Source organism: Hippocampus zosterae, chromosome 10 (genome assembly GCF_025434085.1).
Source record: "Hippocampus zosterae strain Florida chromosome 10, ASM2543408v3, whole genome shotgun sequence".
Classification (NCBI taxonomy): domain Eukaryota; kingdom Metazoa; phylum Chordata; class Actinopteri; order Syngnathiformes; family Syngnathidae; genus Hippocampus; species Hippocampus zosterae.
Window position 1 is genome coordinate 4,903,912 of NC_067460.1, and position 288,358 is coordinate 5,192,269.

The following is a 288,358-nucleotide window of genomic DNA, read 5'->3' on the forward strand; positions in this document are numbered from 1 at the left end:
AAAATTGTGGTCCGAATGTGAGAAACATCCTTTCTGCACGGTGGTGGAAAAAGGGCCAAGATTTTGCCCAATGATATTGTACATAAATCTACATTTTCACATACTGTACTCATTGGGTGTATATAAGTCATCATTGATAATAAGACATTTCCCACGATATATTTAGCAGTCCTGATGAGTAACAGCGAAAATGATTTTGCGGTGGATGCAGAAAATACAAAAATACTGAACTGTCCTTGTTGGCTCTCATCAGAAAGAATTTCACTCAAAGAATTGTAGTGAACATAGATGGGACTTTTTTTTTTCATGGTTTTTCATTCATGTAGTTGATTGATCTCAAACGGGATCAAAGCCCAAAAATGTCAAATGATAATATAAGTTCACTGGTGACAATCTTGCTCCTTTACAAACTTGAATAAATGCGCATTTCTGTCTGACGCACCTCAGGCACTCATCCACAAAATTGACATTAAGGTTTCTGCAAATGCTTCACAGGATAGAATAGTCAGACCACATTGATGTCACATTGGAGAAAAACGTTCCACTTCTTGACAAGAACGCAGAATATTGAGAGTCATTCTGGATGTTTAAAAAGAAACTGAAGTTTAATGTTAGACTAATAACTCACCATTCGCTCTGAATAACCAAACACAATACCCTGGATGTTCTAGACGGAACAATGGAACCACTAAATCAACAAGATAGGAAGATGCTAAGTTTTGTAATAATTCAGGAAGTAGGAAAACCTATAAATCAAATCGCAAGTGGACTGGGAGCCAAAGAAAGTTCACTCCCGTCGGGCAAATATGATCGAACTTTCAAGGCCTTGTCAGGAGTCTTGTTGCAGCATTTTTTCTCATTAATGACTTTTAATGTGTTTTATTACAATAATCAATGCATGAATTATGATTTATGCTCCACCCACTGGTAGAATGGAATGGTGAAAACATTTCACCTTCACATTTTTGTGAAGGTGAAAAGACTTCACTTTTCAAAATTGCGAAAAACATTATTCAACATTGAATAATGTCTACCTAGTTGGCCATTTTTGACGGACATTGCTGTTGAAAAGTGTCACTTGTGTCACTATTCACTTCAAATGTTTTTTTTTTTGTGTGAAAGAGCAAAAATTGTGATGATTAAAACATTCCATTTACGTACTTCTCTTGATTTCTGCACTAGCCAATTTGGGCCAAGTCACATCACAAAAAGATTTGTAATTAAAATGCTTAATCCATAACTGATTCTTCCAAACTTTGGCTCATTTTATTCATGATACAATTGTTCACCCATTGACATCCTCTCTTTTGACATGTAGGTGGGCAGAACTTTTTGTAACGTTCCTGCATTGTGGAACTCATTCCGACTTCAGGTATGGGACAGCTGTGATACTGGTTCGGCCACCGCGCGCATTATTACACTCTGCTGATCGAAGGCCTATCCCCCCCCCCCACACACACACACACACATGCACACACATCTCTCAAATTTCCCAGAATTGCAGCTGGAAGGTCAGGTTTGAACTTTTGGGGAGTAAAACTAGTTTGGCAGCAGGGTGGGGACTGCAAAGTAAAAGGGAATGTTGGGGGCAGTGTTCATGAAGCTGGGGCGGGCGGTTGTGGTGGATTGGTGGTGTATAAAAAACACAAAGCCCAAAAGGTTTGCATCAGTGTCCCAGAGCACTGGTGCAGAAAGCCTCTCCAACCTGTCGGAACAACACGCTGTGTGGGCTGCGCAAATATGGCACCTGTCGTGCACACCGTGGCGGTCATATTTGCATCTGTCTTTCTGCAAAGTGCATCATCGGATCCTCTCAATGACATGTAAGTAGAGCCAATCTTGACCTTTGTCTCAGCTGAACTCTGGCCGCAGCCCTTGACATAGTTGCTCCCACAGAGGAATGAAGATCGTCAGTGTTCATTTCAAACTTTGACCTGAAAATGGACGTCTGACTTTTGACGTTTCATAATTTGCTCTCTATGCTGTCTGCCCCAGATATTGCCGCGATGTGACACTTGAGTTGTTTACTCGTGCAATATTGGCCTTCTCTCCCTCTGTGCAGCATCTTTGCCGTGACCGTGAGCTCCCAGGTGAGAGGAGGGTCGCAGGAAACACTGTGTGCCCTCATCCAGGGGCCCATGGAGCCCGTCGCATTGTCTATCACCTTGGACAGCACCGTCATCCTGGAGAAGTACGTCAACCACGACTTGTACGATTGCCTGAAATTTCAGGTGCGTTGTCATCGACCCAAGTGTAAATCCACGTCGAGACCTGCAGAGAACAGAGACCGGTGATCATCATATCTGTACAAGTTTACAGTCTCTCTGTTGTCTTGCCTGTGTGTGTGTGTGTGTGTGTGTGTGTGTGTGTGTGTGTGTGTGTGTGTGTGTGTGTGTGTGTGTGTGCGTGTGTGTGTGTGTGTGTGCGCGCGCATGCATGTGTGTTCCTTGGCACTGTAGGTCCCGGTAGTGCGAACTCGTACTGTGGCAACCATAACCGTCACTGTGGAAGGGGAGAATGCCACCATGAAAAAGAAGACCAAAATCCTCATTCAGCCTCCTGCGTTCATCCACATTGTCCAGACCGATAAGCCCATCTACAAACCCGGGCAGACCGGTATGGATCACCACTATCTAAATATTGAGAGTTGAGTGACTGCATTGGGGCAAGGCAGGAACGTTGAATCAATTGAAACTCCAAAAGAGGCGATGAACTGAGCTGTCAAGGAGAACTGTTGCTATTTGTGCATCACTTCGGAATCCTTGCCAAAGGCCCGTTCATGCTGTAGAGTTGTTGGCCAATGAGTAATGGACATTTCGTTATTTTCTTGCGGTGGACATTCTACCATCTTTTCAGAAAAATCCCCTGAAATCCAAGGTCACAGGTCCGCTCATTAGTGACAAACGGGTGAACACCTCATCAGTCTCGCCTTCTCTCTGTGGCTGGTTAGTTTTCCTCAGGCGCAGTCGCTGATTCCAAACCAAATTTGAGACACTAAATGGGGCCAGAGAGTGCACATTTTTTTCACAGATTTTACTTACTCCTGCCGTGGTCAAAGTCATCATATCACAATCTGAGTCCTTTCCAAATACATTTCACATAGAAATTGTCGACCTCGACAACCCACCGAACAGAGCGAAAAATGCCCTCCTTCCGGCTTTCCCTGCATGTCATGTTTTTAAAGCAATTGCTCGAAACTTTTTCTCCTTGTGACATTCCTTTACAGTGCAGTTCCGAATTGTTTCCATGGATTCCAATTTCATCCCCGTGGACCGCCTGGTAAGTTCTCAAAAAGTTTTGAAGTGACTCCATCATGTGTGGAAATGAAAAAGCGCAAGACAGCACACGAGACGGGAGAAGTCAGTTGTGCACAAGTCAATTGACAAAAATGCATGTGACCCTCCTATCTGAACATCCTATCCGGCTGAGGGATTTTAAAGTCAGTTGTCAATGTATCATAATTACTGCACCTCAGGCCACTTAAATTTTCCCTGTATCATCTGCCAATTGATCTTTGCATCAGAAAAACTAACAGTGAGTTCAAAACAAACATGACGGCAGGCACCGTGAACAGGTTTCATTCAGTGATTTGTGAATGGTCGAGAAAAAAACAGAAGCGCTTATGAATGTGCCTTTCAACTATAATGCCTAATCGGTCCTTGTGTTGTTTGCAACTAGACTTAACAATACTGTACAACATACTATTCAGAATCAGAATCAGAATCATCTTTATTGGCCAAGTATGTAGAACACACAAGGAATTTGTCTCCGGTATAACACGCTGCACTAGTATCATCGTAAACAACAAAATCATTGAACCATTTTAGAGTAACCACTAGTTTTGAAGTACCATTTTGTGGTGCAAGAAGAGTGACTGTCAGTGACTGTTTAAGGATTTAATGGCTAGAGGGAAGAAGCTGTTTAAGTGTCTACTGGATTTGGTGCGCATGGATCTGTAGCGTCTGCCTGAGGGGAGTGGCTGAAAAAGGTGGTGGGCAGGGTGCGGGGGATCCAGGAGGATTTTCCGTGCCCTTGTCTTGATTCTTGCAGTGTGCAAGTCCTCAAGAGTGGGTAGGGCGGTGCCAACGATTTTTTCTGCCGTCCTAACTGTCCGTTGAAGTCGGATTTTGTCCTTTTTTGTGGCGGCCCCAAACCAAACCGTGATGGAAGAACACAGGATTGATTCGATGACTGCAGTGTAGAACTGTCGTAGCACCTCCTGTGGCAGGCCATGCTTCCTCAGCAGCCTCAGGAAGTACATCCGCTGCCGGGCCCTTTTCAGGATGGAGGTGGTGTTGACTTCCCACTTCATGTCCTGGGAGACTGTGATTCCCAGGAACTTGAAGGTCTCGACGGTTGACACAGGTCAGTTGGATAGTGTGAGGGGCAACTGAGGAGAAGAATGTTTCCTGAAGTCCACGATCATCTCTACAGTTTTGAGCGTGTTCAGCCCGAGGTTGTGTCGGCCGCACCAAAGCTCCAGGTGCTCCACTTGTTGGCGGTACGCAGACTCGTCGCCGTCTTTGATGAGACCGATGACCGTGGTGTCGTCTGCGAACTTTATGAGTTTGACAGCTGGATCTGTTGAGGTGCAATCGTTTGTGTAGAGAGAGAAGAGCAGTGGCGAGAGGACACATCCCTGTGGGGCTCCAGTGCTGGTGGTGCGTATTGATGATGTTGTTGCTCCCAGTCTCACCTGTTGTGTCCGTCCCGTCAGGAAGCTGAGGATCCACTGGCAGATCGTAGGGGACACACCGAGGTGGAGTAGTTTGGGGGTGAGGAGTTCCGGGATGATGGTGTTGAACGCAGAGCTGAAATCCACAAACAGAATCCTTGCGTAGGTCCCTGTGCTGTCGAGGTGCTCGAGGATGTAGTGCAGACCTATGTTGACTGCGTCTTCCACAGACCTGTTTGCCCGGTAGGCAAACTGGAGAGGGTCCAGCAGGGGTCCAGTGACGTTCTTTAGGTGATTCAGCACAAGGCGTTCAAAGGACTTCATGACCACAGACGTCAGGGCGACAGGCCTGTAGTCGTTCAGTTCCGATGTTGCCGATTTCTTGGGAACTGGGATGATGGTAGACTGTTTGAAGCAGGATGGGACCTCACACAGCTCCAGGGATCTGTTGAAGATTTGTGTGAAGACCGGAGCCAGCTGGTCAGCGCAGACTTTCAGGCAGGAGGGGGACACTTTGTCGGGCCCCGGAGCTTTCTTGATCTTTTGCTGCTTGAAGAGCCGTCTCACGTCCTGTTCGTGGATCTGTAGTGGAGAAAAAGAGGGTGGGGGGCTAGGTAGAGTGGTTTCTGGTAGAGGTGGGTGTGTGTGGGAAATGGGGGTGTCCTTTTCAAATCGGCAGAAAAACATGTTTAGTTCATTAGCAAGACCCTTATTGTTCACTGTTTGGGGGGATGGCATTCTATAGTTAGTGATTGCTTTCAGGCCATTCCATACAGATGCAGAGTCGTTAGCAGAGAACTGGTTTTTCAGCCTCTCTGCATAGCTTCTCTTTGCGATGTTAATTTCCTTTGTCAATTGGTTTCGGGCACGTTTGTACAGTGCCCGATCTCCACTTCTAAATGCGGCCTCTTTCTCTTTCCTGAGTTGCCTGAGTTTGGGAGTAAACCATGGCTTGTTATTGTTGAAGGAGCAGAACGACTTCGTTGGTACACACATGTCCTCGCAGAAACTGATGTATGATGTTACAGTGTCTGTGTATTCATCCAGTGTGCCCGTTGAAGTTTCAAAGACGCCCCAATCAGTGCAGTCTAAGCATTCTTGTAGAGCTAGCTTTGCTTCATCTGTCCATTTTTTCACAGTCTTAACAACCGGTTTAACACATTTGAGTTTCTGTCTGTATGTAGGTATTAAGTGGATTAAATTGTGGTCAGAAAGACCCAATGCTGCGCGGGCGACCGATCGGTATGCATTTTTGATTGTTGTATAGCAGTGATCTAGAATGTTGCCTTCTCTGGTGAAACAGTCTATGTGCTGCTTATATCTGGGAAGTTCACGGTTAAGATGTGCTATATTAAAATCGCCCAAAATGATCAGGGGTGACTCTGGGTATTTTAGTTCGAGTTTGTTTACTTGTTCGGCTAGCGTTTGTATCGCCGTGTTAGCGTTAGCTTGTGGCGCAATGTAAACACCGACTAGTAAAAAGGAGGTGAACTCACGTGGCGAGTAGAATGGCTTGCAGTTTAAAGACAGCGACTCCAGGTCCGGGCTGCAGTGTGCGTCGAGCTTCGTGACATCAGTGCACCATTCTTCGTTGATATAGAAGCAAATCCCACCACCTTTCGATTTCCCCGATAGCTCCGTGTCGCGGTCGGCTCGGAGAAGGCGGAAGCCGGGTAGATGTAGCGCGGGATCTGGATGGCGGTCACTGAGCCAGGTTTCAGTGAAGCAGAGCGCAGCAGAACGTGCAAATGTTTTGTTGGTCTTTGTGAGGAGAAGAAGTTCATCCATCTTGTTTGGCAGAGATCGTAGATTAGCAAGATGGATCGATGGGAGCGGGGTTCGAAATCCGCGCTGCCTGAGCTTGACGAGCACGCCGGCTCGCTTCCCCCTCCTGCGGCGGCGTCTCCATGCTCCGTACAGCGCAGCCGCTCCGCTCGCGATTAGCTCCGAAAAACCTTGTGGATTTTCGTGTGCTGGTGAAAAAAGACCGAGCGTAGACTCCCCAATGCGCAGCAACTTTTCCCTCGTGTAAGTAAGCCGCTCAGGGTCGCCAAAAACAAACGAAAATGACAAAAACAGGGATAATACTAGGGAGCGTGTGACCGAGGCTGCCATACCTGTCGGCGCCTGGTATACAGAAAAAACCGATTAAATGTAGAGCAATACTGGGTTCACATTCACATTGCAATCTAAAGCAAAGCACAGACATTGGATTTAGTTTTGGTGTTCATGAAGTCACCTTGCCAAGGGGATACGTTCTCCCGCTGAGGATTTGTCTGCACTGGGCAGGTGTAGCGATTTAAATTGACCGGGTGGATGCTGGTCTGTCAATCATGATGTTTCAGGCAAAACATTGGCAGTGGAGTAAAGGACAACAAATAACTCAAATTGATTTTCACCCGGCTTTTCACCCGGCTCCAAAATGGATCGAACATTTCAAAAGCCAACACCTGGTTCGATCACACAACCCGGCATTTTTGATTGTGGACAGGAAAGTGGGGAGAATGCTAGAATGCACGACGTGCAATCAAAGAGCACCAATGCCAGCGTGTCATGAATTGGAAAAAAATGCGCTCCAACATACAACAATGCTGCACGCGCTCTGACAAGCAGCTACTGACAGTAAAGGGCTCCTTATGGACAGCTTGATGGACTATATTGAAACGTGAATCGAGTCCAAGCAATGTGCAACACTTCTTTGTAAAATTAAATGACAAGTCATTTTCAGATACTGTTCACGCTCGCCTCGCTCAAGGTACACATATGATGTTGTACGGGTGCTTTAATCGAGGGGATAATGTTTTATAATTCAGACATGTAATTATTTCAAATGAGTGAAAAATATATAAATAAATATAAATTCACCATTTGCATTTGGAATTATGCGCGCTTATGTATGTATGTTTTTATTTTGCTTGAAGCCTTTCATATGGTAATGTCAGCGTCCAATAACATTCCTCTGATGTCATTGCCAGCATACGTTTTCATGAACATTTAAACTGTGATGTGATGTTGTGATGTATTTCCAAGAAACTGTTAGTCACGAGTCTGACTTGTCCGTTTGTTCTTTTTCAGTACACGGTGGTGGAGCTCCAGGTAAGAATCCCATTTTGAGCCACACCAACAACTGAGGCTGTATGTCCATAGACGGTGCACATGCGCTTGCCGTAAAAACTGGTACACCCTCAGGTCGCTGCCACAGCAAGTCTAGTTTACCGTGTTTGGGAAACAGGTAGACTGTGTTTGTGCCACGCTGGGTGTTACAGTTGAACGAGGGGGTATTTTTCTTTGACATAAGACAATTTGGGGTGACTAAAAGTAGATGTGACTTTAGAGCAGGTAAAACCAGGTCCAAGTTGTGGTGCGGTGAGAGTAATGTGACTTTGGTGAATTTGATCCAGGTGCAGGCAGACAGACTATACGCTCAACGGACATGTGTGATGGATGTCATTGTATTTCATTCATGGATATCACAACAGCATGGATAGAACCCCATATGAAAACCAGCTGCCCCCTTGGCCGTGACACAGCTGTGTGGGTGGAGGGTGTCAAAACGATCGAAGGTGGTCTCCAATCGCCCTCTTTATAGTGGTGATCTGTAATGTGATGGCCCTTGCCAACATGACATCATCCACCTGTGGAGTTCTGCCTGCATTTCCTTGTAAACGTATTCTGTGTGTGAATCATTCTCGCTTCCACAATGTCGAAGACTGGTTGCGACTCTCCGACACTTAATTGTCGGAGAGTCAGGGAGTGAGTGGAGCCACCTCCATTGGCCAGGAATTTTTGCTGTTGTGAAAATTGGCTTTCCCACATTTAACAACAAAGGGCTAATTGGAATTGGAAAGGAAGCTTTTTTTTTTTTATTCGACAAGAATCAAAGCTGGAATTCCCACTGATAATGAGCCACATAAAGTTAAAAAAAATGTGCTGTTCTTCTTCAAGTTGTCTGGAGATGGTCACTTGCAACTCCACGATGACAGCACACTTTTGTCTTTTGTCTGTCTGTCCATGTAGGACCCCAATTCTTATCGGATTGCTCAGTGGTTGGATAAATTTGTTTCGGCGGGAATCCTTGATCTTTCCCATCCCATGATTGAAGAGGCAACACAAGGAACCTACATTATTACCGCCACCACGGACAAAGGAGAGAAAATCTCCCACAGCTTTGACATCAAGGAATATGGTCTGCTACAGTTGCGACGAAATGGTTGTGTTCGCTTCACCTTCCTTTTTTGCTTCATGAGCATTTATTCTTGTTCTTTCTTTAGTTTTGCCCAAATTTGAGGTAACTGTTGACCTCCCGAGTGTGATTTCAATCTTGGACCAGGAGGTCACGTTCAAGATTTGTGGAAAGTAAGTGTTTTAAAACTGAGTGAAAATATTTGACATCAAATGTCTTGTCATTAGTCTGAAACGTAAATTTCCGAACAGCACTCACCATTGCTGCACGTGAGCAATAATAAAGTTAAAAGTGTCTGATTGTGCTTTCCTTTTGCTTCTCCGGTCAGATACACTTACGGGAAGCCAGTTGTTGGCTCAGTCAAGGCGGAGTTTTGTCGGAACGCTGTCCGCTATTCCTGGCGTTCCCCGGTTCAGACAGATGTCTGCAAGACATATAAACTGGAAGTGAGTAGCTGACAATATTGTCTGTCCCTTTGTGTAATGCCACGAACTGCATTCGTCAAAAATTGGAACACTCTTCCAGACCGATCGCAGCGGCTGTGCTTTCGAAACGGTGAGCATGGCAGACTTTGACCTCAACATGTATATGTATGAAGATATTTTTGTGGTGGATGCTGAACTGGAAGAGCATGGCACAGGTAAGCCAGTGAAACATTTTTAGAACCATCATGTTGCTGATACCACTTGATGACTGGTTCGAATGAATAATCCTCTTTCCCATTTAGGGGTGATGGTGAAAGGTACAGGGCGGGCACGCTTCAGTGCCGTTGTCAGAACAGTCACTTTTGAAGATGCACCCAAAGCCTACAAGCCTGGCATCGCATTTCAGGGAAAGGTACTCACTTTTTTTCAAGTGGTATGAAAGCCAACGTAAGACCATGTCTAACGAATGAGCCCAAGGACAAATAGCCTTCAAAAGCGGACAATCAATTCCAGAGGGATTTGAACCGTAGCGGTCAAAGATTTGGATGACAGTCATCACAATGTCAAGAAAGTTGAACATTTAAGATCAAATTTTCTTGAAAAGGTTTTAGTACATGAATACTTGAACTTGAAGAGGAAATCAACGCGATTTTTCATGACTTTCAACATGGTATTCTGGTGACAATTGCTTTGATTACAGTAAAATCCACCCGTTTTTGTCCATCTGAGGGGACAGTCATTTTGTCACTTGCTGTCAACTGAAAATGACATCACAGTTGCTCAGGGCTCAGGTCATGACCAAGCATGGCTCAGCTTCAGCAAACAGGTGAGCCGTGGTTGGTCATGACCTGTGTCCTGAGCAAGTTAGAGGTCATTTTCAGTTTCCTGGCTTTTATTGTCAAGTATTTTGGGTCCATACAATTTAAATGCTTCGTTGTTCAAGGTAATGTTGCAACATCCGGAGTTTAATTCATCTGTGATAATTTATTATTGTGAGTCTCTCAAGCAGTGCGGTGGTCAAAGAAGGGAAGTTCAGATGATGACGCTGCGGTTAGTGCTTTTTGCAATTGCTGCTATTCGTAGCCAGAATGCCACTCGAGAGACCAAAGTACGAACCAATCCCAACCATACTTGACCGCACCTCTAATACCTAATTGTTGACGTGCATGATGGGAACGTGTTTCATTTTGTAGGCTATTTAAGCGACCAATTTAAGGTGTAGCCATCCAAAACCTTAAATGGCTCAACATTTTTTCCCCATTCTTCTTGTTTGCAGGTCAAAATGACTGGTCCAGACAACAAACCCGTCGCCAATGAGTCTGTCTCCTTATTCAGCCCGAACTCTATCACTTTAACACTCATCACAAACTCAGAAGGCATGGCTTCCTTTACACTGGACACCAGCAAATGGAGCGGTTATGTCAGTCTCAAGGTTTGTGACTAATGTGTTGTTGTTAGGCTACTGTGGTGCAAATTTGAGGAATGACGTTATTTAGTTTTTTTGTTTTTTTTGTCTGTTTGTTTGTTTAACCAACGCAGTCAGAGACTAAATATATCAAGATAAGTACAAGAAAAATGTTGTTATCTATGTATTAAAATCTACACAATGTTACCATAAATAGTGTCTGATGCCAATGACATGAGCAGATGGAGATTGCCATGCAATTACCGTATTTTTAGGACCATAAGTCCACTTTGTTTCATAGTTTGGCTCGTCCTCTGATTTCTCCTCAGATGTACCGTAATTTGGATATACAGTATTGAGATTACAATTTGGACAAGCACCACCAATCCCCGTTCCCGATGATGTGTTCTGAAATTAATTCTGATGCCGTAATGCCACTCTGGGAGTGGATGCGTTCTGAAATAGTCACCAAGTGCCCAAAGTGATGTTCAAATGTGTCGTTCGGTTATTCACAGTGCCCCAAAGAGTACCGGAGTCCAGTGTGTCAAGGAAGGCAGGATGCAGAAATCGATGGGATTTCCATCCATCCATCCATCCATCTTCTACCGCTTATCCGGGGCCGGGTCGCGGGGGCAACAGCTTTAGCAGGGAAGCCCAGACTTCCCTCTCCCTAGCTACTTCTTCCAGCTCTCCCCGGGGGATCCCGATGCGTTCCCAGGCCAGCTGGGTGACATAGTCTCTCCAGCGTGTCCTGGGTCTTCCTCGGGGTCTCCTCCCGGTGGGACATGCCCGGAACACCTCACCAGGGAGGCGTTCAGGAGGCATCCGAATCAGATGGCCAAGACACCTCATCTGGCTCCTCTCGATGTGGAGGAGAAGCGACTCGACTCTGAGAACCTCCCGGATGACCGAGCTTCTCACCTTATCTCTAAGGGAGAGCCCGGACACCCTGCGGAGAAAACTCATTTCGGCCGTTTGTATCCGGGATCTCGTTCTTTCGGTCACGACCCATAGCTCGTGGCCATAGATGAGGGTTGGAACGTAGATCGACCGGTAAATTGAGAGCTTCGCCCTTTGGCTCAGCCCCTTCTTCACCACGACAGACCGATACAACGTCCGCATCACAGCAGACGCTGCACCGATACGCCTGTCGATCTCTCGCTCCCTCCTGCCCTCACTCGTGAACAAGACCCCAAGATACTTAAACTCCTCCACTTGGGGCAAGATCTCCCCCCCGACCCGGAGGGGGCACTCCACCCTTTTCCGACTGAGGACCATGGTTTCAGATTTGGAGGTGCTGATTTTCATCCCAACCGCTTCACACTCGGCTGCGAAACGCTCCAGTGAGAGTTGGAGAGCCCTGTTTGAAGGAGCCAACAGCACCACATCATCTGCAAAAAGCAGGGATGCAATACTGAGGCCCCCAAAACGGACCCCCTCAACGCTTCGGCTGCGCCTAGAGATTCTGTCCATAAAGGTTATAAACCGAATCGGTGACAAAGGGCAGCCTTGGCGGAGTCCTACCCTCACTGGAAACGATTCTGACTTACTGCCGGCAATGCGAACCAAACTCTGACATCGGTGGTATAGTGACCGAACAGCCCGTATCACGGGGTTCGGTACTCCATACCCACGAAGCACCCCCCATAGAACTCCCCGAGGGACACAGTCAAACGCCTTCTCCAAGTCCACACAACACATGTAAACTGGTTGGACGAATTCCCACATACCCTCGAGAACCCTGCTAAGGGTGTAGAGCTGGTCCACTGTTCCACGGCCGGGACGAAAACCACACTGCTCCTCCTCAATCTGATGCTCGACTTCCTGACGGACCCTCCTCTCCAGCACCCCTGAATAGACCTTACCAGGGAGGCTGAGGAGTGTGATCCCTCTGTAGTTGGAACACACCCTCCGGTCCCCCTTTTTAAAAAGAGGGACTACCACCCCGTCTGCCAATCCAGAGGCTTCCATGGCCTCACCGAACTCTTCCCATGCTCGGTTTTTGCCTCTGCGACCACCAAAGCTGCGTTCCGCTTGGCCAGTAGATACCCGTCAGCTGCCTCTGGGGTCCCACAGGCCATAAAGGCTCGATAGGACTCCTTCTTCAGCTTGACGGCATCCCTTACTGCTGGTGTCCACCAGCGAGTACGGGGATTGCCGCCACGACAGGCACCAACCACCTTACGGCCACAACTCAGATTGGCCGCCTCAACAATAGAGGCACGGAACACGGTCCACTCGGACTCAATGTCCCCCGTCTCACCCGGAACATGGGAAAAGCTCTGTCGGAGGTGGGAGTTGAAACTCCTTCTGACAGGGGATTCCGGCAGACGCTCCCAACAAACCCTCACAATACGTTTGGGTCTGCCAGGACGGACCGGCATCTTCCCCCACCATCGGAGCCTACTCATCACCAGGTGGTGATCAGTTGACAGCTCCGCCCCTCTCTTCACCCGAGTGTCCAGAACATGCGGCCGCAAATCCGATGACACGACCACAAGGTCAATCATGGAACTACGGCCTAGGGTGTCCTGGTGCCAAGTGCACATGTGGACACCCTTATGTTTGAACAAGGTGTTCGTTATGGACAGTCCATGACGAGCACAGAAGTCCAATAACAAAACACCACTCGAGTTCTGATTGGGGGGGGGCGTTCCTCCCAATCACGCCCCTTCAGGTCTCACTGTCATTGCCCATGTGAGCATTGAAGTCCCCCAGTAGAACAAGGGAGTCCCCAGCAGGAGTACTCTCCAGCACACCCTCCAAGGACTCCAAAAAGGGTGGGTATGCTGAGCTGCTGTTTGGTGCATATGCACAAACAACAGTCAGGACCCGTCCCCCCACCCGCAGGCGAAGGGATGCAACCCTCTCGTCCACCGGTGTGAACCCCAATGTACAGGCACTGAGCCGGGGGGCAATGAGCATGCCCACACCTGCTCTGCGCCTCTCACCGTGAGCAACTCCAGAGTGAAAGAGAGTCCAACCCCTCTCGAGAGGACTGGTACCAGAACCTAGGCTGTGTGTGGAGGCAAGTCCGACTATATCCAGTCTGAACTTCTCTGCCTCACACACCAGTTCGGGCTCCTTCCCTGCCAGAGAGGTGACATTCCATGTCCCAAGAGCTAGCTTCTGCAGCCGAGGATCGGACCGCCAGGGTCCCCACCTTTGGCTGCCGCCCAGCTCGCATTGCACCCGACCCCTTTGACCCCTCCCACGGGTGGTGAGACCATGAGAAGGGGGACCCACGTTGCCTCTTCGGGCTGAGCCCGGCCACCAGGCGCTCGCCAACGAGCCCCACCTCCAGGCCTGGCTCCAGAGGGGGGCCCCGGTGACCCGCGTCCGGGCAAGGGAAACTGAGTAGGATCGATTTTATATTTCATAAGGGGCTTTGTGAGCCGTGCTTTGTCTGGTCCCTCACCTAGGACCTGTTTGCCATGGGTGACCCTGCCAGGGGCATAAAGCCCCAGACAACTTAGCTCCTAGGATCATTGGGACACACAAACCCCTCCACCACGGTAAGGTGACGGCTCACGGAGAGGCGATGGGATTTCTTCCTCCGAAAAAACACCAACAAACCGCGTAATGTCTAAGTAAATTTCCAAACACAAACAGGCATGACAAAACTTCCGTCTCCAGCTACATCAAAATTTATCTTAGATCTCGGGAATAATCCGAAGAGAGGTGGATTACACAAGTGTAGACATGGATAAGGTTTAAAATGAAAAAAAAGTTTACTGACAAAAACGCAAGACCAACAAATTACAACTAAAGACGCCTAACAATGAACGAGGAAATAACGAAACAAGCCAAAAACACTTGCAAAAGGCAAGGTTAAATATCAACGTAAAGAACTTGTCAGAAAAGGACAAGTAGATCCAAATCACGACAATACTTTTACAGAGGAAAGAAGAAAAAGGAAATACAAGAAACTATGTAAACAAAAGGGAGGAGAAGCTACATGGCAAAAAATATAAAAGATCATGTTGTCATGCCTGGCCGCTTGCGTATATTTTTGTCACCAGCTTCACTCTTTCATCCGCAAGTAGAAAGTAAACATGATCAAGGATTTTTGTAAGACACAGTGCATACATACTGTATTTTTATGTCTTTGCGGCGGCCGGATGTCTCTGCCCTGCTTAAACCTGGAAATTGACTTTTCGTCTGTGTGAAAATTTCTGTGTGCATTTTGATTGCCTATAATTAGCAACGTTGCCACATAGCACAACAACAAATGGGATTTCATCTGGCTCAGAATTTCACCATTGTTTTGTTGTGTGTTAACAGGCCATGTCCAAATTGGATGATGACAATGAACTGTACATTCCAGAAATACGGAAACCCGAGTACAGAGCAGCCTATCATGGCATTCCTGTCTTCTACTCAAAGAGTCAGAGTTTTTTGAAGCTCATGCAGGTTAGCGGGAAGATCTCCTGCGACAAAGACGCCATGCTACGAGCTCGGTACATCATCCAGGGAAAGGAGCTCAAGGAGGGTCAGATGACCTTAGACTTTTTCTACTTGGTGAGTTGTTGAGGAATCTACGAACAGAATGATATCATGTTTGAAGTTCCATGTAATATGGTTCTGTCTAGACCGGTTGTGTATTTTGCACCCCCAAATGTCTACCCTCGGGTGTCTGGCTGTCTCGGGAGAGGCTCTTTGAATCCACACTTATCACAAAACCGCTAAAGTGCCAACAGATAGAAGAAGGCTAGACTCGGTAAACAGTTTAGGAACGAAGTGTTGTAGAACATCAAAAGACTGTCTGGTAACTGGTTGCGGCCCAAGGGACCATTTGTCATCTGCAAAGTCTGCGACTTGTTTATTGGTTGGAGATGGTGTTCAAGTATCTGTGGTTCAAAGCGTGACAAATGTTAATCACATCTCCGACCAAGGGGCTGGACTGGGGGCGTAGTATGCAAATACGGGGGGGGGGGTCAGTTTCTTTCTTGTATTTTGCAAATATAAACAAAAAAAAGACCAGCTCGGAACAAGAGGGACTTTGAGTGTGATCGCGGAGCAACTGCCCGCCGTTCGCTCTGAGAGATCCGCTCCCGTTAGGCTGCACCAACAACCTTCCCTGAGTTGAGTTCTTCTATTTAAACTTGTCTGGGTATAGCTATGACATGCGTCCAGTTGGTCTCTGTACTGACAGCTTCAGTCTGCACAAGAAATTCGAGCACCCTCTAACAAGCACACTGAATACACACGTTTCAAACGCATGTGGGTGAGTATGGTCACACTTGACTTTGATTCTATCTGTACTTCTTAGGTGATGTCCAAAGGAACAATTGTGCAGCATGGCCATCTCCCAGTGTCTGTTACAGTGGGCTCAGGTAATCTTTAATTTGAAATGATTTCATTGACTGGGTTGTCACAAGGTATGCTTATTTCCTTCCACATTTTGATCATCTGATAGATCGATAGCTGTTTCATTCTTCTGCTTGGATGTTTTGACTTGTCAGTCAAACATGATTTCGAATGTAATTTATGTAATTGTAATTTGTAATTAAAATAGTCCTAAAAAATTGATTATCCAGAGTATTTTATCAAAGACAAAAATACTACCCCTCCGTGAGCCGTCACCTTACCGTGGTGGAGGGGTTTGCATGTCCCAATGATCCTAGGAGCTAAGTTGTCTGGGGCTTTATGCCCCTGGCAGGGTCACCCATGGCAAACAGGTTCTAGGTGAGGGGCCAGACAAAGCATGGCTCATAGACCCTTATGATGACTACAATATATGGACCAAGGCTTCCCTTGCCCGGACGCGGGTCACCGGGGCCCCACTCTGGAGCCAGGCCTGGAGGTGGGGCTCGTTGGCAAGCGCCTGGTGGCCGGGCCTACACCCATGGGGCCCGGCCGGGCACAGCCCGAAGAGGCAACGTGGGTCCCCCTTCCCATGGGCTCACCACCCATGAGAGGGGCCAAAGGGGTCGGGTGCTATGTGAGCTGGGCGGCAGCCAAAGACGGGGACCCTGGCGGTCCGATCCTCGGCTGCAGAAGCTAGCTCTTGGGACATGGAATGTCACCTCTCTGGCAGGGAAGGAGCCCGAGCTGGTGTGTGAGGCAGAGAATTTCCGACTGGATATAGTCGGACTTGCCTCCACACACAGCTTGGGTTCTGGTACCAGTTCTCTCGAGAGGGGTTGGACTCTCTTCCACTCTGGAGTTGCTCACGGTGAGAGGCGCAGAGCAGGTGTGGGCATTCTCATTGCCCCCCGGCTCAGTGCCTGTACATTGGGGTTCACACCGGTAGACGAGAGGGTTGCCTCCCTCCGCCTTCGGGTGGGTGGACGGGTCCTGACTGTTGTTTGTGCATATGCACCAAACAGCAGCTCAGCATACCCACCCTTTTTGGAGTCCTTGGAGGCTGTGCTGGAGAGTACTCCTGCTGGGGACTCCCTTGTTCTGCTGGGGGACTTGAATGCTCACGTGGGCAATGACAGTGAGACTTGGAGGGGCATGATTGGGAGAACGGCCCCCCCGATCAGAACTCGAGTGGTGTTTTGTTATTGGACTTCTGTGCTCGCCACGGATTGTCCATAACGAACACCTTGTTCAAACATAAGGGTGTCCATATGTGCACTTGGCACCAGGACACCCTAGGCCGCAGTTCGATGATCGACTTTGTAGTTGTATCATTGGATTTGCGGCCGCATGTTCTGGACACTCGGGTGAAGAGAGAGGTGGAGCTGTCAACTGATCACCACCTGGTGGTGAGTAGGCTCCGATGGTGGGGGAAGATGCCAGTCCGTCCTGGCAGACCCAAACGTATCGTGAGGGTTTGTTGGGAGCGGCTGGCGGAATCCCCTGTCAGAAGGAGTTTCAACTCCCACCTTCGACAGAGCTTTTCCTATGTTCCGGGGGAGGCGGGGGACATTGAGCCCGAGTGGACCATGTTCTGTGCCTCTATTGTTGAGGCGGCCAATCTGAGTTGTGGCCGTAAGGTGGTTGGTGCCTGTCGTGGCGGCAACCCCCGTACTCGCTGGTGGATACCAGCAGTAAGGGATGCCGTCAAGCTGAAGAAGGAGTCCTATCGAGCCTTTATGGCCTGTGGGACCCCAGAGGCAGCTGACGGGTATCGACTGGCCAAGCGGACCGCGGCTTCGGTGGTCGCTGAGGCAAAAACCCGAGCGTGGGAAGAGTTCGGTGAGGCCATGGAAGCCGACTTCCGGACGGCTTCGAGGAAATTCTGGTCCACCATCCGACGTCTCAGGAGGGGGAAGCAGTGCACCACTAACACTGTGTACAGTGGGGATGGGGCGCTGCTGACTTCGACTCGGGACGTTGTGAACCGGTGGGCAGAGTACTTTGAAAACCTCCTCAACTCCACCAACACGCCTTCCTTGGAGGAAGCAGAGCCCGGGGACTCTGAGGTGGGCTCTCCTATCTCTGTGGTTGAAGTCACCGATGTGGTTAAAAAGCTCCTCGGTGGCAAGGCCCCAGGGGTGGATGAGATCCGCCCGGAGTTCCTCAAGGCCCTGGATGTTGTGGGGCTGTCCTGGTTGACACGCCTCTGCAACATCGCGTGGTCAACAGGGAGAGTGCCTCTGGATTGGCAGACCGGGGTGGTAGTCCCTCTTTTTAAAAAGGGGGACCGGAGAGTGTGTTCCAACTACAGAGGGATCACACTCCTCAGCCTCCCTGGTAAGGTCTATTCAGGAGTGCTGGAGAGGAGGGTACGTCAGGAAGTCGAGCCTCAGATTGAGGAGGAGCAGTGTGGTTTCCGTCCCGGCCGTGGAAAAGTGGACCAGCTCTACACCCTTAGCAGGGTCCTTGAGGGTATGTGGGAATTCGCCCAACCAGTCTACATGTGTTTTGTGGACTTGGAGAAGGCGTTTGACCGTGTCCCTCGGGGAGTTCTGTGGGGGGTGCTTCGTGGGTATGGGGTACCGAACCCCCTGATACGGGCTGTTCGGTCACTATACCACCGATGTCAGAGTTTGGTTCGCATTGCCGGCAGTAAGTCGGAATCGTTTCCAGTAGGGGTAGGACTCCGCCAAGGCTGCCCTTTGTCGCCGATTCTGTTCATAACTTTTATGGACAGAATTTCTAGGCGCAGCCGAAGCGTTGAAGGGGTCCGTTTTGGGGGCCTCAGTATTGCATCCCTGCTTTTTGCAGATGATGTGGTGCTGTTGGCTCCTTCAAACGGGGCTCTCCAACTCTCACTGGAGCGTTTCACAGCCGAGTGTGAAGCGGTTGGGATGAAAATCAGCACCTCCAAATCTGAAACCATGGTCCTCAGTCGGAAAAGGGTGGAGTGCCCCCTCCGGGTCGGGGAGGAGATCTTGCCCCAAGTGGAGGAGTTCAAGTATCTTGGGGTCTTGTTCACGAGTGGGGGCAGGAGGGAGCGGGAGATCGACAGGCGGATCGGTGCAGCGTCTGCTGTGATGCGGACGTTGTATCGGTCTGTCGTGGTGAAGAAGGAGCTGAGCCAAAGGGCGAAGCTCTCAATTTACCGGTCGATCTACGTCCCAACCCTCATCTATGGTCACGAGCTATGGGTCGTGACTGAAAGAACGAGATCCCGGATACAAGCGGCCGAAATGAGTTTTCTCCGCAGGGTGTCCGGGCTCTCCCTTAGAGATAAGGTGAGGAGCTCGGTCATCCGGGAGGGGCTCAGAGTCGAGCCGCTTCTCCTCCACATCGAGAGGAGCCAGATAAGGTGGCTTGGGCATCTGATTCGGATGCCTCCTGAGCGCCTCCCTGGTGAGGTGTTCCGGGCATGTCCCAACGGGAGGAGACCCCGAGGAAGACCCAGGACACGCTGGAGAGACTACGTCACCCAGCTGGCCTGGGAACGCCTCGGGATCCCCCAGGGAGAGCTGGAAGAAGTAGCTAGGGAGAGGGAAGTCTGGGCTTCCCTGCTAAAGCTGTTGCCACCGCGACCCGGCCCCGGATAAGCGGTAGAAGATGGATGGATGGATGGATGGACAAAAATACTATTTTGGAAAAAACTGCAGAAATAGCAACTGAATTTAATGAGTATTTTGTCAACATCGGCAGTAACCTAGCAAAACAAATTCCTGATCCAACAAACTTGTTTAAAATAGATACGTAGATACGTAGAAAAAAACCTCCTCCACGATGTTCCTTACTGCTGTAAAACAAGAAGTATCAAATATTATAAAAACTTTTAAAAATAAAAAGTCAACTGATTGCTTTAATATTGATATGACAATAATCAAGCAGATTATAGAATATGTAGTGCGACCTTTCACGCACATATGCAACCTGTCATTCAAAGCTGGTATCTTTCCATCAAAAATGAAAATTGCTAAAGTTATTCCAATCTATAAAAGTGGAGAAAAACATCTGTTTACAAATTATAGACCAATATCACGACTCCCACAATTTTCAAAAATATTAGAAAAACTATTTTCTCGCAGACTTGATAGCTTTATACAAAAGCATGCGCTGTTAAGCGAGAATCAATATGGCTTCAGGAAAAAACGGACCACCTCAATGGCAGTTATGGAGTTTCTAGAAGCAATAGCCACTAATATAGACAACAAAGAATTTACTGTTGGGGTTTTCCTAGATCTAAAAAAAGCGTTTGACACAATACATCACAGTATATTATTGAAAAAACTAGAAAGATATGGCATTAGAGGTGTAGCTTATAAATGGATAAAAAGTTATTTAGAAAACAGATATCAGTACGTGCAACTCAACAATAAAAAAACAAATCAACTGAAAATCACTCACGGAGTTCCTCAGGGGTCAATGCTTGGTCCAAAAGTATTCATTTTATATATCAATGATATCTGCAAGGTCTCAAAACAATTTAAATGTGTCCTATTTGCTGATGATACAACGTTCTGGAATAAATCTGAAACAGCTCCTGACTAGTGTAGAAAAAGAATTAAACAAATTAAAAAACTGGTTCGACAGAAATAAATTGTCATTTAACCTAAAAAAAATTGAAGTTAATTGTTTTTGGCACAAGACCAATCAAACACCAAGCTAAAATTATGGTAAACTCAATTGAGATGGAAAGAGCGTATGAAACCAAGTGTCTCGGATTAGTAATAGACTCAAAACTATGTTGGAAGCCACGTATCGATAATGTAAAAAGAAAAATAGCCAAAACCGGAGGGATCCTCTACAAAACCAAGGAAGTGCTAAATAAGAGATCTTTGTAAACATTATACACTTCATTATTATTACCATATTTGACCTACTGTGTGGAAATATGGGGGAATGCCTGCAAAACAAACACACTCCCTATTCTAAAACTACAAAAAAAAGCAATTCGAATTATTAATAGATTAAAATATACGGAACCCACAAATCCACTATTTATCAAATTAAATACGATGAAATTTTATGACCTGGTTGACTTTAAAATCGCCCAATTAATGTACAAAGCACACAATAACCTGCTCTGCCAAAACATTCAGAAGTTTTTCAAAATTCGAGAAAGCAGCTGTGATTTAAGAGTTACCAACTCATTCAAAAATCTCAAAACAAGAACAAACATCAAGCAAAGAAGTCTATCTATCAAAGGTGTTAATCTGTGGAATAATCTCGAAACGGACCTGAAAATGAGTATCGGTAAATCGCTTGCTGAGTTCAAAAACAAATTCAAAAAAATAGTACAAACAACCTACATCAATCAGAGTTAAAATGATAAATTCTAAACATTAAATATAATGATAAATCAGAACTAAGTTGATAAATAGAGAAAGGTATTGAAATATCCATTATGAATACAAAGAAAATTGACACAAGAGTGCCAGGGTGTGGATGTATATAATCCCGATACAAACCAAAAGTTGTAAAAATATCACACTTAATGGTAAAGTATGAGCCTTAATGGAGATTTCTTTCTTCTTACTTTTTTCTTTTCTGATTGATATAAAAATGATTTATTAGATATAAACACGTAACGGGGTAGGACTAGATAAGTTTCATCCTGCAAAATCCTGTTCTTGCCTCTGTCAGTGAACAAAGGGGAGGTGACCATCCCACTCCATCAAGTGATCAACCTGGCACCCTTTGCTCAGGTTGTAGTTTACACGGTGTTGCCTGGTGGCGAGGCTGTGGCTGACAGCCAGAACTTCCCCATCGAACTCTGTCTCAAAAACAAGGTTGTACCTGGTGATGACCAAGCACAAATGATACATACTTACCCTGTGAATGAAATTAATGTTGTAAATGTAAAATGCGATTTGAAATCGCCACTGACCTCAACTGTTGTCTTTTGTTCAGGTTTCTCTTGAATTCCCGTCCGTCCAGGAGCTTCCAGCGGAGAAAACCACATTGAAACTCCAGGCTCAGCCTGGCTCTTTGTGCTCTGTTCGAGCCATTGACCAGAGCATCCTATTGCTGCAGTCAGAGAGGGAACTCACCGTTGGCTATGTAAGACTAAATATAGAACTGAAATGAATCAATTTCTGATGCATATCAGCCAGGAGGCTTGGCCAACAAAATCAAAGGTAGCATATTTTCCGGACTATCAGGCGGTTTGGAGTATCAGGCGCACCTTCAATGAATGGCCTATTTTTAAACTGTTTTCATCACTCGGGCAGAAGGCACATTGTAAGGCACATGGAATAGAAGCTACATCAGTGGCTGTAGTTGCGTTCTACATCCATGAGATGAAGCTACGCTAAAGGGAATATATTACAATGCAGCTTTATTTATACAGGGCTACAATAACTGCTGTAGCTGAAACAAAGCGCTTTACAGAACATTTAAAAGACTGCATCCAACAAATCAGAATATTGATCCATATAAAAGGTTCATCAGAATATAAGGCGCACAGGTGGCTTTTGAGAAGATTGAATGCTTTTAGAAGGGAAGTAGAGTGCAGAAAATATGGAATAATAATATAGGATACAAATATTGATAATGGCAGTGTTACTTTTCTTTTTTTTCACAATAGAGTCCTGAATTTTGATTTTGACTTTTGAGGTCTGCAAAAACAAAGTTCCAAAAATTACATTCCAGCAGATCAGTTTTTTAAAAATATTTTTTCTTGTGCTTAAACAGCATGCAACCATTCAGAAATACCAAATTTAATCTGAAATTTATTTTTTTGTTTGAAATCGCCGCAGTGAAGAAGTTTCTCACCAAGAAATTTCAGTTTGTTGCACTCAACACTGACCAAGTCGTCAGCCACTCACAAGACACAGAGACAAAAACAATTTATACCGAGGGACAAGTTTGAACGTTCCATCAACATTCCATGCATTTTTTTGGAATACGGGAGCAAATCAGTGGTCCCAGAGAAAACCCATGCAGGTACAAGTGGAAAATGCAAACTCCACACAGGGAGTCCAGAGACCAGATACAAACCCTTGACATCTGCAATGTGAGGCATTCATTCATTCATTCATCTTCCGTACCGCTTGATCCTCACTAGGGTCGCGGGGGTGCCGGAGCCCATCCCAGCCGTCTCCGGGCAGTAGGCGGGGGACACCCTGAATCGGTTGCCAGCCAATCGCAGGGCACACAGAAACGAACAACCATTCGCACTCACACTCACACCTAGGGACAATTTAGAGTGTTCAATCAGCCTGCCACGCATGTTTTTGGAATGTGGGAGGAAACCGGAGCACCCGGAGAAAACCCACGCAGGCCCGGGGAGAACATGCAAACTCCACACAGGGAGGCCGGAGCTGGAATCGAACCCGGTACCTCTGCACTGTGAAGCCGACGTGCTAACACGCAGATGTGCTCAAAATTAGAAACTTGCACTTCAAATGAAGTCATTGATTTGATCATGTGTTTCACTTTGTGTAGGTGTACGATCAGCTGCCTCTGCAGAAGCTGATGGGATACCCATATGAGATCGAAGACTTTGAGCCATTTCCTTGCTTTCCGAGGCCCACACCATTTCCGAGGCCCATACCATTCCCTGAAGAGGAGATGGTGGCACAGCGGCGCAAGCGCTCACCTTATTTTGGACCAACCACTCAAAAAAATGACGTTTACAGCATCTTCAAAGTAAGGCTTTGGACTTGATTCTTACGGCGGCTACATCAAGTACTATTGATTTTGGCCTTTGTTATTTTTAGGGGATGTGAGTATCGGGCTTGTGGGCCGCATGGGGCCCACTCACAATCCGTGACCTGCTGTTGCAAAATCATTGTAAAGTCTAAATATTAAGGAGAATAAGCATGGCCATTTTATTTTCAAAATTGTGTTTTGGATAGCCTATTTCCTGTGTCACTTTAGGTATGATGAATGCTACGGTTGTGGTGTTTGTGTATTTGCATGCTTGAGTGGGAGAGGTGTGCATGAGAAAAGCGAGCGTAGCCAAATGTTACGTGTTTACTTTTGTTAGCATCTTTCTTTTTCACAGTGTCTGGAAGATGATGATTTTTTTTCTACTTTGAATGAATTGAGCGTCCAGACCTTAGACATCAAGTATAAATGGACCGCACCAGAAAATGAAGTGTGAATTTGTTCCGGCAGACGATATAGGTCACAGATTATTTAAAAATCACTTCCTATTTGAACTAGTTGCGCGAATGTGCTTGCAACAAATCTGGTTACGATGAATCTATGGCTGGGATGTATCTCAGTTCAGGCTTTCTTTTCACGGATCGACCTCCACATTTTGTATGCACGGTCGGAACTGTTGGTGGATTTGCGCAGTTTCTTGCGGACAAATCCATCTTGATGAATTCCACACATGTGCCCAGTGTTCGAACATTGTGTGCATGCTTCATGCAGACCTCTGTGCTATACATTCATTCATTCATTCATCTTCCGAGCCGCTTGATCCTCACTAGGGTCGCGGGGGGTGCTGGAGCCTATCCCAGCTGTCTTCGGGCAGTAGGCGGGGGACACCCTGAATCGGTTGCCAGCCAATCGCAGGGCACACAGAAACGAACAACCATACGCACTCACACTCACACCTAGGGACAATTTAGAGTGTTCAATCAGCCTGCCACGCATGTTTTTGGAATGTGGGAGGAAACCGGAGCACCCGGAGAAAACCCACGCAGGCCCGGGGAGAACATGCAAACTCCACACAGGGAGGCCGGAGCTGGAATCGAACCCGGTACCTCTGCACTGTGAAGCCGACGTGCTAACCACTGGCCGCCCTCTGTGCTATACACACATGATAAATGAGGTCCCTGATGTTGTCCAACAAGTAGGAACTAAGGGTGTGGAAAATAATCGATACATCGATGCGCACGTGCGCGATCCGAGTGCATCGGCTCATTCACTGGGTACGACGCGATTGACGGGTGAAATCGCGATTCATCACGATGCATTGATGGGTATCGGTAAAATCCGATTCAAGCGCCGTTTTATTCATGTTAAACGTCACATATCTGCCCTTTCCTAGGCGCAATGAATGCACCATCATTGCTCTGCGTTTTGTGTTGAATACGGGCGGTAGCCGTGCGTCACATACAGTCCGGTACACAACTAGCGAAACATTATGGAAGTTAGCGCACGCAGCATCAAGGAAACTACTATATTTAATGCAGCCGCAACATTCAAATCTTATGTTTGGAAATACTACGGCTTCGAAAAGAAAGACGGAAAGCTTGATAAAACCTCCGTAATTTGCAAGGAATGTCGCACTAAGAAGCCATACAACGGCAGCACCACAAATATGCAGACCCACTTAAACCGATGGCACCAGATCACCGACAAGTTTCCCTCCCGCTTCCCCGCCCAGTTCCTCGTCGGACACCGGAGAAACTCTTGGTAAACCAGGTCAGGATCAGAAAAAATTGCCTCTTATTTTGGGAGTCCCCTGGCAACTCACTGTGACCGCGCAATGGCTATAACTAAGGCCACTGCTTATTTCATATGCAAAGACCTCCAGCCGTAGCGTGGTGGACAACGAGGGTTTCAGACAGCTCGTGCACGTTTTGGAACCCAGGTATAAAATGCCAGACAGGTCTGTGTTGACTTAGAAACATATTCCCGATGTGTACAACAAAGTGAGAAGTGAGATTACTGTGTCGCTGAACAGTGCGCAAAGAGTTGCACTTACAGTGGATAGGTGGACATCTTGCGCTATAGATTCATATACATATAAATATTATTATTATATTTCATATAAGACACTCAGTGAGAATAGCAACAGCTGTGAGTCTCAGGTGCCAAATTGTTTACATTTTCTTTGCACAAAACCCAATTGTGAAAGGGCTTAAATAAGTTGTTTTACAAGTTCTACTGTTTATAAGGAATAAAGTGGTATCCTTTTTGTAATACCATACTGAATTCCATCTTTTTAAAAGCTTTTTTTCTTTGCTTATTTGCATCATGTTTAATTGCACAATATCGCAACAAATTGCATTGTATCGAATCGGATCGCATCGTGACAACGGTGAAACGTATCGCATCGTATCGCCAGAAAATTCCATGTATCGTTTAAGTATCACATCGCTGGCAGTGGATCGTGATGTGTATCGAATCGTCCTCAGTGCTGAGATTCACATCCCTCGTAGGAACCCACACTTAATTCCCAGGTTAATCAATATAGCGGTTTATGTTGAACCAAGATGTTCTGGGAAATTCAACTGAGAATTCAGAATGTGCATTTCCGTTCCAACATGACAGTTTCCCAGTTCACCAAGCAAGCTCCGTAATTGATGAGATGAATGTCATTCTCGATTTCAGGAGGTTGGAGTCAAGCTTGTGACAAATTCTGATGTGAAGAAACCCTACGACTGCCTGCTTAGGTATCCGTATTTCCGTGGAGGTGGGTTTGCAAAAGTAAAAACTTTAATCTCTCACTATATCGCGATTTTGGAGAATGAGCTGCTTGGTGATTCCTCATTTGAACGTGTCTGGTTTTTGTTCCCAAATTCCACCACTCGAAAAGTTGCACTCCTTCAAATGCGGAAATGGACAGCCACTATTTTTCGAAATAGCTCAAATTATCCAGCGCAGAAATCATAGCATAGCTGTATTTCAATTTATCTTCATAGTCGATGGCGCCGTAGAAGGTCCGGTTTTCCAGCGCCTCAATGAGATTGCGCTCTCCGATAAACTGGAAACCGAGGAGGACAAGGAAGAGACCCTGAGGACATTCTTCCCAGAAACATGGATCTGGGACCTCGTTTCTGTTGGGTAAATCTGTTCAGATGGCAGATAATTGCAACTTTCTTGAAATGTTGCTCCATGAGGTCTGAGCTCAAAGCAACTTGGTGTGCGTGCAATGCCTTGTGTGAGTTTAGAGACGCGGGAACAGTGAATGTGGAGAAGACCGTCCCAGACACCATCACCAAGTGGGCCGCTGGAGCTTTCTGCGTCTCGTCTTTGGGCTTCGGCGTGGCGCCCACCACGGCGCTGACTGTCTTCCAGCCCTTCTTCATCAGTCTCACGCTTCCCTACTCTGTCATCCGTGGGGAAATGTTTACTCTCAAAGCCACTGTCTTCAACTATCTCTCCAAGTGCATCATGGTAAATATCAACGACTAATTCAAGAAGTAACATCTTGGAAAGGATTCAAAATGATTTCATTGGGTTCCCTGATGGAAACTGGCGTCTCTGTCCTGGATCACTGACTTTTGTAGTCTGCAAAAAGCATTGGGAGAATGAGCCAAGACCGCCCGTGTGGTTTGTGCATTGCACATAAAATCTCTCTTTGTTTGCAGTTTGTGTACAGTGGCTATTCAAGTGAAGACACATCTGTTAAAAATAATCCCAAATCACTTTTTTTTTGTGTTAACGGCATGTGTTTGCGCCATATATGATATTTGAATTGTAACAGCCTTCCCTCCGTGCTCGGAGAGATCACATTCTCCAAAAGGACTTTCTGTATTCTATTGTTTGCCTTCGAACACTGGCAAAAATGTCGCTGTGTGTCTGCAGGTGAAAGTAACACTGGCTCAGTCGGACACGTATACCTTCAAAAACTGCGACGAATGCCAATACACCGTGTGTCTTTGCAGTGAGGAGAGCAGAACCTTAACTAGGATTGTCACTCCAACCACCCTTGGTAGGAATAATGACATCACTTTACATTGTTTTGTCTTCTGCATCTGCCTATGACGACTGTGATTTTTGGTTAATCATTCATTAGGTAGAATGCTATTTGAACTCACAGGTCATGATTTCATTTTATCTGGACAAGATATTTTTTATCTGGAATTATTCCAATAGTAGTGACCCCTCAAGCAGAAATTAAATGACCAGACTGGTCATGTTTGAAATTAATGACAGTGAATAAGACTGGAACGTAGGCGCGAAAAGGTAAATTCCTAGAAAGGGGTGGGAGTATTAACCCGCTAAGTGAATGAGTCCAGAAAGATGTACACTGTCAATTTTTTTGAAGGTTGGAGTGAAGACGCATGCCTTCACGCAACCTCTGAAAAAAAACTGCTTGTTTGCATTCAGGCAAGATTGATCTGAAGGTGAGCGCCGAGGCCATGAATACCAGCGTGCTGTGCGGCAATGAGGTGGCTTCTGTCCCTGAAGTGGGCCGCATTGACACCGTGGTCCGCAGCCTGCTGGTGGAGGTCAGTTCCTGTCAGATGCTCCAGATCCGACTGCTAATGACTGCGTTGACAGAACGTCAGCAGATGTGATTGTGGAAGTGGTGGAGACTGCAAGGTCACACCACTGACAGGGGTCTGAGAAAATCACATTCTCTCTTGGCAGCCGTCGAGTGAGCTTTTCTCTCTGAATCCGTTGGCCTTGTTTGAAACCTGCTATAAGGCCACAAAAATGCAATGTCTCATTGAACTAAACACAGATGGATGCCAATTAAGGTCACAGAAGGTTGCTTGGCCTTTTTGAAGAGCCCTACGCCATGTCGAATGTGTTCGTGTCGGGGTTCTGGCTTGTTGTGTAGTGCAGTTAACTCCCGTGGAACATTTCCCACGTTGGTTTCTCTTGTAGGCCGAAGGAACACCCCAGTCAGTCAGCCACAACGCGCTCCTCTGCGCTGCAGGTATGGTATTTCCAACAAGAACTTGTTTCGACAGTCTTGCCGGACACGGGTTAGGAGCTCTTTGTTTTGCACACAGGAGAGTTTGAGATATGAATTCTTGTTTTGTTGCCGTCATAGCAAAATAGGGTTCGTCATGATCCAGATTTACAAGCTCTTTTCTGAAATTTTTGATAAACTCTAACGGTAACTCTTGTATTTTTGAATTGAATCGGTAATTGTTGAATCTTTTTTCACCTTCAAGAATCCCAAAGTTGCCATTTGTTTATAATCAAGGAAGCCTTTCCAATTAAACTTGCTCTTCTTGCAGTGACGTCTTATCAGATGGGAACACAATTTGCTCTTTGTATTCCAGATGACGACCTGTCATGGCAAATCACAAATGCAGGTTGCGCCACGGGCTGCAGTTTGATTCGAATTTCGAAAATCCTATTTACCGGTCAAAAGATTTGTCAGATCCGATGGTAAAATTTCATCTTTTCTCTTTTGGATCGAGAGGAAATGTGAGATCCTATTCAAACTTGAGGAACTTTGATTTAAAGTTTCCCATTGATCTTTCTCGTTGTATTTGAAATCATTTTAACTCTGCTTCTATTTGGAAAGTGGAAGCCTTCATTGGTCTCGGTACTCATTCACAGATTCTTTTTGCATTCTGTTTGTTGCCAGAGGGACCGGAGGAAAAGAACATCTCTCTTACATTGCCACAAGTGTTTGTGCCAGGATCTGTCAGAGCCACTGTCTCTGTACTTGGTAAAAAAAACAAAAAAAACAAAACTCTTGTTTGCGATCTTGCATCGCATTTTCAGAGAACTGCTCTCTAGATATTTTTTTTTTTTTTTTTGCCAAAGGCGACCTGATGGGCCGAGCCATTAAGAACCTGGACCAACTCCTGGCGATGCCATATGGCTGCGGGGAGCAGAACATGTTGCTCTTTGCCCCCAACATCTTCATTCTCAACTACCTGAAAAGCACGGGTCAACTGACTGCTGAGATTCTGGACAAAGCAACGCGCTTCCTCGAGAGTGGTGAGTCATCATTCCCACCAAAGAGCTCAACAAAACGCAAACTACCTTTCATCATCAAAACCGTTGGGAAAGTAAGATTGCGGAAGGCACTTACTTGATTCCTCCCTCTCAACAAACGTGTCTCAAGACTGTACTTGTTTGCTACTTGGTTCATAATTATTTCAGACGCCTCACATGCATTCATAAATGGATGGCTTGTATGTTTGATTCTCTCCGTGGCCATTTATGGTTGATAAAATTAGTCTTGGAAGCAACAGAAAATATCCAAGCCATGCGGCAGCATCCATATGTTTGGTCTCAATCGAGATTGTGACGTGTGTATTTGTACATGCGCGTTTGTTCCAGGATACCAAAGGGAGCTCACCTACAGGCATGACGATGGCTCCTACAGCGCCTTTGGGAAGAGAGACGCATCTGGCAACACCTGGTCAGTAGGAAAGCCGCAGCGTTCATCAGTGCTTTGTATCAACAATTTCAAATGATTGACCTTTTGGGAGAAAAGTGTGTCAAATGTGTCTCAGGAACACACAATGTATTGCAGTTGCATCAGATGGTCGAGAACATTTTGAAGTATTCTGTGTTTTGTTATACAGTGACTTTATTCAGCTTCAAGTTCACACTTCATTTGATAGGAGATCTGAAAGTGGCAGCCGAGGCAGGTGTATGCATCTCTCTGGTTTTGGCACCATAAAATATTCCAGCCATTTACTTTGCGAGGCTGCTGCCAAGAAATATTTGCGTTTCGTGGGCTTAAACATACCTGAGGGGGGTTTGACAAACGCTTTTTTTCTGCTGAATGGATGCTGCGCAGTTTGGCACTTGGGGATGGCTTTTTCTGGAAATGAGGACTCAAGTGTCACATCCATATTTGCTGAAAGAGTGGACGAAACAGCTTCAATGTGTTGCGTTCTTGAAGTGGCTAATGTAGGACAGTAATCTTGGCTGCATTCATCACATCCGCATTGCAAGGGGTTGGGAGCTTTTAGGTGAACAAGTAATCACAATAATCTCGTTTTTTTATAGCATCTTTCAAGGGACCCAAGAATGCTTGAAATGCAAGGAAGGATTTTATTTTGCCTCTTGCCCCTCCCCAGTCCCTACAAAGAGTCTGATTTGCTCAAATTTTGAATGTGCACATATACCGAACACTGAGTATTTGTATCTGATTGTTCATTTCTGGTGGAATTTTTGCTTCAATGGTAACGAGATTGCAGGGGGATCCTGGAGGGTTACACTGTGATCATATTTGATTAATTTTGTCAATATTTTAGTTTGCACTCAAAAATGTTGCTGCCCCTCAGTCAGATTCAGCTGAACTCAAGTTCAGAGACTTCACGTCACACACAGAGTCGAGATGCGATTGTTGTATGCCTGGTGTTACCTGCACAGGCCCGCTGCGCTTTGATTTGTTTTCAAAAGTGTGTGTGTGTGTGTCTCTCTCTCTCCCTCTTTTTCTAGGTTGACCACCTTTGTGATGAAGTCATTCGGTGGAGCGAAGGATTACATCTTTGTCGATCCCAAGCACATTTTAGATGCCAAGAATTGGTTGTACTCAAAGCAAGGGAGTGACGGCTGCATCCAATCTGTGGGCAAACTCTTCCACAATGGCATGAAGGTGATGACGCCAGTATCCTCGTTGACATGCTTGCACGCGATGAACCCAGAACTGTCAGGCACAATGTGACCACTCGCGTAATCATCAGAGATACAATCTGATGTCGGGATGGTCCAATGCGAACCATTGGATCGGTATTGAGTTTGATTATGTCCAAAATGACTGGATCCGAATCGGAAGTTTTTTTTCAATGAGAATCCAATCCATAAACCCAAACTAAATCACTTTGCATTGGCGAGCTGTTGCCGTGTTTTTTCGTCACGTAAGCAGTTGTTGGATTGTGATTGTGGAAAAACAGTCTTCAATATTTCGAATGCTCATCCCCGGAGGGGTTTGATTCGTTTGATTCGATCAGAATATGTAGCAATATATGATAGATAACTTTAATATTTACTCTACATGATCGGCATTGAAAGTGTTGAAAATGTCTTGCTCTCTTTGACAAGGCAAAACACACATGCTGTTTTTGGTCTGGCCTAAAAAGTACTGATTTTAGAGTTCTGAGGATTCGTGTTTCTACATCCATTTGTATTATTCGTTTTATTGCTCCTCTCTGTTAGTTGAATGTTACAGGAACAATGCAAGAAGTATAAAATGATTCATGAATGCATCTGTTAATGTCTCATCAGGGAGGAGTGAGTGACGACGTGTCCCTAACTGCTTACGTTGTTGCCGCCCTGTTGGAACTGGACTCCGACATTGAAGTGAGTGTGACGTCACTCCCATTTTGAAAGCATTTGGCCGCCAACCTCATCGGGTGTCATGCTTAGTTCGATCTTCATTTTCGACGTATGAATACGGATATAAGACGTGGACATTTTTGTGTTCATCCTACCTTGTCAGCTGTGATGTTAGCTGTTCGCTTTCTGTGTCCTCCTGGATGCGATCGCCAACCTTCTTCTTCACCTTTAGTCAAAAAATAGAACAGCAGAGGCGTCTGGCCGTTGGTGTCAAATGTCGTTTCGCTTTTTTTCTAGCGCATTTCAACATGGGATTGGCAATTGAGAAAATGTCACTCTGTGAAACATTGAGAAATTTTTAAAATAATTGAATCAACGGTGCCTTTGCTGTTTGCAGCCAAGTCAGTCAGTCCATTTTTTTTCATGTACAATTTTTCCACAACTACCAAATTACAGCGCACTGAACACCGAATTCACCAAGCTTGTTAAAATCACACTCCGCTTTAATGCGGTTGCCCTTTTTTTCATGAAAATAAGCCACTGCTCACCGTGCCGCCTTTACAACGCGTGGAATTCCGAGTACACTTTTGCCACGATAATGACTTGTTGAGCTCACAGTCTAAAGACATGGTGGAGAACTGTGGAGCAGATGTGAGCTTCTTCCCCCAGCAAGACAGGAGGGGCTTATATTGACACTCCTACACAATTCTTATTAACAATCAGCTTCTTCAATTTGTTTCCAATGTGTCATTTCATGGCTGTTGCAAGTTAACGTTAAACCTGACTGAATGAGGACATTTTCTTGTCTGAAAATGTTTGGAAGCAAACCGTTCACCCCAAGATGCACAGAGCAGTCATTTCTGTGATTTCCCCACTGAGACGATTGGATCCTTTACATTTTTGCATGTGTTCTGTGACAGGATCCTGTGATCCAGAAGTGTCTGGGTTGTCTGAAAGAGGCAGCCGGCCAGATGGACAACTTGTACACCGCAGCATTGATGTCCTACACCTTCACCCTGGCTCGGGATGAGGAGACGAGGGTCAAACTCATCACCTACTTGCACCAGCAGTCCAGTACAATGGGTACATCATAATATGACTCACAGCACTCAGTGTGGCTTCGCTTTCAAAACATTTCTGTTGTTGCGCCTCTTGAAATCAACAGTCACAAAAATAAACATGAATAAAGCTCTGACAGTTGGGAGCAAAGCTGAGTTTTATAGTTTTGCATTTTATTGTGCTGCCCTATTCTCTCGTTTGATTCAATGTTGCTGATTTCAATTGTTGAACAATGCAAAGTTTCCCCAGTCATTTCTGTGATCCATGTTGATCGCTAATGTCATGGCAGGGGGAACCCGCCACTGGCACCGAGAGGGCGTCTCTGGAAAAGGAGTGGATTCTCTTGAGGTGGAGATCACCTCCTATGTGTTGCTAGCGCTGCTCTCCGGACCCGCCCTGCCAGATTTTGGGCTGGACTATAGCCCCGGCATCGTGCGCTGGCTCACGCAGCAGCAAAATCCGTACGGAGGCTTCTCTTCCACGCAGGTAAGCAAAGCTGCGAGCGGGAGTTTGGAGAAGGTACAACCATCCAGGCAGACTACTTTGACTCTGTACGCTTGCGCTCCTCAGGACACCGTGGTGGCCCTGCAAGCGCTGGCGAAATACGGTGCTGCCACGTACAGCAATGGGGGCAGGACTGTCGTGACGGTGACATCATTAAGAGGTTTGAACAAGGAGTTCATCGTGGACCAGAGCAATCGACTCCTGTACCAGGATGAGGAGCTGAGCGAAGTCCCTGGAGAATACACCGTTCGAGCCGAGGGGCAGAGCTGTGTTCTGGCACAGGTAAGATCTCACTTGGCAATGGATCAATTTTTCACGTGCACGCCTTTCACATGCAAATAATTACCAGTTAATTAGCACATGGTACAGGTGGTAGCTGTTGCTGCTCGAGGCTTCAAAATCTGACCTTTGCCCTCTACTCGAGCACTGACGTTCAGGATGAACTTCAGGCGTCGTTTCCGCGACCTTGCACTCGTGATCCAATTTCTTGTAACACAGTTCGTACATTACTTGCTGTCACCTGATTTCGACTGTACCCGCAATTTTGATTGTCGAGTTGAAGCGCGACTGAGATAGAAGCGTATTCAAAGAACACATGTTGGTCCTGTTCCCTGCCAGATCTCCATGCATTACAACATCCCCCCTCCTCCTGACTTTTCTGCCTTCGAAATCACTACGGACGCCATTTCAAAGTGCAACTCCAGCAAACCACAGCTCCATCTATCTGTCAATGTCAGGTAAGGGAGCGTTGATGTCTCTCTCTGCCTCGACAGATTACTTATTTTGTCGATTTGCGTCCATGGATTGTCCTCAAAAGTATTTTGAGCTCAATTATCGGTAACTCGGTAGGCGGGGCACACCCTGAACCGGTTGCTAGCCAATCGCAGGGCACACAGAGACAAACAACCACCCGTGCTCACACTCACACTTAGGGGACAATTGAGAGTGCTCGATCAGCTTGCCATGCATGTTTTTGGAATGTGGGAGGAAACCGGAGGACCCGGAGAAAACCCACGCAGGCCCGGGGAGAAAAGGCAAACTCCACACAGGGAGGCCGTAGCTGGGATACAACCTGGTACCTCTGTACTGTAAGGTCACCGCGCAAACCACTGGATCACCGGGCCACCCCTAATATATATTCATTTTTCAAAATATGCACCATAAAGCAAACAACAAAACAACCACATGGTCTGATTTCTTTCCCTTAAAAACGTCTGCATCCATGCTCGATTTTGAATCTGTTTATTTCTTGAGAGTTGCAGAGAAACCATTTTGTGTTTGCAGATACCAGGGTCGGAGAGAGGAGACAAACATGGTCATCATTAACATAAGACTCCTCTCTGGACACTTTTTGGATCAAAACTCTCTGGAGATGGTAAATTCCGATTTTTTTGGTCTCCCCTCAAACATTGATGTGTCACCTGTTACCATTTGAACGATGCTGATGGCGCTTTACTGTGTGATGGTCCAGCTCAGGAAGAACAAATCAGTGAAACGCGTGGAAGTGGAAGATGGTTATATCAACATCTACTTGGACCAGGTAGGAGATTTTTTTTCATCACTAAAATGTACTGGATTGAAATTCGACCAATGCTCGAAATCAATGGAATTGCGTTGCAGTACCTTGACGCCTTTGCAGATTCACAGACAATTGGCTGTACGGTGCCCGATGAAAGGCCGATGAAAGAACATTTATGCAAATGATTTGACCGAGATGAAAACAAATGGCAATTCGCTGTCATTTAGTTACCAGGTAGTTTTATAGGCCGATGAAGTCATTTCAGTTGTTGTGTTTTTTTGAAAGCACTCGCATTTTTATGAAATCATCAAATGATAATGTCATAAATTACAAAAACCTTTCCGGGTAACATGTAAGTGATCGTATGTCGAGTAACTGTGTTTTATTGATGAGAGTGAGTTTTTTTCACATAAACCTCAAGCTGTTAAACTGTGACAGTTTTATCAAGACACGCCCATCAAATTCCATGAAATGAGAGGAGAAAACGCCTTTTTTCTACTGAGCTTTGTCCCTTCCCAAATTTGATATTGTAGTTATCGGAACTAATTTGATGAGATTCCCCCTGCATGTCAAGTCAAATGGAGTCCACAATTTCACGAAAAATATGTTCAAGCACATTTCAAGTGACACACAATGTCCTTCCTTGACGCCATAGCATTCAGGTCGCAGATCAGGCTATCACCTTGCAAAAGAAGCGCAAGCCCTTTCAGTGGCGTGTGTTTTGTGTTTGCAGCTGACGAAAGGTGAGACGGCGGTTTACGGCATGACACTGGAGCAGGACATGATCGTCGAGAACCTGAAGGCAGCTGTGGTCAAAGTCTACGACTACTACCAGCCAAGTAAGATGCTCTTCTGCTTCTGCCACATTTTTCCAATGGAACACCGGCTTGGAACTCAAACAGTCTTGTTTCCAACGTTTTACAGTCCATATTCTTTTCTGTGTGCTCTTTTTCCTTGTTCCCCCGGCGAAGATGTTTATCTGATTTTATTTTTATTTGCAGCTGATGTGGCCACGACCGAGTACACATCACCCTGTGAGAAGAGTAAGTCACCTGCATGATATAGTGCAAATTGAAGACACACACGTGCACGTGCACGTGCGCGCGCACACACACACACACAAACACACACACACAAATCAGTTAATCAATGATTGATGGTGCCAGTTTAACTGATTAATTATTTGTGTTGTGTCCTGTAGGAGAAATAGTCAGAGAAATAGTTGAAATTGAAGTGCCATGGAACATATTGAGCATATTGGACTGGCTTCAAAGATTCCACTCTCATTTTAATTTTAATTTCAATCAAATCAAATGCTTATACTAGTTAAAAGAGGGATTCGTGATTTTGCTTACGCGGTACATACTGGATGACCAGACAGTACACAGTTAGATGGAGAAATAACAAAAATTGTGTTTGCTTTGCAGCCGACGTTAGCAACGAGCGGTGAATGAACATTGAGGAGACTACTCGGATTCATATCTGGAAGATCAAATGTTCAACTAACTTTTTGACGTGTCTTTTTCTTTCCTTTGGGGTTTGGAACTTAAGGGAATCACCGTGATTGCAAATGATGTTCTTTCCCTTTCTGTGTTGCTTTCTTTGAATATGGGGATTCACTTCATTCTGGAGTTATTGCTGCCGCTCTACACTGGACATCTTTTAACATGTTCAACACACTAGAACCAAGAAAATCAGACTATGCTCTGTAACTGGTTTCATAGGATTGACAAATTCATGTTTTCCAAGTCAAAGTAGAAGATGATATATTACAAGGGACCAATAACTGCAGGGGGAAAAAAAAGAGTGCTATGTGTGTGGGGGAAGGGGGGTGTTTTTAAAGATAACGCTTATCATGACAGAACCATACAATTTAAAATGTAACAGTCATGAAATGAAATGGAAAACAGTAAAGAACATCATGATATTGTCATAGTGTTTCGTTTCAATCGTATACTTCCATTCAGGCACTTTTTTTTTTTTTTTTACAAAATGTATATTTTTACTTTGATTCAAGACAGACAACATCAGCATATCAACAGAAAGGATTTCTCAGCCTTGCCATTGTCACATTTGTTTTGCAGACTCCAAGTGTGCAGTAAGAGAAAAGGCCAGGAAGTCATAATATGTTTTGGTCTTTAGAATAATTTTAGGACGAAAAGGTCACTGTCTGTGGCACAAAAACCTTAAATTATTTTGACTAAACTCCTCAACTACACACAGTTCCAGATCCTCCTCCTGTGCTTGTTACAAACTGGCCTTCTTGTGTGGAGTTTGCATGTTCTCCCTGTGCCTGTGTGGGTTTTCTCCAATGTACTCCGGTTTCCTCCGACATTCCAAAAACAAGCATGGCAGGTTCATGCAACACTCTAAACCAGGGGTGCCCAAACTTTTTTGACCTAATCGATCAACCAACCTCCCGCGATCAACCCGTTGCCGCGCACGTGCCCATATGAATGCACGTACACACGCATGCCATGGCGTGAGGCATGCGACACACTTAGGCAGACTTTTAACGATCGTAGCTCACGCGTACCGTTTTAAAGTGCTTTTTTCTGCCCTCCAGATTCCCATTCTTTGCCCGCTGCCGCTGCTCGGTTAATTGTACATGAAACAAACCCTGAATGAAAAGAATGATATTGATAAAAGATATAGTTCAACAGCTCTGATCACAAGCTGCACTTTCAGACTGCTGACCACTCACAAATTCCGCTGATGCAGGTCACACGCCACAGTAGGTTAAAGATGGCCTGATTAATTTCATTTTATTTATTTCATACTTTTTGTGAAGGTGAGACTGATAGGATGATTAGGGTGCAGTTTGCATTAACACAAAAAAATATATTACGAACATGCATCGAGACACACAAATGTTTGTTAGTTTTTTCCTCTATACCCTTCGCAATCGACTTGGGACCATTCCACGAGCTACCGGTCGATCGCGACGGCACCCCTGCTCTAAACTGTCCCAAGGTGTGAGTGTGAACGGGATGGTTGTTCAGCAATGTGTGCTCTGCGATTGGCTGGCAACCAGTTCAGGGTTTCCCCCGCCTACTACCCGAAGGCAGCTGCGATAGGCTCCAGCACACCCCGGCACCTTTGTGAGGATTAAGTGGAACAGAAAATGGATGGATGGAGGACTGGAATCCGTGCAGCCAAGACACATGCTATGAAATGAAGACAAAAGAGTGCTGGACAACATTTTTTTTATCTCCTTCATTTAAGTTGTAAAATGTAGGTCTGTGATTCTGATAGTGTTCGCGCCTGTTGAGAAGGCCTCTAAGGCCCTCGTGGAACACCAATGTGACAAATGTGATGAATTCTTCGACAGAAGACTAATCACAACCGAATGACGGTCACATTTTGATTGTAAATGTATCAGTTTGTTCATGAAAACTACTTTTCACCGCCCTTTTCACGCACCCATGCACACGCGCGCACACGCGTGCCATGATGAGCAACAGCCATAACGACCACTCATGTGAATGAAACAGAAAAATAAAGTCGATGCAAGAGATTGTGAAAAAGAAATCACTGCCCATTTTAGTAGATCGTAGCTCACGTATACCTTTTTGAAATGCGTCTCCTGGCACTCCAGATTCATTCTTTGCCAGTGCCATTGACGAATTGCGGGTCAAACAAACTTTGAATGAAAACAATTAAAAAAAAAAAGATCACAACAGCTCATCTCGCAAATCGGCCTTCCGTTGTGACTGACAGAATTCGGTTTGTCGTGGACTATGTAATGTGCCTGCTGACTTTCCTTTTCCCAGGAATGACTTGGATGGAAGAAGCTGCCATTTATTTTTTGATCACGTTTTGTCCTACTTATTTTTTTCCACTTAAGACAATTGTTAAAACAATACAAATAAAACATTTTTTGTCTAGGTGGCGGGTTTTGGGGAGCAGGTGTTTTTGTTTTTTGGTGGGGATGATGAGATCTGTGACACGCCATTTGACAGACTCAAATTAACCTCACAAATCCTCATGAGGATGCACTCCATCCTGCCCAACACAACCCTCCAGTTAACCCAGGATAATATCAGAGCAAGGCGGGAACGTTGCCAAGAGCATCAGAATGTGAACTACTGTATTGGCAGACCAGCAAAGACACCGATCACGACTTCACACTGTATCTTACATCCAATTCCAGCAAATGGGGAGTACATGGAAACCTGCGACAATGATCCAACCAGAACAAATTCCTTGGATCGACAATATCAGGACTGAGGACGGATAAACAGTCAGGTACAACCGATGTCTCCTTGTTAAGTCTTGGATAAACCGAGTTTGGGGGGATCCAAAAACGTAGACAAAACCAGGTCTCCGTTGCTGGTCGAATATAAGAGAGCACTGGTTTAAGAACTGTTTGCAGTGTGCCTTCTCCCCCCCGTAACGAGGGAGATGGGGGAGATTCGGCTCTCGCCTTACGATCGGGGAAGAGGGTGGCTCGGTTGTAACCGCAGGGACCCTTGGGGGTGGCGTTTCTCGGGGGCTCGTGTGTTCCATTCGGGAACACAACATTTCCAGCCGCTGGGCTAAGACGGCGACTGCCTCCCGGAGCTCCGTGAGCTCCTGTCTTTGCTGGCCCACTAGTTGGCCTTGGCTGGTCATGGCGGTCATGATCTTGTTTATGTCTACAGGATCCATATGGTGGGAGTATTCTGTTACGTCTCGGATAAGCCGAGTTTGGGGGGATCCAAAAACGTAGACAAAAACACGGTCTCCGTAGGGAAAAAGAAAATTTAATGTCTCAATCGCACCGAAAATAAGGCGAGAACATAAAGCGCTGGTACACAATAAGGACCAGGAGGCAAATCCAAACGAGTAACAAAAAGTGCTTGCACAAAAGAGCAAGGAAGAAAAATAAAGACCGCAAAATACGAACGAAAAACAATGTAACACCAGTACACGCACAAAAGCCAGATCATGAAAACAAAACAGTACTTACTCAAAAATGGGTACCGAGAACTATAACGCGAAATCACGACAAGGTCAAAAGCCAATAAGTCAAAGAACAGCGATGACAGCAATGCCATAGAACAATACTCCCACAATAGGTGTAAGATGGCGGAGTCCTTAAATAGTGCTTCTATTGATTACCGATTGGCAGCAGGTGTGCTAGAAAGTCCGCTCATGCCACCTGCTGGCCAGACCGTAAAACCGAAACGTGCCACATCTCAACAAAAATCATTCATACCAGGAATTAGTGAGGAGGATACTGAGCATGATAGAGAAAACAACCAACCTGAGTCTGTGAGCGAATCAGAGCATACAGAGTCTCGTCATCGCTCACGATATTGGATATTGGATGGTTGTAAACATCATTCCTTGTTAGATAAAGACCACACTGACACATTGAATGTTTGAGATTTTATGCCTCACATTGCTCTTTAAAAAAAGTCCTAATGTTTGCTTCATTCTGCGCTCGCAATCTTTTTGGTTGGTTTTATGTTTGTGGCAGGTAAGCAATATCCTTTCTGATAGATGTACTGTTTCATGATACCCGATTATGAATCGCGATTCATCTGGGATTTCTTGAAAAGAACCCATATTTGAGCTTTGGAGTTAAACAGCGGTATCTTTCTTTGGTGCTTAAATTGGACTGTCAAACTAACTAAACACTCAAACTAAACTCTTCTTCTACTCACTAGTAGAGGACCTCATTAGCATCTGCGTCCAAAGCGTGGATATGAATATTTAATCTTATAATTTCATGTTTACAGCAAATTGTTTAACTTCTGATGCAACTGAATGCACATCTTACAAACTTCTAACCGGCGCTCCGGAACAATAATCAAGAAGTAAGGCTGCATATTTCCCAAGAAGTGTTTAGGGAATGGAGAGAGAGAGGAAAAATAGCCTCTACTCCAGTACAGCCTTTAATCATTGTCTTTGATCCTTCTTGCAATCTAATGTGTGTGACGTGGTGACTGGAAGGCTTGAAACTCAGTCTAACGGGAGGTTTAAGCTCTTTTCATGGCAGCCACCCCCACTGGGAGCAACAGCTCCATGGTTTTATCCTGACATCAGTGCCAGTGACATCTTTAAAACCCTTGTGTGTTCAAAATTAAAAAGGCCTTAAGTTACGCATTTTACAATTTTTGTAATGATCTATTTTGTGTTATAAAAACATTCTTTTATTTTTCAAACGTTTCAAATGTTCAGAGGCATCTGTGCTATCCATACATATATAGATTTTATTAGTTCTTTGGGATTTTTTGCCCTTTATGGACAATAAAGGCAGTACTGTGTTATGATACTTCAAATAAATCTATAAAAATAAAACCTGAATTGGAAGATGTCATATCACACAAGTAGAGCCTTGATAATGTCAAAGAATTATACAATACAACCGGCCCAGTCCAGTGGTTAGCACGTCGGCTTCACAGTGCAGAGGTACCGGGTTCGATTCCAGCTCCGGCCTCCTGTGTGGAGTTTGCATGTTCTCTCCGGGCCTGCGTGGGTTTTCTCCGGGTGCTCCAGTTTCCTCCCACATTCCAAAAACATGCGTGGTAGGCTGATTGAACACTCTAAATTGTCCCTAGGTGTGAGTGTGAGCATGGATGGTTGTTTGTCTCTGTGTGCCCTGCGATTGACTGACAACCGATTCAGGGTGTCCCCCGCCTACTGCCCGAAGACAGCTGGGATAGGCTCCAGCACCCCCCGCGACCCTAGTGAGGATCTGTTACGAACTCGGGTAAACCGAGTTAGGGAGGGGGATCCAAAAAACGTAGACAAAAACAAGGTCTCCGATGTAAAGACAATTTAATGTCCAAATCGAATCGAAAATAAGCGAGAACATAAAGCGGTGGTCCACAATGAGGACCAGGAGGTAAATCAAAAACGACTAACAAAAGGAGCTTGCACAAAAGAGCAAGAAAAGGAAAGTAAAGCCACAAACTATGAACGAAAAACTATGTAACACTTTGTACACGCAAGAAAAGCCAGATCATCAAAACAAAATGGTACTTACACACAAACTTGGTACCGAGACTACACGCGAAAACACGACGAGGTCAAAAGCCACTAGTCAATGAGCAACGAGGTAAGCAATGCCATAAACAATACTCCCACAACAAGTGCAGAACGCAGGAGTCCTTAAATAGTGTCTCTGTTGATTAATGATTGCCAGCAGGTGTGCTAGAGAGACCGCTCCTGCCACCTGCTGGCCAGACCGAAAAAACGAAATGTGACAGTACCCCCCCCCCCCCCCCCCTGAACGGACGCCTCCTGGCGGACCACCCGGCTTCGACGGGTGCGCTGCATGGAAAGCCTGAAGCAGGGACGGGTCTAAGATCCAGGAGCCGGGGACCCACTGCCGATCCTCTGGGCCGTAGCCTTCCCAGTCAACCAAATACTGAAAACCCCTACCCCTGCGCCGAGAGTCCAAGATTTCACACACGGTGTACACTGGTTCACCGTCGACGATTTGTGGAGGAGGCGGCGACGTGGGCGGAGGAGCCAGGGGACTGGTGGCCACCGGCTTCAACAGGGAAACATGGAACACGGGGTGGACCTTCATGGTGGGCGGCAGTCGGAGCTTGACGGAGACGGGGCTGAGGACCGATTCCACCTCGGAACGGTCCAGTGAAGCGAGGCCCCAACTTGCGAGATGTACCTGCGAGTCGCAGATCCTTAGTCGCCAGCCACACCTTCTGTCCCACCTGATAGCTGGGTGCTGGGCGTCGGCGACGGTCAGTGATCAGCCGGTTCCGCTGAGCCGTGCGTGACAGTGCTGCTCTGGTCTCCTTCCATACGCGATGGGCCCGTCGTAGATGCAGCTGTATGGAAGGGAGTTCCACCTGACCCTCCTGAGAAGGATACAGAGTAGGTTGGTAACCATATGCTGCCATGAAAGGAGACCGCCCGGTAGCTGATGAGACGAGGGTGTTGTGGGCGTATTCCACCGAAGGCAGGTGGGCCGACCACGAGGAGGGGCGATGGAGGCAAACGCAGTGCAGAGCTGCCTCCAAATCCTGGTTCATGTGCTCCGTTTGACCATTGGACTGTGGGTGGTATCCGGAAGACAGGCTCGCTGTGGCCCCCATGGCCTGGCAGAAACGTTTCCATACCCTGGAGATGAATTGAGGGCCCCGGTCCGACACAATGTCCACCGGAATTCCATGAAGGCGGAAGACGTGTCTCACTAGGAGGTCGGCGGTTTCCTGGGCAGAGGGCAGTTTGGACAACGCCACAAAATGGGCAGATTGAGAGAAGCGGTCAACTATGGTGAGTATGACGGATTTTCCCTGGGAAGGAGGCAGGCCGGTGACAAAATCCAGGGAAATGTGGGACCATGGTCGAGAAGGAGTAGGCAGTGGTTGCAGCAAACCAGCCGGCGGTTGGTGGGACGCCTTACTGCATGCGCAGGTGGAACAGGCCTTGATATAGTCCTGGGTATCCTTGCGTAGCTCCGGCCACCAAAACCGCTGCGACACGAGGTCCAAGGTCCGGTTCACCCCTTAGAAGTGTGCCCCCACTGTAACACTTCTGCGCGCAGAGGTGGGGGTACAAACAGTCTCCCGGCCGGACAACCAGCCGGGACTTGAACTCCGTTCTGGGCTTCCTTGACCCTACGTTCGACGGCCCACCTCAGTGCCCCCACGATACAATGGTCTGGAACAATGCTTTGGGGTTCGTTGTCCTTCTCCGCAGGGTCATGGATGCGGGAGAGTGCATCCGGTCTAATGTTCTTAGAGCCCGGGCAGTAGGTGAGCCTGAAGTTGAAGCGAGTGAGGAGAAGCGCCCACCGTGCTTGGCGGGAGTTTAGCCTCTTGGCTGACCGGATGTAGGCAAGGTTCTTGTGATCAGTGTACACCATGAATGGCTCTTCAGTGCCTTCGAGCCAATGTCGCCATTCTTGCAATGCCAATACGACGGCTAGCAGTTAACGGTTCCCCACGTCGTAGTTGGCTTCTGCTGGGCTGAGGCGACGAGAGAAAAACCCGCAGGGGTGAAGTCTTTGGTTGACTGGGGATCGCTGCGATAAGACGGCCCCCACGCCGGACTCCGACGCGTCCACCTCAACGACGAACGGATAGGAGGGGTTAGGATGCTGTAATACTGGAGGGTTCGTGAAGGCTTTCTTTAATTCGGCGAACGCGTGGTCAGCATCAGTGTCCCACCTAAAGGGGATCTTGACAGAGGTTAACCGGGTCAGAGGCAGGGCTTTCTGGCTGTAGTTGCGAATGAAGCGACGGTAAAAATTAGCGAAACCTAGGAAACATTGCAACTGCTTTCTATTGGTCGGAGTGGGCCAGTCTACTACGGCCTTAACTTTGGCTTCGTCAGCTCTCAGCTGACCCTTCTCGATAATAAAACCCAGAAAAGAGATGGACTCAACGTGAAACTCGCACTTTTCTGCTTTTACGAATAACCAGTTTTCTAGTAGACGCTGCAAAACCAGCCCGACATGGTGTTGATGTTCTGCTAGAGTCCGAGAAAAAATTAAGATGTCATCTAAATAAACAAAACAAAACAGGTTCAGAAAATCTCTTAATACGTCATTAATGAGACACTGAAATACCGTGGGCGCGTTCGTTAGCCCAAATGGCATGACCAGGTATTCGAAGTGCCCTAATGGGGTCTTGAATGCTGTTTTCCATTCGTCCCCCTCACGAATACGGACCAGATGGTAAGCGCTTCGTAAATCGAGTTTGGAGGATATAGTGGCGGATTGGAGGGGGGCGAACGCTGAATCTAATAACGGAAGTGGGTATTTGTTCTTGATGGTGATTTCGTTCAGGCCCCGATAATCAACACACGGGCGTAACGTCTTGTCTTTCTTCTCGATAAAGAAGAATCCGGCCCCCAGTGGGGATTTAGACGGCCGAATGAGGCCAGCCGCGAGTGAACTATCAATATATTCTCTCAGCGCCTCTTGTTCCGGCTGAGAGACCTGATATAAACGGGAATTCGGGAGTGGGGCGTTATCTATCAGGTCGATGGCGCAGTCGTACGGCCGGTGAGGCGCTAATGACTGGGCACGGTCTTTACTAAACACTGGGCGCATGTCATGGTAAATACGCGGAACTTTGTCCAAACAAATAATTTCTGGTGGCTCGTTACGGGTCGGCCCTCTTTTTTCTGCCGCCAAGCGCAAACAGTGAGTATAGCAAAATGCGCTCCAGCTCTCGATTGCCGGACGTTCCCAGGAAATGACAGGGTTGTGTTCGCGCAGCCACGGCAACCCCAACACTAACGGTACCGATCGAGACCGCATGAGATAGAATCTACGGTATTCGATGTGATTGCCTGATAATTTTAGTTTCACCGGCGCGGTGATCTCTTTCACTTCCGCCAGGAGTCGCCCGTCAAGATCGTGAACCCGCTTTGTCTCTCTTAGGACCTCAACCTGGCAACCCAGTTCCTTAGCTAGGCTGGGGTCTACAAAACAATTGTCCGCCCCAGAGTCCACCAAGGCCCGAACAGAAATGACCCGTAACGGACCATAAAGAGTTCCGTCCAACTCGAGTCTTGGTGGATATCCAGGATGGACCTCCTCCCGTCTCGACTCACGTGACGCAGTATCGGGCACAAACTCACAGTTTTCGGGGCGCCCGGACGGGCGGGCCGGTGTCGAGGAACAGTTGGAAACCCGGTGTCCAGGTTGGCCGCAGTAGAAGCTGGCTCGATCCTGAATCCGATGCTCTCTCTCCGCTGGTCCCAGGTGTCCGCCTCCCAGCTGCATGGGCTCCTCCTCTGCGTCGGCTGGATCGGAACACGAATGATGCTCGGGTCCGGGTGGTCGCCAGGACTCGTGCTCAGCCGGCCGACGACCCGTACGTCGGGGTGGAACACGGGTAGTTCCTCGCTCTTCCATACGTTCCCTCTCACGCTCTCGCATGCGGTTGTCCACAATGAGGGCCAAATCGATGAGCTCCTCCAAGTTGTTGCTATCGTCGCGGGTTGCCAGTTCGTCCTTTAACGCAGCACTTAACCCGCGGCGAAACAAACCACACAGGGCGCGGTCCCCGTAACCGCTACGGGCGGCCAAAATGCGAAATGAGATGGAGTATTCGGCAACGGATTGTCGTCCTTGCCGAATAGCTAATAGCCGACCTTCGGCCTCCCTTCCCATAACCGGATGTTGAAATACGCGACGGAACGCGGCGACAAACTCTGGGTAGGAAGACCCAAAGCCCGGGTTGAGCATTGCTGATCTCTACTGCCCAAGACGCCGCCTGACCAGTCAACAGGCTCATAATAAACGCCACCTTCGTGCTATCTCTTTCGTACGTAGATGGTTGTTGGTCGAATATTAGAGAGCACTGGTGTAAAAATTGCTTGCAGAGAGCCTGCTCTCCCCCGTAGCGAGGGGGATGGGGGAGATTGGGCTCTCGCCCCATGATCAGGGAAGAGGGTGTCCCGGATGAAGCCGCCGGGACCCTTGGGGGTGGCGTTTCTCGGGGGGTCGCGTGTTCCCCTTGGGAACACAATATTTCCAGCCGCTGGGCTAGGACGGCGACTGCCTCCCGGAGCTCCGTGAGCTCCTGTTGTTGCTGGCCCACTAATTGCCCCTGGCTGGTCAAGGCGGTCATGATCTTGTTAATGTCTACAGGATCCATTTTGGTGGGAGTATTTTGTTACGAACTCGGGTAAACCGAGTTAGGGAGGGGGATCCAAAAAACGTAGACAAAAACAAGGTCCCCGATGTAAAGACAATTTAATGTCCAAATCGAATCGAAAATAAGCGAGAACATAAAGCGCTGGTCCACAATGAGGACCAGGAGGTAAATCAAAAACGACTAACAAAAGGAGCTTGCACAAAAGAGCAAGAAAAGGAAAGTAAAGCCACAAACTATGAACGAAAAACTATGTAACACTTTGTACACGCAAGAAAAGCCAGATCATCAAAACAAAATGGTACTTACACACAAACTTGGTACCGAGACTACACACGAAAACACGACGAGGTCAAAAGCCACTAGTCAATGAGCAACGAGGTAAGCAATGCCATAAACAATACTCCCACAACAGGTGCAGAACGCAGGAGTCCTTAAATAGTGTCTCTGTTGATTAATGATTGCCAGCAGGTGTGCTAGAGAGACCGCTCCTGCCACCTGCTGGCCAGACCGAAAAACCGAAATGTGACAGGATCAAGCGGCTCGGAAGATGAATGAATGAATATACAATACAATACAATACATACATACAATACATGCTGATTTATATTTCACAACAGCAGCAGCTGTAACAAAGCGCTTTACAAAACAGTTAACATAAAGTAAAATAATCAACACAACACATAACATAAAACACGGACAGTCGAGCGTGAGGAAGCCGGTAAACCCACTTGCCTCGTTAGAAACACCCAGCAGCAAGCCTACTGGACACGTCACAAACTAGCATACAACCGGCTAGCAACGAGACCCGACAAAATGCCACCCAAACAGAAGCAAGACACAAAGCAGGAAGAGGATTCCCTGACCCTCACTCAAGTAAATGAATTACTCCAGCAACAAAAAGAACTTTTTACGGCGCTCTTGCAACAACAACAGGAAAATTTCAAAGGATTTGTCAAGATGATAATAGACTCAACAAACTCACGACTTGACACTTTTACCAGGGAAGTCCAAGAAATAAAAACCAGCATCAACTTTACCCAAAAAGAGGTAGACGACATTAAAAAAAATCTAATCTGTCAAACTGGCCATTCCAAAGACATGCAAACGGAATTCTACAAATTATGTGACGGCATGCTTGTATTAACGGACAAGGTGGACTACTTGGAAGGACAGTCAAGAAGAAACAACTTAGTAATTGATGGAATTGAGGAAAAACCGGGAGAAACGTGGACTGAAACAGAGGAAAAAGTTCAAAAAATCCTTAAGGAGAAACTGCTGATACAGGGGCAAATTGAGGTGGAGAGAGCTCACCGCACAGGAAGACAAGACCCTGGAAGACCTCGACCAAGGCCAGTTGTGGTGAAATTTCTAAGATACAAGGACAGATCAAGGATCCTACAAAATGCAAAATATTTAAAAGGTTCCAACATCTACATTAACGAAGACTTTACAGATGCCGTACGACAAAAAAGAAAAGAGCTCCTCCCAAAATTAAAAGCTGCACGTGACAGAGGGGAAACTGCCTACTTAAGACATGACAAACTTATTGTCCACCCCCGCACCAGTACTCCAACACAACAGGCTCGAGTTCAACACCATCAAGCAGCATACTGAGAATTTTTCACCACCCGACAATAAAAACTCTGACCCTACTGAAGCAGGAAATTCACATACCAAAAAACATGGACTTCGAATCCTTTGATGACCCTTCCAACCCTTTGATGACCTCCAACCCTACTGACCACAAGACGTTTGACCCTGAGAACAACTTGGACCCGGACAATAACTTCTTCAAGACCGACCGACCGCGAGGCAGCCAGCGACGACCGACCGTGAGGGAGCCAGTGATGACCGCGAGGAAGCCAGCGACGATTGCAGGGAAGCCAGCGACCGTGAGGAAGCCTGGAGACAACCAGCCTGCGACCACCGTGAGAGAGCCAACGACGACCGCAAGGGAGCGAGAGACGACCGAGAGGAAACCAGCGACGACTGCAGGGGAGCCAGTGACCGCGAGGGAGCCGGGAGACGGCGAGCCTGAGGCAGCCGGGAGACAACCAGCCAGCGCGCGTGAGAGAGCCGGGAGGCAGCCAGCCGGCGAGCGTGAGGGAGTCGGCGACGACCGCGAGGGAGCCAGTGACCACGAGGGACCCAGTGATGACGGTGAGAGAGCGAGCGACGACAGCGAGGGAACCAACGACGGCCGTGAGGGAGCCATCGACGACCGTGTGGGAGCGGGAAATTCACATCCCAAAAACATGAACTTCCAACCCTTTGAAGATATTGACTATAAGCCATTCGATCCCGAGAACAATTTGGACCCAGACAATAACTTCTTCAACAACAAACAAAGGGTAACAAACTCTGACTATTACCTGGATGAACAATTCAACACTAATATAAAATTGGAAAATGCACTTTCGGTAATACACTTAAACAGTAGAAGTCTCTATAAAAACTTCACAAAAATTAAAGAATACCTGACTAAATTCAATAAATTTAAAATAATTGCCATATCAGAAACTTGGCTTGATGAAGATAAAACAACTGAAATGGAAATAGAAGGTTATGAAATGTTTGCAACTAATAGAGAAAACAAAAAAGGAGGGGGGGTTGCAATATATGTAGACAAAGCACTTAAATGCAGTAAAATCGAGAGATTGACAAACACAATAGAAAACCTAATGGAATGTCTAACCATTGAAATACACAATAAAAAGGCATCAAATATCATCATAAGTTGCATCTATAGGACACCAGGAACATGTATTGACACATTCAATAAAAAACTAACAGATATGCTCAGTTACTACAACGATAAGAAAACACGAATAATATGTGGTGACTTTAACATTGACTTATTAAACCCAAATAGACACAAAAAAACAACTGACTTCATAAATACTATGTACAGCAACAGCTTTTTCCCAGTAATCCTGAAACCTAGCAGAATAACAGTTGACACGGCCACATTAATAGATAACATATTTATAAATAAGATTGATCATAAAATGGAAAGTGGACTTCTCATTAATGACATAAGTGACCACCTGCCTGTTTTTGCAGTTTTTCATAATTATTTCGATAGAAAAGCTAAATCAACAACTTGTATAACAGAAATAAGACTAAGAACCCAACGTTCCATCGATGCCTTTAAGCAAGACCTAGAAAAACAAAACTGGACCGAGGTCTACTCAAACGAAGACCCAAATACAGCGTTTGAAGTATTTCAGTCTACCATAATCTTCTTATATGATAAACATTTTCCATTAACTAAAGTTTCCAAAAAGTATAAAGACCCAAGTAAGCCATGGATAACGAAAGGCATAGAAAACGCATGTAAAAAGAAAAACAATTTATATAAATTGTTTTTAAAATTCAGAACTGAAGAAGCAGAAAAAAAATATAAGACCTATAAAAATAAATTAGTAAATATTATAAGAACCAGTAAAAGAGATCATTATCATGCACTATTAGAGCAGAATAAAGCTAACACACAAGAAATATGGAAAATACTTAACCAAGTAATCAGAAATAGTCCTAAAAAAATGGATTATCCAGAGTATTTTATCAAAGGCAAAAATACTATTTTGGAAAAAACTGCAGAAATAGCAACTGAATTTAATGAGTATTTTGTCAACATCGGCAGTAACCTAGCAAAACAAATTCCTGATCCAACAGACCTGTTTGAAGTGGATAGATACGTAGAAAAAAACTCCTCCACGATGTTCCTTACTGCAGTAAAACAAGAAGAAGTATCAAATATTATAAAAACTTTTAAAAATAAAAAGTCAACTGATTGCTATAATATTGATATGACAATAATCAAGCAGATTATAGAATATGTAGTGCGACCTTTCACACACATATGCAACCTGTCATTCAAAGCTGGTATCTTTCCATCAAAAATGAAAATTGCTAAAGTTATTCCAATCTATAAAAGTGGAGAAAAACATCTGTTTACAAATTATAGACCAATATCACTACTACCACAATTTTCAAAAATATTAGAAAAACTATTTTCTCGCAGACTTGATAGTTTTATACAAAAGCATGCGCTGTTAAGTGAGAATCAATATGGCTTCAGGGAAAAACGGACCACCTCAATGGCAGTTATGGAGTTTGTGGAAGCAATAGCCACTAATATAGACAACAAAGAATTTACTGTTGGGGTTTTCCTAGATCTAAAAAAAGCTTTTGACACAATAGATCACAGTATATTATTGAAAAAACTAGAACGATATGGCATTAGAGGTGTAGCTTATAAATGGATAAAAAGTTATTTAGAAAACAGATATCAGTACGTGCAACTCAACAATAAAAAAACGAATCAACTGAAAATCACTCACGGAGTACCTCAGGGGTCAGTGCTTGGTCCAAAACTATTCATCTTATATATAAATGATATCTGCAAGGTCTCAAAACTATTTAAATGTGTCCTATTTGCTGATGATACAACTTTCTACTGTTCTGGAATAAATCTGAAACAGCTCCTGACAACCGTAGAAAACGAATAAACAAATTAAAAAACTGGTTCGACAGAAATAAATTGTCACTTAACCTGAAAAAATCGAAGTCAATTGTTTTTGGCACAAGACCAATCAAACGCCAAGCTAAAATTATGGTAAACTCAATTGAAATAGAAAGAGCGTATGAAACCAAGTTTCTCGGATTAGTAATAGACTCAAAACTATGTTGGAAACCACATATCGATAACGTAAAAAGAAAAATAGCCAAGACCGTAGGGATCCTCTGCAAAACCAAGGAAGTGCTAAATAAGAGATCCTTGTACACATTATACACTTCATTATTATTACCATACATGACCTACTGTGTGGAAATATGGGGAAATGCCTGCAAAACAAACACACTCCCTATTCTCAAACTACAAAAAAAAGCAATTCGAATTATTAATAGATCAAAATATACGGAACCCACAAATCCACTATTTATTAAATTAAATACGATGAAATTTTATGACCTGGTTGACTTTAAAATCGCCCAATTAATGTACAAAGCACACAATAACCTGCTCTGCCAAAACATTCAGAAGTTTTTGGAAATTCGAGAAAGCAACTATGAATTAAGAGGTACCAACTTATTCAAAAAACTCAAAACAAGAACAAACATCAAGCAAAGAAGTGTATCTAGCAAAGGTGTTAATCTGTGGAACAATCTCGAAACGAACCTAAAAATGAGTAAATCGCTTGCTGAGTTCAAAAACAAATTCAAAAAAATAGTACAAACAACCTACACCAATCAGAGTTAAAATGATAAATACTAAACATTAAATATAATGATAAATCAGAACTAAGTTGATAAATAGAGAAAGGTATTGCAATATCCATTATGAATACAAGAGAAAATTGACACAAGAGTGCCAGGGTGAGGATGTATATAATCTCGATACAAACCAAAAGTTGTGAAAATATCACGGTTAAGGGTAAAGTATGAGCCTTAATGGAGACTTCTTATTACTTTTTCTTTTCTGATTGATATAAAAATGATTTAGTAGATATAAACACATAACGGGGTAGGACTAGATACGTTTTTTTACTTCATCCTACTCCCTTGAACATAATAACTGTGTTGAATGAAGACTGATTTCTTTCTTTTACTTTTTTATCTACCTTATTTTCTGTCAAATTATTACTGTATATGTTTTATGTTCAATAAACAAACCAAACCAAAAAAAAAAAAAAAAACCAGTTCTAACCACATTTCCATCACACGCTTTGTTGTTTGAAGCAGTTTGAGATGAAAGAGGAGAGAATCAAAGTGTCCTTTAAACAGTGGATCAGAGACGTCATGCTCAAAATGTGCACACGTCGGCTACAAGCTAAGTTTCAAAGTCAACGAGAAGCTGTAGCATCCATTGACGAAAAAAGAGATTGGTTCACTTCTCCTGTCCCATGGAAATCTATTTCAATTCCAAGCGGCGACTCACGGTTCCAAATACGCATCGGCGCTCTTTGCCAACGCTCCTCTCTCCTCATCCTCAACTTCAGCGGCCATCCATCCAGCCGCACCAACGCCAACTGTCCAACAGCGCTGACATAGCCACTGAACAAATAAGATAAGATACGATATCCTTTATTCGTCCCACACTGGGGAAATTTACAGCCTCCAGCAGCAAGAATGTATGTAGAAAGAAGAAAGGAGAAAGAGAAAAAATAAAAATAAAAAAAATCATCCTTCCATTTTCAACATCACTAGACATCTTGAATAGTTCTCTCACAAACATTTGTAGCCTCTCCCACCTTGCCGCTCAATGGAAGTTTTAGTCTGATTCCTATTGCAATGCAGCACACGCATCATACAGGACAGGATCCCTATACAGTCTGTCCAAACCGGTCTCAGTCTAGAGCAGTGGTTTTGAACCTTCTTTGAGGTACCGAACCCAACCAGTTAATATGCACATTCACCCCGAACCCTTAGTGAAAAATAAATAGTTTATTTTATTTAATTTTTATTTTTTTTACAAATTCAAGATATTTTAAAAAATGTGTTTACTAAAAACAGAAACAAGTAAATAAAATGTTTAAAAAGTCATTGGATAAATGCTGATTTTGTCCCGCCCATCGGACGCTCAGCGTCTCTGGGAGTCTATGGGCAGTGGGCATTTATCGGCTGGCCTGGACCCTCAGGTTTTCTGCATGATGATTGGATGATGACAATAAAGTTGTCTTCAATTCAATCTGTCTGAGGCTGAATCTCTTTGTGATTGACAGTGAAATGAGCCAATTACCGATCTTTTCGTGTGGGTATCCGTGGGAGCATTTATCAATTCTCATTCTGTTCTGAGTTGAACAGGAGTCTTCTTCTAACACTCTCATTGATGAAAACGACTAGCGACAAATTAATCTTGTATTTCTTATGGGTTTTATTGTCGTTGCTGTCGTTGTAGGACACTTGTTAAGCCCCTTGAAAATACACCTTGTTGGGATGACGGGGTCACAGATCATTTTCTTGAAAAGGAACAGAGAGTAGAATTCACGTATAAATAACATATTTTATGATGTAGGCCGAAAATGAGCTTCCCCTCCTTGACAGACCAGCATCCGCCACTGGTGTGTTTGTAAGTGACAAGGAAAATTAAGAGGATAGTTCATAGAGTTTATGAAGCTTGTGATGAGAGCAGAAACCCAGCGATTTCTTCCTTGAATATTGGCCATCATGAACAACCACCAGAACTGCTTTGTCTGCAAGATGCAGCCACGGGTTTTGGAAGCCGAATATTCGGGAGGTCAAATTTACATGGTCTGCACTCTGCAGTGTCCCCTGTAGATTCTTTGACAGAATAGAATGACAGCTGTGCGGGATGGCAGTCATGTGACATCTGACATCTCAGTGGAGAGGGCTTTTTTTTGTCATTGTGTTGTTTGAGGTGTCAGTCTTGTTCCTGTTGTCCAATATTAAAGAAACTAAGTACAGTTGTCAAAAAGTAACTATCATGCAAGACAATGTACCATCTCACCCTTCAAGTGGTGGCTGCTGAGGGTTTGAAGAAAGAAAATCTCCCAAAGCATCCTTAAATTAAAATTTTTGAGGTTGGATGGCAGTATACAGCCAAATAGCAACTTTGGGAGGCAATTATTGCATTCTCAAGTGAGAGGCAGGCAAAAATGATCCATGGGTATACACTTTTATGGCTGTTGAGATATTGAAGATGGTCTACTACTTTAATGCTACGTGATTGTGAAAGATGTTTTTTGGTTGAATCATTTGTTTATGAAATGATGTCTACGTCATGAAGTTCTTGACAACATACAAGTGTGGATAATCAGTGGAAACTATTTGGAGCAATTTTGCAAAAAATAAGTAATGATTTAATGATTATTCAATAGAGTCCAGAGGTTAATATTCTTGTTGATGGTTAAAATGTCTTTACTCTAAAGCACATTTCCTACTTATTTAGAAGAATGAAGAAAAGCACATTTTACCTAATAATGTAGAACACAGTGTATGTGCACTGTAACTTCCTGAATATTGTTCTTGTATCACGCTCTTAACCTCTCAACAAATTTTGCCAAAACTGAACTTGAGAAAGCCACACAAAGCTCAAGAACAACGAAACATAGGCAGAGTTCCCAATCATGCTTTCTGAACTGCACTCCTCTGACACATCCATATCCTTTGACTTCCAGATACAGACTAACTTACCGGTGTTAGACAACAAGCCTGACAAAGAGGTGTATCGTAGTCATCATAGAATCCCAAAAATCCATAAAAAGGAACACGAAAAGTTGGAGAAATACGAGTGACAATGGAGGGTGAAGGGAACAATGGTGCCACTTGTGATTGGGCCGCTGACTGCAGTTACCCCCAAACTGGATGGATGGTTCCAGTCGCTACCAGGAACAAATTCTGACAACCTTGTGGAGAAGAGTGCAACACTGTAAAAAGCTAAGATTGTACACTCAAGCTCCCAGGCCTGTGGTAGAACACTCGAGCTTGAAGGAGATACCACCCTGGTGGACGAGGAAAAAATATTTAAACCATTAAATGAACAAATAACATCATACTCACCACAGATGCTCATGATTTTGATTTGATTTGACTTTTTATTTGGTCTACCATTGGAAAAACATGTCTCGGAGGACGTGCCCTCCTTGCTGCTACATGCACTGAGCAGTACGTACACATACACTACACCACGTACATTGGACAATACATACAGTGCCGGACGAAATATACTCTGCACACAATGGACGGTACATCACAATCATATGCACACCCCACACTGCCCTCATGTCCTCCTGCTTGTCTGTCTGCTTTCCTCCAGTTGTTTGTTAATTAGGCTGATAGCCTGCGGTATGAACAAGTTTTTGTATCGGTTTAGTTTGCAGGGAAGGGTCCTGTACCTACTTCCCTAATGTCTTAACCAAGCTGGTTATCTGAGCTTTTGGTTTTACAGTCAGGTTCCCAAACTAACCGGTTATTCGAAAGCGCAGGACTGACTCAATAGTTGGTCAATATAAGATCAACAGAATACTGCTAGCTTGTAGCCGACGTGTGCACATTTTGACCATGACGTCTCTGATCCACTGGTTAAAGGACACTTTGATTCTCTCCTCTTTCATCTCAAACTGCTTCAAACAACAAAGCGTGTGACGGAAAAGTGGTTAGGACTGCACGACTGTCCGTGTTTTATGTTATGTGTTGTGATTATTATTTTACTTTATGTTAACTGTTTTGTAAAGCGCTTTGTTACAGCTGCCGCTGTTGTGAAAGCGCTATATAAATCAGCATGTTGTTGTTGTTGTTGTTGTTTCTGTAGTAATGTGTCGTTCGCGAACGAGCCGGCGGCTCTTTGAAGTGAACGATGAGGAGCCGGTCCGAATAGGAGCCGACTTTTTTAATCTCCTGTTTTTCGGTTAAAGCCGCACGTGATTGGTCAAGATCCGTGGTAGAAGAGGAAGGAGGGGGGGGGGGGGATTACACACACACACGCACACACACACGCTGCAATTTAGAGAAGGGTTAGAGAAGAGACACACAGCAGCACACTGAGCAGCACGCGAACAAGACAGTCTCGGAGACGAGAGAGCTAGTAGCGAAAAAAACAACACGGTGGAAAGCAGAAAGGTGAGAAAATGGATCGGAAACGCACTGAAATTTGGACTCATTTCAATTTAATTGATGGTTCAAAGGCAGCGTGTAGACTGTGCAAGGTTAAAATATCCCATAGATCAGGCTCCACAAATAACCGACACAGGCACATCAGAAAAGTCCACCCAACAGTACAAGTTGAAAAGAAAAGACAAGTTGTGTCTGCAACTGTTGCTGCTGCTGCAATGTCACAACTGCCTAGATGTACAACCCAGAGCTCTATGAGCCACTTTATGCAAAAAGCTATAAAACCAGCAAAACAGAACACAATTGACGAGGAACTGGGTAAAATGATTGCAAGGGATTTTCAGCCATTTTGTGTTGGCTGTGTGTTGTCGCAACATCTGTCCCCTCAGAGAGAATCTTCTCCAAAACTGGGCAAATATTAACAGAGAGGAGAAACAGGATCAACCCCTCAAAGCTGAGGCACTTGGTTTTTCTTCATGCCAATCTTCGCTAAAGACAAGCTAAAACCTTTACCTGGATGCTGCTTTTTTCTTTTTGTTTTACTCATTTTAATTTATAATTTGTTGTTTGGTATTCAACGCGTACTTATATTGTTTTACTGTAAATAGTTAAAAGCTTATAAGTATAGAGAGATTGGAACCTTTTGACGAACTTGTTTTGAGATGGGTTTTTGTACTTTGTTTTTATTTTTGTAGCACTCCATGCTGTACTCCATGTTGAGTATGTTCAAAAGAATATAAATAAAGCCATATAAATAATAAATATTTGATATAATGTCTATTTTTTGCATTAGTAATTCATTTTACACATAATATTACATTATTTTTGGTATTAAATTCATTTAAGCAACAAAAAAACTGAGGAGCATTTATCATGCTTGAATGTGAACTGACGCTCCCTCTGGAGCCCCTACATCCTCCAACAAGAGATATTTAATTGTTGAAGCCCTATTCCAGCTCAGTGGAGGAGAGGCAACTGTGTTTGAAGTCATGGTTCGATGATAACCATCAGGCGAAATGCCCTTCGGTCAAAGTGTCAGAGTGAGTTGGTATTCACCGACCCAACCGGTCACACAAGCTCATCTGGCCAACGGATGACATCGGCATGCTGACCTACCTTAAGCAGTCCGGCTGCTAATGATTTGAGGCCCCTGGACCTGGGCCTGGGACTTCACCGTTGTTTGACCGGAATGTCTCGCACGACTTCCAAAAAAAGCAACTGAGCCTGTTCAACCAAGGTACCGTCCGGATTTGGTAAAGGACTATGTCACTGAATTTTAAAAAGTCAAAATTTGGCCTGTAACGTAGCAGAATAAGCCACAAAAGGCTGCGGGTAAACCACCAGTCCGCCCGTTTTACCCAGCCAGCGAACAACCCAGTTTGGCCCTTTTCATGTGTTTTCAATAGTCACATAGTCTGTGAGTTATTCAGTATTAAGGAACCAACAGAGGAAACGGATGTAGAAGAGAGTGAACTGACGAGGGGACACAGGCAAAATGGATTGAGCAAGATGAATATACTTCATGCGCCTTGGGTGGCATGACCCAAAGCAAGTGAGTGACACATGAATCGGTAAGAGAAAACCCAGGCCTGCATTGGCTAATTCCAAATTATTGATTGAAAATGGATGTACAAAATTACTCACTCTTGACGAATGGGCTTATAAAAATCAGATTCATCTGTGCTGACCACACATGTTATCAGCACAGAGGGAAGTTTTCTCCTGAAGTTTGAGCCATTCCAGTATGACTACAACAAGCAACTCCAACTAGATGACATTTTGGACATCACACTTAAGGATACAGAATCACGGAGGATGCCATTTGTGCGGTAGTTCCAGACATTGACAAATGTGCAAATTATGTAAGACAGATGTCAATCAATATACGTACGTAGAGTGAATTATGAGTCAACTGTTTAAGGAGTTGTTGGCAAGAAGGAAAAATACATTACAATGTCTGCTGGATTCAGTGAGCATAGTCTGATAGCACTTACCAGAGCAAAGAAACCGGAAGAGGTCGTGACCAGTACGTGAAGGGTTCAAAAGAATTTTACCTTTCTTTGTTTTAGTTGATTTGCCACTGATGGTGTCGAAGAGGGTGACCTGGTGGTCGACTGGTTACTGGTTCCTCTTCCTCACAGTGCAGAGGTGCAAGGTTTGATTCCGGCTCCAGCCTTCCTGTGTGAAGTTTGCATGTCAAGTCGTTAAGATTGCACGACTGTCTGTGTCTTATGTGTTGTGTTGTATTATTTTGTCATTTTATGTTAACTGCCCGCGCCACCCGCAGCGGCTCCTCTTGTTGTCTGAGAGGGAAGAAATTTCATCTGTGCTGTATGTTGCACATACTGCACATTTGGCAATAAAGTTGTACTTGACTTGATTTGACTAGACTTGATGTTCTCCAAGCGCTTGCATGGGTTTTCTCTTTGCGGGGCAGGCAAATGGAACACGCTAAATCAGTGGTCACCAAACTACGGCCCGCGGGCCGAATCCGGCCCGCCTCCACATTTGGTCCGGCCCCCCTGAACAATACCAGAGAGTCTTTTGATTTATTTTCATTTATGTATACTTGTATTTTATCTATCTATTATATATAAAATTAGGCTTTTGCAATGAATTATTCCTTAGTTATGAACAATTTTCATGATTAACTATTAGCTAGTAACAATTTCATAAACACATACAGTATAACGTGACATTTGTTCCATCCTCCTGCGGTCTGTGCCGTTATCTTGTAACCCCAGAAAAAAAATCCTAAACCCGTCCCTCTCAAAGAGAATGTAATCATGGCGAAAAGGTGAGGTAAGAGGAAAAAAAAATATCCAGAATACAGGAAATTTATCCCAAAATGGAGAAAGCTTTTTTTTTTCAATGCAAAGAAAAGATTGTCTGTCTCATCTGTCGGTGGCGGTATTCAAAGAATACAATCCGCGGAGACAACAACAAGTACGATTTTTTGCATGGGCAAATGAGAGGAGACAAACTGTCAACGCTAAAAAGAGGAACGTTAGCTCAGCAAAATACATTTGTATGTCAAGCTCAGCTGAACCAGCCATCTGTTTGGGCTAGCTTTTGGTTTGCTCAACTGACAGAAAGCAGCTGTAAGGAGAGTTTGTCAAGAAATGCATGAATGCTGTCGCAGAGGTGGTGTGTCCCGAGAAGAAAGACATCTTTATTACCGTGAGTGTATCAAAAAAAGTTATTTGATTTTGTGTGGGTTTCTGGGAAATAATACATTTTTACATCTAGGTACTCTTGCAGTCACACTTTTGCTGTTACAAACTGACCCCGGCCCCCCCATCAGAGAGGCGAAAAGTTATGTGGCCATCACAGGAAAAAGTTTGGGGACCACTGCTCAAAATTGTCCCTCGCTGTGAGTGTGAGAGTGGATGGTTGTTTATCTATGTGTGCCCTGCAATTGGCTGGCAACCACTTCAGGGTATTCCCCACCTACAACTCCAAGACGACTGGGATTGACTCCAGCACGCCCCACGACCCTTGTGAGGATATACAGATCAGAAAATGGATGGTGTAGAAGAACACTCGCCTGATTTGTGCGTGGAAGCGTGGAATCGGCACCACTCGGTGACGGTGTGGATGTGGGAGTGAATAGTTGTTCATGTAACTGGCTGGCATCCAGTTCAGGTCGTAGTCTGCCTTCTGCCTGAAGTCAGCTGCGATAGGTTCTCGCACCACCGGGACCCTGTTCAGGATAAGCAATGCTGAGAATGGATGGGTTGATTGTTTTAATTGTTGCAATGTGCAAAACATTCAGAGTGGGTATTGGAGTACTGATGCTCGTCTTGGCAGCCCTGAATGTCTGCAGATTTTATCCTTTTTTGTGGCAGCGCCAAGCCAGACCCTGATGGATGACCAAAGGACCGATTCCAAATTGCTTCAAGAGCATCTGTGGAGGACCGGGGTCCTCAGCAGCCTCGGGTCGTCCTCCGCTGGGACCTTTTCAGAATGAAGTTGATTATGGTCTCTGACTTCCAGAGTAACAGCAATTCCCAGGAACTCGAAGGTCATGATGGTAGACACAGTGCAGTTAGGCAAATCGCTGGGTCGCTGTGGCAAAGGATGGAAGTCCACAATCATCTAACATTTTTGCAGGAAGTGAAAATCATTGTACGAATGTGAAAAACATTCTTCCTGCACGGTGGTGGAAAGAGGACCATGATTTGTCCCTTTATACTGTCCGTGAATCTACATTTTCACAAACTGGGTGTATATTTGCCATCAATCATCATCATCAATCATTGAAATGGATTTCCATGGGACAGGAGAAATGAACCAATCTCTTTTTTCTACAGCTTCTTGTTGACTTTGAAACTTAGCTTGTAGCCGACGTGTGCACATTTTGAGCATGGCATCTCTGATCCACTGGTTAAAGGACACTTTAATTCTCTCCTCTTTCATCTCCAACTGCTTCAAACAACAAAGCGTGTGACGGAAAAGTGGTTAGGACTGCACGACTGTCCGTGTTTTATGTTATGTGTTGTGTTTATTATTTTACTTTGTTAACTGTTTTGTTAAGCGCTTTTTTACAGCTGCCACTATTGTGAAAACGCTATCTAAACAGAATGTATTGTTTTGTATTGTATTGTATTATACATCACGGCTAATAATAGTATACTTGCCATTTCTTTTTATTTGGCAGTGCTGACGAGTAACGGCAATTGAGTCATTTTTTAACTGTAAATATATCATTTTATTTACCCTCTTACATTTTGCTTAAAATATGCATTTCCTAAGTATATCAACACGTACCATGCAAACACGTGACAGTTTACCGAAACAAGACAGTGGATGGATGGATGGATGGATGGAAGACAGTATGCTTTCTTAAATAATACTGTATGGCAAAGTTGAGGTTAGCATGTTGTCTTGGCCCTTGGAAAGCGTTGCAGTTTATGATGTGGCCCTTTTGGAAAATTAATTGCCCACTCCTGCTTTATTCAAACCAAATCAAGCCATTTCATTCCACACCATTTGCATGCCGTATTACTCAACCTGCCTGCAAGTGTGTGGTCAATTCTGTGGCGTGCAAGAAAAATGCACAGTGAGGCAGGGGTCACCAACTTTTTTGAAAATGGCGACTGCAGCCATTTTCACACAGACGTCTTTCTCAAATGACCTTTAATCATAATAATAATAAAATAATAATAATTCACATTTATGTGAAGACACTGATCATTTCTCAGAATAATTGGGAAAAAATGCTACATGTGCACAACTTTATTTCTAGAAATCTGTGACAGTGTTTACATTTTCAAATGACCAAATTACACCCTTTAATAGAAAATTACAATGTCCCATGACTGGTGAGCCAATTCAGAGAACAAGCCTGTGGGTTACTCATGCAACCCTTGGGCGCGACCTGGTTGACCACGTTGGTGACACCTGCAGTACTTACAGGGTATCAGCAGCTGAGATCCCCAGCCCTGATGTGGCAAATCAATTCAGAATTTGTTCAGGCAACAAAAAAGAAAGAAAGAATGAAATCATACATGTATGTATTTTCTTTTCTTTTCTTTTACATTCAGACTGAACTGTCCTTGTTGGCGCTCAACAGCCAAGCGAAAGGTTTACACTCAAAAAATTGTCGGGAACATTGATGGGATTTTTTTTTTTAATGGTTCATTCATGTAGTTTATTGATCTCAGATGGGATCAAAGCCCAAAGATGTCAAATGATAATAGAAGTTCACTGGTGACAATCTTGCTCCTTTGCAGACTGAACTAAATAAATGGAAATTTCAGTCCGATGCACCTGAGGCACTCATCCACAAAATTGACATCAAGGTTTTGGCAAATGCTTCAGAGGATAGAATAGTCAGACCGCATTGATGTCACATTGGAGAAAAGCGTTCCACTTCTTGACAAGAACGCAGAATGTCGAGAGTCATACTGGATGTTCAAAAGATTTTTTAAAAATCTTCGACCATTGACTAAACATAAGCTTTGAATAACCAAACACAATGCCACGGAATCACTAAATCAATGAGAGAGGAAGATGATTCGTAAAAACCTTGAAATCGCATCTTAAGTGGACAGGGAGCCAAAGCAAATTGACTCCTGTCGTGCAATTATGATCGAACTTTCTCGTCCTTGTCAGGAGCCTAGCTACAGCATTGTGTACTAATTACTGACTTTTAATGCTCCATGTGGGAAAAACCGAAAACAGTATATTGCAATAATTGACGCATGAATTATGATATATGCGTCACTAGCAGATAGAATGTGACGGACCCGGACGATTTTGCGAAGGTGAACAGAAAAGAAACGCAGTTCGAGTAATATGAAAAGAGAGATTTGAGTCAAAGATGAGTCCAATATTCTTTTTACTCAATCGCTTTGCGGAACCGTTCTTTTTTCCTCAAATAGGTGTCGATGACAACCATCTTAGTTTTATTGAAAGTCATCCTTTGTTTAATCTCACCAACACCTTGAGAAATTAGTTCTTCCCCTTGGCAATCCTTATCCAGCTCCACTCTTGTGGGTCTATTTTGTTATTTGGTGTCTTTTTTTTGGTCATGGCTCCAGCTTGTACCGCCATGAGTTTTCCGTAACTCTTTGTTGGTCATTCAAGTCGAACATCTGTCAATTTTTTTAACCCCGTTTATTACGTGGTGCCAATTGATTAAAAACACAACAACAACAACATTACATTGCTTTATTTTGTTGAGTCCGCTTTGAGGTCCAAGATTAGGCCTTGATGCCTGACTGAAAAATCTCTCCCCAGCCTTCGCTGTATGTTGTTGAGGAAACAGACAAAATCAATGGTCAATGCTTGAAAAGAAGTGCATTTGCATGGTAATTTGTGAGTCAAATTCACATTTTGTGCCTTGTATAAACAGTGACATTGCCAGAATTTTTTCATTGGGATGGCCGGGGGCTGCCATCTGCGTATCTGTTCATTTTTTTTTCCTCACACTGTCCACAGTCGGGGATTCATGAAATAAAATTTGCACATACCCGTAACAATGACATTCACGCTTACAATGAAGCAGGATAAAAACAAAGTAAAACACATTTTGCTGAGCTTAATTTGCTCGCGAATGCCATTTCCTTTGCAGTAGCTTTGCTTTTGTGTAATCTTTCATAGTCTAATTCATGCGCCCTAATTCATGGGAAAATTTATATATTGACTGGGCTGGGTCAAATTTTTCCGCAATAATATTATTGTGAATGAAACATTAACTTTTGTGCAGTGACAACTGCCAATAACATTATTCAACGTTGAATAATGTTAACCTTGTCGGCCTTTTTTTTTATGGCCATCGCTGTTAAAAAGTGACCCTGGTGTCACTCTTTACTTCAAATATTTTCTTTGATAAAAGAGCAAAAATTGTGATGATTAAAACCGTTCCATTTACTTCTCTTAATTTCTGCCCAAGCCAATTTGGGCCAAGTCGCGTCACAAAAAGTGGCATAAAAATCTTAATTCATAGAAGAGTCTTCTAAACTTTTGCTCATTTTATTCATGGTACAATTATTCATCGATTGATACCCTCTCTTTTCACATGTAGGTGGGCAGAATTTTTTTGGAACGGACCTGCATAGTGGAACTCATTCCGACCTCAGGTTTGGGACAGTTGTGATACTGGTCCGGCCACCGCATGCATTATTACACCCATCACCCCCCTGCCCTCCACTCTGACATCTCTTAAATTCCCCAGAATTGGAGCTGGAAGGTCCGGTTTGAACTTTTGGGGAGTAAAACTAGTTTGGCAGCAGGGTGGGGATTGCAAAGTAAAAGGGAATGTTGGGGGCAGTGTTCATGAAGCTTGGGCGGGTGGTTGTGGTGGATTGGTGGTGTATAAAAAACGCAAAGCCCAAAAGGTTTGCATCAGTGTCCCAGAGCACTGGTGCAGAAAGCCTCACCAACCCGTCGGAACAAAGCGCCGTGTGTGCTGCGCAAACATGGCACCTGTCCTGCACACCGTGGCGGTCATATTTGCATCTTTCTTTCTGCAAAGTGCATCATCGGCTCATCTCAATGACACGTAAGTAGAGCCAATCTTGACTTTTGCCTCAGCTGAACTCTGGCCGCAGCCCTTGACATCGAAATGGATCGAACTACCAATAGCAAGCTGCCGTTGTGCTTTCGTCTTCAAATAAATTACATTAAAATAACACTCACTTGCTGCTGCTTTTGTACTTCCTGAAAAGACACATTGTAAAACAATGTCGAGTTCCTTTCACGTCCTTGACTTTCCTGGATGTATTTCATCTGCTATCTTCATGATTGATGCAACTCGAAATGTCATTTTGTCAACATGAGCATTCATTCTTCCCAGAGTACCGGTAGGTGCTCCCACAGACGAATGAAGATCGTCAGCGTTGATTTCAAACTTTGACTTGAAAATGGATGTCTGACTTTTGACGATTTCATAATTTGCTCTCTATGCTGTCTGCCCTAGAAATTGCCGCGATGTGTCCTCAAATTGTTTACTAGCGCATTATTGGCCTTCTCTCCCTCTGTGCAGCATCTTTGCCGTGACCGTGAGCTCCCAGGTGAGAGGAGGGTCGCAGGAAACACTGTGCGCCCTCATCCAGGGGCCCATGGAGCCCGTCGCATTGTCTATCACCTTGGACAGCACCGTCATCCTGGAGAAGTACGTCAACCACGACTTGTACGATTGCCTGAAATTTCAGGTGCGTTGTCATCGACCCAAGTCTAAATCCACGTCTAGACCTGCAGAGAACAGAGACCGGTGATCATCATATCTGTACAAGTTTACAGTCTCTCTGTTGTCTTGCCTGTGTGTGTGTGTGTGTGTGTGTGTGTGTGTGTGTGTGTGTGTGTGTGTGTGTGTGTGTGTGTGTGTGTGTGTTTTCCTTGGCACTGTAGGTCCCGGTAGTGCGCACTCGTACTGTGGCAACCATAAACGTCACTGTGAAAGGGGAGAATGCCACCATGAACAAGAAGACCAAAATCCTCATTCAGCCCCCTGCGTTCATCCACATTGTCCAGACCGATAAGCCCATCTACAAACCCGGGCAGACCGGTACGTATCACCACAATCAGACAGTCCAAATATTGAGAGTTGAGTGACTGCTTTGGGGCAAGGCAGGAACGTTGAATCAGTTCAAACTCCAAAAGAGGCGATGAACCGAGCTGTCAAGGAGAACTGTTGCTATTTGCGCATCACTTCGGAATCCTTGCCGAAGGCCCGTTCATGCTGTAGAGTTGTTGGCCAATGAGTAATGGACATTTCGTTATTTTCTTGCGGTGGACATTCTACCATCTTTTCAGAAAAATCCCCTGAAATCCAAGGTCACAGGTCCGCTCATTAGTGACAAACGGGTGAACGCCTCATCAGTCTCGCCTTCTCTCTGTGACTGGTTAGTTTTCCTCAGGCGCAGTCGCTGATTGCAAACCAAATTTGAGACACTAAATGGGGCCAGAGAGTGCACGTTTTTTTTTCACAAATTTTACTTACTCCTGCCATGGTCAAAGTCATCATATCACAATCTGAGTCCTTTCCAAATACATTTCACATAGAAATTGTCGACCTCGACAACCCACCGAACAGAGCGAAAAATGCCCTCCTTCCGGCTTTCCCTGCATGTCATGTTTTTAAAGCAATTGCTCGAAACTTTTTCTCCTTGTGACATTCCTTTACAGTGCAGTTCCGAATTGTTTCCATGGATTCCAATTTCATCCCCGTGGACCGCCTGGTAAGTTCTCAAAAAGTTTTGAAGTGACTCCATCATGTGTGGAAATGAAAAAGCGCAAGACAGCACACGAGACGGGAGAAGTCAGTTGTGCACAAGTCAATTGACAAAAATGCATGTGACCCTCCTATCTGAACATCCTATCCGGCTGAGGGATTTTAAAGTCAGTTGTCAATGTATCATAATTATTGCACCTCAGGCCACTTTAAATTTCCCTGTATCATCTGCCAATTGATCTTTGCATTGGAAAAACTGCCAGTGAGTTCAAAACAAACATGACGGCAGGCACCGTGAACAGGTTTCATTCAGTGATTTGTGAATGGTCGAGAAAAAAAACAGAAGCGCTTATGAATGTGCCTTTCAACTATAATGCCTAATCGGTCCTTGTGTTGTTTGCAACTAGACTTGACAATACTGTACAACATACTATTGCAATCTAAAGCAAAGCACAGACATTGGATTTAGTTTTGGTGTTCATGAATTCACCTTGCCAAGGGGATATGTTCTCCCGCTGGTGATTTGTCTGCACTGGGCAGGTGTAGCGATTTAAATTGACCGGGTGGATGCTGGTCTTATCAATCATGATGTTTGAGGCAAAACATTAGCAGTGGAGTTTAAATAGGACAATAAATAACTCAAATTCGTGGTATTTTCACCTGGCTCCAAAATGGATCGAACATTTCAAAAGCCAACACCTGGTTCGATCACACAACCCGGCATTTTTGATTGTGGACAGGAAAGTGGGGAGAATGCTAGAATGCACGACGTGCAATCAAAGAGCACCAATGCCAGCGTGTCATGAATTGGAAAAAAATGCGCTCCAACATACAACAATGCTGCACGCGCTCTGACAAGCAGCTACTGACAGTAAAGGGCTCCTTATGGACAGCTTGATGGACTATATTGAAACGTGAATCGAGTCCAAGCAATGTGCAACACTTCTTTGTAAAATTAAATGACAAGTCATTTTCAGATACTGTTCACGCTCGCCTCGCTCAAGGTACACATATGATGTTGTACGGGTGCTTTATTCGAGGGGATAATGTTTTATAATTCAGACATGTAATTATTTCAAATGAGTGAAAAATATATAAATAAATATAAATTCACCATTTGCATTTGGAATTATGCGCGCTTATGTATGTATGTTTTTATTTTGCTTGAAGCCTTTCATATGGTAATGTCAGCGTCCAATAACATTCCTCTGATGTCATTGCCAGCATACGTTTTCATGAACATTTAAACTGTGATGTGATGTTGTGATGTATTTCCAAGAAACTGTTAGTCACGAGTCTGACTTGTCCGTTTGTTCTTTTTCAGTACACGGTGGTGGAGCTCCAGGTAAGAATCCCATTTTGAGCCACACCAACAACTTAGGCTGTATGTCCATAGACGGTGCACATGCGCTTGCCGTAAAAACCGGCACACCTTCAGGTCGCTGCCACAGCAAGTCTTGTTTACCGTGTTTGGGAAATAGGTAGACTGTGTTTGCGCCACGCTGGGTGTTACAGTTGAACGAGGGGGTATTTTTCTTTGACACGCCCCCGGCACATAACACAATTTGGGGTGACTAAAAGTAGACGTGACTTTAGAGCAGGTAAAACCAGGTCCAAGTTGTGGTGCGGTGAGAGTAACGGCAGACAGATTCTACGTTCAACGGACATGTGTGATGGATCTCATTGTATTTCATTCATGGATATCACAACAGCATTGATAGAACCCCATATGAAAACTAGCCACCCCCCTTGGCCGTGACACAGCTGTGCAGGTGGAGGGTGTCAAAACGGTCGAAGGTGGTCTTCAATCGCCCTCTTTATAGTGGTGATCTGTAATGTGATGGCCCTTGCCAACATGACATCATCCACCTGTGGAGTTCTGCCTGCAGTACCTTGTGAACGTATTCTGTTCGTGTGTGCGAATCATTGCTGCTTCCACAATGTCAAGTCAAGTGAAGTCAAGTCAACAGTATTTATAGAGCACTTTCAAACAGCCATTGCTGCATACAAAATTGCTGTACATGGAGCAATTTAACATGGACAATAAACAGTAAGGCAAATCGGTAATAAAGGCGGTAGAAAGCACCAAACAGTAAAACCAAGAACAAATCTAAGTCATGCTGAGTCGAATGCCAAAGAAAACAAGTGAGTCTTGAGGAGGGCTTTGAAGATTGGCAGCGTGGAGGCTTGCCGAATGTTCAGTGGGAGGTCATTCCAGAGAGAGGGACCAGCAACAGAAAAGGCTCGATCCCCTCTGAGCCTCAGTTTAGTTCTTGGTACTTCTAATAATGTCTGGTCCACAGATCTGAGGCGCCGGGCAGGTGTGTAGGGGCGGATGAGCTCAGAGAAGTAAGGTGGCGCAAGATTATTCAGAGATTTGAAAACAAAGAGGAGGATCTTGAAAATAACTCTAAAATGAATGGGGAGCCAGTGAAGGGATGCCAGAGTAGGAGTTATATCCTCCCTCTTACGAGTACCAGTCAAGAGCCGAGCAGCGGCATTATGGACCAGCTGAAGGCGCTTAATGGAGGACTGTCTGACTCCAAAGTAAAGGGCATTGCAGTAATCGAGCCGGGATGTGACAAAGGCATGAATTACTGTCTCAAACTGTTGATGTGAGAGGAGAGGTTTTAATTTTGGCCAGCTGTCTAAGGTGAAAGAAGCTGGATTTAACAACGGCAGCAATTTGCCGATCGAGTTTGAAATCACTGTCCAGTTTAAGGCCCAAGTTTGAGACCGTTGATTTTTAGATAAGGAGACAGGGGGCCCAAGTCTACAGGATGGAATATACAAGGGCCACTTGGGACCAAACAATATCACCTCTGTCTTCTTTTCGTTGAATTTCAAGAAATTTTGTGCCATCCAGGTTTTGATTTCTTCCAGACAGGATAGGAGTGGCCTTAATGAGAAGGCGTCTTTCTTGCTCATTGGGACATAGATCTGGCAGTCATCTGCATAGCAGTGGAAGGGAATACCATGTTTCCTTAAGATGGAACCCAATGGGAGCAGATACAGCGAGAACAGCAGCGGACCCAGAATTGAGCCCTGTGGAACACCACATGACAGGGGAGCAGTGCGTGACTCAGAGCAGCCAAGGCTGACACAAAAGGTTCTATCAGTTAGAAATGACCTAAACCACTCAAGAGCACTGCGGCCAATGCCCACCAAGTGCTGCAAACAAGTCAGCAGAATACTGTGATCCACTGTATCAAATGCTGCATCAAATGTCGAAGACTGTTTGCGACTCTCCGGCACTTGATTGACAGGGAGTGAGTGGAGCCACCTCCACTGGCCAGGAATTTTTGCTGTTGTGAAAATTGGCTTTCCCACATTTAACAACAAAGGGCTAATTAGAATTGGAATGGAAGCTTTTTTTTTAATTCAACAATGATCAAAGCTGGAATTCTCACTGAACACGAGCAACAGAAAATTAAAAGAATTGTGCTGTCTTTCTTCAAGTTGTCTGGTGATGGTCACTTGCAACACCACGATGATAGGGGGCTAATCGGCACATTTTTGTCTTTTTTCTGTCTGTCCATGTAGGACCCCAATTCCAATCGGATCGCACAGTGGTTGGATAAATTTGTTTCGGCGGGAATCCTTGATCTTTCCCATCCCGTGATTGAAGAGGCAACACAAGGAACCTACGTTATTACCGCCACCACGGACAAAGGAGAGAAAATCTCACACAGCTTTGACATCAAGGAATATGGTCTGCTATAGTTGCGACGCAATGGTTGTGCTCGCTTCACCTTCCTTTTTTGGTTCATGAGCATTTATTCTTGTTCTTTCTTTAGTTTTTCCCAAATTTGAGGTAACTGTTGACCTCCCGAGTGTGATCTCAATCTTGGACCAGGAGGTCACATTAAAGATTTGTGGAAAGTAAGTGTTTTAAAACTGAGTGAAAATATTTGACATCAAATGTCTTGTCATTTGTCTGAAACGTTAATTTCCGAACAGCACTCAACATTGCTGCACGTGAGCAATAATAAAGTTAAAACTGATTAATTGTGCTTTCCTTTTGCTTCTCCGATCAGATACACTTACGGGAAGCCAGTTGTTGGCTCAGTCAAGGCGGAGTTTTGTCGGAATGCTGTCCACTCTTTCTTGCATTCCCCGTTTAACACAAAAATCTGCAAGACATATAAACTGGAAGTGAGTAGCTGACTTAGAATGAATATTGTCTGTCCCAACGTGTAAATTCATGAACTGCATTAGTGAAAAAATTGCAACACTCTCCCAGACCGATCGCAGCGGCTGCACTACACAAAATGTGAGCATGGTCGATTTTGCCCTCTACAATCATTTGTATGAGGACCGTTTTGTGGTGGATGCTGAACTTGAAGAGCGTGGCACAGGTAAGCCAGTGAAACATTCTACTAACCATCATGTTGCTGATACTACTTGATGCCCGGTTCGAATGATGAATCCAATTTTCCATTTAGGTGTGATGTTGAAAGGTACAGGGCGGACACTCTTTAGTGCCGTTGTCAGAACAGTTACTTTTGAAGATGTGTCCCAATCCTACAAGCCTGGCATCATATTTCAGGGAAAGGTACTCACTCTTTTTCAAGTGGTATGAAAGCCAACTTTAAGACCATGTCCAACGAATGAGCCCAAGGACAAATTGCCCTCAAAAGCGGACACTCAAGTCCAGAGAGATTTGAACCGTAGCGGTCAAAGATTTGGATGACAGTCATCACAATGTCAAGAATGTTGAACATTTAAACTCAAATTTTCTTGAAAATGTTTTCGTACATGAATACTTGAACTTGAAGAGGAAATCAACCCTATTTTTCATGACTTTAAACATGGAATTCTGAATACTATTGTTTTGATTCCAGTAAAATCCACCCGTTTTTATCCATCTCAGAAGACAGCCATTTTGTTACTTGCTGACTTACCCTTTCAAAAGAAAAGATCTCAAACCAATTTGAGCACTCTTGTGACTCAAAGAACAAAAAAGCTAAGGCGGGTACTGCTTAAAGTGCTCTGACGAGGCATCTCCAGGAATGAAATCATACAATTTGTTGATTGGCTCCGTTATTTATTTATTTATTTATTTATTTATTTATTTATTTATTTATTGCTTAAAGTATCAAATATTTACTATTTCATCCAAATGTTTTTGACAATAGATCAGCTATGCTTAAAATAGCTGCAAGTCTTTTCTACCATATTCCTAAAAAAAAAAACACTTCTAAAAAGGTGAAAATATAAACTTCAATCATAATAAATGTATTTTTATATATATTGTATATGGTGAAGTATTTTGGGACCATACAATTTAAATGTTTAGTTGTTCAAAGTAATGTTGCAACATCAGGAGTTTAATTCATCCGTGATAATTTATGTTTGTGAGTTTCGAAAGTAGCGAGCTGGTTAAAGAAGGGAAGTTCAGATGGTGGCGCTGCGATTAGCGCTTTTTGTAAAGACCAAAGTATGAACCAAGCCCAACCATACTTGACCGCACCTCTAATACTAAATTGTTGGCGAGCATGATGGGAACATGTTTGATTTGGTAGGCTATTTAAGCGACCAATTTAAGGTGTAGACATCCAAAACCTTAAATGGCTCAACATTTTTTCCCCATTCTTCTTGTTTGCAGCTCAAATTGACTGGTCCAGACAACAAACCCGTCGCCAATGAGTCTGTCTCCTTATTCAGCCCGAACTCTATCACTTTAACACTCATCACAAACTCAGAAGGCATGGCTTCCTTTACACTGGACACCACCAACTGGAGCGGCAATGTCAACCTAAAGGTTTTTGACTAATGTGTTGTTTTTAGGCTACTGTGGTGCACATTTGAGGAACGAAGTCCTTTTAGTTGTTTGGTTTGTTTATTTAACCAACACAGTCAGAGGCTAAGTATGTCAAGATAAGGACGAGCAAAATGTTATCATCTAATGTCCTGCAATGACCGTATTTTTAGGACTATAAGTCAATTTGGTTTTCTTAGTTTGGCTCGTCCTCTGATTTATACTCAAATGTAATTTGTATATTATGAGATTACAATTTGGACAAGCACCACCTATGCCCGTTCCCTACAATGTGTTCTGAAATTAATTCTGATGCCCTAATGCCACTCTGGGAGTGGGTGCATTCTGAAATAGTCACCAAGTGCCCAAGGTGATGTTCAAATGTGTTGTTTGGTTATTCAGAGTGCCCAAAGCGTACCGGAATCCAGGGTGTCAAGGACGGCAGGATGCAGAAATCAATGGGATCTCTGCATCCTGACTCCAACAGTACACACAACACACATTATTTCCAAACACAAACAGGCATGACAAAACTTCTACCCGCTACGTCAAAGTTTTTGTTAGATCTCGGGAATAATCCGTAGAGGTGGATTCCACAAGAGTAGACACAGAAAAGGTTTTGAATTTAATTTCCAAAAACGCAAGACTGACAAAGTACAACAAAAGACACTGGTCAGAAAGAAACAGGAAATAACGAAACGAACCAAAAAACGCTTGCAAAAGGCCAATTTAAATAAAAATATTAAGAGCTTGTCACAGGAGAATACCTGTACTTGAACCAAGGAAAGAAGAAAAAGGAAATACAAGAAACTATGTCAACAAGAAACGTGAAGAATATCTATGAGGCAAAAACAATGAACGTCGAGAACGGGTGTCCTAAGTCGGTCCTCAAGGGCTGCTGTTCTGCCTGCTTTCTCGCTCTCCCAGGAGCAACACACCTGATTTAAAACATCTGGATCATTGTCATGCTGCTTCAGAGCTGTTTGCTGAGCTGATCATCTGAATCAGGTGTGTGCAGCCAGGAGAGCTGGAATGCAGGCAGGATAGTGGGCCTCCAGGCCTGGAGATGGACATGCCTGGTCTAGGACATGGAACAGAAACTTGGAGATTCGCATCGTGAGCAAGGCTGTAATCATCCGATAGCCAGTTGTTGGTGGGGCAGTTTTTAAAGGTAGCTGGTAACGAGGCACAATGAGAGACAAGTGCGGCCCATGAGGAACCGCCCAGTCTCCAGCAGGGTACTAGAAAAACAAAGCAAAGCCGACAGGATCACGACAGTTTTTGATTTAAAATGGCTTACTTTCACTATAATTGCACGACTTATTGCAGCCAAAGGTATCATTTTGGAGCTTGGTGGTGCTTTCGCCCTGTCAGAGCAACCTGTGGAGCCCCAGTCAAGCCCTCCAGTATTTTATTTGATATTCTAAAACATAAATCTTTAAAAATTATTTTTTGATGCCCCACTTCCCTATGCAATGGTCAAGCTCCCCCCCCCCCCCGACACATACTCTATCCCCAGGAGAGAAAATATAAAAGATGATTTTTATGTCTTTGCGGCGGCCACATGACTCCCCCCGCTTAAACCGGAAAATTGACTTCTTCGTCTGTGTGAAAACGTCTGTGTGCATTTTGATTGCACGCAGACGATAATTTGCAACGTTGCCACATAGCACAACAACCAACGTCATCCTAAATTTAAAATAGCGAATGGCTCAGAATTTCACCATTGTTTTGTTTTTTGTGTTTACAGGCCATATCCACACTGGACGATGACAAAGTGTACATTTCAGAAATACGGAAACCCGAGTACATACCAGCCTATCATGGCGTTCCTGTCTTCTACTCAAAGAGTAGGAGTTTTCTGAAGCTCATGCAAGTTAGCGAGAAGATCTCCTGTGACAAAGACGCCGTGGTACGAGCTCGGTACATCATCCAGGGAGAGGAGCTCAAGGAGGCACAGATGACCTTAGACTTTTTCTACTTAGTGAGTCCAGTTGGTCTCTGTACTGGCAACTTCAGCCTGCACAAGAAATTCGAGCACCGTCTAACAAGCACACTGAATACACCCGTTTCAAACGTATGTGTGTGGGTAAGCTCAGACTTGGCTTTGATTCTATCTGTACATCTTAGGTGATGTCCAAAGGAACAGTTGTGCAGCATGGTCATATCCCGATGGCTGTTACAGTGGGCTCAGGTAATCTTCAATGTGAAATGATTTCATTGTGAATGTGTCTTCACAAGGTATGCCTGTTTCATTGCACATTTTGATCATCTGATAGATAGATAGATCGATAGCTTTTTTGTTCTTCTACTTGGAAGTTTTGACTTGTCAGTCAAACATGCTTTCAAATGTAATTTCAATGCAAAACCATGAAAAGTGAACGTTTTTTTCCTGGTTGAAACATTGTGGATTTCATTCTGCAATGTCTTGTTCTCACCTGTGTCAGTGAACAAAGGGGAGGTGACCATCCCCCTCCATCAAGCGATCGACCTGGCGCCCTTTGCACAAGTGTTAGTTTATACTGTGTTGCCTGGTGGCGAGGCTGTGGCTGACAGCCAGAACTTCCCCATCGAACTCTGTCTCAAAAATAAGGTTGTACCTGGTGATGATCAAACACACAAATGATATATACTTAACCTCTGAATGAAACTAATGTCATAAATGTTGTAGAGAAAGAGATCATTTGAAATCGCCACTGACCCCAACTGTTGCCTTTTGTTCAGGTTTCTCTTGAGTTCCCGTCCGTCCAGGAGCTTCCAGCAGAGAAGACCACATTGAAACTCCAGGCTCAGCCTGGCTCTTTGTGCTCTGTTCGAGCCATTGACCAGAGCATTCTATTGCTGCAGTCTGAGAGGCAAATCACCGTTGACTCTGTAAAACAACTTCTTCTTCAAACCAAAACATGCATCAACCCCATTTCGAAAAATACGAAGACAACACATTGTTTTATGTAAAGGTTGCACAGTAGAGCCCCTTGCCTCAGAAAGAGAATGTTCAGGGTTGAAATCTGTTCGTTGGGGCTAACCTAAGACTGTCACATCACCATTTTTAATGGCTTGTGTGATGGAGTACGCATTCTCACCCGAGTCTGTCTGGAACTGCATTAAGCGGAGAACATCTAACTTTCAGCAGCAAATTAGCAGCGAATTTAATCAGTGTCTTGACTCCAGAGAGAAAATCAGATTCACACAATAGAACCAGCAACTGAAAACGATTTTGACTTTTGAGGACTGCAAAAACAAAGTTCCAAAAATTACATTCCAGGAGATCTGTTTTTTAAATATTTTTTTCTTGTGCTTAAACAGCATGCAACCATTCAGAAATACCAAATTTAATCTGAAATTTATATTTTTGTTTGAAATCACCCCAGTGAAAAAGTTTCTCACCAAGAAATTTCAGTTTGTTGCACTCAACGCTGACCAAGTCGTCAGCCAATCACACGACACAGAGACAAACAACAATTTATACCGAGGGACAAGTTTGAACGTTCCATCAACATTCCATTCATTTTTTTGGAATACGGGAGCAAATCAGTGGCCAGAGAAAACCGGCGCAGGTACAAGGGGAAAATGCTAACTCCACACAGGGAGTCCAGAGACCAGATACAAACCCTTGACATCTGCAATGTGAGGCAGATGTGCTCAAAATTAGAAACTTGCTGTGCTTTGTGTAGGTGTACGATCAGCTGCCTCTGCAGAAGCTGGTGGGATACCCATATGAGATCGAAGACTTTGAGCCATTTCCTTGCTTTCCGAGGCCCATACCATTTCCGACACCCATACCATTCCCTGAAGAGGAGATGGTGGCACGGCGGCGCAAGCGCTCACCTTATTTTGGACCAACCACTCAAAAAAATGATGTTTACAGCATCTTCAAAGTAAGGCTTTGGACTTGATTCTTACTGGGGCTACGTCAAATACTACTGATTTTGGCCTTTGTTATTTTTAGGGGATGTGAGTATCGGGCCTGTGGGCCACATGGGGCCCACTCACAGTCCGTGACCTACTGTTGCAAGATCATTGTAAAGTCTAAATAATATGTAGAATAAGCATGGCCATTTTATTTTCAAAATGGTGTTTTGGATAGCCTATTTCTCGTGTCACTTTTGGTGTAATGAATGCTACGGTTGTGATGTGTTTGTGTATTTGCATGCTTGAGTGTTAGAAGTGTAAGAGAAAAGCGAGCGTAGCTAAAAGCGACAATGTGTTTACTATTGTTGGCATCGGGTTTTTTTCACAGTGGATGGAAGAGGACTTTTTTTTCACTTTGAATGATTTGAGGGTCATGACCTTTGAAATCAAGTACACAAGGACCACACCTTGACGTAAAGTACTCAAATGACTCCGCCAAATTGAATGTGTCAAAGTGGAGCAATCAGTCAGGTGCCTCGTGCTGCGTCACCCCAGACCAACCGTTTTCAACTCAAAGATACCAGATTTGACTGGACTAAGATTGGACAAGTCACACATAGGATTAATTCTATCGATATATAGCAGGAGGGCATTCCAAAGTGAAGGACCGGCACCAGAAAATGAAGTGTGAGTTTGTTCCTGCTGACGATGTAGTTCACAGATTATTTTTGCGTTGATTGAAAGAAATCACTTCCTATCTGAACTTGTTGCGCGATGGTTCTTTCAACAAATCTGGTTACGATTAATCGATGGCTGGGATGTATTGCAGTTCAGGCTTTCGTTTCACTGATCCGCCGCAATGTTTTGGGAGTACGCATGGTCAGAGCTGTGGGTGGATTTTCACAGTTCCTCGCAGACAAATGCAGATTGATACATTCCACACTTTCCGTGGGAACGTTGGCGCATGCTTCAAGCATACTTGTGTGCGCACACTCGCGTGATAAATGAGGCCCCTGGTCTTGTACAACAGGCAGGTACAAGACCAGTGAACCCACACTTAATTCCCAGGTTAATCAATATAGCGGTTTATGTTGAACCAAGATGTTCTGGGAAATTCAACTGAGAATGCAGAATGTGCATTTCCGTTCCAACATGAAAGTTTCCCAGTTCACCAAGCAAACTCCATAATTGAGGAATAAATGTCATTCTTGCTTTCAGGGGATTGGAGTCAAGCTTGTGACAAATTCTGATGTGAAGAAACCCTACAACTGCCCACTTAGGGAGACATATTTTTCTGCAGGTGAGTTTGCAACAGTAAAAAAAATCATCTCTCACTCTATCTCGATTTTGGTGCATGAGCTGCTTGCTGATTTTTCATTTGAACACATTTAGTTTTTGTTCCCAAAGTCTACCACTCCTTCAACTGTGGAAATAAACAGCCACTATTTGTAGAAAAAGATCAAATTATCCAGCGCAGAAAATTGAGCATTGCTGTATTTCAATTTATCTTCATAGGTGATGGCATAGATGGTCTGGTTTTCACAACCACCACCACCAACGTGATCCTGCCCACACAAGGACCAGAACCCGAGGAGGACAAGGAGGAGACACTGAGGACCTTCTTCCCAGAAACATGGATCTGGGACCTCGTTCCTGTTGGGTAAATATGTTCAAATGGCACATAATCACAACTTTATTGAAACAATAAGTAGTTCTGTGAGGTCTGAGCTCAAAGCAACTTGGTGTTTGTGCAATGCCTTGTGTGAGTTTAGAGACGCGGGAACAGTGAATGTGGAGAAGACCGTCCCAGACACCATCACCAAGTGGGCCGCTGGAGCTTTCTGCGTCTCGTCTGTGGGCTTCGGCGTGGCGCCCACCACGGCGCTGACTGTCTTCCAGCCCTTCTTTGTCAGTCTCACGCTTCCCTACTCTGTCATCCGTGGGGAAATGTTTACTCTCAAAGCCACTGTCTTCAACTATCTCTCCAAGTGCATCATGGTAAATATCAATGACTCATTCAAGAAGTAACATTTTGGATAGGATTCACAACTATTTTACTTGGTTCCTTGATGGAAGCTGGCGTCTCAGTCCTGGATCGCAGACTCTCGTAGTCTGCAATAAGCATTGGGAGCCAAGACCGCGTCCATTACGCATACAAGCTTTCTTTGTTTGCGGTTTGTGTACAATGGCTATTTAAGTGAAGACACACTTGTCAAAAATGGCACCATATATGATTTTTGAATTGTAACTGCCCCCACCCCCTGTATTAGTAGAGATGAGAACCTCCAGAAGGACTTGCTGTATTATTTTGTACATGTTTGCTTTCTAACACTGGCAAATATGTCGCTGTGTGTCTGCAGGTGAAAGTGACACTGGCTCAATCGGACACGTATACCTTCAAAAACTGTGACGACTGTCAATACACCGTGTGTCTGTGCAGTGAGGAGAGCAGAACCTTAACTTGGATTGTCACTCCAACCGCCCTTGGTAGGAATAATGACATCACTTTACATTATTTTGCCTTCTGCATCTGCCTATGACGACTGTGATTTTTGGTTAATCATTCATTAGGTAGAATGCTATTTGAACTCACAGGTCATGATTTCATTTTATCTGGACAAGATATTTTTTATGTGGAATTATTCCAATAGTTGTGACCCCTCAAGCAGAAATTAAATGAACACTGTCGACCAGACTGGTCATGTTTGAAATTAATAACAGTCAAGTCAAGTCAACAGTATTTAAAGAGCACTTTCAAATAGCCATCGCTGCATACAAAGTGCTGTACATGGAGCGATTTAACATGCACAATAAACAGTAAGACGAATCAGTAATAAAGGCGGTAGAAAGCACCAAACAGTAAAATCAAGAACAAATCTAAGTCATGCTGAGTAGAACGCCAAAGAATACAAGTGAGTTTTGAGGAGGGCTTTAAAGATGGGCAGCGAGGAAGCTTGCCGAATGTTCAGTGGGAGGTCATTCCAGAGAGAGGGACCAGCAACAGAAAAGGCTCGATCCCCTCTGAGCCTCAGTTTAGTTCTTGGTACTTCTAATAATGTCTGGTCCACAGACCTGAGGCGTGTAGGGGCAGATGAACTCAGAGAGGTAAGGTGGTGCGAGATTATTCAGAGATTTGAAAACATAGAGGAGGATCTTGAAAATAACTCTAAAATGAATGGGGAGCCAGTGAATGGATTGCAGAGTAGGAGTTATATCCTCCCTCTTACGAGTACCAGTCAAGAGGCGAGCAGCGGCATTCTGGACCAGCTGAAGGCGCTAATGGAGGACTGTCTGACTCCAAAGTAAAGGGCATTGCAGTAATCGAGCCGGGATGTGACAAAGGCATGAATTACTGTCTCAAACTGTTCATGTGAGAGGAGAGGTTTTAATTTTGGCCAGCTGTCTAAGGTGAAAGAAGCTGGATTTAACAACGGCACCAATTTGCCGATGGAGTTTGAAATCACTGAGGTACCAAGAGCTAAACTGAGGCTCAGAGGGGATCGAGCCTTTTCTGTTGCGGGTCCCTCTCTCTGGAATGACCTCCCACTGAACATTCGGCAAGCCTCCTCGCTGCCCATATTTAAAGCCCTCCTCAAAACTCACTTGTATTGTTTGGCGTTCGACTCAGCATGATTTGTCCTTGATTTTACTGCTTGGTGCTTTCCACCGCCTTTATTACCGATTCGTCTTACTGTTTATTGTGTATGTTAAATCGCTCCATGTACAGCACTTTGTATGCAGCGATGGCTGTTCGAGAGTGCTCTATAAATACTGTTGACCTGACTTGACTTGACACTGTCCAGTTTAAGGCCCAAGTTTGAGACCGTTGATTTTTAGATAAGGAGACAGGGGGCCCAAGTCTACAGGATGGAATGTACAAGGGCCACTGGGAGCAAATAATATCACATCTGTCTTCTTTTCGTTGAATTTCAATAAATTTTGTGCCATCCAGGTTTTGATTTCTTCCAGACAGGATAGGAGTGGCCTTAATGAGAAGGCGTCTTTCTTGCTCAGTGGGACATAGATCTGGCAGTCATCTGCATAGCAGTGGAAGGGAATACCATGTTTCCTTAAGATGGAACCCAATGGGAGCAGATACAGCGAGAACTGCAGAGGCCCCAGAATTGAGCCCTGTGGAACACCACATGACAGGGGAGCAGTGCTTGACTCAGAGCAGCCAAGGCTGACACAAAAGGTCCTGACAGCTAGATAGGACCTAAACTAGATAGGACCTAAACCACTCAAGAGCACTGCCGCCAATGCCCACCAAGTGCTGCAAACGAGTCAGCAGAATACTGTGATCCACTGTATCAAATGCTGCAGTTAAGTCCAATAAAACCAGACACACGTGGTCACCAGAGTCATTTGCCAGGAGGATGTCATTAGAAACGCGTAACAGGGCTGACTCCGTGCTATGCATCGTCTTGATACCTGACTGGAAGACCTCCAAGATGTTATGTTCATCCAAGAAAAGTTTCAACTGCATGTGCACCACTTTTATGCACATGCACAGTGCACAGTGACTAAGACTGGAACCTAGGCGAAAAAGTTAAATTCCTCGAAAGGGGTGGGAGTTCCGTATCAACCCGAAAAGTGAATGAGTCCAGAAAGATGTACACCGTCAATTTTTTTGAAGCTTGGAGTGAAGACGCATGCCTTCACGCAACCTCTGAATAGGACTGTTTGTTTGCACTCAGGCAAGATCGATCTGAAGGTGAGCGCTGAGGCCATGAGGACCAGATTTCTGTGCGGCAATGAGGTGGCTTCTGTCCCTGACGTGGGCCGCATTGACACCGTGGTCCGCAGCCTGTTGGTGGAGGTCAGTTCCTGTCAGATGCTCCAGATCCGACTGCACATGACTGCGTTGACAGAACGTCAGCAGATGTGATTGTGGAAGTGGTGGCGACTGCAAGATCACGCCACTGACAGGGGTCTGAGAAAATCACATTCTCTCTTGGCAGCCGTTGAGGGAGCTTTTCTCTCTGAATCCATTGGCCTTATCTGCTTTGAGCCCGTATAAATGTGATGTCTCATTTATACGGCCCTATGCCTTAAAGAGCCCTACGCCATGTCGAATGTGTTCGGGTGGGGGCTCTGGCTTGTTGTGTTGTGCAATTAACCCCAGTGGAACATTTCCCATGTTGGTTTCTCTTGTAGGCCGAAGGAACACCCCAGTCAGTCAGCCACAACGCGCTCCTCTGCGCTGCAGGTATGGTTTTTCCAACAAGAACTTGTTTCGACAGTCTTGCCGGACACGGGTTAGGAGCTCCTTGTTTTGCACACAGGAGAGTTTGAGAGATGAATTATTGTTTTGTTGCCGTCGTAGCAAAAATAGGGTTCGTCATGATCCAGATTTACAAGCTCTTTTCTGAAATTTTTGATAAACTCTAACGGTAACTCTTGTATTTTTGAATTGAATCGGTAATTGTTGAATCTTTTTTCACCTTCAAGAATCCCAAAGTTGCCATTTGTTTATAATCAAGGAAGCCTTTCCAATTAAACTTGCTCTTCTTGCAGTGAAGTCTCATCAGATGGAAACACAATTTGCTCTTTGTATTCCAGATGACGACCTGTCATGGCAAATCACAAATGCAGGTTGCTCCACGGGCTGCAGTTTGATTCGAATTTCGAAAATCCTATTTACCGGTCAAAAGATTTGTCAGATCCGATGGTAAAATTTCATCTTTTCTCTTTTGGATCGAGAGGAAATGTGAGATCCTATTCAAACTTGAGGAACTTTGATTTAAAGTTTCCCATTGATCTTTCTCGTCGTATTTGAAATCATTTTAACTCTGCTTCTATTTGGAAAGTGGAAGCCTTAAATGGTCTGAGTACTCATTAATGCATTCTTTCGCATTCTCTTTGTTGCCAGAGGGACCGGAGGAAAAGAACATCTCTCTTACATTGCCACAAGTGTTTGTGCCAGGATCTGTCAGAGCCACTGTCTCTGTACTTGGTAAAAAAAACAAAAAAAACAAAACTCTTGTTTGCGATCTTGCATCGCATTTTCAGAGAACTGCTCTCTAGATATTTTTTTTTTTTTTTTTGCCAAAGGCGACCTGATGGGCCGAGCCATTAAGAACCTGGACCAACTCCTGGCGATGCCATATGGCTGCGGGGAGCAGAACATGTTGCTCTTTGCCCCCAACATCTTCATTCTCAACTACCTGAAAAGCACGGGTCAACTGACTGCTGAGATTCTGGACAAAGCAACGCGCTTCCTCGAGAGTGGTGAGTCATCATTTCCACCAAAGAGCTCAACAAAACGCAAACTACCTTTCATCATCAAAACCGTTGGGAAAGTAAGATTGCGGAAGGCACTTACTTGATTCCTCCCTCTCAACAAACGTGTCTCAAGACTGTACTTGTTTGCTACTTGGTTCATAATTATTTCAGACGCCTCACATGCATTCATAAATGGATGGCTTGTATGTTTGATTCTCTCCGTGGCCATTTATGGTTGATAAAATTAGTCTTGGAAGCAACAGAAAATATCCAAGCCATGCGGCAGCATCCATATGTTTGGTCTCAATCGAGATTGTGACGTGTGTATTTGTACATGCGCGTTTGTTCCAGGATACCAAAGGGAGCTCACCTACAAGCATGACGATGGCTCCTACAGCGCCTTTGGGAAGAGAGACGCATCTGGCAACACCTGGTCAGTAGGAAAGCTGCAGAATTCATCAGTGCTTTGTATCAACAATTTCAAGTGATTGACCTTTTGGGAGAAAAGTGTGTCAAATGTGTCTCAGGAACACACAATGTAGTGCAGTTGCATCAGATGGTCGAGAACATTTTGAAGTATTCTGTGTTTTGTTATACAGTGACTTTATTCAGCTTCAAGTTCACACTTCATTTGATAGGAGATCTGAAAGTGGCAGCCGAGGCAGGTGTATGCATCTCTCTGGTTTTGGCACCATAAAATATTCCAGCCATTTACTTTGCGAGGCTGCTGCCAAGAAATATTTGCGTTTCGTGGGCTTAAAACATGCCTTAAGGGGGGTTTGACTTTTTTCCTGCTGAATGGATGCTGCGCAGTTTGGCACTTGGGGATGGCTTTTTCTGGAAATGAGGACTCAAGTGTCACATCCCATCCATATTTGTTGAAAGAGTGGACGAACCAGCTTCAATGTGTTGCACTGTTGAAGTGGCTAATGTAGGACAGTAATCTTGGCTGCATTCATCACATCCGCATTGCAAAGGGTTGGGAGCTTTTCGGTGAAGAAATAATCACAATAAATTCTGCTTTTTATTGCATATTTCAAGGGAGCCGAGCATGCTTGAAGTGCAAGGAAGGACTTAATTTTGCCTCTTGCTTCTCCCCACTCCCTTCAAAGAGTCTGATATGTTCAAATTCTGAACGTGCACTGAGTATTTGTATCTGATTGTTCATTTCTGGTGGAATTTTTGCTTCAATGGTAACGAGATTGCAGGGGGATCCTGGAGGGTTACACTGTGATCATATTTGATTAATTTTGTCAATATTTTAGTTTGCACTCAAAAATGTTGCTGCCCCTCAGTCAGATTCAGCTGAACTCAAGTTCAGAGACTTCACGTCACACACAGAGTCGAGATGCGATTGTTGTATGCCTGGTGTTACCTCCACAGGCCCGCTGCGCTTTGATTTGTTTTCAAAAGTGTGTGTGTGTGTGTGTCTCTCTCTCCCTCTTTTTCTAGGTTGACCACCTTTGTGATGAAGTCATTCGGTGGAGCGAAGGATTACATCTTTGTCGATCCCAAGCACATTTTAGATGCCAAGAATTGGTTGTACTCAAAGCAAGGGAGTGACGGCTGCATCCAATCTGTGGGCAAACTCTTCCACAATGGCATGAAGGTGATGACACCAGTATCCTCGTTGACATGCTTGCACGCGATGAACCCAGAACTGTCAGGCACAATGTGACCACTCGCGTAATCATCAGAGATACAATCTGATGTCGGGATGGTCCAATGCGAACCATTGGATCGGTATTGAGTTTGATTATGTCCAAAATGACTGGATCTGAATCGGAAGTTTTTTTTTAATGAGAATCCAATCCATAAACCCAAACTAAATCACTTTGCATAGACGAGCTGTTGCTGTGTTTTTTCGTCACGTAAGCAGTTGTTGGATTGTGATTGTGGAAAAACAGTCTTCAATGTTTGCTCACGCCAGTTTCGAATGCTCATCCCTGGAGGGGTTTGATTCGATCAGAAGATGTATATATATGATATATATAATAACTTTAATATTTACTCTACAGTGGACCCCGCCCACCCCCCTCCCCATAGCAACAATCACCAACCACATATCAACACTTAATACAACATAATGTGAACATGAGTACAAAATCTCCTTCTCTGACATGAATGAAAAGCAAGTGCATGAACAACGGTAGACATTTCGGTGGCCGGGACTTCCATTTGCTCAAAGTATTGCCTCCTTGGTTCAACAGATGTAAACGAGTCCACACACTTACTTTGCAGCTGCGCCAAGTGGCCAACGCCTGCTCCTTTTTGGCTCGTGTTGGCAGCAGGGCTGGCAATTTTGTCCAAGTCCACAGACCGCAATCATTATATTTTGTCCTACGTTGTCAAGTGTCCACTTTTGACCTGGCGTGTATGTGACGCAGTCATAAAATAATCAAAGCAGTTACGCTGCGGAGTTGCTTAACACATTCGGTCTTCACTTGATCTGTAATCGCGTCATGAGAGTAGCTCAAAGCACGATCGGCATCTAAACTGTTGAAAATGTTTTGCTCTCTTTGACAAGGCAAAACACACATGCTGTTTTTGGTGTCGCCTAAAAAGTACTGATTTTAGAGTTCTGAGGATTCGTGTTTCTACATCCATTTGTATTATTCGTTTTATTGCTCCTGTCTGTTAGTTGAATGTTACAGGATCAATGCAAGAAGTATAAAATGATTCATGAATGCATATGTTCATGTCTCATCAGGGAGGAGTGAGTGACGACGTGTCCCTAACGGCTTACGTCGTTGCCGCCCTGTTGGAACTGGACTCCGACATTGAAGTGAGTGTGACGTCACACCCATTTTGCCGCCAACCTCATCGGATGTCATGCTTAGTTCGATCTTCATTTTCGACGTGTGAATACGGATATAAGACGTGGACATTTTTGTGTTCATCCCACCTTGTCAGCTGTGATGTTAGCTGTTCGCTGTCTGTGTCCTCCTGGACGCGATCGGCAACCTTCCTCTTCACCTTTATTCAAAAAACAGAACAGCAGATACATCTGGCCGTGGGTGTCAAATGTCGTTTCGCTTTTTTTCGAGCGCAGTTCAACATGGCATTTGAGAAAATGTCACTCTGGGAGGATTGAGAATTTTTGAATGAAATGAATCAAACAGCTAAGGCACAGTGCCTTAGCTGTTTGCACCCCAGTCAGTCAGTCGATTTTTTTTTCATGCACAATTTTCCACAACTACCAAATTACAGTGCACTTAACACCGAATTTACCAAGCTGGTTAAAATCACACACTGCTTTAATGGGGTTGCCCTTTTTTCATGAAAATAAGCCACTGCTCACCGTGCCGCCTTTACAACGCATGGAATTCCAAGTACACTTTTGCCACGATAATGACTTGTTGAGCTCACAGTCTAAAGACACGGTGGAGAACTGTGGAGCGGATGTGAGCTTCCTGCCGCCAGCAAGACAGGAGGTGCTTATATTGAGACTCCCGCACGATTCTTATTGAAACAATCAGCCTCTTCAATTTGTCTCCAATGTGTGTCATTTTACAGCCGTTGCAAGTTAACGTTAAATCTGACTGAAAGAGGACATTTTCTTGTCTGAAAATGTTTGGAAGCAAACCGTTCACTCCAAGATGCACAGAGCAGTCATTTGACGACCCCATTGAGACGATTGGATCCCTTACATTTTTGTGTGTGTTCTGTGACAGGATCCTGTGATCCAGAGGTGTCTGGGTTGTCTGAAGGAGGCAGCCGGCCAGATGGACAACTTGTACACCACAGCGCTGATGTCCTACACCTTCACCCTGGCTCGGGATGAGGAGATGAGAGTCAAACTCATCACCGACTTGCACCAGAATTCCACGACAATTGGTACATCATAATATGACTCACAGCACTCAGTGTGGCTTCGCTTTCAAAACATTTCTGTTGTTGCGCCTCTTGAAATCGACAGTCACAAAAATAAACGTGAATTTAGCTCCGACAGTTGGGAGCAAAGCTGAGTTTTATCGTTTTGCATTTTATTTTGCTGCCCTATTCTCTCGTTTGATTCCATGTTGCTGATTTCAATTGTTGAACAACGCAAAGTTTCCCCAGTCATTTCTGTGATCCATGTTGATCGCTAATGTCATGGCAGGGGGAACCCGCCACTGGCACCGAGAGGGCGTCTCTGGCACAGGAGTGGATTCTCTTGAGGTGGAGATCACCTCCTATGTGCTGCTGGCGCTGCTCTCCGGGCCCGCCCTGCCAGATTTCATATTGGATTATAGCTCCAGCATCGTGCGCTGGCTCACGCAGCAGCAAAATCCGTACGGAGGCTTCTCTTCCACGCAGGTAAGCAAAGCTGCGAGCGGGAGTTTGGAGAAGGTTCAACCATCCAGGAAGACTACTTTGACTCTGTACGCTTGCGCTCCTCAGGACACCGTGGTGGCCCTCCAGGCGCTGGCGAAATACGCCGCTGCCACATACAGCGTTGGGGGGAGGACTGTCGTGAACGTAACGTCATCAGGAGGTCTGGACAAGGAGTTCATCGTGGACCAGAGCAATCGGCTCCTATACCAGGAGGAGGAGCTGAGCGAAGTCCCTGGGGAATACACCGTTCGAGCCGAGGGGCAGAGCTGTGTTCTGGCACAGGTAAGATCTCACTTGGCAATGTATCAATGTTTTTGGCAGACACACCTTTCACATGCAAATAATTAAAAGTTAATTGGTCCAGGTGGTAGCTGTTGCTGCTCGAGGCTTCAAAATCCGAGCTTTGTACTTGACTCGAGGGCCGATGTTCGGGATGAACTTCAGGCGTCGTTTCCACGACCTCGCACTCGTGATCCAATTTCTTGTAACACAGTTCGTACATTACCTGCGGTCATCAGATTCCGACTGTACCCATGATTTTGATTGTCCTGCTTACCTGTGTCAAACTCAAGGCCCGGGGGCCAGATCCGGCCTGCCGGGTCACTTGATGTGGCCTGCGAAAGCCGATAACGTGTTGCTAAATCTGTACCGAAATGTCAAATTGTCACATGTAATGAATTACGTTGAGATTTTGCAATCATTTTGTTACCCTGTTTACCGTCACTTCAACAATAACTGAACAAACTATGTTAATCGGCTTGACTTATTTCAAAACGAGTTATCTCTTAATTTGTTGTGTATAGGTAATCATTTTGTGGTCTCACCGTCATAATGGCCCTCTGAGGGAAGATGTAACTCCAAATTGGCCCGTGACTAAAATGAGTTTGACACTCCTGGTCTAGTTGAAGCGTCATGTGCGATTGAGATGGAAGTGTGTTCAAAGAACACATGTTGGTCCTGTTCCCTGCCAGATCTCCATGCATTACAACATCCCCCCTCCTCCTGACTTTTCTGCCTTCGAAATCACTGCGGACGCCATTTCAAAGTGCAGCTCCGGCAAGCCACAGCTCCACCTATCTGTCAATGTCAGGTAAGTGTGCATGCATGACTCTCTCTGCCTCGACAGATTACTCATTTTGCCAAATATGATTTGCGTCCATGGATTGTCCTCAAAACCATTTTGAGCTCAATTATCAGTCACTCATTCCTGCTGTGTCCCATATCGTACGTCCAAATTTAATTGCTATAATGTTTTATGAATGATAAGACCGTCAAATAAATACTTTGGAGATTGTTCGCAACTTTTTCATTGAATGAGTATCTTGGCAAATGAGACAAAATGGTGAAGTACGCGGATGAGAAATTTGAATTCAAAAGTATTTTCAATGTGCATTCTTTGAAAAGAATTCATCTTATCTGACAATTTGGAGGACACTCAACAAACACTATGGTGACATTATCTAGATCAGGGATGGCCAACGTACATTTTTCATCGGTGCTGCTGCAAGGCAACGTAGGAGCACCCACGCACTTCCTGACCAGATAAAAGACAAAAATGCCTTTTTAAATATGGACAAAATACACAATATGTTCTCCTAATATGTTTCACTTTTCAAAAGATGCAAAGTAAGGGCAAACAACAAAACAACCACATGCTGTGGTTTCTTTGTGCTTGAGCACCTGCCCCTAAGAACGTCTGCGTCCATGCCCGATTTAGAATCTGTTTATTTCTTGAGAGTTGCAGAGAAACCATTTTGTGTTTGCAGATACCAGGGTCGGAGAGAGGAGACAAACATGGTCATCATTAACATCAGACTCCTCTCTGGACACTTTTTGGATCAAAACTCTCTGGAGATGGTAAATTCCAATTTTTTTGTTCTCCCCTCAAATATTGGTGTGTCACCTGTTACTATTTGAACTACGCTGACAACGCTTTACTTTGTGATGCTCCAGCTCAGGAACAACGAATCAGTGAAGCGTGTGGAAGTGGAAGATGGTTATATCAACATCTACTTGGACCGGGTAGGAGATTTTTTTCATCACTAAAATGTACTGGATTGAAATTCGCTGACCAATGCTCGAAATCAATGGAATTGAGTTGCAGTACCTTGACGCCTTTGCAGATTCACAGACAATTGGCTGTGCGTTCCCCCCTCCCCTCCCCAAGGCACTCTCACCTACACAAATTGATCGGAAGGAGGCCGATGAAAGAGCATGTATGCAAATTATTTGACCGAGATGAAAACAAATGGCAATTCGCTGTCATTTAGTTACCAGGTAGTTTTATAGGCCGATGAAGTCGTTTCAGTTGTTGTGTTTTTTTGAAAGCACTTGCATTTTTATCATCAAATGATAATGTCATAAATTACAAAAACCTTTCCGGGTAACATGTAAGTGATCCCATATCGAGTGACTGTGTTTTATTGATGAGATTGAGTGATTTCGCAGAAACCTCAAGCTGTTAAAATGTGACAGTTTTATAAAGACACGTTCATCAAAGTACATGAAATGATGTTTCTTTTTTCTGCTGAGCTTTTTCCCTTCCCAAATTTTAGATCGTCAGTCAATGACTGTGGAACTAATTCAATGAGATTCACCCTGCTTGTCAATTCAAGTTGAGGCTTATTTTACAAAAAATATGTTCTTTCACATTTCAAGTGACACAAAATGTGGGCCATCCTCCATTAGCCCTTTCAGTGGCGTGTGTTTTGTGTTCTCAGCTGATGAAAGGTGAGACGGCGGTTTACAGCATGACGCTGGAGCAGGACATGCTCGTCGAGAACCTGAAGGCAGCTGTGGTCAAAGTCTACGACTACTACCAGCCAAGTAAGATGCTCTTCTGCTTCTGCCACATTTTTCCAATGGAACACCGGCTTGGAACTCAAACAGTCTTGTTTCCAACGTTTTACAGTCCATATTCTTTTCTGTGTGCTCTTTTTCCTTGTTCCCCCGGCGAAGATGTTTATCTGATTTTATTTTTATTTGCAGCTGATGTGGCCACGACCGAGTACACATCACCCTGTGAGAAGAGTAAGTCACCTGCATGATATAGTGAAAATTGAGACACACACATACACGCGCGCACACGCACACGCACACGCACACACGCACACACCAATCAGTTAATCAATGTTTGATGGTGACAGTTTAACTGATTAATTATTTTTGGTGTGTCCTGTAGGAGAAACAGTCATAGAAACAGTTGAAGTTGAAGTGCCATGGAACATATGGAGCATATTTCTGGACTGGCTTCAAAGGTTCCACTCTCATTTGCAGCCGAAATTAGCAACGAGCGGTGAATGAACATTGAGGAGACTACTCGGATTCATATCTGGAAGATCAGATGTTCATCCAACTTGTTGACGTGTCTTTTTTCTTTCCTTTGGTGTATGGAAATTAAGGGAATCGCCGTGATTGCAAATGATGTTCTTTCTCTCTCTGTGTTGCTTTCTTTTAAAATCGGGATTCACTTCATTCTGTAGTTATTGCTGCCGCTCTACACTGGACATCTTTTAACATGTTCAACCCACTGGAAACAAGAAAATCAGACTATGCTCTGTAACTGGTTTCATAGGATTGACAAATTCATGTTTTTAAACTCAAAGTGGAACATGATATATTACAAGGGACCAATACCTGCAACAACAACAAAAAAGAGTGCTATGTGTGTGAGGGTATGGGGTGTGTGTTTTTAAAGAAGATAAAACTCATCACAGCAGTATTTTACAATTTGAAATGTAACAATCATGAAATAAAATTGACAACAATAAAGAAGAGAATGATAATGTCATAGTGTTTATTTTCAATTGCATACTTCCATTGAGGCACCTTCTTTTTTATATACAGTATATTTTTACTTTGATTGAAGACAGACAACATCAGCATATCAACAGACATGATTTCACAGCCTTGCCATTGTCAAATTTGGTTTGCACACGCCAAGTGTGCAGAAAGAGAAAGAGCCCAGGAAGACATAATATGTTTTGGTCTTTAGCCCTGGAGAACCCACGGAGTTAAATTTGGCCCCTATAAATTCTGCTACCCAAATGCTATCCTTAAATCCCAAAAAGTCAAATTTGGCTCGAATACTAAATTAGGAGAAAAGAATTGAATATTTGAAAAAAAAAACATATTTTGGTGTTCAGTGAACATATAGCAATAATTTCGTGGATAATTCATCATTTTCCAAAGAAGAACCGGGTTCTTGGGTTCTCCAGGGTTAAAATAATTTTAGGAGGTAAAGGTCACTGTCTGAGGCACAACAACCATAAATTATTATGACTAAACTCCTCAACTACGCACAGTTCCAGAACCTCCTCCTGAGATTGTTACAAACTGGCCTTCCTGTGTGGAGTTTGCCTGTTTTCCCCGTTCCTGTCTGGGTTTTCCTCTGGTTACTCCGGTTCCTCCCACATTCCAAAAAACATGCACGGCAGGTTCATGGAACACTCTAAACCAGGGGTGCCCAAACTTTTTTGACCTAAGATCTACAATCGATCAACCAACCCGCGATTGACCCATTACTGCGCACGTACCCATAAGATCGCACATACACATGCATGCCATGATGAGCAATAGCCTGACGCCTAGGCATGCGACGCACTTAGGCAGCCTGTTAATGATCGCAGCTCATGCGTACTGTTTTAAAGTGCTTCTCTCTGCCCTCCAGATTCCCATTCTTTGCCCGTGGCCTCGGTTAATTGTCCATGAAACAATCTCTGAATGAGAATAATATCGATAAAAGATATAGCTCGACAGCTCTGATCACAAGCTGCAATCACAGACTGCTGAGCGCTAATAACTTCGGGTGCTGCAGTTCACGTGCCACCATAGGTTGAAGATGACCTACTTTATTTTAGTTTCTTCATTTAATACTTCTTGTGAAAGTAAGACTGATTGGATGATTCGGGTGCAGTGTGCATTAACACAAAACATATGTTACTAACATTCGCAGAGACACACAAATGTTTCTTTGGGTTTTTTTTCCCCCCTACACCCCTCGCGATCGACTTGGGACCAGTCCACGAGCTACTGGTCGATCACAATCGGCGGAATGGACACCCCTGCTCTAAACTGTCCCACAGTGTGAGTGTGAACGGGATGGTTGTTCATCAATGTGTGCCCTGCGATTGGCTGGCAACCAGTTTAGGGTGTCTCCCGCCTACTACCCGAAGACAGCGGGAATAGGCTCCAGCACACTTGTGTGACGATAAAGCGGAACAGAAAATGGATGGATGGAGGACTGGAATCCATGCAGCCAAGACACACGCTATGAAATGAAGACAAAAGAGTGCTGGACAATTTTTTTTTATCTCCTTCATTTAAGTTGTAAAATGTAGGTCTGTGATTCTGATAGTGTTCGCGCCTGTTGAGAAGGCCTCTAAGGCCCTCGTGGAACACCAATGTGACAAATGTGATGAATTCTTCGACAGAAGACTAATCACAACCGAATGACGGTCACATTTTGATTGTAAATGTGGCAATTTGTTCATGAAAACTACTTTTCACCGCCCTTTTCACGCACCCATGCACGCGCGCGCACACGCCATGATGAGCAACAGCCATAACGACCACTCATGTGAATGAAACAGAAAAATAAAGTCGATGCAAGAGATTGTGAAAAGGAAATCACTGCCGGTACAACCGATGTCACCTTGTTAAGTCTCGGATAAGCCGAGTTTGGGGGGATCCAAAAACATAGACAAAAACACGGTCTCCGTAGGGAAAAAGACAATTTAATGTTTCAATCGCACCGAAAATAAGGCGAGAACATAAAGCGCTGGTCCACAATAAGGACCAGGAGGCAAATCCCAACGAGTAACAAAAAGTGCTTGCACAAAAGAGCAAGGAAGAAAAATAAAGACCGCAAAATACGAACGAAAAACAATGTAACACCAGTACACGCACAAAAGCCAGATCATCAAAACAAAACAGTACTTACTAGTGATGGGTCCAGCGACACCGATGCATTGACACATGCACCGGGCTCACACAGCAAACCACGTGTCGATGCATGTGCTGCTTCATTACGTCACGTGATTGACACGTGAACTGCATTGACACAGTCGAGGCTTCTAATTGACACACCAGCTGCGTTGACACAGTCCAGGCTGCTAATTGACACGCGCCACTTAGTCCAGGGGGCGTCGACTCAGTGCAGAGGGCGTTGACGCAGCAAAAGCCCGCCGCACAGTGTTTATGAGGAAGTGCGTCTGGCGACACAATGCCACCTGCCGAAACAAGCCAGACCTCACTCACGCTCGCTTGTCGAAGTTCGTGTCAGTGCAGACTTTGTGTTCGTGCCTTGCCGATTATGTGTCACGTCCCATGTTTGCCAGCAGGGGGCGGGCTTTCTCTCCGCCGCCCACACACCTGTTACGCATTGGTCGGTGATTACTCTGCCTTTATTAGGACGCTCTGACAGTCGACTCACTGCCGGAGAATTCCACGCCGTGCCATTATTCTCTCGCTCAGATTCCTACCTTGATTACTCGTTGCCTCCTAGCCTTGTGGCTGTTACTACCCGTCATTATTCTTCTCGTATGAAATGTATACACTTGTCTAATCAGACCTTCCTCGCCATTTGTTTTCCGCGAGCGTTTTCGGTTGTTCCCTTTATTCCTTCCCTGGTCCTTATTTTGACCAGCACTTTTTGTTATTTTTCCCTGTCGGGTATTTTGTGTTCTTTATTAAAGACTCCCTTTGTTCTCTGACAAAATCCTTTTTTTCGTGTCTGCTTTTTCGGGGATCCACCTCCTTATTTTGTTGTGCACGAAGCGATCTTTCCATCGCTTCGGGCACAACGTGACATTATGGAGCAGAGACGCAAATCATCCGCCGTGTGGGACCATTTTGATGTCCTGGAGAATAAGGCATTATTTATTTATTTATTTATTTATTTACTTACTTACTTACTTATTTATTTATTCAAATCGCCTTCTGTCGCCGAGAGACTCTCGGCGAGAGCCACTCGCAGAGTGCCTCTCAGATTATTGACATGTATTGTACCATTCTTATCCGAATACATTTCAAGGTAACTCTTAGTTACTTCTTATTCACATTTCATTACAGGTGAAATGTCGAATTTGCCGGGTCGAATTGTCATACACCAACAGAAGCACCTCCACCATGCTGAGGCATTATCGGGCCAAGCATGAGAATGAAGTTCGCGATACACGCAGTATTACGCCAGGTATACAAACTTTCACTCATCTTTTCACGGTTGCTATGTTGATGATTAATTGACAATCAGTAATTATTATTAGTTGACTCTCCACTCCATGTTTGACAATCAAGCTTCCAGGAAGTATCTGAGGTCCAGCGGTACCTGGCACAGGGGAATATTGCACGTGACCGGGACCCGCTGTTGTACTGGAAGGACCAACACACTTCTTTCCCAAACCTCTCCCACCTCGCAAAGGAGTTCCTTTGTACGCCAGCCTCATCCGTCCCTTGTGAGCGTGTGTTCTCCACAGCAGGAGAAATTGCTTGTAAAAGACGCAACAGGCTGAAGTTTAAAACATTGGAGCATCCTATTTTTCTCAATAAAAATGTCAAATCAAAGCCCACAAACATCCTCATTCAAATGATCTTCACATTATTTGAACACATTGAATGTTGCAAAATGAATGCATGGATGTGAATGATATTGTATACACTTCATCATCAAATCGATGAATTACCTTATGAAAATGTCTTGGAACAGTTGTAGATGCAAAACCGTGCTGGCAGCTACATAATAGGTAAAAGAAAAATATCCCAAACCATAGGGATCCTCCCAAAAACTAAGGATGTGCTGAATAAGAGATCCTTGTACACATACTTTTATTACTTCCATATTTGACCTATTGTGTGGAAATATGGGGAACCTTCTGAAATGGTTACAGGAGTAGCTGAGTCAACACCGATGAATCTATATGACATGCTTCAATTGCCACAACAGTTCTCAGCAACTTAAAGAGTTACAATTGTTGAACATTGCAATATTTCAAAATTATTGAGAAAGATTTTATTTTGTTTTCGTGCACCTTAAGTGAGAGTACAATACAATACAATACAATACATTGTAGTGACTTCTATATATATAATTCACCACCAACTGCAAACGTGTGAATGCAATGTTGCATATGCGTGTCAGAGAGTTCACGATTTGGTAACGGGGTAGAAATAATTGCAGTCCCTTTAAGGACCGCCATGTTTATCTGCTGGTTTCTATGGAAACCGACTTTCGGCGGGTCTCGGTTGGCGTGGGAAGTTTTGCTGCTGTTTGTGCTAATAAAAAAAATGACACACTCTCTCTGAGTGCGAACGTGAGAAATTGTCGCTTTCTTCGCGTTGCTACAATTTCCACACTGGTGACCCTCGACGTTTTTTGCTGGACGATTCCAGACCGCGAAGATGTCCGTGAACGCTGTTTCGCTCAAGCTCCCCGAGTTTTGGGAATCATCTGCGTCTGCTTGGTTCGCTCAGACTGAGGCCCAGTTCGCCCTACGCGACATCACTGCGGATACTACGAGATACTACTACGTTGTTTCCACGCTGGGCGGTTCGACGGCGTCCAGGGTCGTGAGTTTCCGACAGAAGGACGATATGATGCGCTGAAGGCTCACTTATTAAAAACCTTTGAACTTTCCGACGCTGAACGGGCCGGCAAACTTTTTTCTCTCCACGGCCTGGGGGACGGCAAGCCCTCCGAATTAATGGATCGTATGCTCGAGCTGCTAGGCGAGCACAAACCGGACTTTCTTTTTCTTCACCTTTTTCTGCGCCAGTTACCCACCCAGGTGAGGGCAGCTTTGGCTAACACCGCTATCACTGACTGTAGAGAGCTCGCTGCGGAGGCTGATAAATTTTTCCTGGCCGCCTGGCAACACTGTGCAGCGGCTCTCCTCCCCGTGACTGCCGCTAGTGCCTCCGATAATTACGCACTCATCGCGGCGGCTGTCCCTCACCCGCAGCAAGCTACTGGATTATGTTTTTACCACGCCAAGTTCGGACCGAAGGCTAAGAAGTGCCGCTCGCCATGCTCGTTCGGCGGGCCGGGAAACGCCGCGGCCGGCGCTCATTAGTGGCCATGAGCGTCGGCAACGTTGGCGGGCTGCTTTTCATCCGCGACTCTATCTCTGGACGGCGTTTCCTCTACGACACAGGGGCACAGCGCAGCATTTTGCCCGCATCGCAGATCGACATGGTAGCTGACAGGAATGGGAGCCCCATTCGCACCTACGGCATGAGGTTCGTGGAACTGTGCTTCGGTGGGCAGCGCTTTAGTTGGAACTTTGTTACAGCGCGTGTCGATGTACCTCTTGGGGGCGGATTTTTTGTGCGCTCATGGACTTTTGGTGGATGTGAAAAACCAACGCTTAATAGACGCTGCCACTTTCTGTTCTTACGCGTGCATACTCGGACCGGCCGATGTTATCCGCCTCTCCAGCATAGTCCCCCTCACGGACGTTTTCCACCGCCTGCTTGCCGAATTCCCTGCACTCACACAGCCCACTTTCACTTCGGCGGCTGCCAGGCACGGGGTGGAACACCACATCGCCACCACGGGCCCACCGGTCTACGCCCGAGCGCGGCGCCTGAACCCGGCCAAGCTGGCTGTGGCCAAGACGGAGTTCGACAACATGGAGCGCCTGGGAATTGTGCGCCGCTCGAACAGCCCTTGGGCCTCTCCTCTCCACATGGTCCCTAAACCCGGCGGCGGCTGCCGCCCTTGTGGAGAATATCGACGGCTCAACGACGCTACTACGCCCGACCGCTACCCTGTACCGCACATCCAGGATTTCTCAGCTCACCTAGCCGGCACGGTGATTTTCTCCAAGGTCGACCTCGTGAGGGGCTACCATCAGGTTCCCGTTCACCCCCCGACATCCCTAAAACGGCAGTGATCACACCTTTTGGATTGTTCGAGTTTCTACGCATGCCATTTGGGCTTAAGAATGCTGCTCAGACCTTCCAATGCCTGATGGACTCTGTGCTGCGGGACCTTCCCTTTGTTTTCGTGTACCTTGACGACATCCTGGTAGCAAGTTCTTCCACGTCAGACCACATGGCACACCTCCGAACCCTTTTTCAACGGCTCAGTCAACACGGACTTATCATCAACCCTGCAAAGTGCCAGTTTGGCCTCTCCACCATAGACTTCTTGGGGCACAGGGTCACGGAGGCAGGCGCAGTTCCTCTCCCGTCCAAGGTGGAGGCCATCACAGCGTTCCCACGCCCAGTCACCGTGAAATCCCTGCAGGAATTTCTTGGCATGGTGAACTTCTATCATCTTTTCATCCCGGGAGCGGCTCGCACTATGCGGCTTCTATATGAGGCCCTTAAAGGCAAGAAGCCCAAACACACTGTTGATTGGACTGAAAGCAGGGTCAAAGCTTTTATGGACACCAAAGCAGCTTTGGCACGGGCTAAGATGCTGGCACATCCCTCCTTTTCTGCCCCTGTGGCACTGACCACGGATGCTTCCGACTATGCGGTGGGGGCGGTGTTTGAACAATGGATGGACGGTTTTTCTCTCTCGCTTTTTTCAGTAGGCAGTTACGCCCCCCTGAGCGAAAGTACAGTACTTTCGACCGTGAACTGCTTGGGATGTACCTCGCCATCCGCCATTTTCAACACATGCTGGAAGGCCGCCGGGTTACAGTTTACGTCGACCACAAACCGTTGACCTTTGCCATGTCCAAGGCAGCAGAACCATGGTCCGCCCGAGAGCAACACCAGCTGTCCTATGTCTCCGAATTTACTACAGACATTCAACACGTGGCGGGGAAAGACAACTGTGTTGCTGACTGCCTCTCCAGAGCCATAGCTGGAGCGGTCCACCTGGGTCTCGACTACTGCAGTATGGCGAAGGACCAGGTTTCCGACACCACAGTGCAGCAGTGCCGGTCGTCCACTACAGGTTTGCAGCTGAGGGACATGGTTTTTGGCAGCTGCGGCACCACTTTGCTCTGTGACGTCTCCACAGGCACACCTCGGCCTGTGGTTCCCTTGAGTTGGCGACGGACGGTTTTTGATGCTGTCCATGGACTCTCTCACCCAGGGACCAAGGCCTCTCAAAGACTGGTGGCAGCCAAGTTCGTGTGGCACGGCCTGAGGAAGGATGTCAGAGATTGGGCTCGTGCCTGCGTGGAGTGCCAGCGGGCCAAGGTGCACCGCCACACCAAGGCCTCTTTGGAACACTTTCACGTGCCTGAGCGACGTTTCGACCATGTCAACGTCGACCTGGTTGGCCCCCTGACCTCTTCTCGGGGGTGCACTCACCTGTTAACTATGGTCAACCGCACCACACGTTGGGCGGAGGTCGCCCCGCTCTCGTCCATTACATCAGTCGACGTGGCACGAGCGTTTATTGGCACCTGGATATCCCGTTTTGGCACCCCTTCGGATATTTCCTCGGATCGCGGCGTGCAGTTCACTTCTGAGCTTTGGGCTGCAGTGGCAGACGGCTTAGGGGTGAAGTTGCACCGCACCACAGTGTATCACCCGCAGGGCAACGGCCTTTGCGAACGTTTCCACCGGTCGATGAAGGCTTCTCTTCGTGCCACTTTGAAGGATGGCAACTGGATTGACAGACTCCCGTGGGTCATGCTGGGCATCAGGACGGCGCCTAAGGAGGATCTCCGGTCTTCCTCTGCGGAGCTGGTTTATGGCCAGCCTCTGCGGGTGCCTGGAGATTTTGTGCCGACTGCTTCGACTCCTTGGTCGGCCACAACACAACGCTCCACCCACTTGGACAATGCCAGGCTCTTTGCCCCGCTGCCCACTTCTTGCCACGGTGTACCAGGTTCTCAACTTCTCACATGCCCAAGGACCTTCTGTCAGCTGGTTATGTGTTCATTCGCGTTGATGGGCACAGAGGGCCCTTGCGCCCTCCTATGAGGGCCCCTTACGAGTTTTGGAGGCGGGACAGAAACATTTTGTCATTGACATGGGGGGTAAACCCGAGCGGGTCTCGGTGGACCGCCTTAAGCCGGCTCACTTGGACTTGGCCGGGCCGGTTGAAGTGGCTTGCATGCCGAGGCGAGGTCGTCCTCCTACCAGAAGCTTGTCTCCTGGCCTTCTCCCCTCTGACCCTTTCCCCGTGACTTCCCCGTCTTCGGTTTCTCCTGTTCCTCCGCGACCGCCCCCTGCGGATGCGCTTCCTCTCTCCCCCGTACGGCGCCCCAAAGTTCAAGTCGCCCCCCGCGACTTGAACTTTAGAGTGTCTGTTTTTGTTGGGTTGAATTCTGGGGGGACGTGTGTCGTGACTTCTATATATATAATTCACCACCAACTGCAAACGTGTGAATGCAATGTTGCATATGCGTGTCAGAGAGTTCACGATTTGGTAACGGGGTAGAAATAATTGCAGTCCCTTTAAGGACCGCCATGTTTATCTGCTGGTTTCTATGGAAACCGACTTTCGGCGGGTCTCGGTTGGCGCGGGAAGTTTTGCTGCTGTTTGTGCTAATAAAAAAAATGACACACTCTCTCTGAGAGCGAACGTGAGAAATTGTCGCTTTCTTCGCGTTGCTACAATTTCCACAACATGCTGATTTATATAGCGCTTTCACAACAGCGGCAGCTGTAACAAAGCGCTTTACAAAACAGTTAACATCAAGTAAAATAATAATCACAACACATAACATAAAACACGGACAGTCGTGCAGTCCTAACCACTTTTCCGTCACACGCTTTGTTGTTTGAAGCAGTTTGAGATGAAAGAGGAGAGAATCAAAGTGTCCTTTAACCAGTGGATCAGAGACGTCATGCTCAAAATGTGCACACGTCGGCTACAAGCTAAGTTTCAAAGTCAACAAGAAGCTGTAGCATCCATTGACGAAAAAAGAGATTGGTTCACTTCTCCTGTCCCATGGAAATCCATTTTCAATTCCTTGCAGCGACTCACGGTTCCAAATACGCATCGGCGCTCTTCGCCAACGATCCTCTCTCCTCATCCTCAACTTCAGCGGCCATCCATCCAGCCGCACCAACGGCAACTGTCCAACAGCGCTGACATAGCCACTGAACAAATCGGGGCTGTGAAAAATGCTGCCCATTACTGTCGCAAAAAACACAAGCGCCCCAGGTCTGTCCAGCACCGACAGTCAATGGCGCCGCCATTCCTCCCAATCAAAATCTGTGCTGGTACAGGCGTGCTGCCGAGAAGGCGCAACCACCAAGCACAGATACTGCTCCTTTGACGAATGTCGTGGCCAAAAAGCGCTGAAAACAGTCCATATCAGGTCCACACAATGAAACAACAAACAACATGTGACAAAACAAAAGACAAAACAGCAAAAAAGAACAAAAAAGCAAGGCTCTTGAAGAGCACTTTCCGAAGGCTGCCTACTCGGGCGCCATCTTGGAAAATAAATAAATAAAATAAACGCGTGAAAGCGCTATATAAATCAGCATGTATGTATGTATGTATAGGTCCCACAACCCACTGGACTGGAAATTATTTTGGACACAGGAAGTTGTCATGTTTTGTGAATCAAATGCTCTTATTTTGTCACGTTCCCAGAATTGCATTGAAGTGCATTGAAGATGACTGAGAATAAAGCGACAATGCAGAGTGATAAAAGCCAGTCAAGCGTGTGACTAGTTTTCGATAAAATACAGGACACATCGAATATATTTTCATCATAAGAGTCAAAGCAGTCGCAGCTCCTGTGATGTTTACCATCGCGCCTGGTGATAATTTCCACTGTCTTCAAATATGTGCATGTGTGGATCATATTGGCACAATCTCATAGTGATGCTAACATGGTTGTAAACATCATTCCTTGTTAGATAAAGACCACACTGACACATTGAATGTTTTGAGATTTTATGCCTCACATTGCTCTTTAAAAAAGTCCTCATGTTTGCTTCATTCTGCGCTCGCAGTCTTTTTGGTTAGTTTTATGTTTTATGTTGTTCAGGTAAGCAATATCCTTTTTGTTAGATGTACTGTTTCATGATCGCGATTCATCTGGGATTTCTTGAAAAGAACCCATATTTGAGCTTCGGAGTTACGCAGTGGTATCTTTCTTTGGTGCTTAAATTGGGCTGTCAAACTAACTAAACACTCAAACTAAACTCTTCTTCTACTCACTATTAGAGGACCTCATTAGCATCTGCGTCCAAAGCGTGGATATGAATATTTAATCTTATAATTTCATGTTTACAGCAAATTGTTTAACTTGCAATCTGATGCAACTGAATGCACATCTTACAAACTTCTAACCGGCGCTCCGGAACAATAATCAAGAAGTAAGGCTGCATATTTCCCAAGAAGTGTTTAGGGAATGGAGAGAGAGGAAAAATAGCCTCTACTCCAGTACAGCCTTTAATCATTGTCTTTGATCCTTCTTGCAATCTAATGTGTGTGACATGGTGACTGGAAGGCTTGAATCTCAGTCGAACGGGAGGTTTCAGCTCTTTTCATGGCAGCCACCCCCACTGGAAGCAACAGCTCCATGGTTTTATCCTGACATCAGTGCCAGTGACATCTTTAAGGAGGACCAACATCTTAATATCCAGAGGGGTTGACTGCCACTGGAGACGGCCTCTCTCACTTTGCTGCATGTGTGCTCTTCCAAAGGCGGGAGGGTGCGAGTGCTATGATGGTGGAAGCACTGTTATAAGATTAAATAACATGTCTCGTCACAATCATCTGGTTGTTCCTCCCGCTAGGAACTCGACCTGCCTGTTCGCGGGTGGGGTTTGTTTAGCAGATAGCAAGATAGCAAATGTAAATCTGCCCGCAGATATATGAAAATCAAGACTTTGTTGAACATACCCTGTCTGCGCAGTGCACATGAAATTGCCGAGCGTTTCACAGAAGTGTTCAGCTGTACACTGACAAAGGACTGTAACTGGTCTGATGAAAGGTACAAAGATGACGAATTGCCATGGGCGTTGGGGGAGGAGATGGGCGAAATCAGGAAAGGCAGCAAGACAAAACAGGAGAGTCACTCTCATGGGAGGCAAGGCGCGAAAAGAAGCATATTCTAACTGTTGTGAAAATGAAAATAAAAAAGGAATAAATCAAAGAGATCACTCTGAAATGACACAGTGGATTGAGGATGCTCTTGTGTAAAACTCATGACAAATTTGAGCAAATTGTTTTCCCGTACCTTCTCATTGTTATATTTTAAATGCAAATTCATATTCAGGAAATTGTTTCTATGTAAGTCTCAAGGCGATTGCTATTCCAAACATTTTTCCCAAAAGAAATAATTCCTTGGTCAATTTATCCCTGCTAGAAAGCCTTTAACTATGGAGACAACGTTAGGTCAATATTTTAACTATTATAGTACCGTAATCTTAACAGGTGCTCGACTGGTTTGCATCTCTGCCTTACAGTGCAAAGTTGCACTGTTCTACTCCAGGACCCGGCCTTCCTCTGTACAATTTGCATGTTTTCACCGTGCATGGGTTTTCTTCAGAATCAGAATCAGAATCATCTTTATTGGCCAAGTATGTAGAACATACAAGGAATTTGTCTCCGGTATAACACGCTGCATTAGTATCATCGTAAACAACAAAATCATTGAACCATTTTAGAGTAACCAGTAGTTTTGTAGTACCATTTTGTAGTACAAGAAGAGTGACTACGTCATTGACTGTTTAAGGAAATAATGGCTAGAGGGAAGAAGCTGTTTAAGTGTCTACTGGATTTGGTGCGCATGGATCTGTAGCGTCTGCCTGAGGGGAGTAGCTGGAAAAGGTGGTGGGCAGGGTGCGGGGGATCCAGGAGGATTTTCCGTGCCCTTGTCTTGAGTCTTGCAGTGTCCTAACTGTCCATTGTAGTCGGATTTTGTCCTTTTTTGTGGCGGCCCCAAACCAAACCGTGATGGAAGAACACAGGATTGATTCGATGACTGCCGTGTAGAACTGTCGTAGCACCTCCTGTGGCAGGCCATGCTTCCTCAGCAGCCTCAGCAAGTACATCCGCTGCCGGGCCATTTTCAGGATGGAGATGGTGTTGACTTCCCACTTCATGTCCTGGGAGACTGTGATTCCCAGGAACTTGAAGGTCTCGACGGTTGACACAGGGCAGTTGGATAGTGTAAGGGGCAACTGTGGAAAAGACTGTTTCCTGAAGTCCACGATCATCTCTACAGTCTTGAGCGTGTTCAGCCTGAGGTTGTGTCGGCTGCACCAGAGCTCCAGCTGCTCCACTTGTTGGCGGTACGCAGACTCGTCGCCGTCTTTGATGAGACCGATGACCGTGGTGTCGACTGCGAACTTTATGAGTTTGACAGCTGGATCTGTTGAGGTGCAATCGTTTGTGTAGAGAGAGAAGAGCAGTGGAGAGAGGACACATCCCTGTGGGGCTCTGGTGCTGGCGGTGCGTATTGATGATGTTGTTGCTCCCAGTCTCACCTGTTGTGTCCGTCCTGTCAGGAAGCTGAGGATCCACTGGCAGGTTGGAGGGGCCACACCAAGGTGGAGAAGTTTGGGGGTGAGGAGTTCCGGGATGATGGTGTTGAACGCAGAGCTGAAATCCACAAACAGAATCTTTGCGTAGGTCCCTGTGCTGTCGAGGTGCTCGAGGATGTAGCGCAGACCTATATTGACTGCGTCATCCACAGACCTGTTTGCCCATTAGGCAAACTGGAGAGGGTCCAGCAGGGGTCCAGTGACGTTCTTTAGTTGGTTCAGCACAAGGCGTTCAAAGGACTTCATGACCACAGACGTCAGGGCGACAGGCCTATAGTCGTTCAGTTCCGATGTTGCCGATTTCTTGGGAACTGGGATGATGGTAGACTGTTTGAAGCAGGATGGGACCTCACACAGCTCCAGGGATCTGTTGAAGATTTGTGTGAAGACTGGAGCCAGCTGGTCAGCGCAGACTTTCAGGCAGGAGGGGGACACTTTGTCGGGCCCCGGAGCTTTCTTGATCTTTTGCTGCTTGAAGAGCCGTCTCACGTCCTGTTCGTGGATCTTTAGTGGAGAAAAAGAGGGTGGGGGGGTAGGTAGAGTGGTTTCTGGTAGAGGTGGGTGTGTGTGGGAAATGGGGTGTCCTTTTCAAGTCGGCAGAAAAACATGTTTAGTTCATTAGCAAGACCCTTATTGTTCACTGTTTGGGGAAGCATTTGTGCTTGGTGGCTGCGCCTTCTCGGCAGCACGCCTGTACCAGCACAGATTTTGGTTGGGAGGAATGTGTCACGTCGCGTGCTCGCCGACAGGTGGCGGATTTTTCCCTCCGCCTGTTCGGTGCACCTGTTCTCTATCTCGGACTGATTGCCCTCCTATATTAATGAGACTCCGGCAGTTCTCCCACTGCCGGAGAATTCCTTACCGTGCCATTGCTCTCTATCGCTAATCTCGTCGCTTGACAATTTCTCGCTGCCCTATTGCCTTACGGCCTCTACCTTCGCGGATTTCATATTGTGACCAAATTGTTATCGTCGGTTCTCCTATCTCGGTAGTTCCTCGCCCTTTATCGTTTCGCGAGCATTTTCTGTTGTCTTCCTTATTTTTTCCTGGTCCTTATTTGACCAGCGTTTTCTGTTATCGTTTTCCCTGTTCGGGCTCCTTTTGTTCTTTATTAAAACCCTTTATTTCTTACAAGATTCTTTTCGTTGTCTGCTTTTTCCGGGGATCCACCTCGTTTTTTCTGTTGTGCACGAGGCGATTTCTCATCGCCTCGGGCTCAACGTGACAGAATGTCGGCGCCATTGACTGTCGGCCCTGGACAGACCTGGGGCGCTTGTGTTTTTTGCGCCTGTAATGGGCAGCATTTTTCACAACCCCGTTTTGTTCAGTGGCTATGTCGACGCTGTTGGACAGTCGGCGTTGGTGCGGCTGAATGGATGGCTACTGAAGTTGAGGATGAGGAGAGAGGAGCACTGGTGCAGAGCGCCAATGCGCATTTGGAACCGTGAGTCGCCGCTTAGAATTGAAATGGATTTCCATGGGACAGGAGAATTGAACCAATCTCTTTTCGTCAATGGATGCTACAGCTTCTTGTTGACTTTGAAACTTAGCTTGTAGCTGACATGTGCACATTTTGAGCATGACGTCTCTGATCCACTGGTTAAAGGAAACTTTGAGTCTCTCCTCTTTCATCTCAAACTGCTTCAAACAACAAAGCGTGTGATGGAAAAGTGGTTATGCCTGCCAGACTGTCTGTGTTTTATGTTATGTGTTGTTTATTGTTTTACTTGATGTTAACTGTTTTGTTAAGCGCTTTGTTACAGCTGCCGCTGTTGTGAAAGCGCTATATAAATCAGCATGTATTGTATTGTATAGTTAGTGATACAGATGCAGAGTCGTTAGCAGAGAACTTTCTTTCTTCGGTTTCCTCCCACATCCCAAAATATGCATAGCATGTTAAATAGAACACTCTAGAATCTAGAGTGTCAAACTCATTTTTGTCATGGGCCACATTTTAGTTACAGTTTCCTTAGGAGGGTTGTTATGATGGTAAATTTTTTGAAACTATGTAAATGTGTCATCACCTCCACAAATTACATACACGGCACACAACAAATTGATGCATAACTAGTTTTAAAATCAGATGTCAAAAATAATTACTTGTTTCAACATTGTTTACATGAATGTAATAAGGGGTTTGATAATGCTGCGATTGGCTGGCAACTGGTTCAGGGTGTCCTTCGCCTACTGCCTGAAGACAGCTGGGATAGGCTCCAGCACGCCCCGCAACCCCTTGTGAGGATAAAGCAGATAAGAAAATGGATGGATGGATGGATTGTTTGGTAATGAGAAAATGCTTGCAATGGCATGTGCTATTGTGGATTAGTTAATACGACAATTAGCAATTTTGTTTCACACTTTAGCAAGTGTGGCGGACCGATGGTCCAGTGTTAGCACGTCGACCTCACAGTGCATAGTTCGTAGGTTCGATCCTGGCTCCGGCCTTCCTGTGTGAAGTTTGTGTGTTCTCCCTGGGCCTGCGTGGGTTTTCTCTGGGGACTCCCACATCCCACAAACATTCATAGCAGGCTTGTGGGAGTGCGACCGCGAATGGTTGTTCATCTCTGCGTGCCCTGCTGGGCAGGGCGTCCGACACCTGCTGCCCGAATACAGCTGGGATAGGCTCCAGCACCTCCGCGACCCTTGTGAGGATAAAGCAGATTGCAAAATGAATGATCGAATTAACTTTAGTAAGCATCTTGGAAATTGAAATGCTTGATTTGCTTTCACGGGCCACGTAAAATTATGTGGCGGGACAGATCTGGCCCCGGGCCTTGACTTTGACACCTGTCCCTCGGTGTGACTGTGAGCACAAATCGTGGTTTGTCTAATGTCTATGTGTGGCCTGCGATTGGCTGGCAACTGGTTCAGGGTGCACACTGTCTCCTGCCTGAAGACAGCTGGGATAGACTCCAGCACAGCCGCGACGCTCGTGAAGATCGAGCAATTACGATCATTATTTAACTGTTAACTGAATGACTTTTGTTCCCTTTGAACACAAATTGTTCAGTGGGTTACAGTGTTACCCTTTCACGCACCCTGTAACCTGATCACATGATAAGCTGTCCACTGTCATAACCACTGTCCCCGAAAGGGATAGTAACAAACTGTGACTGCAAAGGGTTCCCATTTGAATTAAGCTCTTGTGAATACTGTACTATATTCACAGCTCTGTCCGCAGCTCATCCACTGTAGTGCAATAACATTAGCAATAGCCTCCGCAGCGAATGTGACACAAAGCTGTCGAGGTTGAGAGTTTTGTTGGCAAAAAGCTGGAGGGCCCAAATGCAGGTGTGAAAGGGTGATGGATTTCATCTGCCCTGAGCGGTCACATCAGTGAGAAGGGACAAGCCATGGCGGTAGATTGTCAGTCTGAGTGTGGCGCGTATGGGTGTGAGGTGTGGCCATCAACAGCTCCGGTGCGAAAATGTCTTATTTGTTGATGTTTTGTTTTTTTAAAAGCGAACAGATTGCATCAGCGACTGTGTGAGTCCTTGACCACACTGAAGGACATTAGAGTATTAATAAATGCAAACTTTGGCTTCAGTGTATTTGAACACATCCTTACAAGTGAAAGATCATTCGTGAGATTCAAATGAGTCTGCCATCAAACAAGTGTGTCAAATCTTTCAAATTAAATTATATTTCGGCCATGCCTATTTTAATGTGATGAAAATCAGACTGATCCTCATAGCCAACATGTTTTATTACTTCAGTCAGGAATCTCAGTTAATTCAAGTGCACGATTGATGAAATGTCTTGACACACACAAAGGTGTCAATGCTGAGGGGTTTAATCTGTCTGTAGGTAGATGTTGAGTGGGAGGACTGGAGTTGCTGCTGACTTGCCAGTAAATCTTAGATGATTGACTCTTCTTGCTTGAATTCAGCAATTTGTTGCACAAAGGGGCAGAAGGTTTACTTATCCAAGACTGGAAGTTCAGGTCCAGCTATTTTCTAAGTGGGAAACACTGTCGACCTCGAGAGAGCAAAGACGCATCAGGGAATGTATTCGTCTGTAGTTTGCCAATCGATCTTGTCTTATTCTCAGTTATTAGCATTCCATATCTGATGGGTGAAGTAAAAAAAACGTCACAATAAAAAATTTTTTTAAATGATATATGAAAACAATTCTGATCAACATCCATCAATTAATTTTCAACACCGCTTATCCTGAACAGGATCGTGGGGAGTTGCTGGAGCCTTTCCAAGCTGACTTGGGGCAAAAAGGCAGACTACACCCTGAACTGGTCACCAGCCACTCGCAGGGCACATGAAGTGACAAACAACCATCCGCAGCCACAACCACACTGTCACAGAGTAGGTACTGATCCTATGCTGCCTGAACACAAATCTGGCGAGTGTACCACTACACCATCAGTTATTTTGTCATTTTGTCAAATGCATTTGGCCAAGTGAAGAAAAATCAAAACGTTATAATGGTTCTTCTCTGTGTTTACATTCATTAAATGCAATATGCCAGCAACACATCATCACGTTTTACATGTTTCTGAGTCATTCCAAGTCCAAATATGCATTGTACACACGAAATGTTCTTTGGACCATTCATGATTAACTTTGATGTTTTCTTTTTTGTGACACGCATCGATGATGTAATGTCAACTTAGTAGACGTCCTGAGGAGTACTCTCCCAAACATTTGGAGCCTCTCCCACCTTGCCCCGCAATGGAAGATTTGGTCTTAGTCCTATTGGAATGCAGCACACACATCTCTTAAAGCACGTAAACATCTGGATCACAGCCAATGAGAGGGTGGCCGCACGCTTCGCTTTTTGTGACTGATTCAGAAGATGATGTGTTTCTGATGTAGCTGAGCCAAATGGAGGCTTGCGGAATAACAGAGACTTCCTCTCTACTGGTGCATCCTATTATTTCTTTTCAGGCATCCTTTTGAGAAATGAGGATGCCTGTATGTCCATACCGGTCTCGGTCTAGAGCCATGAATTTCTACATGTGGGTGGTTGGCTGACTGTGTTGACCAAGGAGTCTAAAAATAAAAGTAATCTAAGTGTGCGACGATGTACACAATGAAGTTACCTTCAACGTACCCATAACACCTTTAAGAGCATGCTTTATGGTGTGTATGTATGTGATAAGAAAAATTAAGAGGATAGTTTATAGAGCAGGTGTCAAATACATGGCCCGCGGGCCAGAACTAGCCCCCAAGGAGGTTCGATCATGCCCACAGGATAATTTAAAGTGGAAAAAATGTACAAAAGACACAGAATGAATAATTTAATAAGATGCAATTCATGGAGCATCTGCTGGGGGACACATTGTTTTGATCAGAGAAGAAGACAACCGCAGTCTCAGTCTATCACGAAGACAGACCCAACACAGCAGACGCTATCAAAGACGTGAATACGTTACGCTTTACACATTTAATTGCACTCTCCTTAGTTTGTAAGGTGGCGGCAGGGATCAAATTTAGATTTTACATGCATATATGTAAATGGTTGAAAAATTCCTTTCTTTATAAATCTCATTGAAACTTAAAGTGCATAACTATATTTTTCAATACCAATTACTTTTTAATGTTGTGTGCCTTTGTGCAATCAGTGGGATCATTTGCAATGCATATTTGTGAATGACAAAAGTAAATTGCTCATTTGTCGAGGGAAATCTAAGGTGCTTCATGAAATATTTTTAAATATATATGTTCTTTAAATTTTGACATTTTCCTAATGTTGTTGTGCTTCTTTAGACCAAAATAAAAGAAAAGCATTTTATTTTGGTTATTTATCACAGAGTATGGTATATTTTTACTGGTCCGGCCCACTTGACATCTACGAGGCCATATGTGGCCCACAATGTGAAATGAGTTTGATACCCCTTTTTTTATGGAGTATATGAAGGTCGCGATGAGAGCAGAAACCCAGCGATTTCTTCCTTGAATATTGGTCATCATGGACAACCACTAGAACTGCTTTGTCTGCAAGATGCAGTTTTGGAAGTCGAATACTCGTAGGTCAAATTGACATGGTCTGTCGATGGGTTGACAGAATATAACGACAGCTGTGCAGGATAGCAGTCATATGACATCTGACATCTCAGTGGAGAGGGCTTTTTGTGTCATTTTGTTGTTTTAGGTGTCGGTACTGTTAGTGTTGTCCATGATTATTATCGATTTGTCTTACTGTTTATTGTGCATGTTAAATTGCTCCATGTACAGCACTTTGTATGCAGCGATGGCTGTTTGAAAGTGCTCCATAAATACTGTTGACTTGACTTGACTTAATTAAAGAAACTATTTAGAGCTGTGAAATAATAACTATCATCCAAAACAATGCACCATCTCACCCTTCAAGTGGTGGCTGCTGAGGGTTTAAAGGAAGAAAAACTCCCAAAGTATCGTTAAAGTAAAATTTATGAGGATGGATGGCAGTATACAGCCAAATAGCAACTTTGGGAGGCAATTATTGCATTCTCAAGTGAGAGGCAGGCAGAAATGATCCATGGGTTTACACTTTTAATAGCTGTTGAGATAAGATAAGATAAGATATCCATTATTTGTCCCACACTGGGGAAATTTACAGCCTCCAGCAGCAAGAATGTGGGTAGAAAGAAAAAAGAAGAAAAAACAAACACTGTTCAATTAAGTGCAATATCAATACAAAATTGATCAATCGCTATGTTATTTAAAATAGTTTTTCACATTTTACATTCGTTTCACATCATTTAAGTATTATTATTATTGTTATTATTTTTACTCAGCAGCCTGACAGCAGTCGGTAGGAACGAGCGTCTGTATCTCTCCTACTTGCAACGCGGGTGTAACAGTCTCTGGCTGAAGGCGCTTCCAAGTGCTGTCAGGGAGGGCTGGAGGGGGTGGGTGATGCTGCCTGACCAGATACAGTGTTGAAGATGTTCTGCTACGTTAATGCTATGTGATTATGAAAGATGTTTTTGGTTGAGGCATTTGTTTATTAAATGATCTCTACGTCATGAAGTTCTTGATAACATACGATTTTTTTACGTGTTGCGTACAGGAAATCAGTGAAAACTATTTGTAGTCATTTTGCAAAATTAAATCAATGATTTATGATCAATATTGTATTGTTCAATAGAATCCAGAAGTTAATATTATTGTTGATGGTTAAAATGTTTTTATTCTAAAGCACATTTCCTCCTTATTTAGAAGAACAATGCAAAGCACAATACTGTACACCTAATACTGTAATGTAGAAGACAGTGTATGTGCACTATAACTTTCTGAAAAGTGTTCTTATATCACGTTCTTTACCTCTCAACAAGTTTTGTCAAAACTGGGCTTGAGAAAGACACACAAAGCTAAAGAACAATCAAAACACAGGCAGTGTTCCCATTCATGCTTTCTGAACTCCTCTGATACATCCATATCCTCTGGCTTCCAGATCCAGATTGGCAAACTGGTCATAGCCAACAAGCCTTACATAGTGGTGGTGGATAAACATGAGAAGACAGTAGTCATCAAGAATCCCAAATGATAGCAAAATCCGGAAAAAGGAACACAAAAAGCTGGAGAAATATGAGAGACAATGGAGGGTGAAGGGAACAGTGGTGCCACTAGTGATTGGGCCACTGAGGGCAGTTACCCCCAAACTGGATGGTGGCTCCAGCAGCTCCCAGGAACAACTTCTGACATCCTTGTGCAGAAGAGTGCAAAACTGGAAAAAGCTAAGATTGTACATTCAAGCTCCTATGCCTGTGGTAGAAGACTCGAGCTTGAAGGAGATACCACCCCGGTGGACAAGGAAACAATAATTAAACCATTAAATGAACAAATAACATCATACTCACCACAAATGCTAATGCAGAAGCTTCTTCCTGTCTTCGCATGCTAACATGTCCACTATACATAAGTACTCGGAAAACACCAAACTAACAGTCAGACTGCATCCAATACTAAGGGCAAGACAACTGAGACAAAATTGTTGACCTCCGCAAGCTGGAAAGGACTATGGGCCAATTGCAGCTTGGTGATTTAAGATCAACAGTTGGAACAATTGTGAGAAAATGGAAGAAGCTTATGATGACTGTCAGCCTTCCTCGGACTCGGACTCCATGCAAGATCACACGTGATTTCAATATTGGTAAGAAAGGTGAGAAATTAGCCCAGAATTACTGTGCATCGGAGGGCATGACAAAAAGGAATGCCATTGTTTCAAAAGTTACTATTGATAATACACTAAGACGTCTTGACTAAAATCATGGATCACAAAGAAGCCTCCCCTCCTTGAGTTTGCATGAGAAAAAGGAATGCCATTGTTTCAAAAGTTACTATTGATAATACACTAAGACGTCTTGACTAAAATCATGGATCACAAAGAAGCCTCCCCTCCTTGAGTCAGCACATATCCAAGCCCATCTGAATTTTGCTGGATAATCCAGAGGAGTCATGGGGAAAGTCATGTGGTCAGATAAGACCAAAATAGAACTTTTTGACCTTCACTCTAATTGCCATGTTTTGGAGGAAGAACCATGTTGGTGGAAGTACCATACTTTAGGGCTTTTTTCTGCACTTGTATAATAGGATTATAGGTAAAGATTATGTTAGTACATCTCTGCCTGTCCACATCATAGCAGGCAAGCATTGTAATATTACTTGATTTGTCACATTCTGTTGTCACCTAGCGTCTGAAACGGTGACCAATTACCACCAAAAGTAATGAATATGCACATTAGTTGACTGTCAAATTTTCGGCCATTTAGCTCGGCTAAAATGTTCAGTCTCAGGAGGCAGTCAGGCTTGGATGTCCCCCCGCAGAAATTTTTATGGGGTGGTGTTAAAAGTTACAACTGGTCAATGCAACAATTAGCTTTCAGTCATTAAACAGAAGAGGTTAGCAGGATCAAATCCGCTTCTTACTAGACATGGAAGAGCTTGTTGTGGACGCCAGCCGCTAATGTAGTCGAGTATGTTCGCGTCCGCTTGGCAGCCAGTTCATTAAGCCATCGGCTGACCAACCATGGAAGTAGGCTTTTAAGATAAGATAAGGAAACCTTTATTAGTCTGGCAATGGAGAAATTCCCAATTCACAGCAGCAAAGTTATGAAAGTAAGAAGTAGAACAACAAAATATAGGAGCTGTTGGAAAGGCAGCCACTCTCGCGGCGCCATTTTGAAGTCAAAATAACACAACACAACACAACACATAGGACACAGACAGTCGTGCAATCTTCACCACTTTTCTGCATACATTTTGTTGTCTGAAGCAGTTATAAATGAAAGAGGAGAGGATCAAAGTGTCCTTTCACCAGTGGATCAGAGACGTCATGCTGAAAATGTGCAAACGTCTACTACAAGCTAAGTTTTGAAAGCAAACACGAAGCTGTAGCGTCCATTGATGAAAAGAGATTAGTTCACTTCTCTTGTCCCACGTAATCCGCTTCAAACTCCAAGCCGCAACTCCCAGTTCCAAATCCGCATCGGCGCTCCGCGCCAACCCTCCTTTCTTCTCATTGTTGGCTCCTCAAGCCTTACATCAATTTCCAACGTTTTGGAATGTTCTGTGTCACAGTGCAGCATGTGCTTTTTGAGTGTCCACTTTGGCAGCATTGATGTCAGACAGCGAGCTCCACAACAAACCCAGTTGGCGTGTCTTTGTGAAATTCCAAAGTTGGAATTTGAAAATTCCAGCATGCCTGTACACAACCTTAGTGAGGATATGCAGTCCAGAAAATGAACGGATGGATGGACAGACTGAAATTCAGATCATCAAATCTTCAGTTAGGAGGCCAGCCGAGTGTGGCCGCCTTAGAAATGTAATTTTCGAATGAGTGGTGCAAGTCTACCTACATTTTGTGGATTAAAATACATACTTGATCTTGTTAGTGAAAAAAATTTAAGGACAGGATGATCGGTGCCAGGTTCAGTGAGATTTTGATCCTGAAGAACACAACCAGGATAAGCAAGGAGTGGCTCCGTAAGAAGCATAACCTCCTGACTACCAGTAGTTCAAATTTGTCCTCTGTAGAGGACATTTGTGAACCTAAATATCTCCCACCCAGTGCATCCAATCGCATGAACTCCTTTTGATACTCTAAATAGGACATTCAGTGCTTTCCAGTGATACCAAATTTGTAGGGGTTAGAACAAGTAAGAAAATGGCTTCCATCAGTGCAAGCACTTTTTATGGGAAGAGGAAAAGTAATACTTTTTATCAAACACATTTTGTCTTGAGATGCTATTGGCATTTTAATTACAAGACTCTTATGAACACGTTAAAGTGTTGTTTGAGTTGTTTTAAGTGTATTTGAGCCTGTTTAAAAAATGTAGTGGGATTTCAAAATTATCTTTTGGAGTAGTCCAATTACTTCACATAGATTGTGGAATTTAAAAATACATGTGATTGGACAACATTTTTTTCCTGGTAGTCAGCAGGATATAAATGCTCAAGAGCGGCCTAGTCAGTTTCCAGAACCGAATCCAACTGAAAATCTTTTGACGGAGCTGAAAGTCCACATTGCTCAGAGACAGTCCTGCAACCTGACAGATTTACAGAAGATCTTTGTGGCACAGAGGGCCAAAACTCCTGCTGCAGTGTGTGCAAAAGGAAATGTCTCTGTAATTGTAAACAAACCAAATACTGACATACATTTTATCATGTGTTCAAATATTTATTTTCAGCAATAAACATGCACATAAAGTCTGAAAAAAATGTGATTACCAGATTTTTTAAAATTCCGCCTCTCATAGTGGACATGCATCTTCAAGTACAGCATGTATATTTTTCTTTCGTCTTTCTTTGCTTATTACTTTGGAGAACTAACATGCATGGAAAGTCCTTTTTGATTTTGTTTTTAGTTACCACATCTTGTGATGATAGGTGGGCTATAGAAATAAAGTACTTTGCTGAATATTGTTAGAAAAATCAGTCATTACATGAACAAGTGAAAGTGTCTGCAGTGATTTGTAATTCTGCTCAAGGAAGGACATCACTTCTTAATTCAAACTGCACGGGAGCTACAATTAAAGGAAAGATAACGTAAAACAGAACAGGATGAACATGTTAATGCTCCTGTGAGAAACTGGGCCATTGCAGTAGACACGTCGAATTAGGATACAGAAATGTAAAACAGGGATATAGCGGCTTGAGGGTATAAAGCATACTGCAGTTAAGAACAAAATTCCAAGTTGAAAAAAAATGTTTCATCTTTTCTTCTTATTGTTTGAAATGCTTTCTAATCTCTGCATTGTTTTTTCTCTTCATTTTACCATTTTTTCCAATGCCACATCTCTCTCACTCTGCTGCTGCCGGTCTGAGGGCATCAGGCCTCCACTGCCCAAACCAGATTTCGAACAGTGGTACCAGGAGCTCTTGGCGGGTACGAGCCAGCTCTGGTCTCCCACTCTCCTACCAAGTCGCTCTCTGGCTGCAGGCCCATGTGGCAAATATAGGTCATCCTTTTCTTTTCCATTCATGTGGCACTGTAATGCTCCCCTGCAGCTGCACACCTGTTGGTCATTAGGTAATTAGTGCTTTAAAAGGACTCCCAGCCCAGCCACTCACTGTCGGGTCATTGTTGTTTGTTTGTCATGTTTCTGTTATTGATCGTTTTGAGCTACAGTCATGGTTTTTGTTTGCTACTTTGGACTTTGTTTGTTTAGGATTTAGTTTTCTGTGTTTTATACATACACTTCTTCAAATACACCCTGTTCCTCTCTCCTGCCTGCTTTTTGGGGTCCACCACCACCACCGTGCTACATGACATACATCTACCAATCGCTGCGACTTGTGCAGTGGAGCAATGTCACTGCTCTAGCCATGGTGTGGCAACAATGTGAGCTGGTATACAGAATGAATTGGTGACTTAAATATGTCTGCAGAGCTCAGTGTCTGCCTTGATCAAATTCGTCCTGTCACTTAAACATGTAAAGTACTGAATAGTGATGGGTCCATGAGGCCTCATGAGGCGTGTCGACACACTGACACACTGTGTTGATACTGTGCTGATACTGTGTCACTGACCAATGCCACCTGCTGGACCTTCAAGATCCCTGCAGCCAACCCACTTAACAGACTGAACTGACTGATAAATTGTTTTGTATATTGAACATATAAAATATACAATTCGGTAATAAATTGGCAAAAGGTGAAGGTAAGATATAAAAAAAGGAAAAGAAAATAGTCATCATCACAAATATGTGTTCAGAGGAGTAGAAAGAAGCAAAAAACCTACTCCGAGTCCTACCCCTTCCTATATATGAATTGATCATTTTTCTAAATAGGAAAGAAAGTCTAAATATCAACAAATGCTTTTACCCTTATGTATGCTGTACTAATAGATTTTTACATTAGGATTGTATATACAGTACATACTCTTTAGAGCACATGTATATGTCGATTTTCTCATATTCATAATGGATGCTACATTTCATTAATATATTAAATAATCTCATCAATGTATTTCTGATGTATTGCTATATTTCATGAGTGTATCGAATTTATCAGCTTAATTCTGATTTGTGTAGTTGTCTTGTACTACTCTCGAATTCATTTTTAATCTCAGCAAGAGAGTTCCTCATTTTACTGGTCCGTTTCTGAATCATTCTACAGATTTACACCTATTACAGATACACTCCTTTGTGTGATGTTCGTTTAGTGTTTTGGACTTTGTATAGATTAGTACCCCCTAAATTATGACAAGTTTCTCGAATTTTAAAAAGCTTCTGGATCTTTTGGCAAAGGTTATTGTGTGCTTTGTACATTAATTGGGCGATTTTGAAGTCAACCAGGTCATGAGATTTCATTGTTTAATTTGATAAACAGTGGATTTGTGGGTTCCGTCCATTTGGAACCAGTGATTGTTCCGATTGCTTTGTATTGTAGTTTTAAAACTGTTTTACTGGCATTTCCCCATATTCCCACACAATAGGTCAAATATGGAAGTAATAAAAGTATGTGTACAAGGATCTCTTATTCAGCACATCCTTAGTTTTTGGGAGGATCCCTATGGTTTGGGATATTTTTTATTATCTATTATGTAGCTGCCAGTACGGTTTTGCATCTACAACTGTTCCAAAACATTTTCATAAGGTCATTCATCGATTTGATGATGAAGTGTATACAATATCATTCACATCCATGCATTCATTTTGCAACATTCAATGTGTTCAAATAATGTGAAGATCATTTGAATGAGGATGTTTGTGGGCTTTGATTTGACATTTTTATTGAGAAAAATAGGATGCTCCAATGTTTTAAACTTCAGCCTGTTGCGTCTTTTACAAGCGATTTCTCCTGCTGTGGAGAACACACGCTCACAAGGGACGGATGAGGCTGGCGTACAAAGGAACTCCTTTGCGAGGTGGGAGACGTTTGGGAAAGAAGTGTGTTGGTCCTTCCAGTACAGCTGCTTCCTGGAACCTTGATTGTCAAACATGGAGTGGAGAGTCAACCAATAATAATTACTGATTGTCAATTAAATCATCAACATAGCAACCGTGAAAAGATGAGTGAACGTTTGTATACCTGGCGTAATACTGGGTGCATCGCGAACTTCATTCTCATGCTTGGCCCGATAATGCCTCTGCATGGTGGAGGTGCTTCTGTTGGTGTATGACAATTCGACCCGGCAAATTCGACATTTCACCTGCAATGAAATGTGAATAAGAAGTAACCAAGAGTTACCTTGAAATGTATTCGGATTAGAATGGTACAACACATGTCAATAATCTGAGAGGCACTCGGCGAGTGCCTCTCGCCGAGAGGCTCTCGGCGACAGAAGGCGATTTGAATAAATAAATAATACCTTATTCTCCGGGACATCAAAATGGTCCCACACGGCGGATGATTTGCGTCTCTGCTCCATAATCGGCGAGGAAGGCAAGGCACGAACACGAAGTCTGCACTGACACGAACTTCGACAAGCGAGCGTGAATGAGGTCTGGCTTGTTTCGGCAAGTGGCATTGTGTCGCCAAACCCACTTCCTTATAAACACTGTGCGGCGGGCTTTTGCTGCGTCAACGCCCTCTGCACTGAGTCGACGCCCCCTGGACTAAGTGGCGCAGCCTGTACTGTGCCAAGCAGCCGATGCGGTCTAAACTGCACCGGTGCAGTTCACGTGTCAATTAGCAGCCTGGACTGTGTCAACGCAGCCGATGTGTCAATTAGCAGCCAGGACTGTGTCAACACAGTCGATGTGTCAATTAGCAGCCTGGACTGTGTCAACGCAGCCGGTGTGTCAATTAGAAGCCTGGACTGTGTCAATGCAGTTCACATGTCAATCACGTGACATAATGAAGCAGGCACATGCATCGACACGTGGTTTGCTCTGTGAGCCCGGTGCATGTGTCAATGCATCGGTGTCGCTGGACCCATCACTAGTACTGAACTGTGATGTGCCTGTGGTTATTTTATGAGTAAAATATTAAGTGGATCAGATCATGGCTGGATGAAGATTGGTACTTTTAAAGTTTGCTGAAATACATTAAAGAGCCAGTCATTTGAACTGCTCTTTTCCGGCTCCATCACAAGAGGGACCGTTAGCTCAATGGTCAGTGCGCTGCGCATTTATAACAGTTGCAAGTTGACGCAAGTTGTGGGTTTGATCCTTGAGTGAGGTGTTTGGTGATGGGTAATTGAGGCCTCATGAAGCGCTTCACCACAGTGGGCAAACTGTGTTGATAGTGTGTCACTCTATTGCTCAGTCACACACCTTGCTTATTGTTTGGCTATGTTTGTAATGTATGTTTTTATATCATTTCTTTTTCAATCTAAATTTAAAATACATATGAAGTATGCAGTCAATAAATAATGTGACCAAATGCCAATGTGGAGATCAGAATGAAAGTGACATGATTTTGAACTGTTTTGTAGCTACTTGTCTTTGAGGCAGTGAATTCCAAAATTCTTTGTACATTTTTATGGTAAAAAAAAACACACAAACACGTTTTCTGGTGTGCCTAAAAACAGTTGTTGTAACAGTGATTTACAGTAACAACGTAAGTGCTTCATGCTAACATTTAGCCCATAACCTGAAAATATTTCTCACATTTAGTGAGCAGTCAGTTGTGAATGACGATCTGGCTGGAGCTCCAAAAAGAAAAGAAAAAAAACATATTGCTCCAACCCCTCCCTTCCACCCCCAACAACTATCAAATTCTTCTGAATTTGTGGACAACTGGCAGCAGGCCAGTGCAGCTTGAACTTTTGGGAAGTGAAATTTATTTGGTTGCAGGGTAAAGACGAGTGGGAGTGTTCGTGAAGCGAGGTGTGTGTGTGTGTGTGTGTGGGGGGGGGGGGCGTTCGGTGGGGTATAAAAAAAACAAAGTCCAAAAAGTTTGTGCAGAGTCTGCATCGGTGTCCCAGGGCTCCAGTGCAGAAAGCTTCAGTCCAGTCGGAAGAACGCGCTGTGTGTGCTGCGCAAACATGGTACCTGTCCTCCACACCTTGGCGGTTATACTGGCGTCTCTCTTTTTGCAAAGTGGTTCATCGGCTCATCTCAATGACACGTAAGTGGAGACAATCTTGAACCGTGTGATCTCGAGACTCATAACGTTGCTCTCCGCACGATGTTTGTATAAACTCGGGACACAGGTCCTGGCTAATGAAGAATATCCTTCTATCGTTGTCACTCAGCATTTTGCGTAATATGAGAGCGTGTGTTTGGCGTTGTCGCATCGACCGTTTCATTGCAAAGTACTGCTTCAATGCAACGACGTCGTCATGTAATTTTCCTTTTGGGATCCGAGGCGATGGAATTCTCTGCCCCCCACCAAGCAAAACCTCAAATATGGCCTTTATTGCTCATGCAACGTGCAAGGATTTCAGGCTATGGTTAAAAATAGTTGGAGAAGGAAGAAATAATTTGTTTACTCGCCAATATTGCTTCATTCACTTTTCATTAGTAGTTGCTGACTCAACACTCGTGTTTTACAAGCAAACACTTTTTGCAGTGATTCGCACTTAATTGAGCCATGGCACCCACTATACAAAAACTTTACCCCCCCCCCCAAAAAAAAATGGCAGTAAAAGTATGACTGCAAAAATAATAACAACCTTGTCTCAGGTTACTCACAAATTGATTCACACCGGTGTTAAAGCTGAGTCTGTTTATAATACAAAGCTATATACAGTGTATATATATATATATATATGCATGTGTGAATGGGGTCAAATCACTATTTTACTCAAATACAATTATGGTCCATCTCATCACTTTGGTCCTGATGTCTAATCAAACCACTAAGCTTCCATTCTTCAGACTTGTTGAATATTCAATGACATACACTCCACTCATAGGAGGAATAAAAATCAAACACTTTGGTGCACTAAGATTTTTTTTCAAACTCCTGGATATGAATAAAACACGTCAGTAGTGTATAAAAAATGTCATGTTTTTGTTTTCAATTGTTGAATGGCACAATTGGAGTATTTTGTTGAGCTAATAACCTACAAATATAACAAAATGTAAGTTTTATTAGCTGAAAGCAATTATTTGACTGCTTTTTTTGCCATTGTATTGTTTCCTTTTTTGTCCTTTTTTGAAGTTATATAAAGTAATGTTTTGTCATCCACTGCTTGTTGCCTACTAAGCTGTTCCAGTAAAATATTTTGCAAATACACTACTGTATATCTTCAGCCACTGTCAGTCTTTTCATCATACAAAACCACACTTTGCCCATTGAGATGACAATACGTCAGCCAATATGGTTATGCTGTCCAGTCAACAAAATTGGCACGACCAAATCTGTTGGTGTGACCAACAAAAAAAAGTTGTCAGCACTTGTGATACCAGTGCAAAAGCTAGTGTAGAGCCCTCATGTATAATTTTTCACTTTTCAATATTTTGCTACATTTGCTGTCTCAAAAGAAATCCAGTCACGTTAACACTTGTTTACTCGCATAATGTTTGTGTTTTTCCGGTCCATGCAGCATCTTCGCCGTGACTCTAAGTTCCCGGGTTAGAGGAGGGTCACAGGAAACGTTGTGTGCCCTTATCCAGGGGCCCACGGAGCTCGTTGCATTGAGTATCACCCTGGACACGGACACTGGCAGCGCCGTCATCCTGGAGAAGGCAGTCAAACAGGACTTTTATCAGTGCCTGAACTTTCAGGTCCGTTTGTTGACTATCCATCTTTCCGTTTGTCCATCCATCATTATGTAGCAAATTATCTAGCTGGCGCCATGACTCGAGCTATCAGCACAGCTCTTTAGCAAATAACTGCTCTGGACTGTCTCCCCACAGTGCGTTGTTATGCAACCAAACAAGCTTTGCTCCTTTTCAATGACCGCCCAAGTGACCCCAACCACTCAGTGATAATAGTGTTTGATTTCTCTCGGTTTCCCCCACCCCCACCCTGAGTTAAACTCTAGCTGTGTCAGAATTGGTATGGCATTTCTCGACCTGCAGCTCAACAAAGGCTGCGTTCTACTGCAGCCCAGCAATGTACCTGCATTCCTCTGGAAAAAATTCCCTCCCCCGACTCTTAGTCCCTCAACACACACACACATATGGACCAAAAAAGGGCCCTTAGAAATTTTGGAAGCAGTTGCCGCCCCTCGTTATGTAATAACAGCTCCACTTGCATTTAAAAACAAGTGAAAGCGTATACTTAAAAGTATGGAGTGATTTCATAGTTGACCTTGTGGATTTTTTGTTGTTGCAACACAGGGCCTCTTGGTAATAGCATATTTGTACGAATTCCATCTCTTTCTCATTTTTCCCCTCCCTCTATTTACAATATATCTGTTGGCGTCTGTGTGTGTGTCTTTTGGCACTGTAGGTCCCGGCAGTGCGCACTAGTACTGTGGCAACCATAAACGTCACTGTGAAAGGGGAGAGTGCCACCATGAACAAAAAGACCAAAATCCTCATTGTGCCCCCGGCTTTCATCCACATTGTCCAGACTGATAAACCCATCTACAAACCTGGGCAGACCGGTAAGTATCGCCACAATCAAAACATTAAAAGTTGAGAGACCATTTTGGGATGGAATAGTTTGTTGCAATACCAAAACCAAATTTATCTTTGCACTTGTAAAACAATACATTTACAATAGTGAGTACTTCTGAGCCAGAAGTGCTGCTTGTGAGCCGAGGCCGAATGCCACACCCCTCTTCAAGTCCGTGACTCGAGCCAAGGCCGTCACAAATGCGCACTAGCGCAATATTAAAACATGGGTTTTCATAATCGAACGTTGTGATGATAGTAGCCATGATAAAGACACCGAGAATGCTGCTTCAACAAAATCATTAATCAAAGCTACCATTAACACTCTAAACCAGATGTCCCCAACCCCGTGCCACGGACCGATGCCGTTCCGTGGGTCATTTGGTACCAGGCCGCACAGAAAGAATAAATAACTTACATTACTTCCGTTTTATTTATTTCGGAATCTAACAGATGTTTTATTTAGAAAAATTACCGGATCCTCTGTTACATCTGTCTACAATATGTCACTCTTGACACAGATGGAGGCGCGCTTCTCAGTCACGTGATCGGTTACCGCTAAAATGAAACCCAGGTAAATAAGGAAAAAACAAAGGTCTTTGGAATGTTTCTTTGGGAAGGGGGAAAGGCCCAGACAGGAGACAGAGGAGGGGCCTATGACTTTCAAGAAAAACAAGGCAAAATTTAATCGACAGTGTCAGGAGTCCTACTTAAAATGCGGATTGATCACAACGCGAGATTACCACGCACCAAACCCAATCTGCATAAAATGCGGCGATGGTGAGTTGTATTTTTCATGCACTTAGTATTTGCGGTCTATCTTATTTTAAAGGCCCGTGTAAACATTACCACAGCGACCATAGAATGTTGCGGCCGGTCCCTGAAAATGTTGTCTGACATTAAACCGGTCCGTGAAGCAAAAAAGGTTGGGGACCCCTGCTGTAAACAAGCAGACGTAAGCCACAGCTGCAATGTTGGTGGTGTAGAGCGTCTTGGTGTTGGTCCGCATTGTCCAAACACTTCTACAATAATCCAGCCATCCATACACCCTGAACTGGTTGCCTGCCAATAGCAGAGCACACACAGATTAACATCCATTCAGGCTTACACTCACACCTAAAGACAATTCGTCAATTCCATTAACCTGCCATATATGTTTTTGGAGTGTGGGAGGAAACCGGAATACGTGGAAAAAAACCCCACACAGGCACGTGGATAACATGTAAACTCGACACAGGAAGGCAGGAAGCCGGAATCGAACCCTGCACCTCTGCACTGTGAGGCTGATGCACTAACCAGTTGACCACTGGGCCACCTTCTATAATAATAATAATAATAATAACCATAATAATACAGTCAAACCTCGGATTTCGAATGTCTCTGTTCTCAACCAAATCGGTTTTCGACGAAAAATTTATATTTTTTTTATGCCTCGGATTACGACCGAAAAACGATTCTCAACCAAACTGAGCGCACTTGAATGCGCCACTCGACTTCCTTACACGAGGAAGTGACACTTCCTCGGTAGACAAAGAAGTGACGCCTTCGTTGTGAGCAGACGTGTTCAAAGATAAAAAAAAGAGCGTCCATTGTGAGCATATATGTTCAAAGATTAAAAAAAAAATATCCTCCATTGTGAGCAGACGTGTTCAATAAAGATTAAAAAAAAAGCAGATGTGTTTGTTGAGATCTTCGAAAATTGAACCGTTATTTCTGCATAGCACCAAAGAAAGCAAGTGGAAGTAAAGCTGGTGAAAACATAGGAATATAGTGCGCAAAGCTATTTAAGTTAAGAAAGATTTGATAGTGAAGTATGAATCAGGTGTGCGTGTGTCTATGTTGGCTAAGGATTTCGACATACCGAAATCAGCAGCATCCTAAAAAAGAAAGACCATTCACAGCAGGACAAATGAATGTTGCCAAATGTGCTTTTCCCTCCCTGTAATGTCGACAATGCAGTGCTTAAATACTTTTTTTCATTGCCAATGTTTTTTTACAGTGCAGTTCCGAATAGTTTCCATGGATTCCAGTTTCATCCCTGTGGAGCGGCTGGTAAGTTTTCAATTGATTTCTGTCGTTTGAGTGATTGTTAAAGTGGATGTAACGGTGAACTTTGTCTGGTGTGATTTCTGGTAAATGTTAAGAACATTTTTTGTTCCACTATTTTTGTTCAAGAGAGTGGGAGGTGAATGGAGGGCTGTTTGTTGGTTTTTGATGCCGGCGTGGGTGTGATACGCTGTGTGGAGTAGTGTGATAAACATGCTGTCAGAGTTCATTTGCCTCATACTGCATTTGACCCAAACATCTGAATCAATACAGGCTCAAGGCCTTTTCCATTAGTGGGGAAACGATCTGCAGTGCATGTTGAAGATCTGCCAAAACGGATTGAGAGTACTGCAGTTTTTTTTCTTTCCCTGTTTTACCACATGTTGAATTTGTCTATGGGATCAGGATTTGGTTTTCTTTTATTTGAATGAAAAGCAGCCAGCTAACACCGAGGGTGATGTTTTACTACAGTACTAACGGTAGCTCAGTTATCAGTCTTACAGGGGCAAAAGTAGAAATTTGAACTATTTAATGGAATGTTGTAAATTAAATAGTAACTTAAATGACTAAAAGCAATACTTTAAAACGAGTGATCTCAACACCAGTGCTCATCCAATTTAAACTCCATCTGATTACCAATTATGCAATACAGCATGCACTATAACATTCTGAGCCCAGTGACTTCAACACCCTTGCTCATCCAATTTAAACCCCATCTGAGTACAAATTCTGAAGTACAGCACGCTCTGTAACATTCTCAGTCTTGATGCTTATCTGAGATAAAATATTGCCCTTTTTATTTTGCCAGAAGATGAAAGGTCAAGTCTTGGGCATATAAAGTAAACAATGTAGCACTCAAGTATACACCAGAAACTTGTCTGCACATTCCGATGTCACATCTACACTCTCCACAACCTTTAAGGGAGAATGCTATCTCGTAATTATACTTTTGGATTGCATTCTCTGTTCCTTCTTTGACATTTTGGCTCGGTGACAGCATCATATTCACACACAGTTTCTGAGGTAAAACAACAGGAAATGGTGGTGTTCAAGATACTTGGACTGACAAATAAAAACACTGTTCAAATTTGTTTGGCTATTGCCGTTTTGTTCATTTCCCAAAATGGTCAACGCGATGTTCAGTGAGCACAAGTTTTCTTCTGCAAAGAACTCTGAATCTGTCATATTTCTGTTATTGCATTGATCTGTTAAAATAAATAATTCTAAATAAAAAAAATTGTGTTTTGACAAATAAAAGTCGCATCCATCAATTTATTTTCAAATTCCTGATTTGATATCACCTTAACAACTCTTTCATTGCAATCCAGAAACACAAGCAGTTTTAAATACCTGCTTGCTTTTACCAGCCTTTTTTTTTTAAATACAGTGAGTTGTACTATAAAAACTTGAGTTAAAATGTATGAACCCTTTCAGTCTCTGAATTATGCATATATGGAACAATACGGTGTATTTCCTGAAATATTCAGTGTTTTCACTGCTCTGCTAAATGACACCACAGCGAACCAATCAGAATCGGAACAGAGGGGGTTTCGTAAGCTAAACTTTACATCCATTCATGTCTTGACATTTCATTGGCTGAGTGAACTGATTGACATAAAAACAAATATTGGTGAGCGTAGATAACTACAGGAAAGTGGTGATGAAAGTTGGCGGAATGGCCAATCACAACGTGTAATGAAGCCTTGCAGGAACAGCGGTTTCTACAGTGGACGGCTTATCGTGTTATCAGGAAACAGGATGCAGGAAAGGTTTCATGATGGTAGTGATGTCAAGAGATTAAGAAAATAGTGAGATTAATTATGATCTGTAATTAATTGGCCTAATTAATCTTTATTTTAATCTCATGTAAACATTGCTGAGAAAACTGCTATTTTCTTTTAAAATTTATTACATTATTGAGCTTTGTGGCAGATGAAAAGATTCACATCACAAAAAAGTGGGATTATAAAGTATTTGTTTTTATACAGACTTGAACAGATGCAGTCCAAACCATTTACTTTCTGCTGTATTCATTCATTCATTCCTCTTCCGAGCCGCTTGATCCTCATTAGGGTCGCGGGGGGTGCTGGAGCCTATCCCAGCTGTCTTCGGGCAGTAGGCGGGGGACACCCTGAATTGGTTGCCAGCCAATCGCAGCTTTCTGCTGTATTTGACACTAATCCCAAATCTTACTGCAATGTTTAGTTTTGACCACCAGGGGAATATCACCGTTTTGTTTTTGTAAATCTCCAAACAATTACAAAATAAAATTAAAAGAGGACACCAGCTCCATAAAAAGTGCTTAGGTTAACATATCAAAAAAAGTAAGAACACTCTTCTGAGCAATACAAGTACTGAACACGGAACTTGCTTCAGATAATAAATAAAACAGACCCTTAAATCACACTGCTGTAAGTTAGCATTTCAGAAATAACACTGTTCATCATGACAAAATAAAGTACTGAAATAAACATTAACCACTTCGAATAGGCTACAGAGGACACAACAGCTATGCCTCATGCCTCATGTTCTCCTCAAGTTTAGTTTGGCGAAAAGCTTTGCTATGGCTTCCTCTAATGATTACACTTTCGGGGTTAACGTTCGCCAGATCTGCACTTGCGATGTCCTTTGCAATGATGTAGGAGGCTAAAATTGAGCTGTTTCGGTGGTAAGCAAACTCCTTACAAATTAGGCACACCACTCTACCTTTATCAATAGTGCCGTCAGAGTGTTTTTGGAATGTAAATTGTCCATTCATTGTGCCGAGAACTCTAACATGCTCCTCCATTTTCACCTCTCCTCCCCTCACCGCTGCTTACTTAGCCCGCCCAACTCCAATGGGAGCCAGTCAGTTTTTGCCAAATAAGCCCAAACATAATGACGGTCAATCAATGTCTGCTTCAGGCTGTGACTGACAGTAGTTTTCCCACACTCAACAACTCGAACACAGGAAGCCAACACATTAAAAAGAGATACTGTAAAAAGGCAACCCACCTACAGAAACAATAAATTTAGAGATTAAAATTTAGATTAATGCGAGTGAAAAACACAATGCGCGAAATAAGACTGTAATTAATGAATCACAATTAACGTGATAATTTGACACCTCGAAACGTTGGATGCACGTATGTGTGTATGTGACGTGATAACGAGCACCTAATAAGTTTGACTTCTTTGTTCTTTTTCAGTACACAGTGGTGGACCTTCAGGTAAGAATCGCCGTTTTGAGCCACACTGACACACGATGTTCTCTTGAGTGGCTGAGAGGAACAGTGAAAATTTCTCATTTGAAACATAATATGGTGGGTGTGTCACTTAAAGAGGGACTTCAATGGATCATTGGTAGATGAATTTCAAAAAATTATGCATGCATATGTTGATATGGTCTTGGCACAACACAGAGGGCCAAGAATGTAAGCTTTTTTTTCATTCGACAATGATCAAAGCTGGAATTCTTACTGATCACGAGTCACATGAAGTTAAAAGAATTGTGCTGTCCTTTTTCAAGTTGTGATGGTGTGATGGTCACTTGCAACTCCACAATGACAGAGGGTCAGTCATCACACATTTGTCTTTTGTCTGTCTGTCCATGTAGGACCCCAATTCCAATCGGATTGCTCAGTGGTTGGATAAATTTGTTTCAGCGGGAATCCTTGATCTTTCCCATCCCATGATTGAGGAGGCAACACAAGGAACCTACGTCATTACCGCCACCACTGACAAAGGAGAGAAAATCTCCCACAGCTTTGACATCAAGGAATATGGTCTGCTATAGTTGCGACGAAATGCTTGTGCTTGCTTAACCTTCCTTCTTGTTTCATGAGCATTTATTCTTGTTCATGATTTAGTTTTGCCCAAATTTGAGGTAACTGTTCACCTCCCGAGTGTGATTTCAATCTTGGACCAGCAGGTTACGCTGAAGGTTTGTGGGAAGTAAGTGTTTTAATCTGATTCCATTTGCTCATCCTCATTTGTTTTTATAAAAAGGAAGAAAGCTAGAGAAAGATTTTTAAACTGAAGAGATTAAAATGTCTTGTATAGAGCCCTGAAACTCATGCTATTTCAATGTAATTAATTTCTGAAAAACAATCACAATTACTGTGAGTTACATAAGTAATAATAAAGAAAATAACTTTTGCTTCTATGTGCAGATACACTTACGGAAAGCCAGTTGTTGGTACAGTCAAGGCGGTGTTTTGTCGGAATGCTGTTCGCTTTTACTGGCATTTTGAATCGAAGCCAAACATCTGCAAGACATATAAACTGACAGTGAGTAGCTGACCTCCAACTTCTATTGTCTGTGCCTTCGTGTAAATACATGAACTGCATTTGTCTAAAAAGTTGTGACTCTCTTCCAGACCGATCTTAGTGGCTGTGCTACAGAAACGGTGAGCATGACAGATTTTGCCCTCAACAAGAATACTTATGAAGATAGTTTTGTGGTGGCTGCTGAACTGGAAGAGCATGGCACAGGTAAATTGAAATATTTTACTGACCATCTCGTTACCAACATGACTTGAGAACTGGTTCTAATTGATTACCCTATTTCCCATTTAGGCGTGATCCTGAAAGGCACAGGGCGGACACACTTCAGTGCTGTTATCAGAACAGTCACTTTTGAAGATGTACCTGAAGCGTACAAGCCTGGCATCCCATTTGAGGGAAAGGTACTCACTCTTTTTGAATAGTTGTAAAAGCCAACAGGAAACCAAGTCCAACCAATAAGCCAAAGGACAAATTGCACCTTAAAGCAGTGAAGAAATTCAGGTCAAATCCAGAGATGTGAGAGATGACAATGTTTTTCATTAATACCCCACTGTGATAGATTTGAATGACCGTAACCGTGAGGTGGTTAAAAAGCTCCTCGGTGGCAAAGTCCCGGTTTGATGAGATCTGCCCGGAGTTCCTCAAGGCTCTGGTTGTTGTGGGGCTGACCTGGTTGACACGCCTCTGCAACGTTGCGTGGAAAAGAGGGTGGTGCTCCCTCTTTTTATGAAGGGGGACCGGAGGGTGTGTTCCGACTACAAAGGGATCCCACTCCCCAGCCTACCTTGTAAGGTGTTTCCAGCAATGTTGCAGAGGTGGGTCCATTGGGAAGTTGAGCCTCAGATTCAGCATGAGCCGTCTGGTTTTCGTCCCGGCCGTGAAACATTGAACCAGCTAAAGACCCTTAGCAGCGTCCTTGATGGTGCATGGGAACTCGCCCAACCAGTCTACATGGGCTTTGTGGACTTGGAGAAGGCGTTTGACCTTGTCCATCAAGGAGTCTGTGGCAGGTGCACCAGGGGTATTGGGCACCGAACCCCCTGTTCCGTCACTATGCCACCGATGTCAGAGTTTATTTCACACTAACGGCAGGAAATCGGATTAGTTTCCAATGAGGGTGTAACTCCGCCACGGCTGCCCTTTGCCACAATTCTGTTTAGAATATTATATGGACAGAATTACCAAGCGCAGGCGAGTTACTGAGGGGCTCTGCTTTGGTGGCGTCAGTGTTGCACATCTGCTTTTTACAGATGATATGGGTGCTCTGGGCTTCTTCGAACCAGGATTTCCAACTCTCAATGGAGTAGTTCGTAGCAGAGTTTGAAGAGGTTGGGATGAAAATCAGCAACTCCAAGTCTGAAACGGTCGGACAAGGCTGCAGTATTTTCTCCAGGTCGGGGATGAGATCTTACCACAAGTGGAGGAGTTTAAGTATCTTGAGGTCTTGTTCACAAGGGAGGGCAGGAGGGAACGAAAGATTGACATGCGGCTCGGTGCAGCGTCTGCTGTGATGCGGAGTTTGTATCAGTCTGTCGCGTTGAAGAAGGAGCTGATCCAAAAGGCGAAGCTATCTATTTTCCAGTCGATCTACGTTTCAACCCTCACCTTTGGTCACGAGCTATGGTTTGTGAACGAAAGAACGAGATGTGGCAAGCGTGAGTACGTCTGTGCCAGCAGAAAAGGCTTTGAAGGCCCTAATGGTATGCCACCGCCTGCTTTTAAGTAGCCAGGATAGTGTCCAAGAAACCAAAGCGCTAACCAGACCCGACCGTACTTGACCACACCCCTAATATTACATTGCTGACATGCATAATGTAGACATGTTTCATTTTCCTGGCCATTTAAGGGACTATTTTCAGGTTTGTCCATCTGAAATCTTAAATGGCTTAACTTTTGTCCTCATTGTTGTTTGCAGATCAAAATGACTGGTCCGGACAAAAAACCCGTTGCCAATGAACCTGTGTACTTATTTGCCCCGGACTCAGTCAACTTAACACTCACCACAAACACAAAAGGCGTCGCCTCGTTTTCATTGGACACCAGCAACTGGAAGGACCATGTGAGCCTTAAGGTTTGTGACCAGTGTCTCAAAAAGGGGGGAAATCCACCATATGCGTGGCATAACAGGTGCTGCGCCGAAGCGCCGCCAAAAATTTGGGAAGAAACATTTTTGGGGAGTAGGTATTTGATAACAGAGGCACGTCACTGATTCGACACCCCTCCGCTGTGCCACTGCCACCTCCTTTCCTCTCATCATCACAAAAGAAGGAGGCAAGAGAACGGTTTTACAGGGATGAAAAGCAGGTTTTCACAGTGGTTAAGCAATATTGACAAGTTCTGTCAGAGTATCGAGGTGATTTGTAAATATTCAGATTAGCTAAAAGCTACTATTAAAATGCACCAAACAGCAGCTCAGCATACCCACCCTTTTTGGAGTCCTTGGAGGGTGTGCTGGAGAGTACTCCTGCTGGGGACTCCATTGTTCTGCTGGGGGACTTCAATGCTCACGTGGGCAATGACAGTGATACCTGGAGGGGCGTGATTGGGAGGAACGGCCCCCCTGATCAAAACCCGAGTGGTGTTTTGTTATTGGACTTCTGTGCTCGTCACGGATTGTCCATAACGAACACCTTGTTCAAACATAAGGGTGTCCATATGTGCACTTGGCACCAGGACACCCTAGGCCGCAGTTCGATGATCGACTTTGTAGTTGTATCATCGGATTTGCGGCCGCATGTTCTGGACACTCGGGTGAAGAGAGGGGCGGAGCTGTCAACTGATCACCACCTGGTGGTGAGTAGGCTCCGATGGTGGGGGAAGATGCCGGTCCGTCCTGGCAGACCCAAACGTATTGTGAGGGTTTGTTGGGAGCGTCTGGCGGAATCCCCTGTCAGAAGGAGTTTCAACTCCCACCTCCGACAGAGCTTTTCCCATGTTCCGGGGGAGACGGGGGACATTGAGTCCGAGTGGACCATGTTCCGTGCCTCTATTGTTGAGGCGGCCAATCTGAGTTGTGGCCGTAAGGTGGTTGGTGCCAGTCGTGGCGGCAATCCCCGTACTCGCTGGTGGACACCAGCAGTAAGGGATGCCGTCAAGCTGAAGAAGGAGTCCTATCGAGCCTTTATGGCCTGTGGGACCCCAGAGGCAGCTGACGGGTATCGAATGGCCAAGCGGACCGCGGCTTCGGTGGTCGCCGAGGCAAAAACCCGAGCGTGGGAAGAGTTCGGTGAGGCCATGGAAGCCGACTTCCGGACGGCTTCGAGGAAATTCTGGTCCACCATCCGACGTCTCAGGAGGGGGAAGCAGTGCACCACTAACACTGTGTACAGTGGGGATGGGGCGCTGCTGACTTCGACTCGGGACGTTGTGAACCGGTGGGCAGAGTACTTCGAAGACCTCCTCAACTCCACCAACACGCCTTCGTTGGAGGAAGCAGAGCCTGGGGACTCTGAGGTGGGCTCTCCTATCTCTGTGGTTGAAGTCACCGATGTGGTTAAAAAGCTCCTCGGTGGCAAGGCCCCAGGGGTGGATGAGATCCGCCCGGAGTTCCTCAAGGCTCTGGATGTTGTGGGGCTGTCCTGGTTGACACGCCTCTGCAACATCGCGTGGTCAACAGGGAGAGTGCCTCTGGATTGGCAGACCGGGGTGGTAGTCCCTCTTTTTAAAAAGGGGGACCGGAGGGTGTGTTCCAACTACAGAGGGATCACACTACTCAGCCTCCCTGGTAAGGTCTATTCAGGGGTGCTGGAGAGGAGGGTCCGTCAGGAAGTCGAGCCTCAGATTGAGGAGGAGCAGTGTGGTTTTCGTCCCGGCCGTGGAACAGTGGACCAGCTCTACACCCTTAGCAGGGTCCTTGAGGGTATGTGGGAATTCGCCCAACCAGTCTACATGTGTTTTGTGGACTTGGAGAAGGCGTTTGACCGTGTCCCTCGGGGAGTTCTGTGGGGGGTGCTTCGTGGGTATGGGGTACCGAACCCCCTGATACGGGCTGTTCGGTCACTATACCACCGATGTCAGAGTTTGGTTCGCATTGCCGGCAGTAAGTCGGAATCGTTTCCAGTGAGGGTAGGACTCCGCCAAGGCTGCCCTTTGTCGCCGATTCTGTTCATAACCTTTATGGACAGAATTTCTAGGCGCAGCCGAAGCGTTGAGGGGGTCCGTTTTGGGGGCCTCAGTATTACATCCCTGCTTTTTGCAGATGATGTGGTGCTGTTGGCTCCTTCAAACGGGGCTCTCCAACTCTCACTGGAGCGTTTCGCAGCCGAGTGTGAAGCGGTTGGGATGAAAATCAGCACCTCCAAATCTGAAACCATGGTCCTCAGTCGGAAAAGGGTGGAGTGCCCCCTCCGGGTCGGGGAGGAGATCTTACCCCAAGTGGAGGAGTTCAAGTATCTTGGGGTCTTGTTCACGAGTGGGGGTAGGAGGGAGCGGGAGATCGACAGGCGGATCGGTGCAGCGTCTGCTGTGATGCGGACGTTGTATCGGTCTGTCGTGGTGAAGAAGGAGCTGAGCCAAAGGGCGAAGCTCTCAATTTACCGGTCGATCTACGTCCCAACCCTCACCTATGGTCACGAGCTATGGGTCGTGACCGAAAGAACGAGATCCCGGATACAAGCGGCTGAAATGAGTTTTCTCCGCAGGGTGTCCGGACTCTCCCTTAGAGATAAGGTGAGAAGCTCAGTCATCCGGGAGGGGCTCAGAGTCGAGCCGCTTCTCCTCCACATCGAGAGGAGCCAGATGAGGTGGCTTGGGCATCTGATTCGGATGCCTCCTGAGCGCCTCCCCGGTGAGGTGTTCCGGTCATGTCCCACCGGGAGGAGACCCCGAGGAAGACCCAGGACACGCTGGAGAGACTATGTCACCCAGCTTGCCTGGGAACGATTCGGGATCCCCGGGGAGAGCTGGAAGAAGTAGCTAGGGAGAGGGAAGTCTGGGCTTCCCTGCTAAAGCTGTTGCCCCCGCGACCCGGCCCCGGATAAGCGGTAGATGATGGATGGATGGATGGATACTATTAAAATGATAACTTTCTGTTGTCTTGCAACTATGTACCCAACAGGATTATAAATGTAACAAATCATTAGAAGAACATTAAACAGATGTTGAATCATAAAATTAATAAATTATAGAACTTGAGAACAGTGGCTTTCTTGTGTCTGTCGGCCGCCAGAAGAAAACTTCTCTTTATTTTTAATATTCATGCACCGGCTAGGGATTTAACGACTCTGGAAAACTGATTTAAACTGTTTAAAATATGCATCGTATGTGCTGCATTCAGATGATGACCACCCTACCGGCCCAACAATAAGTTGTTGATGTATCCAAAATTGAATTGCCATTGGATAACTGCAATGTTTTGAATGGAAGGATATATTAGAAAAAAACAAGTTAAGAAGTGATCAAAGTTGACTCGGCTTACCCGAAATTTGCCGGTGGCTTAGAATCTCACCATTGTCTTGTTTTTGTGTTAATAGGCCAAGTCCAAACTGGTTGATGACGATGAGCCGTATTCACCAAATATACAGAGACCCGAATACAGGGCAGCCTACCATGGCGTATCAGCATTCTACTCAAAGAGTAGTAGTTTTCTGAAGCTCATGCAGGTCAGCGGTAAGATCCCCTGTGACAAAGACGCCACGGTTCAAGCTCGGTACATCATTCAGGGACAGGAGCTAGAGAAGAGACAAGAGAACTTAGACTTTTTCTACTTGGTGAGTTCAGTCGTTCTCAGTATTGGCAACTTCAGTCTGTACTAGTATTTCTATTACTGTGTAAAAAGCAAACTCAATACACACAAGTTTCAAATGTCAGTGTGGGTAAAGTCACACTTTGAATTTATGTGTACTTAGGTGATGTCTAAAGGAGCAATTGTGCAGCATGGTCGTCTTCCAGTGGCTGTTACAGTGGGCACAGGTAATCTAATTTGAATTCATTTAACTGTTCTTGCATCGGTTATCACAAGCTAGGCTGGTCTCCTTCCACATTCAAAAGACTTGTGGTAGTTTCATCTATAGGGGTGTTCACACGCATCGGTGCTGCACCGACGTATTTTGTTGCAATATTCTTACACCGGTGCAAATTTTGTGGAGCGTTCACACGTAAAAAGCTGCTGACTAAAGAGAAGCGTGTTTACCCCGGTGCAGCCCCACTTGCGTTCACAGATCCACCAAGACTGGAAACTGTAAGGTACTGGAAAGGCATGTGGGAGAAGGAGGTCGCACATAACAGCAGTGCAAAATGGCTGGTGACCCTGAGAGAGCAGCACAGTAACCTCCCTGAACAGAACCCAGTTGCCATAATAGTGGCAATTACACAGGAAAGAGTCTCAGACATGAAAAACTGGACAGTACCAGGCTCGGACATGGTCCACACCTACTGGCGAAAGAAACTCGCAGAAATCCATGAGCACCAAGCAGCACAAATAAACCAGTTGCTGAAGCTTGGGACTCACCCAGGATTGATTGCAATAAAGCCTATGACTCAATGCCTCATACATGGATCACTGAATGCCTGGAGTTGTATCAGCCGAACAAGACCCTAAGAGCCTTCGTTTCAAACTTGATGAGGATGTGGAAAACCACACTTGAAGCCAATGGCAAGCCACTTACCCAAGTGTTCATCAAATGTGGCGTAGACAAAGATGATGCACTCTCCCCATTGCTGTTCTGCATAGGACTGAACCACCTAAGCCAGGGGTGGTGCCCATTACGTCGATCCTGATCGACCAGTAGATCTAGGACTCGTCCCAATTAGATCCGAAAGATGGAGAGGAGAAAATAAACCATCCATCCATCCATCCATCATCTACCGCTTATCCGGGGCCGGGTCGCGGGGGCAACAGCTTTAGCAGGGAAGCCCAGACTTCCCTCTCCCTAGCTACTTCTTCCAGCTCTCCCCGGGGGATCCCGAATCGTTCCCAGGCAAGCTGGGTGACATAGTCTCTCCAGCGTGTCCTGGGTCTTCCTCGGGGTCTCCTCACGGTGGGACATGACCGGAACACCTCACCAGGGAGGCGCTCAGGAGGCATCCGAATCAGATGCCCAAGCCACCTCATCTGGCTCCTCTCGATGTGGAGGAGAAGCGGCTCGACTCTGAGCCCCTCCCGGATGACTGAGCTTCTCACCTTATCTCTAAGGGAGAGCCCGGACACCCTGCGGAGAAAACTCATTTCAGCCGCTTGTATCCGCGATCTCGTTCTTTCGGTCACGACCCATAGCTTGTGACCATAGATGAGGGTTGGACGTAGATCGACCGGTAAATTGAGAGCTTCGCCCTTTGGCTCAGCTCCTTCTTCACCACGACAGACCGATACAACGTCCGCATCACAGCAGACGCTGCACCGATCCGCCTGTCGATCTCCCGCTCCCTCCTACCCCCACTCGTGAACAAGACCCCAAGATACTTGAACTCCTCCACTTGGGGCAAGATCTCCTCCCCGACCCGGAGGGGGCACTCCACCCTTTTCCGACTGAGGACCATAGTTTCAGATTTGGAGGTGCTGATTTTCATCCCAACCGCTTCACACTCGGCTGTGAAACGCTCCAGTGAGAGTTGGAGAGCCCCGTTTGAAGGAGCCAACAGCACCACATCATCTGCAAAAAGCAGGGATGCAATACTGCGGCCCCCAAAACGGACCCCCTCAACGCTTCGGCTGCGCCTAGAAATTCTGTCCATAAAGGTTATGAACAGAATCAGCGACAAAGGGCAGCCTTGGCGGAGTCCTACCCCCACTGGAAACGATTCCGACTTACTGCCGGCAATGCGAACCAAACTCTGACATCGGTGGTATAGTGACCGAACAGCCCGTATCAGGGGGTTCGGTACCCCATACCCACGAAGCACCCCCCACAGAACTCCCCGAGGGACACGGTCAAACGCCTTCTCCAAGTCCACAAAACACATGTAGACTGGTTGGGCGAATTCCCACATACCCTCGAGAACCCTGCTAAGGGTGTAGAGCTGGTCCACTGTTCCACGGCCGGGACGAAAACCACACTGCTCCTCCTCAATCTGAGGCTCGACTTCCCGACGGACCCTCCTCTCCAGCACCCCTGAATAGACCTTACCAGGGAGGCTGAGGAGTGTGATCCCTCTGTAGTTGGAACACACCCTCCGGTCCCCTTTTTAAAAAGAGGGACTACCACCCCGGTCTGCCAATCCTGAGGCACTCTCCCTGTTGACCACGCGATGTTGCAGAGGCGTGTCAACCAGGACAGCCCCACAACATCCAGAGCCTTGAGGAACTCCGGGCGGATCTCATCCACCCCTGCGGCCCTGCCACCGAGGAGCTTTTTAACCACATCGGTGACTTCAACCACAGAGATAGGAGAGCCCACCTCAGAGTCCCCAGGCTCTGCTTCCTCCAAGGAAGGCGTGTTGGTGGAGTTGAGGAGGTCTTCGAAGTACTCTGCCCACCGGTTCACAACGTCCCGAGTCGAAGTCAGCAGCGCCCCATCCCCACTGTACACAGTGTTAGTGGTGCACTGCTTCCCCCTCCTGAGACGTCGGATGGTGGACCAGAATTTCCTCGAAGCCGTCCGGAAGTCGGCTTCCATGGCCTCACCGAACTCTTCCCACGCTCGGGTTTTTGCCTCGGCGACCACCGAAGCCGCGGTCCGCTTGGCCAGTCGATACCCGTGAGCTGCCCCTGGGGTCCCACTGGCCATAAAGGCTCGATAGGACTCCTTCTTCAACTTGACGGCATCCCTTACTGCTGATGTCCACCAGCGAGTACGGGGGTTGCCGCCACGACAGGCACCAACCACCTTACGGCCACAACTCAGATTGGCCGCCTCAACAATAGAGGCACGGAACATGGTCCACTCGGGCTCAATGTCCCCCGCCTCCCCCGGAACATGGGAAAAGCTCTGTCGGAGGTGGGAGTTGAAACTCCTTCTGACAGGAGATTCCGCCAGACGCTCCCAACAAACCCTCACTATACGTTTGGGTCTGCCAGGACGGACCGGCATCTTCCCCCACCATCGGAGCCTACTCACCACCAGGTGGTGATCAGTTGACAGCTCCGCCCCTCTCTTCACCCGAGTGTCCAGAACATGCGGCCGCAAATCCGATGATACAACAACAAAGTCGATCATCGAACTGCGACCTAGGGTGTCCTGGTGCCAAGTGCACATATGGACACCCTTATGTTTGAACAAGGTGTTCGTTATGGACAATCCGTGACGAGCACAGAAGTCCAATAACAAAACACCACTCGGGTTCAGATCGGGGGGGCCGTTCCTCCCAATCACGCCCCTCCAGGTCTCACTGTCATTGCCCACGTGAGCATTGAAGTCCCCCAGCAGAACAAGGGAGTCCCCAGCAGGAGTACTCTCCAGCACACCCTCCAAGGACTCCAAAAAGGGTGGGTATGCTGAGCTGCTGTTTGGTGCATATGCACAAACAACAGTCAGGACCCGTCCACCCACCCGAAGGCGGAGGGAGGCAACCCTCTCGTCTACCGGTGTGAACCCCAATGTACAGGCATTTAGCCGGGGGGCAATGAGTATGCCCACACCTGCTCTGCGCCTCTCACCGTGAGCAACTCCAGAGTGGAAGAGAGTCCAACCCCTCTCGAGAGAACTGGTACCAGAACCCAGGCTGTGTGTGGAGGCAAGTCCGACTATATCCAGTCGGAAATTCTCTGCCTCACACACCAGCTCGGGCTCCTTCCCTGCCAGAGAGGTGACATTCCATGTCCCAAGAGCTAGCTTCTGCAGCCGAGGATCGGACCGCCAGGGTCCCCGCCTTTGGCTGCCGCCCAGCTCACATAGCACCCGACCCCTTTGGCCCCTCTCATGGGTGGTGAGTCCATGGGAAGGGGGACCCACGTTGCCTATTCGGGCTGTGCCCGACCGGGCCCCATGGGTGTAGGCCCGGCCACCAGGCGCTTGCCAACGAGCCCCACCTCCAGGCCTGGCTCCAGAGGGGGGCCCCGGTGACCCGCGTCCGGGCAAGGGAAACCTAGATCCATTTATTTCATTCATCATAGGGGTCTTTGAGCCGTGCTTTGTCTGGCCCCTCCCCTAGAACCTGTTTGCCATGGGTGACCCTGCCAGGGGCATAAAGCCCCATACAACTTAGCTTCTAGGATCATTGGGACACACAAACCCCTCCACCACGGTAAGGTGACGACTCTCATTTTTAGATCCGAAAGATAAAAAAAAAACATTTTTGTGTCTTTGTACATGTTAGTAATATATTTTTTGTGTTAATGTACACTGCACCCTAATCATCCCATCAGTCTCATTTCCCCCAAAAATATTTTGTAAATAAAATAAAATAAAGCAGGTAAATCTTTAACCTACGGTGGTATGTGACCTACGTCAGCGGAAGTTGTTAGCGCTCAGCAGTCTGCAATTGCAGCTTGTGATCAGAGCTGTTGCGCTGTATCTTTAATCGTCATTATTCTCATTCAGAGTTTGCTTTATGTACAGTTCAGGTTGGTTAAACGAAAAGTCGATCTTTGGTCCAAAAAGTTTGGGCACCCCTGCCCTAAGCCAAGTAATCTCCAAGACTGGCTATGGATACCGCCTCAAAAATTGAGATACGATCAGTCACTGCCTATACATGGATGACCTAAAGCTGTATGCTAAGAGCGAAAGGGACAGAGACTCCCTTATCCACACAACCGGGATCTACAGCAGTGACATTGGGATGTCATTCGGACTTGAGAAATGTAGTCGGATGGTGACTAAGCGAGGCAAGGTAGTCCACACTGAAGGGGTGTCACTCCCTGACGGAACAATAGCAGACATTGAGGACAGCTACAAGTACCTCGTTATACCACAAACTAATGGCAACCTCAAACTGGCAACAAGGAAAGCAGAGAGAGACAAATACCTCCAGCGGGTGAGGCAAGTCCTAAGAAGCCAGCTCAATGGCAAGAACAAGACCCGGGCAATAAACAGCTTTGCCCTGCCAGTGATCAGATACCCTGCAGGAGTAATAAGATGGCCAAAGGAAGAGATTCAGACCATGGATATTAAGACCCGGGAGCTCCTAACCATGCATGGAGGGTGCCATCCCAAATCCAGCACCCTGAGATTGTACGCAAGCCGTAAGGAAGGAGGCCGGTGACTCGTGAGTGTGAGAACCACTGTCCAGGATGAAACATACAAGCTCCATGAATACATCAAGGAGAAGGCTCCAATGGATGACATACTCAGAGAATGTCTCAGACAATGGGGAACAGAGGATGAGGAGCTGTAAGAGGGACCATCATTGGAGGACAAGCCCCGAAACGGGATGTACCACCGGACCATAACTTAAATGGCTGATCTCAAGAAGTCCTATCAGTGGCTAGAGAGTGCTGGGCTGAAGGACAGCACAGAGGCACTCATCCTGGCTGCTCAGGAATGGGAAACGCCTCCGAAAGTGGTGGAGAATGACCGAGCGAAGATCCTGTGGGACTTCCAGATCCAGACTGACAAGATGGTAATGGCGAACCAACCAGCTATCTTCAGGCAGAGGAAAGCCGTTGTTGTGGATGTAGCGGTCCCAAGTGATGGAAACATCACAAAGAAGCAACACAAGAAACTGGAGAAATACCAAGGGCTCAGAGAGGAGCTGGAGAGAGCCTGGAAGGTAAAGGTGACAGTAGTGCTTGTGGTGGTCGGAGTACTTGGGGCAGTGACCCCCAAACTAGATGAGTGGTTGCAACAGATCCCGGGAACAACATCGGACATCTCAGTCCAGAAAAGCGCAGTGCTGGGAACAGCAAGAATACTGCGCAGAACCCTCAAGCTTCCTGGCCTCTGGAAGGGGACCCGAGCTGAATGGGAGACGGACACCACCCGAGCGGTGAGACGAGGCTTTTATTTATTTACTTTTTTAAATATAAGAGCAATAATCCGACATGGGACATGATCTTGGCAGTTCTTAAATATACTGAATCTTGATTGCCTGACTCGAGACGGGTGTACCGCTGAATTCACGCCCAACTCTCCAGCTTGTGCTGAAACACAAATAAAACAAGGCAGAGCAGAATGTGGCAATTTGTGTGTGTGTTGGGGGGGATAATTAACATTTTAGCTTGGTTTATTCTCTTGTTTGGATGTGTTTGTGAGTAAAACATGATTTCTAATGTAATTTTATTCAGTTCAAACCATTAAGAGTAACCTTTTTCCCTGCCTGAAACAAGTTTCATTCTGCAACATCTTGTTCTTGCCTCTCTCAGTGAATAAAGGGGAGGTGACCATCCCCCTCCATCAAGCGATCGACCTGGCGCCCTTTGCACAAGTTTTAGTTTATACTGTGTTGCCTGGTGGCGAAGCTGTGGCAGATAGCCAAGACTTCCCCATCCAACTCTGTCTCAAAAACAAGGTTGTACCTGGTGACTATCAAATTCACAATTGACAAATTATATGTACTTAGCCTCTGAATGAAATTAATGTTGTAAATGTTGTTAAACAAGAGATCATTTGAAATCGCCACTGACCCCAACCGTTGTCTTCTGTTCAGGTTTCTCTTAAGTTCCCGTCCATCCAGGAGCTTCCAGCAGAGAAAACAACGTTGAAACTCCAGGCTCAGCCTGGCTCTTTGTGCTCTGTTCGAGCCATTGACCAGAGCATCCTATTGCTGCAGTCAGAGAGGGAACTCACAGTTGGCTATGTCAGGAAACTTCTACTTCATGCCAAGACATTCCCCACCCCCATTGTTTATCCACTAATTTCTAAAAAATACTTATCGAAAACGCACAGTCGAACAAATTTCCTCAGAATGAGAAGTTTTAGGGTTTAAATCTGTCCAATTTCACTCTTCCTTGACTGTTCTTGTTGGGCATACTGGCATGCTTCCCATGTCCAAAAAACATTGTACTGTACTGATGTACACCACATTCACGTTACATCACCGCTGTCATAATGGAATGTTGTCGTAAACCCAAGATTTGCTTCCTTTGTATCATATGGTCATCAAGTTATCTAAACAAATCTCTGTCCACACAAAATGCCATTTAAACTTGTATTACTGTATTTTCCGCACTAAAAGGCGCACCTAAAAGCCTTCCATTTTCTTAAAAGCTCACAGCGCGACTTAAAATCCGATGTGCCTTGTGTATGGTTATTACGGTAATATGTCGACCACAAAATGGCTCCTTGCTAGAGACATGCTGACAACGCACAGGTCAAATTTAAGGCAATCAGATTTTGCATTTGTACATGGAAATAGAGCAGCGGCAAGAGAGTCGGACGTTAATGAGTCCATGTTATAACTTGTTGATGGTTAAGTGAACTGTGTCTCTGCTTTATTAAATACGTTTTACAGCAGCGGACTATGGACTTCTAAGGCGCGCTTCACTCAAGTGGTGTTGCTACAGTTCTGTTGGCATTTCCTTGAGCGTAGCACCATCTAGTGGATACATTGTAGATTGTGTCTTATAGTGCGGTGCGTCCAATATCTGGAAAAAAAAAAGACAGAATAGGCCATTCATTGAAGGTGCGCCTCATAATACAGTGTGCCTTTTAGTGTGGAAAATAGTCGTATTTTGTAGTCATCCATCCATTAGTTTTCTGTCCCACTTGCTCGGAAATGTTCAAATGTATTAGATTTTTTATTTTTATAAGACTCCACTTATTTGCTACAGAGTTTTGATCATATTGTGTTGAACTCTGTGTAGGTGTACAATCAGCTGCCTCTGCAGAAGCTGTCGGGATACTCGCACGAAATTGAAGACTATGAGCCTTATCCTTGCTTTCCTGGGCCCATACCAGAGCCTGAACCTGAGATGTTGGTGGATGTCGACGAAGGGAGAAGCAAGCGCTCCCTTTACTTTGAACCAACCACTCATAAAGATGACGTTTTCAGCATCTTCAAAGTAAGGCTTTGGACTTTACACTTAAGGAGGCTACATCAAGTGTAACTGATATTGATCAGTTTTATTTTTCGGGAATGTGCCTATCAAGTGCAGCTATGCAGTATCGGGCCTGTGGGCCACATCGGGTCCATTTACGATCTGTGACCTGCCATTGCAAGCTCTAATTTGAAAATGGTGTTTGCTATAGTCTATTTCCCCGTGTCACTTTAGGTGTCATGAATGCTCCAGTTGTTGTGTGTTTGTATATTTGCATGTTTGAGTGGTACAAGTGAGCATGGGCAAAACAAGTGTGTCCAAAGGCGAGAATTTGTTACCTTTAGTTTGCATCATTCTTATTCACAGTGGACAGAAGATTTTTTTTCACTTAGAATTATTTGAGCATCCCGACTTTAGACATCAAGTATACTGTACATAGACCACGCCTTGACGTAATGTCTTTCAATGACGCCGCCATATTGAATGTTTCAAAGTGGAGCAATCGGTGGGTTACCTCGTGTTGCGTGGATCCGTACCAAACGTTTTCAACTCAAAGATACCAGATATAATGACATTAAGACTTAACAAGGACGTTTGAGTGTATTTGCCCAAAGAACCATAATTTTCCGAATTGAATCATCTGGCTTCATGGCTTCTCATACTATGAAGTCCCATATTTGATTAATTCTATACTGTACATTCCCACAGTGAAACCAGCCTGCAAACACAAAAGTCTTTGCAAGTTTAAATAAATTGCTGTGCGTTGACTCCGTATTCTGGTTGTTAAGTACTTCGATAAAATTTATCCTCATACTGTCAAAGTTTGCATTGATTGCCGTGATCGCTTGTGAAAATCGCTTGTGCAGATACATTTACCTGCTGGTTAGTTAGTCAGTAAATATGATCTGTAAAAATATGAACAGTCTGTGCACTATCTTGTGCATCTTTGTTGCACAAGAAATCTCTTTGTAATAATAAAACAAACAAACAAACAAGTAGGGGGAGAGATTTGTCTCGAAATCCTTAACACAAATATTTTTATCTAAGATATTTATTTGTTTTTTTTCAGATTCAGAAATATATCTGTAATTTTATGTTTTTTATTTATTTATTTACCATGCAATTATCACAACTTATAATTATGAACTACAGTGATCCTTTGCTCTAACGCGGCTTTACTGTTTCACGGATTTTTTTTCGTGCCGTTTTTTAATGCTATTTAAACAGTGAATTGTGTTCTGCAACCTGATTGGCTCAGGCACTGATCGATGTGAACAGTCTCCGCACCTCGTCTCTGTACAGCTTGCCAAATTTACCTTTGCAAATTTTTGGTCTTTGGTTTCATTGTATCAGTGGCGGATGCTGGTCTGTCAAGGAGGGGTAGCTCAATTTCGGGCTACATCATATAATGTTTATTTATACAGTACAGGAATTCTACTCTCTGTTCCTTTTCAAATAAATGAAAAGGATGCCTGCACAATAAGATCAATGATTGGCTCATATCAATCAAAAAGAGATTTAGCATCAGAGAGAGATCATCCAATCAGCATGAAGAAAAGCCGAGCTTCTGCATGCCCACTGTCCATAGACTCCCAGAGACACTGAGCGTCCAATGGGCGGGACAAAAGCAGCATTTATCCAATGACTTGTCTCGTTTCAATGCATTGAGACAACCGAACAGAACCTGAACTCTCAAGACGCTTAAAAAAAAAAAAAAATCCTACTTCACAGATTTCACTTTGCACTTGTTCTTTTTGGAACGTAACCCCCGCAATAAACGAGGGATTACCGTATTCAATTCTGCTTGTGAATTGTTGAATGTGCATTTCTGGCTCAGCGAGCATTTAATTTTGAGACAAATTTCATGCAGTTTTAAAATCTTCCCTCACACAGATTCCAAACATTCATGCATTGAAAGGCTCTCCTCCACCTACTCAGAGGCGATGTTACTGCCTCCGTTGAACAGTCACGATTCATCTTCAGGTTTTTTTTGTTTAAAAATTGGAAATTGAAAAATAGAGAGGAAGCCTTGATCTGATCTTAACACAAGTGGGGAAACAAAATACGACAATAACATGCAGTGGTGGGCACATAATTACGTCAGTCATCGTGCTTCATTATTTCAGGCCAGCCTAGTTTGCCGTTGGCCATAGCCACTCGGCATCAAGAACGTACTTACCGGTACTATATCACAAGCAGGCACTAAACAAGCAGACACGTAGCTGAATAAAGCAAAATAAAACTGTGTTGTATATCTTTCGGTCTCACGAAATGACATTGTCACGTTATTTTTATTTTACCAATCAGCTGTGTGTGTTTTTCATTTCATTCGCCGATGAGGGATGGAGTGCGACCCATAAGTTCCGGCCTGAAATAATGACGGCATGCTGACTTGAGAGTCTTGTGAGACTTGAGAGAGCTTGGCTGCGAGATTGCGTTGCCTTTACGCGGAAGACGTTTTTCTTCTGCTGCGACCTCTTTGGCTGCTGCTGCTTCAGCAGCGTAGGAGTACGGTAGTCGTTTTGTTGTTTTGTGACTTGACAAATCTATCTCTCTTATTTCAGGGGATTGGAGTCAAGCTTTCGACAAATTCTGATGTGAAGAAACCCTACAACTGTCAACGACATATATATGCTGATTTGGAGGAAGCGGACTTTGGTATGTTTGCTCAAGTATATACTCATCTCAGTTTGTGAGGTTGCAGCACAAGCTGCTTGTGGATTTCTCATCAGAGCCCATTTTTTTTAGGAATTAAGTCGTTACGTGTGACATTTGAAGCCTACCATGTATCGTTTTTGATTATTTTCATTCTTCTGGGGAACTCGAAATGCTCAGCTTTGTTGTGCAAGGACACAAAGTTTCATTCCTTTAACTGCGAAAATGCAAGGCGAATGCATTCCACTGATATTGTTCTCTTTTTATCCAAATGTAATGGACAGCAAGTATGTTTTGGCAGATGATTGTGGTTGATTCTTATTTAAAGGTACCGCAATTTTTTTTTATCTTCGGAGCAGAATACGACACCCCGGTTTCCATGGCCTTTAATGTGATGCGGGTCCCTGGTAAAGAAAGTGTTGAGAAAACTAAGGAGGAGAAGAAGGAGACCATAAGGACCTTCTTTCCAGAAACATGGATCTGGGACCTCGTTTCTGTTGGGTAAATATGTTCAAATGGAAGATAATCACAACTTTAATGAAAAGTTAAGTTGCTCTGTGAGGTCTAAGCCGAAAGCCACTTGGTGTGCGTGCAATGCCTGCGTGTGTTTAGAGACATGGGTACAGTGAATGTGGAGAAGACCGTCCCAGACACCATCACCAAGTGGGCCGCTGGAGCTTTCTGCGTCTCGTCTGTGGGCTTCGGCGTGGCGCCCACCACGGCGCTGACAGTCTTCCAGCCCTTCTTCATCAGTCTCACGCTGCCCTACTCTGTCATCCGTGGGGAAGTCTTTACTCTCAAAGCCACCGTCTTCAACTATCTCTCCAAGTGCATCATGGTAAATAAATATCAACAATTCATTCAAGAAGTAACATCTTGGATAGGATTCGGAAAGATTTCATTTGGTTCCTTGATGGAAACTGGCGTCTGTCCTGGATCACAGACTTTTGTAGTTTGCAATTTTTTCCACATTAAATGGTGTTAATGGCATGTGTTTGCGCCACAGATGACTTTTGAATTGTAACTTCCCTCCACCTCATGCTTCGATAGATCAGATCCTCCTGAAGAACCTGCTGTATTCTATTGTTTGCTTTCTAATACTGGCAAATATGTCGCTGTCGTGTGTTTGCAGGTGAAAGTGACACTAGCTCAGTCGGACACGTATACCTTCAGAAACTGCGACAACTGCCGATACAGCGTGTGTCTATGCAGTGAGGAGAGCAGAACCTTCACTTGGATTGTCACGCCAACCGCACTGGGTAAGAATAACAACATCACTTGAAATTGTTTTGCCTTCTGCATTTCAGTTTGACTGCTGTGATCTTTCATGAATCATTTATTCAGTAGAATGCTATTTGTACTCAGTCTATTTCATTCTTCATCTATACTGAATATTTGGGATCTTGATTAAATATTTTGGCATTTTCGGGTAATTTTTTTTCTTTTAAATTATAATATTAGTTTTAAACCATCAAGTGGCAATTCAAGTAACACTCTGCTGCATATATTTTTGTTGCATAGACTACACAAAGAACCAGATCATATAAGATTCATCATATTTGAAATACAGCGGTACCTCTAATTACGAACGTCTCTTCGGAAGAAAATTTCAAGTTACGAAACGCCTCAACAGGAAAATATTGCCTCTTGTTGTGAAATAAATTTCAAATTACGAAAGGTAAAAATACAGTATGGGTTGCACCTTGCAGCTCCGAGTTTCATGAACGCAACAGACTGCTCTGCCATTGGCTATTACAGAGCATCACCATTTGCTAAGAGGGACCCCTACCGTATGTGTCTATGCTTGTAGATAGATGTGTTTATGCAGGGTCCTCGTCAGTCGCCTCTTGGGCCATGTGGTGTCCCGATAGTTTTACGTAAATGTGAATCCCCGGAAAAAAATGTTCACCAGTCAGGCGATCACTCACAATGCTGATGTTTGCCATGGACATTTTCGAAGGATTGTTCAAAGCCGACAAAGCAAACGTCCTTGGATAAGTTCTTTACAAAACGCTTGGCAAAAACCACTTCTGAGAGAGAACGTGAACTAAAGAGGGCAAAAAACGATGAGGACGCAATTAAAAGTTAGATGGCCATTATTTTTATTCTTGACTCTATTGTTTGTTGTTTACATTATGCACAACTCTCATTTATTGTTCAATATTTGTATTTGTAACATGTATTTGTTACATATTTTGATGCATTTTTATGCTTCGGAAAACATGTATGTCTGAACTGTAGGCGACTTGGAAGGAATTAAGATTAAGATATTCTTTATTTGTCCCACAATGGGGAAATTTACAGTCACAGTTCAGAAAGTTGGGTAGGGAGAGGGCAGGAAAAAAATAGGGCATTTACAAATGCATCTCTCCTTACATTTTCTAGTCAAGAAATTTCTTCCTGTACCAATTAATTTCTGAAGTAGAGGTACCACTGTTCTCACGCAATTATCTGATTATCTTAAAACTGAATAAATCTGAAAAAAAGAAGGGTATTAAATAAAAAAAAGGATTGGATCAATTTGTGAGAGGGAAGCTCAAGTTGTGGACAGTCTCCAAACTACAGTATAAGTAAGAAAGTCTGTTATTGGAGCCAATATGCACTTTAACTACGGTAGTCCAAATTGCACAAAGGTGGCTTACATAGGCATTTATTTCGGTCAATGTAAAAATAATCACAATAATTTATAAACACATCCCTAAAATATAAACATTCTCTCTCTCTCTTTCGGTTAATTAAAAAAAATGTGTTCTACATAATAATGCAGGGACGGCCTGGAGTGCCAGTGGTTAGGGCCTCAACCTCACAGTGCAGAGGTCATGGTTCGATCCCGGCTCCGGCCTTCCTGTGTGGAGTTTGCATGTTCTCCCCGGGCCTGCGTGGGTACTCTGGTTTCCTCACACATTCCCAAAACATGCATGGCAGACTGATTGAACACTCGAAATTGTCCCTAGGTGTGAGTGTGAGTGTGAGCATGGATGTTTGTTTGTCTTTGTGCGCCCTGTGATTGGCTGGCAACCGGTTCAGGGTGTCTCCCGCCTACTGCCCGACGACGCTGGGTTAGGCTCCAGCTCACCCCCCCCCCCCACACGACGATAAAGGCGGATTGAAAAATGAATAATAATGTAAATGTTTCAACTTCAGTTTATCCATATGCAGAAATGAAAGTCCTCTGGATTTTCCCGGAGTTCCGGATTTTCAAATTTTCATGAATATTTCTCCGGAGAATTGAGGATAAATTGCCTAAAATTAATCCAGATATTAGTTGACAACATTGAATGAATACACGTTTGAGTTCGTTGTTTTCTTTCACTGTCACGTTGTGCCTGAAGCGATAGAAAGATCGCTTCGTGCACAACAAAATAAGGAAGTGGATTCCCGAAATGGCAGACACAAAAAGAGATTTTGTCAGATAACAAAAGGAGTCTTTAATAACGAACACAAAATACCCGACAGGGAGGATAACATGTGACGTGACATTCACGAGCGTAGCCATGTTGAGGCACTAACACAAGTAACAGTGAAGAGATTTTCGTCTCTTTATAAACACACTTGCTAAACCCCAGTGGAACGATTAAAAGACGCCGTGGACAAAACAGTTGTTGTCGGAAAAAAATATATTTGGACAAAAAGGGAAACACACAGATTGGCAGAAAAATGTGTCCGTCTGACTTCGAGTGTCGTCTTGGCTAGCTTAGCTTAGCTGTTGTCGTGTGTGACATCGGTTGCGTCGGGGCTGATTGGTTGAAATCAAAAGATGTGCTTGCGTACATGTTCGCGCTGTGTGTCAGCGCGAACAGCAGATTACAGCGTACTATCTCTTACTGAGGCGCGCTTAGCTCGAGTGGCGTCGCCACATTAGTAATACCTTCGCCTCGCATTCTCATGGTCTCGCCATATCTCGGAGATTTTGAAATTTCTGCAAGAACGGAAGTCACAAAGGGTGCACGTGTGCACACAAAAGGAAGATTAATCATTTAATGTCGAGTATTTGAATAGCGTTTTGTGAAAACTAATTCATGCGTTATGGGCCAGGTGTGTGCGTGTGTGTGTGTGTGTGTGTGTGTGTGTGTGTGTGTGTGTGTGTGTGTGTGTGTGTGTGTGTGTGTGTGTGTGTGTGTGTGTGTGTGTATGTATGTATATATATATATATATATTAGAGCTGTCAAATGATTAAAATAATTAATCTAATTAAAAATGCAACTGTCATAATTAACTCAAATGAATAAAAAATTTATTGTGATTACTCACACATTTTTATCGTTTCTGAATTTCCTTTTACATTTTTTGTCCTATTTTCCCCCCATTTTAATGCTCTCATCAACATGGAATCATGTATCAGTTTTCTATGTGGCAAATGCAAATATTTACTGAAATAACAAATTCGATTTTCAATTTTACATGAACATTTTTCACTTGGAGCAGTTATTCACACATAATCTCCCATACAATACTGTCCATCAACAACAGTGAAATATTTTGTCACACAACAGCTGCTTTAACAGCATTTTTTATGAAATCAAAACAAAGCGAGATAACATTATAAAGTGCACATCTAAGATAAACTAGTGCTCAGATTTAAACCATGGTTGCATACTTCGTTTTTCTCAAGTTTGCTTTGAACACAGCAGTCTGTTTCTGTATGTTTGTTGAAGAATAACGAGACACCGGACACCAGTGCTCGTTATGCGCCACTGTATTCAAAACTGCCGGCCGTACACATAAGAGCACGCACTTCCCCCGTGCTGCTGGGGCAAACCATTCTGAAAGAGGGGGGTTTCACTCCACCTGACACAGTCAAGCTATGTTGATTGTGTTGGTCCTTCTTGCGCGGAAGTCTCTCTACGGTTTTGTGTAGACCTCATTTCGGATGACTACACTTGGTTCGATGACAACACTGGAGACGTTTTATTTTTGCTAGGTCACTACCACTGCAGCGCATTGTCACTGTCAGACGAACACAGAGAAGCTCCACCCGCTCTATTTATATGGACACAGAACACTGTAGCCTTCCACACAAAATGGTTCCAAACAAGTAACAATCGCGTCAGTGGCATACATCATATACCTGTATGATACAGGTAACTTTGGTCTTGTCAGTGGAGCAATCTGGCAACTTTGTAAAAGTAAACTTTCCGTTCATAAACTCTTTAAGTATCCGTTTTCGGTGTCTCGCACTGCCGTGGCTCGCAAAACAGTAATGGGTGTGGACTACTGCAGCGCCGCTTGTTGTTTTGTTTCTGGTGTATTTATAGAGAACCGTAACATCCGTTTGTGACGTGTGCCGCGTTAATCTCGCGAGAAAAAATTTAATCACATTAAAATTCATTTAAATTAATGCCAATAAAAACGCGCTAAACTGACAGCTCTAATATATATATATATATATATTAGGGATATGAATCTCAGCACTGAGGACGATTCGATACACATCACGATCCACTGCCAGCGATGCGATACTTAAACGATACATGCAATTTTCTGGCGATACGATGCGATACGTTTCACCGTCTACACGATGCGATACGATTCGATACACATTAAGTTCAAATCAATGCGATCCGATACGATACAATGCAATTTGTTGCGATATTATGCAATTAAACATGATGCAAATAAGCAAAGAAAAAAAGCTTTTAAAAAGATGGAATTCAGTATGGTATTACAAAAAGGATACCACTTTATTCCTTATAAACAGTAGAACTTGTAAAACAACTTATTTAAGCCCTTTCACAATTGGGTTTTGTGCAAAGAAAATGTAAACAATTTGGCACCTGAGACTCACAGCTGTTGCTATAGTGTAAACACAAACAGACTCTCACTGAGTGTCTTATATGAAATATTCATATATATATATATATATATATATATATATATATATATATATATATATATATATATATATATATATATATATATATATATGAACCTATAGCGCAAGATGTCCACCCATCCACTGTAAGTGCAACTCTTTGCGCACTGTTCAGCGACACAGTAATCTCACTTCTCACTTTGTTGTACACATCGGGAATATGTTTGTAAGTGAACACAGACCTGTCTGGTATTTTATACCTGGGTTCCAAAACGTGCACGAGCTGTATGAAACCCTCGTTGTCCACCACGCTAAGGCTGGAGGTCTTTGCATATGAAATAAGCAGTGGCCTTAGTTATAGCCATTGCGCGGTCACAGTGAGTTGCAAGTGAGTTGAGGGAGGCGGGGAAGCGGGAGGGAAACTTGTCGGTGATCTGGTGCCATCGTTTTAAGTGGGTCTGCATATTTGTGGTGCTGCCGTTGTATGGCTTCTTAGTGCGACATTCCTTGCAAATTACGGAGGTTTTATCAAGCTTTCCGTCTTTCTTTTCGAAGCCGTAGTATTTCCAAACATAATATTTGAATGTTGCGGCTGCATTAAATATAGTAGTTTCCTTGCTGCTGCGTGCGCTAACTTCCATAATGTTTCGCTCGTTGTGTACTGGACTGTATGTGACGCACGGCTACCGTCCGTATTCAACACAAAACGCAAAGCAATGATGGTGCATTCATTGCGCCTAGGAAAGGGCAGATATGTGACGTTTAACATGAATAAAACGGCGATTGATTCGGATTTTACCGATACCCATCAATGCATCGTGATGAATCGCGATTTCACCGATACCCATCAATGCATCGTGATGAATCGCGATTTCACCCGTCAATCGCGTCGTACCCAGTGAATGAGCCGATGCACTCGGATCGCGGACGTGCGCATCGATGTATCGATTAATATCGATTATTTTCCACACCCTTAATATATATATATATATATATATATATATATATATATATATATATTTCATCTTCCTAACCGCTTGATCCTCACTAGGGTCGCGGGGGGTGCTGGAGCCTATCCCACCTGTCTCCGGGCAGTAGGCGGGGGACACCCTGAATCGGTTGCCAGCCAATCGCAGGGCACACAGAGACGAACAACCATCCGCACTCACACTCACGCCTAGGGACAATTTAGAGTGTTCAATCAGCCTGCCATGCATATTTTTGGAATGTGGGAGGAAACCGGAGCACTCGGAGAAAACCAACGCGGGCCCGGGGAGAACATGCAAACTCCACAGAGGGAGGCCGGAGCTGGAATCGAACCCGGTACCTCTGCACTGTGAAGCCGACGTGCTAACCACTGGAATACCGGGCCGCCCATATATATATATATATATATATTATATATATAAATCATCATCTCACCCCTCGGGTGGTGTCCGTCCCTCATTCAGCTCGGGTCCTCTACCAGAGGCCAGGAAGCTTGAGGGTTCTGCGCCGTATCCTTGCTGTTCCCAGCACTGCACATTTCTGGACTGAGATGTCCGATGTTGTTCCCGGGATCTGTTGCAACCACTCATCTAGTTTGGGGGTCACTGCCCCAAGTACTCCGACCACCACAGGCACCTTTACCTTCCAGGCTCTCTCCAGCTGCTCTCTGAGCCCTTGGGATTTCTCGAGTTTCTCATGTTCTTTTTGATGTTTCCATCACTTGGGACATCCGTTACAACGGCTTTCCTCTGCCCTTTATCTATGATCACGATATCTGATCTGGAAGTCCCACAGGATCTTCGCTCTGTCATTCTCCACCACCTTCGGAGGTGTTTCCCATTTTGATCTTGGGGTTTCCAGTCCATACTCCGCACAGATCTTTCGGTAGACTATGCCAGTCACCTGGTTATTACGTTCCATGTAGGCTTTCCCTGCCAGCATCTTACACCCTGCAGTTATGTGTTGGATCGCCTCAGGTGGCTCTTTGCACAACCTACACCTTGGGTCTTGTCTGGTGTGGTATATCTGGGCCTCAATGGCTCTGGTGCTCAGGGCCTGCTCCTGAGCAGCCAGGATGAGTGCCTCTGTGCTGTCCTTCAGGCCAGCCCACTCTAGCCACTGATAGGATTTCTTGAGATCAGCCACTTCAGTTATGGTCCGGTGGTACATCCCGTGTAGGGGCTTGTCCTCCCATGATGGCCCCTCTTTCAGTGCCTCATTCTCTGTTCCCCATTGTCTGAGACATTCTCTGAGTATGTCATCTGTTGGAGCCTTCTCCTTGATGTATTCATGGAGCTTGGATGTTTCACGCTCTCACGCTCACTAGTCCCCGGCCTCCTTCCTTTCAGCCTGAGTACAGTTTCAGGGTGCTGGATTTGGGATGAACCCCCCATGCATGGTTTGGAGCTTTCAGGTCTTAACGTCCGTGGTCTGAATCTCTTCCTTTGGCCACCTTATTATTCCTGCAGGGTATCTGATCACTGGCAGGGCATAGCTGTTTATTGCCTGGGTCTTATTCTTGCCATTGAGCTGGCTTCTTAGGACTTGCCTCACTCGTGGAGGTATTTGGCCATAGCCGCTTTCCATGTTGCCAGTTCGAGGTTGCCATTGGCTTGTGGTATACCGAGGTACTTGTAGCTGTCCTCAATGTCTGCTATTGTTCCTTCAGGGAGTGAGACCCCTTCAGTGCGGACTACCTTTCCTCTCTTAGTCACCATCCGACTACATTTCTCAAGCCCGAATGACATCCCGATGTCGCTGCTGTACATCCTGGTCGTGTGGATCAGGGAGTCAATGTCCCTTTCGCTCTTAGCATACAGCTTTATGTCATCCAAGTAGAGGAGGTGACTGATTGTAGCTCCATTTCTGAGGCGGTATCCATAGCCTGTCTTGGTGATTACTTGGCTTAGGGGGTTCAGTCCTATGCAGAACAGCAGTGGGGAGAGTGCATCACCTTGGTATATGCCACATTTGATGGACACTTGGGTAAGTGGCTTGCCATTGGCTTCAAGTGTGGTTTTCCACATTCTCATCGAGTTCGCAACGAAGGCTCTTAGGGTCCTGTTCACCTTATACAACTCCAAGCATTCAGTGATCCATGTATGTGGCATTGAGTCATAGGCTTTCTTATAATCAATCCAAGCTGTGCACAGGTTGGTACGTCGGGACCTGCAGTCTTGTGCGACTGTTCTGTCAACCAGGAGCTGATGTTTGGCTCCTCTGGTTACTCTACCAATGCCCTTCTGTGCTTCGTTCATGTATTGATCCATGTGTCCACTTATCTTTGCCGCAATGATGCCTGACATGAGCTTCCATGTTGTGGAGAGACAGGTTATTGGCCGATAGTTGGATGGGGCTGCACCCTTCGAGGGATCCTTCATGATCAGGATCGTTCGCCCTTCGGTTAGCCATTCTGGGTGAGTCCCATCCCTCAGCAGCTGGTTCATTTGTACTGCTAGGCGCTCATGGAGTGCTGTGAGTCTCTTTAGCCAGTAGGTGTGGACCATGTCCGGGCCTGGTGCTGTCCAGTTCTTCATATCTGAGACTCTTTCCTGTATGTCTGCCACTGTTATGGTAACTGGGTTCTGTTCAGGGAGGTTGCTGTGCTCCTCTCTCAGGGTCACCAGCCATTGTGCACTGCTGTTATGTGCAACCTCCTTCTCCCATATGCCTTTCCAGTACCTTTCAGTTTCCAGTCTTGGTGGGTCAGCTCTGTTGTTAGGACCCTGCCACTGAGCGTACACTTTCGCAGGTTGTGTTGCGAACAATCTGTTTATTCGTCTGGCCTCATTCTCTTTCGTGTACCGCTTTAGGCGGCTGGACAAGGCTTGGAGCCTTTGTTTGGCAGTTTCGAGTGCCTAAGATCCACGTCATCTGGATGTACCTCTCAGGTATCGGCCTTTTCATCACACCTCTCTGGGCCTCCGTCAATTGACTCACATCTTTCCGGGCCGCCTTGATCTTAGCCTACAACCGTCTTTTCCATGGTGGGTAATGTATCTCATGGCTTCCATGGTTGCTCTTATAGCCAAGAGTCTCTAGGATCACTGATCCTGAAGCGTATATCAGCTCATTGGTTTCTGTGATCGTTACGAGATTTTCAGGTGGTACTTCACATTGCCGTTGTAATCGGTTTCTAGGTTGCCCAGCTTTCATTCTCGCCATGATCTTAGCTTTCAGCCATATATATATATATATATATATATATATATATATATATATATATATATATATATATATATATATATATATATATATATATATATTTATTTATTTTTTCTTTCCGGAATTTTTAGGAAAGTCCACTTTCGTCTCTGCATATGAAAAAAAAACTGCTCGTCATCCATTAAATGTCGACAGTATATTAAGGTTTATACAAGGTACCGTATTTTCACGACTATAATGCGCCATTAAAGGTCTTAAATTTTCTCCAAAATGGACAGGACGCCTTATGGTGCGGAGCGTCCTTTATATGCGCCGAGTTCCAAAATCTGACTGACAGCCGACACGCTGTTTATATAGAGAAAAGGCGGAAGTGACGGTGGCCAGGCATGAAAGAAGTCGGCCAATCAGGGAAGGGTGGGCGTGTATATATACATATATGGAGAGGGAGAGAGAGTGAGAGAGGGAGAGAGAGGACAGACAAGCTAGTCCGCCAATGGTGAAGGGTGGGCGTGTAAGTGGACGCCTCAAGCCAGTACCAACACTTGTATAGAGTGTGGCAATGTGCATTGTTGCAAAACAACTCCGGTTTTGGTTTCTAAGAACCCCTGAAAATAAATTCGACAAAAAGACACGCCTACGAAGCTCAGTTCAAACTTAAAGCCACCGGTTATGCTTTTGGCATGCGTCCCCATCTCACAGCAGCGGTGAAAAAAAAAGTCAAGCAAATGAACTCTGAGCTTGCCGTTATTCCCGGAGGCTTGACTAAAGAACTCCAACCGCTGGACATTGGCATCAACCAGGCGTTCAAAGTAAAGTTGCAAACGGCATGGGAACAATGGATGATCGGTGGCAAACACAACTTTACAAAGAGTGAGAGGCAGCGCTTGGCGAGTTACGCCACAATACGCAACAACGAGAGGGAACGCGGCGTTTTTGATGGATTACGGTACTTGCACAATTGTTCAATTCTTTCTACACACACACGCGCTGCCACCATGTTTCGCTCTGTTCTTTACTTTCAAATGTGGGAAAGCTTCACACGAGAGAAATGTTGACTTTGCTGTTGGTACTCTTTCTTTCCGCTCGGCAATGCGTAGCAACTCACACTAGCATGCATTCAATGACAACTGAGATGTGCAGTCCTCTGCTTCTGATACAGAGGATGAGGACTTTGATGGATTTCTGGGTGATGATTGATCGAAAAACATGAGAACATTGTACGATGGCTAAATAAAATACACCCAAACTCAGTTCTGCTTTCGTTGCCTTTTTAAAAACGTGTTTTTATCTTATCTGTATGTCTTGGCGTGATACCGTATGTTTTACCACTGTAAAACTGCGCCCATTCGTACGATGCGTCCTGTGTATGTGTAAAATACAGAAATGTCACGCATTACTGAGACCGCGGCCATTAGTACGATGCGTCGAATAGTCGTGAAAATACTGTAATTGTAAGATAAAAATAAGTGCGAAAAAAGTAAAATGTAAAACTTAGTCAATTGAAAGGGAATGACAATGTGAAACAAAAACGAGATGGATTATGGTACAAAGAGGAGGAGGTTTAATCGGCTTCATCAAACAGCCATGAGGACGAACGAGGGTTTGCTGAGTGTCAAATCGTGCTGCTCCATCTCCTCTTCGAGGCGTGCTGACAATCACTTATACTAACATGTCAGGTAGCATCACTGATGAAATACTTGGAAACCTCTCCCTCAGGGGCTGATCTGTACTCTGCCTCAGTGAGAACAATTTTGGGATGTGAATAACAGGGAGGGGGCGGGAGATCATTTGGAATGGGGAGAGTGTGTGTCAGAAGGAAACAAATGGGGATTAATGACTGTGAAGAAAACTGAAATCTGGGCGAGAAAGTGACATTCAGTGAGGGTGGTGGAGTGTGGGGGTAACCTCAAAAAACAAATGGTATGTTGATGGTAAATTTGTTGAAGGTCCGAGTAAAGACGAATGCCTTCACGCGACCTCTTAAAAAACTGCTTGTTTGCATTCAGGCAAGATCGATCTGAAGGTGAGCGCCGAGGCCATGAAGACCAGCGTGCTGTGCGGCAATGAGGTGGCTTCTGTCCCTGACGTGGGCCGCATTGACACCGTGGTCCGCAGCCTGCTGGTCGAGGTCAGTCCCTGTCAGATGCTCCAGATCCGACTGCATTGACCGAACATCAGTAGATTTGATTGTGGAAGTGGTGGAGACATTTCCCATGTTGGTTTCTCTTGTAGGCCGAAGGAACGCCCCAGTCAGTCAGTCACAATGCGCTCCTCTGTCCTGCAGGTACGGTTTTGCAACTTGTTCGTCAAGTCTTGTGGAACATGGGTTTTGAAGCTCTCTGTTTTGCTCACCTGAGAGTTCTATAGATGAATTCTTGGTTTGTTGTAGATGAATTCTTGGTTTGTTGCTGTCATACCAAAAATGGGGTTCGTCCATCATCTACATTTGCCTTCATTTGTGTGCAAGCACATTTCGGAACTTTTCACTTTGGTTGGAATTAATTAGGTATTCAATCATTCTTCCCATGAAAGAATGAAGAGAATCCTTACATAAAAAAAGACTCAATTCCCATTTGATTATACGAAGCGAAACCTTAATGCTCCCCCTACTCCATTTTGACAATTACGTTTCGGCGCTGGACGTCCACCGTCCACCCACGCCAAAGCATCCACCCCCACAAGTCACAATTCCACATTGTCATGTAAATACTGACGATATTTGGGTTTTGAAAGGGTTATTGGATGCTTCAAAATGCCGTCGGTTTTACTATTTTTTTTTATAATGCACCGAACAAAGAAATAGAACACCCACATGAATGCAGTCTTTTGAAAGTAGATACTGACTTCTCACGTTGGAAATAGATTCCTTCAGGTCCTATTACACTAACTGCAATTCTAATTCTCTCACTCTTTTTGCATCCGGTTTGTTGCCAGAGGGACCCGTGGAAAAGAACATCTCTCTTCTTATGCCAGAAATGTTTGTTGCTGCATCTGCCAGAGCCACTGTCTCTGTTCTTGGTAAAAAAAAAAAAAACATGAAAATTTAAAAACTGTTGTTTATGTTCTTGGATTATATTTCTCGAGAATTTCTTCGTAGAACCGTCCCTCATGAGATTATTATTTATTTTTTTCCTGATGAAGGTGACCTGATGGGCCGAGCCATGAAGAACCTGGACCAACTCCTGGCGATGCCATATGGCTGCGGGGAGCAGAACATGTTGCTCTTTGCCCCCAACATCTTCATTCTCAACTACTTGAAAAGCACCGATCAACTGACTGCTGAGATTCGGGACAAGGCAACGCGCTTCCTCGAGAGCGGTGAGTCATCATTCCCACCATGGAAGGAGGGGCTCACAAAACAAGACTATGAAAATTTGATACGCATCAGGGACAGTACAATTTTTATCATCATTGGGAAAGAAAGATTTTAAACTATTTAAGTTGCCTTTGTATTTAATCTTTGGAAGCCAAGCGAGACGAGCAGAACATGACACGTTTTACTGCAGTACAAGCGAAACATTGCCAGCTTTTCCTGGTAATCCGCCGGATGTTGCTGCGCCATGGTCGTGCCTCTAGCGTTCATTGTGATGCCCATCTTTCCCCCCTTTCATGTCTGCATGCTGTCCTCAGTTACGTTCATCTGTCCTCGAAATAAGCAGTATGTCGTCACAACATCAGTGTCCGAGCGGACCCCTCATCGAAGTTACACAGCAGCATTCAGAGATTTTTGGAACTCAGTGCATACACAAAACTCCCCGCATTATTAGGCGCCCCGCTCATTTTGAAGACAACTGAAGACTTTAAAGTGCGCCTTATGGGCATGAAAATACGGTAACTGTACGCCTCAAAGTCTGCACGCATTGATTAAAAGGCTTTAAGTCTCATGTGACAAAACAGCAGGTGCACTTTGTGCCTTGTTTAACTTTTCAAATGGAATTTAGAGGCTTTGATGTTAGTGTTTAAAAAAAATTATAATAATAACCACCACTGCAAAGCATTTTCATTCGCCACAATTTACCGATGATAACTTGCTTGAACATACTGTATTTATTTACGTTCACATTTATTTTAAAACCAATAGGGAACACACAAAGGCTAAGCATGGAAACCAACAAAGTCTGCGATGAGACCGACAAAAATGAATTTTCATGTCACTGTCATTTTGCCACGAGAAACGTTTCCACATTTCAACATGATTGTGGCATGTCACATTAGCCATTGATTCGTTGATTGTTACGCTGTCTCAGATCACGTGTCATGTGAGCAAAACAACACATGTATTCAGCCTATTTGTGTTTTGCTGACAAAGTGTGCTGAACAAATCACCTCAAATGTCCTTCTTGTCATCTTCATGTCCAGGCATTGCACAAATGTCCCCCTCGCTGCATGCATCGAGCAAAATGTCAGTAATCTTAATCTTAACCGTCATATTTCAGCACAGGGCTGTACATGGAGGGAGTACCAAACAAAAGATTTTTAAAAAACTACTTTCCAGCGGTTGAAAAGGTCTTGCCAAATCACATCTTTGTACACTGCTTCACAATAGTTCTAAAGGAAAAGTCGGTCGCCAAGGACTAAATGGAACGACATAAAGATCTGCAAGTGGTCTATCGGGATGTGTGTTTTTGTGCATGCGTGTGTGTTCCAGGATACCAAAGGGAGCTCACCTACAAGCATGACGATGGCTCCTACAGCGCCTTTGGGAAGAGAGACGCATCTGGCAACACCTGGTCAGTAGGAAAGCCGCAGCGTTCATCAGCGATGATGCTTTGTATCAGCGATTTCAAATGATTGGCATTTCACAGTTTTGAGTACCTTGAAGGTAAAAAGCGCAATGCAAAAATAAGCCCTGCAATTGAAAGGCTATTTAACTTCAAAAATAGAAAAAAAATCCATCATGGATATTTGGAAGGCGGTGGTTAAGTGTTTAGCATGTTGACCTCACAGTTCAGAGGTCGTGGGTTCGCCGTTCCAATGTGGAACGGCGAACCCAATGTTTGCATGTCCAATGTTTGCATGTTCTCAGCGGGCCTGTGTGGGTTTTCTACGGGTACTCCGGTTTCCTCCCACATTCCAAAAACATGCATGACAGGTTGATTGAACACTCTGAATTGTCCCCAAGTCTGAGTGTGAGCACGGATGGTTGTTCGTTTCTGTGTGCTCTGCGATTGGCTGGCAACCGGTTCAGGTACCCGCCGACTGCCCGAAGACAGCTGGGGTAGGCTCCAGCACCCCCCGCGACCCTCGTGAGGATCAAGCGGTTCACTCAAAGATAAAGAACTCCTCATGTACAGCTGTGGAAATGAGCCTTGAACTGACTATTGATTGTAAAACATGAAGTCATGCAACATGATGACATTGCAGTTTGACTTTTAGTGATTCCACCATGGAGGAAAGTTTGTGTACACCTCAGCAGGCAAATGCAGTTGCTGATTGCTTCTATGTTGTTACATTGTGGCTATTTGCAAAATGTGATTCACTCATCTTGTGGCATTACACTTTTAATTTACTGTCACAAAAATATTTCGATTGTATTTGAGCCTGTCACTGATTTCACGTTAAAGCTTGATGATAATCTGAAATGACCCCCTCAATAAAATACCAGAATAAATGACGTAACATACACACACAGTGCAGTTGCATCAGATGTTCGAGAACATTTTTAAGTACTTTGTGTTTTGTTTTGCATCGAATTTATTCAGCTTAAAGTTCACACTTAATTTGATATGAGACTAAAAATGGCAGCCAAGGCAGGCGTACACATCTTTGTTTTTGGCAGCAGAACAACAAATCCAGCCCTTTACTTCGTCAAGCTGCTGACAGAAAATGCTAATATTATCGTTTAATGTGCTTAAAGCACATCGCCTGGGGAGGATTGGACAAACGTTTTTTTTTTGGTTGCTTTTTTTATATTTATTTTGCTCGCTGAAAGGATGCTGGACAGTTCTGTACTTGGTGAATATGTCTGGGGGTAGCTGTTGTAGGAACAACGACTCAAGTGTCCAATCATGTTATTATTTGCTACAAAAGATTGGCCGAAACAGCTTGAATGCGTTGCGTTTACGAAGTAGGTAATGTAGGACTGGGCAAAACTAATTTTACCTCATCAGACAGCTTTACAAGGATTTAGGGGGCTTTTATGTGAATAATTAATCACCAAAATAAAACTCCGATTTAAATAGAACCTTAAAGTCACCAAGAACCTTAAAGTCACCAAGGGGGAAATAAACAAAAGCTTTTTCTTCTTTTTGCCTCGTGACCAGCCTCTCCCATTATGTTTGAATAGTTGCTGTCCCTCTGTCAGATTCAGCTGAATTATTTTGTAGCCCAAAGGCTCCATATCATACACAAGATCGTTGTGTTCAATGGATGGGTTCAATTTGGGGTTACCGCCACAGGCACTTTGTGCTTTGATATGTTTTCAAAAGTGTAAGATAAGATAAGATAAGATATCCTTTATTCGTCCCACACTGGGGAAATCTACAGCCTCCAGCAGCAAGAATGTATGTAGAAAGAAGAAAGAGAAAAAAACAACAAACATCTTTCAATTAAATGCAATATGAACACAAAATGGATAAATCGCAGTACTATTTACAATTTTTCTTCACATTATTTAATTATTATTGTTATTATGATTTTTATTTTTTATCTCACTCTCTCTCTCTCGCTCACTTTTTTTCTCTCCAGGCTGACCTCTTTTGTGATGAAGTCATTTGGTGGAGCGAAGGATTACATCTTTGTCGATCCCAAGCACATTTTAGATGCCAAGAAGTGGTTGTACTCAAAGCAAGGGAGTGACGGCTGCATCCGATCCGTGGGGAAACTCTTCCACAATGGCATGAAGGTGATGACGACAGTCTGCTCGTTGACATGCTCGCACACACCTCGCGTGGTGGGATTTCTCCGAGTGGCGCGAGGGGGGAACGCTGGGGTTCTTGGGCCCCAGACACGGCTCAATGCCCACCAGCCGGCGGGGAAGCATGTGGGTCTCACCGCAAGGTTAGGCGCCCAGTGCTCGGCCCGCCGGAACGGAGCAGAGTGGGAGTCCCCTCCTTCAACAATGATCAGGCGAGGGCCCTTCCGGGGCTCTGGGTGTGAACCTCGCGAGGCACCAGCGAAAGTTGTATCGGGTGTGGCACGGTGGCTTATTGCCCAGGAGGAGGAAAAGGATGAGGAGGGGGAGGATGCTCACACACATGATGAACCCACAGTGCGAGATGAATCCTCGCATGGTGGGATGCCTCCACTTGGCGCGAGGGGGAACGCCGGGGGACTCGAGCCCCTGCTGCGGCTGAATACCTACCAGCTGACGGGGAAGGAGGAGGGACCTCACCGGAAGGAGAGACACCTGATGCTCGCCCCGTCGGAACGGAGGGAAGTGGGAGTAGCCGCCCCACAACCCTCCTTAAATAAAAGTCAGGCGAGGACCCTTTTAGGACCTGCACGTGGCGCGACGAGGTGGGAAAAAGGTTCCCCAGGGGGCGAGTTGAGGATGGTAAGAAGGAAGCGCAAGCAAGGTGGGATGAACCAAAGACATGTGGGAGGGTAGTTGAAAGACAGACTGGTGGGGATTCACCCCCATCCAGGCCCTGAAAGCAAGAGGGGAGCAAGGAGCAGAAACAATAAAAGAAGAGAGGGGAATGAAAGAAGGGGAGAGAGGAGGAGAGGAAGGGCGGGATGGGAAGGGGGAAACAGAACTGAGGCTCGGGACAAGAACGGTGAACGAGTGATAGTCACATGGAATGTGAGGAGATTGAGTGTGAGAGAAACATTTAGAAAGCGGTTGAGGAGAGTAGCAGAAAGAGTCAACAAAGAAAACTGGGAAGTGGTGCTGATGACGGAACTAAAGGCAGATGAAGCTGGGGTGGTATGGTTGGGAGAAGAGGATGAACAGGTAGTGCTTGTTCATGGGAGGAAAGCCGGAGTGATGCTGAGGGGAACGGCATTGAGGACGTGGATAGAGGAAGGACAGCAGAAGTGGCTGGGAGAGAGAGTGGTGGCGGTGGTGCTGGGAGGGCTCAGGTTGGTATCGGTCTACCAACCGAGCTGGGGAACGGACGAACGAGAGATGGAGAGATGCCGACGAGATATGGGGAGTCAGGTGGGAATGGGAGGGAGGGAAAGACTGATAATTGGAGGAGACTTCAATGCGAGTGTGGGAACAAATGTGAAGATAGGAGGAGTGTGTGGGGGGCATGGGTTGGGGAGGATGAATAAAGCCGGAAGGGATCTAATAGAATGGTGTCGGGAGCACAATCTGGCATATGTTAACAGCTATAGGAGGTTTAGAAGGAGGGGGACGTGGCGACACATGGCAAGCGGGAAATGGTATGAGTTGGATGGATTTCTGGTGAAAGGGAATGAGAGGCACCGCATGGTGAAAAGGATGTGGACTATGAGTGAGTATGAATTGTCGGACCATAGACCGGTGTGTATGAAGGTGATGGGGAGTGGAAGAGATGGAGGACAGAAGAGAGGACCCAAAGGAGAACGGTGCAGGCGAAGTGGGAGTTGTTGAAAGTGGAGGAGAAGAAAAGAGAATATGAGGAGAGGACAAGAGAAATTGGAGGAGTTGAACAAAGTAGGATGGGGAAAGGAGAGTGGGTGGACGGAGCTGGCGAACATAATGGTGGAAACAGCAGTGGAGGTATGTGGAAGGGAGAGAAGAGAAATATCCAATCCTTGGACGGTAGGGCGAGAGGAGGAGATAGAGATGAAGAAGAGGATAGGGGAGAGGGTAGACAGAAGGAATAAGAAATTGGAGACACTGAATGCGAGGAGAAGGTTGAGAGTGAGGGGAGGAGGGAGAGGAGTGGGGGAGATGGAAGAAGAACTCACCAGACTAAAGGCGGAAGTGAAGGAAACACGAAAGGAATTGAAGTTGCTGAGGAGGCTGGAAAGAGACTGGTGGGAAGGAGTGATTGAGGACTGTCAGGAAGCATGTTCTAGAGGAAGGATTGGCGACATGTACAAATGTTTGAGGAAGTTGGGAAAAAGGGATAAACCGGCCGCTCGGAGCACGACGGTGACAACAGAGGAGTTCAGGGAGCATTTTGAAAGCGTGTCGAGGGAGAGGTACGAGGAAGAACCAAGAGTGATAGAAGAGGCAGTTCAAGGAGCAGTAGATCTCAGGGACGATAGTAGAGCGAGCGAAGCAAACGAGATCATGAATGAGGTGCCTGAGAGGGAAGAAATCATTGGGTATGGGGGAGATTCGGGAGTCAGCACCGCGAGAAGATGGGGTGAGAATAGGATATATACAGAGTGCGTGTGAGGAAGTGAGAGAAAGAGTGATTAAGATAGTGAGGCAGATGTTTGAGCAGAGGGCGGACAGGTGGGAGGGAAGTGTAAAAGTGGGACTGATGGTACCGATACATAAGAAGGGGGACAGGAATGACAGAAACAACTACAGAGGAGTGTGCCTGCTGAGTATGGGCAGCAGGGTGTTAGGGAGAATGTTAGCGAAGCGACTGAGTTGGTGGGCCGAACACCTGGGGCTCCTTGACGAAAACCAAGCGGGCTTTAGGAAAGGGAGGTCCACAGCAGATGTAACGCAAATGATGGCACGCATACAGGAGGATGTAGAAGATTGTAAGAAGAGAGTGACCCAGGAAGGGGTGAGGGACATGAAGGACAACGACTGGCCATGTGCAAGACTGTTAGATTTGAAAAATCCGTATCCGAGAGTGAGCAAACCAGCACTGTGGATGTTGCTTGAAAGGTATGGGTTGAAAGGCAGATGTCTGGACACCATTATGGACCTGCATGAGACGACAGAGTATAAGGTGAGGGGAAGGGAGGGAATGAGTGGAGGATGGATGCCAGCGAGAGGGCTGAGGGAAGGATGCTCTACATCACCGATCCTCTTTAACATCTACCATCAGGCGGTGATGAGGCAGGCACTAGCGGCGAGGAATCAAGATAACAGGGAGGAAAAAATGGTGGTGTGGAGGTGGATACCAGGAGGGTCATTCGCAGGTGAACATGGCTGGGAGAGAGGGAGCTCGGAAACAAAGGAAGTGAGGGTATCGAGCGCCTTGTTTGCGGATGACACTACTATAGTGGGGACAAAAGGAGAGATAGAAGAGGCTGTAAGGAGAGTGGAAAGCGTAATGGCCCAGTGGGAAGAGAGGAACAATGAGGAGAAGGAGGAGGTGCTGGAGTTTGGAACGCTAGAGGGGGAGGAGATTAGAGTGTTGGGAAGCTGGATTGGGACTCGGGCAGATGTGAGAAACAGGATCAAGAGGGCAGGAAAGCTATGGGGGAGTGTGAAAGGGTGGTTGAAAGGGACACGACTATCTAAGAGGTGGCAAGGGAGAGTAGTAGAGGCGTGTGTGGAGAGCAGCTTGCTGTATGACTGTCAGGTAAGAACATGGATGAAGAAGGATGTGGGGAAACTACAGAAGTGCATGGATAGGTGCTACAGGTATGTGTGGAGTGATAGGAACGGAAAACCACTGAGGCAAATGCAAGAAAGAGGAGTGAATATGTATGATGTAAGGAAAATGTTCGGAGTAAAATCCATCGAGTGGAAAATCGAGAGGCGAGTGTTGCAGAGAATTGGACATGTGATGCGTATGGGAAATGAAAGACTAACAAAAGCTATGGTATTGGGATGGTGGGAGGAACTGGAAGGAAGAGGGAAGAGGATGGGGCGCAAAAGGAAAACGGTGTTGTACTGGAAGAGAGTGATGAGGAATGCAGGGATGGACTGGACGGAGGTGGAAAGATTGACGAGTGACAGGGAAGGATGGAAGCGGAGAGTGAGAGAGCGAATGGATCACCTGTATAAAGGGGAAAATCAGAAAGGTCACAGATATGAGGCGGCAAGGAACGAGGAAAGACTGGAAAGGAATGTGAGGAGGGTGAATGATGGGTTGGTATGTCGGTATGACGGGTGTGGAAAAGTGTGCAGGGGTAGAGCTGGTCTAACCATGCACGAGAAACGCATACACCGCAGGAACGAGGAACAGGTGGAGTTTGAGTGCGAGAAGTGTGGGAGGAGGTTTGCGTCAAAAGGTAATAAAATGAGTCACCAAAGGAGTTGCACGGGAGGAGCGTATGAGGAGAAGGGAGAAAGGAGACAGTGTGGAGGGTGTGAAAGGTGGGTGACGAAAGCAAACTATGCCAGACACGTGAGAGGGTGTGAAAGAGTCTGCAGAGAGTATGAGGTGGAGAGGGAAGGAGGGAGAAGGGAGGGAGCGGGCGTGGCACGTGGAGGGAGGGCAGGGGGGGGGGGGGCGAAGGGCAAATGGGGAGGGTGGGCGCGGAGGGAGAAGGGTGTAGCTTGCGGGAGGTGTGGGAAGGAAATGTTGGCGAGGAACCTTGCGAGACACCAACGGGATTCATGCCGGGTGTGGGACCCGGGAGGGGGGGCAAGTCCCTGACGGGGGGCCGATTGCCCAGGATCGGATCGGATGAACCCACAGTTGTCCGCCACAATGTGTGTGTGTGCGTGTGCGTGTGCGTGTGAACAATTTGACAAAACAGGCGAGGGATGTTGATGCAGTATGTAAACAAGCACGTATGCAAATAACCATTTATCCCATCACATTTTTGTGCTCATCGAATGATAAATTGATATAGTGACAGGCCTATTTGAAGACAACTGTGAGCACCAAAATAAAAACAAAAGATTATCATGTGAAAAAAATTGACATCGCTCCTCATCGCTGCACTTCAACGAGCCGTCGCCATTTACATGCCAACATGTACAGTGGTACACAGTGCAGTGTCCATCCATCTATTCTCTGATCCACTTTACTGAGAGCAGAAAGACTGAGAGCTTGACTCGGCTGACATGCCTGACGGATCCGACAATAATTCATGGAGGTCCAGCTGGTCATGTGAAGCGATCTCGTCCGAAATATTGAATGTGCAGCGGAAAGTCGCTGGGACTCATCAATTTTTACTGTAATACGATATCGTCTAATGTGTTAATATTTAGAATAAATGTTTTTAGATTTGAGCAGACTTGGGCTGGTTGTAACGTTCGTGTATTTGATATCGGCCCAATTTGCACGATCTGGACGATAATTATTTTGCATCCCTATTTGTGACTGTCCTTCGAGCATGTTCCATGATGCACACAGCCTAAATTGTGAGTGTTGTGGAAATATAGGATAGTATGTATACAGTGTCGATTTGCTATTCCAATGAATGCATTTGATATAACAGCCGTGATAAAATGCCATTGAACTTTTTTCTCTGGGTCATACAAAAAGTGAAATGATTTTGAGACGCAAAATTCTTGAATCCAATTTCCCATTCCGGTAATTTGACCTCATTTAAAATAATGACAACAACAACAACAGGTAGCAACAATAAAACAAGCAAACGTTGGCAGGTGATGCCTCAGGAAATGAGTTGTAAGCTGAATGGGTTCTTCACAGTTGTTTTGGGGCTGAGACCAAATCACCATTTTTGTCATTTTATCTGTTGAAGGTGTCAAATGTTCTCAGATTTTAAAGGTTCACCTAAAAATCAAATTATGTAGTTACTTACTCTTGGAATTTGCGATTGAGTGGTCTTTCAAAACCTGCTGACAGTTTGCCGTCAATATCATTTTCCTCAGGACGGGGCCTGGTTGCTAAGGCAGCCGGGATTGGCTCAAGCATGATCGCGACCCTCGTGAGGATAAAGCGGTTCAAAATGGATGGATGGAGGATTCCATCCAACGGCAGCGATATACTGTTTATATTGTTCTGCATATAGTTTGTTTGTTTGTTTGTTTGTTTATTGAACATAAAACATAAACAGTAATAATTTGACAGAAAATAAGGTAGATAAAATAGTAAAAAGAAAGAAATCTGTCTTCATTCAACACAGTTATTATGTTCAAGGGAGTAGGAAGAAGTAAAAAACGTATCTAGTCCTAGCCCGTTATGTATTTATATTTAATAAATAATTTTTATATCAATCAGAAAAGAAAAAAGTAAGAAGAAAGAAGTCTCCATTAAGGCTCATACTTTACCCTGAACCGTGATATTTTACAACTTTTGTTTTGTATCGGGATTATATACATCCACACCCTGGCACTCTTGTGTCAATTTTTCCTTGTATTCATAATGGATATTTCAATACCTTTCTCTATTTATCAACTTAGTTCTCATATATCATTATATTTAATGTTTAGAATTTATCATTTTAACTCTGATTGATGTAGGTTGTTTGTACTATTTTTTTAAATTTGTTTTTGAACTCAGCAAGCGATTTACTCATTTTCAGGTCCGTTTCGAAATTATTCCACAGATTAACACCTTTGCTAGATACACTTCTTTGCTTGATGTTTGTTCTTGTTTTGAGTTTTTTTGAATAAGTTGGTACCTCTTAAATCATAGCAGCTTTCTCGAATTTCGAAAAAATTCTGAATGTTTTGGCAGAGCAGGTTATTGTGTGCTTTGTACATTAATTGGGTAATTTTAAAGTCAACCAGGTCATAAAATTTCATCGTATTTAATTTGATAAATAGTGGATTTGTGGGTTCCATATATTTTGATCTATTAATAATTTTAATTGCTTTAATTTGTAGTTTTAGACTAGGGAGTGTGTTTGTTTTGCAGGCATTTCCCCATATTTCCACACAGTAGGTCATATATATGGTAATAATAATGAAGTGTGTAATATGTATAAAGATCTCTTATTTAACACTTCCTTGGTTTTGTAGAGGATCCCTACGGTTTTGGCTATTTTTCTTTTTACGTTACCGATATGTGGCTTCCAACATAGTTTTGAGTCTATTACTAATCCGAGAAAGTTGGTTTCATACGCTATTTCTATCTCAATTGAGTTTACCATAATTTTAGCTTGGTGTTTGATTGGTCTTGTGCCAAAAACAATTAACTTCGATTTTTTTCAGGTTAAGTGACAATTTATTTCTGTCGAACCAGTTTTTTAATTTGTTTAATTCGTTTTCTACGGTTGTCAGGAGCTGTTTCAGATTTATTCCAGAACAGTAGAAAGTTGTATCATCAGCAAACAGGACACATTTAAATTGTTTTGAGACCTTGCAGATATCATTTATATATAAGATGAATAGTTTTGGACCAAGCACTGACCCCTGAGGAACTCCGTGAGTGATTTTCAGTTGATTCGTTTTTTTATTGTTGAGTTGCACGTACTGATATCTGTTTTCTAAATAACTTTTTATCCATTTATAAGCTTCACCTCTAATGCCATATCTTTCTATTTTTTTCAATAATATACTGTGATCTATTGTGTCAAAAGCTTTTTTTAGATTTAGGATTAGCTCCTGTTTGCTAGTTTAGTGTAACAGGACCAAAATGAAAAGTCTAGAATAATCTCTGAATGCCTCTTTTAATGTTCCATCAGGGAGGAGTGAGTGACGACGTGTCCCTGACGGCTTACATCGTTGCCGCCCTGCTGGAATTGGACTCCGACATTAAAGTGAGTTAGACGCCACTCCCATTTGGAAAACATTTGGCATTGGGTGTCATGTTTAGCTGGGTCCTCATTTTCAGTCTGTGAATATATGTGGTTATGTTTCTGTTAATCCCACCTTGCCAGATGTGTTTTTTGCTGCTGGTGTTTTTTATAACCCACCTTGCCCCAGCTTGTAGTAGGTGCCAAATGTCACTTCAGTGCTTGGTTCGTTTTTTTGCACTCACAGGATAAGCAAAACAGGATAGCCATTTTGAAAAATGGGAAACGTTTTGATTTTTTTTATAATGAAATCAACAGTGTATCCAAGTAAGACAGTCAATTCTTGCTCAGTTTCTGCACATTATTTTTTCTACAAATAATTACCGGGGGTCTAAACATGTTGGTGACATGCGATCAAAATTCTCCCAAACTCTCGCATATCGCCACTTCACATCAAATTTACCAATGCACTTTCTTGTGCAAATCAGCCACTGATCACCCCATCCCCCCATGAACAGAGGCAATTCCAAGTAGACTTTCACTATGATGATGACTGGACTTGTTGAGCCGATCTCAAAAAGCGGGAGGTAAATATGAAGCGCATGTTATCCCCCACGTCCCAGAGAGACAGCGGGGCTTGTATTTCCATTTCTGGAGGCAGCACACACCCAGCCACCACATTACACCTACCCACACACAATGTCAATCAACGCTGGTTGCACACTGATAGCATCACACAGCGTTATGAGTATGTGCTGCTTGTCAGGAGCTAAGGCTGTTGGATAAAACTACCGTATTGCACGCAGTGAAACTGCTTTGCTTACCTTTTGGCTTTGGCTTTTTTCAGAATTTTTAGCGGGTTGCTTTTGACTGTGGTTTTGGATCTTCACCCGGCTTAGCTGCCAATCCATGGAAGGACGAAATTGTGGGGTTGGTGTTGAGTGAATTAGCCCCACTGTTTGGAATGGAAAAAAAAGAATCAAACAAGGCGATGAGAATTTACTTGTTTACCTTATTTTCCGCCCTACAAGGCATTCAATTTCCTCAAAAGCCAACAGTGCGATCGATAATCCGATGCACCTTCTGTATATATGGTGTCTCAGTCCCCATTGAGTTTTTTTTTCACTATTAGTCTTCCGATGCCATCTAGTGATGATTATTAGCAGGAACCAGTTGTTCCCAAAGTGGGTTCTGCACTAACACTAATTGACACATGCAATTGCCAACACACACTCAAAACACACAACTACTTGAGCTCTGTGCAGCCATTATGAAAGGAAGATAACACCAAAAGCATGGTTAACTACTGACTAAACGAAGGAAGAAGGAGATAAGCAAGACTCCGACAGATACTTAGCCCCATGTGGATGTGAGCCCACGAGGTTTGTGTGCCTTTTTATTGAATTAATTGTCTTGATAACTTTCGTCTTTTATTTATTGTTTTGTAATGGCATTTGTATTTGTTTCATGTCCGTGTTTGTGACCGGTTCTCATGGCTTTGTTACAGCTGCAGCAAATGGGAAAAAAAGCTGTATTGTATTGTACTGTATTCCCTCTAGTGAACCACCGCCGGGTGATGCATAGCGCAACCGCAGCCATTATTTTAGTTTCTATTCTATGCGCCTTATAATACAGTGCGCCCTATTTATAAAACTGTTTTAAAATCGGCCATTCATTGAAGCTGCACCTTATAATCCGAAGCGCCTTATCGTGAAGAAAATGTGGTCATTTGATTGGTGCACACAATATTCAACAAACTATAAATCAACCAAATTCCAAATAGTCAATCGGGTCATTTATTATGCCCTTCACAAGTTGCAAATTGGAAGTGATTTTCTCACTGTCAAATGGCATAACTCTGACAAACACAGCAAAAAATAATCTGTGCCTAAAGGCCTACATCTGTTTTCAAAAGTAAAATGCAAATGCTGCAAAAATTCCTCTCTCAGTTATCAGAGGATGATAACTCCTGCTTTATTCTTATTGAAACAACCTGCCTGTTCACTTTGTGTCAAATGTCTGCCTTTTCTGTTACTAGTTCAAATGAAATCTTATCGAACTCATGCACTCGTACTATCACTTTTCTCTGGATAGCCTGACCACCTATGAAGTTTACAAATAGATATTTCATTTTTTCGACCTGCCCAAGTAAAAAGATTCTATGGGAACCTTCACCCGGTCCTTCTATCTTTAATACTTTATTAACAGTACCTACCAAAAGGGTACGTCTTCTCAGTTGAACTATTTAATAAATGCCAGAAAGATCGAGACACAGAAGAAAGTCTAATCCCTCCAAAATGGTTCGTATTCTTTCTACTCCCTCAGCTGCGAACGCACATCAGGGCAACTCTGCTTTACCCACATGACAATGTGTGACTCTACAGCAGGGGTGGCAAACTTTTTGGCTCGGGGGCCATATTGATTTCTAAATTTGACAGGTGGGCCGGGTCAGCACAAGATATGGTCCATATAAAAAAATGCACACGTTGACAGTCCATACCAAACATCAACAGAACAAAAGCATTGAAGTATTAACATACTTTTTTTTAATGAGAACAGTGAAACAACTGTGGTATATGTCCTTTATGAACGTCCAAGTATGTTAACAACATACATGTATGAGAAGACAAGCAACAAAGTGCAACAATATATTGCCCAAAAACTGTTTATAACACAAAAAATGCAGCATACACGAGAGGTATATGAACAAAATACAACAAAGTTAGGACTATTTGCAACAAAATGAGACAAATAAAAGACCTGGTGGCTTTTCTTTCCACTCACTCGCTGTCTCTAAATTTACCTCCCCTCGATCACCACACATGACAGCATTGATGTCGTGCAACGAACTTTTGTAGCCAGCCACGGGACGCTTCGACATCCCAGATGCTCATAGTTAGTAGCTATGGAGCTCGCCTTCTCTCTTATTGGCAGTCCAGTTTACGGAACGTTTTTTGCACGATAACAGTCCAGTCAGATTCCAGGAAATTTTCTGTTGACTGTCTGTCGAGCCGCAAGCAATTCACTCTGAGCATGGAGTTTGCCAGAATCGGACTGAGCAAGAATCGCTTCCTTGTTTTTCAAAGTCTCGTTCATTTGAGTCTTTCCGACTCCAAGTGTCTCCTGAATGTTTCGTACTTTGTAACATGCTTCGTTTAATCAGATGCATGTCACTTTCTCTTCCGCGGTCATTACTGTTCCTCTTTGTTTGGATGTCATGATCTACAGGACGTAAATTTAAATGAATGAAATTTAAAAAACTTTTGCAATTCCAGTAAAGCTCACTGCAATCAAGAGTCACTTGCATGTCGCCATTTTGGATCCAATGATAGAAAATAATGGCAGAGACACACTTATTCCGTCGTATCGAGCAGGAGTTGCTTGAGTTGGCGCTACTGCGGGCTTCTGTATGGCTTCCGGAACTTTTCGTTGTTATGAATCGATTATTCGTAAAAAATAGTAATAGAAAGTTTAATGCATATGTTTTTGTTTTGTTTTTTTGTTTTTTTACTGGGTTTGGGAGATTCCGTTTGACAGAGGTCCGCAGATGGTAGATAAGATTTCTCTCTGTCCCTCTCTCTTCATCTCCCCCTCCCTCCCTCCCTGTGTTCTGCAACTTCAAGTAACCGCACCACCTGGCGTTGAAATGCCTGTCATTACAAGTCCAAATGAAAATGAATGCAATCATTCACATTGAACCTTAATTGTGTACCAACCTTTGACGGGTCGTATTAAAAAGACCAATGGGCCGGATCTGGCCCACGGGCCGTAGTTTGCCCACCACTGCTCAACAGTCGTAATTCGGTCTAACTGAATATGTGTGCCACGGGTGTGGATGGATAGGCTGATGCTGAGCCTGGAGTGGCAGAACGGCCTTGCTCGAGTCAACTACCTACTTCATCTAAGAAGCAAGATCTTCAAATTTTGGTCTCGTCACCCTAAAGGATCCACAAAGTAGTTATTTGTGTGAGTTCCTCTTGGAGATGACTGGATCCCTTATATTTTTGAGTGTGTTCTGTGACAGGATTCTGTGATCCAGAGGTGTCTGGGTTGTCTGAAGGAGGCAGCCGGCCAGATGGACAACTTGTACACCACAGCATTGATGTCCTACACCTTCACCCTGGCTCGGGATGAGGAGACGAGGGTCAAACTCATCACCTACTTGCACCAGCAGTCCAGTACAATGGGTACATCATAATATGACTCACAGCACTCAGTGTGGCTTCACATTCAAAACATTTCTGTTGTTGCGCCGCTTAAAATCGACAGTCACAAAAATAAACATGAATTTAGCTCTGACAGTTGGAAGCAAAGCTGAGTTTTATAGTTTTGCATTTTATTGTGCTGCCCTATTCTCTCGTTTGATTCCATGTTGCTGATTTCAATTGTTTAACAACTCAATGTTTCTCCAGTCATTTCTGTGATCCATTGTTGATCGCTAATGTCGTGGCAGGGGGAACCCGCCACTGGCAACGAGAGGGCGTCTCTGGCACAGGAGTGGATTCTCTTGAGGTGGAGATCACCTCCTATGTGCTGCTGGCGCTGCTCTCTGGGCCCGCCCTGCCAGATTTTGGGCTGGACTATAGCTCCGGCATCGTGCGCTGGCTCACGCAGCAGCAAAATCCGTATGGAGGCTTCTCTTCCACGCAGGTAAGCAAAGCTGCGAGCAGGAGTTTGGAGAAAGTTCGACCATCCAGGCAGACGACTTTGACTCTGTACGCTTGCGCTCCTCAGGACACCGTGGTGGCCCTGCAGGCGCTGGCGAAATACGGTGCTGCCACGTACAGCGTTGGGGGCAAGACGACAGTGACGGTGACGTCATTAGGAGGTCTGAACAAGGAGTTTATCGTGGACCAGAGCAATCGGCTCCTGTACCAGGAGGAGAAGCTGAGCGATGTCCCCGGAGAATACACCATTAAAGCCGAGGGGCAGAGCTGTGTTCTGGCACAGGTAAGATCTCACTTGGCAACGTATCAATGTTTTTGGCAGACACACCTTTCACATGCAAATGGTTTTGCATCGATCCTTCCAGCACAGCAGATGATTTATTGGGTTCATTGTTGTGAGGTGGGAATAAAATTATGAATATGCCACTATTATCATCAACATTTACTACAATTATCAATAATTTCATGAAATTAGTAAAATAAGCAAAGAAAAATTGGACACAAGGCACCCAAATCCAAAAAAGCATTTAATAATAATGACTTCAAACTAAATATTTGACCTATCAATTGTGAGTTGCAAATATAATGAAACTGTAGGTACCTAAAAAAAATCAGCTTTGCAATATATGTACTTTTTCACCCTGCAAAAGGTGACCTTACAGTCTCATAATGAATTAGCCTGTATTCGTGCCTATTAGGATTATATCATCCAGATTGACCATTGAGAGACATGCAGTCATGTGATTCCTGCTCTACCCGTGATTTTGATTGTCTAGTTTCAACATCATGCATTTGTGAGATAAAAGTGTAGTTTTGGTCTTGTTTCCTTACCAGATCTCCATGCATTACAATATCCCCCCTCCTCCCGACTTTTCCGCCTTCAACATCTCTGCCACCATCATGTCAAAGTGCAACACCAGCAAGCCGCAGCTCATCCTCTTTGTCCATGCCAGGTGAGTGTCTTTCAATAAATAAATGATTTTCACACATAAAATGTCCTGCAAAGCGTTTTGAGCCCATTTAACTGCAATTAATAGCTGCTGTGTATGATATGAGTGCAATATAATCTTTATTCATAACTCAAAATTGCTTTTGAGTTGGATGTGACACATTTATTTGTGTTAATTAACAAAACGGTGGAAAAGGAGATATTGGTTGTATATCAGAAATGTAAATTCAAAATACTCCCAATTTTCATTAATTTTATATCACTGAATAATCAGAAAGTTTTGAGTCAACAATATTTTCCACCGTTTTTTTTTTTTATTTGATTGTCCAGATCAGGGGTAACCGCCACAGTTCTAAATGTGCCTTTTTGAACGCAATCCAAAGTGGTTGGTAACTCTTAAGTTACCGGCCATTCAGAATTCAGCTAGCCAGTTCTCTTTGAACTTGACCTCTGCTGTTTTTAGCTAGCTCCAGACTGTAGTGTCAAATACAGGCATTCACGCAGCCAATGGGTGTCCATCATGATCTGGCACAGTGATTCTCAAAGAGTGGGGTGCGGCCCCCTGGGGGAGGGGGGGGGCGTGAGGCTCCGTCAAGGGGGGCACGTTTGACCTTGGGGAACATGCTTTTTTATCTAGATTTTGTTTTTTACTGTCCTAAGAATAAAGTGCAATTGCGCCTCCACTACATTAGGGGGCAGTGACACGCTCATCGGCAGAGTGTGCGCCGGGAGCATTCGCTCTGTGTTTTGTTTGCACTAAGCAAGCGCGCTTTGCACAAAGCACAGAGTATGAATATGAAGTGTTGACATGAAGTCGACAGACAGAGAGAGACAAAGAGAAATTAAAGTCTCCCGAAAGGTAAGACGAGGAAATATAACGAAGCGTATGTAACGCTTAGCTTCACTGTGACTATGGTGGGAGACGAGGAAAGACCGATGTTCTTAATGTGTCTAAAAATGTTGGTCGCGGACAGCATGAAGCCAAATGAATTAAGGCGTCACTTAAAGACATTACACCCCAATCACGTTGATAAGCCACTTGAGTTTTTTTCAGTGAAAATGTGCCGAATACTGGCAACAGTCATCCCGCTTTGTGCCTGCTGATTGAAGCCATTAATCCAGACATCATCTTTGATTTAAAGAAATCTGCACAAATTGCCACTGATGAGAAAAAGCCTTTTGCCTCAAGTCCCCTTTTTTTTCTTACAACATCAATATTTGAAAGGGAAAAAACCCCTCATCAATTCCCACCAAAAGCGATGGCCGGCCATTTATTTGAGTTCTTTTAAGATTTGTGCCCCTCTCTCTGCAGTGCTCACAACCCTTCGCCATTTAAACAGGAACGTTTAGACTTCTTCTACCCACGATAACTACTACGGTTTTTGACTGTGTTAATATTACTAGTACTTTTGACTTGTGTAAATCATTTTGTCGCCAAATGCCTTTTATTTTATTTTCTGCTTTAATCACACATTATAAATGTCTGCTCGTGCCGATTCTTGAATGTGTTCTAGGTTTTTTTTTTTGTTTACAAGAGCTACAGAGAAACCATTTTGTTTTTACAGTTATCAGGGCAGGAGGGAGGAGACAAACATGGTCATCATTAATGTCAAACTCCTGTCTGGACACATTTTGGATAAAGGCTCTCTGGAGTCGGTAAATTCAATTTTTTTTTCTTTTACCTTCAAATATCTGTGTCAACTTTTATCATTTGAATGACACTGATGGCAGTTCTGTGATGTTCTAGTTAAGGAACGACAACTCAGTGAAGCGTGTGGACCAGGATGAAGGTTATATCAACATCTACTTGGATGGGGTATGACTTTTTTAAATGTTTTGAATTGAAAGCTCGAAATAAGCGGTTTCCCCTCGTAATTAGTGAGTCAAAATTTACATTTTGTCCTTACATTTTGTAAGGACAGTGGTTACCTGCCATCATGTCGGCACTGGTTCAAGACCATCCCTGGACACACTGCTATGGTGTACTTGAGCAAGACATCTCATACCAGTGTGTGTACATTGCGACAAAGAGTAAACGACCAGAAATATATTTTGGGAATATTTAAGAATGAAATACGCAAAATTAAGATAAGATTAAGATATCCTTTATTTGTCCCGCAATTGGGAAATTACAATCAGAATTCAGAAAGGAAAACGCTGGGTAGGGAGAGGGAAAAAAAAAAACACGCTCGAACTATCCTCTTCCGAGGATAATTTAAGTCCAGGTTAAAAAAAGACCCTAGCATATAAATAATCATATGACAGTTGCAACAAGTCACAAGATATAACATGTAATAAGTGGGGAGGATGAACGTGGCTCCGCATATCGAACCACGTCGGGGGGGGGGGGGGGGGGGAGAGAATCGGAGCGATGAAGACGGTGATAACAAGGATGTGTATGCGCATGTGGTTATCCAGTTGTGTATGCGTGTACAGGTCATAGCTGCTTCGTCGAGGTCTGCTCATCATGAAGACAGTCCCGGCTTATCAGTCCATGGCCGAGAAGGAGCGGGGTGGTGGTGGGGGCCCTAGACTCCATGCGTACTTCCATCCAGGGGAAAGGCCAGATAGCGTTGTTTGTTTTGGATTTGGAGGGACGTCCGCCAACAATTCCAGACAGCCTTGAGTCCTTGGTCTGTATCTCCTCACTGGCGCCGATCAGTCGGATCCGAAAATTCTTTCCGCAGCGCGGATTCCAACTTCTCCATGGTGTTGTCGATCGCGCGGAGTCGCTCCAAAACCGCAACAATATTGCGGTTGAGCTCAGTCTCCGCTTGAGTCTGAGTGTTGGACATTCGCGCCAAGCCATCCAGAGTGACCGGCAGCTTCTTCACTTCCAATAGAGCCGCTCCCGTCGGTTGAATTTTGTGATAGAACAGAAAACTGCCAACACCAAACAGCAGCATACTTGTTATCAAAAGGCCAATAATGTAGATGTCTTCCACATCCTCCACGGACAGTACTGCCTTGCACACCGGTCTCCGCTTTCTCCATGGATCCAGGGCGTATCCGGCAACAAGTGTCCCCGGAGGGCAAGCAGGCTCCCCACTGCCCGCTCTTTTCGTAGAAAAAAATTTGTCGATTACATCGAGAGACCAGCCAACTAATTCCATGGTTAGTTCTTCGGATGAAAAATACAGTCGTATTTTTTACAGTAGTAAAGTTTCCCTTCCTCTTGTAAAGTTAATGAGCAGTATATTGTGGCCCTTTATTCATAGTAGTGTCCATCAGTCCATCCATTTTCCGCCGCTTATCCGGGGTCGGGCTGCGGGGTCAGCAGCTTTAGTAGAGAAGCCCAGACTTCCCTCTCCCCAGCCACTTCTTCGAGCTCTTCCCTGCGGATCCGAAGGCATTCCCAGACCAGCTGGGTGACATAGTCTATCTTGCGTGTCCTGGGTCATCCCCAGGGTATCCTGCCAGTGGGATGTACCCGGAACACTTCACCAGGGAGGCTTCTAGGAGGCATCCTAATCAGATGCCCGAGCCACCTCATCTGGCTCCTGTCGATGTGTAGGAGAAGCAGCTCGACTCTGAGTCCCTCCCGGATGACCTAGCTTCTCACCTTATCTCTAAGGGAAAGGCCGGACACCATGCGAAGAAAACTCATTTCGGCGCTTGTATCCGGGATCTCATTCTTTCGGTCACGACCCATAGCTCCTGACCATAAATGAAGGTTGGGACTTGGATCGACCAGTAATTAAGAGCTTCACCCTTTGGCTCAGCTCCTCCTTCTTTACCACGACAGATACAAAGTCCGCATTTCTACATTGTATTATGTCTATTTTTAACCATATTTAGTGGTGTAGTGGTGAACAAAAATATCAGGAAGAGGATGAGTGAAGCGGATCACAGAGCAGTGTGAAAACATAGATGCAGGGATACGACAGGGCAACAGTAAAGCAGCATACGCCACATTGAAGACACTGACAACGACACGGCAACACACAGCAACAATAATAGAAGATGGGGACGGTGTTCTGCTAACCGAAAAGACAGCAGTAACCAGAAGATGGACAGAGTACTGCCAGGAACTCTACAATTTCACAATAAAACCCAACCTTAATATCATTACCGATGCCACAAAGACTACCAGCGAAGATGCCGACGCGCCAAAACTATAGGCTGAAGTGGAGGAGGCAGTAAGGAGGCTGAAAATTGGCAAATCACCTGGCATCGATAACATCCCTCAGAGCTTTGGAAACATAGAGGGCATGAGACAATAAAAGTACTCACAGAGATCTGTCAAAATATCTGGGGAACCAAGTAATGGCCCCAAAAATGGGCACAATCTCTCATGATTCCCATCCCTAAGAAAGGGAATTCAAGGCAGTGTCAGAACTACAGGACCATCAGCCTGTTCTGCCACACAAGCGAGGAGCTGCTACGGATCATTCTGAATAGACTAAAGAGCAAGGCAGAGGAAATCATTTCAGAAGAACAAGCAGGATTCCAACCAAAAAGGAATACCACGGAGTCGATCTTTAACATCAGATTACTCATCGAAAAACACCTCCAGCAACAACATGACCTTTACCACAACTTCATCGATTTAAAAAAAGCCTTTGACCACGTGTGGCATAAGGGGCTGTGGCAGGTGCTCCGAAACTACAACTTTAACAATAATCTAATCCAGGTGATCCAATCGCTCTACACAAACTCAAGTAGTGCAGTTCTCATTAACAACACCATGTGAGAACTTTTCAAAACATAGATCGGTGTCCGCCAAGGATGTCTTCTGTCCCCTGTTCTATTCAATGTCTTTCTGGAAAACATCATGGATGAGGCCCTTGAAGAGTTCCACACCTCCATATCCATCGGAGGAAGACCTATCTGCAACCTGTGGTTCGCTGATGACATAGACCTTATGGGAAAAAGCAAATCCAGGATCTTACCACCAGACTGGAAGAGGTAGCGAGGGCTTCTGGTCAATCGCCACAATAAAACAACACCAACAAACATCACAATGAACGGGCAAACCCTGGAAGTGGTTAAGGACTTCAAATACCTTGGGTCCCTTGTGAATGAGGATGGCAGCTCCACAAAGGAGATTAAAGCAAGAATAGGCATAGCAACATCAGTCAGCCATGACAAGAACGGCCAGAATTTGGAGGAGCAATACCATCAGCTTCACGGTGAAGGTAAGGCTGTAAAGTGCCTGGTACTCTCCACCTTACTATACGGCTGTGAGATTTGGACACTCACAGCAGACACGGAACGCAGGATTCAGTCCTTTGAAAACAAGAGCTACAGAAGGATGCTCCATATATCTTGCAGAGAACACCGGACAAATGACTATGTCAGATAGCTAGTCACCACCCTCGCTGGAGAACAGGAACCTGTACTCTCAACGGTAAAACGTTGCAAAATGGCCTGGTATGGCCACGTTACAAGGCATATCTCGCTATCCAAAACCATCCTACAGGAGACAGTGGAAGGGAAGCGGAGAAGAGGCAGACAGAGAAACTGGTGGACAACATCAAGGAATGGACTGACTGCAGCTTCCAGACCCTGCTACGAACAGCTAAGGACCTAGAGTGCTGGAGATCCCTGACTGCCCAGACGTCCACCATGGCACCCCTACGGCCTCTTAGGCCATGTGATGAGTGAATGAGTGGTTGAACGATTAATTGCATTTCCATTCATTTAAATGGGTCATATTACCTCGATATACGAACATTTCAGGTTACAAATAGGATCACAGAACCAATTAAATTTATAACTCAAAGTTCCACTGTAGATGCCTTATCTGGACAAAGAAAATAAAGTAAAATTGGAATTTACCTTTTGACTATCCTATTTTCTTCCATTTACTGCACATGGCTATGATGCCAAACTATTCATGTCATGGATCAAGCCATCACCCTCTCAATTAGAGACCCAGCGACTAATGCGCAAGCTACTTCAGTGACATATGTTTGTGTTTGCAGCTGAAGAAAGGTGAGACGGTGGTTTACAGCATGACACTGGAGCAGGACGTGCCTGTCAGGAACCTGAAAGCAGCTGTGGTGAAAGTGTACGACTACTACCAGACAAGTAAGATCCTCTTCTGTTACATTCATGTCCACGTCTGTCATTTTTCTAATGTAACACTTGCTTGTAACTCGAATGTCCTTGTATACGACAGTTTATAGTTCATATTTTTATTCCTTTTAATTTTTATGTGTGTGCTGCTTTACCTTGTTCTGCTGTAAAATTAGAATTTCTCTTCTTGGGATCACTAAAGGATGATCTTATGTGCAGGTGATGTAGCCGTGACAGAGTACACATCCTCCTGTGCAGAGAGTAAGTCACACGGATCTGCTTTGTCATATGATACAGTGGAAATTGAAACATTTTTGTACAAACGTTTGGAATTTGAGAAAGCAAAATACAAATGAAAATGCATTTCATTCAGGACAACCTGCCTGAGGTTGTCCTGAACTAAATATGGTTTGCTATTCCTGTAGATTTTTGCAACAACAAAAAAAAAGGGGTACTGAACAAAGAATTTGACATAAGATGTGAAAAGCCTCCAGTTTAACAAAAGCTGTAGTTAATTAGCTTTGTTTAGTTGGACAGCGGTGAACATGTTAGACTTTTATCGTGGGTTTCTAATAAAATGGACTTGTAAATGTGTGTGTGTGTATATAAATATATATTTGTGTGTGTGTGTGTGTGTGTGTGTGTACACACACACACATATATATATAAACTAATAAACCTCTATATATGCACTATATATATATTTAAACTCATAAACCTCTATATGCACTATATATCTATCTCTCTCTATATATATATATAGATATCTATATATATATATATGTATAATATATATATATATATATATTAGAGCTGTCAAACAATTAAAATATTTAATCTAATTAAAAATGCAACTGTCATAATTAACTCAAATGAACTAAAAAATTAATCGTGATTACTCACACATTTTTTATCGTTTCTGAATTTTCTTTTACATTTTTTGTTCTATTTTCCCCATTTTAATGCTCTCATCAACTTGGAATCATGAATCAGTTTTCTATGTGCCAAATGTAAATATTTACTGAAATAACAATTTCAATTTTCAATTTTACATGAACATTTTTCACTTGGAGCAGTTGTTCACACATAATCTCTCACACAATATTACTGTCCATCAACAACAGTGAAAAAAATATTTTGTCACACAACAGCTGCTTTAACAGCTTTTTTAATGAAATCAAAACAGAGCAATATAACATTATAAAGTGCACATCTAAGGTAAACTAGTACTCAGCCTATAGTGGATTTAAACCATGGTTGCATACTTCGTTTTTCTCAAGTTTGCTTTGAACACAGCAGTCTGGTTCTGTATGTTTGTTGGAGAATAACGAGACCCCGGACACTAGTGTTCGTTATGTGCCGCTGTATTCAAAACTGCCGGCCGTACAAACAAGCGCAAGCATTTCCCCCGTGCTGCTGGGGCAAACCATTCTGAAAGAGTGGGGTGTCACTCCCCCTAACAAAGTCAGGCTATGTTGATTATGTTGGTCCTTCTTGCGCGGAAGTCTTTCTACGGCTTTTGTGTCTACCTCATTTCGGATGACTACACTTGGTTCGATGGCAACACTGGAGACGTTTAATTGTTGCTACAACAGTAGCGCACTGTCACTGTCAGACGAACACAGAGAAGCTCCACCCGCTCTATTTATATGGACACGGAACGCTGTAACCTTCCACACAAAATAGTTCCAAACAAGTAACAATCGCGTCAGTGGCATACATCGTATACCTGTATGATACATAGAGAGAGAAGAACAGGTAACTTTGGTCTCGTCAGTGGAGCAATCTGGCAACTTTTTAAAAGTAAACTTTCCATTCATAAACTCTTTAAGTATCCGTTTTCGGTGTCTCGCGCTGCCGTGGCTGGCAAAACAGACATGGGCGTGGACTTCTGCAGAGTGCTTGTTGTTTTATTTCTGGTGTATTTGTAGAGCACCGTAACATCCGCTTGTGACGTGTGCGTATATATATATATATATATATATACGGTGTTTGTTTTTTCTTCTTTCTACCCACATTCTTGCTGCTGGAGGCTGTAAATTTCCCGAGTGTGGGGCAAATAAAGGATATCTTGTATACAGTGTATATATATATATATATATATATATATATATAGAGAGAGAGAGAGAGAGAGAGAGAGAGAGAGAGAGAGAGAGAGAGAGAGAGAGAGAGAGAGAGAGAGAGAGAGAGATGTGTATAGATGTGTGTATATATATGTTTGTGTGTGTGTGTGTTACGGTCCACGATATTTCGCGGCCATTTACTTTGTTTTGTGCATGGGTGCGGGAGCTCTCCCCTGTTCTTTGCTGCTTGTTGTCCCCTGTTCACAACTTAGCTGACCAATCAGCGCAAGGGACAGTGACCTAATTAGCCACTAATTTCAGGTGTGCCACCACCTGCAAAGATAAACCGCCACTGTTTGAAAGTGCCGAGTTGTTTTCAGTTAAGAGGGTGGTGGGGGTGTTGTTGTGCTTGTAGTCAGTCCCCGCCGGTTGGCTGTGTCGGGATTATTGTCTTGTGTTGTTATGTTTGTCATCCCAATCCCTCGTGTGTCCATGATACCACTGCCTCTCGATCAGTGCAGCCAAATTAGTTCCTCGCCATAGCCGTCATCCATCCATTGATTCATTTCTCCACTTTATTCCTTCGTCTGTTTGGGAAGTTTGCCAGAATGAGTTTTGGTTCATACATTTTGCCACTATTTACGGGATTCGGGTTGCACTAAGGCAGTGGGGTCCGGGAGTGTTGACTCCAACATCGTGCACTTGTGTCGCGTGTTCCCGCTCCCTTTTGCACCTCCCAAACTCCCACACCTCATGTAAGACCCTTCCTCAGTTGCCTTCATGTGGAAGGGTTGTAAATATAAAAATGGGGATCATTCTTTGGATTGGGCTTATATAAGACATACAATGTGACCGTATACAGTAACATGTAAAAACACAGAAAATTATGTTTGCTTTACAGGTGATGTTCTCAACCAGCTTTAAATGACCAGAGAGGAGACAACTCAGATGTTCATCCAACTTGTAGGCGTGTTTTTTTTCTCCTCTGTTTTGTTTTTAAGGGAATGCCCATGATTGCAAATGATGTTCTTTACTCTGTGTTCCTCTCTTTTCAAACTCTGAATTGAAATATTAGTTATTGCTGCCTCGCCTCAACACTGGAAATCTTTTAGCATGTTCAACCAAGAACATGCTAAACCAAGAAAACCAAGAAAAGTAGACTGTGCTCTGTAACTGGTTTAAAATGATTGTCAAATCCATGTTTTTCAACTCAAAGTGACCGATGGTACATACAATAACTGCAGAAAAACACAATATGCAATATGTGTGGTGGTATGGAGTGTTTTTTTTTAGAAGAAAAATCTCACCACAGCAGTAACATAAAATAAAATAAAATGGACAACAATCAAGAACATAATGATATTGTCGTGTTTCATTTCAATTGTATATTTCCATCCAGGCACCTTCTTTTTTTATACAGTATATTTGTACGAGTTTTTTTCAATATTGACAACATGAGCATTCATATCAGCAGACTAGCCATTGTCAAATTTGGTTTGAACACACTAGGTGTGTAGGAAAGAGTAAAGACAAGGGAGACATCATATGTTTCAGTCTTTCAAATAATTTTAGGAGGGTAAACGTCACTATCTGAGGCACAACACAACAACCTTAAATTATTATGACTCACCTACTCATCGACGCACAGTTCCAGATCCTCCTCCCGTGCTTGTTACGAACCGGTACATTCATGACAGATCTGCCAACTTGCAAAGTCACAGCCGACACAGACGTATAAGTCACTCTGTGTGTGCTCCCATTTACAATGAGAATGTGCAGTGGCGGCAATGTGGCAATGAATTGTGCTGCTTAATGGGAGATGACAGATGTGGACAATTAGCTCATTAGTTTTGATTGTTGGGTTGGTCAAAAGCACTTATTACATAGACCAAAATAGCTGCAATCAATCAAGTCTGCCATAACAGTCTAGTTAACTGTTACGTATTTGTCATTCACACTCATTTACAAGTTTCTCTTCTTGTTGCATGGTGAAGCTTCTTCCGATCAGTTTGGGATTCAGTTTCTGTCAATCGCCAGACAAAATGGTTTTGTCGAATTTCAAATTCATTCTGCTGCTACCATCACAAATTACAAAGTACATGCATGTACATCATCAATAAAAACTAGTGAGCCAGTTCCAGAAGCAGCCAAGCAAACCCAAGTCATGATATTACCTCTCCACCATACTTCACAGGTGAGCTTGTGTGTTTTGGAATGTAAGCAGAGCCTTTCTTTCTCCATACTTTGGCCTTTCACTTTCGTAGTTTTCATCTTGATCTCATCAGGCCATGAAATTTGTTCTGTACTGTATTTTTTTTCCTAAATCAAATCTGGCCTTTCACTTGTTTTGCGAGTGAATGGTTTGCATCTTGTTGTGTGGCTATTTCTTCTTACAAAGACTTCATAAATGTAATCCATGTCGTTCGCAGCAGAATGACTTTTGAAGGCTACAAAACCAATTTCTCTGCCACTTTATAAAAAAATTAAAAAATGCATCCAAAATAATTGGGAGAAGCTTCATGTAGCAGGACAATGAGCCAAAACACAATCTCAGAACAACAAAGGACTTCCATCAGGGGCAAAAGTGGAAGGTCTCAGACTGACCCAGTCATTCGATGCACCTTAACCCGATAGAGCATGCATTTTACGACCCGAAGAGGAGAGTGTAGAAAGAAACCCCCTTAGAAACAAAAGAGGCTGCAGGAAAGGCCTGGAAAATAATTTTATGTTGGTACAGCCACCTGTACCTTTGATAAGAGTACAGACAAACTCAAAGTTATGTTTAAGAGTTTCATTTTATTGAATGCTTGATTGACCTCAAATGCGTGTGTTTTGAGCACACAGAAAAAAGGCCCAACTTGAGCTGAATGAAACAGAGGCCTTGTTCACTTATAGGACAGACAGGAAGGTTCAACTTCGGGTGGGCAGCACGATAAGTGTCCTTGAGGTTGTTACAGTGTCTCAATTCATGCGAAATCGACCCATAGAAATAATGCAAAACTCTACTAATGTAAAAACTACGGTTTCGTCCCACATTCCAAAAACATGCATGGCAGGCTGATTGTACACTCCAAATTGTCCCAAGGTGCGAGTGTGAGCGTGGATGGATGTTCGTCTCTATGTTCCCTGCGATTGGCTGGCAACTGGTTCAGGGTGTCCCCCGCCAACTGCGCAAAGACGGCTGGGATAGGCTCCAGCACCCCCCGCGACCTTTGTGAGGATAAAGTGGATCGGAAAATGAATGAATATGGCATTTCATTCCCAGAAAAAAAAAATCAGCCAATTATCAAAATAACAGCATACCCTCGACACTGCCATATTGGACATTTTGCACTGCTTCACATGATTTCTGTGACATCTGATATGCTGTACACGAGACTGGTTCATTTTGAACTCATTTCCTGGTCCATTATGCTCTGAAAAATGTTTTATTCCGTCGTCCGTGTGACTCTTTTTGCACTAAATTTAAAGAGAAAGTGGGCAGCAACTTACCGGTAGACTGGCTGTGAGTCAGCTGTGTTCCCTCCCACAGTGGTGAAAACCCCACCTTCTACTTGTGCTCATTGAGAAAAATACCAAAAGAAAAAAAAAACCTCGAACCCATGAATGCAGGGAATGTTTATGATGTAGAAAACAACTAATCGACACTTTTTTTTCACAGTACTGTACCTTTGTTTGGAAATAAAAGTAAGACAAAACTTCCATCATAAATGTAGGAATGTATCTTTTATTTCATATGAATAGGTACGAACTACCGTAGTTTTCTACACATGACATTCAACTGGGGTCCGGGGAAAAGGGCGAGAGCTGAGGCAAGAGCCCGGATTAGCAGATCAAACAAAACACACGACTGACACATAAATCCGACCAGAGGATTTCAGGATTCAGTCATTCCCATTCACTGGAAGCTTTTGAACCACGGGGATGAGTACGATCAGAAATCTGAATTGGCAGTGTGGTGGATACATACACTCGTCAAAAGTGAGAGCAGCCAGTCAAAACAAATGTACCAAAGTGGAGGAAAATAAAGCAAAGAAGGTTGTGCGCAAGAAGGGGTCCAATTGAAAGAAGAAATAAAGATAAATGAGCGCATGAGGGAGAGAAGCATACCTTGGTGGTGCTGCGGAGGTGATCGTAATTAACCTCTTCGATAGCCTGGAAGTATATCACACCCTTCAGCTTGGTCTTGTGTTTGTCTAAAGGAGGAAAAGGCAAAACATAAAATAAAAAATCAGATGGCGACTTTTGAGTTAAAGTCAGTGGCACCTTATCTGAGATCATGACACGCCACACGTCTGAAAAACAACACGTCCAACTGTGAGGACGAGCAGGTTTGCGATGATGGATGAAAAATGACAAGCGCAGCACTTTGGGCCCTCTCTTTTCCAAGCAACGCTGCTCTTATTGTACGTTGAGATTCAACTGGCTTCTTACGAGACTCTGGTACATCATTGCACTTTGTTTCATCAGCCACTGCAGAAGTGTAGCAAGGAACCGAGGGGGAACTCGACGCCCCGTTTCTACCTGCGGGCACATACACTCGGCAAGGCAACTTAAAGAGTGGTAGGTCGAGATGCGGTACTTCATTTCGAGGAATAGACATCGCTAATACCCGCTAATGACCTGTTTAGCAGTCAAATTGCCGCTTGTTTGTATCTCATTTGATTGAGACCAAATGATTTCATAGCGGCGGGCGACGATTGGCGGGAATTTTAACAGCCCTCGCAAGGTGGGCGTGTCACTTCTCGTTACTTATTGTTCAAGGTCAAGAGACATTCAAGTGATGCATCTCAATCAGCCTCCTCAGAGAGCGACGCCGCGATGTGCATTTTAACGACGGCGAGACTAATCTCCTCCAGGAGAGGAGCAAGGTGTGCTTTAAGCGGAACCTTCAGAGGACTTCAAAGCGCTGAATGTGAACAAGTGTCGCACAGCTCACGACGGCAGATCAATCACAGAGCGGCGCACGGAAGGTCTGAATTGGAGCGGACATGTTCAGTCATCATTCTAGGGACAATCTTCTGCCATGTACACGTCTGACATGGCCATTTTTAAGATTTTTTGTGGATATTTGAAGGTGTTTTATGCCCAAAACATTGATCAAGCAAAGTTTTCAACTAGAAAGCTACAGTATATGTTGTATAATCAGGCTTCGTTTTCATTTTTGTTTTTTGTTTTTGCTGCAATTGTTGCCAGACTTACAGTAGTGTGCCCAGCGTGCATTATTTGATTTTATTTATTCATTTAATCAGACCTTTATTTCTTCAGAACAAGGGCAACATAATCATCTGGAGTTTATTATTATTTGACGTATGTTCGCTTTGGGGAAACATTTCTATATGCAACTAGCCACATGATGTCCTTCGGTACAACCACAGTCATTCTTGCTGTCTCTGTTTTTATTTTTTTAATGCCAGACCAAATATAGGTAGAAATAGAATATCTGGCACCTTCCTGCAAAGCAAAACGTACAAAAATGATATATTTTTTATACTACACCAAAAATTGACCTCACCAGTAAATATTACCCACAAAAACAACAAACTGACTGACAAAGCACTTTGTCAAGAAAATGTGGCTCTGCGTGATAGCTGAGACCCTATAAAAGTGTGTCTGCAACCTTTTTTGCGTCATGACCGTAAGTTAGAAACCCAAATCTCATTATATCCAAAATTCTGCTTTCACAATGATAGCTTTGTTGTGGATATTAATGAATGGTGATGCAACAGTCCCTTTTTTTCCAACTTTTTTGAGCCAAGGCACACTTCTTTCATTGAAAAAAATTTTGCGGCACACCACGAGCTGAAAATGTGACCCCCCCCCCCCCCGCTTATTTTAACAATTAACGTGTTATATTGTTACTATATCCGTTTTTAACATTAAATAATGACGTTATAACAGCTTGAATTGGAATCAAATGAACACAAAGAAAACCGCATCTTATCATCTTTCATATATTGTTTCACCGTCGTCCTGCATAAAAATTCGCTTGTCTCTCATCGAAACACAAGGCAATTGGCTAGCTGATGCTCCTCCCTAGCGGTATGGGATGGTACTACATGATTACTTTCTGGGCGAAAGACCGCACAGGCATACAAATTGGATATTTTCCCGCAGCACACCTGACAATGTGTGCCGCACTGGTGTGCCGCGGCACACGGGTTGAAAAACACTGCCATATGATATTATGTTTGAAAAAGTGACACAAAATTGTTTGTACCTTTACTTTCAAGTGAGAAAACCCCACTGTAGTTACGATCATATCTTGACAAAAATAATCAAGAATAAAAATTAACCGAACGGAAAAAAAATGTGCCACTGGTCAACAGGTGCGAAAGTCTTATTGACAGTTGAAAGATTTGTTGGATTGTGATGTCCTCAAAAATACTACAAAATACTGTGGACCCTTTTCGTGGGTTGTTTATTTATTTATTTATTTGCCTGTGCCAAAGAAGAAATGTGTTATTTTTCATCTTTCTTTGCCAGTTTAGCTGAGGTAACCATTCAATAAAAACAAAAACAAAAAAAACCATGCACGGTAGGTTAATAGAACACTCCAAATTGTCCCAAGGTGTGATTGTGAGCGTGATTGGGTGTTTGTCTATGTGTGCCTCGTGATTCGCTGGCAACCAGTTCAGGGTGTATCCCTCCTGCTGCTTGATGACAGCTCCAGCATGCATCAAGCATTATTTTTTATTCTTACTTTGGTTTTGAATCTGAGAGCTCTTATTTTACAAACCTTATAAACATGCACAAAACATTACCAGTATATGCATTTGGGGGGGGGGGGGGGTGACCAAATATATCAAGCCGGAGAGACTTCATTCCAGACACCTTCAGAAGGCCAGGTTTGTCAAACTCAACTATCACTTTTTGAGGAGAGGCTATTTCACACATCACATTTCCAATTATGTCTCCTTTTATCAACTTGGGAGAAGTTGTTGGCCCTCAACTTCACTTCCTTCTCCACCAGCTGCTGTCGGTGGAGAGTTTCATCCTGCAGTCTTTTCTCTGTTTCTTCCCTCCTTTTCCGCTCTTCTTCCAACATTTTTTGATGAAATGCACTAAGGAGCGACACCCAAATTTTGTTGTATTCTATATAATGACAATAAAGGCGATTATGATTCTGATTTGATGGCGAGCAAAGCTCTCCTGTTCCTGAAAGAGAGATTTTTCTTTCAATAATTTTGACTAGAGTACATGTGACGCAATATGGATCTTTTTGATGTTTTTACTCTGCTGTCCTTGCGCTCATCAGAACATTCTATCCCCATACAAGCTTTTCATTCAGACAACTATTTTAACACTGTGACATCTGGCAGACAATGAACTGGTAAAAAAGAATGAAAGGACTTCATTACAGTATTCAATCGTTCCTCCTCATTGATCCCGTCACACCAAAACGTCATCAATCAGGCAAATCTGATGTCCGCCGCTGTTGTAATGACACGTACCCTAAACTCAATAAGTCTGGCTTTCTCGATCTGTGCCTCCTTCAGCATTTTCTCCATCTCTTCCATCTTCAGCGCGTCCGTTCCTCCAACACTTGTAGTGGAAATAAAAACACAGCATCTGCATTCAAATGGTTTCTGAGATCATCAGGATTTTACACAGTGATGAGCAACTCTGCTCTTCAGGGTGGAAATCCGCGAAAAACAACCTACCGAAAAAAAACTTTTTTCCCTGCTTCAATCAGAGGAAAGGAGTCTGTGGTTGATTTCAATATTTTCATGTTTGTAGGCGAGAAACTGTACTTCCACCAGGATGGCTGCTTTTCCAGAATGAAGATGGAAATAGGTACATTTTAATCACACCGCATACTGTCTTGAAACATCAAACATCAAACATGAAACATTTTGACAAACTCGGAATGTAATGAGCCAAACGAATAAGGACTGATGCTGACTGAGCAGAAACACGGATGTTTCCTCTATTTAGACCCTTGGAATCCAATATGCACTTTTAACTTGCGCACAAATGCAATTACAGTTATGCAAAATATTTTACCAATACGGGTTTATCTCTTGTGAGCTACAATAAAGCTGCGAACAAGTTGAGCTGAGAGCTTCCTGCAGCGAATGCTTTTGTGACACGGCACACAAACTGGTTCCTACAGATGGTCCCCAAATTAAAACGTGCAGATAAAGTCAATTGCTAGCGGGGAGCAGTTTGGGAAATGGTGCCTGTGAGTGCTTTTATCTGTGTGCCTGACTGAATCTGTCATAAAATGGCTCAATGGGATTATTCAGAATCTTGGGCCCTTCTTTGGTTCTTAAAAGATGTGTTGCTATAGCACTGCCCACAAGGGGGTTGTATTGTATATTGATGGCATAAGTAGGTCACTTTTCACAAATTCAGTCATTCACAGATTTTTTTCAGACCCTATTGTGGTGTTTGACGAACACCTCACTTAGTTGCGATTTTGTGCACTTTCTGAAGTTCCTTAAATGCTTGCACTGATAGAAAAAGGAGTTTTTTGTGACATTAGCAATGAGTATAAGCAAGAATAATGGCTGAAGTTGTCCTAGATACCTGGACAAATTATCTGGCGAGCAGGCAGAGTTGTTGCCTGTGGACACACCGGTGTCCATACTGTCTGGGCTCTCCAGGCTCAGTCTGATGTCGGGCTGCTCTCCGGCCGACGCTGGATGGTGGTGTAGGATGGAATGCTAGACCAGAGGAGGGGCGCCTGCAGATCCGTGACTCAATGTAGGACTGTAGGTCACTGCTGGGGAAGGGGGGCGCGGAGGTGATGAGGTGAGGCTGCAAGCTATGGAGTGCCTCCCACTGGCACTGATCCTATTCTGCTGCTCTCTGCTTGAGCTCAGCCAGACGACGTCGCTGCTCTTCAATTACCTGCTGACCTGAAAAATATGACATTGAAATCATGTTTTTTTTTGTTTGTTTTTTCTTTGCTTTTGACAGTGTTAATATACCATATTTTTCACACTAAAAGGCGCACTGGATTATGAGGTGTACCTTCAATGAATGGCCTATTTTTTATTTTTTTTTTCATATATTGGACACACCACATTATAAGACACAATCTGCAATGCATCCACGAGATGGAGCCACGCTGAAGGAAAAGCCATCAGAACACTACACTCGACCCTGATTTATATCGCGACGATCAGATGTCAGTAAAACTTCTTTAAAGCAGCGACACAGTTCACTTCACCAACAGCAAGTTATAACATTGACTCGTTCACGTTGAACTTTCTTGCCGCTGCTCTATTTCCGTGTTCAACTGTAAAAACGATCGCCTTGAGTTTGAACTCTGCTTTGTAAGCATGTCTCTCGCAAGGAACCATTTTGGGGTTGACATATTACCGTAATAACCATACACAAGGCGCATCGGATTTTAAGGCTCGCTGTGAGCTTTTAAGAAAATGGAAGGCTTTTAGGTGCGCCTTTTAGTCCGGAAAATACGGTACCCTTTCTCCTGCAAGCAAAATAGCCCGTAAGTCAGCAGACACCCACAAAAGGTCAAAGGCAGCTCATTAATATCAACATGTAAAGAGATACCAAAGCTGGCTACGTTAAATTATTTCAATTCTGGCAAGAATCGGCAGTAAAGAGGTACTTTGGCCCTTGACCCCAAAAGATATTGCCCACCAAAAAGAAAGACAGGATAGTCATGAGAGAAGATGAAAAATAATTTTGGGGAGCTAATGACCCACCAGGAAATCGGGCATGGAAGGAGACGGAAGGTCAGAGGCATGAATTCATGCCCACCAACAGTCTCTGGATGGTTAACGCTCTTGCCGCATAAGACGGTAAAAGTAACACCATTGTTATTTTGAGGTCACACTGTTGCAAAGGCTACCTGCTGATCTTCCCTCTATGGGTGGCTGACTGGAGGCCGGGGGTTCTAAAGACCGCAGACAAAGACAGGCAGATGGGAAGGATCTGTACATGCTGTTGCACAGTGCATACAAAGTGTCCGGGCAGCACAGTGGTCGACTGGTTTGCACGTTGGCCTCAGAGTGCAGAGGTTCCGTGTTTGATTCTGCCCTTCCTGCGTGGAGTTTTCATGTTCTCCCTCTCTTCTCTGGGTAGTCCGGTTTCCTCCCACACTCCGAAAACCGGATATGGAACACAACTCAACACAATCGTGTACGTATTGGCTTTATTCTAAGTCATCACTGTCAAGAATATTACACTTCATGCTTAAATATTTGGGACCCCTGACTAGGAATGACTGATATGATCAGTCAGCAAAATTGTTCTGGCCCAGCTCTGGGCCACATACACCGCTTGCACTTGGCCCACATACCTCGATGAATTACGTACGTACATAACATATTGACACGTCACAATTTATTGAGCCAAGACACTATGCTTTTCATAAATTCATGAAAAAGGATGAAGACAAAGTTGGGGTTCACATGTTAACCTGGCCCTTAGGAGGCGCTCCAGTTTCCCATTGCACACCCCTGGGTTTAGGTTGCTGTTTCATTGGTGCAGTGCATGATTTTTCGTGTTTTAATTCTCTTTCCTTCATTCCAAGTCTTTGCTGTCGCAATGTTCTTGCTTGATAATAAAATGTAACGAAAACATAAAGTGTGTGTGCACAAGCGCATGTGTGTGTTGGTGATGTTGGGTGGTGGACTCGTACAGGGCGCAACTCAAGCCAGGAACTAACAGATTCTCATTAGGCTTAAGTATGACGCTCAAGCTCTGCCTGATGAGTTATCTCTGTTTTCCCTGTGCACCAACAAAAGGCATTTTTATTCAAGTCAATTGACTGGGGTTTGATGAGCTCAATGGAATAATCTTTAACACATTTAAATTTGTCCAAGGGACTCTCTATCAGCACATGATTTCAGACATCGAAAGGCAGTGAGAGAACATCCTCCAGTGAGTCGCAAAAGACAGTCAGGCAACGCATGCAGATTTGGATGTTCAAAGAAGCAGTTTGTGCCTCTGGGAAGAGCGGGCCTCACTCAAGTCAGTGAACCAAAGCTGTTGTTTAATGCATGCCTTTGCATGAATCTTCTACCAATACTCTATTCCAAAGCATGGGGACAAAAATAAATTCACACGGGTGGCACACCAGCCGGCGATGAGCACACTTGCAGAGAATTTTCATCAGAGACTGTATGACTGTATGTATCACCTCACACAGAGGTGGGTAGAGGAGTCAAAAATTGTACTCAAATGTATTTGTACTTACTAGATTCATATGACTCGAGTAAAATTCAAAAGTAGTCCTCCAAATAATCACGTGAGTGACACTAATTAATTGTTCACTGAAAAAAAATCTTCAAATACTGAGGAACTGGTAAGCACTTACTAATTTATCTTTTCAATAGTGAGAGTGTCAAAGAGACAAAAATAAAAAATAGGAATATACAAATTCAAATATTGTCTAATAATATCACTTTAAAGTAATATTTTCTTAGTGAAATAACATTGGCCTCTGCAAATTCAGCCCAAAGAAATGGTTTCGAATTAACTTTTTTTATTTGACACACTTCGTCAAGCGTCACGAAGACTCTCTAAATAGATTACAAGCAACAATAAATACAAGTTTTGAAGAGAATGTAACCCAAGTTTACGTGAGTAAAAGTAATGTTCCTTCATAACAACATTCTTAATTCAAAGGGAAAAAAAATGTTGCATAAAAACTACTCTGCTCAGTACAATGTGACCAAAATTTTCCATGAGCAAATGTTATGACATCACTGTAGCTTGTTGCTCCCCACATCTAATCCTTCAGTGCTAGAATAAAATCCTTGGGCTTTGTGTATTTTTGTGTTCACGGTGCACAAGAAGGGATATGTTGAGCTGTGGGTGGTGAATAGATTAGAGAGCTGAGTGCCTCTGGTTCCCTATATTCCTTTGTGGTTACTTCTAAGGGATTCTGAGAGGTCTTACAACTGTTCATTTTACATTGTTAGCATTGTTCTGAAGCATTTAAAACTTCTACTCTCTATCATCGGTCATTGGCTCAACAGATAAATCACGCTTTTTTGGTTTACTGATTGACATGTGATGTAATTTAAAGGCGCCAGAAAGTGTCAAAACGGCCACCCCGTGAGATGGTTAAAAATGGGTGGATTTTGCTGCTTAATTAATATTCCACAAACCCAATATTAATCAGATGCTGTGTTTTGACTATGTTGGGGCCGCTTTGTGCATATTGTAAAAAACACATTTTACTTGAATTTTACTTGATATAGCAGCCAGTGACTTTTGTCACTGTCTACATCTCACCCACATTCATTCACCTCTCTCTCGCTCTCTATCTCTCTCTCTCTTTCTCCCTTTCTCTCTCTCTCTCCCTCTCTTTGTCTCGCTCAGTCACACACCCGCTGGCAGGCAGCAGCTCCATCTACTGTATACCACGGGGCTCTCAGAAGGTGCTGAGGGAGTAGAGAGAACAATGTTTGAACTGCAGCAAAACACAGCTCCCATCAGCTCCCAGATCAAAGGAACTCAATTACCAACAATCGGCTATAATGAGACCACCATGACTTGAAAACACTGGGACAGATCGGTTCTCTCAAATTGCAATGATGTTATGCGAGACTGTGGTGGAAAAGACAACAGTCATCGAGTAATATGGGTTTCTCCAGATGTAAACTCATTGACTCATTCGGCTTCTCTCCGCAATCCTGTTGAATCCTACACGGGGCAGCGAATAATATCGTAGGCAGCATTCCATTCAGCATGAAGGAATTTCATGAATATCAGTCATGTGTATTGAAGGCCATCAAAGAATAGTGATGCTCTGGCAAACCTTTTCACTTTTTTTTTTTTTGCACCAATGTTTGAACAGCGTCAAATGAAGCCGCTTGAATACATTTTGACAGTACTGTTTTTTTCCCCCTTTTCAGGCATGAGGAACATCTCTTTATGTTAATTCTCTCACTATTTCTTGGCAATACACATCAGTTTAAGCAATTTTAATGATTGTCTTTTTTTAACACCACTTTTCTTACACACCTAACCAGTCTCATACTGCACGTCTACTTTCTATCAATTACAGTACTTTGCATTATTGTGGCATTGTTCAACTGATTTTTAGTGGTACTGTAAGAATATTTTGGTGCTTTATTTAGATACAAGGACATGCTGAACAATAGAAGTGTTTCTGAGGGGCATTACAATGTGTATAAGTGTTATTGTGTCACAAAAATGAAGTCTCAAGTCTCTTAATTGTGAGTTCATATTTACTGTTTAGGAACTGGGGTGACATACAGTATGTGGTTCGCATTTGCATTGTGATAAGTGTTGAACCTTGTCATAGAACATGATGGAATTTGGGCTGTTTCTTTTTTTTGTTGGTTTTTTTTTTCAAAATAAAATTACTTAAAATGATCCTCTTATATGGCCCCATATTGCAGTATGCCATCTGTGAGCTGCTTTTATGATATATTTTTTAAATTCATATATTACGATATACAGTATAGTTGATACAAGTCAAAATTGTGTACATTGTGGACTTTTGCATCATCATATCAAGGCTTCACATGATGGAGAAAGAGTGGGGGGGGGAATTTATCACATAAAATATACTAAATTAAACTATCAACTAATCACTTATGAAATTAACTAAAGATGTAGCGATTCCAGTGAATGCAGTGGGTCAGGGTCTACGTGATAGTACGGATATTTTAGAGGTTCTGCATGCAAAATGTGATCCATCCAATAAAAAGTATTCACGCAGATTTTTGTTTCATGATGTTGTATAAATATTCCATCGGTCTCCAGACTTCAAGTCTGACTTAAATTGATCATTAATTCATGTCTTTGATTTGCAAATTCAAATGTATGGTAATTACATTTCCGCTTTGATAACAAATATGTAAATGTAAACTGTATTTAACATTATACCTTGTCTCTCTCAGCCATCTCACGCAGTCAATGATAATATCACGGGAAGACGATGTGGAGTATCTACCAATGGAATCAGATTCTATTTGATATTTTTTCACACTCCCCAAGTGCCAGAGTATAATTATCACCATGTCAGGGTCTAACATGCTCATTTGGCTTCGTGTTTAAACTAATTAATTTGAATGTAGTGTGTGTGTGTGTGTGTGTGTGTGTGTGTGTGTGTGTGTGTGTGTGTGCGTGCGCTGTTGCGTTAGTGTGAGCCAGCCTGCCGCTCTGCAGTTTTTCAGAATGAACGCTTTCATTATTATGATGACTTGTTTTGACGGTCTCACGGCGCCCAGTTCCCCATCACAAAGATGAGAGGAGAACGAGGCTTACTCTCCTCCGGGAACACTTATCAAAATAATATACCAGCCATCATTCAAACACAGCCCTGCACACTGAAACAATCTCTTTTAAAAAAAAAATGTAATCCTTATTGTTTTTTTCTCTCCTCTTAATCCTGCTCTGACTGGAGGGATTTGGTTCAATTCTTCTCATTCAACAAATACAGCGTTTCAGCAACAAATGATATGTTGAAACAAATTCTTGACTATCGCAGGCAAAATGGGTTCAAGTGCTGGCACCGCTGTGCACCCCCTGCCTTTGTGTTGCCAATCCTTGTAAAAAGTTAATGTAAAGCTGGATTCACAAGGAGCAGCTGGTGATGAAATTATGGTGTAACTGATGCCAACGTGCCAGAGTAGAGGAGTGAGTGCGTGGCCATCTGCGGCTTTGAAGGAGGCTTTCCCTTCCTGCGATACACCACTGGAGAGGGCTCCTTGTACACTTGTACAGTACAACGAAACAGACGCAGGCCAATATTGCACAAAAAGCTGCCAATCGTACTGAAAATGAAATTGAAGTTTGAATGATTGACAATGCTTGAAATAAAAAGTGTTGACGTTGATTAACAGGTCATTTTTAGAATAGGACTACGTTTCTACAATTTTTCAATTTGAAATGTAGTTTTTTTTTGTTTAAATCAAGATCATTTGGATTAAAAAAAAACATCTTCAATAAAGCAACACATCTCTCAGAGCTGGGCTTCATTCTATAGCTTCGTAACTAACGCCTTAAAGTTTATGGAACAGATGGGATGAAAATTTCTTGCAGGGGTATTGCACATAGCACCCCGTTCTTTTTCTCCGAGACCCGGATGATTACGAATTAATGCGAGACTAAAGAGGCGCATCATGCATAATAAAAAAAGTGCACTGCTGGCAAAAAATAGCAAGACGTACACTGTAAACAATGGGGGTGTAAGAGCTCGAAGGGGGAGGCCGCAGAAGCCATGGCGGTAGGAATGCCAAAAACATGTTTTTGAGAGGGGTGAGCCAGTGTTGCCTATTACTATAGCAACAGGAAGACTAGGGTCCTTCAATCAGCTTTTGGTTTGCGGGGGAAGCTGAGAAGAGGCAGCGAAACTGGAGCCAGAGAGTATACAGCGCTATCCTGGTTTTACTAATGAGCGGAGTGAGACTTGTTTGGCTTCAGCCATTCTGTCCGACATCAACCTGTCCTTCCTGTCACACTGCTCCCAATGCCCTTGAGCCGCCCGAGGGTCACAAGATGCAGAGACAAAGCTGACAACCAGCAGCTCTTTGGGAGCTGGGAGAGTAAGCATGCATTTCGATAAGCTTGGGTTCACTTCTATGTGTTTTTGGATGTTTGGGTTCTTTACATTTTAATCAAAGTCGACATTGAATAACAATACACAGATAGGTCAAGAAGTTGAACAATGTTATTTTCGCTAATTTTGTTTAGGTCTTTCAAAATGTGATAGAAATATATAAATATAAATGCTGGCAATGGTTCTAGACAGTAAACCTAAAGTCGACACACCTGTGTTCAAAATTCAAATGCCTGTTTTTTTGTGATGGAAAAAATGAAGACAAATCATTTCAAAACCTTTTCCACCATTGTCTCCTCTAACTGTGCAACTCCTTGTTTAGAGTGTAAAAAAACAAAAATTCTGAATTAACCAATCGCTTCAAATGTTAAATGGCAGTCAGTCAGCACACAGCTTCTACTATTGTATTTAATTATCATCTGCATCTGATTAGGCCCAAATAAATCTCAGACATTGTCGTCGGCTTTTTCTGACATTATGATTATTATTATCACGAGCAGGCCTCAAGGTTTTGTGCCGACACTGACAGGGATTTGGAACTGTTCATAATTCCTTCCACCTTGACTAAATCTCAAATGACATGAATATTTCTTTTGGAGTGTTTTTTCTTTTTTTTTTCTTTTTTTTTAGGTAAGTGAGGCTTGTTTTCTTGGACCATAAGTTTTTTTACTTCCTACTCTTTGAACATATCATTTGTGATGATGACTATTTCTGTTCCTTTTTTTATGTCTTGCTTGCCTTCATTTCTTGCCAATTTGTTGCTGTATTGTATATTTAATATGTTCAATGAACAATATAAAAATGAAAAAAAAAATTCCCAAGCGCTCATCTGTTGTTTCAATACATTACAAATGAGTTAAAAAAAAACGTGATTGACCCTCACCAGGCATGCGTGTGTGTGTCCGCGCATGTGTTTTGTGTGTGTGTCTGTGTGCGTGCGTGTGTACACTGCTCGGCAGTGGCATACAGGAGGATGTCTGACATCGTCCGGGCATCCAATTTAAGGGGGTATCCAAAGGAGGGAAAAAGCGGGTGTGGTGTGTTGTGGTGTGGGGGGTTCATTGCCAGAGTGTGAGAACAAAGATAGTGATTTTGAAACTTCAGCAAATACACCCCCCGTTGACGCATATTTACTGTTTGAAACAATTTAATATAAACCCCCTCTTCCATTCCTGTGTTGACGCAAACAGTATTCACAATTAAAAAAAAATAAAAAGCAAAAACAGCACTACTCATAATTCTATGGTAAAAAAAAGCAACATCTCCGATTGGTTTAGTGGTTGTTGCCATGACCATCTTGAGCTACAATCGTTTATGGGACAGTAGAATTAACGGCAAGAGGGATAGCCTATCGTAGTAAGCCTGTTTCTGTGATGATCAATTAAAATAATTCTGGCTCGCACCCCCCTGCTGGGCCTGTTCAGTGTTGACGTCCTATTAAAGTCTAACCTGACAGGCGGGGTCAACAAGGTCAATCCATCTGGAGACATATGCCAACCTTTGATCCCGAAGAAGCTTCCAGATTTACTTGGAAAGACAGCAAACATGTGTTATTGTTTTTTCCCACAAATTTATGTTTTGAATGGTAAAGGGGAACAAACACTTTGGACTGAAATGTACACAATCAGAAAATGGGCGGACGAATAAATCTGAACATCTTTGACAAACTATTGATTTCTCTATCTAGTTAGATCACATCAAACATTTCATCAATATTGAAATGGATCTCCTGTAGTACATTAAAAATCCCAGCGCCAACACCCATTCTGCTACCATTGGGTTTGACAAAATGATGTGGTTTTTATTGTAACTAAATAAAAAAGAGTGAAGTAACTCAGCTACTGGATCAAAAATCCACACCCTCAGCGAGCACATCATTTTGTTAAACCCAGAGGGACCAAGAAAGACACTTGGCGATGACAAAGGACTTTTGCTCTTGCTGACCAAAAGACAATCAAGTGAGATTGGGAAACAACTCTCTGCAACAGAGGCTAATATTGTGGATTCCTTTCTTTTTTATTATTATTTATTTATTTGCAAATGCAATAACACCCAGGGATGAAGATTTTAGATATCCGAATTCCCTTCAATAAAAGGATCTCTGAGTGAAGACGCCAGGGGAAGAAAAAGTCCTAGGTCAATTGAATTCATACAATTGCACTAAGGGACCGACGTACGTTTTTTTTTTTAAATTATTATTATTTAATTAATCTGTTTTTTTTGTAATGGATATTTATTTATTTGCGTTATCCTGTTGGAAATATTGTATTATCATTATTACTTTAATTCTTGTGGGTTTGCCTTGTGTAGGTTCGTGTCAATCCTCTTGTGTAATGTACCATAGTTGTTTTTAATTGTTAGTTTTTTGTTTTCAATGGCTAGCTCCTCTTTTGTTTCACCCACTCGCATTTGTTATTTTTACCTGCATTGGGTAGATTAGCTCGGTAGGTGTAGTCTTTTGTTGCTCGTGTCTTTTTCTTCCTCCTCACATCATACATGCTCCCTCCGTTTAATAAATTGTTTGAGTGATGCAATTGCCCCTGCATATTTTGGGGGGGTGTCCATATTTCTGTATACAGCCGCATAACTGCAAGCATTCACACTCACGTTCATGTCAGATGGGCAATTAAGAGTCAATTGACCTAAGAAGCATGATTTCAGAATTTTGGAAAAAGCCAGGAGAAAGCAGAGGAAGAACATGCAAACTCCGCAAAGGAAGGCAGTAGGGTCATACATTTCCAAATTCAATTTGATACGAAAACCAAGAGTTGCATCCTGTACAGTTATGTACTACATGTATTTAAGTTTGGCAGTTACTTGAACGGGCCTAACAGTGATCCATGAGATGTTGAAAAGTGTTTGTAACTGCATTAATGCATTGCAAGTGTTGCTGACTTGAACTTGAGTTACATTGAGCAAACATTTTACAAACCCTTTATGGGGTACGGTTGTTATTACAATTTTTTTTCTGATGCTTATGACAACTTTTGGTAACTAGTGCCTATTTTTGCCAAATTCTTCTCACATATACGAACACCTTTCACCAAATTGGCAAAACACTGTATTTCTCTTGCAAATAAGTCTTACTTAACTCCTCAAACCATAACGTAAAAAAAATATTTGTGTATCAAACACATATTAGAAAGTACACAAATATGCCAACTACACACTGATAAGAAGAATGAAAAACCTGTATGACTTTTGCGTTCCCTCTGCATAAGGTAGGCGAATGAGCTTGTCAAACTACACAACTTTTTTGTCTGTCCGAGTCGAGCCGTTTCTCCTCCACATTGAGAGGAGCCAGATGAGGTGGCTCGAGTGTCTGATTAGGATGCCTCCTGAACGCCTCCAGGCATGTCCCACCGGCAGGAGGGCCTGGGGACGACCCAGGTCACGCTTGAGGGACCATTTCACCCAGCTGGCCTGGGGACGCCTCGGGATCCTCATTCTGCGTCTTGGACTTGGACCAGGCAAGATGTCATTCTACTAGTCCATTGCCGTCCGGACCCTGGCCAATCGTTGCGTGCTTCCTCAAAGGTTCAGTCCGCTGGCGCAGGTCCGTCAGGGAGGCGGGACAAGCAGCTGTCAAAGTCATGTCGACAAAGACGTTATGTGCATTTGCGTTGTTTATATGTTCAGGTAAAAAAAAAAAAAAAAAAAAAGAAAACATGACAGTATGGACCCGTTCCGGAATAGTAGGGAGAGTGCGGTATAGGCTGTCTGTTCTCCAAAAAGAACTTGAGATGACAAATTTGGTTAACGACACGACTCAGCTAAAAGCTTTGCAATTAGCAGACGTAGCATGAATTGAAATGCTGCGTATACTTTCCAATATTTCCCCTTTTGTGCTCGTCACTTTTTAAGTCAGGTTTAAGTCCAAATTTCAAGTATTTTTGGCTCATTCGATGATTGATTACACGATCCATTGTCATAACTCTGATGTCATCAGTCATTCTATTTCTTTCTTTCCCTCCTCATTCACTTTCTTGTCCTTCTCCTCGTCCTCTCCGTCTTGCTTCTTCACCTCCACATCTTCTTCATTGGCCTCTTCAAATTCTCACTCTTTCTGCTCCCTCAATTGTACTCCACACCAACAGATGACATGTGGCTTCTTTAGAGCGCTCAGGCTGATTGCAACGTGAACTAATTATCGAAATCAGTATTTCCTTTGACATTGTGACCAGACAATGGACAGAAAAGTGTAAATAGTATCCATAGGTTTGTATAGTTTTGTCTTAATCATTTGGAAATTGAGTCTAAAGCACTGGGGTGTGTGTTCTAGTTCTGCAAAAAGAGTGCTGGGCGGATGGAATGAACTCACACTTTTGCAAAGTGTGTGTTACAAAATGACAAACTCAGTGGAAAGCAGTGTTGTTTGTCCTTTTGGATTTGCAAAGTGGTTTTGCGATAGTCATTAATAGTTTTAGAAATTGTGCTTCAAGAATCCCTGTTAAAGTTTATGCATTCGGGTAAAACTGTAAGTCGTACAAAAACTTGTAATCGGACCTGCAACCTCTTGAAACATCTATGCTAAACGTTACCTTTTTTGTTGCTATATTCTTCTGTATTACATATTTGTATTTTATGCAATGATCTATGAACATTTCACTCCAAGAACCACATTGTTGAACCAAAAAAAAAAGATCTAAAGAAAGGTAATAACAATAATAATGAAAAATTATTCAAATCAATTAATTTAACAAAACAGATCTCGAAAAAGTTGGGGGCAATATGTTAATCCTGTGCAGCAATCATTTTATGAATTTTATATTTTGAAACTGAAAGTGTATTGCACTTTGTGTCCTATCCCACAATCGCATGCTTATTAATTTAAATCTGGTCATTAAATAAAAAAGGAAGCATAAAGATAAAGAGACTTTTAATAAGCTTAAGTGAAATAGCTGTTTAATTATATCTGACAAGGATATTATATTCTTAGATTATTTCTGGAGCTCAGTAACACATTTCTCCCTCGTTGGCGCTAATGTGAAATTGAGTGCTAAGTGATTAGCAATCAGTGTAAGAATGATGGGAGGCCAATAGAAACAAAACAAACACAAAAAAAAGTACCGAGTATAAGCCAATAGTGAGACCGCGGTGTTGAGTCCCCCTGCGCATCTGATGCAACAGGGCTGCAACTAAAGTTACACCTTCACGCTGCAATACTGTGTCCTTCCGCCTAGGCGCATCAAAACCTAGTGCCGCTGTCTGAGCCACATGCAATGAACTTCTGCGCACTCTTCATTTAAACGTGTGGCAGAGGCCAACTTTGAATTCAACATAAACTATTTTCGACAAACTATTACATACATTGGATCATTTTTTTCCATTTCAAGGAAACAGTTTCTTACTTTATGCTTTTTTGTGGCGTTGTGTGTGTGTGCTGATGCTCCTCCGCTGTAAAGAATTTTTACTTTGCCACTGTTTATTAATTGCGGAGTAATTGTCTTGAATGCGTAGCAATAACGACCTAAATGCAAAAGAAAACACGTAATGCAAAAGTGTTATGGTGAGTCGAAAGTCTGTTGGTAGCGGGAAAGTCCCGTCGAATTGATGACGTAAGAGGCGGCTGAACTCTGGAAAGTGCGGAGTGATTTAATGAAATGTGATCCGGTCGGGGCGTCTGGAGTTGGAGAAGTAAGCGACTTAAAAACTTTGTCTTCAAGTGTTCTTGCCTCTAATATCGCTTCACGAACAATTTCTGGCTTCCTATAAGGGAAGATATGGCTTTTTAAAGCGTGGCTACGTCTCCGTCGTCGTTCTAAACTCCGTGTGCTTTGCTTTAGCAACGCACTTGACACCACACAGAACTATGGGGTAAGTACAACTTTTTTGGAGGGGGGGCGGGTGACTTAGTAGTGAACATCATTGTCTACTTTTTGCTCTTAAACCCCACGGACTTAGTTTAAATTGACACTTGACTATCAAACTAACTTTGGGATTTTTTAACCCAAGAATGACATGTTATAAGTTGGTTTTCCATTATTAAAAGTGATCTTGTTGCTTCATGTAATTCAGGTAATTAAAAAAAAAACAAACTGTCGATTTATGCAACATGTTCATAAACGTTTCAATCAATCATTATTTTTTGTGTTTTCTAGTTTTTATGTTTTCTATGGAATGTAAAACAAATTGTATTTTTTTAAGACATGTTCCTCAAACGAATATTGTTAATTTGTTCCAATGACATCAGTGTCAACTGTTTTCAGTACAGTACTCATTAAAAACTATTTTAACGTGTTAAATTGTACAGTGGCTTTAAAACCGTGATTCACATTCAGTTTTTGTGGAATTCATTTTTTTGTCTTTTTTAATGGATGTAAATTTATTTATTTAATTATTTGTTCTGTAGCATCTGAAGGAGAAAACAAAAAAATGTAACATATGATTTACTTTTGTTTCTCAGGTCTTCAGGTGTTTCCAGGACAACTTCATCCATCAATTGCACTATACGGGCCATTTCACAATTTAATCGCAGCAGACGATACAATGGCGGTATCGATCCTTCGCAAGAAAATTCACCCCATTTTTACAGGCGGACTTCACGTTCTCCCTCTCCGGCAGGCTAGCCCCAGCCAATCGCGGCCCACGACGGGGGCGGAGCCAGTGGAAAGGCAGCACTTAATTGGTGAGTTTTTCCAAGATGCTTTTTTATTTTTCCACATCCCGAGGTCGGAGCCGCAGTGCAGCACGGGACTAATGTCGTACAGTGAGTACAGCTAAGTGGATTTTTATCGAATGCAGACGATGCTGTTCAATCATTTTCAGATGATCGGTTAGTTGTTGGATTTTATTGGGAGTTCTTATTTTTTATTTTTTTATTTTGTTTTCTTTCAACATTATTCATTTTTTCCCTACATGATTTAATTAAGCATTTTGATTTTTTTCTGCATTTGAGTTTTTTATTCAATCATTTTTTTCATAAAATTCTGAACAAATGAGATTTTATTCATCTGAATCTCTATTTTTGTAGGTGATGGTCACTCAGATTGGATGACGGAAAAAGTTGATTTGTCTTCATTCGTGTCAACCACCGAGTCGTCTCCCAGCTCATCCCTTCCGCCCTCACCATTAGAACAAGATGTCAAGGTCCCCTCAGACCTGGAGGTCATGACCTCTCTATTGCAGGAGGAGCTAGCTCAGCTGGAGGACTACTTCCGCTCCGAGTCCACAGTCACGGCCAGCAAGTTGGAGAAATCCTCGAAATGTGACAAAGGTGCCCAAGCAATGGGCTCACAGTCTTACTACCAGTTACCCTATGGCTCGTATGGGACCGGCCAATCAGACACCAGCCCTGTGGTTGTTACCTTGGCAACAGGGGAACTGGACCTGGCCAGCTTCTGTAGCGGTCCTATGGGCAGATCCAAAATTGCGCGACCTGCGCCATACAACTACCACCACCGTTACCACCACAACAGTGGGCGAAGAATCATCAGCGAGGCGGTGAAAGTCGGGGAGGACGTCGGACTGGATTCGTGGGGCACCCGGGGAAGTTACTCAGGAAGCGCAGAGTTTTCTGTGAACCACTACTCCACGTTGAAGACGGTGAGCAAGAACAGCCTCAGTGGCATCAAAAAGGTGAGAGAATGTGCTTTATCGTTGAAGGAAGAGGAGAGCTATTGTTTTTCCGAAGGAATGTTTTGCAGCGAAGAGATTGCGCGAAGTTTTTGCCTGGGTGGCTCCTACGACGGCCACCACAAGCGAGAGGGACAGCTGATGCACAACGTGAAGGTCAATGTAAGTTATGACAGCGCCGGACTCGAGGTCCTGCACTGCAGCAAAGATGGAGGACTGTCTGGAAGTATTCCCCAAGAGACAATGATGGCTGCCGACAGCTACTTCCACCAATCCATGGCCAGCACGGAGCCATATCATAGCTTTATCGGTGAACTCGACCAGCCGTCGCAAGCTGTGGAGCCCCAACACGGCCACTACCTCTATCCGGAATGCCTTGCGGACCAAAGTTACGAATGTCTGTCCAGGGGAGAGGGCGAAGGGACGCTCCTCGCCGCTCCCATCCACCGCCCGACCCAAAGGCTAAAGGATGAGCCGTGCTCCATTAAATCGACGCTTGTGGTCGGTACCGCTTCTTTGGATTTGAACACTGGGGAGAGAAAGCAGAAGAAGAGAGACCAGAACAAAACTGCTGCTCACAGGTAAACTTGCCCCCCCCCCCCCCCCCCACTCTCCCGCACGCTTTAACTGTTCATCATGGCGCTGTTCATCCAATGTTTTGGAGTCCGTTTTGGATGTTGAAGATGGGCTACACAATGTCAAATGTTGACATGGAGTTTGTTTGGTGCTCAAAGGAAGTACCCTCGTTAAGTATGATAATGTATGTCCGATAAAGTTATATGAGTCGGCACTCCTCACTCCTTACATCCCAAGAGACATCCCAAAAGGTTCCACACTCTTTCATCTCATTCATCAAGATGCCAGGCAATCAACCAAAAGTAACTCCAACAAACACATTTCCTCTGCAGGTACAGGCTGCGGAAACGAGCAGAGTTGGATTCTCTGGAAGAGGAGCTTCATGGACTGGAAGGGCAGAACAGGGAACTTCGCGACAAGGCGGAATCGGTGGAAAGAGAGATTCAGTATGTGAAAGATTTACTCATCGAGGTCTACAAGGCTCGCAGTCAGCGGCTCAAACAAGATGGCAGTGCCTAAAAAGCGCCCACTCTGACTCCCTAACAAACCAAGAACACAGATGGGTTTCAAGTCTTGTTCAAACGAACTGGTAGTTGCATGGTTTTGGTATTTTAAAAGAAAGTTGACTTTAATAATCTGCCCAGAGGAGAGCAGAAAAAAAAAACAAAGCTTCCATCAAGAACGTGTCGGTGAACTCTACAAAGCCTTAGTGACGTGATTTCCAGAGGAGATGCTGAACTTGTCCGTGACCACTGTGACCCCAATTGAACTCACAAGCCTTTGTGATCACTTTGAGTTTTACGCTTGCGACTGAGAAAAAAAAATAGTGATAGTCATTGAATTTGTGTGTGGTTTTTGTGACACACACATTGGTGGCATCAGGGCAGAGCCGCACAAAATTCTATAAATATATATATATTATATTTTATTTTTACTGAACAATATTCATTTACCATTTGCGTTAAGATGAAGAGAAGGATTGCTGAAAAGGTATGTAAACATGCTCTAAAAGTATTCATACTCAGAATCATTAAAGGGATTTGTATTGTTCAATTATTGTGTATTTGCACTTCTTAACCCCACTGAAATAACCAATGCATGTTTGATTTTGGGAACAGCATGTGTGAGTGTTATTTGAAGGCATTGTTCTGTTTACTGCATGACTTCTGGCTCTCCCACCTCATCTGGTCAAGATTTTGTTCTCTTTTCGCTAGTGTGATTCATACTCAGGTTTTGGTTTTGGGGCTCAGAAAAACACTAAATAATTCATTGTCCCAGTAAAATTCCTCACCTTCTTCTTCTGCCTTTGGTTTTCTGGCTGTATTTTGCGAAAAAAACAATCACGCAACAATAAACTCACGATGAGTGTGACTGGACGGAATTGTTGTTATTGACCAATTTGATTTTCTGAGAATACAGGTCCTTTTATTGATCAATGCCGATGTCAGGAAATTATGCATCAGGTGAATTACAGCCAAATAAAGTGGTCATGTCTCATTCATCCCTGGCTCGGACTCTTTTTTTTTTTTTTTTTTTTTTTTTTTTTTTTTTTTTTTTTTTTCCTTCCTCCTTTAGTTGTCGGTGTGAATGTAAGTGCGGATGCCTGTATGCCCTCTACGATTGGCTGGCAACCTTTTCAGTATGACCATGTCTTAGCTCTCGGTGGCTCCATTTGTGTCGCTCGGCCACTGCGGGCTGGAATCAAACTGACACCTTTCCACCTAACATCCTGTCTTTTTCTGCAGAAGTTGACTATATCATCTTCCAGCTAAAGGCGTGTGCGTGTGTCTGTGTGTGTGTGTGTTTGAGTGAAGTCTCTTGGTATCTCAGGCAGCTGTTGAAGGCCTTTCAAGTGGATGAGGCAATATCTCACAATACTTTCATGAAGGCGCAAGAGATGCAAAGTTGAACCATCAGAATAAAGAACCGGGCTGACAGGGAATGACATGAAAAGTGTCGATTCACTATCCTGTTCATTTAATTCAGATGGGTCCTGTTCATTTAATTCAGATGGATTTATATTAATAAAGAGTGTCTCCATATTGTGCAAGTGGTCATAACGTGACAGAGAAGTGCACCTATTTAATTTTACTCAACTATATTAATAGAGCACGTTTAAACAACCGCCTTTTTAGACAAAATGTTGTAGATGGAGCAAATATCATTTATACAAGAATAAACAATAATGTGTTTGACAATACAATGAATGATTTCAAATGACAATAGAAAGCACAAAAACAACTAAAATCAAGTTTGAGTTATGGTGATTCAAAAGTCAAAGAAAACAAATGAATTTTTTTTTTTAAATTAGTATTAGAAATCATATTGAGATGAAATCAAGATGCAAAGTGGATTTTTGTCCCCGAATGAAGTACTACACTGCGGTGAAAGGTAATTAAAAATGTAGCTATAGTTTAAAGATTGGGGGGGAAAGAGATGAGACTAAGTTATGCCATTTAGGAATCACATTTTTTGGAACTCCGTAAATACTGCAAATGTAATGCTGTACAGATAAACATTAATCGACAACTGTACGTCATGTACACGTTCGCACACACGTCTAATTAGATGCAAATCAACTGGGAGCTGTAAAGCTATAAATGATATAAATTAGGTAGCCTATTCATTTAACAATATGTTAGTGAAACTTGATTCTGAGTGCTGTGAAATAAATCGTCTGAAGCTACAAATAGAACAAAATGAACGCGATGAGTCTGACTCACCTGCTCGATTTTCTGTGTTGTATTATTGTTATTTTATGTTAAATGTTCTGGAAAGAACATTATGCTTGGTATGTTCTGGAAAGATTATTTAACATGTTACGTTATGTTATTGCATACCGTATTAGCATATTTCTTTGTTACAGCTGTGGCTGTTGTGAAAGCGCTATTTAAATATCGATTGTATTTTATTATTATTTTGGACACGTCACTAAAGTAGCACTTAATTCCAGCATTCCGAAAATTTGAATGTGCCAATTAAAAAAAAAAATTATATATATATATATATATATATACACACACACACACACACACACACACACACACACACACACACACACACACACTGTATATATTTTTTACCTATACCGTTTATACCGTTCTAATTACATTGCGAATTTCACATGAATGGTGCAGTTTAAGGAAGCTACATTTATTCGTGGAATAACAATAAAAAGGTCCTCCTTTTATTTCATGATGACCATTGTCGAGCCCCAGGACGACGGACAGGGACGCTGGCGAGCAAACAACACCTGATTGATTGGCACATGAGATTGATTGTACAGGGAGCCTCGGACACATTGTCTGTGGGAGTAAACAGCTTCCAAAATCCAAAGCGAATCCTCCACCACCAGGTGTCCCTCTCAGCATACTAACTAATTGCAGCAACTTGCTTGGTGTGACAAACTGCATGCGCTAGAGAAATTATAAAAAGTATACCTGTGTAATATAAAGTACACACACACACACACACACACACACACACACACACACACACACACACACACACACACACACACACACATGCATATATTTATACATACATACATACATATATATCAATATATAGATATAGATATAGATATGAGCGTGCGCGTGTGTGTGTGTTCGTGTGTGAGTGTGTGTGTGTGTGTGTGTGTGTGTGTGTGTGTGTGTGAGATGGTGAGATGGAAGAGCATGGCACTGGGAGATGTGATGCAAGAAGCGAAAACAAGAACAAGGGGGTTTGTGTGGGTTGGGGAGGATTTACGGCGCACATCCAGTGGTGGTGGTGGAGCAGAACAGTGGATGAGTATTGTTCCAATGGCCTGCAGCTCTCTAAAGCTATGTTTGTACCAGCAAGACGGGTTTCGTTTCATTCTGAGCGGCCGTGTGGTTGTGGGTGGCATTTGGATGTCGGGTGAATGGTTGTTGGTGTCGGTGGATTAAATGAAACAAAGAAGTCTGGTTATGTCTGTTGATAAGAAATAAAGGACAGGCGTTATGTTTCCATTATGAGGGATACAATCTCAACCATCTCTGAGGCAATGAACATAAATCTACAACTGTTAGTTGAAAATGTTCCCGATTTGAAAGCGCTCTATAAATAAAGATGTATGTAAATTGTTCGGCGACACTAAGTGTAGATCCCTCACAGACTGCGAAGGGTCGCGAACTCCCATTATGTCCGAAGTGCATCTGTGTCCTCATTTTTCAATTGTCCATTTAATGTTGTCCTTTCCGTTTTTAATATGTCAGCTCTCTGCGTGTCTTCACCAATGGCGGAAAGGCCCTGAAGTAACATTTAGAATAGTGATAATAATTTTGAGGTTTCACATTTACTCCATGGAGTCTTTGAATTTGGTGCAACAAGTGTACCGGTAGTTTGGCAGCCTGGTCGTGAAGTACTGTCTCCGTGAGTGAAAATAGAAAAAAATGCTTTTAGTTCACCTTTATAGGAGCTTGCTCTTCAGACTCTGCGTTGTTCATTTGACACATTAGCTCTGCCCAGGTTGTCTTGGTAACGAGGCTCTACTTGGTATTGGCCCCTCTGCAAAGCGGGTTAGGATGAGCAGAGGTTCATTTGCATCAAACACCACCACCCCTTCAAAATGACTCATTTCATCATCCATCCATCCATCCATTTTCTGAACCGCTTTATCCTCATGATCGAGAGCCGCGGGGCATGCTGGAGCCTATCCCAGCTGTCTTCAGGGAGTAAGCAGGGGACACCCTGAACCGGTTGCCAGCTAATCGCAGGCCACACAGAGACAAACAACCATTCGTTCTCACACTAACATCTTAGGGACAATTTAGAGCAGTGGTGCCCAAACTTTTTGGATCACAGATCTACTTTTCGATCAACTAACCTCCCGGGATCTACCCTTACCGGCGCACACACACACACACACACACACACACACACACACACACACGCACACACGCCATGATGAGAAACAGCCTGAAACAGAGGCATGCCACGCACTTTTGCAGCCTGTTAACTATCGTAGCTAACACGTACCGTTTTAAAGTGCTTCCCTGGGCCCTCCTAGATTCCTATTCTTTGCTCGTGCCCTCAGTGAATTGTACAAGAAGCAAACTCTGAATGAGAATCATAGCGATAAAAGATTTAGCGCAACAGCTCTGATCACAAGCTGCAATTGCAAACTGCTGAGCGCTAACAACTTCCGGTGACGTAATCACGCGCCACCGTAAATTTAAGATTTACCTGCTTTATTTTATTTTTTAAAAAAATTGTGAAAATGAAACTGATAAGATGATTAGGGTGCAGTGTATATTAACACAAAAAATATATTACTAACATGTACAAAGACACACAAATGGTTGTTTTTTTGTTTTTCTTCTCGACACTCCTCGCATCTACTTGGGACCTGTCTTAGATCTACTGATAGATCAGGATCTACCTAATGTGCACCCCTGATTTAGAGTGTTCAATCAACCTGCAATGCATGTTTTTGGAATGTAGGAGGAAACTGGAGTACCCGGTGAAATCCCAAGCAGGCACGGGGAGAACATGCAAACTCCACACAGGAAGGCCGGAGCAGGGACCGAACCCGCAACCTCTGCACTGTGAGGTCGACGGGCTAACCACTCGACTGCCGGGCCGCATTGGCTCAATTAAGGGAGACTATTTTTTCTTATTGTTAGTGATCATTAAAATTGAATAAGAACAAATTTGATCGGTGAAATAAAATCAAAATAAGTGGCTTAAAAAACAACAACTCACTGAACTACATTTTAAAATTGTCGAAAATGATAACACCGATCAACACATTTTTACTCTTTTTTTTAAAATGAGAGATACAAGGAGACTATATGACTTTTGAGCGCTTATTCCAACCCTGTCCTATTTTTTTCTCTCTCTCTTCTCTCTCTTAATATTGTAATATATCAAGCAATGTTTTTAAATGAATCATTAGGTTCGTCAAAAGGTGTCTTTTTTTTTAACATAATAGCTCTAAATTACCACGTATTGTAAAATCTGTATTGGCCGGGCTTTTAAACATCAATTTGAAAATAAAAAATGAACATATCTCAAAAACCTGTTGTGCTACCAAAAAAAAAAATTAAGACATTTTTGAAATCAGTGTGAGAATGCATGTGGGGACACATAAAGTGTCCTGTGATTAAAGTGTGTTGTTGTGTGATAATGCAAAAAACCCCACTACTCCCCTTCGGGACCATTTATTATGGGGGTGCGATGCCTCCAAGCTAAACGCTTCACCGACTAAGCAAACGTTGCCCGTTTTGGGTCTGTGTACATTTACATAGAACAGTTTAAGAAGAAAACTGCAATGACACAAGGAAGGCAGAAACCGGTTTAACCTGCATAGATAATTAGTACTTTCTTCTATCACCTGTTCCTCTTTAAACATTCTCAAAGGTGTGTGTGGTGATCATAATTCTCTTGATATTCAATTTCAATTTCACTGTTGTGTTTGTTCTTGCTGTCGCTGTATCGTGCTGTCTGTCACAATGTCATTGGTTTTAAGTTGATGTGCGTGGCTACAACTTCTTCCATCTTCTTAGTGGCTTCCTCTCTTCTCAGGATCATGCATTTAGTTAGTGAGTCCCCAAAAACAACACTTATATTCACTGCCTCCACCGGTAGAACAAGTCCGAAAAACACTTGTGTGTGCTTCACACAGGAACTATGCAGTTGAACTTGATTGTCGTTTGCACGAAAAATAATTGCATTTATCATTAAAAAAAAGAAAAAAAAAGAAATGGATGGACGATCCCTCTATCTGTGATTACCTCTCAAGATTTCTACCTTTTTTTTTTTTACCCCCTGAAAGGATTTTTCAGAATGTTTTCCTTGCGCATGGGGCCATGGAAATCGCTAAACTGTGGGCCTGTCAAGCCTTGTTATAAAGGGCCACTGGTGATTAAGAGAAACACAAATAAACAACTTAAATGATGACTCTTTTTCATTGTGACGTGTGATGAGTTAAAAAGCTACTATAAAACCTCAATTGTGGGCCCCATTGCAGAACAAAACAACCAAAAAAAAGTCTTTACAGGAGTGCTTCTTAACCTGGGTTCGATCAAACGCCATGGGTTCAGTGAATCAGTCTCAGGGGTTTCGACGGAGCCTCTGCCATGGAGGTTAAGACACACCCGACTCAACATGGCAATTAGTTATGACACGCCCACTTGCTGGCTGCAGATGATCACATCACACTGCTTGTCCAATCAGTGCTGCGGGAAATTTAGTTTGCTCGGTAGTCAACGTGACTGTCGTGATATAAAAAAAAAGTATACTTATGTCTTAAAATTTTATTTACTTTTTTCTGTTTTTAATAAATGTGTTTTTTAATGTTTTGAGTTTATAAAAAGTCGAATTTTTGTTTTTCACTCATGATGGGTTCGGTGAATGTGCATATTAACTGGTTGGGTTCGGTACCTCTAAGAAGGTTAAGAACCACTGCCTTAGAGGTTGTAAAGAGTTCTGACATTGAATAACACATAATTCACCTATGATGCCTGCTTGTCACTGTTGCGTGCATACAGAATTTGTTTTCACACTTTGCAGCGTGATAAATCTATTCTCTTTGGGTTTTTTTGGGCAGGGCCTTAAAGCATCAGCCAAACCAAAAATATGACTGGCATTTGAATCTTGACACCTTTACCAGTTGTTACATGTTTGCCACTGCTCATTTGTGGATCCAATCACATAGCCACCTAAACCTCGGAGTGCTTCAACGGCGGCTGAATAAGGGACGGTCGCCAATGAGGCCGCAGGCTTTGTGGACGTCTCATTCTTGCTGCATGTTACATTCACCGTGGCCACTAATCTGAGATTTTCGGGGCGCAAGTTGAAAGTTTCAGGGTGCGCACTCAAATTAAAAAGTAATTTTTTACATTCCTGCTCATTTTCACCATCCATTTTCTGAACCACATGCTAATCACTGGACCACCAGGTTGCGCTTTTGGAGAACAGTGAGCACTAATTTGGAATTATGAAGTATGTAGTGAAGTAGCTCATTTTAAAATGCGTGAACCAAACTTGGAATTAATTTGTGTAGAAAGTGGAGTTTCTCCGACAGTCGTGAATTCACCCCAAAAGCACAGAACCAAATCAGCTTATCGTGCAGTCTCGTAGTTTAAGCAGTGGCGGTGCTAGCTTGAATGATGACCCCTTGTTGTTGCCCCCACGCCATCCATATGTATATTTCCTGTGCCAGTTCCACATTGATGACGTTTTGGAGCAGATAAGCATTGTTACATTCTTTACGCAATATCACTCAATTATCTTTTCAGCAAAGTTATGAAAGTTATGAACATTCAAAATATGAAAGGTATTTCTCAAATCCACCGTTTTAATTTACACTTGCCGATGCCTTTCAAAGGTTCTTACAATATTTAAAGCAAATATCACAAATTAAACAAAGCGTTCTGACGCTGATTCATTTTCAAGGCGTGCCCCTCCTCGCTTGCTCTGAGCAACGACAAAAAAAACGAAGGCCTACTGCCGCCGACTCATTCAGCTCTTTTTCATTTGCATTTATGAATGTTGCCAAACACAAATCATCTTCAAAACAAACGACTTGGATAATAGATTGCCTTTATTTCGTTCTCAAAGATGGCAATGCACAGTTAAATTCGCCACAGAGAGTTCTTTGTCACATGGAAGTACATTATAGTGCAGAGCACAAAATGCTGTATTGTTACATCTCCCACGATAAATGTCTCAATACCAGCCCTGCCAACTTGGCTCGGCCATGAAATAATCCCAAAATCAACAGTTATTTGTAAATCCCTTTTTTATGCTTTATGCATTGTGCCAATGATGAAGTATTTAAAGAACGTCCGTGGATATTTGGCATAAAATCACAACAAAAAGCAACTTGTAGTTATAGTATTAATCATTTTGCACAAATACAGATACAATTGAATCTATGACAAAAGATCAGAAAGTAACACCAGGTCGTTGTATTTAAGGCAGACACCGTAATAATAGCACAGGAGAAATGCTTATGGAATATATCTGACTAGATACAGCGATTATAAAAACAGTTGTAGAGTAAAAAGTGTAGCTCGTGATCTAAACGCGAGGCTTGAAAAACTGTTTAACAATTGTAAATGAGGAAAAAATATACACTTCCCGATGAAATAGTAAAGCGTGACATAAATGAAAAGCAATTCACCAAGGGCTGTATTCTACCGTCTACACGCAATACTTTTTTTTTTTTTTTAATAAACGTGCCTGTGCCTGGCATGTGCATTCTTCCATCCAGACTTCTGACACACCTTGGGAAATTGTGCGCAACCTCAAAGAGGCGTGACTCACTTAAGTCTGAGCTTGCTGTAAATCAAAGTGCATGGAGTTTTCCTGAGACATGTGAATGTCATTCAAATCCATTTAAACAATTTAGGACACTTTAAAGATAAAAATAGACCGTACTTTACGTAGCGGCCAGTGGGAGGTGCATATCGCTTTGTCAAACACACTACTTGTGGGAAAGCAGTTTCTATTCAGCATGAAATCCATCCATCCATCCATTTTCTGATCCGCTTAGGATCGGGGGGCGTGCCAGAGTCTATACCAGCTGTCTTCGGGCAGTAGGCAGGGGACACCCTGAACCGGTTGCCAGCTAATCACAGAGCACACACAGACAAACAACCATCTGCTCTCACACTCACACATAAGGACAATTTAGTTTTCCATTCACCTGCCACGCATGTTTTGGGAATGTGTGAGGAAACCGGAGTACCCGGAGAAAACCCATGTGGGCACGGGGAGAACATCCAAACTCCACAACAGGGAGGCCGGAGCCGGAATCGAACCCTGCACCCTGCACTTTGAGGCCGACACGCGAACCAGTCGACCAACAGGTCGCGAAATGAATACAAGTATTTTAATTAGGATACTGTGTTAATGACTGAATGCATGTTTGGTGTCCAGCAGTAAGACAGTGGATGTTCCTGCTGTTCTATAGATCTTGCACCATGTCACTTCAACAAAGATGATGACCAGCATATAAGGGAATCAAAAAATGATTCATTATCTAACTCATCATTGTGCCATTACAATGATGGTAGTTGTTGTAATCGCTCTTCCATTAAAAAAAAAAAAAAAGAAACTCCAAGCTGGCAGTTGCAGGTTTGAAGCCGAAAAAAAAATCTGGTAGAAAGATTTAAATCCCAACTACATCGTTTTTTGTCTTTTTTCACGTGAGAGGCTATAGGAGGCTATAGAACGTCTGGCATTGAATGAGTTCAATTAATATGTTTGGCCATCAGAGTAATGTGGTAAGGACAGACATACGGCCATTAGGCAGTCAGTGAATGTCACTGAGTGGTTTCGGCCAGTTGTGTACCACACTGTCGGCATGAGGAAGCAGTTGCCAGGTCGTTAACACCATCAAAACATGCAACACGATGTTTCACCTTCACGAGGCGCTAGACTTACTACAGCCTCTGGAGTGAGGAAGAAGATAAGTGCTTAAGTCCATGGGAGAATGCACGCAGCCAGAAAAGCGTGCAAGCTGTGCACTTTTCAAACTCGTGCACACAAGAGAATTTGGCCTGCATGAAACACGCCATCTCAAAACAAATATCCTCCTGACTACCAGGGAAAAAAATGTTGTCCAATCACATTTATTTTGACATTCCCCAATTTATGTGAAGTAATTGAACTACCGGTACTCCAAAAGAAATGTTTGAAATCCCACTACATTTTTTAAACAGGCTCAAATACACTTAAAACAAATCAAACAACACTTTAACGTGTTCATAAGAGTCTTACAATTAAAATGCCAACAGCATTTCAAGACAAAATGTGTTTGATAAAAAGTATTACATTTCCTCTTCCCGTAAAAAGTGCTTGCACTGAGGGAAGCCATTTTCTTACTTTTTCTAACCCCTACAAATTTGGTATCATTGGAAAGCACTGAATGTCCTCTTTCGACTAAGAAAATGAGTTAATGCGATTGAAGGCACTGGGTGGGAGATATTTAGGTTCACAAATGTCCTCTACAGAGGACAAATTTGAACTACTGGTTGTCAGGAGGATATAAAGTAACAGAGTTCCCCAACACAAATTTTCAACACACAATATAACGCCCTTTCATATTTAAGTATGATCTCGATCCACTTATCATGGTTAGAAAATGATTATCACTACTGTATATCAAGATGGAAATGCTGGAAACTGACACAAACAGACAATGACATTGGATTGGGTTGCGTTTACAGTAGCACAATCACATTACCGTCAAGTCAGCTAACAGCAATTTAATACCATTGCAAAATGTCCACGACTGTCCTAGCTGGTAACACAAGTTCAATTATGTGTATTTAGGTAGGTAGGTTAATTGTCTGCTGATGAAAAACAAATTGTTGTCTGTGATGAAGCTCATCCATTCTTTGTAGGAGTTTGTTTGTTTAGTGCGTGCATGGAGTATAGCATTGGTGTTTATACAAATAAACCTACCCTTTAGTTGAACTTGGTCATGGATTTGTAACCTGAGCCGTATTCAGCACATAGTACACCAACATATCCCATCAAGCTAGACAGCATAATACAAGCAACTTTCCATAGGATAATAAAAGTGGACCACACACTGAAGACAAGTTGTTACTCAAACGTAACAAACAGTGAAGTTTCACAGAAACCATCTAATGGGCACCTAAACTTTGTGAAGTAATTTCCACAACCTTAGATGCTTTACGTAACAGAACTGGATTCGTGAGAGAAGACACTTGATGGTCTCCCACAAGCCAAGCCTGTTCATACTCAGAACATTACTGTTGGGTCTTTTACTGCGCTGACATGCTGCAGCTTAGGCATTCATACCCCAGGTCCTCTATGGAAAGAACAGAAGGAAAAGGAACTTCAGATTAATCACATGTAGTACAAAGAGATGAAAAACCTGACTACCATAGTTGTTCGTCTTGTACTACGCTGTACTTTAATTGGTAAGTTGGTCATGTTTTGACAAAGTACTCCGTGTGGCTACACAAGTCATTGTGAAACCACAGGGAGTACTTAGAATAAAAGAGCCTGAGCCAACACCTGTCCCTACGCTGAAAAAAAAATTGTCATAGTGTGATTGATGATAAAACATTCAGGTGGCCAGAGCACTGACATACAGTAGCTTGTTTGTTTGTTAGCCACTTAGCTGAAAAGACCAACTAACACTGTTCAGCCTTAACTTGTTCACTTTTGACAGCGCAGCCATGTTTTGATATTCACTTGTTTTAATGGGAGCGGGGTGGTGGTTCATTTTCAAAAAGTCATCCAGCTGGGGCGCTTGGGGCGTCTTTCTCGAAGTTTACTTTCCGCGTGAGAAGTTGAAATCGTCTTGTCAATATTAGCATGAGATAAAATGACGCTCCAGGTGTCTATCAGACGTCACTTGGAAGTTTGGCATAGCAATAAAATGTTTCATTTGTTACATTTGTACAGAATTGTAATTCCTCTGATTCAGACACAAGACAGCTGAAAATAAGTCATGTGCTTCTCTTCCTTCACTCTTTCTGTCATTGTGATTCCCACAGTTGTGCTGGCAGACAGCTGCTAGCTAGCAGCACTTAACATTCAGTACCAGCCAATTCTATCCCCCCACCCTTTTTCCCCCTAAGTCTTGAAAAATTGAAAAAAAAAAACAAGTATCCGCGGTTGAATGCGTGGAGTGTGAAAAGACATATAAATATGTCTTTGGGAGTGAATGAGTTTTAACTGGTCAAAATGACCGACATTAGGTCTTATTTGCGTTGGCGAAGAGCGCCGATGCGTATTTGGAACCGTGAGTCGCCGCTTGGAATTGAAATGGATTTCCATGGGACATGAGAAGTGAACCAATCTCTTTTTTCGTCAATGGATGCTACAGCTTCTTGTTGACTTTGAAACTTAGCTTGTAGCCGACGTGTGCACATTTTGAGCATTACGTCTCTGATCCACTGGTTAAAGGACACTTTGATTCTCTCCTCTTTCATCTCAAACCGCTTCAAACAACAAAGCGTGTGACGGAAAAGTGGTTGGGACTGCACGACTGTCCGTGTTTTATGTTATGTGTTGTGTTTATTATTTTACTTTATGTTAACTGTTTTGTAAAGCGCTTTGTTACAGCTGCCGCTGTTGTGAAAGCGCTATATAAATCAGCATGTATTGTATTATTTGGTACAATCAAATAGCTGTATTTTTTTTTCATTTAACAAGATTGTGTGTTCAGTGCTGCGGAATAGAATAATATAATACAGATCGATTTATAATACTTTTTGCGCTGGATGTGGTAACGAAAATATTAGAAATAGCTACAGCAGGGGTCACGAACGCTCCTGTGAGCCAAAAAATAGCAAATAGCTCATTGGTGATGGATTTTCTAGGAATGTTTTGAAAATCTAAACACTTGGAGAGATTTATAGAAAGTGTTGCATCCTTAATTGGATCAATTTCATCAGTGGTTCCACAGAAATAAACATAATACATTATTAATAAGTTATAAATGTAATTTGAGCATATTATTTCAGAAGTGTCAAGATGGTAGCCATTTACATTTATAAGTATCCCTCACTTTTAAAAAGGTTGGTGACCGCTGAACTAGAGTGTACATATAAGTGTACCTATTATTGTAGTTTAGTGTAGTGTAGTGTACATTGCAAGTTACTTTTTCAGTTCAGTGTGGTGTGGCTTTTTATGATGGGCTGAACCGTTATCTGGCTCTTTATGCTTCTGTGCTGTATGCCTCTGCCATTTTTGAGTTGGTAGACGTCTGTAGTAGTGTTCAGATGTGGGACAATGGAATAATGCACATTTATGATTCAGTTGTAGGCCTACAGTTCATACACACTGGATACATGCTATAGTTTAACCCAAAAAATTATGGACATGCATAGGACTATATTTTAACTCTTCTACATTCTTTGTACGAGTACAAACCATGACATGAGAGTAACTGGCCATTTTCAGTAAACACTCCAGGGTCTCTAGAAGCTGTTCTTTGCGGAGCATGTGGAGTCCAGTTTGACTGAGGTTCTTGCTCAATTCCAATTGCTGCAACGTCGCCTTGAGGGCCACTGAAGCACACTGAAGAACACTCATTCCTGTGAACACATACAGTACACATTTTAAATGGTGGTTCAAATTCAAATTATCATCAGAAAAATACAAGCAAAGAATTAAAAAAAAAAGGAATTACACACACATTTACAGCTATACAGTGATTTTATATTCTTCAAAACAGGTGCAGTGGGATTTTCGTCCCGGCCATAGAACAGTGGACAATCTCTACACCCTAAGCATGGTCCTCGAGGGTGCATGGCCGTACACCCAACTAGTCTACATCTGCTTGGTGGACTTTGAGAACCTCCCATTTTACCATGGGAAGTTCTGTGTGTGGTGCTTTGGGAGTATGGGGTACCGAACCCCCTGATAGGGGCTGTTCGGTCCTTATACCAACCGATGTCAGAGTTTGGTTCGCATTGCCAGCAGTAAGTCGGATTCGTTCCCAATGACAGTTGGATTCCCGCCAAGTCTCCCCTTTGTAACCGATTCTGTTCATAACCTTTTAGGACATAATTTCGAGGAGCAGCCGAGGCATTGAGGGGGTCCGGTATGGTGGTGAAAATCAGCACCTCGAAATCTGAAATAATGGTCCTCAGTTGGAAATGGGTGCAGTGCTCTCTCCAGGTTGGGAATGGCATCTTACCCCAAGTGGATGAGTTTAAGTATCTTGGGGTCTTGTTCATGAGTGATTGAGATGAAAATCACCAGCTCTCCAGGTCGAGGATGAGATCCTGCCCCAAGTGGAGGTGATCGAGGGTCTTGTTTACGAGTGAGGGCAAATGGAATGGCAATTTGACAGGCAGATTGGTGCAATGTCTACAGTGATTCGGACTCTGTATCAGTCCGTCGTGGCGAAGAAAGAGCTGACCCAAAAGGGTAAGCTGTAGGTTGTAACCGAAAGAAGAAGATGCTGAATACAACGGCTGAAATACGATTCAGCTGCAGGATGTCGGGACTCTCCATTAGAAACAGAGTGGTAAGATCTGTCATCTGGGAGGGGGCTTCGAGTTGAGCCACTGCCCCCCTCCTCCCCACCCTTATTGAGAGCAGCCAGATGAGGTGGGTCATGTATCTGATTAGGATGCCTTTTAAATGCCTCCCTGGTGAGTTGTTTATGGCATGTCCCACTGGGATCCACCTTTGCACTCTGAGGCCAATGAGCTAACCAGTGGCCCACCACACCCCCCCACCCCAAATTGTAATGTGAATGTAAATATTTGAATTAATACCTACTCAGCATGTAAAATATAGGTCTGTGTTTTACAAATATTCGAATCACATGACTTGACTCAAGTTAGACCTCGGCCACAAATTTTCAAACTTGGGACTAAGACTTACAAGCTAAAAATTATCGAGTGAGGCCATCGTATCACTGCAACTTTTCCACTTGTTATAGTGTTCCTGAAGCTCATCCACAAATAATTTAATCAAGTCAATAACTCAATAAGTAATCACTCCTAACTCAATAAGTTATCACTCCTTATTCTTATTGGTTAAGAATTTTGAAACATCTCTGCATCATCCAAACATCCATTATCCTAGCCGCTTATTCTCACGAGACTCATGGGTGTGCTGGAGCCTGAACACAGAAACAAACAACCATTCACACGCACAATTCCACCTGGGGACAATTTAGAGCAGGCATGTCCAAAGTCCGGCCCGGGGGCCAAATCCGGCCCGCGGTCGAATTTCATCCGGCCCTCGGCCCCTGTCATAAAATCAGTGCCGTCTGGCCCGCGGGTTGGGCGCAATGGAACACGTGTTGCATTGACTGAGGTCTCGTAGACTGGTGAGTGATGTTTCATGGAGTACTGCTTCCCTCTAGTGGCTAAATGAGTAATAGCATTCACTAAATGAGTAATAGCATTTAGACACTAGAGGGCATCACTCCCGAGTTAACAAGACATCACTCCGTGTTTATATTGACTGACATGTCATATTTCAAATTCCTGTTTCAAATGAACCAAAAGAAATTCTTAAGATTGTTGAAATTAAAATAAAAATGGAAATGTGAAACAGACTGGCTTACTAAAATGTGTTAAACAATATTGTTGTTCAATGTAAAGAATGTCAGCCAAGGTCGGCCCCCCGACATTTTACCACATAAAATCTGGCCCCCTTGGCAAAAAGTTTGGACACCCCTGATTTAGAGTGTTCTATTAATCTACCATGCACATGTTTTTGGAATGTGGGATGAAACTGGAGTACCCGGAGAAAACCGACGCAAGCACAGGGAGAACATGGAAATTCCACACAGGCAGGCCAGAGCCCCGATGATACAAACCTTTTTGTTTTTTGTTTGTTTGTAATTTACTCATTATTTTTACATGTGATGATGTGTGTGATTTTCATTGATTGTGATTGCCTTGCTTATTTGCACTGAAACAAACAGTCGCTTACACTCACACACACACACACACACACACACACACACACACACACACACACACACACACACACACACACAAAAACAATTTAAAAAATAATTTAAAAAGGGGTCATTCTGTCAGGTTTTGCGAGGTGGTAGAGTCGTTGGGCCCCAAAAAGCAGGGAGGGGCAGGTTCGACTGAGCAAGATGTATTTCACAAAAAACAAACAAAACACTATCAGGTGAAAACATGAACTTAAAGTACTCGAACAAAGTCCTGGAAATCCAATAAACCAAAGTAACAACAACAACAACAACAACAAAAAAAGAAGACAGGAGCACACTGACGCTCACAATGATCCAACAAAGACTGACACAACCCAGGGAACTAAATACAAGCAAAGTGACGAGACAATGAGAAACCCCTGGACAAGATGCAAAGGGTTGAGGGAGTTGATTGGTTCAACACAAGGACAGTGATGACGAGAACAGGTGGCGCCAAAAAGAGCACCAAACCAAATGTAACCTAAAAACATAACAAAATGTTCCTTATATTGTCTCTTCAGAGGGGAAAAAAGTGTGTTTAAAATTTACTTCCACTCTGACCCTCCCTTCTTTCAAAAAGAAAGGAGTGCGTCCAACGAGAGAGAGAGTGCAAGATAGACAGGTTGGATATGAGATCCCTATGAAGCAACAAGAGAGCTTTTTTTGCACAATTGTTGCAAGGCAGATGGGGAGAACTACAATTGTTAGTCCTTGTTAGTCCTCCATCATACAAAATCTTGGAAGGTTACAAGTTTAGGTTACGGGCCGTATGGACTTAGATTTTTGCATGGTTTAATCGTCGAGCAGATTCTATTGGCAGGATCAACTAGGTTGCCTCAGAGTGAGGGGTGGGCTGGCTGGTGGGCAGGGAGCAGGGACCTCTGCGCACACACACTCTCACAATTTAAGTTGCACAATTTATAAAAATGTCAGGGATGCTGATATAAGCTGCAAGATATAATCAAAGTCTTCATCATCAAAGTCATAATCTTAATTGTCTCAAATTTTAGTTTGTCAAACTTTCAAGAATTCAAGAACGAACACTGGCTTGGCAAATTGCACTGCTTATGTTACAAAACAAGTTCACACAAGGAAGTGTGAGAAAGAGTCAAGTGCGGCTGCTCTTCTAAGGAAAACTGTCTCAGGAGAGTGGGTCACTATGTATATATGACGGGTGATTTCATAAGTCGGCAATTTTCCATCACCGTGGATACGGATAAAGACAAAGAGTAGCGTCATCCTGGGCAGAAATGTATTATTCAAAACGGATGCTCGTTTGAAACGAGTACCTGGCTCAACCCAAAAGTTGATTGGAGACACGGCGTAAAAAAAATTGCATTGCATTGCATTTGTATGCAGAATCTTTCAGAACAGTACTGAAGTGTGCCAAGTTCCCACATCGAAAATAGAGTATTGGTTAAGTGTTGTGAAATGTTACTCACTTGTGTTCTTGGCATTAGTTTACTCTTTAATAAATTACAGGGCACATTGGCCTTTTGGCTAAGGGACATCAACAGTAGTTACCATTATGCTTTTGGCTGTATGTCAGAAGTCATTTGAGACTAGGTTTTAAAATGGAACAAACTACAGGTGCATTTTCAGAGGCTATCAAAAAAATGCTTTAAAAATGGTTTGCAACCTTGCAACGATAACAAGATGCAGGTTCAGAACAACGCCTTCAGCGTACCTCAACAAATTGACAGCTAGAATGCCAAAGTTCTGCGAGTACAAAATGATTTATAAAAGCAAAGTTTCAAAGACCAAATTTTTATGGATTAAAAACAAAAATTATTTCTAACCTCATCTATCATGTCTTGACTATATTTTTAATTTTGTAACACATTTAATGAATAAATGTGGAAACTTTGATGGAAAAAGTGTCTGGGGATGAATATATTTTTTAAGTGTAGTGTATTGTCTCGAGCTGTCAAACGATTAAAATATTTAATCTAATTAAAAATGCAACTGTCATAATTAACTCAAATTCACTAAAAATCCATCGTGCTTACTCATGCTTTTTTGATCGTTTCTGAATTTCCTTTTGTATTTTTTTGTCCTATTTTTCCCCATTTTAATGCTCTCATCAACATGGAATCATGAATCAGTTTTCTATGTGCAAAATGCAAATATTGACAAGACGATTACAACTTCTCAAGCGCAAAGTAAACTTAGAGAAAGACGCCCCTTGTTGTTTTGTTTCAGGTTTATTTATAGAGCAACGTAACATCCGCTGTGACGTGTTCCGCGTTAATCTCGCGAGAAAATATGTAATCCCGTTGAAACTCACTTAAATGAATGCCAATAAAAACGTGCTAAACTGACAGCTCAAGTATTGCCATATAAATTTGATTTCACACGCTGATGTTCTCTTTAACTTCTATGAGCCATAAATACACTTATAATAAATACAATTTTGGTGCTATCATTAGAGACAACATTGTATTCTCACCCGAATATATTTTGTGACTGTTCAAGATTGGATGAATTGACTTCTGACTTGCTTAACCCCAGTGATGATTTGACTCCATTTAAAATTTAGCTGGGATGAGACATGGTTGATATTTGCCATCGTAATTTGTTACTTGCTGGGGACTTACTAATGACTTGAGCAGACAGCATGTGACCTAATTCCACCTTTGCTAACAATTAAATTAAGTTGTACACAAACAATGAGTTCAAAACACCAATGCTTATGACATCATATTGGTCCAGAGATCCAAAAAACATTAAGTGAAGGAATTTCCCAACGCGGATTTCCACAAAGACTTACCATACTTATCTGTTGCTTCAACATCAATGTACACACCCTCCAGCATAGCGCGTTTCAAAACCTAAAATAAAGTGAACACGTGAGAAAGTTGTGTCACCTGTGTTGCTAGCTTGAAAGAAACCACAAGCAAGATGGTTGAGCTCAATTAGGAGTCGTGACTGAGTCAAATGGCAAGACGAAATGGAAAAGAAGTACACACCCTGGACTGCAAACTATTAAGAATATGTAGTAAGTAAATTAATCCTAACAACACTTTTATGATAATTCAGAAGGTACAGTGTTACCTGTACAGTGTTACTATTTACCGGTACATCATTGTAACCATGTCTTGTGTAAAATGTGTCATATATATATATATATATATATATATATATATATATATATATATATATATATATATATATATATATATATATATATATATATATATATATATATATGCCGGGCCGCATTGGCTCAATTAAGGGAGACTATTTTTTTCTTATTGTTAGTGATCATTAAAATTGAATAAGAACAAATTTGATTGGTGAAATAAAATCAAAAATAAGTGGCTTAAAAAACAACAACTCACTGAACTATATATATATATATATATATATATATATATATAGGCGGCCCGGTAGTCCAGTGGTTAGCACGTCGGCTTCACAGTGCAGAGGTACCGGGTTCGATTCCAGCTCCGGCCTCCCTGTGTGGAGTTTGCATGTTCTCCCCGGGCCTGCGTGGGTTTTCTCCGGGTGCTCCGGTTTCCTCCCACATTCCAAAAACATGCGTGGCAGGCTGATTGAACACTCTAAATTGTCCCTAGGTGTGAGTGTGAGTGCGAATGGTTGTTCGTTTCTGTGTGCCCTGCGATTGGCTGGCAACCGATTCAGGGTGTCCCCCGCCTACTGCCTGGAGACAGCTGGGATAGGCTCCAGCACCCCCCGCGACCCTAGTGAGGATCAAGCGGTTAGGAAGATGAATGAATGAATGAATGAATATATATATATATATATATATATATATATATATATATATATATATATATATATATATATATATATATATATATATATATATCTGCTACACTCCAGATGGTTAGGAAACTCGCCGCATAATTGGAATGTAATGGAAAACTCTCAGAGTAGACTTAGGACGTCAGATTGAATTTCCGAACACTCCCTTAGTTGTGTGGATTTGCATTTTACATCCCGACTTCGAAGTAATTGGTACTTTCCAAATGTAGGGCCATCAAGTTGCAAAGAATGTTAAAAGCCAGTTCCAATTTTACTACATTACATCAAGGTTCAACGCATCTCTTTTAAAACACAAAAATCGAAAAGAAGGACTGAATTTGATTTTACAATTAACTGGGTGCGTTTGCGTCACCATTTGGAAATAGAAGACAAAATGGTACACGGATTGAAGTACCGGTACTTCAATGCAAATAGAATTAAAGTCAATCATCTGAGAATAATACAATGTACCGGGTCAGTTAACATATGCAAATTCAGTGCATCTTTGACTCACTGCTTTTTAGACAATGCTGTAATGTCACTAAAATACTTTTTCGTTTGGTTATGCATAAATTCGCACCTACAGCACATATTTCGATTGTTTCCACTTTATTGCTATATTTTTTAAATTCACTTGGACAGAGCACATGGGCTGATATGGAACTAGACACATTTGATGAGGTATTACGAAAAGCAAGTTTCTAACCTCAAGCACTCGGATGAAGCCTTTCTCAGCACTGAGGTGAAGGCAGGATTTTCCTGAGTTGTTCCTTTCACTGACACGCGCACCTAAATTGATCAGATCTTCGACTATCAGGTGATGGTTGTGTTTGGCTGCAAGGAGGAGGGCGGTCTGAAAACATAAAAGACAGCTCATAAGCAAATCAACATCTTCATTATTCAGTGTATTATTCTGTTTTTAAATCTGATGGATCCAAGAGAGCCAAACAATGGGTCCAGCAGCTTGGAATAGCAACTTTCGAGGGCCCAATGTTCATGCCTGATGCAAGTTTAGCGCAAAGTGCAGTGTAACTGTATGAATTGTGTGGAGTTTTCTTTCTTTTGGGTAAATGCTCCACTTTGCATAGGTACAGTTAAGCGTCACGGGCCGTTTGCGCCACTGATAGATGGAACAAGCCTTTTCCCGTCCAATCGTGACTACAGCTTTCATTTGCTCCGTGCATGACATTGGCAGGTAAACTGCATTTCTCCTTGCAGATATTTGGTCATACATGTGAAGATGATCACGATTATAATCCACCAGTAGCGATCGCGGAGCATGGACTTTTTCTGCCTCCACCTCAATCAAACACACCAACATTGCGTGACAAAACCTGCGCTGCACAATAGACCTGCTTTTAGTTAGTCTAAATTTGAGTCTAGTTTTTGTCACCGAATTTCGAGAAGCATCAGGAGCGCCGACATCACATCAGTTTTCATGACCCCCCGGGCACTGGTCTCCCAAATTCAGACCCTATGAGTTCTTGACATCTGAACCACACCTTAATAAACACCTACAGGACAGACTACAAACCTCGGTTTTCGAACGTCTCTGTTCTTGACCAAAAATGTCAAGTTTTTTATGCCTTGGATTACGACCGAAAATCGGTTCTCGACCAACCTGAGCGCACTTGAATGCGCTACTTGACTCCTCTCGCCTTCCTTACATGAGGAAGTGACGCTTCCTCGCATAGCTTTCCATTGTGAGCAGACGTGTTCAATAAAGATTTTTTTTAAAAGAGCGGGGTTTCCGTTTTCGAACAAATCGGTTTTCGAACAGCCTTCTGGAACGGATTATGGTATGGCTCTATATTGAACTTTAAAACAAAGACATTGATAATTCAGCTTTTGCTGTCAATAAAAACTGTAATATTTTGGCGGCAATAAACCTTGATTTAATTTCCCCCTAAAGTACAAGACAGTATTTCAAACTTGTATTTTACCATTCCATCAGAGTCTTTTAAGTCCAAGCTGTTGAGTGCAGCCATCCTTTTCGCAATCGCGTAGGCCAGCGCCCTCTTGCCATCACTCGCCACACTATGGAGAGCCCTGTGAAGAGAGGGAGAGAGACAAAGCCATTCATTTGTTCTATACAAAACAAAAAGCTTTTAATATTACATTATTACATTTTGGGGTGCTGGAGCCTATCCCAGACATCTTCGGGCAGCAGGCGGGGGACACCCTGAACCGGTTGCCAGCCAATCGCACGGCACATAGAAACAAACAACCATTCGCACTCACACTCACACCTAGGGAAAATTTGGAGTGTTCAATCAGCCTGCCAAGCATGTTTTTGGAATGTGGGAGAAAACCGGAATACCCGAAGAAAACCCACACAGGCCCAGGGAGCACATGCAAACTCCACACAGTGAGGCTGGAGACGCAATCGAACCCGGTACCTCTGCACCGTGAGGTCAACGCGCTAAACACTGGACCACCCTGAAAAGATGTTGATTATAATAATCAATGTTTAGTTTCTGTGGAAAAACAGAACATCTTATTGATCGCTAAACCTGATTTTTAACTTAACATGCGGTATAATTAGGGTGATGATCGATGTGCAGCCCCGATAAGTTTGGTAGGATAATAATAATAATAATAATCATAATTATTATTAGGATTATGATGATTATTCTGATTAATATTGTGCAGATTGATCACGTTTTGGAAGACTCAAGCATGCACGAAAACTCACCAAATTTTGCACACTCATCGGGCCTGGTGAAAATGTCAATGCAGTATTTTAAAGTTGCTTCAAACAAAATGGCTATGTAGCGCCACCTTGGGTTTGAAAACAAAATCAAATCCTGGTACGTTTGACCTCGGGCGATGAAAATTGTCAGGGATGCCAAGCATCCTGACACATACAACATAGTCCATTGCAGCCAAATACTAAAATAGACAGGGAGTGAGCTATGAATTTTTGAATGTCAAACTCATTTTAGCCACGGGCCACTTTGAAGTTACGTCTTCCTGCGTAGGTCTGTTACGACAGTGAAACCGAAGAAATGTTTCATCATCTCATCATATTCTTACTTGTACCTAACAAACTGATGGGTTAATAGTTATGAAATCACTCTCGTCAACTATTTGTTTGGTGTTTGTTCAATTATTGTTCAAGTGTGTAGAAACACGGTGATAAACTTGTTTCAAAATCTCAATGTTATATATTACACAGGACAATTTGACATTATGGTACAGATTTTCAGCAAAGTTGGCACGCATGATTTGCTTTTGCGAGCCACATAAAATTAAGTGGCGGGGAAGATCTGGCCTCGAGTTTGACACAAGTGTCTTAGGGTGTTCATCCAATTGACTTCAAACTTGGGGTGTCCCATCTTAAGACCTGGGACAACAAAAGAGGGCATCATTTTGAGTTTTTCAAATACCTCATGCGTTCAGTGTATCAACGTCACTGCCAAAAAGGAAATGTTTAATAGCTCCTCTGCACATGCTTCAAAAAGTCCCAAAATTCACATATATGAACAGTCACAGGCTTTCGGGTTGAGTGAACGCTGGCGCATTTTGGCTGCCGCTGCTCAACCTGTATTGTTTTGTGTTTTTTTGTTATTGTAAAGTGTCCTTGGGTGTCTTGAAAGGCGCTTATAAATAAAATGTATTATTATTATTATTAACATCGTAATGACAATATTTTGTTATACTTATTACGCCACAAGAAATGTCTTATTTTGCATTTTAATGTCTTGCGCTTAGCCCGTTGAACAAATTCAACTGAAAATTTGTCAGAAAAGCCTGAAAATGATGATCATGCTCTCATCCGAATATTGCGACTTTTCAGTGAAGGGCTTGGCAATTACGGTGCCTCAACGTCTGATGATTCACAGTGACGATAAAAGATTATGCAACTTAATCCAGATTATCCAATCTTCTCAAAATGTCACACATTTGATGAAAATACAGGTCTGAGGACATATCTCAACTTATTTTTCCCCCTCGTGGGTTAACTAGATCCACCTCATATTTGTTCGGAAGATTGTTTAGGCCTTCATAATGTAAAACTGTGAACTTTCAGGAGATGCTCTTGCCATTGCAATGCACTGTTCGCCCAAAAAACAATGTTAATTTTGAGGGTTTTAACCAGGGGTGTCAAACTCATTTTTGTAGTGGGCCACATTTTAGTTACCTTTTCCCTTTGAGGGCGGCTATGACTGAAACCATATTAACAAAACTCAAAAACAGCTTATTCAACTATTGTTTAGGTTACTGTTGTGAGGTGTTTGGTCACAAGAAAATGCTTACAATATGTTTCTTATTTATTACATATGATAATTTTTTAATTTTGTAGAGATTTTAGGAAGCATCTTGGAAGTTGACATTTTTGATTTGGCTTCGCGGCCCACATAAAATGATGTGGTGGACCAGATCTGGCCCCCAGGCCTTGAGTTTGACATCTTGGTCTAAACATACACAAAAACTCATGACACACACCAGGCTTGGAAAAGTCATCAAATATTTCACTAGTTATTGTGCGATAAAATAAATAAATAAATAAATCTCAGTTGGCCCGCAACAAAGTTAAAGCAACCCTTTACAGGGTGAGGCAAAATGATCTGACATATTTGTTGGTTAAAAAGGCAAATAAAGTAAAGAAACACAAAAGTGTTTTTTATTTTCAAAAAGTGCATATGTCTTTTTTTCATATAATGCCATTTTACTTTTTTCTTTATAATGCCATTGTTTTTCATTTCTTTTTCAGTTGCTGCCATGAATTGGATTGGTGAGCATCACGCTTTCATTGTGGAAACGTTTATCAAAACAAACGAATCTGTAACTGCAACACAAAAAGCGTTCCTTTTTACACTTCAATCTTGGTAGACATGATCCTGTACCAGCTCGAAACCCGATCTTGTTCGGGGTTACCAACTTCAGAGCTACTGGATCTGCATTGAAACGAAAATCAACCGGCCGACCTCGCAGCGCCAGAACTCCACTTAATTTTTCAATGGCATTATAAGTACTTTTCGGAAATAACATTTTTTTTATTTCTTTATTTGCCTTTTATTTAACCTACAAATGAGTCAGATCATTTTGTCTGATCCTATATAGCTCATATTTGTATTTTGGTTTCATAATGTTTACTGATTTTACATGAATCACTGTTTCCGTGGCAACGTGCTGTTCTCCAAGAAAACAACGCTTATTTCACACACACACACACACACACACACACACACACACACACGCACACACACACACAAAACCTTCGTAACCTTTTGTCAAACCTAACAGATCTATAGAGATCACATTTTAGAACTCCTCCTTGGAGATTATATTCGACTGTCTTGAAACTGCGGGTGTTTATCATAAGATTTTCAAGATGAGATGGAAAAACAAAGATTTTTGTTTCACTGAGTGATGTTGCCATGGCAATGTGCTGTTCACCAAGAAAAATTCCATTATGAAACTGCTGAAGACCTACAAAAAAAGTCCCTTGGATCCAAATCCTAAACCTCACAGGAAGTTTCACCATTTAGAATTTTCTTTCAAATTTGGCCCCATTTGGTGGCTTTTATCGAGTGCACATTTTAGATAAGATAAGAGAAGATAACCTTTATTTGTCCCACACTGGGGAAATTTGCAGTCGACAGCAGCAAAATTCTGGGGGGGGGGGGGTGCTAACTCCTCTTTACGATCTCATCAGTTTGGCTTGAAACTATCGGTGCTTCATTTTAAGATTTTCGAGATATAAAATAAAGGAAAAACTCTTCATGTTGCCCAAAACGGTTACTCTGGCAGTGCCTTAACTGCAAAGTAAAATGTTAATTTTGGCGTTCCTTACATTTGGGAAAACATAACTTGCCACACATATCACATTTTTCAAAATAATCACTACTTCATTCGTTTACTGTGCGGTTTAAAAAATGGCAATGTTGCGCCTTATAGAAATTTTTAAACAGGCAACCCTGGTTGAACGCTTCACCAAGCGGTATGAAAAATTGGAGGCATATGTAACAGCTCAAGACCGACAAAAAGTTTTGGGAAGCCCTATCATAAAAACAATAGGAAGTCCATTTTTCATTTCTTTTGAAATTTTGACTAATTTTTTACCTTTTATTGAGGTAATATTTTTTAAATATATTTTAATGTGATGTACTTCCTAAAAAAACCCAACTATTAATAGTAATTCTAAGTGTCAGTATCCCAATGTGCAAATTCTACAACGTTGCCATGGCTGCAAGGGTCCTTTTTAGCTACTTGCAACTCTAGTTTATTCTTGAACTTCTTTTTCCAATTGTATGACAATTATGAACATTAAACTCACGTTTGGCCGTGTTGGTCAGTGGCCAACAGTGCTACATCAGAGATGTCCCTCAGCTGGATCTCCTCCTTCTGCAACTGTGCCCAAAAGAACTCAGAGCCTCTCATTGCGCAGTTAGCGTACCAACTGTCTCCTGTCCACATGGGCTGAAAACTTGTGGTCACGAAGCCAGGAGTGCGTGGGCTTTGGTGGTACTCTACGATCCCGGGTGAGTAGACTGTATGGGAAGGGGGGCTGGGGATGATTTCATCAGACTCATCACTCATGTAACCTGTACCTTGTAATGAGATAAAAGTAGAAATTGAGGTTATGCAATTGATGATGATGATGATTCTTATTATTACATCTATTTTTTTTTCTCTATGACACAAATGAATTACCATTTGACTCCAAAGTGAACTCAGGAGATACCGGTGAGCTCAGAGAGGACATTTGGATTGTGGGACTGTTTGTGGTGCCTGTCCTCAGATCCTCCTCTAGCACCTCAACGATGATTGCTAGCTCCTCCAGGCTACTGGTGGGGCGTTTTCTCTGTGAGTGAAAGACAGCCAAGGTATTTGCGGTTTCCAAATGCGTTACATTATCTTATGGCAACCGGCAGACATGTGAGGCGCTATCACATTCACTGACCTTGCTTGTTCGATTTCTTGTGCGAGTTTTAAATCGCTTCTTGTCCCCTGAAAACGACACATTGATTATGATCTCTCAAGCTGACATAAAAGGACTTAATGAAAAAAATGCCACAAAATTGGTCCTTACCTTGTACTCGTTTGCTGTGCAGGCTCTGCTTGTAAATAGCAAAAAAAAAAAAAGTAAGAGATACTCTTTAGGCATTGTTGCGCCTCTTACACGCTTCTCGGATATAATGAATGGGTGTCCAAGAACTTATCGTTATTTCATGGCCTCATATCAAAAGCCAGAAATAAGATTTAGTGGTGAAGGTTACCTGAGGATCTTGGGGGTCCCTGCCCTGGGCTATACGGATGTTACGAAGCAGATCTTTGACAGGCATCTTAACACGTACTCCAAGGTAGACCTTCTTGGTATCTTGACTGCAGTGCTTTGGAGCTACGATGATTTAAGCAAAATTGTATCATAATACTGTACATGAAAACACACACACACACACACACACACACACACACACGTGAAAGGAAGGAATTAAGTATATGCTGAATAACTGCTCATTTGTTCGCATGTGAAACACTGCAGTGAAGACTTAATCACGTCTGTCTGGAGCTGTGGAACCTATCTATATTAAGTAGGCTAAATGCGTAGTTCCTTACGACATGAACAATCGTGAAATACTGTATTTGACGACACCCAGGGGTTCATTCAACAACGCATCAAGTCATGGTACCTGTTTTCCAGTCGGCAGCCTCCTGGGCGCACACGCCGGAGGCAGCTGCATCCGAGGTTGCTGCGTGTGCTTCAGCTTTGCAGGACTCAGAAAGTGGATGCGCGCCGCTGTTGGCTCTTCCGTGCACTCGCTCTTTCTCCTCCAGTCTTTTCGAACGTCCTCTCATCTTGGAATGATGAAAAATGAACTGTGAGACCAAATGAAACCTTCAGTCAAATGCCTACACAAAACCGCGTGAGTGTAAACGTCCTCCAGTTTTGGTTTGTTGACAAATACTACGCCTACCTGGTAATGTGACACTAACCACGCCCACCGATACGTTGCTCATGGGTTTCATAAACCGACCACAACAGTTTCTAATTCTGCCAATTTCCTGAATTCGGTCACGTGTAATTGTGTGACGGCAGAGCCCGTAATATGCTACTCTAGGCCGTTTGCTTTAGTCATCTATTTCTATCATACCTCGCGCATTTATTGACGTGCTACTGTTTTCACGTTTTCCTTTTAATCGTTCTCATCGTTCCAAGTTCAAACTATTCCACAAATTCACGAGAGGTGTGATTTAATTTTTACTCAATTCAAAAATTCACGTTTTTCGAAAAGAAAATCAAATTTTCACTCCCAAAAATCACCATTCATTTTTACAACGTTTCATTTTTCAGTTCAAAACATTCAGGTCATTCAATTCGCCTTGCGAAGGATTTTCAGTATGCCAAAAATTCCCACTCACCAAAAGTCAAAATTAATCATTCTCACCCCCGCACACAAAAAACAAAAATAAAAGCGTAAACCACTGCAATCAGGGCCTCTCTTGATTGCATATCGTGCCATCATTTGAGATTCTCAAAAAAGTCTTTAAAACACAAATATCTGTACTTCCTCCTGTACTGCTTATGGACATGTGAGTCGTCAGTATGCTGAAAACGATGATGTTACTCTCTCAGATGGTACTGAGAATTTGATTACTTCCCCAATACATTTCACAATGTTCAAGCTGTAAATATCAGAGTTTCTCTTTGTTATATGTTCAATCCACCTTATTCCTGCACTCCATGAGCTTTTGCAGGAACTTGGTGTGTTAGCATTTTATAGAACGAAAAACTGCATCGAGAAAAATGACCCCTGCAATGCTGTACAATAGCATGCACATTGTAATTCAATGACAATGACACGCATTCATTGGACTGGAGCCATTCTTTTTGGACCACTTACTGTAGTGTTGGGGTTGTACAGGGAACAATCCTAGGAGAGCACTTAGACCCTGGATCAGTTGTTCTTAACCTTATTAGAGGTACCGAACCCAACCAGTTAATTTGGGTTTAATAAGCCGATATTAAGGTCGCCACATATTATTCGTGTTTTCTTATCGTTGGAATCCCTTAGCATACCTGTCAGTTTTTTATTAAATGTGTCTAGACAAAATCCTGGTGTCGTATGAATGCAGCTTATGATGGCATTTGATGCATTGTTAATATGTATTTCAATATGTTAGTCATTCCATTCGACTCTCTATTGTGTTTGTGAGGCTCTCGATTTTACTGCATCGTAAAGCTTTGTCTACATATATAGCGACCCCCCCTCCTTTTTTGTTTTCCCTATTTGTTGCAAATATTTCATTTCCTTCAATTTTCATTTCACTTGTTTTTTCATCGTCAAGCCAAGTTTCTGATATGCAATTACTTTAAATTTATTGAATTTAGTCAAATATTCTTGTTAAGTTTTTATTGAGACTTCTACTGTTTAAGTGAATCACTGAAAGTGTATTTTTCAGTTATACATTTGTGTTGAATTCTTCGTCTGTATAATACTTGGAGTTTATGATGGTGTGATTATGATTGAAGAAATTATTGTCCGGGTCCAAGTTGTTCTCAGGGTCGAATGTCTTGTGGTCAGCATAATCAAAGGTTTTGAAGTCCATGTTTTTGTTGTGTATTTCCTATATCAGTCGAGTCAAGGTTTTTTTTGTCTGGGGGTGATCAATTCTCAGAATGCGTGTTGAACTCGAGGCTGTTGTCTTGGAGTACTGGTGCAGGGGTGGACAATGAGTTTGTCGTGCGTCAAGTAGGCAATTTTCCCCTCTTTCACGTGCTGCTTTTAGTTTCGGGAGCAGTTCTTTTCTTTTTTGGCGCACGACATCTGTATAGTTTTCATTAATGTAAATTTTGGTGACTTTTAAATATTTTGCTCTCTGTAGAATCACTGTTTTGTCCTTATATTTTTCTAATTTCACCACCACTGGCCTTGGTCAAGGTCTTCCCGATTCATGCCTTTCCGTTCGTTGAGCTCTTTCCACTTCAATTGTCTCCTTTATCTGCAGTTGATCCTTGAGGATTTTTTGCACTTTCTGCTCTGTTTCGGTCCATGTTTCTCCTTGTGTTTCCTCAATTCCATCAATTATTAAGTTGTTTCTTTTTGATTGTCCCTCTAAGTAATCCATTTTATCAGTTAATATTAACAATGTTACATATTTGATCTACTTCAGTCTGCATGTTTTTACCGTGGTCAGTTTCATTTATTAGCTGTTTTTTTAATGGCATCTACCTGCTTTTGGGTGAAGTTGATACTGATTTTAAGTTCTTGTACTTCCCTAGACAAGTCGTGTGTTTGTTGTGTCAAGTATCATCTTGACAAATTCTTTAAAGTGATCCTGTTGTTGCTGCATGAGCGCTGTAAAAAGCTCTTTTTGTTGCAGGAGTAATTCTTTGTTGCTCGCCCACTGTAAGCTAGTTGTTGACGTGTCCAGTGGGCTTGCTGCCAACCCGGATGTTGATGACGTGGCAGTGTTTTTTTTTTGCTTCCCCGGGCAATACAGCTTGCGGTAGTCGAGGAAATTCTTTGGCTGCTGCTTCCGGGTTCACTCTTCAGCCAGTTGGCTCCAAGTGGTGGCTCCAGATGCTTGTGCCGAGCCCGAAGGGTCGACCGCCGCCGGAGTTCCGAACATAACCCTTGGTTCGCTCACGCTGGTTTGCTCTCGCTAGCTCCCGTTGCCTCGGTGGTCGAGCGAGTTCAGCCGCCGCTGCTGCCATGCTCGCGATCAGCCGGTTGGCACTTGGCCCTCCAGGGGTGGACTCAGCTGCCCGTGCTGGATCAATGGGTCGACCGCTGAGGGAGCTCGATCGCTCATGCTGGCTGCTCACTCACCTAGTAAAGTAAACACAATTAGAAGAAGTATAGAGTATCTTTTTTAATTGTGCACAAAATGAACCAGCCAGTGATGGACAAGCGGGCGTGTCATAACTACCAGTAATTGACATCTTGAGTCTGGTGGTCTTAACCTCCATGGCACAGGCTCTGTTGAACCCCTGAGACTTATTCACCAAACCCGTGGGTTTGATCGAACCCAGATTAAGAACCACTGCCCTGGATTGATCAGAAGTCAATCACAGGGCTGACAGATTCATAACATTCATACCTGAGCTGCAGTTCCTGGTAATAATAATAATAATACATTTTATTTGTAAGCGCCTTTCACAACACTTTAGGACACTTTACAGGCATGAGCAAACAATAAAACCACAGATAAAATTATAAATAAAAAGGAGATAAATTTAAGTGGAATAAGCAAGTCTGAATAGGTGGGGTTTGAGCCGTGTTTTGAATGTGGGAAGAGAATCAATGTTACGAATATTGGGTGGAAGTGAGTTCCAGAGTTTGGGGGCAGAGCGGCTGAAGGCTGTGTTGTGCTGAGACGGGCAGAGGATATAGAGAGGTGGAGGGAGGATGAAGACCTGAGTGAGCGAGAAGGAATGGAAATCTGAAGATCTGATAGATGGGGGGGGGGCAAGGTTATGGATGGCTTTAAATGCATAAAGAAGTATTTTGAAATTGATTCTAAGTTTAACAGGGAGCCAGTGGAGCTGTCGGAGGATGGGGGTGATGTGATGGAAGGAGGGGATTCTCGTAACGATCTGGGCTGCTCAATTCTGAACAAGTTAAAGTTTATGGAGAAATTTGCGATGGACGCCCAAAAGAAGTGAGTTGCAGTAGTCAATGCGTGAGGTGACGAGACTGTGAACAAGGATAGCAGTAGTGTGATGAGTGAGAAAGGGACGGACACGGTTGATGTTACGGAGGTGGAAATATGCGGACCGGGTAATGTTATTGATGTGGGAGTTGAAAGATAGTGAGCTGTCGAGGATGATACCCAGGCTCTTGACCTGAGGGGAAGGAGATACAGTGGAGTTGTCAATTGTGAGGAAAAAATTGTCGGCTTTGCATAGGGTGGATTTGGTACTGACGAGGAGAAGTTCTGTTTTATTGCTGTTTAACTTGAGGAAGTTATGGGTGAACCAAGATTTGATTTCTGAAAGACAGTGAGAGAGAGAGGAGGGTGGGAGGGAGGCGTAGGGTTTGCTGGAGAGGTAGAGCTGGGTGTCATCCGCGAAGCAGTGAAAGTGAATACCAAATTTGCAAAAAATATTGCTGAGTGGAAGAAGGTAGATAATGAAAAGGAGGGGACCCAGGACAGAACCCTTGGGAACATCAGAAGCGACAAGGAGGGATTGTGACGTAAAGTAATTGAGTTGATGAACTGAGAGCAGCTAGTGAGATATGAATGGAACCAACTTAGGGGTGTGTGGGTGATGCCTATAGTGGAGAGTATTAAGGAGGATGGAGTGCGAAATGGTTGTCGAAAGCTGCACTCAGGTCAAGGAGGATAAGGATGGAGATTAAGCCAGTGTCTGGTGCCATGAAGAGATCATTTGTGATTTTTATGAGAGCTGTTTCTGTACAGTGACGGGGACGGAAGCCGGACTGGAATTGTTCATAAAAACTATTACAGTTCTGCATTCCAAAGCATACCGCATGCTCGATGGTGATTTGAGAACAAGCCTATAGGGCTGCAAGAATGTGCACTTGTTCTCTGAGTGCAAGCACGTGTTTTTAAGGCTGTTTGCCCGCCAGCTAAAGCAAAGAGATATTGCTGTGACTATGTAGGACAGGGGTAGGGAACTCCAGTTCCTAGAGAGCCATACCCTGCCTGTTTTGGATTTTTCTCTCTATTCATATTCCTTGATCATGATCATTTCAGGTTTCGACAGAGCTTGCTGATGAGGTAATTTTTGAATCAGGTGTGTTGAAGAACAGTGGTACGTCTACTTGCGGAAGTACTGGAATTGGTTCTGGAAGAAATTTCTTAATGAGAACATTTTGCAAGCAGAGACGCGTTTTCCATGTAAATGCCCTAATCCTTTCCAAGTCCCGCCAAAATTCAGCCATAAATGTTTTCTACAGCATTAAAAAAACATCAAAATATGTAATAGATACACGTTACAATTAGATTATTGCACAATAAATGAGAGTTGTGCATAGTGTAAAAAACAAAGAAGAGAGTAAAGAATAAAAATGATGGTCATTTAACTTTAAACTGTGTCCTCATCGTTTTTTGCCCTCTTTAGGTCATTTTCCTTCTCAGAAGTGTTTTTTGCTTGGCGTTTTGTAAAGAACGGATCCAAGGACATTTGCTTTTGTTGGCTTTTAACAATCCTTCAAAAATGTCCAAGGCAAACATCAGCATAGTGAGCGATGGCCGAACTGGTGTACACTTTTTCAGGGTGATTCACATTTACGTAAAACTATCAGACATAGATACATAGCTATCTCCTTGTGCTTGCAGCACACCGGTGTACCGCGAGATATTGTCAGGTGTGCCGTGGGAAATTATACAATATGTATGCCTGTGCGGTCGCCCGCCTGGAAGAGTAATCATGTAGTACTCTTCCATACCGGTAGGGACCAGCAGCAGCTAGGAAATTGCCTTATGCCTCGAGATAAGTGAAGTTTCCGACGCAAGGCAATACAATGAAAGGTATTTTTCATTTAGATTTACATTTACCGGAGATGCAACAGCACCAATGTTCCCTCTAAGCTGTGCAACTGTGCGCTGGTCGTACACTCTGAGTGCACAAGAAAACCTATCCAGCGAAGTGAACGCACTGCAAATGAATGAGATATGCAACTTTTTTTCTGTATCAATTTGCTGTTTAATTCTGTGAGTGACAGGTGTCCAGCCAATCACACGATACGATGCAACGACGCTCTGCATTCAATCACGGCATTGACAGCACTTGCTTATGCTCTCTGCTCCATAAGTGACACTAATGCTAATCCTTTATCATAGCGAAATGACCGGGCAGTGAACGTGATACGTCGACTCCTCAAACCAAAATAAGAATGAACTGCGTTTTTTTTTTAATTGTAATGGCTTTCGGAGTATGTGCCAAATAGAAGAACAAGCAGTGAAAGATATTTTCTTTTTCGGGTGAGAAAGGTCTGCTCTGCAAAATATGTTATAAGGCTTAAGCTGTAAGCAAATTTTCAGATGGAAAAATACGGACTAAATGGAAGCTGGACTACCTCAAGCGAAGCATTTAGCAGAAAAGACATTTCAATGATGTTGGAATTATACAAAGACTCAAGATGGGAAAAGAGAATGGTACAATATTGCGCGAGAGCGCAAACGGCCGGGAGAAACAGAACCGGCTGTTACACGGAAAAAAATTAGACCCTGAGCAAGTTAATCAATTGCTAATTGACTATATTTGACTTGCCATTAAAATGAATGCACCAAACATCGGTTTGATGTTGATTTGAGTCCTATTCATTGTGTTATAATATTGCGTTCATTTTCAATGTTAAAAAATGCTTATAGTAACAATATAACACTTAATTGTTAAAATAATCTCTTTTTTTCACATTTTCAGGTAGTGGTGTGCCGCAGGATTTTTCACTGAAAGAAATGTGCCTTGGCTCGAACAAGATTGGAAAACACTGCTGTATAGGTCCCTCTTAGCCAATGGGATGCCAGGACGATGCTTGGTAATAGCCAATGGCAGAACAGCTATAAGTATCTTGCATTCAGGAAACACAGAGCTGCGCGAAGCAAGCCATACTCTATTTTTACATTTCGTATCTTGAAACTTCTTTCATAACAAGAGGCAATATTTCCTTTTGAGGATTTCGTAACTTGATTAAATTTCATATGAAGAGACATACGTAACTAGAGGTACCACTGTACAGAGAGATCTAACACAAGCAGGATATGGCTGTCAAGGAATCGGAATTCACGACCCCTAGTGTAGGACAAGAGCCTTAGGTGTTTCAAAGAATGTTGATTGAACTTGTTTCAATCAAGAAACAATTCTAACATGAGGTTCAAATTGAGAGGAAAGAAAAAGATGGTGTAAAATGAATTGAAGTTACCAAATGCATCAATTTATTTAGTTTAGGCAGTTATTTAACAGTAATTCACAACAACAGCAAAAACGGCGGAGGGATTTTCTTTTTACTTTGTGGTTATTTGTGAGTGTTGAAACCCAACACTCTTAGAACCTTCCAGGAAATCAGTGTCTTGATTCTTAACATGTCTATTCTTTGCTCTCGCTCAAGTGCAATCAAAACAGGTTCAACTTCTCTTGGCAGAGGAGTTTTATAACGATGGGTGTGTTACACTGGAAGACTCATCATCTGGGTAGATTGAGCAATTAGAGTACTGTGAATTTTCAAGAGACGAAACATCGATATTATCTATTTCTGGTCCATCACGTGATCAAGTTTGACAACAAAGGAGGTAGAATGCTAACATATCTCATTTATAAAATGACTGGAAAAAAAGTATAAATGCCTTTTGAAATTATAATCACACTAACTTTTAATTGTTATTAACCACCACCTTTATTCATTTGAAATATTGAATCAATGGTATTATGCAAAAATATATCTGATAATTTTTAATACTTCAATGAATGATTCTGAAATACATCCAAATAAAAAATCTGGATGTGGCTATCCCCTTTCACATCATTCCTCTCATATTGCCCTCTTTGCACAAAATGTCGACACTGTGCCATGTATGGCACGAGACGGCTGTGTGTGTGTGTGGGGGGGAGGATTTAAAGCTCCATCACAAATCTATCCAGCCCCCCTTCAGCAACCCCAGAAATTGATTTATTTATTGATTTTATGTATTTATTTTTTAAGTTCACTAGTAGTCATTCTGTTCCAATACAATTCCTTTTTCCGTTTATGTTTTGCAACTGTACCCCATCTGTGTTCATGATGATATGAACAGATAGGGTAAATCTTATTATTACTTACGGATCAGAGCTGCATTCAGAAATACACGCTGAGCGCGCGCCGGTTCACTTCGACCATTTGGAATCTTTGACTATTGCTCAAATTTGTCACTATTCAGAGTGCACCAAAACACCACTAGGTGCTGTAACTGGGGACACCATTGCGAGCTGCATTCGGAATGGGACCAGAACACACATAGCTCTCTTATATATTCTCTCTTATAAAACTTATATATAAATGAACTTACAAAGCCGCTTACTCTCCATTGGAAGGAGTGAAGCCACTGGCAGCCATCTTAGGTTGCTAATCACTAAGCCCACCGAACTTAAATGCATTGATTTCTCTGCCACGTTTTCACATTATTTTCTGTCTCTTTGTGCAAAAAAGCCACCATGTGTGACAAACAATTGTACCAGTAAGTCAGTTACTAAGTCAAATGATCATCTGCAACATGTTGCCAGAAGCATCAATAATGAAATGAAAACAAAGCCCATCAGGAAAAAAAATCCCTGCGAAATGTAAACCTAAACTCTGGAGGTCACAATTCACGATATTAAGGTCATATACTCTGAATGGTCGATGTAAACAGCGAAGCAGGTTGTTTGAGAGGCTCTTATTACTCCATACAGAAACGTTAGCCTAAAACACGCACTTATAACGGTGTTTTCCGTGAAGAATAACAGAAGTTGTCAATAACAGTGGCAATGTAAGATGGCTGCCCTCTGGCTTCAGCAATGCAGGACTGATTGATAGTCCATCCATTTACAGTATGTCCGTGATCCACCCTCAGAGTGGTGCATGGGTGAATTTCGGAATGCGCCTTAAATTGGAGTTAGCTTGCAGTCCATCTCAGCAATGGATCACTTTGTAAAAATTATCCATCCATCCATCCATTTCCCGATCCGCTTTATACTCACAAGAGTTCACCCGGCTGCCCTTGTAAAAACAAAAAAAAAATAAATAAAAAAAATTTAAAAATAACATTTTCCCCAGGGGAGTGAAGAAAAAGTGGCAGTTTGGAAAAATGAGCCCAGTTGGAAAAAGCACCAGCCGCAGTTCATCTGTGCGGTGGCTTCAAAATAGTGTGTAACAGGCAATCCCCAATGAGAACAGCATAAAACAGCAAGGTAATATGGATGTACAATTTGGGCATTTCTGTAAAACGGACCGTGATTGGACAGTCAGGTCCAATTCTCTACCTTCGGGCAAATTCATTCCTCATGATGAATATACGTTTCTACTGTGCACCACTAGTGTGTATTATACTTTGAAAGCTGAGATAACCTCGAAAGTTTTTTTCTCAGCACTTCCACATATCGGTCAAGCCCCCCTTAGCTCCGGGGGAGAAAAAAAATCCTGGCGAAGTGCCACTCTGTGCAAAATAATGGTGAATACCCACCTAGAGCTAAAGCTGTTTTTTAATTAAATATTATTTTAACTATTGTCATTTGTACGAGCCATTGAAATAATATTTTTGGGGTTAGGCCACTTATTTGACCATTTTAAAGTGGCTCTAAATTGTTGAATGAATTTGAATGAAACTGATTGACGTTCTATGATTGTGAGACACTTTGCAGAGCACAAAGACCTCTTCAAGGTGACAATGCAGACATTTAACAGCAACTCTTATTTTCATTCTTAATTCTTCAACCCCATTCTATCATCAATCAGGACACACTGACAATGGAAGCTTATTATCTATGATTTCATTTAAATAAAAAGGCTTCAGCTGACAGCATGAAGGTTGACCTCAAAAGAGAAAGAGCTCACGCTGTGGGAAATGCCAACACAAGCTGTCAGACTTAAGAGCAGAACTGGTAATATGCTCTTTTGTTTCTCTGGGATGATCTGACAGAGAAGCATAGCACAGTATTTTTCGATCTTTTTCGAGCCAAGTAATAATTCTTTCATTACAAAAATCCTGAAGCACACCATGAGCTGAAAATGTGAAAAAGCTAATTTTAACAATTACAGTGTTATATTGCTTTAATAGGACTTTTATGTTCAGCGACAAGGTAACTTGCTTTCAGGGCTCTCTCATTTACTGTTGCTTGTTTCTCCGTTTGTTCACGCAGACCGTTTTTGATCCTTCGATGTCGGCTCTTCCTATCATCGTGAAGCAGAATTCACCAAGCGTTGGATTGTTCACCCACTAATAGGGAACGTGAGCTGGTATGAGACCGTCGTGAAACAGGTTAGTTTTACCTTACTGATAATCTGTTGTCGCAATAGCAATCCTGATCAGTACGAGAGGAACCGCAGGTTCAGACATTTAGTGTATGTGCTTGGCTGAGGAGCCAATGGCGCGATGCTACCATCTGCGGGATTATGACTGAACGCCACGAAGTCAGAATCCCGCCTAGACGCGCAGATACCGTAGCGCCGCCTCCCCCCGGTTGGTCAAGGTTAGCGGGCGTGGGGAGCCTATGTCAACTGAATGTGGGTGAAGGCAGCCTGGACTGGAACACATTACAAAACTTGCATAATCACTTCATACCACAGTGCAGAGACATTTGACAATGAATAATAAATATTTGGATTCTGTGGTTGTTCAAAGAAAACTGTGTCACGTTTCATAAGTGTTTGTTTGTTTGTTTATTGAACATAAAACATATACAGTAATAATTTGACAGAAAATAAGGTAGATAAAAAAGTAAAAAGAAAGAAATCAGTCTTCATTCAACACAGTTATTATGTTCAAGGGAGTAGGATGAAGTAAAAAACTTATCTATTCCTACCCCGTTATGTGTTTATATCTACTAAATCATTTTTATATCAATCAGAAAAGTGCTAGATACACTTCTTTGCTTGATGTTTGTTCTTGTTTTGAGTTTTTTGAATAAGTTGGTACCTCTTAATTCATAGTGTGGTAGTAGTGATATTGGTCTATAATTTGTAAACAGATGTCTTTCTCCACTTTTATAGATTGGAATAACTTTAGCAATTTTCATTTTTGATGGAAAGATACCAGCTTTGAATGACAGGTTGCATATGCGCGTGAAAGGTCGCACTACATATTCTATAATCTGCTTGATTATTGTCATATCTATATTAAAGCAATCAGTTGACTTTTTATTTTTAAAAGTTTTTATAATATTTGATACTTCTTCTTGTTTTACAGCAGTAAGGAACATCGTGGAGGAGTTTTTTTCTACGTATCTATCTATTTCAAAGTTTTTTGGATCAGGAATTTGTTTTGCTAGATTACTGCCGATGTTGACAAAATACTCATTAAATTCAGTTGCTATTTCTGCAGTTTTTTCCAAAATAGTATTTTTGCCTTTGATAAAAATACTCTGGATAATCCATTTTTTGGGACTATTTCTGATTACTTGGTTAAGTATTTTCCATATTTCTTGTGTGTTACCTTTATTCTGCTCTAATAAACAGGACCTTTTGTGTCAGCCTTGGCTGCTCTGAATCACGCACTGCTCCCCTGTCATGTGGTGTTCCACAGGGCTCAATTCTGGGGCCTCTGCTGTTCTCGCTGTATCTGCTCCCATTGGGTTCCATCTTAAGGAAACATGGTATTCCTTTCCACTGCTATGCAGATGACTGCCAGATCTATGTCCCACTGAGCAAGAAAGACACCTTCTCATTAAGGCCACTCCTATCCTGTCTGGAAGAAATCAAAACCTGGATGGCACAAAATTTCTTGAAGTTCAACGAAAAGAAGACAGAGGTGATATTGTTTGGCCCCAGTGGACCTTGTACATTCCATCCTGTAGACTTGGGCCCCCTATCTCCTTATCTGAAATCAACGGTCTCAAACTTGGGACTTAAACTGGACAGTGATTTCAAACTCGATCGGCAAATTGGTGCCGTTGTTAAATCCAGCTTCTTTCACCTTAGACAGCTGGCCAAAATAAAACCTTTCCTCTCACATGAACACTTTGAGACAGTAATTCATGCCTTTGTCACATCCCGGCTCGATTACTGCAACGCCCTGTACTTTGGAGTCAGCCAGTCCTCCATCAAGCGCCTTCAGCTGGTACAGAATGCCGCTGCTCGCCTCTTGACTGGTACTCGTAAGAGGGAGCATATAACTCCTACTTTGGCATCCCTTCACTGGCTCCCCATTCATTTTAGAATTATTTTTAAGATCCTCCTCTTTGTTTTCAAATCTCTGAATAATCTCGCGCCACCTTACCTCTCTGAGCTCATACGCCCCTACACCCCTGCCCGGCGCCTCAGGTCTGTGGACCAGTCTTTGCTAGACGTACCAAGAACTAAACTGAGGCTCAGAGGGGATCGAGCCTTTTCTGTTGCTGGTCCATCTCTCTGGAATGACCTCCCACTGAACATTCGGCAAGCCTCCTCGCTGCCCATCTTTAAATCCCTCCTCAAAACTCACTTGTATTCTTTGGCGTTTGACTCAGCATGACTTAGATTTGCTATTGTTTTTACTGCTTGGTGCTTTCTACCGCCTTATTACTTATTACTTATTACTGATTCGTCTTACTGTTTATTGTATATGTTAAATCGCTCCATGTACAGCACTTTGTATGCAGCGATGGCTGTTTGAAAGTGCTCTATAAATACTGTTGACTTGACTTGACTTGACTAATAGTGCATGATAATGATCTCTTTTACTGGTTCTTATAATATTTACTAGTTTATTTTTATAGGTCTTATATTTTTTTTCTGCTTCTTCAGTTCTGAATTTTAAAAACAATTTATATAAATTGTTTTTCTTTTTACATGCGTTTTCTATGCCTTTCGTTATCCATGGCTTACTTGGGTCTTTATACTTTTTGGAGACTTTAGTTAATGGAAAAAGTTTATCACATAAGGAGATTATGTCGTCTGTCTGTCGTCTTCGTTTGAGTAGACCTCAGTCCAGTTTTGTTTGTCTAGGTCTTGCTTAAAGGCATCGATGGAACGTTGGGTTCTTAGTCTTATTTCTGTTATATGAGTTGTTGATTTAGCTTTTCTATCGAAATAATTATGAAAAACTGCAAAAACAGGTAGGTGGTCACTTATGTCATTAATGAGAAGTCCACTTTCCATTTTATGATCAATCTTATTTATAAATATTAATGTGGCTGTGTCAACTGTTATTCTGCTAGGTTTCAGGATTACTGGGAAAAAGCTGTTGCTGTACATAGCATTTCTGAAGTCAGTTATTTTTTTGTGTCTATTTGGGTTTAATAAGTCAATGTTAAAGTCACCACATATTATTCATGTTTTCTTATCGTTGTAATAACTGAGCATATCTGTTAGTTTTTTATTGAATGTGTCAATACATGTTCCTGGTGTCCTATAGATGCAACTTATGATGATATTTGATGCCTTTTTATTGTGTATTTCAATGGTTAGACATTCCATTAGGTTTTCTATTGTGTTTGTCAATCTCTCGATTTTACTGCATTTAAGTGCTTTGTCTACATATATTGCAACCCCCCCTCCTTTTTTGTTTTCTCTATTAGTTGCAAACATTTCATAACCTTTTATTTCCATTTCAGTAGTTTTATCTTCATCAAGCCAAGTTTCTGATATGGCAATTATTTTAAATTTATTGAATTTAGACAGGTATTCTTTAATTTTTGTGAAGTTTTTATAGAGACTTCTACTGTTTAAGTGTATTACCGAAAGTGCATTTTCCAATTTTATGTTAGTGTTGAATTGTTCATCCAGGTAATAGTCAGAGTTTGTTACCCTTTGTTTGTTGTTGAAGAAGTTATTGTCTGGGTCCAAGTTGTTCTCGGGATCGAATGGCTTATAGTCAATATCTTCAAAGGGTTGGAAGTTCATGTTTTTGGGATGTTAATTTCCCGCTCCCACGCGATCGTCGATGGCTCCCTCACGGCCGTCGTTGGTTCCCTCGCTGTCGTCGCTCGCTCTCTCGCCGTCATCACTGGGTCCCTCGTGGTCGCTGGCTCCCTTGCGGTCGTCACTGGCTCCCTCGCAGTCGGTCGGTCTTGAAAAAGTTATTGTCCGGGTCCAAGTTGTTCTCAGGGTCAAACGTCTTGTGGTCAGTAGGGTTGGCAGTCATTAAAGGGTTGGAAGGGTCATCAAAGGATTCGAAGTCCATGTTTTTTGGTATGTGAATTTCCTGCTTTAGTAGGGTCAGAGTTTTTATTGTCGGGTGGTGGATAATTCTCAGTATGCTGCTTGATGGTGTTGAACTCGAGCCTGTTGTGTTGGAGTACTGGTGCGGGGATGGACAATAAGTTTGTTATGTCTTAAGTAGGCAGTTTCCCCTCTGTCACGTGCAGCTTTTAATTTTGGGAGGAGCTCTTTTCTTTTTTGTCGTACGGCATCTGTAAAGTCTTCGTTGATGTAGATGTTGGAGCCTTTTAAGTATTTTGCTTTTTGTAGGATCCTTGATCTGTCCTTGTATCTTAGAAATTTCACCACAACTGGCCTTGGTCGAGGTCTTCCAGGGTCTTGTCTTCCTGTGCGGTGAGCTCTCTCCACCTCAATTTGCCCCTGTATCAGCAGTTTCTCCTTAAGGATTTTTTGAACTTTTTCCTCTGTTTCAGCCCACGTTTCTCCCGGTTTTCCCTCAATTCCATCAATTACTAAGTTGTTTCTTCTTGACTGTCCTTCCAAGTAGTCCACCTTGTCTGTTAATACAAGCATGCCGTCACATACTGTGTAGAATTCTGTTTGCATTTCTTTGGAATGGCCAGTTTGACAGATTAGATTTTTTTTAATGTCGTCTACCTCTTTTTGGGTAAAGTTGATGCTGGTTTTTATTTCTTGGACTTCCCTGGTAAAAGTGGCAAGTCGTGAGTTTGTTGAGTCTATTATCATCTTGACAAATCCTTTGAAAATTTCTTGTTGTTGTTGCAAGAGCGCCGTAAAAAGTTCTTTTTGTTGCTGGAGTAATTCATTTATTTGAGTGAGGGTCAGGGAATCCTCTTCCTGCTTTGTGTCTTACTTCTGTTTGGGTGGCATTTTCTCGGGTCTCGTTGCTAGCCGGTTGTATGCTACTTTGTGACGTGTCCAGTAGGCTTGTATTGAATCAAGAACACACCACAAATGTCTGGTGGTAGACATTAGAATCCAAAATGTAAATATGTTCTCTGTCATGTCAAAGAAATGAAAAACACAATTTTAGGTCATTGAAAAAAAAGCTTCATTGCAAGGGTGAAGTGTGAGCAATTTCCCAAGTACAATTAACCATCCTGTTTTCAGCGATAAATGTCCTTTACTTTTTGTCATGCCTTCCATGCATGATTTTGGAATGTGGGTAAGAAACCCACTCGACCACCAGGCCGCCTGTAAGTAATACCAGTTCAATCAATCAATCAGTCTCTCTCTCTCTCTCATACGGTTGGTGGACTGGTAGCGCGTCGACTTCACAGTGCAGAGGTACCGGGTTCGATTCCAGCTGCGGCCTTCCTGTGCAGGGTTTGCATGTTCTCCCCGTGCCTGCGTGGGTTTTCTCCAGGTACTCCTCCCACATTCCAAAAACATGCATTGTAGGCTGATTGAACACTCTAAATTGTCCATAGGTGTGACTGTGAGCATGGATGTTTCGAGGTTGGTGGTTCGGTTCACGGGCCATTGCGACCATGCTGAAGTGTCCTTGAGCAAGCTACTGAACCCTCAGTTGCTCCTGATGCTGCGTCATCAGTCGGTGAATGAGGTAACAATATAAGTGCTTTGAATACCTGATGTAGAACAGCGCTCTATCAGTGACAGCCCATTTGAGCAACTGTCATCTATGCACATCAGACAAGCATCATTACAAAGATATTGTGTATTATATACATTTTAGTTGATGAAATGAGGGCAAAATGGTGGTTGATTTGTTTCCACGTCTGCCTCACAGTGCAGAGGACATGGGATCAATTCCAGGCTCCAGCCTTCCTGTGCGAAATTTGCATGTTCTCCCTGTGACTGCGTGGGTTTTCTGCAGGTAGTCTGGTTTCCTCCCGCATTTCACGTCTGTGTGTGTGTGTGTGTGTGTTTGTGTGTGTGTGTGTGTGTGTGTATATGTGTGTGTGTCTGCACGTGTTCATCAGGGATGATGATGGCACTTGGTCATCTTTTTTGAAAAAGCTCTGTTGTAAAGTTAGGTGCCGGTATTTTGCCATTTTCTCAACACCACACTGCTTTCGCACGTCACCTCCTGAACCATCAACCACCACTTCTGTCATCTACTGGTGATTTATCAAACTCCAATCATTCCCACAGCCTCAATGCTGACTGAGGAATCATGTGAAGCCCTTTATTTAATATATATTTTAAAATACACTGAAAACAAAATATATTTGAGCACTAAATAATAGGAAAAAAAGAGCATTAAAAGTGTTTTTTTCCCCCTTTAGTTTTGAAACCCCATGCTTGCTTATCGGTAATATGAGAACAAAAAAGTTTTACCACGTGCCATTCTAGATATTTAATATGTCAATGCACCCACGCGGTGGATGTCTTGCAAGCTTTGAGATGATGCTTTATTGGCGCATATTGACCATTTGCAGCTACCTTAGGTGATCACGTGAGTGCACCTTGGCGTACGGCAAGAGTAAATAACTGTCAAGTTAAAGTGGATGGAAAACAGAGTGATTTAGCGACTGTATAAGCTATTTTTTGCCCATCTCGCAATGACATCTACCACTTCAATGACTGTCTGGGCGTTGTTGAGGTAGTAGCAGAGGAATTGAGAAACAGCATAAATTACGTCTAAATTTGAGTATTTCTCTTTATAGTACAGCTATCAAAATCTGTTTCGACCAGAGTCAGAGTACCAGACCTCAACTGAGCACACACCGATCTTTGGACTGATTCAGCGTGACATACAGTTCAAGACCAAAATGATATTTCAATAGAATACAGTTTCTAAGCTTTGATTTACAGCATAGGTGTCAAACTCTGGGCCGCAGGCCATATTTGGAAGGAAATGAAAAGACGTTTGGCAACACAACAGACTATGTTTAAAAAAGCCACATCGCAAAGTGAGGCTGCTGTAGCGGCTAACTTTATTGTGGTGGCAGAAATTGCGAAATCAGAGCGGCCCTTCAATGAGGGAGAGTTCGTGACAAAGTGCATGATCAGAGTTTGTGATCTCGTGTGCACAGAGCAGGGGCGGTTCTGGATCAATTTCACTGAGGGGGCCGGGCTGGGGCCAGGGGTTTTGATGGGGGGCACATTCAACCCAGGGCTAAAAAGACAGATTTGAAATCTTATTTGACTTTTTATTTCCTCAGACTTTGAAATTGTAGTCACATTACAGTGATGAGAAAAAAACAGTATTAGGAGGGCTAAAATGTCTGCAAGCATAACAATACGCCGTGCCCATCCGTGCCCAGCCTGCCGGGGATAAAAATTCCAAATACACTGAAGCTAGATGTTTTACATGCATATAATTATCCAAATTTTAAAAGGCAATGTCTTATATATTGATCCTGTTAAATCAAAATTTAAAAAAAAAATGGAGACTAAAAAAGTTACACTCACACACACACACACACACGCGCACACTCACTCACTCACACACACACGAACGCACACACAAACACACGCGCACACACACACATACACACACACACACACGCAAATAGCACTCGTGTCGTGGTAATTTCTTTCTCTGCGGACTGCTTCTCATTTTCCCGCTCATTTTTAAATGGCGCAGTGCACTAAAGGGTCCGACTAGAATGTTAAATCACGCACTTTGTTTCCTCCTTTCGCGTCGGCGACTCGGCACAACTGCGTAATCTGCGCTCGGAGGGGGCGGGGGGGGGGCAGAATCGGTGCGACAGGGGCACTGGCCCCCGTTGACCCCCCCCCCTCCCAGAACCGCCACTGCCCCAGAGAAAAAGAAAGCATTTTCAAATGTGAGCCTGAGCAAGAACACAATCGCTGCTCGCTCATGTGAACTTGCCACCAACCTATTTGTACAGCTGATGGAGAAGGGAAAATATTTTGTTGCATTCTCCCTTGTTGTGGATGAGAGCAGCGACACATGTGATACTGCCCAGTTGTCAGTCTTCATCCGTGGAGTGGACTCAAATATGTTTGTTATGGAGGAACTTTTGGGATTAAAATCAATGCATGGCACCACCACAGGAAATTACATATTTGAAGAGGTTTCCACCTATGTCACTGAAATGAAGCTGCCTTGGGATAAACTTGTGGGACTAACGACAGATGGTGCGCCAGCAATGTGCGGTCAAAAGAGTGGACTGGTGGGCAGGGTTCAGGAGAGGATGCCGTTGGAGAGCTGTGCTGGTGAGCTAACTGTTTACCACTGCATCAAACATCAAGAATCACTGTGTGGCAAAGCCTTAAAGATGGAACATGTTATGACCTCAGTAACACGAGTTGTGAACTTTATAAGAGAAAAAGGTCTGAATCAGCGCCAGTTCAAGTCTTTTCTTGAGGAATGTGGTTCAGAATACGAGGATGTGCCGTATCACACAGACGTGAGATGGTTAAGCAGAGGGAAGGAAATGAACCGATATTTGGAGCTGCGTGAGGAAATATGTCAGTTCCTGGACAGCAAAGGGAAAGACACTGTGGAGCTCCGTGAGCCAAAGTTTGAACTGGCCTTTCTGTGTGACATCACAAACCATCTTGATGCACTAAACCTGCAGCTTCAGGGGAGGGAACGTATCATCACAGACATGTACGCAGCTGTGAGGGCCTTTAAAACTAAACTGTGCTTGTGGGAGAATCAGATGCTCCAAGGGAACCTGGGCTATTTTCCCTGCGGCCAAACCATTTCAATGCACATCTCAACCACCGTGTTTCCACGTGCACAGTTTGCTGATAAACTCTGGCACTCTGTGCTGAGTTTGCCCGGCGACTTGCCGACTTTGATGTCCAGAAATGTAGGTTTGAACTACTGAGCAATCCGTTTGCAGTTGATGGGAAAATGCACCAACCAACCTCCAAATGGAGCTGATTGAACTCCAGTGTAGTTGACACGCTGAAGTCAAAGTATGACGCTGTGGGTGCTGCACAGTTTACTCATTTCATCCCTGACACAATGCCTCAGCTCCGCACCCAAGCTGCTCAGATGCTCTCCATGTTCGGCAGCACTTATCTATGTGAGCAACTATTCTCCTCGATGAAGATGATCAAAACAGCTCACGGGAGACGTCTGACTGATGAACACCTTTGCTCAATCCTAAGGATTTCCTCAGCTCAGAGCCTGACCCCAGACATCAATGAACTGGCATCCAAGAAGAGATGACAGGTATCTGGCTTGAGCACTTCAGAGTAGATCAGTGTGTTGCAAACTGAGTAATAATTCATATTTTCTTTGAGCACTTTCTTAGTTCTTCTCCAAGGCATGGGCCTGAATGGTTGCACTTTCATTGAAGGATATTATTGTTAGTTAGTTTATTATTAGCCTGTGGAAAAATGTTACTTTTGAAATTTAAATCAGAAGGCTGCAAATAAATAAAAGGCATACAATTTTCATTTACATTTTATTTAAGAAATAAATGCCATTGATGTGTTTTTTAAAATTTGAAATTCAATTTTGCACATGTGCAATATTAAGCTACACATCATAAAGTATTCAGCTTTGGTTGTTCCATATTCAGTGTTTAAGCAAACGTTGTTTGTGTCCACAGGTCCATTGTTGTATCTGAAGGAAAAATTTCAATAAATATCAATGTTGGCCCGCGACTTTGTCCAAGTTTTAAATTTTGGCCCACTGTGTATTTGAGTTTGACGCCCCTGATTTACAGACTTCACAGATCAACTGTGCTTACACATTACAATTGTATATATTTTTTTATTTCTCCAACATTACATCTCAATTTATTCCTACAAATAGTAATACAGGGGATCAGCATCAAAAAATATTCTTTCGCCTGCACACTCCAAATTACTTAATTAGATAGGACTTAATCACTTATATTTAGTTAGTCTAAGGGTCCAACCTATTAATTAACCTATTCTATCAATATACCATTTTACCAACATAACTCACTTAACATGGTTCCCAGTGACTGTCTCTATACAGAGTGTGTGTAGGAACATTTTTATGTCCACCGAAGAAATATGTTAATGCCCTAGATAAGATTTTTTCACAGTGTTTTTGTTTACTGACCCAGGCACAATAGTCCAACACTGGACAAACATATGATTTGTGCAGATCAGTGTGATTTTTGTAGCCTAGATCATGACATGTCTTAACACCATCAAATGTGAAATGTTCATGTTCTCTTTATTAAAGGAGAAAATGGTATCTTATGGTCTCATGCATTCAAATATCTTACTTAATTAATTTGGGGCTTTTGTGGAATTGAACAATGAATATAACATTTACATAGTATTCTAATTTATCGAGATCTACCAAATTACAATGCCTTTACACTCATAAATATATTTTATTAAATACATACCTACAATATATAATTATACATACTGTTCGTAGATATAAACACGAAATATTCTTAAATTTACAGCCGGTAATTCTTCGCAGTATTAAATTTCCTTGCAGTTGTCTGTGTTAATCTGGGGCCATCTGCTGGTGACATTGCGACAAACATCATTTTGTCCCCACATCGTTCTGTAAACGTTATCTTCGATGTAAAAAAGCAAAGACAAGGCTGGGGTTAGGATTAGTTCTCGAATGTTTTTTTGTACCGTATAAATGTATAATAACAATAAGAATAAGAATATTGACCACCAGGCCGCCTGTAAGTAATACCAGTTCAATCAATCTCTCTCTCTCTCTCTCTCTCTCTCTCTTCTCTCTCTCTCTCTCTCTCTCTCTCTCTCTCTCTCTCTCTCTCTCTCTCATACGGGTGGTCGCGTCGACCTCACAGTGCAGAGGGACCGGGTTGGATTCCAGCTCCGGCCTTCCTGTGCAGGGTTTGCATGTTCTCCCCATGCCTGCGTGGGTTTTCTCCAGGTACTCCTCCCACATTCCAAAAACATGCATGGTAGGCTGATTTGAACACTCTAAATTGTCCATAGGTGTGAGTGTGAGCATGGATTTGTCGAGGTTGGTGGTTCGGTTCACGGGCCATTGCGACCATGCTGAAGTGTCCTTGAGCAAGCTACTGAACCCTCAGTTGCTCCCGATGCTGCGTCATCAGTCGGTGAATGAGGTAACAATATAAGTGCTTTGACTACCTGAGGTAGAACAGCGCTCTATCATTGACAGCCCACTTGAGCAACTTTCACCTATGCACATCAGACAGGCATCATTACACAGATATTGTGTATTATATACATTTTAGATGAAATGAGGGCAAAATGGTGGTTGATTTGTTTCCACGTCTGCCTCACAGTGCAGAGGACATGGGATCAATTCCAGGCTCCAGCCTTCCTGTGCGAAATTTGCATGTTCTCCCTGTGACTGCATGGGTTTTCTGCAGGTAGTCTGGTTTCCTCCCACATTTCACGTGTGGGTGTGTGTGTGTGTGTGTCTGCACGTGTTCTTCAGGGATGACGATGGCATTAGGTTTTTTTTGTACCATATAAATGTATAATAACAATAAGAATAAGAATATTGCACAAGCTCTAAAACGATTACTGTATTTTAGTAATATAAATGGAATGAGCATATTGCCAATAATCAACAAAGGTGTAACATATGTGCAAATAGCAAATAAGTCTCACGTTGCAACTTTCAAGTCCCAAGTCTCTGTGAATAAAAACAATCGAGAAAATCGAATCGCCACCAAATTTTAAAGGATAAAATCAAGATGGCTGCCTTCAATGTCACTGAGGCATGTCAAATAGGAAAGACCCACTCAGAGCCTTTAGAAACTCTGGGTGGTTCTAATACAGCCCAAAAGTCCCTTCTTTAAACACTTTGGTGACCTCAAATCCAAAAATTGGGAGAGCCCACCTGATAGAAACGAAACTCTGTTTCCTAAATGGAAGGGGTGTTGATGGAAGTGAGGTATTCTAAGTGCTTTGCATTCTCTCCACCAACTCACAATATCCAAAGTCGAGGTCAGCAGCGTGTTATAATGTTGCATTGCTTCCCCCTCTTAAGACACCTGATGGTGGACTAGAATTTCCTTGAAGCTGTCTGGAAGACATTCTCCATGGATTCACCAAACTCCTCCACAGTTTTGGCCTCACCGACCACCAAAACTGTATTCCACTTGGCCAGGCAGTTGCCACCACAACCCAGGCACAGACCACCGTTGGGCCACAGTTCTGGTCAGTCGCCTCAACAATATAAATAAAAAACATTCATTCATTCATTCATTCATTCATTCATTCGTTCATTCATTCATTCATCTTCCGAGCCGCTTGATCCTCACTAGGGGGTGCTGGAGCCTATCTGAAAACATTATTGCTGCTGCCATAGTTTGACCAAAAACAAAAAAATTCACAAGAATGGATGGAGTGATGAGACGATGAAAATAAAAAGTCCCATTAGTTCAAGGAGGCAATTCCAACACACTGTCAGGTTTGAATTTTTGCTGCCTTGTATTGACCAGTCCGATGCACTTATTCTTTCTCAGGTGATCGAAATAGAGCAAGAAACAAAGTTTTAACAATTTCACAAGAGCAAACTACCAAGACACCTTGACTAAAAACACTTCTTTTGCACAAAAATATGGTGTTCTTTAATTCAGTTCTGGCCATCTATAGGACCCCCCCCCCCCTCCCCTTTTTCCTTATGAAGTGAAATAAGATTAAAACAAACCAACAAACAAAAAGTGTGTGTGTGTGTGTGTGTGTGTGTGTGTGTGTGTGTGCGGGCGTGCTCCTGGGATTTGAATGACTTTTAGAGGTTGTCCTACACGTACTTGAAGTTACCGAGATCTACCAATAGATGGCAGTAAAGCATAATGATAAAACGAGCCTTTTAAAACTGAAGCTGGGTTCGAGCTTATTGAGAAATATGATAACTAGATTTCCTTTTCCGTCCATGGAGCAAAATGGAGTTCATGCATTGATGAGTTTCATGAAGATACTTTTTCTGTTCAAAAAGACTCCGTTTCTTATGCTATTGTAAAATAAAGCAGCTGTGTGCACAAGCTGGTAGGCAACATAAAAAGGAAGCGTGTGTGTGTGTGCGCGTGCGTGCGCGCGCGTGTGTGTGTGTAAGGGTAGTGCCTCGATGGGATCACCACCTTATCGTGGTGAGGCACTTTGCGCGTCTACTTGACCCCTAGAGCTATGTCGGCAGGAGTCCCGCACTCCTGGCAGGGTCACCCAAGCCGAACAGGTCGAAGGGTAGAGGCCAGACAAAGAGTGATCCCAAACCGGCACCTCGGGGCAGGCATAGGCGGAGTCCAACAGACCGGACTACCGGCAGCCCCCTGCAACTCTTGCCAGGAGACGGTCGTCATGGGTACCCTCATGCCACCGGAAACCACCTGGCAGGAGTGAAGATGGTGGGAGTGAGGACTGTGCACCCACACCCTCACCTTAATCTGAACCTCTGCGCAAGCTTCTTGCCCCAACCCCACACCCAATCCCCCACCCTGCATCCCCCTAATCCCCCAAAGTCCTGTGGCGATGTGGAATGGCGGTGGGCACAGGCCAAGGATGTGGCTGTCAGTGCCTAGCCAAACCATGCACACAGGCGGCAATGGAGTGATGGTTGTTGACACTGCGGGATGGAGCAGGGCATCTCTTCGGCAGCTTCCATTGTGACTGAGCAGCTCCACACTGCTCACTCCTGTGATGGGGAGGGACCTAGAAAAAATGGTCTAAAAATTGTCTGCTCTCCACACTCCGGACGGTAAACCGCAATCGTCGGAGCATCCCCCTTGCGGTCGAAAGGATAATAAACGAAATAGAAAAAATCTATGCATAGCTTCGTGGAACGTCCGCACACTGCTGGATCTGGCTGAAACTCCTGACAGACCCCACCGGAAGACAGCACTTGTGGCCACAGAGCTCGCGAGGTATAACATCGATATCGCAGCTCTCAGTGAGACCAGAATACATGGAGAGGACTCCCTGACAGAAGTTGGTGCAGGGTATACCTTTTTCTGGAAAGGAGTCCCCGAAGGCACTCGTCGAAACCATGGAGTTGGCTTTGCTGTGAAGTCCCAACTGTTGAAGCGCATCCCAGAATCCCCCACCGGCATCAATGAAAGACTGATGACATGGCGCATTCCCCTGGCAAAGGGACGCTTCGCCCCACTCATCAGTGCCTATGCACCAACTCTGAATGCCGAGAACAATATAAAGGAGGATTTCTACAGAGCTCTTGACACCATCCTGCAGCAAACACCGGCTACGGACAAGCTCATAGTCATGGGAGATTTCATTGCTAGGGTGGGCACGGAACACCTGGTATGGAGCAAAGCTATTGGCCAGCATGGAGTGGGAAAAATGAACAACAATGGCCTTCGGCTCCTCTCCCTCTGTGCAGAACATCAGTTGGTCATCACTAACACAATTTTCCAAATGAAGAACAGGTTTAAGACCACCTGGCAGCACCCCCGCTCCAAACACTGGCATCTCCTGGACTATGTGATTGTCCGTCAAAAGGACATACGGGATGTCCTCATCACCCGTGTCATGCGCGGAGCTGAGTGTTGGACTGACCATCTCATGGTCAGATCCAAACTCCTCATGAGCATTCAACCCCGTCATCCAAGGACAGCTCCCAACAAAAGGCTCAACTGTGCATTGAACAACCCCACCACCAGAGCCAACCTCCGGCGACTCCTTGCTGAAAACCTTGACAAGATCCCGGAGGAATCAGATGACTGGCCAGTTCTGCACCAGGCTATCCAGAGCACAGCTTCGGAGGTGCTTGGCCAGTCAAGGAGGCGCCACCAGGATTGGTTTGACTGCAACTCAACCGAGATACATACACTTCTGAAAGCAAAGCATGAGGCCCATAAAGCTATCCTGTCCTGCCCTACATCTCTCACCCGTAAAGCCACCTTCTCTGCAGTTAGAACAGTGACCCAGCGAGCACTCCGTATCATGGAGGACACCTGGTGGGTGCAGAAGGCAAATGAGATCCAAAACCTGGCAGACTGTAACAGCACCCAGGGCTTCTACAATGCCATCAAAGCACTGTATGGTCCCAAGAAGCGGGCAATTGCTCCAGTCCGATCAGCTGATGGCTCTGCACTCCTCAAGGACCACCATGAGATCCTTGCGGGCCTAAAGAACAACAAAAGCGTTGGTCCTGATGGCATCCCTGCAGAGGTTTTCAAACACGGAGATTATCTCCTTACGCGCCGACTGCACCTCCTGATTCAAAACATCTGGGAACATGGGACCGTCCCGCAGGATTGGAAGGATGCTAACATTGTTGTTATTTATAAGCAGAAAGGGGACAGAGCAGCCTGTGGGAATAGCCGAGGAATCTCTCTCCTCTCCACCGCAGGAAAGATCTTGGCCAAAATCATTCTCAGCAGGCTGGTCAAGCACATCTCAGAAAGTGTGCTTCCAGAAACGCAGTGTGGCTACCGGAAGACTAGATCCACCATTGACATGATCTTTGTTTTAAGACAGCTAATGGAGAAAAGCAGAGAACATCACAAGGACCTGTACATAGCCTTCATCGATCTCAGCAAAGCCTTTGACACCATCAACCGTGAGTTGCTCTGGAAACACCTCTCCAAACTTGGGGTGCCACCAAAGTTTCTCAGCATCCTCCAGGAGCTGCATGATGGGATGCAAGCCAGAGTGCTCATTGGAGGACTCCAGTCAGAGCTCTTCAAGGTGAAAGTTGGGGTGAAGCAGGGTTGTGTCTTGGCTCCAGTGCTTTTTAACATCCTCCTTTCTGCCACTACGTGCCTCTTCCACCGTGGCATGGGACATGAAGACGGTGTGCATATGGAGTACCGCCTAGACGGAAGCCTCTTCAACATCAGACGGCTCCAGGCTCACACAAAGACAAAAATCTGTCAGATCTGTGAATTTCAGTATGCTGATGACTGCACTATACTAGCTCACAGTTCAAACTCTATGCAGCACGCCCTGGACACCATTTCCAATCTGTACCAATCGTTAGTTCTTCAGATTAACATTAAAAAAACTGAGGTCATGTTCCAACTCACTACCCCAACTTCCACATCCCCCACCTTTCACATTAATGGCACTCCACTAAACCTAGTGGACCATTTCACCTACCTTGGCTCCACTTTATCTTCAAACTGTTCCCTTGACACTGAAGTCCACACCCGTATTAATAAAGCATCATCATCCTTTGGTAGCCTACGCAGCAGGGTCTTTGAAAACCGAAACCTGAAGACCCGTACCAAGATTGCTGTGTACAATGCAGTATGTCTCTCCACTCTGCTCTACGGGTCAGAGTCATGGACTCCATATCGCCGGCACATTACTACCTTGGATTACTACCTTCCACATCCGCTGCTTGCAAAAGATCCTCGGCCTGTCCTAGGAAGATCGAATTCCCCACACAGACATCCTCAAAAGCACCAATTCCATCTGCATGGAAGCGGCCGTGGCGAAGAAACATCTTCGGTGGATCGGACACACCATTCTCATGCCAGACAACCGCCTGCCCCGCCAGGTCCTCTATGGCCAACTGAGAGGTGCAAAGCGTTCTGCTGGGGGGCAAAAGCGACGCCTCAAGGACTACAGCAGGGACCTCCTAAAGCGAGCCAACGTCAACCCCACGCAGCTTGAAACACTTGCACTCAACAGACCAACCTTGCAGATCACTTGTGCCACTGCAATCTCTCAAATACACCAAATTAACCAAGCCAGACGAACCGAGAAACGCATTCAACGACATCAGCGGGCAGCTGATACACCCCTGGTATCCGGTTTTCCTTGCTCCATCTGTGGTCGAGTCTGCGGCTCAAGGATCGGTCTCTATGCCCACGACAAGTGGTACCAGCGACAGAAACGCTGATCCCCCCCCCCCCCCCCCCATAACCCCCTACCCAACGCATCCTCCCCTCCCATGGAGCAAGTGTTTTCAGACATGATGGACAGCTAATAGTAGTAGTAGTGTGTAAGGGTAATGGTTCCTGAAGAAGTTGCAAAGGTAATGAAGTGGACAGACTCAACAGCTCTTTTGAAAATTAAATCATGTAAAAAACAAACAAACAAACAAACACGTTTTCTCAAAAATCTTTAAACAATTTTCAAGTCTTTGGCCATAATTTCAAAAGGTATGTTTTGGACAACCACAGCAATACTCATTAACATAAGATTAAAAAAGATTATTTCAGGCTGGCCCAGTACATCTTCAGAGGTGCCAGTCAATTGTGTTGAAAACATACTTCATAAACACACATGCAAAATAAAAAAAAAAAACCATCAACAACAGACCAACGCACACATGCACTGTGGTCCATGGGCATGTACGCAGATACAGTATGTATACATGACTGTATTAACAAATGGCCCCTCGCGCCTGAAGGCAGTGGTCAGCCATCTTACATTGCCACTGTTATTGACAACTTCTGTAATTGTTTTCACTGAAAAACTGTCATCAGTGCATGTGAGAGCCTCTCAAAGAACAAACTTTTGTATCACCCATCCAGAGTATATTTTCTTACGATTGAGAACTTTGACTCAGAGGTAAGGTTTTACATTTTTATCGCCAAATTCTATCCCGATGGGCTGTGATTTCATTTCGATGTTGAGAGCTCGGACAAGAGCAAGCGTTCTGCCAGTCCCTCTCTTTGGAGTGATCTCCCACTAAAGTTTAGGCAACACATTTTCATGCTGGAGGCATAAGACATGGCCTTGTTTCCATTTTTGAAATTTTTTACTGTTTTTATGTTATTAATTTACTGTTTCAACTGTCATTATTTTAGTATGACTGATTCGCACTCCATGTCCAGTACTTTGTAGGCAGCAATCTTTAGGATTAAAGTGTTCTATGATTAAAGTTGAGTTGAGCGTTTGTCAAACTTCCCCGCTCAAAAGGATGGAATGAAAATTCAAATAACCATTTGTGCTCACAATAACTCGGACAATTTTGGGATTCAATCAAGCTACCTTGCATGTATTTGGAATGTGGAAAAGCCCTGCAGGCACAGGGAGAACATGCATACTCCACATAGGTAGGCCGGGGCCGGTTTCGAAGCCATGACCAGTCAGGACTATGATATTTGTGAATCTTAAATTAATAAAATAATTAAATACATGGGCGGCCCGGTAGTCCAGTGGTTAGCACGTCGGCTTCACAGTGCAGAGGTACCGGGTTCGATTCCAGCTCCGGCCTCCCTGTGTGGAGTTTGCATGTTCTCCCCGGGCCTGCGTGGGTTTTCTCCGGGTGCTCCGGTTTCCTCCCACATTCCAAAAACATGCGTGGCAGGCTGATTGAACGCTCTAAATTGTCCCTAGGTGTGAGTGTGAGTGCGAATGGTTGTTTGTTTCTGTGTTCCCTGCGATTGGCTGGCAACCGATTCAGGGTGTCCCCCGCCTACTGCCCGGAGACGGCTGGGATGGGCTCCAGCACCCCCCGCGACCCTAGTGAGGATCAAGCGGTACGGAAGATGAATGAATTAAATACATAGAATTTAAGTCATTTACTTACTTAATTCTAATCCAATAATTTGAAAATGTATGCAGACAAAAGAGAAAGACTTTCAATGAGGTCTCTAAATGAGAAAACTGTGATATTCATCTCAAAGACACACACACTCGACGGTGTGTACAATGAAGTAGTGTATAACTTCATGAAACCATCTAACATCTTGTATTGGATCAGATTTATCGAATAAAGCTTTGTGCCTCAATGACCTCTTAGGAATACAAACCATTTCCGTATTCCAGTGTAACATGATACATTTCCAGTAAGTGCATTTACAACCTTCAGGTCAAGGGGCCGATACAACGAACAGTGTGAATACTCTCACACTGTATTTCGCAAGTCTGCCCTGCACCTTTGTGTGCACATAGCAGAGGGGGTTTCTTCTGACTCAGTCAAATGTGATTTAAAGTCATTCATTATGAATGTGTACTAAGCACCAACACACACCCGTGCCTGATAACAGAAACTCTCAGTTGGCAGATCAAACAGTGCAGCCACATTGAGAAAGTGGTAGGAACTTCTTATTTAGACGTCAAACATGACTAAGCCGTACTAGTCTGTACTAGTGAAGCCTCCTTTTTCAAAAGCAGTTGAAATTTTTCAATTAGTGCATAAACAAAATGTTTTCATTTTTTTGTGAATAACATTATCACTATAATCACACACTATGCAATACAGAAGCCCCTGAAAGCCTTTGTAAAGGCAACATTTAAAAAGAAAAAAAGATTCTTATACTTGATTTCATTAGATTGAGCGGGCAACCTGGGTGCTTCTACTGATAGGCCAATGGCCACTGCAAAATAATCTACGCAGTGTACAGGTCCATGACTCACAGTGCTGCCCTGCAGAGAATACTAAACAAACTTAGTGAAAGCTGTATTCTTAAGAAAAGAATGACATGAAAGTATTTTTTCTTTAATTATGTGGTGTTCAGTGTAACCGTCCCGTGGAGTGATAATGAGCAGAAATAACAGGCCTCGGCATGACCACTCCTGCTTGTGCGTCCTGAGCCAGTTGTTCACCGAAATTTGAGATAATTCCAATGTACAAGCAACAAGAGCCAACATTTGCAGCCCCGGGGAAGTTTTTGTTTGACTGTGTCATTTACCAGGCATTTTCTCACAATTTCCGCTGTGTTGTTCACAACAGTTACACAACATTAAGATTAAGATTTAGATATCCTTTATTTGTCCCATACTGGGGAAATTTACAGTCTACAGCAGCAACATAGTGGGTAGAGAGAAGATAGAAGAAAAAAACAAACACCGTTCAATTAAGTGCAATAGGAATACAGAATGGATAAGTCGCAGTGCTATTTACAATTGTTTTTCACATCATTTAATTATTATTATTATTATTGTTATTATTTTTATTCAGCAGCCTGACAGCAGTTGGTAGGATAATTTACATATTAGAGGCACAGTTTTGCTTTCAGATGTGCAGTAAAGTGGTTATTTCACACCAAATGGTTCCAATTCTTATGCTATATTCATGTTACGTTTCTCAGTGAATGTCAGTTTCGTCATAAGTTGAGCCAAGATGACAAATTTCCAGTTATCTTCTGCTGAAGGATCCACAAAACGGTACCGTTTAACAAAACCCCTGGGCTCGAGTCTCGCATTTGTTTTGGGCTAATTTCAATTAACAGTAGGAAACTCAGTGAATAGGTAATAAATACAGGCGTGGCTAAAAACATTGGAACCCCTGTGCTTTCGTCAGATGACGCACACATTCTTCAGTATTAAAATATTTCTCTTGTTTACAAGAACAAAAAAAAAGGGCAAACCTGATAATTCCACACAAAAATGTACTAGACCAAATTATTGTCACCAAAATGGTGACGAATAATGTACACTTATTCCATGCCATGGTGTTTTCATTTTAAATTAAATTCAGGTGTGGTAATTAACAGGTGCTGGCTATTTAGAAATCTCTTTAGCAGCTGGTTAAAATGGGGAAAGGTTGTTTCTCATGTGGGATTCCCTCACAAACAAGATTTTGCATAATGGTTTATCCCACATGAATAAAGAATTTTCACAAACAAAAGGTGATTCAGTCTTTGTGTTGTGTGTCTGAGGAGAAAAGAAAAAAGAGCAAAGAAGTTTGAGGGGATTTGAAAAAAACTGCAAAAGCATGGACAAGATCAAGCTTATGGGTCCTATTTTCATTGGCAGGCACCCCTGGGCTTGGTGTGACAGCTTCATTTTGGTGCTGGGGCAAGTCTCGTCTAGAGTGTTTGAGATCGCAATGTGCTGGCATTCCGGTTGCCACACCCCCCACACGCCTGATAATTTGGTCACAAAAAGAAAAAACGGGCACTTTTCCATTTTCATGCCGGTTCAAGTCTAGTTTATAATGTTTGTGAATGTCGTAGACCGCGCTGCGTGTCGCGAGGCGTTGCGGGACAATAAGGGCATTTTGTATTACACTGCTCTGGCACACTTGCCAATTTGGTGAGAAAAATTTGACTTTAGCAGGTCTAAATGGTAGCACAGGTGGTGGAAAATGATTTTGCTGTATTTCTTCGAAGCACAGGCAGACAGATGTCAGCATATATCATTCATACATATGACAACAGCTGGGACGATCCCTCTGGATCATTGTAAAAATCAAACCCATCCATCCATTCATTCATTATCTGATCCATTTATCTTCATGGGGGTCGTGGGCGTGATGGAGCCTGGCCTAGCTGTCTTCGGGCAGTAGGTGGGGTACATACTCAACTAGTTCCCAACCACTCACAGGGCAAACACAGACAACTAAACATTCGCACTCACATTCACACCTTGGGACAATTTGGACATTCAATCAACCTACCATGCATATTTTTGGAGTGTCGGAGCAGGTCCGCGCAGGCCCATGGACAACCTGCAAACTCCACACAGTAAGGCCGGGACCAGAATCAAACCGCAGACCTCTGCAGTGTGACTGGTAACCAGTCAGCCCCTGAATTTGAGGAAACTGTGAGCACACAGGTAGCAAATGAACTAGTAGAGGTGAGAGGTTTGTCTGTGTCACCTGGATAAGCAACAGTCAAGTTACCAAAAGTAACAGTCACTACTCATCTCTCGTCAAGCACTTTGGGAAGCTGGCTGAGGCACTTTCCATGGTCAGTTTGGATAAGATAGGACATTGGCTCTGAAGGTTGAGGGATGACTTTTGCTGGGGGCTTTCAGCTGTTTCCCCCATCCTGTTTGACAGTAACGCACTGGCCAGGCTCCAGTACAAGCAGAATATGGGTGGAGTGGCGCCTGTTGTAGAAAAAGCAGCAGGCGGCTTTGTGCGTTGGTCCTGTGTTCTCATCGTCTGGTGATAAACTGTCAGCGGTCAGGCTCAGCTGGTGTTGCAATAGGAAAACTCGTTATTTCACGCAGAATTATCAGTTGAGCTGGGCTCTGGTTTCTTGAAGCGATGGGTTTGGATCTTATAGCTCAGCAAGAAAAATTGTGGATCTGGTTGACAAAGGGTTTTTTTTGTTTGAGCAACACTCCTCTCAGCTACTCCATTCGCTTGAGGGTAGAGAGGACTTAATCGAAGTGTGCTTGAGGTTGTACTCCTCGCTGAACTGATGTAATGCCGATGAAGCAAACTGAGGGCACGTTCCAAGTTCCAGTGGAATCCACCATCCGGCGAACATCCATCCATCAATTTTCTGAACCGCTTTATACTCATAAGGGTCGCGGGACATACTGAAGCCTATCCCAGCCGTCTTTGGGCAGTAGGCGGGGGACACCGTGAACTGGTAGCCAGCCAATCGCACACAGAGACGAACACAGTGCGCTCACACTCACACCTAGGGACAGTTTTGAGTGTTCAATCATCCTGCCATGCATGTTTTGGGAATGTGTGAGGAAACCGAAGTACCCGGAGAAAATCCACGCAGGCACGGGTAGAACATGCAAACTCCACACAGGAAGGCCGGAGCCGCGATCAAACCCACAACCTCTACACTGTGAGGTCAACGCGCTAACCACTCGACCATCGGGTTGCTCTCAAGAGATTTTAGGTCTTTTTATAAACTCACTGGCTAAACCCCGGTGGACTGAAAAAAGACGTCGTGGACGAGACTGCTATTGTGTAGAAAAATATATGTTTGGATAGAAAAGGAAAGGAGACACATACAGATTGAGAGAGAGCATGTCCGTCCGACCTGGAGCGTGGTGTCGTCTCAACTCAACTAGCTTAGCTGTTGTCGTGGCTAGGCTAGCTGAGTTGTTGAAAGAGATCAAAACTCTTTGATGTGTAACGTCCGTTGCGTCAGCACTGATTGGTTGAATCCAAAAGACGTGCGTGCGTACACGTCTGCGCTGATGCACGCACAGCGGAGAGCAGCGGACTATCGACTGCTGAGTCGCGCTTCACTCGCGTGGCGTCGCTACAGCCCTGCTTCGTTCAACAAGTGGGAACTGTCAAATCCTACCTTTGAAACATCCACTAGAAGACTGTTTCGCCTGGTTCAGTGTCCTCGACTGTGGGCAGGATGCACCGCTCTCTCCTGAAAGGTTTGTTCAGTCGAGTTAAATTGACACAGATCAGAGGTTTCTTGTTCCTTTTAATTACTGGCACCATAGGGGCGCGCCAGTTTGTGGCTTCCCTTTACTTCCTCTACAGTTTGAGGATTGGAAATTGAAGTCGGATTGGATAGGGGATGCGCCTCTGGGTTGCAATGCTGTATTAGCTCGGCCTCCGACTGAAGCTCCATTTTGACGGTTTCATGATTTAACAGTCCAATGTCCCTGAAAACATCACTACTCAAGGCCATTTAGTGTGGGCACTAGCCCTATTCGAAGCACAGTCTTTCATCCATGTACTTTGTATGTTTGTTTCAAAGGGCCTTGACGTTACATAAACGAAAGGGAAATGTTTCCCCATGTCTCTCACAGTGTGTCATCAACTTTCCTTTGCACACAACGTTTCTACCTGAACTTGTGAAGGCTGATTTAGTCTTTTTTTTTGTCACTGTTACATTTGCATACTGTATGTATCGATTAATTGTGCCACTGATTTTAAGTTCATTGTGTCACCTTCACTGCCATCAATAACAGGCTCAGAGAAACCATGCCTTGCCCTCATCGCTCACACTTAGTAGCATGGAGTTCAGGCACATTTTTAGTTTTCCACATTTCTTCAAAATGCCGTTTCGTTGTATTTATGACAGTGCTTACGTATAGCTGGACATGCAGTGCATTCATGCTGTCTTCCAAACTTCATGCGCATTTTCATTGTTTGTTGTGTCACAGTTTTTTATTGATCAATATCTTTGTCAAGTCAAGTCAAGTCAACAGTATTTAAAGAGCACTTTCAAACAGCCATCGCTGCATACAAAGTGTGTTTAAAATGTCTTTCATCATATTGCCTGGGCTGCTTCTACTTGTGTGCATCCGGCCATATTTTTTCCAGCTCTGACTGATGTGCAATACTGATTGCCTTTTTCAATGTCAAATCCGGTTTACGTTTTAACTTTTGTGGCATGTCTATATTTGTGATGCCGATCACAATGAGATGCTTTATCTGCTCATCTCTAGTAGTCACAGTGCTCTGCAAGCTTGTAAAACCTTTCTCACGCTTTCTGACAAACGCCTGCACGCTATTCCCTTGGAGCTGTGAGCGCCATTGGAAACAGGCACATTGGTCTATTGAATTAGGTTTCGGAAGAAAATGTTCATGAACCTAACACTTCTTCATAATAGCCCTCAACATCATGTGGACACATAAAGGTGATAAAAATTGATTCTGCTTCTTTCCCCATAGCCTATAACAGCATAGTTAAGATAAGATAAGATATCCTTTATTCGTCCCACACTGGGGAAATTTACAGCCTCCAGCAGCAAGAATGTATGTAGAAAGAAGAAAGGAAAAAGAGAAAAAAAAACAACAAACATCTTTCAATTAAATACAATATGAACACAATGGATAAATCACAGTACTATTTACAATTTTCCTTCACATAATTTAATTATTATTATTATTATGATTGTTATTTTTTATTCATCAGCCTGACAGCAGTCGGTAGGAACGAGCGTCGGTATCAAGATAAGATAAGATAAGATATCCTTTATTTGTCCCACAATGGGGAAATTTACAGCCTCCAGCAGCAAGAATCTATGTAGAAAGAAGAAGAGAAAAAAAAACAACAACAAACATCTTTCAATTAAATACAATATGAACACAAATGGATAAATCCCAGTACTATTTACAATTTACCTTCACATCATTTAATTATTATTATTATTATGATTGTTATTTTTTATTCATCAGCCTGACAGCAGTCGGTGGGAACAAGCGTCGGTATCTCTCCTTCTTGCAGCGCGGGTGTAACAGTCTCTGGCTGAAGGAGCTACCAAGTGCTGTCAGGGCGGGCTGGAGGAGGTGGGAGGGACTGGCCATCATAGCTTTTAGCTTAGTTAGCATCCTTCTGTTGCCCACCTCCTCCAGAGTGTCAAGGGAGCAACCCAGGACAGAACTGGCCTTCCTGACCAGTCGCTCCAGTCTCTTTCTGTCCCGGGCCGAGATGCTGCCTGACCAGCAGACAATGCCATAATAGATGGCCGAGGCCACCACCGAGTTATAGAACGTCTTAAGGAGTGACCCCTGAACCCCAAAAGACCTCAGTTTCCTGAGTAGGAAGAGTCGGCTCTGTCCTTTCCTAATCAGGGTGTCCGTGTTTGTGGACCAGTCCAGTTTGTCGTTGAGAAGAACACCAAGGTACTTGTAGGAGGTCACCCTCTCTATGTCCATACCCTGGATGTTCATCGGTGCTGGTGAGGACTTTTTCCTGCAGAAATCCACAACCAACTCCTTAGTTTTCCTCGGGTTGATCTGGAGGAGATTCTGCTGGCACCAGTCCACAAAGTCCTTTGTCAGTCCCCTGTACTCCCGATCATCCCCTTCTGTAATGAGGCCAACAATCGCAGAGTCATCGGAGAACTTCTGAAGGTGGCAGTTTGGAGTGTCATGTCTGAAGTCCGAGGTGTAGAGGATGAACAGGAATGGAGCCAGAACAGTCCCCTGCGGCGCTCCAGTGCTGCAGAGAAGCCGGTCCGACTCACAGCTCTGCAATCTCACGTACTGCGGCCGATTTGTGAGGTATTCTATGATCCATGCTGTGAGATGGTGGTCCACTCCGGCGTTCTGCAGTTTGCCTCCCAGAAAATTGGGCTGGATGGTGTTGAAGGCACTGGAGAAATCAAAGAACATGATTCTCACAGTGCTCCCAGCCTTCTCCAAGTGTGACAGCACTGAGTGGAGGAGGTAGATAATGGCGTCTTCCACGCCGATGCCAGGCTGATAGGCAAACTGCAGCGGGTCCAGTGACGGGCTCACCAGCGGTCGAAGGTGGGCGAGGATGAGTCTCTCCAGCGTCTTCATCAGGTGAGACGTCAGCGCCACAGGTCTGTAGCTGTTCAGCTCCTTAGGGTGCGGGGTCTTGGGCACTGGGACCAGGCACGAAGTTTTCCACAGCTGTGGAGCTCTGCCCAGCTTCAGGCTCAGGTTGAAGATGTGCTGGACAATGTTACACAGCTGGTCAGAGCAGGTCCTGAGGAGCCGGGAACTGATCTTGTCCGGACCTGCTGCCTTCCTCACATTCATCTTCCTCAGTTGGTTCCTTACCTGCTCTGTTGGTTCTATATTGTTCTATATTTCCAAGATGGCGCCCGAGTAGGCAGCCTTCGGCAAGTGCTCTTCAAGAGCCTTGCTTTTTTGTTCTTTTTTGCTGTTTTTGTCTTTTGTTTTGTCACATGTTGTTTGTTGTTTCATTGTGTGGACTTGATATGGACTGTTTTCAGCGCTTTTTGGCCACGACATTCGTCAAAGGAGCAGTATCTGTGCTTGGTGGTTGCGCCTTCTCTGCAGCATGCCTGTACCAGCACAGATTTTGATTGGGAGGAATGTCGGCGCCATTGACTATCGGTGCTGGACAGACCTGGGGCGCTTGTGTTTTTTGCGCCAGTAATGGGCAGCATTTTTCACAACCCCGATTTGTTCAGTGGCTATGTCAGCGCTGTTGGACAGTTGGCGTTGGTGCGGCTGGATGGATGGCTGCTGAAGTTGAGGATGAGGAGAGAGGAGCGTTGGCGAAGAGCGCCGATGCGTATTTGGAACCGTGAGTCGCCGCTTGGAATTGAAATGGATTTCCATGGGACAGGAGAAGTGAACCAATCTCTTTTTCCGTCAATGAATGCTACAGCTTCTTGTTGACTTTGACACTTAGCTTGTAGCCGACGTGTGCATGTTTTGAGCATGACGTCTCTGATCCACTGGTTAAAGGACACTTTGATTCTCTCCTCTTTCATCTCAAACCGCTTCAAACAACAAAGCATGTGACGGAAAAGTGGTTAGGACTGCACGACTGTCCGTGTTTTATGTTATGTGTTGTGTTTATTATTTTACTTTATGTTAACTGTTTTGTAAAGCGCTTTGTTACAGCTGCCGCTGTTGTGAAAGCGCTATATAAATCAGCATGTATTGTATTGTATTGTATTGTATTGTATTGTATTGTATTGTATTGTATTGTTGTGACGGACAGGCAGGAACCAGGTGACATACTGGGTTGATGAGAGCTGGTCGAAAGAGGAGGGGGAGGAGAAGAAGTCCTCAGTGAGAGAGGTTGCAGTTTGTGGTTGGGGGAAGGGACAGACGACTGGTCGAAACGGTTGAAAAAATGGTTCAGTCCATCTGCCCAGTCCTTGTCCTTCTCGACCACTGTCTTTGGGCTGTCATGGCCTGAGATGGTTTTCAGGCCCCTCCAGACACCAGTGACATTGCTGGCTTGTAACTGGTCCTCCAATTTCATCCTGTATAACTTCTTCCCCTCCCTGATCTTTCTTCTCAGCCGAATCTGCACGGCCTTCAGCTCCTCTCTGTTTCTCGACCGAAAAGCTCTCTTCTTCTCCTTCAGCAGGGTCTTTATGTCCGGATTAATCCATGGTTTGTTGTTGGAAAAACACCGCAGAGTTCTGGTGGGTACAGTGTTCTCCTCACAGAAGTTTATATAATCCGTGATGGTGTCAGTGAGTGCATCAATGTCCTCCCCATGAACCTCGCTGAAGAGTTCCCACCTGGTTGTCGCGAAGCAGTCTCGCAGAGCATCTTCAGCTTCCGATGACCATTTCTTGACCATTCTGGTCACAGTTGGTTGCCTGTGCACCAGGGGTTTGTACACTGGCTCGAGAAATACCAAGTTGTGGTCTGCTCTTCCAAGAGGGGGGAGGGAGAGGGGTTTATATGCCTCCTTGGTATTGGCATAAAACAAGTCCAAAATATTATTGTCTCTAGTGGCACAGGTTACATACTGCTTGAAGGTTGAAAGGGAGGATGACAGAGAGACATGGTTGAAGTCCCCAGAGATGATCAGCAGGGTGTTGGGGGACTGTGTTTGCAGCCTGCTCACGACAGTCATCAGGGCATCACACGCTGCATCACTATTAGCCGACGGGGGGATGTACACTTTCACGGCTATGACGTGTGAGAATTCCCTAGGGAGATAATGGGGCCTGAGGCTAATGGCTAGCAGCTCAATGTCCCGGTTGCAGAGTTTGTCTTTGATCGTGATATGCCCCGGATTGCACCATTTGTTGTTCACAAAAACAGCAAGTCCCCCACCTTTTCTCTTTCCACTCCCTTCATTCCTGTCCGCACGTATGAGTTGGAAGCCTTCCAACTCGACATGTGTGTCCGGAGTGATCGCCGTTAGCCACGACTCGGTGAGTAGCATTAGGCTAGCCTCGCGGTACTCCCTTTGATGTCGCGTTAGCGCCGTCAGCTCATCCATCTTGTTAGGGAGCGATCTTACATTCCCCATGATGACGGACGGGAGGACATGTCTGTACTTTCTCCGCCTTGTGCGGCGGTCCTTCCCAGCTCGACACCCTCGTGTCCTCCTCTTCAACTCTCGTGGGATATCCGGTTTGTCACCGGCCAGTAGCCTGCTGTTAGCCCGCCATGCTAACAGCTGGTCCTTACTGTAAACAATGGAGTTGCGTGTGCCATCTGGATCTCCGTTCACAGGATACGTAAAAAGATTAAAGCAAATAAAGGAGATGAGCATAAATGAAGCTGCCCCTCTCCCCCCCCCATGGGTTTGGGGTACAAAACCACCCAAAACAAAATGGGAAGAAGTAATAAATAAAGTAAAAGGACGAAAATAAACTCAAACAGGGATATGAGCTGCTGGAGAGGCAGCCACTCCGGGGGCGCCATCATCAAAAAAAAAAAAAAAAAAAATCGGTATAGTTACGAGTATATCCTAATCTTCTTGGTCAAACGTGTTTGCAATGCTGAAGCGGAAAAAATGCTGCCTCAAGGTCGGCCAAGTCGACAGTTGAGTCAAGTCAAACAATTCAGGAGAGTGAAACTTAGCCATCACGTTGCTTCAGTCTTGGCTGCAGGGCGACTTTTGATGCCATTTTATGATGTCACGGATTCATGTTCAATAACTGTTTTTATTACCAGATTAGCTGGGCAACAACAATGGAACAGGAAAATCATTCAGGCTGCCGTCAATTGAGCCTTCTGCCGGAAACAAGCGGTGGTAATCGTTAGTAAGTCTACTAGCACCTCCTGGTTCAGATGGTTAGAATAATCCTTTTAAATCTCACCACACCAATCGCAATCACTTGTTTTCTTCAATTGCGCCGTGTCTGGTCATGACCTGAGCAACTGTGATGTAATTTTCAGTTGACAGTATGTGGCAAATGACCCCCCCTGAGATGGATAAACAACGAGGGAATTTGGCTGATTAACTCTTACTTCACAAACACAATATTAATGAGAATACCTCGTTTAGACTGGTGGGGGTGCATAAAACATGTTTTAAAGACATTTTGGGGGTTGACATCCCCTTTAATGAGCTATGGTTAAAGTTTATATACTGATTAAGCAACGTCTCCAGACCTAAACACTACTGAGCATGTGTGGCAGCCTTAAATGGAAAATGGAGGAATCTAACCCTTTCAGGGACAGCGGTTACTACAGTGGACAGCTTATCAAGTTATCAGGTTTTAGGGTGCATCAAAGGGTTCAGGTCTTTGATATCAACCGGCTGTGTGAAGTTGTCATTGGCAACCTGTGAAATGCTGATGAACTCCATGCCAGAAGTGTGAGAAATCTTGCAAATGCTTTAAAAAATGGTGGTCACACAAAATAATGAAATTTTGGGCACGATTTGGGCTTTCACACTGAGTTTATGCACTTTTGATATCAGCAGTTCAGACTTCAATGGTTGTGTGTTGAGTTATTTTGAGGGCACAGTGAATTAACACTGGGAGACAAGCTGAATGCTGACTTTGGAGTAAAGTGTTATCTATTCAGCTTTAAAACGATAGAATAAAATATATTAATAATAATTTTTTTTTTTTTTTTAATGTGAGTGAAGTGTGCAATTTTATGAAATGTTGTAGCTGCTGATCACAACCAAAGGACACTAAATACAAACACTGGATGGAAAAGTAATTGTAGCCAGGGGGAAAATCACTTTAGCACAGTGTTTCTCAAATAATGCCCCCCCCCCCCCCCCCCCCCCGGGACGAGGCTCTGTCAGGAGGGCTGGGGGTGCGTTTGACCTCGGGGAACATGCTTTTTTTATTTTTTTACTGCCCTAAAATAACTTGCACTTGCACCTCCACTACGTGAGGGGGCAGTGGCGCTCTCATTAGCAGAGTTTGCGCAGGGAGCATTCTCAGGGAGGAAATAAGACTATGTGGCATATGTGGCACTTGATTTCACTATGACTACGATGGCAGACGAGGAAAGATCGGTGAGCTTACTGTGTCTGAAAATGTTGGTTGCGGACAGCATGAAACTAAATAAATTAAAGCGGCACTTTACACCCCAATCACGCTGATAAGCTGCTAGAGGTTTTTTTTCAGCGAAAACGTGCCAAATATTGCCAACAATCATGCCACTTTGTGACTGCCACTTCAGTAAACTTAAATACAGGTCCCGGCTACACATTGAGCAGGAGCCGAGAGTTGCTGCGTCCTGCTTCAAATCTTGCTTTGAAAAGCTATGCATTGCAAAATGTGCTCATTGTAGCCATCAACTACATTGCAATACTTCCACTTGTACACACCCTCGTCACCTCGCGACTCGATTACTGTAATTCCCTTCTGTTTGGTCTCCCTCAAAAACCCTCCATAAGCTTCAGCTGGTCCAAAATTCAGCCGCCTGCATTATCACACTCACGCCATACATAAACCATATTACACCTGTCCTTCAACATCTCCACTGGCTCCCCATTTTACACCGCATTCAATATAAAATCCTGCTCCTCACATTCAAATCTATTCATAACCTAGCCTCTCCATACCTATCTGACCTCCTCCATATTCCTACGCCTGTCCGCTCTCTTCGTTCCTCCTCCTCTGTCCTCCTCTCTGTCCCCCCTGCTCGCCTCGTCACCATGGGAAATAGAGCCTTCAGTCGCTCTGCTCCCCAGCTTTGGAACTCACTCCCAGCTGACCTTCGTAATTCAGACTCACTAACACATTTCAAATCCCGCCTCAAAACACATCTGTTTCGACAAGCCTATTCACTCAGACCATAAAGCCATTATTTTATTTATTTATTTATTTTTGTTGTATTTTTTCTTATCTTATTTGATGTTGTTTTTAACATTGTACTCGTGATTTTAACTGCTTGTTGTAAGGTGTCCTTGAGTTTCTAGAAAGGCGCCCACAAATAAAATGTATTATTATTATTATTATTATTAATCCAGACATCATCTTTGATTTAAAAAAACAAAAAAAACCCATAAATCATTTTATATATTTTTGTTTTTCAGTTTTTTTTTTAAATATTGTGCTCCTGAGATAATGTTGGTGATTAGTTTGAATGCATCATTTGTTATCCATTTTATGTAATTTTATTTTTCAGTCTTGTGTGGTTTGACATGGTCAGTCCAAAAATATTTATTGTTAAATTAAGGATTTAATGTAATTTTTGAATTTCAGATCCACTTTAAATCTTTTCTGTTCCAGTTACTAAAGCTATTCTTTGTTGTAAGTTGGTCCGTATTTCCTTTTTTTATTCTCTTATACATTCATAAGGATACAGTGTTATGCAAAGGTGTTCTTTTACAATTTTATAGACAAATGATACTATTTATAGTGGTGCGAGGGGAGGTGGGGCGTGAGATGTTTTCCTCATCCTAGGGGGGGAATGACAGAAAATAATTGAGAACCACTGCTTTAGCATGACAACAGTATCGGAAATTATTTTAGATTTCTCAAGCTATTGGTGAGACACGTCATTCCAAAAGTCACTGAATACTTAAAAAAAATTACCCTAGAAGAAGCACCAGAGATTTCCTTGGAGGTTTTGCCTGAGGGGAAACGGACATTGTGAGAAGAGCAACTATTCATCTGTCAGTTTTACACCTGGAAAGATCTCAGATGCTGTCTTTTCATGTGTTGTCTCCCGTTCACGTGAAGAATTTCACTTAGACATGTTGTAAAGCATTTTACATCATTGGTCCATTTCATTTTAAGGCAAACGAAATGGGATTTTGTCCCGTCTGCATCTTAAGATGCTCAGTGTCTATTTTCACCCTGACCCAAAAAAAGCTTGGCTTACTTTTTTTTTTTTTTTAGTTCCTGCCAGCGCTGGATACATAGTGTATAAGATAAGATATCCTTTATTTGTCCCAAACTGGGGAAATTTACAGCCTCCAGCAGCAAGAATGTAGGTACAAAGAAGAAAGAAGAAAAAAAAAAACAACAAACACCGTTCAATTAAGTGCAATGTAAACACAAAATAGATAAATCGCAGTGCTATTTACAATTGTCTTTCACATCGTTTAGTTATTATTATTATTATTATTATTATTATTATTGTTATTTTTATTCAGCAGCCTGACAGCAGTCGGTAGGAACGAGCGTCAGTATCTCTCCTTCAGTACATACATTAGTTTATGGATTTTAGAGATTTTAAAGCCTTAAAACCATTAATTTTACCAACAACATTTGACACTTTTTGTTGAAATACCCTATTCCCTATACCCTGTACCCTATATCCCTATTTGCTTCCAAAATTGGCACTTTACACTAAACATACTAAAAATGAAGTATATTCAATGTACACACTACTTGAAACTTTCACAGAAAAAATTCTTTCAAGTGAACATTTGACATGGGCCTTTGTTGCAATTTTGCCGGTGAGCACCAACATGTAACTTCAATTTTGCTGCTCAAAATCAAAACGAAAAAACGAACACATTCCCTGCCATATTTAAGATTTGTTCATTACTTGGATTCATAAAATGTTGTGTAAATGTGATAAAAAGCTGTTGATTCTTACCTCATACAGTGATAGTGAAGTCCCAAACTGTTTACTATATATGGGTTAGATCGAGTAATTACTTTTCAGTAGAAATGTATGTTTTCGGTGTGACTTTCGTAAGTCTGCAAAGCTTTCCATCCTCTCGATCCGTACAGAATGACATCGTCACGCGCTGTACACAGAGCTTTACCAGTGACATCGAGCTTTCCACGAAATCCGAAATATGGTTTCATTATGTCTATAGTGAATGATTTACATTCTGCATTTTTTCTCATAATGCCACAGGCTATTGACTTCCACATGCGTGTGCGCACGTGGAATTATGGGGCAAAAAAACGACATATCTTTTCTCATTCTACCAATATGTTTGAAAATAAAATGTATTCTTTATTTCATGATTTTTTTTTATGACTGCAGTGCATGGCTTACATTTGGCATGTCCATGATGCACGCTCAAGTCATTACCCGGTGGCAATATAGTAAAATGAACAAGTACCAAGTACCAACACTGATTGCACCATTACAGATGAGTTTGTGATGGAGGGGCACTCAGTGGAAGGCCTAGCTTTAATCGTTAATGGAGATTTTCGGAAGTGGGGCGTGTTCTATCAGTTTTTACAATTGGCAGCCTCTTGTACCAGAAGTAATTATCAAATGTCACTTAATTTGTGCAAAATTAATGTTTATTAAAGCCCAATAATGTATTTTTGCACATTCATCTGTGCTGCTCATATACAGTACAGTCAAACCCTGCTATTTGCAGGGGATAGGAATCAGGATGGACCATGACAAGTGAAAATCTTTGTATAATTGACACCCATTCTGATGCGCTGAAAAAAAAATCTTAATAAAATGGGAATAAAGATTCAATATACGTTTCCCCAAAAAACAAAACAAAACAAAAAAAAACCCTGAAGAAATGGAAGCAATTTTTTCCGCCAAAACAACAACAAAATAATGAAAACATACTTTTAAAATATTGAAAAAAAAGTTTTTACACATCTGAGAACAGGCAAACCCTTGAGTACTGAGCTGTAAAATAGGGACCTTGGTTCAATAAAAGTTGGGAATCATCGATATAATACGTTTGTGAGCTTAATGAGGGGAAGCGGTATACAAAATAGATGGCTGGATTAGCCGTCTAGGACACGGGGGAAACATGGGGGAAAATGTATGACACCTGTAAATGTACAGAAATGGGCGAAAGTTTACTTTCAAATACTCATAACTTAATTCCTTTACATTTTAGGGGATGGCTACGACAGACTTTTTTGGAGTTCTGAGGTTGCTACACATGCCTTCCTTTTTTGTTGTCCTCGGTCAAAGCACTCTGCTAAACCTGGAGGCGCTACAGACCCCCTTTTTTGTACTTCCATCCATCCATTCTCCGAACCGCTTGATCCTCACTAGGGTCGCGGGGGGTGCTGGAGCCGATCCCAGCCGTCTTCGGGCAGTAGGCGGGGGACACCCTTAATCAGTTGCCAGCCAATCGCAGGGCACACAAAGACGAACAACCATCCACGCCCACACTCACACCTCGGGACAATTTATTGCGTCCAATCAGCCTGCCATGCATGTTTTTGGAATGTGGGAGGTAACCGGAGCACCCGGAGAAAACCCACGCAGGCCCGGGGAGAACATGCAAACTCCACACAGGGAGGCCGGAGCTGGAATCGAACCCGGCACCTCTGCACTGAGAAGCCGACGTGCTAACCACTGGGCTACCGGGCCGCCCCTTTTCTGTACTTGTTTATGCAAACTTGAAAATATCAAATGTTTTGCTGAGGACAATGTGTATGCAACATTTGGTATGTTTTCGTTTTTGTTCATGACATTAAAAAAAAAAATTAATAATAATAATTGTGACAGAGAAGGCCGTAACAGTAAGAACAAAAAAGTAGAGTCAACTCAAAATTTCAAAGCAACAGGCTTTGATAATATTTTAAGTTGAGCAAGTCAACATATTTTTTGTTTTGCCTTTGTGAAAGTTGGATTTCCCATATTTCACAACAAAGAAATAACCGATATATGTTAAAACACCTCAGCAAATTGTTTTGGGGCAAATAACTTGCTGTCTTCGTTGTGCTCACTCACACTGTTGTCATAAATGTTGTTTGTTTAAAAGTTGCTCCAAATTAAATGTCTTAATGTGGGAATATGTTATTTAAACCTTGAAAATGACCCAAAAAGCAAACAAAGTCCTCTATCCTCACTTCATTAGTATTTAAACAGACATTTTAATGGGTGAAAATATAAGTTGTGGGTAAGAATATAAGTTTCATTGACATCAGATATTGGTTGTGTATAATTCTGCAGACAAAGGGGCAAATCATCTATCCTTTGCAGTTTTGTGGTCAGTGGAGTTAAAAAAAATAGGAGTTAAAAAGCACTGGGCAAATAGAACCAGTTACTGTATGACACCTTGCCTCCCGAATCTTCATCTTTCCCCTGATCCTCCAGAATTTTATCAAGTAAGTTTGGTGTTTCCAATTCTACTTCTTGATCTTCATCTCGCACCTCATTGTGTAGCTTGGGGTTGGTCTGGTCCGAATATTGCAGTGCCTCCAGTATCTGGTGCTGAGAATCTGTATCTTTGTTGGTCAAAGACTTGGACAAAGGCGTGTGGACCAAAGATGACCCTGACATAGGTGTAGACCCCGAGGCAAACTGAACCCCTGAAATCACGGTAGAGAGGGTGGTGAGGGGGTGTGTCCAGGGGAGATAAGCACACCCTAAATCTGGGAGGTCCATTTGAGGAAGGGAGCATGTCGTTGCGGCCACAGGTATGGTCTGGAACGACAAAAAATAATCTGTAAGGGATTGCATCAATCTCCAAAGCAACAATTACAGGACATATATTATGGATTAAGTCCTGATCACAGGAACGTGGATTTGTGCAAATACTTGTTCAAGGCCACTCAGCTTCAGCTTTTCACATGCCACATTTTGCTATGATCAGCAGGCATTCCTGCAAGCATCTTCCAATTTAATCTGGTGAGATTAATTGATCACGGGTTTGAATACCTTATTTTCCAGATTATAGGCCGCAACAGCCATAAAATGCATAATATAGAAGGAAAAAAAACATATACAAGTCACACTGGGGTAGAAGTCGTATTTTTGGGGGAAATGTATATGACAAATTCCAACACCAAGAACAGACGTGTCCTCTTGAAAGGCAATTAAATTAAAACCAAAATCGAGAACAACGGGCTGAATAAGTGTAGAATATGCTAACGTGTCACGACACATAAACAACAAACTGAGAATGTGCCCTCTTGCGTTTTAATGTGAAAATAATATTTGAAATGATAGACCATAACGTGTTAATTTTGTTAATTTCACACGTAACTCGCTCTGGAGTATAAATCGCACCCTTCACCACACTATGAAAAAAACCCTTGCGACTTATAGTCCGAAAATACGGTAAGCAAAATCGATGAACTCATTTTCTATCACTACTTATCCTGTTCTTAGTTGCTGAGAACCGGTGTTTATCTCAACTTATTGCTGGAAAAAACATACCCCGCCATCACAGGGCAGAGACAAAACACATGCGAAATCCATCGAGGAAGCCCGGATTCAAACCCCGACCCTCAGCACTGTGAGGCACAAATGCTATGTGCTGCCCATTACTTTGAATATAAATGGGATTTTATTTCAACTACTCACCCCAATTACTTTGAATATAAATGGGATTTTATTTCAACTACTCACCCCAACGTTAGTGAGCAGTGGTGTCTGTGTGTAGGTTAGCATCGTGTAACTTGGGCACAGAGTTGTTTGCATGTAGACATCAGCTGTCAAAGTCGGGCCAGTCCGGCAGGCCTGAGGCTGAGTGGAGGTGACCTCCTGGCTGTAGTCAGGTGAGGACCAAGCCGTTATTGCCTGCTGAAGTCCATTCCTGTTGGCAGTGAGTGAACCTCTCCATTGTGCCATCTCTCCATCATGTACTGGAGACTTTGCTCGGGAGCAGCTGGCGATGTCATGCCCCAAGATTCCTGAATCGAGTAAAGACATAAAAGTACAAATGTATGGGACAAACATTTCAGGCAACCCTCACATGCAGGTGTTTGACTGGAAGGCAGATGAGAAATGAGTACCTTGTGCCAATGTTGGCTGGTTGTTGTGTGTAATCACATCCTTCAAAAGATAACAGAGATTGCAATGAGGAGTCGAAAGCTGACGCGAATGAGTGAAATATCCTGAAATTTCAGAGGAACCGTAATTATTACTGCTGCTGAACTCTCACTATACTATATGTAATACGCAATAATTACTCTTGCACTGATTAAAATCAAATACCAGCTACTGTGTACATGAGGGGGCAGGAGCAACTGTGTTCCACACCACAGCAACGGACAATTCATCCTGTAGTAACCAGAAGCATACATGATCATCCTTTTCAAGTATTGAATCATATTGAAACCAAATCAAAATGAATTTGATTTGGCCACAGGTAACTCAATGGCCACGCATTTGTGGAAGTTTTCGAGAAAGAGCCGTCAAATTATGATCTAAAGGTGCAATGTTCACAAAGTGTGGGACAGCGATTATCCCCTGACAGAATAAAAAATGAAAGGTGGGAATTTTTATTCATGTGCATGAATACTGCATAGTTGGGACACATTTATGGAAATCTATTGAACCACTCTGAAGGATCCTTCAGGTAACTTCCAAGTATAGTATAGAGAGCATTGAGAACACTGGATATGTCTGCTGAGAAAGGTTAGGAAAATAGAACCATGTATCCATCCATCCATCCATCCATCCATCCATCTTCTACCGCTTAGAAGATGGATGGATGGATGTCGCGACCCGACAAAGGGCCAGGTCGCGGGGGCAACAGCTTTAGCACGGAAGCCCAGACTTTCCTCTCCCCAGCCACTTCTTCCAGCTCTTCCCGGTGATCCCGACGCGTTGCCAGGCCAACTAGGCGACATAGTCTCTTCAGCGTGTCCTGGGTCGTCCTCTGGGTCTCCTCCCAGTGGGACATGCCCAGAACACCTCACCGGGGAGGCATTCAGGCGGCATCCGAATCAGATGCCCAAGCCACCTCATCTGGCTCCTCTCGATGTGGAGGAGAAGCGGCTCGACTCTGAGCCTCTGCCGGCTGACTGAGCTTCTCACCTTATCTTTAAGGCAGAGCACCCTGCTGAGAAAACTCATTTCGGCCGCTTGTATCCGGGATTTCGTTCTTTCGGTCACGACCCATAGCTCGTGACCATAGATGAGGGTTAGAACGTAGATCGCCCGGTAAATTGAGAGCTTCGCCCTTCTCAGCTCAGCTCCTCCTTCACCACGACAGACCGATACAACGTCCGACTCACAGCAGACGCTGCACCGATCCGCCTGTCGATCTCTCACTGCCTCCTGCCCTCACTCTTGAACAAGACCCCAAGATACTTAAATTCCTCCACTTGGGGCAAGATCTCCTCCCCGACCCGGAGGGAGCACTCCACCCTTTAACGACTGAGGACCATGGTTTCAGATTTGGAGGTGCAGATTTTCATCCCAACTGCTTCACACTCGGCTGCGAAATGCTCCAGTGAGAGTTGTAGAGCCCTGCTTGAAGGAGCCAACAGTACCACATCATCTGCAAAAAGCAGAGATGCAATAATGAGGCCACTGAAACGGACCCCCTCAACACTTCGGCTGCGCCTAGAAATTCTCTCCATAAAGGTTATGAACAAAAACGGCGACAAAGGGCAGCCTTGGTGGAGTCCTACCCTCACTGGAAACGATTCCGACTTACTGCCGGCAATGCTAACCAAACTCTTACATCGGTGGTAAAGTGACCGAGCTGCCCATATCAGGGGTTTCGGTACCCCATACCCACGAAGCACCCCCCACAGAACTCCCCGAGAGACATGGTCAAACGCCTTCTCCGAGTCTACAAAACACATGTAGACTGGTTGGGCGAATTCCCACATACCCTCGACGACCCTGCTAAGGGTGTAGAGCTGGTCCACTGTGGGGACCAGCTCTGCCGGGACGAAAACCACACTGCTCCTACTCAATCTGAGGCTCGACTTCCTGACGGACCCTCCTCTCCAGCACCCCTGAATAGACCTTACCAGGGAGGCTGAGGAGTGTGATCCCTCTGTAGTTGGAAGACACCCTTTTTAAAAAGAGGGACCACTACCCCGGTCTGCCAATCCAGAGGCACTCTCCCCATTGACCACGCGATGTTGCAGAGGCGTGTCAACCAGGACAGCCCCACAACATCCAGATCCTGGAGGAACTCCGGTCGGATATCATCCACCCCTGGGGCCTTGCCACCGAGGAGCTTTTTAACCACATCGGTGACTTCAACCACAGAGATAGGAGAGCCCACCTCAGAGTCCTCAGACTCTGCTTCCTCCAAGGAAGGCGTATTGGTAGAGTTGAGGAGGTCTTCGAAGTACTCTGCCCACCGGTTCACAACGTCCCGAGTCGAAGTCAGCAGCACCCCATCCCCACTGTACACAGTGTTAGGTGAACTGCAATCCGTGACGAGCACAGAAGTCCAATAACAAAACAGCACTCGAGTTCTGATCGGGGGGGCCGTTCCTCCCAATAACGCCCCTCCAGGTCTCACTGTCATTGCCCACGTGAGCATTGAAGTCCCCCAGCAGAACAAGGCAGTCCCCAGCAGGAGTACTCAACAGCACACCCTCCAGGGACTCCAAAAAGGGTGGGTATGCTGAGCCGCTGTTTGGTGCATATGCATAAACGACAGTCAGGACCCGTCCCCCCACCCGAAGGCGGAGGGAGGCAACCCTCTCGTCTACCGGTGTGAACCCCAATGTACAGGCACTGAGCCGGGGGGCAATGAGTATGCCCACACCTGCTCTGCGCCTCTCACCGTGAGTAACTCCAGAGTGGAAGAGAGTCCAACCCCTCTCGAGAGAACTGGTACCAGAACCCAGGCTGTGTGTGGAGGCAAGTCCGACGATATCCAGTCAGAAATGTTCTGCCTCACACACCAGCTCGGGCTCATTCCCTGCCAGAGAGGTGACATTCCATGTCCCAAGAGCTAATTTCTGCAGCACAGGATCAGACCGCCAGGGTCCCCGCCTTTAGCTGTCGACCAGCTCACATTGCACTCGACCCCTTTGACCCCTCCCATGTGTGGTGAGACCATGAGAAGGGGGACCCACGTTGCCTCTTTGGGCTGAGCCCGGCCGGGCCCCATGGGTGTCGGCCCCGCCACCAAGAGCTTGCCAACGAGCCCCACCTTCAGGCCTGGTTCCAGAGGGGGGCACCGGTGACCCGCGTCCGGGCAAGGGAAACTGAGTGCCATTGATTTTATTGCTCATAAGGTAATAAAGGCAACAAAAAGCCGTACTTTGTCTGGTCCCTCACCTAGGACCTGTTTGCCATGGGTGACCCTGCCAGGGGCATAAAGCCCCAGACAACTTCTCCTCGGATCATTGGGACACACAAACCCCTCCACCACGCTAAGATGACGGCTCACGGAGGGGCCATGTAATGATGCTTCAATGTGCTACTTCACTCTTCACCCTTTCAGCGGTTACTACAGTGGACAGCTTATCATGTTATCAGGTTACAGTGTGCATGATAGGGTTTATCACAAATCTGCCACATATGTAATTGTGTGTGAAAAACTGCCACCGGTCAATCCATTCATTCAGAAGCAAATAAATTGTCATCTCACAAGTATAATAGATAATATTCCATATTTTGTGTTTTTCATCAAATGAAATGGCAAATTCATAGTGCAAAATGATATTCAAATATGTTGCATCCTTGTGTAGGTTTAAATAGATTACAGTTCTAATCTTTAAATCCCCATTCCACTGTGCGGCGAACAAGTGTGAGAATTTGCAAAGGCAGTAAATGTTGTGTTCTCATCAAGGTTGGAAATGTTTGCTGAAAGGACGCCGGCCGTTCGCCAACAGTTTTAGTGGGGGGTTTTTTTCAAAGAAATTTTGAACGTGTTCAAAATTCTCACATGACAAGAAAAGTACAGGCGAACCTCAAATGAACCCTGACGAACCTATGTGAACGCAACATTCCCTGCCTTCAAAAGCACTCGCAATTGTTTGCCGCTCAGAGGGATATGTGCATGACCAATGCGTATGTTCTGAAGAATCTGTGTGTGTGTGTGTGTGTGTGTGTGTGTTTGTGTGCAATAAAAAAGAAGGGGGACGGATCTTTGGCAAGGCTGCAGGTTATTTTGCATAAGGCACTGTGCCCTGTCCTGGAGCCATCCAGCAAATGGCTGCAACTGTCATGGAAAAACACCTGCATTATATAAGACCCCCCCATGTTCAGGGAAAAGCTCTGGCTCATCACGGGGCTTTTCTTGAGGCTCTTATGAATAGCGTCAATGATCAGGTATTATTCTTCAGTTGTGATAATGTCAAAAAATCCAAAACATCCATGCCACAGCATGGCTTCCGGGTTTCGGGAACCGGAATTTCCATTGTTATGAATCAATCGTTAATGAATTATCGTAGTCGAAATTTTAATGCATAGGTTTTTATTCCGGGTGAGGGAATTTCCGTTTGACATTCGTCCATAGGTGGGAATACGTATTGTATTTGACCTGAGAAAATGTTTTTCAGAGAGAAATATAAAAATATACTGTAATTAGTGTAAAACCAAATACACTAGTGAAACTTTATGCCTCAGCTGCGTTGCATTTACCATGTGTCTGTCAATCTGCCTTCATTCTGAGCACAGTGCACGATTTGACCACGTAGGACCAGTGCGAATCCCCGTAGTAAAATACGTGTAGTTACATTGAGGAGTAGAAGAAGAAAATCCGATCGGGTTTTGTCAGTACCGCTTGGTTTTTACCCGTGTCGGAAGAGCATATGCCTGTGAGTGTTGTTGGGATGCTTCGCTGTGTGCCTTCCTCGGTGTATGTGGATAACTGACCATCATTTGGGGGATAGTCCATTTTTCACTCACATGCTGAATGTAGATATATTTTTTTCTCATGAACATTTTTTATTATATCAATGGATGAAATGCACACATCAATTCCTCATTTGGGCTTTGGGGGCGTGCTAACTTCCTGTTGCTAGGCTAAGGCCAACTTACTGTATGAGTCAATATATTATTTTTTTAAACTTTGTGTAAACTGGTTATTGAGGATCACTATCCTGCATGTTTTAGATGTTTCCCTCCTCCAACATGCCTAATTCAAATGATCAGCGCATCAGCGAGCTCTTCGGAAGCCTGATAACAATTGTGATCATTTGAATCAGGTGTGTTGGAGGAGGGGAAACATCTAAGACATGCAGGATAGTGGCCCTCGAGGACAGGACTTGCCCATCCCTGTTGTAGACGGTCGGTGTAAAAAGAATTTATATCCTGCCAATGACACAGGCACATTTCTCAAATCACAGTTTGGCTCGAATCTATCGATATGGTCATGCATGGACTAATATGATGTGCTTACTGGATCAAGTGCAGTTGTCTTGGTGCTCAGCAACCCCACACTTCTTTTCCTTCTCAGCAGCTCTTTGACTGAATCTTTAACTCGAACACCCTGGTATGGTCTGGACCTGCTCGGAGCAGCGGGATGGGCTAGAAATGCCAGAAAAAGAGCAAGTTTCCACTTTGTAGAGAAATGAGATCTGGGCACATTGAAAATAACAGAGGTGGCCATTCCATTAGTACTGATGAAAGATCTGTCAGTTCGTCACTGACATGTGCCCGTTTTGTAAAATGAATATCGACAAACTTCCAAAAAAAGAATTTTCATCCGTCAGCGTAATCGTCACTGACTGGGTCAAGTACGCACAGACAGCCTGGAGAAATAAGTGTCGGTGAGTGTATGTGTTTTGTAAAGCTCTTTGGAAGCCACCATGTGATTTTATATATAAAAATGTGTTTGTGTGTGTGTACTGTGCTGCTATATAGCGCATTCCATTTATCAGTTTAATAAAGTTGGATATTTCATCTGTTGGACTGTGACTTTTTTTTTTGTTCACCCTTTCATGCACCCTGGAATCCGATAACATGATAAGCTGTCCACTGTAGTAACCGCTGTCCCTGAAAGGGTTAAACTGACGGAAGTGATGATGGAAGCTTGGTTAAAGTAACATGACATACTGATTGACTAATGATTATAATTTGGTTTGGCTTGAAAAAATGATTGATGGGCAGGTGCTTAGGCTGCTGACGAATGACAGACCATCCATACATCTATCCATTTTCTGAACCGCTGAATCCTCACTAGGGTTGCGGGGGTGCTGGAGCCAATCCCAGCCGTCTTCGGGCAGTAGTCAGGGGACACCCTGAACCGGTTGCCAGCCAATCGCAGGGCACACAGAGACAAACAACCATGCGCGCTTACACTCACACCAAGGGACAATTTAGTTCAAAGTTTGTTCAATCAACCTGCCATGCATTTTTGACAGACCAGCAAAATGTTAAAAATTGCCCACCTCTAGAAAAGACACTTGGTGAACTAGAAACACAGGTCAACATTCTATACAAAACATCAATTGCAAACAAAACACAAAATTAAGGAAAATTTGTTTCATGAACTCATCTCTGACTGCAAATCAAATAGAGCACTGATATCTTGGTATTCGTGAATGTTGATGCTGATCTTATCGATTGGATCTCGTTGGATTTGATTGTGTCATTACATGCACAACTTGTGTGCATGTGTCGTATATGTATAATTTTGTTTGAGCAAAATTCATGCAAATGTTGGAGTTGCCCCAGGCTCCCAGGATTTTAAGAAAACATTTCCAATGGCATATCACATATCAGGAGAGCATGTTGCATCTGATTGGGGAGAAGTGAAACATGTACACTGATCATCCGTCATTGTCAGGGTATAATGAACAGTAACTCACTCATCAGTTCTTCAACATCACAATCATGCCACCACAGTTGTCTAGTGTGCACTGCCAAGTGGCCATTCAGAAGGGAACAACGTTCAGTTCGAGCATTCCAAACTAAGGCCTGATGTTAATTTTGCACACGACCGCAGGCCAGAGGATCTGCAAGTGGGAGGGCTGAGTCGCCGTGGGAGTGGTAAAGGCCAACATCAGTCATAGCCAATCAAAGGAGCTTCTTTCATTCGCTTTAAATGCCGTGTGCTAATTGCCCACCAGGGTCTTAATATTGCACATCTGCGCTTTTGGGTGAGCACTAGGAGAATGCTCACCACCCCGATCATTTGTAAGCCCCATTGCTGTGCTGCCCAGAGGGATAATTAGAATGAGTATAACAGGTCAAAATTAAACAATCAGTAGCCAAAAGTTAAGCAGACAAAGTGGGAGGGGACAAGTCCCTACAATTTCCATCAGTCACCAAATTCTCTCTGTACACCTTAAGACAACTGTACTGATCAGCTGGCTCGCTTCGTCTTTGATCAACACTTCATTGGAGTCAAGCCATGTTTTCTGCCTGCTTGTGTAAGTCTACCCTGTCCCTAAGAAGACAAACATTACATGACTTAATTGATTATAGTGGTCTGTCTTGACCTCTGCAATCATTAAGGTATTTCAGCGCCCGGTCCTCCCCTACGTGAAGTTACTCACGACTTCATGTAGGGGAGGACCGCTGCAGTTTGTCTCTAGAGACAACAGGTCCACAGATGTTGCACTCAACATGGGCCTTCCACTTAGTACTGCAACAGCAAGGTCGCTGATAGTGTAGTGTTACTCTCTCCTGGCTTGGGTGGGGGGCAGTGTGGGATCGGTTACCATTCAGTGGTGCTGTGGATGTTTTTTTGTCTCTCGATTTGCCCCGTGACTGACTGGCGACCAGTTCAGGGTGTAGTCTGCCTTCTGCCCAAAGTCAGCTGGAATAGGCACCAACAACTTCTCGCGACCCTGTTCAGGATAAATGGTGTTGAAAATGCATGGATGGACTGCAATCGCTAAACTCCCAGTAAAACCACACCAACTCAACTCAAGTGGACTTCAGCTTTGCCTTCAACTTCTAATCCAAGACAGACTCTCCCAGCTCAATGTGCCCAATTCCCTCTGCATGATCTCAAAGACTACCGAACTGACCGGAAGCAACATTTGCAGCTCGGGAAGACAAGGACTGTTTATTTCTCCCTATACACCAACTTATGCACCTCTAGCCTTCAGTCTGTAAAGTTGATCAAGTTTGCAGAGCAACACCACCCTCACTGGCTTATGTTAGACAGTCATAAATCTGCCTGCAGAAGAGAGATGCACCGGCTCATGTCCTGTTGCAACTGCAACAACCTGGGACTTAACACCCAGAAAAAAAAGATGGTTGCAGACCTCTGGAAGAGCACAGCTCCATTGTGATCATTACCCTCAAAGACTCCTCCATCTCCATTGCCGACTTCTTCCACTTCCTTGGCAGCAACCATCACTTAGGACTTATGGTATCTGACCATCAGCTCCCTAATCAAAAACGGCCCACTTCTTCCTCAAGCAGCTAAGTGAGATCAATCTGCCAATCAAGATGAGGGGCACAGGTTTACATGGCCTTCCTCTCCACCTACATCGCCATGTGGTACGCTTATGACACTGGCAAGGACAGACATAGACTGCATGGCATTGCACTTGCTGCTGAGAAGGCTGTAAGACCTCATCCATTCAGAAAATGGAGGTTTCCAGGACCCGGGGGGCATTTAGGTCAGATTACATCTGACCTTTTTCAACTTCAACATGACTTGTTCAAACCTCTCCCCTCAGGCAAGAGGCTACAGTCATCCCACGACATGAAGAGGTTCTTCCCCCGAGAGTGTTCCTTCAAGGTCACAAACTGTCATAAAGACAGCCGCCAGAGGTGAGCCAAATAATTTGGAACATGTCCAAACTTTTGGACATGTTCAAAATTTCCTGGAGACAAGAAATATTGTTTGTGACTGTTCAAAACTGTTGCCGGATGTCTTTGACATTTTTTTGCGACTTTTGAGCGAACCCTGAAATAACATATGCTCGGTGCGGACGGATTCGCAAACCTGCGCAAACATTAATTTCATTTTCACTGGCTCAAATAAAGGATACATTACAAAAAAAATCTTTTCAAAAACCTAGGTGCTCAACCAATGTAGGTTATCAATAGGCAGCAGATTATCTGAGGTGAATTCGGGCAAGAGGCTGAAGACAGTAATC

The 288,358-nt window shown here is 43.6% G+C and overlaps 6 protein-coding genes and 2 long non-coding RNA genes across 15 annotated transcripts; 3 read left to right on the forward strand and 5 right to left on the reverse strand.

The window, feature by feature from the left end:
- Positions 1-1,713: 1,713 nt before the first annotated feature.
- On the forward strand, positions 1,714-89,311 carry LOC127609278 (alpha-2-macroglobulin-like protein 1). The gene is made up of 37 exons (XM_052079128.1): positions 1,714-1,823; positions 2,063-2,231; positions 2,460-2,616; positions 3,227-3,279; positions 7,751-7,771; positions 8,693-8,861; positions 8,947-9,031; positions 9,187-9,304; positions 9,384-9,498; positions 9,586-9,695; positions 10,560-10,715; positions 14,973-15,209; positions 15,961-16,024; positions 21,636-21,781; positions 21,903-22,052; positions 23,439-23,642; positions 26,286-26,361; positions 26,597-26,738; positions 26,846-27,071; positions 27,483-27,609; positions 28,008-28,129; positions 28,512-28,563; positions 29,227-29,310; positions 29,409-29,585; positions 29,931-30,012; positions 31,044-31,200; positions 31,830-31,904; positions 32,801-32,963; positions 33,229-33,425; positions 33,510-33,725; positions 34,062-34,180; positions 34,728-34,818; positions 34,915-34,983; positions 35,696-35,801; positions 35,964-36,005; positions 88,931-88,972; positions 89,124-89,311. The coding sequence occupies exons 1-37, from the start codon at positions 1,741-1,743 to the stop codon at positions 89,243-89,245; spliced, it is 4,524 nt and encodes a 1,507-aa protein (XP_051935088.1). The 5' UTR covers positions 1,714-1,740; the 3' UTR covers positions 89,246-89,311.
- On the reverse strand, positions 13,190-137,000 carry LOC127609257 (uncharacterized). Its single transcript, XM_052079100.1, has 2 exons — positions 136,084-137,000; positions 13,190-13,621 (listed from the first exon to the last, which is right to left on the reverse strand). Exons 1-2 carry the CDS (start codon positions 136,553-136,555, stop codon positions 13,362-13,364), a joined length of 732 nt encoding a protein of 243 aa, XP_051935060.1. The 5' UTR covers positions 136,556-137,000; the 3' UTR covers positions 13,190-13,361.
- Positions 63,945-182,416, forward strand: LOC127609111 (alpha-2-macroglobulin). 3 transcript variants are annotated; one of them, XM_052078835.1, is made up of 36 exons: positions 63,945-64,116; positions 119,240-119,420; positions 120,091-120,247; positions 122,257-122,309; positions 125,492-125,512; positions 125,899-126,067; positions 126,152-126,236; positions 126,455-126,572; positions 126,662-126,776; positions 126,861-126,970; positions 128,485-128,640; positions 132,041-132,277; positions 132,416-132,479; positions 138,745-138,890; positions 139,029-139,178; positions 140,185-140,382; positions 142,923-143,016; positions 143,370-143,514; positions 143,626-143,851; positions 144,146-144,272; positions 154,984-155,105; positions 155,210-155,261; positions 155,912-155,995; positions 156,119-156,295; positions 157,626-157,707; positions 159,665-159,821; positions 167,309-167,383; positions 171,384-171,546; positions 171,813-172,009; positions 172,094-172,309; positions 172,861-172,979; positions 174,541-174,631; positions 174,723-174,791; positions 178,903-179,008; positions 179,216-179,257; positions 181,961-182,416. In XM_052078835.1, the coding sequence occupies exons 1-36, from the start codon at positions 64,034-64,036 to the stop codon at positions 181,981-181,983; spliced, it is 4,410 nt and encodes a 1,469-aa protein (XP_051934795.1). In that variant the 5' UTR covers positions 63,945-64,033; the 3' UTR covers positions 181,984-182,416. The 3 variants fall into 3 exon arrangements, with proteins under 3 accessions (XP_051934795.1, XP_051934794.1, XP_051934796.1); XM_052078834.1 differs by lacking the exon at positions 63,945-64,116 and adding an exon at positions 117,624-117,816; XM_052078836.1 differs by lacking the exon at positions 63,945-64,116 and adding an exon at positions 117,624-117,816 and having other exon boundaries at positions 143,373-143,514.
- On the reverse strand, positions 147,821-180,883 carry LOC127609322 (uncharacterized). The gene is made up of 2 exons (XR_007964541.1): positions 180,667-180,883; positions 147,821-148,022 (listed from the first exon to the last, which is right to left on the reverse strand). It is a non-coding gene; the product is annotated as an uncharacterized LOC127609322 (long non-coding RNA).
- Positions 182,417-188,203: 5,787 nt separating the features above from the next.
- LOC127609306 (uncharacterized) lies at positions 188,204-191,096 on the reverse strand. Its single transcript, XR_007964526.1, has 3 exons — positions 190,886-191,096; positions 189,592-189,923; positions 188,204-188,604 (listed from the first exon to the last, which is right to left on the reverse strand). It is a non-coding gene; the product is annotated as an uncharacterized LOC127609306 (long non-coding RNA).
- Positions 191,097-201,783: 10,687 nt separating this feature from the next.
- Positions 201,784-206,228, forward strand: LOC127609174 (uncharacterized). 3 transcript variants are annotated; one of them, XM_052078949.1, is made up of 4 exons: positions 201,784-202,393; positions 202,983-203,285; positions 203,550-204,732; positions 205,060-206,228. In XM_052078949.1, the coding sequence occupies exons 2-4, from the start codon at positions 203,066-203,068 to the stop codon at positions 205,244-205,246; spliced, it is 1,590 nt and encodes a 529-aa protein (XP_051934909.1). In that variant the 5' UTR covers positions 201,784-202,393; positions 202,983-203,065; the 3' UTR covers positions 205,247-206,228. The 3 variants fall into 3 exon arrangements, with proteins under 3 accessions (XP_051934909.1, XP_051934910.1, XP_051934911.1); XM_052078950.1 differs by having other exon boundaries at positions 201,787-202,393; positions 202,983-203,204; XM_052078951.1 differs by lacking the exon at positions 201,784-202,393 and having other exon boundaries at positions 203,221-203,351.
- A 7,050-nt stretch (positions 206,229-213,278) lies between these two features.
- Positions 213,279-232,994, reverse strand: zgc:113279 (uncharacterized protein LOC553749 homolog). 3 transcript variants are annotated; one of them, XM_052078996.1, is made up of 11 exons: positions 232,562-232,994; positions 232,148-232,269; positions 231,961-231,988; positions 231,832-231,878; positions 231,582-231,732; positions 231,205-231,472; positions 226,865-226,970; positions 225,628-225,774; positions 223,924-223,984; positions 218,615-218,778; positions 213,279-216,539 (listed from the first exon to the last, which is right to left on the reverse strand). In XM_052078996.1, the coding sequence occupies exons 1-11, from the start codon at positions 232,725-232,727 to the stop codon at positions 216,516-216,518; spliced, it is 1,284 nt and encodes a 427-aa protein (XP_051934956.1). In that variant the 5' UTR covers positions 232,728-232,994; the 3' UTR covers positions 213,279-216,515. The 3 variants fall into 3 exon arrangements, with proteins under 3 accessions (XP_051934956.1, XP_051934954.1, XP_051934955.1); XM_052078994.1 differs by having other exon boundaries at positions 231,205-231,478; positions 232,562-232,991; XM_052078995.1 differs by having other exon boundaries at positions 231,205-231,478; positions 231,961-231,985; positions 232,562-232,989.
- Positions 232,995-275,943: 42,949 nt separating this feature from the next.
- On the reverse strand, positions 275,944-285,442 carry LOC127609233 (POU domain class 2-associating factor 1). 2 transcript variants are annotated; one of them, XM_052079072.1, is made up of 5 exons: positions 284,698-284,825; positions 279,588-279,653; positions 279,386-279,487; positions 279,000-279,283; positions 275,944-278,072 (listed from the first exon to the last, which is right to left on the reverse strand). In XM_052079072.1, exons 2-5 carry the CDS (start codon positions 279,601-279,603, stop codon positions 277,662-277,664), a joined length of 813 nt encoding a protein of 270 aa, XP_051935032.1. In that variant the 5' UTR covers positions 279,604-279,653; positions 284,698-284,825; the 3' UTR covers positions 275,944-277,661. The 2 variants fall into 2 exon arrangements, with proteins under 2 accessions (XP_051935032.1, XP_051935031.1); XM_052079071.1 differs by lacking the exon at positions 279,588-279,653 and having other exon boundaries at positions 279,386-279,425; positions 284,698-285,442.
- Between the last annotated feature and the right edge of the window lie 2,916 nt (positions 285,443-288,358).

What these genes read in the sequence shown, in the direction of transcription:
- LOC127609278 (XM_052079128.1), top strand. Translation starts at nt 1,741, where the DNA reads ATGGCACCTGTCGTGCACACCGTGGCGGTCATATTTGCATCTGTCTTT. An exon ending in ACGATTGCCTGAAATTTCAG is followed by an intron (nt 2,232 to 2,459) that starts GTGCGTTGTCAT and finishes TTGGCACTGTAG; the next exon opens with GTCCCGGTAGTGCGAACTCG. An exon ending in GACGCATCTGGCAACACCTG is followed by an intron (nt 30,013 to 31,043) that starts GTCAGTAGGAAA and finishes CTCTTTTTCTAG; the next exon opens with GTTGACCACCTTTGTGATGA.
- LOC127609111 (XM_052078835.1), top strand. Translation starts at nt 64,034, where the DNA reads ATGGCACCTGTCCTGCACACCGTGGCGGTCATATTTGCATCTTTCTTT. An exon ending in TCATCCCTGTGGAGCGGCTG is followed by an intron (nt 122,310 to 125,491) that starts GTAAGTTTTCAA and finishes GTTCTTTTTCAG; the next exon opens with TACACAGTGGTGGACCTTCA. An exon ending in ACGCTGAAGGTTTGTGGGAA is followed by an intron (nt 126,237 to 126,454) that starts GTAAGTGTTTTA and finishes TTCTATGTGCAG; the next exon opens with ATACACTTACGGAAAGCCAG.
- LOC127609257 (XM_052079100.1), bottom strand. Translation starts at nt 136,555, where the DNA reads ATGATGAATGAAATAAATGGATCTAGGTTTCCCTTGCCCGGACGCGGG. An exon ending in CGGTGAGAGGCGCAGAGCAG is followed by an intron (nt 13,622 to 136,083) that starts GTGTGGGCATAC and finishes GGCGCAGAGCAG; the next exon opens with GTGTGGGCATGCTCATTGCC.
- LOC127609174 (XM_052078949.1), top strand. Translation starts at nt 203,066, where the DNA reads ATGGCGGTATCGATCCTTCGCAAGAAAATTCACCCCATTTTTACAGGC. An exon ending in CACGGGACTAATGTCGTACA is followed by an intron (nt 203,286 to 203,549) that starts GTGAGTACAGCT and finishes CTATTTTTGTAG; the next exon opens with GTGATGGTCACTCAGATTGG. An exon ending in AACAAAACTGCTGCTCACAG is followed by an intron (nt 204,733 to 205,059) that starts GTAAACTTGCCC and finishes TTTCCTCTGCAG; the next exon opens with GTACAGGCTGCGGAAACGAG.
- zgc:113279 (XM_052078994.1), bottom strand. Translation starts at nt 232,727, where the DNA reads ATGAGAGGACGTTCGAAAAGACTGGAGGAGAAAGAGCGAGTGCACGGA. An exon ending in GCTTCATCCGAGTGCTTGAG is followed by an intron (nt 223,985 to 225,627) that starts GTTAGAAACTTG and finishes ACTTTATTTTAG; the next exon opens with GTTTTGAAACGCGCTATGCT. An exon ending in TGAAGCAACAGATAAGTATG is followed by an intron (nt 218,779 to 223,923) that starts GTAAGTCTTTGT and finishes ATGTGTTCACAG; the next exon opens with GAATGAGTGTTCTTCAGTGT.
- LOC127609233 (XM_052079071.1), bottom strand. Translation starts at nt 284,907, where the DNA reads ATGGCCACCTCTGTTATTTTCAATGTGCCCAGATCTCATTTCTCTACA. An exon ending in AGACAACTGCACTTGATCCA is followed by an intron (nt 279,426 to 284,697) that starts GTAAGCACATCA and finishes TATCTTTTGAAG; the next exon opens with GATGTGATTACACACAACAA. An exon ending in CCAGCCAACATTGGCACAAG is followed by an intron (nt 279,284 to 279,385) that starts GTACTCATTTCT and finishes TACTCGATTCAG; the next exon opens with GAATCTTGGGGCATGACATC.